Source organism: Pelodiscus sinensis, chromosome 12, assembly GCF_049634645.1.
Source record: "Pelodiscus sinensis isolate JC-2024 chromosome 12, ASM4963464v1, whole genome shotgun sequence".
Taxonomy (NCBI): Eukaryota; Metazoa; Chordata; order Testudines; family Trionychidae; genus Pelodiscus; species Pelodiscus sinensis.
Window position 1 is genome coordinate 37100950 of NC_134722.1, and position 221492 is coordinate 37322441.

The 221492-nt window shown below is 44.6% G+C and overlaps 1 protein-coding gene and 1 long non-coding RNA gene across 2 annotated transcripts; both read left to right on the forward strand.

Moving 5' to 3' along the window:
- The first annotated feature begins 28507 nt into the window (after positions 1-28507).
- NFATC3 (nuclear factor of activated T cells 3) lies at positions 28508-184536 on the forward strand. The gene is given in 12 exon segments (XM_075940320.1): positions 28508-28944; positions 57263-58394; positions 88920-89082; positions 118043-118242; positions 119333-119505; positions 120346-120486; positions 136066-136121; positions 138172-138298; positions 143149-144201; positions 153826-153927; positions 181741-181801; positions 181803-184536. Coding segments are annotated over 12 exon segments (3378 nt in total). The 5' UTR covers positions 28508-28844; the 3' UTR covers positions 181873-184536.
- Positions 184537-186807: 2271 nt separating this feature from the next.
- Positions 186808-210304, forward strand: LOC112544883 (uncharacterized). The gene is made up of 3 exons (XR_012906753.1): positions 186808-193661; positions 204064-204330; positions 206535-210304. It is a non-coding gene; the product is annotated as an uncharacterized LOC112544883 (long non-coding RNA).
- The last annotated feature ends 11188 nt before the right edge of the window (positions 210305-221492 follow it).

Here is a 221492-nt window from a genome sequence, read left to right on the forward strand (position 1 = left end):
TGCACCAGGAGAAGGCTCCAAGCACAGACAAAAAAAAGCTGTGATTTGCACTAATTGAGTTTGTCCAGTCTTAAGAAAGGGCAAGCTGTATTACCGTCAATTATAGCTTTCCTTTTTTATACCTGGCAGTCATATCAGTGACTGGCATCTGAGCAAAATCCTAACATAGACAAGGCTTTAATTAGGGAGGTATAGACTCATAAATTTATTCTAGATCAGAACAAATTAAACTAGGAAACAGAAGACGTCACCTCAGGGAGCAAGAAAATCCTGAGCAATCACTAGTCATCAACCTGTTTGCCAAAGTGATCGATGAGGAGCCTAATGTCTGTGCCATTACAGTCAAAGCCATTGTAAGTTACAGAAATCTCCAGAGCAAACATGGTCTCCAGAGTCTTCTCTGGTACAGAGCTAGGAGGTTCATTTGTTGGGCTAAGAGTTGATAAAAGAACAACGACTTTTGGGTGTCTGTCCACTTAAAATGTCTGAAATTTTTGAAGCTTGCACAAAACTAATTTAGCTCTGGAATGAACTGTTAAGCTTAGCTCTGGAAGCGAGTATGAATAGATGCAACTGAAGGATGCACAATTGCTAAAAAATTATGGTTTTTTAAAATACAGATTGACCTATGAGATGGAGGCTGATAAATAGCCCATACTGTCTTCTGTGGGTCATTTGCTGTTCCTTTATATTTTATTATGACCTGGGGATTACAGTGGATGAGAAGCTAGGTATGAGTTAACAGTGTGCCCTTGAAGCCAAGAAGGCTAACAGCATATTGTGGTGCTTAGGAGGAGTATTGCCAGCAGATCTAGGGAAGTGATTTTTTCTTTTTATTTGGCACTGGTGATTCCACATCTGCAGTACTGTGTCCAATTCTGGGGCCCCCCATTACAGAAAGGATGTGGATGTATTGGAGATAGTCCAGCAGCAGGCAACAAAATTATTAGGAGGGTTAAGCACATTCCTTATGAGGAGAAAAGAATGAGGGGGGATTTGTTAGCAACCTTTAACTACCTGAAGAGGGGTTCTAGAGATGATGAGGAGAAGCTGTTCTCAGTGGTGACAGATAACAAACGAGGACCAATAATCTCAAGTTGCAATGGGGAAGTTCCAGGTTGGATATGTGTGACGTAGTGGGGGTACCTGGCTGGTTTCTATGCTGCTGGCTCTGGGGTAACCCCCACTGGCTGCCATGGGTACCATGACCCAGCAAAACAGGATGAGTCACTATGCAAACCAGTATGGCCAGACACCCCCCATGGAGAGGAACAAAGGAAGGTGGAATGCTGCCCTGGCTGGGGGGGCAGAGCTGGAAGAGAGTTAGTTAGTTGCTGTCTGAGAGCATGGAGGAGACAGCCTAGGGAAAGGGGCTGGAGTTTAGGGGCCCAGTCTCCCCCATCTCAAGGGGGCCTGAGGCATCCTAGCCCAGCTCTGTGACCAGATTACATCTGTGCTGTGCTGTATCCTGGAGAGGCAATAAACTTCCTCTATTCCACCGGCTGGTGCAGTCTGTTTGTGCCATTTCGGGGTGCAGGCGACAGGGGACCCCCAACGCGCCGTCACACTGGTGTCAGGAGTGGGATGCACTGCACCCCGTGGATGGAGCTTCCAGCGGCGAGCGACAAGGCGCCCTAGAAGCAAGAGCCCTAGAGCCAGGCGTGCTGGAGACAGAGCGAAGCGGTTCCTGGGAATCGTGGGGCACTGCAGCACTAGAGTGGTGAGTCTGCACCGAGGGGACCAGCGGGCAGATGGCCTACGCCCGACTCTTGAAGGCAGAGCTGGTGGGGCTGTGCAGAGAGAAGGGCTTGCCTGTGCAGAAAGCAACCAAGGCCAGCGGAAGGGTGGGTGTGACCCCCGAGGACAGGCCTGTGCCAGTCGCCCTGGAGCGGGGCGGCGAGTGGACAGAGGGAAGCCAGCGCATGTGGGGCCTCGCCACGGCCGGCCTGAGTCAAGGGGAGCACCCATGTCCCCAGGGCGGGTTCCCACGCAGAGGACCCGAACTTCCCTAGGTCACGAGCAGAGTGACCCTGCTCAATTCGCTCTCGGAGGGGGGAGAACTGTGACGTAGTGGGGGTAGCTGGCTGGTTTCTATGCTGCTGGCTCTGGGGTAACCCCCTCTGGCTGCCGTGGGTACCATGACCCAGCAAAACAGGATGAGTCACTATGCAAACCAGTACGGCCAGACACCCTCCATGGAGAGGAACAAAGGAAGGTGGAATGCTGCCCTGGCTGGGGGGGCAGAGCTGGAAGAGAGTTAGTTAGTTGCTGTCTGAGAGCATGGAGGAGACAGCCTAGGGAAAGGGGCTGGAGTTTAGGGGCCCAGTCTCCCCCATCTCAAGGGGGCCTGAGGCATCCTAGCCCAGCTCTGTGACCAGATTACATCTGTGCTGTGCTGTATCCTGGAGAGGCAATAAACTTCCTCTATTCCACCGGCTGGTGCAGTCTGTTTGTGCCATTTCAGGGTGCAGGAGACGGGGGACCCCCAACGCGCCGTCACAATATGAGGATAAACTATTTCTCTCTGAGGGTGGTGAAGCACTGGAATGGGTTACCTAGGGAGGTGATGGAATCTCCATTCCTAGAGGTTTTGGCTGGGATGATTTATCTGGGATTGGTCCTGCTTTTAGCAAGGAGTTGGACTCGATGACCTCCTGAGGTCTATTCCAACCCTATGATTCTACGATTTGTGTTTCTGAAGTGGTCCAAGGTCTTTGGATGAAAGGTGCTATGTGTGATGCTACACTCCCATTTTTTATGAAAATATGTTTGAATATATGAATATGAATAACTTGAATGTGCTTTATGCAAAACAGGGCAAGTACCCTATCATTCAAGAGCCTGAAAGTGTTTGTTTTATTTTTGTGCATGTATCGTTTTTTTGTTTATTATAAAGCCCAGTGTAAATGTTTGTTTATTACAAAGCCCAGTGTAAATAATTGTTATCTTGGGGGGAGGATCAACAGCTGTGGACATCTCTTTCATTGATAGAGCAAACTCTGTGAACTTTCTTTGTGTAAAACTTTTATATAGAGTAAGATGGATTCATCTGGGGGTTTGGTCCCTTCTGGGGCTCTGCTCCTGGGTGCTGTCAAGTCCCTGTAGCTGATACCTCCCAGAGCTGAGCTGTTACCAGCATCTATGTTACACTGCAGGGGGGAGAGAGGGGCATGGAGGAGGGCAGACAGTTATGCCAACTCTGTGCCTTTGTTGAGGGAGACCGGCCCTTCTGGCACAGCAGGACAGGATAGTGGGGCACCCAGAGGACAGGTAGGTGGGCTCTGTGGTATGGTCAGTGCATAAGATGACAGTCTCAAGGAGAACCCTGTGATCAAACCCCTCACAATATAAAAGAGTGAATTCTTGTTACTTTGATTTGCTTGTTACATTTCTTATTACTAAAACTCTCACCATGTTGCATTCTTTCACATAAAGTGCTAACTACAATTTCTTCCTTCGTAATTTGAACTTGATGCACCATTTCTTAAATACATTCGTGCATGACTAACTTAAGTTCAGAAAAATCTGATGGTGAGCTGCAGACTGGAAGTCTATTGGATCCATAGAACAGTTACAGCCCTGCTAATGTGCTTTAGCCAACCTTGAGCTGATAAAACATGTAAGTAAAAGGGTAGTTGCCTTTATACCTTTAGATTCTGGTGAGGCTTCCAGATGTGGGGATTCTTGTGTTATAGACCCCTGTGCCCAGAAAGCTTGAGAAAACAAACATAGTTACTTAGAGTACTAAATAGCCATGACATGAGCTACCAACCTGTCCTGGAGTTGAATTAACGTCAACATTAACAGGCTGCATATTTCAGTAGCAGGCCCCTCAGCTGCTCTAACCCCTGCTGTAAGTTTTATACTATATATAGAATTTTAGGGCCATGTTATTAATAGTCATTTCTATTCTGCGTTGTATGCACTGAGTGACGTGGACACAAAGTGGGAGCTTTCCAACTAGCACTGGTGAAACATGCATGTTCTCACTTAGTCAGCAAAGCTGTCCGTTTTTATGAAGTACAGCAAAAGGCATGTGCTGTGTGTGTAGGGGATTAAACAGGCACTTGCACAGAAGGATAAATGACAGCAGAGGCTGTTCAGGATTTGGCAGATCAAGGGCCAGCATTAATTATTGTCTTTCAGCATGTAAGTTAGGCACAGCCAAATGTATGCAAGAATAGGTGTGTGCTATAGGACGATTCAGGGTGGCCGCCTCAGCCCCATGCTTTTGGGGGCCCCGCAGTGGCTGCTCCAACAGTCCAGTGGATGGGAGGGACCGGCGGGTTATGGGGAACTGGTGTTGCAGCAGCAGCAGGGTTTGCATTCCCCATACACATGCACTACTACATGGATGGCAGAAGCTGGAGCAGGCTGGCATCCTGCTTCACCCGCTCTCTCCCAGCCCATTGTGCATTACTTCTCAGCAGCAGTGGGAAGCAGCGTGTCCTGCCCCAGAGCAATCCGGTCCTGCTGGCTGTGGAGAAGTGAGGCGCAGCAGGCCGGGAGGGCAGCTCGGTGTGGTGGAGCAGGCTGCCAAGCTGCTCCAGCTCTCACCACTCATGGGGTGAGTGTATGCGGGGGGAAGGGGTGGGACCAGGGCCCCATAATTCTGCAGGTTGCATTGCTGGGAGAGAGGGCAATGGGACAGGGTGGGGGCGGAGCAGAGGCAGAGCTTGGGGGAGAGGTGGAGCAAGGTCGTGGGAGGGATGGGGCCTGCGGTAGACAGTTTGCCAGAGGCTCTGTGCCTGGTGCACTGTGGGGGAGGTTGCCCCAGACCCCACGCCCCTCCCCTCCTCAGGATGGCCCTGACAGAGAGAGACTATTCTTTTAACTTTTCAACACATAACCTCTCTTTTGAATGAATAACTTTTGATCTCATGAAGTTTATTGGCATCTGTTCCTTTTTGTTTAAGGTCTTTTGTATTTGTGGTTCCCTTAGGAATGATACATGCTATATATCAGGCTACAATGTCGTTACTTCAGCAGCATCAGAGTTGTCAGTGCATTCATAGAGAGATTTTACACAGATTTACAAATGGTTGTGGAAGTAAGGACAGCTCCATAATCTTATTTCAACAAATGTAAGCTCTTTGGCTGCTGCACCACCCTCTGTGACCTCTACACAGCAGTTTCCCGTACAGTTTTGCATTCTAAGGCTGCCAATTTCAGGCTTGAATTTTTTCAAGCTTGACATTTTGCCATCTAAGTGGTCCCCTCCTCTGCTTCAAATCTGAAAAAAATAGACCAGTAAATCTGGATTTGTGACAAAGAAAGAAGTTTGTCTTACCTCTCCCAGTCATTACATTCTTGTTTGTTTGCGGAGAACCACTCCTTGGCGATAACAGATGAGAGAATGGAGTAGGAGTAGGTAATGGTGGGTGCTAAGGTGAAGGAGATCACTAAAATGTATAGAAACATTCTGCTCTTTTGAACCAGACAGTTGAGAGTATGTGGTACTTTAACTTAATATTTGTATGCTAATAAATGTCCTTCCTCCCCAGGCAAAAATTTCTTTGAAATGCAATTAAGGTTGAGAGTATGTATCAGTAATTTATGTGGTTTAACTTTTACAAGCATTATAAACCCAACAATTCAGAGTTAAGATTAAATTTTAAAAGAAATTCAAACTTTTTAAAGTACAGAAATGCACAGAGTATCCAAGCAACCTCAACTCTGCCTTGTGCTGATACGTACAGTGCCATCCAGATTATTAATGCATAAAATGATTTATTGTAATAAGCTTTGTAATCCCAAATTAATCTGAATATTAAAATGCATTCGATTTCTCCCACTCATGGTATCACTACATGACAGAGTTAATTATGTTTTGGGTACCCTGACTGTACAGTTCTATGCTTTGGATTTTTTAAAAGCTGATTTACCTTCATTTATAATTATTTTGAGGATTTTTTTTACCCCAAATCACTTTAATTTTATCTTAAACTCTCTTTATTCCACTTGAACATGGTTTTAGAATTTCCTTGCAATTTTTTCAGAGCATAATTAACAGTAAACACGTTTCTAATGTATTGAGGATGCATAATATTATTTCTTCTCATCTGATTCACTGATATACACTGACTATTTTATGCCATTCTGGAAAAGCCCAAAGCAGTCAGATTCCACTGGACAGAAAACTGGGTTTATAGTCACTGTGCATTACGAGACCAGCACAAAGCAGCAGGAGCTGGATTTCCCCCCGTGTCTGTATGTGTATGTGCACACTCCATTTTCTAATAAACTAAACAGTCCGTTGCCTGCTCCTTGTCTGACTCATTGTCCAACAGGTAATCCCTGAAATTAATTTAAATTTAGATGGTTATTTTTCATAACTAAAATTTTGTCAGCAGTGTTTGGTGCATAAAAATCTCAGAAACTCACAAAGAATTGCCCACTTTCAAAATGACTACTATTTCCTAGTATCCTGAACAGGACTGAGAATACAGGCTGCCTTCATTTAACATGCCTACTTTCAAAATGTCCACCTCCTGATTGTTCCCAGGAAGAGTAAACACAAACCAGCTGCAGATAAAATAGAAGCCTTTAGGCTGTCAGACAAACTTAATCAGTGATGAGAATGAGGGTGACTTTCTTGGCTAACGTGAGCCTGTGGCCTCAGTCACGGAGAGAAGACCAGGACACTTGAGAAGGGCATCTGACAAAAGGGAGTCTATTCTCAGAATGATCATGAACAATAGGAAATAACAGGGATTTTGGAAGGGGTTCTTTGTGTCATTGGATATGACTGCACAGCAGCGTTATTTCGGAATAACTGCTATTATTTCGAAAAAACAAAATGCACAGCAACACAGTAAGCCATTATTTCGAAATAATGTCGAGATGGAGGACTTCTTACTCCAATGCCTGTAACCCTCATTTCATGAGGAGTAAGGGAAGTTGAAGGAAGAGCGTTCTTCCTTTGTCTTCCTGCAGTGTCAACAGTGCCAAAAGCCAAATTAAGCTTTTTGACTTCAGCTACGCCATTGCTGTAGCTTAAGTTGCGTATCTTAATTTGACTTTTGCCCTGCTGTGTAGAGGTGCCCATTCTGTCCACCACCATTCTGCAGGTGAAGAAACAGCTTTCATTTATGCACTAATAGCAAAAGAAAAAAAGAAAAAAAATCCCCATCCTACAAACCTTCAATCACTGGAGATGTTTAAGAGCAGACACTTATCAGGTGCTTGGTTCTGTCGTGAGGGCTGGGACCTGGACTTGATGACCTCTCAAGGTCCCTTCCAACTAGTATTCTATGATTAGCTGGATCGTAATGCACAGTGGCTATAAACCCAGTTTTCTGTCCAGTGGAATCTGGCTGCTTTGGGCTTTTCCAGAATGGCTTAAAATAGTCAGTGTATATCAGTGAATCAGATGAGAAGAAATAATATTATGCATCATCAATACATTAGAAATGTGTTTACTGTTAATTATGCTCTGAAAAAATTGCAAGGAAATTCTAAAACCATGTTCAAGTGGAATAAAGAGAGTTTAAGATAAAATTAAAGTGATTTGGGGTAAAAAAATCCTCAAAATAATTATAAATGAAGGTAAATCAGCTTTTAAAAAATCCAAAGCATAGAACTAGTATTCTATGATTCCCCCTCCCAAAAAACAAAAACAAAAACTTTTAAATGTGGTTGGTGCCTAAGATATTAGTGAGCTTTAACTCTATGGAGTAGTGTAGCAATATCGGTCCCAAGATATTAGAAATAAAGAGGTTGAGGTAATATCTTTTATTGAACCAGCTTTTTTTGGTGAGAAAGATCAGCCTTCAAACCACACAAAGGTTTTCAAGTCTGGGGAAAACTTTGTGAAAAATCTTGTGTCTCTTCTAACTGTACTGTGAGTTTGAAGAGCCTGTATTATTTTGTTGCTGATATTCAAGACAAAGAAGGTCCACACCCAATAGCATATGTATTTTTTTAAAGTTGAAAATTTAACTCCATAACCAAATGACCAAATTTACCTATAAATTCTCAGAGTTCATTCTGCACCCCAAGTATAAGTGCTATATTGCAATGTGTTAATATACATAGGAGGTCTAGTCTGTGCCTCAGATGTGAATCTCAGCTCAATCCTAACAATGGAATTGCAACTATCATCATCTCCACTACAATCATAGAAATAAAATTTAATTTAGCATATTTTGTTTGGGGGTGGACAAAGACGGGAGAAGAATGTATGTGGGGAAATGAAAATTGATCTGAAACTCCATCCCAACTTTGAAAAAGACCCTGTCTGTTTTTGTTGTTTTCATTTTTGTACCCTTCTGCTTTTCTTTCTTCTGGTCTGGATTGCAAGTGAAAGTTCTGGATATCTGGAGAGACAATATTGGTCTTAAGAAAATTACAGCAGGTTCTAAAGACCTAAGGGAAACACAAGACTCTGTGGAAGCCTCCAAACTTTTTGATCTTTTCCCCAGCCACGCTTTGGAGGATTTCCAATCACTAACAGGAAGCTGATGGGTAAATAAGTTACTACTGTAGGCCAGTGTTTCTCAACCAGTGGTAAGAGTACCTTAGGCATACTCGAGAGAAGTTTGGGGGGTACGTCAACACAACTGAAATTTGGAGAAAACTGAATTTTTGTTTTAAGTTTTACAGCGCTTGAAATTTTTGGGTGTAAAAAGTACAAAAATAATAATCGCCCACCTGGCTACAATTAAGTTGTTTAAACAAATGTGTTGCAATGGTAGAAAAAAAAATTGTGTGTCTGAAAACTGTAGGTACTGGGGTAATTATAATTTTTTTTTTTTTTTTGGAAAAAGGGGGTACTTATATTTTTTTTAAAAAGGGGGTACTTATCATTTTTTTTTAAAAAAAGGGGTACTTTATTTTAAAAAAAGGTTGAGAAACACTGCTATAGGCCATGTCTACACTAGGAAATTATTTCAAAATTACTAAAATGGACTTAATAACTCCCGATTTAACAAAATCAAAATAGTGTATCCCCACTATGTGGAAGCATCGGCATTAGTTAGAATTAGTCTGAAATAGTACGTCCACATTGATTGGAGCCTGCCTCGACTTGGAGCCCCTGGAAGCACTCTGGGGAGGGCACTAGGAGGTTGAATACTTCCTGTGGCTGCTTGGTCAGGCAAGCCGTGACACGTGGCTTCTGGGGCTCCTATCACTGACTCCCCCTCGTGGGACACAAAAGGGATGTGTGGTCTTGTACCTTCTTGTGCTCTGGTTGCCCTTGAAGATACCACAGCACTCACACCATGGAGCCAGAGCTTCTGCAAAGCAGTGCCAGGCTCATGGGCTTCGTGCTGCATCTCTGGTGCAGTACTTCCAGACTGCCCACTCTTGCTCCAGCAGGACGAGGACTAGCAGAATGAACCCAAGTGTGGACCGGGCACCCTGCTTGCCCAGGTCCTGGTGTTCCTACTGCTGTGCATGCCCCTCAATTCCCAGGACGCCCCGGAACACAGCTTCTGGCAGCAGGAGACAAGCTTGGACTGGTGTGACCACATTGTCCTTCAGATGTGGAACGGCCAGCAGTGGCTGCAGAACTTCCGCATGTGGAAGGTCACCTTCCTCGAGCTCTGTGAGTGGCTCATCCCTGCCCTCAAGTGACAGGATACCCGCATGCAATCCGTCTCCCCATACAGAAATGCATGGCCATCGCCCTGTGGAAGCTCGCCATGCCAGAGAGCTACTACTCCATTGGAAACTAGTTTGGCGTGCAGAAATCCACAGATGGAGCCATGCTCCTTCAGGTAGCGAAGGCCATCAACCATATGCTGCTACGGAGGGTCATCACTCTGGGGAACGGGGAAAGCAAGCGATTGCTTTGTTGCCAGGGGCTTCCCCAAGGCTACGTCTAGACTGACATGATTTTCCGGTAATGTTTTTAACGGAAAAGTTTTCCGTTAAAAGCATTTTCGGAACAGAGCATCTAGATTGGCACGGACGCTTTTCCGCAAAAGCACTTTTTGCGGAAAAGCATCTGTGCCAATCTAGATGCGCTTTTCCTCAAAAAAGCCCCGATCGCCATTTTCGCTATCGGGGATTTTTTGCGCAAAACAAATCTGAGCTGTCTACGCTGGCCCTTTTGCGCAAAAAGGACTTTTGCCTGAACGGGAGCAGAATAGTATTTCCGCAAGAAGCACTGATTTCTTACAGTAGGAAGTCAGTGCTTTTGCGGAAATTCAAGTGGCCAGTGTAGACAGCTGGCAAGTTTTTCCGGAAAAGCGGCTGATTTTCCGGAAAAACTGGCCAGTCTAGACACAGCCCAACTGTGTGGGAGCTGCCATAGATAGCATGCACATCTTCATCCTAGCCCCTGACCACTGTGGGTCAGACTTTATAAACAGGAAAAGGTACTTCTCCATGGTTCTGCAGGCCCTCTTGGATCACAAGGGACGTTTCACAGACATCAACATCTTCTGGTCGGAAAAGGCGCACAATGCCCACATCTTCCAGAACTCCTGCCTCTTCCGAAAGATGCACACCGGCACTTTTTTCCCTGACCACACCATCAGAGTCAGGGAGGTGCACATGCCCATCTGTATCCTGGGTGATGCAGCCTACCCCTCGCTCCCCTGGCTCACGAACCCTTACACAGGTAGCCTGGACTCCAGCAAGGAGCACTTCAACGCCATTCTGAGAAGGTGCCGCATGGTGGTGGAGTGTGCATTCGGCCGTTTAAAGGGGAAGTTCAAGAGTCTCCTCATCTGCCTGAACCTCAGCGAGCAAAACATCCCCTTTGTGGTGGCAGCCTGCTGCGGGGGGGAAGGGCAGGGGAGCTGAAGCTGAACATCTGTACAGGGAATTTGAGCAGCCGGACATCAGTGCCATTCAGAAAGCTCATCAAGTGACTGTGCTCATCAGAGAGGCCGAGGGAGAGTTTTGTGCAAGGCCATTTGTGAAACTCTCCCCTGTGCCTCTCCACAAGGGGACCCTGAATTCCCTCTGTGATCTTTTCCTCTCCACCTCTCCGTTCCCCTGCCCTCCCTCCCACCTTCTCCCCCTCTCCTGCAGAAAAAATAATAAAGCCATCTTTGTTGCAAAAACAGGACTCTTTATTGGAGAGACATAGAATGGGGAGGGACTGAGGAAAGAACCTAGAATGGGAAAGGGAAGAGGGGGACTCAAAAATAGGGCTGAGAGTGGCACTTGCCTCTTTGGCTGCCTGAGAGGTCCCACCGCCACATGTTCTGGGGCCCCGGCAGTCACTAGGGACTCTAGGAGGAGAAACCATGGGGGGAGGCGTGGGGAGGTGGCTGGTGGCCTACGCCATGCAGAACACCATGCAATATATCACTAAGATGAGGGAGAAGAATATGTCATCGTGTTGGCGCTACAGCTAGTCCCAAGTGGCCTTCCTTTGCTCCCACTTGGCCCCGCGTACCTCCCAGTTGCCGGTCCACTCCTGGTGCTCGTTTCGAGCCCCTGGTTGAGGCACTCCAGGCAGGCCTTCAGCTTCCTTATGAGGTCCTCCCAGATGCATTTGCACCTGCAGAGCCCGCAGAGTCAAGTATACTGTGTCCTGCACACACCAGATCCAGCACTGGCAGTGTCTCTCAGAGGGTATGTCTACACTACCCCGCTAGTACGAACTAGCGGGGTAATGTAGGTAGGCATACCGCACTTGCAAATGAAGCCCGGGATTTGAATTTCCCGGGCTTCATTTGCATAAACGGGGAGCCGCCATTTTTAAATCCCCACTGCTTCGAACCCCGTGTAGCACGGCTACACGGGGCTCGAACTAGGTAGTTCGGACTAGGATTCCTATTCCGAACTACCAGTACAACGAGGTGTACCGGTAGTTCGGAATAGGAATCCTAGTCCGAACTACCTAGTTCGAGCCCCGTGTAGCCGGGCTACACGGGGTTCGAAGCAGCGGGGATTTAAAAATGGCGGCTCCCCGCTTATGCAAATGAAGCCCGGGAAATTCAAATCCTGGGCTTCATTTGCAAGTGCGGTATGCCTACATTACCCTCCTAGTTCGAACTAGGAGGGTAGTGTAGACATACCCAGAGAGAGAACTTCTATCCCTGGCTGCTGGAGGTGGGGTGAAGGATGTTGGTGGAGGGGTGTCTGAGTGGCAGATGCCACTTGCCAGAGAGAATGCTATTGGGGTCCCTTCCTCTTCCTTGCACTGGCAAGTTCCCATGCATGAGATCAGACTCCTCCGTATCACTGCGCTTGACCAGGGGCAGATGCTGCCTGAGTGGTGGCTTGTCATGGGAAGGTGTCCCACCACCGAGGCTGGAGTAAAGCAGATCTGTGCAAGAACCTTGTGAGAAGGACTGAGGGGTTCCTATATGAGAGCATCATGGGGCTGAATGCTCCAGACTGGTGCTCCATGTGCACCCACATGTACAGGCTCTCGTGTGACTCCCAAGCCGAGTACGTCAAGAGAGGAGCGTGCAGCCACTTACAGCCTGTCGTTTGTCCCTACATGTATATAGGGAAAGTTATAGAACTCACCTGAAGTGCCTTCCCTGGGTTCATAGAAGCCTGGGACACATCCTGGCAGGGGGGGACTGGCTCCGGGGTGAGGAGCAGCTCCTGGCTGGCGGGCATGGTCACCTGACTAGTTGCTTCCTCCTCCTCTTCCTTGTCATCATCATCCTCTGCCACCTCGCCCTCCTGTAGGCTGATGTCGGGCATGTCCTGGCCGGACTTGACAATGGCAGGGAACGTAACTGCCCTCCCTCCCAGGATGGCATCCAACTTGTCATAGTGCCAGCAGCTGTGTTGTGCCACCCCGGAGTGTGAACTCTGCTCCCTAGTCTTGTTGTAGGCCTGCCGGAGCACTTTGATTTTCATCCAGCACTGGTCGAAGGTCCAGGTGTGCTCTTTCTTGGCCAGGCTGGCAGCAATCTGGCCATACATATCTGCATTCCTTTTCCTGGCGTGGAGATTGTGGAGGTTGGTCTCCTCCCCTTAGATCTTGATGAGGTCCAGGATCTCCACACCAGTCCCGGCTGGAGCTCTACTGCATCCCTGGCCAGTGGCAGCTGAGGGAGGAGCAGGAGTGCTGGCAGCTGTAGGAGGGCTGAGAGAGCGCTGGAGCTGCTCATGCCTGCCTTGGTTTCTGCTGGGTCACATGGGGCTTTCACAGCTCATCATGTGGGATAAACCCTTTTCCTGCTGCCAAGACTTTTAAGCACCGCAGGAGGAGGGGAGCAGTGGAGATGGCAGGTGTGGCCAGAGCGGCCAAAACTGAAGCTGTGAGAGGCCTCTGGAGGCCAATTGTTTTGAAATAGCAGCACCAAAGTGTCCACATTAACGCTATTTTGAAAAAACTATTTTGAAATTTGCGTTATTCCCTGAGGAAAGCAGGAGTACAGATTTCGAACTAAGCCGCCCATTATTTGAAGCAATGGGCTTGGTAGTGTGAAATCTCCGCTGATTATTTCAATCTAAGGGGAGTAATTTCAAAATAACACCCTAATGTAGACCAAGGATGAGTGGGGGAGAAATACTTAGTTACAATTCCTGGCTATTTCCTAGCAGAAGCACCTTCTCTTTATATAAAAGGGAATATATTAACATAGACTACCATAAGGACCTGCAACACTACAGTAAACTGTAGTATTTTGGGGGTATACTGAAAAATGCTGAATTATTTTCAAAAGCATAAGTATAGTAATATTAGTGTCTCTTAATATAGATATAACTTACTTATTTGTACAGGCAGATTCCCAGTTGGTGCCTCTGGTTTTTTAAATGGCTTTTCCCTTTAATCTGTTTCTTAAACAACTGTGTAAACCCAGAGGATTAGCGTCTCCAGCAGAGGAACATGAAGGGCAGCTGTTGCTCTCCAGCATTTTTTTACTGAGCAAAAGCATGTCAAAGCCTTCAGTCGTTTTCAGCATGCAGGAGCATTAAAAGTCAGGCACTGCAGTGATCATGGGTACATACCGTACGGTTGGCTTCTTCCTATTCACTCCTGGGCCAACAGAAACCATTTCATTGCTTGAATGCTCCTATCATTTAATTGAGCAAGATTTTAGATATTTTTAATTGAAATGGGAAATTTAATGAATTAATGATTCACTAATCTCGTTCACAGGTCAAATGGGAATTTTTGGTGGAAGCCTCTTGTTAAACATTTCAGCATGCATGTGTTCATATGGCCAAAAGATGCTTTTCTTCTACCCACAGCAGGCAAAATGGCCAACTTACATTCTCAGCATACTTTCCTTGATCAAACTAATCTTTACAGATATTACAGATGTTACAGAGCTGTGGCCTATCCCTATAATAAACTCATTTTAAAAACAAGTTTCCCTTTTTTTCCTTAGCTTGACTTTCACATTGGTACTTTATCTCCTTGCCATCTTTCCTCGGAGGAGAGCTGAAAGCCTGGAGAGAAGATGTTCCATCCTAGTTCTCATTACTTTTTTCCTTTGTTATGCTATATGCACACAACAATGTGCATGCTCCATACCATTTTGCTCCCCTGCTATACTATTTTTTTCTTCTAATTTTTTTCCTTTACTTTCCAACTCTTCCCTAAAAATAATCAGATTTTCCTATTCGTGTTTAATCATAGGACAAAGTTAAACCTCAAAGATAGTAGATTTTGAGCTGAAAAAAGTATTTCTCCTTTTATAATAATGTTTTGTTTGGCTTTTACTTTGTACAAATAGAAGGGGGAGAGAATATTAGGCAAAAAAAGAATCTTCAGGCCTGTATTTTTTTTTTGCTGGTATTACATGAATTCCCTTTTGGGATATCTTCTTTCCTTCCTTCCAAATATTTGCCTTTTAATTCCCTATTTTGAGTTTTTCTCCCTTGCTGTAGCATATCAATTGAGAACTATCTTTATCAGCTTATTATATCTCTCTTAATGCATGCCTGAGCCTGACATTCTGTGCTGCTGTGATAGTTCTGAGCTGGTTATTGTATTTGTTCTCAGACTGGTGGTTGGGGAGGGTCTGGGGGAATCAAAGCTTGTTTTTAAGTAGATTATTTCAAAATTTCTTTGCTTTATATTCCTGGCTAAGATTCTCTCCTTTTAGCATTTCACCTTGTCCTAGGACTAATGGGGGGGGACATATGGAACCTTTCATCGCTATGTAATTTGTTACATTGAGTAGAATTAGCACCCAATAGTTGGGTGACATCAGTCTTGAGCTTAGGTGATAGGTGTTAGTATCACAGCTGTCTTTAAGTAGTACCTTTCCTGGCAATATAAACCCTTATTGCTAGGCTTGCCAGATGGTTTCAACAAAAAAATCAGACACACTTGACACTACATCGCTATCTACATTACATCGTATTTAGAAAATACCGGACATTTATATTTTCTCAATTTGTTTCCCAAACAGAAAGCTCAAATACTGGACTGTCTGGTTCGAAACCAGGCACCTGGCAACCCTACTTATTGCCATTGTTTGAATGGTCATGACGAGGAATGAAATACCTTCTTTCTCGAGGTCACAAATTAGAGCAGTGTGTAAGCCTGCACTGATGCTGCCTAATTCATAGTCCCAGACTAAGCACTTTGGTCACATGGGCTGTCAGTCCAACACCTTTCACAATCACTGTATTCCAGGGGTGGGGAACCTCAGACCCAGGGGCCATATGCAGCCCCAAGCTTGCCTGTATCCAGCCCTCCAAGGCTCAGGGCCACCCTCAGCATTGGGGAGCCCAGGCCGGCATTCCAGCCCGCATCCACTGCCCCACTGTGGACTGGAGCACACAACCTATCAGGCTGGGCCCCCCTTGGTGTACAAGGGGAATGTGGGAATGTCTTTCTCCTCAGTGGGGGCCTTGTCAGTGAAGGATGTTTTGTTTTGTTTTTTTGATTCTCACTTGTATGTAGCCCCCAACTGATTTTTCTGAGAGTCAGCGGCCCCCAACCCCAAAAAGGTTCCCCCACCCCCGCTTCCCAGTGATGAAGTTCTGTTTTGCAATTGTGGTTTTACTCTTCAGCTTCCCTTTTGTATTTCGGGCTCTCACTTTGAAACATTTTTTAATTCCCTTTGCTCTCTTCCTGATCCTTCCCTTTGTAACTTTCCCAGAGCTGTTTAGTTAAATATATCCAGTCTCTTTTTCCTTGTGTTTCACAAAATGGTCATTTTCCATATCATTTTTTCTTTGTTTTCTTTTCTCTTCCCTTTTTCAGGCATTTGTCTTTTAGGAAATGGAATCAGACTCTAGCAATAACATCAGTTCTATTCCATCTTAATCAATTACTTTCACCCACCCCCATCCCAAAAAGCAGTTGTGTCTATTTTTAATACTACAGTAAACGTCCGATAATCCAGCACCTTTGGGACCCAGGGGGTGCCGGATTATCAAATATGCCGGACTATCGGAAGGGGGAGTTATGAGGGGTCTGGGTGGGGGGGGGGGGTGCCACCCCAGACCCCTCATAGCCCCCCCTTCCGATAGTCCGGCTCTGCCCCAAGCGTCCCTGATTCAGCCGCTGCTGAAACTGACCAGCAGCGGCTGAATCGGAGACACCTGGGGCAGAGCAGCTGGAGTGCTGCCAGGTTGATCGGGGTAACGCCGACCCTTGGTGCGGTGAGACCAACCAGGCAGCACCCCAGCTGCTCTTGGGGACGTCTGGGGCAGAGCAGCTAGGGTGCTGCTGGGTTGGTCCCGCAGCGCCGCTCCTTGGCGCTACTGGATCAACCCGGCAGCACCCCAGCTTCTCTGCCCCAGGCGTCCCCAAGTCAGCCGCTGCTGAAATTGACCAAGAGCTGACTCCAGGAAGCCCGGGGCAGAGCAGCTCTGTTTCGGGCTTCCTGGAGTCAGCCGCTGGTCAATTTCAGCAGCGGCTGACTTGGGGATGCCCGGGGCAGCGTAGCTGGGGTGCTGCCGGGTTGATCCAGTAGCGCCGAGGAGTGGCGGTGAGGGACCAACCCAGCAGCACCCCAGCTGCTCTGCCCCAAGCGTCCCCAAGTCAGCCGCTGCTGAAATTGACCAAGAGCTGATTCCAGGAAGCCTGAGGCAGAGCTGCTCTGCCCCGGGCTTCCCGGAATCAGCCTCTGGTCAATTTCAGCAGCGGCTGAATCGGGGACGCCTGGGGTGCTGCCGGGTTGGTCCTGCAGCCCCCAGGGGCAGCGCTAGGAGACCTACCCTGCAGCGCCCCAGCTGCTCTGCCTCCGGCTTCCCCGATTCAGCCGCTGGTCAGTTTTAGCAGCGTCTGAATAGGGGAAGCTGGAGGCAGAGCAGCTCCAATGGTCCGGCTGCGGAGCACTTCCGGGTTCCTGATGGTGCCGGACCATCAGGAGTGCCGGACCATCAGATGCCGGACCAATGGAGTTTTACTGTATTCCAGAAGAGTATCAAACAAAGGATTTCGCCATTTAAAATCTCTCTCCAGCTAAAGGGAAAATGGAACAAGAGATGTCAAAATGAAAACTGTATGTAATACTTTACATTTGAAATGCTTTAACTGCTTTGCTTTCTTTTCTGTATCTTTAATAAAACGTAAAAATATTTTAATAGCATTTGTGATTTCCTCATCTGTTTTCTCAGATTTATCTGGCAAATAACTTCTGCAAATCATTTTTTCATTGTGGTTAACTGATAACAGAAATCAAAGCTACTTTAATAGCCAGATAGGTCATATGGACTCCATGAGGAAGGTCCTTGGAATTGAACTGATACTGTGAATGCATATTCAAAGTTTGCTTCACATAAATATTCACTTAAAATTTTCTGTTGTGGCAAGCTAACCCTGCATAGATCTCATTCATTAGAATAGGAGTGGGGAACCTTTTTTTGGGTTGGGGGCCACTGATCCACAGAAAAATCAGTTGGGGCTGCACACAAATGAGAAACAACAACAAAAAAAACCCCACTCCTCACCAACATGGGCTCCCCAGTGCTGGAGAGAGCCCGGAGCCTTAGAGGTCAGATCCAGGCATGCGAGGGTTGCATCCGGCCCCTGGGCCTTAGGTTCCCCACCTCTGCATCAGAACATCATACAAGATATTATTTTTGGAAGTTGATGTTTACCCTCCTTTCATTTTATACATTTGGAAAATAAACCAGTTTTCCTTTTCTGCGGTATAGGAACATGGTATATGTGCATCTTAAACTACTTAAACATTCATCCATGTCAGAACCCAGCAAGCGTTCATCTAGTCCCATATTCTGTTGCCAACAGTGACTTATGCTGAATGCTTCAGAAGATGGTAAGAGACCTCAGATTTCATTTGACCTAGTATGCAAAGCTATGATGAGAGCTCACCCTTTCCTTTATCACTGCAAGTGACTAGCTTACCCCTAAAGAAATCTTAAAAATTGTTATAAACAAATTTTTACTTTTAATTAATTTTAAGTTAAAATACAATAAATAACAATGTAAAGAAATATTCAAATACAGGATATTTTGGTTAGAACTTACTTAATGAGATAAAAATATATGTGGAGAATTGATGTTTCAAACAGATTCAAACATATTACACTTGGACAGAATAAAATCATACTAGGAATCACAGTGCAGTACTGTAATAAGTGAAGTACTATTCATATTATAGTAACACCTAGTGGGTCCAACTGAGATTGGAGCACCATTTTGCTATTTTCTTTATGTACACAGAATTTAAAATATACCTAGACAAGACCGACAAAGAGTAGGAGAAATGAAGTATTATCCCCATATCAGAAATGGAGGAAGTGAGGCACAGAGATTAAGTGACTCTCCTAAAGTTGGTGATAGAGGTGGGGAAAAAACCTAGATCTTCTCAGTCCAGTGTCATATCCACAAGACCACTCCTCCTCCAATGAATGAAGTAGCAATTTCAAAATTATGGCAAATCAGTTTTAAAATGCCACTCTACTTCAATATTCAGCCTAAGAACACTATATGCATTTATTTTTGTTGTCACAAAAAATCAGAATTCATCATAATAAATTATAATTCTATAAGCATTTATATTAGTTGTCACAATAAAACCAAAATACACACTAGTTTATATACCTGCAATAAGGCTAGATCCATACTGTGTTTGGCAGCTCAGCTTAAGGTACGTAATGCCAGCTACATGCAATAAGTAGCTGGAGTCGGCTTACCTTAACTTGAGTTTGGTGGCATCCCCACAGTGGAAGGCTGATGGGAACCAGTGCTTTTTTTGTGATTGTACGCACCGGTACGGTGTACTGTTACCTTTGTTTGGGAGCACTCGCCACTTTCCCCCAGCACAGCCTCCAGCTGGCCCTGGGAGCACTTGCACCATGCTGGATGGAAGCCCACTTGGAACATGTGGCAATTAAAGGGGCCATGAACGCATTTCGGTCCCAAGAAATTTCTCCCAACTTTTTTTTTTTGCTCGACAATTTTTTTGCTCGACATCTAGCAACCCTAGTACCGGCACCTTTTTTTTTTTTTTTAAACAAAAAAAACGCTGATGGGAACAAACACTCCCGTCAGCTTCCCTTACTTCTTGCAAAAGCAGGAGCACCGGACACCAGTGGGGACACCCTCTGAGTTTGATTCAACGAATTTTACCTTGACTTGCTAAATCTAACTCCAGAAGATCGATTGTAGCAGCAGTGATCTTTCTTTTAGTGTAGACAAGGCCTAAGGGACAGCCTCAGAAGCAGAAGTCCATGCTGGATACACATTTATGTTGATGTCAATAAATATGTTGATAATATATCTACTCTGCCTTCCAGCTGAGGATCTCAAAGCACTTTCCTAACACACTTATTCTTGATAGAACTTTATGAAGGAAGCTATGTGATTGGGTACTGCCAGACAGCTAAATGCAAGTCTTTTAGCTCTTCTAACATATGTATATTGTGTTGACCTTCACATGCGGCAAATCTCGTCTGCACCTAAAAAACTATAAACGTTTATAATAGCAGAAAACATTATGAAGTAATGTCTGGTTTACATGCCAAAATATTAATCAAACAATAAAGAAAGGCAGTAATTTTGTAATATCTGAAATATATTGAAGAAAAATACAGTAAAAAATTGGATTAATCTTACATACGAAGTTCTGGAGAGCAATGAAACTTCCTGGTGAAGGCTATAAAATGTTTAAATGAGACTCCATCGCCCTATTAAGTTTTTATGTGGGGCATGTTTTTGTCAACACACACTTTTCTTGTGAGCAATCTTTTTAATTTTGTAACATGCATTATATTTACAAATACCTCATTGATCAGATCTTCAGCACAAAAAAGTGGGAGGAAGTACTGGGTTTAGATAACATTTATTTTTTATTTTTGGGGTGTGGATGATCTTACCAGATTGCCCCCATTTTGCAGCTATCTCCTTTTGCCTGAAAATTTATCAAACATGTTATCAAACACAAATCAAATCTCTCTCTTACAGAGCAGCTAACAATCACCAAGCATTCCAACGTCTGAATTAGGACAGCTGCTGAAGTTCTTACAAAGATTTCAATACTGTACTGTACTGTTCTTTTTAATTCCTTGGTGCCAAGAGTTTCACATTTCACCCATGCACTGGTAATTAGCCAAGGAAATTATTAAAATTCCCAGATGTCATATCTTAAATATAAATAACCTATGACCTTGTATACAGAATACAAACTCCTTGCCCTGCATGCATGCTGAACTTAGCTAGCATTCTCTCAGTTCACATAATTTTATGATTGCAAGAAAATCAGAGTATTGCTCTTACACCAAAACAATATCTTTTTCATGCATAACAAACATTCCGTATACTTTAAAAAATGTATCTCATGGTTAGCTGTTGAAAAATAAACAATGTGGTACTTTGGTTCTGTAGGCAGCCTGCAAATAAATTTTGTGAAAATCATTGAGGGTGGACATCATGAATATATAAAATGTATTCCTAATAAACATTCAAATTGGAAAACAAGAAATAGAATTTAGGAATTTAATTTACTGTGGCTTCTTCATTACAAACAGCGTCCCTGGATGCACTCATGCTTTTTTCACTAATGTAATTGAAAAAGTACTTTAATATGGATGTTGCCAAAGAACATTATCTACTATTTGCAGTTACCAAACAATTCTCTTTCGCTATGCTTTACTCATTTACTTTATGTTACATTTAGAGTGCATCTTTTAAAAACTGGTCTAGAACGAACTAGAAAAGGGAGTGAGACCATACATATAAAATCCTAAATATTCATAAATTTGGGCCATGGGAGATTAATATTTGATGTATTAAGCCATATAGAACTAACTCCTAACCAAGGGCAGCAAAGCTGCATCTACCTTAGTGTCCACAGCATATATGTGGGTAGTGAAGCGCAGCAAAATCTTCTGCTCTAAGGCAGATATGAATCATATTGGTTGGAAACCCATGATTCCAAATTGTCACAGGCAGACCCGCCAACGGAGGATGGCAAAGGCAGCAGTCGCCTCGGGGCCCAAGGCTCCAGCTGCCACAGTAGCAGCAGCAGTGGCCAGAGCCTTGGGCCTTTTAAATTGCTGCCTGAGCACTGGGTTGGGTTGTGCGCTCCAAGCAGTGCTAAGTGTGTGGGTCCATCACGCTCTGTGCAGTGCTGAAGGCCAGCTGCCCTGGACCCCGTCTCTTCTGCCTGCAGTCCCGGCCCTTCTGGGAGTGTGGCATTAGGTTCCCCATGTTGCCCAGGGACCCGCCAAGGCTGTGCGCTCCATCAGTCACATATAAAATGATACCAGGCAGCTGAAACTTGAACAATGGTGCTCTTTTTCTAGTGGGGAGAGGGTAGATGGTTGGGACTGACAGCTACTTCACATTTAGCTGAAAGCCCCAATCTGGAGAGGGTCAAAGTACATTAGAGGAAAGAATACTCCTTTCTTTCCCCAAGATAATCAGGGATAGGCACTAATTTCAGCTTCTAATGGATTCAATTTATAGTTCCACCTAGAATGCATTACAATAAACTAATCAAGAGGCTACAAAGACATGAATAAAGATGTCAAAGGACACTTCTGAAAGAAAAGGCCGCAATCTCCTAACAAAATACAAGAGAAAAAAACTGTCTTGGACACTTCTACTATTTGATAATTCATAAGCAACCAGAAGTCTAGTTAACATTTCAGATTATGAACTTCTATCACAGACAAAGATTTCAGTCCTCAGAGAGCTGCTATAACCTCAGCCAACTTCTCCACTTTCCTCTCCAACCCATGACCACCCCGTCAGTCTCCTCAGGATTGCGCTTCTACAAGCTTACTGTTGTGTGTACCTCAGTCATACCCATTCTGAATTGAAAGGCTTTACAGCAGTGGGCTCCAACCTTTTTAAGCATGAGATAACTTTTTGAATGTAAATGCAATCCAAGATCTACCTCAAATATAAATAGCCTTGCCTCCCCTCCTTCCTGCCCCTTCTCCAAGGCCCCACCCCTACTCACTCCATCCTCCCTCCTTCCCCATCCTCCCTCCCTTTCACCAGGCTGGAGCAGAGGGTTGGGGCACAGGCTCTGGACTCGGATTAAGGGATCTGGAGTGTGAGGGTCTGTCTACACTGCATTCCTCTTTTGAGAGAGGAATGCAAATGCAGCTGAGCGAAATTGCAAATGAAGCACGGATTTGAATTTCCCATGCTTCATTTGCATAATCGTGTCCGGCCGCTATTTCGAAATACCCTATTTCGAAAAAAGAAATGCTGTGTAGATGCGGTTATTTCAAAAGAAAACCCTTCTTTCGAAATAACCCTTAAACCTCATTTTATAAGGAGTAAGGTAATTTCAAAAGAAGGGTTTTCTTTCTAAATAACCGCGTCTACTCAGCGGGTTTTTTTTCAAAATAGGGTATTTCAAAAAAGTGGCCGGACGCAATTATGTAAATGAAGCATGGGAAATTCAAATCCGCGCTTCATTTGCAATTTCACTCAGCTGCATTTGCATTCCTCTCTCGAAAGAGGAATGCGGTGTAGAGTGTATGAACTGAGCCTGAGCTGAGCCTGGGGCAGGCAGCTGGGATGTAGGAGGAGTTCTAGGTGCAGGCCCTAGGAGGGTGTTTGGCTGATGTGGTGCTCAGGACTGGGGTAGGGGCTTGTGGTGCAGGAGGGGGTTCATGACTGGGGTAGAGTTTCGGGATGTGGGCTCCAGCTGGGCCCTGCTTACCTCAGGTGGCTCCTGGGTGGTGGTACAGCAGGGCTAAGGCAGGCTAACTTCTGCCCTGGCCCTGCACCACTCCCTAAAGCAGCCAGCAAACTCCATCCCAAGTCTTTTTGTGCTCCCTCTCTGCTTTGTGGAAAAACAATATAGAGTGGGAGGGGGCACCTTGACATCAGTTCCTCTCCTCTCCCTCGCCTGCCCTGCACAGAAAGTAGGAGGCTCCTGAGGGGACAGCTCCAAGGCAAAGGGCAGGAGATGTATAGCAGTGTGTACAGCAGTGCGGGAAGGAGCAGCTGAAGTGCTGGCACTTGATAACCTCTTGGCCAAACCAGTCAGGATCACCTGTCTCCAAGATCTACCCTGATCTACTGGTTGGTGACCACTGCTTTACAGCATGAGGTGGGATTTGAAGAGGATAGGGAGCATTTGGGCAGAGTTCCTGTTCTGAGCATCAAAGGAAGCATGGGAGAAGTTGTGAACATGAGGAGGAGCAGGGACTTGGGGAGAGGATCTCATGAAAGAAATGGGAGTTAAGAGTAGCACTGGAGAATATGTAGAGAAGCTGGGTATATATGATTTTGAAGTACATTAACCTTTACATAGATTACTATAAATAAACATAGATGACATTTAAAAGCATCTTACTATAGGCATGTGCATATTTTGTCTTCTAAATAGATTGTAAATGCTAGCATGTGGTTGAATAGAAGGCTACAGGCCTAATTGTTTCAATTACCTTATCTAGGTAATAGCCTTTATTTTTCTGACTACCTAGCTGCTGAGATGTACAGTGGATCTAAACAATGCAATGCCCAATTGTCTACATGCAGCACAAGCACAGCTTTCTGTGAACTGTGCCAAAAGCTGTAGGAAGGTGTTTTTTTTGGTGAAGATGGGGCAAACAGGGCTACTAAATGCAGATTTTCTAATATACTACACTTAGGCTACGTCTACACTGGCCCCAAATTCCGGAAAAGGGAGGCAAAGCAGGTAAGTTAGAATAGGGAAATCCGCGGGGGATTTAAATATCCCCCGTGGATTTAAATAAACATGTCCGCCGCTTTTTTTCCGGCTTGGGGAAAAGCCGGAAAAGAGCGTCTAGACTGGCGCGATCCTCTGGAATAAAGCCCTTTTCCGGAGGATCTCTTATTCCTACCTGAAAGTAGAATAAGAGATCCTCCGGAATAAGAGATCCTCCGGAAAAGGGCTTTATTCCGGAGGATCGCACCAGTCTAGACGCTTTTTTCCGGCTTTTCCCCAAGCCGGAAACAAAGCGGCGGACATGTTTATTTAAATCCACGGGGGATATTTAAATCCCCCGCTGATTTCCCTATTCTGACTTACCTGCTTTGCCTCCCTTTTCCGGAATTTGGGGCCAGTGTAGACGTAGCCTAAGTGTAGTATATTAGAAAATCTGCATTTAGTAGCCCTGATACCGGTAGTTCGGAATAGGAATCCTAGTCCGAACTACCTAGTTCGAAGCAGCGGGGATTTAAAAATGGCGGCTCCCCGCTTATGCAAATGAAGCCCGGGAAATTCAAATCCCGGGCTTCATTTGCAAGTGCGGTATGCCTACATTACCCCGCTAGTTCGAACTAGCGGGGTAGTGTAGACATACCCTAAGATAGTTAGCTAACCTGTACAACTGCTCTAAACAAAGCTGCAAACAGTGATACTTTTTTATTGACTGGCTGGTTTCAATTTTGTACAGTATTCTTTGCATTTGAAAAATGTATATGTTGCATAAAAAGTTAGGTAGCCCAGGTAATATTAACTAATAGATTTATATGCATCACCTGATAACTATGTAGAAGTGTATGGTAAAAATAATCTTTAGAATTTATACAGTACTTTTCATTTTCAAAGTGCTTTACAATATGAAGTAATCTCTGAAATTCATAAATAATGTATTAGCTCAGTTCTGCAAATCTGCTAACAATAGGTTAAAGGCCAAATTTTTAAGTGTACACTAATTTGTGATGAATAATTTGATGTTTATGACTAAGGTGTGCTTAGTGTCAGCAATTCTAATGGAATTCAAAGGTAGCTGCAGCTGATCATCCACTGTGAAAATCAGTTGTCTCTAGGTGGGCAGCCAAAAGTAGTGAATAAATATGAAAATACTGGCCTAAAAAGTTCTTGGAGGAGTTGGTATCAGAGCTGAGATTAGGATTTGGGCATTTTTGGCTACTGGACCTGGTCTCAGGCCAAAAAACTACACTTCTGTCTGAAGTATCTTCCTGGAAGTCATCGGAGTAGATGTAGCCTCCTAATTCAATGAATGCTTTCCACTAGGGGTGAGGTTTGGTAGGGGAATGGGAGATGAGAAAGGGCCCAGGCTGTGGGATTAATGCCCTCTCATGGAGATGGTGAAGATCTGTCCTGTGTGTGGCTAGGGAGATAGTCCTGCCTCTTACTGAGCTCTGTCTAGTTCAATTGCTAGTGGGACTGGTATCTACAACCCAACTGAGCACTTGTCTTATGTAATGTTCTCATTTTTCAAACCACTTGTACTTTTACCATGAAAAAAATATACATATATAATATATATAAAGTTTCATATAAATGCCATCTACCTCTGACAAGGTCTTATGCTAGTTTAAATTTACCCCATTTCCTTTTTCAACAGGAGAAGCTGCTTGTTTTTCCCACTCTTCATTTCTATAAGAATGGACAGAGATGGGGATGATTAATAAGGCCCCGTTGCATAGGGACACAGTCTTGGAAGGGATCTTCTGGGTCACTGAGTCCAAGTCCTTGCTATCATAGGCAATTGCATGATATTATTCCATTTGTAAACATATAAATCTCTATCTTAAAAGTTGTTAGCCCCCACAACTCATATTGGAAGAATTTGAAGGCTAATGTCTCTTCTAATCCATCCACACTTTGGATAACACTGTATACCTGACTTAAACACCACTCTTGTTACTTGGTTTAATCAATAGGCAAAAATGTAAATATCTCAAATAGTTAACCTGCATCGTATGAAATGCACTGGATTTGTAGACACAGCTGCCATATAATTTAACAGCAAATTATTTGTATTTATTAATACACCTAAGTCTACTAGTGATAAGTACATCTAGATCAGTTTCGGTTTAGATCAGGTTCAGTCTTTTCCTGTTTGTTGGGCTACGTCTACACTGGCCCCTTCTCCGGAAGAGGCATGCTAATTTCGAACTTTGGAATAGGGAAATCCGCGGGGTATTTAAATATCCCCCGCAGGATTTAAATAAACATGTCCGCCGCTTTTTTTCCGGCTTGGGGAAAAGCCAGAAAAGAGCGTCTAGACTGGCGCGATCCTCCGGAATAAAGCCCTTTTCCGGAGGATCTCTTATTCTCTTGCAAGTAGGAATAAGAGATCCTCCGGAAAAGGGCTTTATTCCGGAGGATCGCGCCAGTCTAGACGCTCTTTTCCGGCTTTTCCCCAAGCCGGAAATAAAGCGGCGGCCATGTTTATTTAAATCCCGCAGGGGATATTTAAATCCCCCGCGGATTTCCCTATTCCAAAGTTCGAAATTAGCATGCCTCTTCCGGAGAAGGGGCCAGTGTAGACGTTGCCTTGCTGTTTAAAAAGAGGAGATGTGATTGTTTTGTAAATACATGGTGGGTAAATACCAGGCTAGGGAGTGAGAAGAACTATTTTAGCTAATGCTGGCACAAGAACAAGATTTTTTTCTTTCCCCCTCCCTTTATTGTTGCCAAAAAGCCAGTGTGGGGACTCTGCTGTTTCTTTTATCAACAGAATTGGCTTCCGCCAGTATCCCACAATGCCTGCCCTGATGGCTGTGCTCAGTGTTTTGTGATCTTTGCTATCCTGCTCCCTTTTCAAAGCTCTGGGAAGTATCAGACAGCTGAATGAGCTGCTCCCTTTCGGGAACAAATAATTGTTCTGTGATCCTATTCTGCCCTGCTAGGAACACAGCAGTAGGCAGATTGCTGCTGCAGGGGGAGGGCTGGAGAGACTGCTGTGCTGCTTTGACATTCCTTAGCATGGAGAGCTGATAGCTATGTAGAAATCCCAAGAAGCACAGAAATCAGCTCTGCTTCCTTACAACACTGCACTATGGGATGCTTACCCACATTACTTTGCTCTGTCAACAGGGTGCTAGCAATGTGGCCATGAAACACTGATAATGGGAGGCAGAAAAACTGGTTTGACTGATTTTCACTTTTGGTGACTTTTGCATGGCAACAGCACTTTCACCACTAAACCTTCCCAGTGTAGACATATACTAAGGGTATACTTCTGTTTAGACTCAATATTTGTAAATTTCTATCCTTTTCTCACCAAAAGACTTTCTTCCGTTAATGCTCAATAAAGACTTTGTTACTCAGTTTATTTCTTCTACTCTGAAGAAAGCTCAATCTACAGATGATAGCAGTACCTAATAGATTAGACTACTTTAGCAAGTTTCAACTGCTTGTACTGATTCACTTGTCTAATTCCATAATAAAGCAATTACAAATACTATACATTTGAACACCACTAGACTTCATATGAAAATGACCAAATACTCATTTATTGTCTTTAACTGGCAAGAGTAATTAAGAGAGTTCTGATTTTTAAAGCTGCAGGACTTTGTCCCCTCATTTAGTAGCTCTTAGGGGTATAGACAGATTTTATCAAAAGGCTTTACAAGAAAGCATTTGTCAAAATACTCACTGACTGTACTATATTTTGCCCCCAGCCACACCAAGTGTCATAATTTTCACCTCAGAGATAGATCATCCTGTTCTACTACTGTTTACTTACATGTGAATTAATTGTATTTAAAATGGGGTGAAGCTCTTTAGGGATCTGTATTAAATACAAATTAAGGACAATGTTTCAGCTGGAACTTTGAAATGAAGAATTACCATGGGCCTTTCAGCGGTGTTTTTGAGCAATGGAAACAGGAGAGGAGGGGGAACTCTATCGCTATTTTTTAAAAGTTTCATTTCATAAAACGAGCTCTAAGGAAAGTATCAGTGTTACTTTCATTATGCTTGCTCAGCATTCGTATCGCTCGTTGGCTGGAGTCTGCAGCCAGGCTGCTCCCAGGACCTGAGAGAGGCACAACTGCAACCCGCCTGCAGAAAGCCTCAGCGGAGGGCGGTGCCCGACTCCCTCTCCTGCTCCCCAACTATGTTACTTCCCAGAGGGCGCCATATGGGGCTGCGCTGGAACGGGGCAGCCCTGCACCGCCCGCCCTGAGAGGGGCTCTCCCCAGCAGCCGCCCTCTGGACGGGAGTTCCTGGGCTCTCCCTTGGGATGCTGCAGCCGCTCCTCCTCCCTCCCACACTACGTCTCCCAGCGGCCCTTGAGGCAGAAGGGTCGCTCTGTATCACGTGGCCTACCCTGCCTTCCCCCTCCCCCAGCTAAGTCACGAGGAGAGTGTCTCTTGGGGCTACGTCATCAGCTAAACACAGCGTCCGCGACTGCCCGTGTGGGAAAGCGTAGCGGGGCGGGCACGAGGAGAAGGGGAGGAGTTCGGACGTTGTGACGCTACTAGTCCCGAAGCACGGGAGGAGGAGGGGCGTGGTCAGCGCACTAGGACGGAGAAGGACGAAGCGATTGGGCGAAGTGGCCGAGCGTCTCGGGGGCCGTCAGCGCGCGAGGCGTGGTCAGGGCGGTGGGGACCAACGGCGGCCGCGCGTGAGGCGCTGTGGCTGCGCGCCGGGGGGCGGGCCCAGCGCGGCCCGTAGTGCTCGCCCTCCCGCTGAGTGACAGGCGGAGTCCGTGTGAGGGAGCTGCCGCGGCCGGTGCTCGCTCGCCCCGCACGCCACCCTGCTATGAGGCGGCCCTGAGAGTCGCGGCAGGAGCCCAGCAGGAGCCCGGCGCGGCCCGGGGAAACCGGGTCTCGCTTCACCCCGCCGGCCAAACCGATGACTACGGCAAACTGCGGCGGCACCGACGAGTTCGACTTCAGGCTGATCTTCGGGGAGGACGGGCAGCCGGGCCCGGGGCCGCCGCTGGGGCCTGCAGGTGCGTCTCTGCGGCTGCGGGCGGCTGCCTCCCCGCGCGCGGCGGGGCGCTGCTTCCCGAGGGGCCTGTCTAGCGCTCGGCTGGGGAGCGCTTCTCCGCGGGGCCGCTCGAAGTTTTCCAGCCCTGCCCGCGGGAGGGGACGGGGACTCTCCTCAGCCCCTCGGGGTGCTGCGGAGTCGCTCGGAGCGTCTCCCCCCTTCGGACGGTGTCGCTTCCCTGCCCCCGGCTAGGGAGCCAGGCCGCAGAGGCGTGACGCGGGGATGGCCTAGTCTCTTCGGCGCAGACGCCTCCTTATGTATCTGAAGCGCTGGAGACCCTCGCCCGCAGCATACTCGCCCTCGTGCCGCCTTCCCGTACAGCGTCTAAACCTGGCCTAGAATAACTTGGGATGCAGGGAGTCATTCGAATGTACTTGGGACCTGTCTGCCTTGGTCGAGGAAATAGCGTAGTCTGGGTTCTCTCCTCCTAACTTTCCAAGTGACAAGAACTTGAGTTAGGCTGAAAATCGTGGATCTGTAATTTTTTCTCGGTGGGAGCTTGCATCAGGATGCAACACAGTACGAAGAATTTATGATCTTGGGTATCTTTCTATTGGTACTGGTGACTGCATTTTCCACTACCACAGTGTGTTGACATTAGTACAGGAGCTTCAGGGGGATAGCCGAGTTAGTCTGTTACAGAAAAAAACAACAAATGGTCTGGTAGCACTTTGTAGACTAACAAAACATGTAGATGATACCATGAGCTTTCGTGGGCACAGCCCACTTTGTCAAATGACCAGAGTTAGTACAGGTTTTCTTTAGTGTGTTCATGCCACTTTTAAAAAATGGTACCAGATGTCAGTTTCACTAACAGATGGCCCTTTTTAGAAGCCAAGTATGGTATAGGAATGTATGGCATATTTGGATCCATTTGCCCAAATACATTCAAGTTGGAAGTCACCATGAAAATATAGTTCTCTGACCTAATTGTGGTAGGTATTGTGGAGAGACCCAAACTCTTTTTACTGAAATAATACGTTGAGATGTTTAGCCTAGTTTCAAGATACTGGAGAAATATGGTTATCTTGCCTACTAAATACTGCAGCTACATTTTCACTCTTTTCTCTCACTTTTTCTTGCTTGTCCTTGTGTGTAGTGGAGAGATCTTTACACTATCAGGTTAAATTGATAAATATTGTCGTTAGTATTTAAACACTAATCTAACTTTCAGTTAATTAGGAAGTCTGGAATGAAGACCAAATGCTGTACCCTTAAAAGACCACATTTACTAAGTAACTGCCTGCAGATGCAAATTTTTTTATTCTCTCAAGGCTACTGCTGTTCCATGGTTCCTTGCCTTCTGTTACACAAATGTACATTATGGTGCAATGTAAATTAAGGATGTTAACAAACATGTTTTTGTGTAAATCATGTAACCACTTGAAATGTTATCGGTTAAATGTTTACTGGGGGGAGAGGGGGGGACAGAGTGGGACCCAGTGCTCTCAAGGGGATGGCTTTTTAGGCCAGGAACATAGGCTCCCGCCTGTGCTGCCTCCCTGCTGCTTCTGTGGGAGGCGACAAGGGGAGGTAGGTGGCTCCACGGAGCTGGCACACCTTTTAAGCTGACTATCTGGGCGTATCAGCTCCTGCATGCTTTCCCTCCCAGTGCTGCTGTCTGTGATAGTCAGCAGTGCAGGTGGAAGGGGAGAGCAGGTGGCTCTGTGGGAACTGGCACATGCAAGGAGTCAGCTTTTAATCTGGCTTCTGCCTGCCTCCACCCCCCGTGCTGCTGCCTCTGTGGCAAGCAGCAGGGGGACAAGCAGCTCCATGGGAACTGGCACAAGTAGGCAGCTAGCTTAAAAACTAGCCCCCATATACACCGGCTCCTGGCTCCCTCTCCCCTTTGCTGCCTCTGCTACAGAGGCAGCAAGGGTTGAGGGGGGTGGGTGGGTGTGTGTGGATTAACCAATAAACCCAGGTTTATTAGTTAATCATTTAAATGACTACGTGCTATCATCTCCAATATAAATATTGTGTATGTACAGGCAGTCCCCGAGTTACGCGGATCCGACTAGTGTCGGATCCGCAGATATGAACAGGGATTTTCTTGTCCCGGACGACGGGAGCTGCGGACGCCCGGTCCCGCCGCCCCCGTCCTCCGGGGCGAGAAAAACTGCTCTGCCTCTCCCTGGTCTGCTGGGGGGGATGGGGGAGAGGAGCCAGATCAGCGTTGCGGTCCCGCCCGGGTCCTCCTGCGCTTTGCTCAGCGTCTCCCTGGTCTGCTGGGGGGGGGGGGGGGGGGGGATGCAGCTAGTGCACCCCCTCCCCCCCCCCCCCCCCAGCAGACTAGGGAGATGTGGAGCAAAGCCCCGGGCCTGTGGTAGAGCAGGTGGAGCGCTGCCGGTTGGTCCCGCAGCACCGCTCCTTGGCGCTACTGGACCAACCCGGCAGCACCCCAGCTGCTCTGCCCCAGGAGTCCTGACTCAGCCGCTGCTGATCAGTTTCAGCAGTGGCTGAATCAGGACACCTGGGGCAGAGCAGCTGGGGTGCTGCTGGGCTGGTCCAGTAGCACGGAGGAGCGGCGGCGCTACTGGACCAACCCAGCAGCACTCCAGCTGCTCTGCCCCAGGCATCCCCAAGTCAGCCGCTGCTGAAACTGACCAGCGTCTGACTACAGGAGGCCCCTGCCCCGGGCTTCCTGGAATCAGCCGCTGATCAGTTTCAGCAGCAGCTGACTTGGGGATGCCTGGGGTTCTTAAGTTGAATCTGTATGTAAGTCGGAACTGGCGTCCAGATCCAGCCGCTGTTGAAACTGATCAGTTTCAGCAGTGGCTGAATCTGGACGGCAGTTCCAACTTACATACAGATTCAACTTAAGAACAAACCTACAGTCCCTATCTTGTACGTAACCCGGGGACTGCCTGTAACTCAAATGAAAACAAAGAAAATTATGGTAATTGTGAATGGAACATGGAGCTGTGTTCATCTTGTGAGAATAAACATACAATTGAAATATTCTATATATACAGTGACAGGCAAGAATAAAGCATTGTTTTAATATGGAACAAAAACAAATTGGTAAAAAAATAAACAGAAATTTGGTAGAGACGTTAACTTTAATGACATAATTTAGCAAATGCACTGGATCGGCTTTTTACTATTGCATGACAAGAACATGTGTTTACAAAAACACTATTGGCTGAAAATATTTTTTGAGGCAATTTTTTTAACTAGATATTGGTCTGTTCACCCCATGAGACGCCTAAGGCAAATGCTGCTTAGATTTGGGTATCTTGGTAAGGTAATATGGACTGGTGTGCCCAGGAGCAATCTGGGACTTCTACATATGTAGTTGTGGGACAGAGGGGTTAGGACAGGCCCTTGCTTTCAAATACTGTTATATAAGAACTGCCAGGCCTCAGGAATGTATTGTTAGAGTATATATGGTAATTGGAGGCAAATTTTGCTGTATGTTTAGATTCTAGGATGGTCAGCTATGTAACAGGATATTTTATATCTTGTTTATCCAACACAGAATAATTTAAATAAAAGCTTTTTGAATCCTTATTTATTTACATCAGGCTTTCCAATTAGTCATTTAATCAGTTATAATCAACTTTTCCATTTGTATTTCAGTTATTTTCTAAAGAAAGATGATTTTTTCATACAACCATTAAAATGTTGATTTACAGCTAAATAGAGCCTTTATACTATATTTGGTGCATCTTTCTGATACCTGTGAGAGTGCTACTGTATACTTGAGAAAGTTTGTGCATCTTTGTGTCCATCTGTTTGTTCAAGAACTCCTCCTAAACAAATGAGTGGACCTGTAGTACCTGGGAGACTAACAAAAATGTACATATAGCATCAAGAGCTTTCGTGGGCACAACACACTTCTTCAGATGAGTGGAGGAAAAAAAAATGAACTCCTAAATGGTAAGAGCTAGGACCACCAAGTTTGGTATGCAGCTTCCTCTCGCCATAACTTAAAGCAAAGTAAGGGTTTGGTTATGCCAGGACAATGTAGTGTGCCTAGAATTCAATTGTTTCCAATAAAATGGAAAAAGAGAGGTCTGGTAGGAAGGACAGTTATACTGTAGAATGACCACAGGGGAACAGCAAGGGGTCAGACATGGGGACTGGGACAGCTGCAGAAGGCAGGGGTGGAGAAAGGACCAGCTATCCACTATATATTTCAGAGAGTTTGCACCACTCCCCTGGCTGTGCCTGCTGCAGTTGCCCTGGTCAGGTGCTTCTCACCTGGCCCCAAGCTGCTGTATCGAGAGAGGATTGGGATAGTCCCCGCTCTCTCCCACCCCAGAACAATGAATTAAGTGAAGAAAAACAAAACTTATTTGAGTTAAGGACCTGAGCAACAGCAGATAATTTTCTAGTAATTACATACATTTATTTGAACAGTTAAGTAGCTTTTCAGATTCTTATTCTTATTAATTGCACATTTTTAGTGTGTTAGAAAATGGTGAAAGATAAATTGCTTATTTACCAGGTAATTAGCTTTTTGCTCATGATTTGTATCAAGCTGCATTAGAATTAGGGGTGTCTTAGTGGTGATCTGCAGTGCACGCTGGGAGTCATCTGCTGGCCTCCCTCCCGGGGATCTGGCTGAGCTATGGGCTCTGCAGCATAAGCTTTATATGGCAGAGCCTGCAGCATGGGACAGCAATTGGCTCCCACCTGCTGCCCTGCTCTGAGGGAGCCGGCTGCCAACCTGTGACCTCTGGTACAGAGGCAGCAGCCAGTTTTTGGCGTATACTAGCTCCTGGTCCTGCTCCTGGGGATCCGGCTGCTGCCCCACTCTGCAGGCACTGATACAGAGCTCACAGCGTGGGGTGGCAGTTTGCTCCCCAGCAGCAGGGCCGGGAGCCAGCATGTAACTGTTAGCATAACCAATAAGCATCAGCTCGTTGGTGAACTGTTTAAATGCTTATGCTATTACAGCCTTGTTTAGAATAACTAGAATTTAATTAAACACAACGTTTATACATTTTTATTAAAACAAGACCTTAACACAGTACATTACCTGTTGTGCCATATTTATGACCTCAAAAGCTAGAGGCAACATGGGTGAAGTAGTATCTTTTATTGAGTCCTCTTCTGTTGATGGGAGAAACAAGTATTCTAAGCCACACAAAGTTCTTCTAGTCCAGAAAAGGTACTCCCAGCATCACAGCAAAATTCTAGGTGGAACACATTGCTTATCTTAAATAGTTCATATTGTCAAGGGCCATTCAAAACAGTTATGTTTTTCCCCTGGGAAAAACAGCTTTTAACTCAGAGCTTGGGATATAGGTTATTAAAATTAGCATTTTAAAATGTTTGTTATAAGAAATGATAGCAAGTTTAGGCTTTAACGCTTGTATTAGGCCAGGGCTGGGCAAAATAAGGCCCATGGGCTGGATCCAGCTCGCCAAGCCGCCGGATCTGGCCTGCAGACCACCCTGCCGGGACCCTCAGGCATGTAGCTGCCGCAGTCACTTCAGCTCTCTGCTCTGCAGGGAGGGGGAGGCTTTGTGCAATCTTCCCGCCCCAACTCTATCTTCAGCTCCTGTTGACCAGGAACAACTGGCCAATAAGAACTGACCTCAGCCAATCTCTCATCTTCTATTGACTGGAAACAGACAGCCAATCAGAGCTGAGAGATTGGCCTGAGCGACTAGGGCAGCCTGAGTTGAGAGCTGTGTGGAGGGAGCAACCTGCAGTTTCAAGCACAGGTGCAGCAGGTAGGGATCCCGGCCTGTCTTGAGATGTGCTGCAGCCTGCTTGCCAAGAAACACTTAGGTAAACTCCTCCCAGCCAGGGCCTGCCTCTGGCACCCCAACCCCTCCGGCACCCCAACATCCTTCCCCAGGTCACCATCCAAACCCTCTGCAGCCCCCTGCCCCAGGTGATAACTCCCTCCCAAACCTTGTACCCCTCCTACAACCCGCTCTCAGGCCAGAATCCTCTCCTGCACCCACACCCCCTCCCAGACTCTACATCCCAATCGCCTGACTCAGTTCACAATCCCCTCCTTCTCCCAAACATCCTCTCAGACCCCACACGGTCTCCTGCACCCCAGTCCGTTACCCCATGAGAGCCTTCTGCACTCAGCCTCCAACCTAGACCCTGCACCCCCTCCACAGAAAAGTGCAGCCCTTGACTGCTTACCAAAACCTCGGAGTGGCCCCACACCAAAAACTATTGGACTCAGTATTACTCAGATTTCATTCATTTTAAAAAAAAAGAAAAGTACTTTAAAATTTGATTTTGATAATTTAAAACAAAAATCGGTTTAAACAAATCCACCCTGGTTTTATACATGGTGAAAATGTGTGACAGTGGGAAAAGCTATAGCTGTTTTATTAGAAACATAATTTTTAACTATTCAGAAGCTAGAAACTAACTGTAAATCTTCCCTAATCCATGGGAAGCTTATCAGATTGTTAAACTTTTCCCTTGTATTGTGTTCCTTCAAAGAAAATGTTGGATGGTGGGGAGAAAATAGTAGGTCTGTGGGAGAAATGGGAACTTTTTCTGTTTCCTACTCTAGATTACTGTTGAAGAATGGATTGTATATTAATAGCTTTTAATGTATAGTTAAACTCATTATCAAAGGAATAATACAGTAAAAAGAATGTCTTTTTTTTTTATTACATTGTTTTAAAAATTCCTATACAAGGGATACCAGTTTAAGGCTCTGGCCACACTCACATACACTTAAATTAAAATCAATCCTAACAGCATTCCTCTCCCCCCTCCTAATCCCCTTCTGTCACATCATTATTACGTAGTACAGATTGGACCACCCAAAAATGGGATTTTCTAGTCAGGCAACATCTGTGGTCTGGGATGACCACGGATGTTCCTGGACCAGGGAGTCCTGGTTGGGAGCCCCAGTGGCAAGAGGGCTGGTGGCTTAGAGCCAGGTGGGGCTAAGGCTGGGACGGGTGCTGGAGCCCTGGTAGCGCAGCTGGGGCCGTGGCAGCCCCAGTAGCAGGGCTGGAGGCGTGGCAGTCCTGGTAGCAGGGCTGGGGATGCGGCAGCCACGGCTGCCCAACAAGGGGGGTGGCTGAGACTGGCAGCAGGTGGAGAGGTAGGGTTGGGGGTCTGGTAGCAGGGTACCTCTCTGGTCTGGCAAATTCTCTCGTTTGGGACCAGTCAGGTCCCGAGGGTGCCGGACCAGAGAGGTCCGACCTCGAGTTCATTGTAATTCCTGTGTAATACTTAGTTTTGTGCTGGATTTCAGGAATGGTAACCACCTTGATAAGCATAGTTGTGCTTGCACTGGTCAATCTTTACAATAGTAATTGCTGTCAGGGAATTACTAACAGTCTAACAGTATGTGAAAGACTTTAGATTGTTTAGCAATATTTATCAATCTCATATTGTAACCTTTATTAATGTAATTTAGTTCCATTGAAGTGAAAGGAATTTCCCATATTAATAAACTAGTCACATGAATGGGGAGTTGTGGAATAGTGTGAAATTCTCAGTACCTTCTCTCTTCCCTCTCCTTTGGCATGCTATGGTATTCTTATCCTTGCCACATTCAAGACAGAAATAGTCTTCATTTTTGGAATGTGTAAAAGCCAAAACATACTTGGAATTCTAGCTAATAGTTTTAGTTTATCTTTGACATGCAATACTATTGATCAGCGTTATTCTACTATAATATTTGTAGATGTTTAGTTTGACCTCAAAATATATTCAGATAGAACATTTTATAAAACTAAAGCTGTTTGATAGTGGCAGTTGCTTATGATGACTTAATATTTGCATATGATATCTTCACTTTTAAACTAGTACTGGAATTGTAATATTAATGCTCCCTCATAATACAAGTGAAAATGTACTGGATTATTCCTTAGTTCTGCCAAGTATTACTTTGTAATTTGTACTTTGAGAAAATCTAATTTGGGGGAATTTAATGTTTAAAACTAAATAAGACATTTTGAAATGACCATGTCTTAGAAAAGACCCAGCTACATTAGGCAAACTTCTATCTAATTTATTTGACACATGTCAATGTTCACTGTTAATCCTGTAAATGAAGAGGCAGTGCATGTCTATATACAAGAATTTTGTTTACAAATAAATGTATATTGATTTTTAGGCAAGTCAGTGACAGTAGGTGGTACATAGCCTCATCCTAGGTACTATCTTTTAACGTTCTATCTTTCTGGAGTTGGACAATTTATATGTGTGTTAGCTTATAAAGATATGTCTTTTTATCTTCCTTTCAGAGGATCCAGTCCTACAAATTGTTTACAGCCTTCGGTTCCCACTGACAATTGGAATTGTTTGCATACAGCACTTTCTGGGAGGTGCTCAGAACCTTGTAGGGTCAGCCCCTGTAATAACCAATGTTGGGTGTATTGTTTGTAGTAGTGTGGAGACAAATTTAACTTAAACACATGTTTGTGCAGCTTGTGGTACTAATGTTTTGCAAATCAGCTCTTTCAGTTGTCTGTCAGCCACTCCTAAGCAATTTGCTATTGATGGTGCAGGTAAAAATATTGCCTAATATATTCTGATACTTTGAGATCTTACAGAAATTTGATAGGCACAGTGTTTTAGCTTTCTTCATGTTTTGCAGTATAGTATCATAGTGCAGTCTACTGATTATGGATTGACACCTACCGGGGGGGAGATGGGGAATCACAAACTCTTCGTCATGGCTTCTCTCTAATCTTTACCCTTCTGGAAACAATTAGTTTATCTTAGGTGGGTATGTGGTGGTTTTTTGTCAAAATGAGTGCTTTTAAAATGCTGCTAAACAGGTTTACTCTCAAGTTTACTGTTCGGTAATAGGTATGGTATTGGCAGGAACAGTAGGTATGTTACATAGTTAGACATTAATGCATTTTAACTGTCAGAATGCTTACGTATTCCTTGTGATTTAACAGTCTTAAACAAAAGAATAATATAGTAGCTAGTGAATTGCTATTCACATCATGACTTATCCCAATAAAAGTGGATGCAGGTGTTAGCTGCTCCTATGCAGAGCCCTATGCTGGACTTATATCTTAGTTAATTGAATAAGAATAAAAAAGTGTAAGTTTTTGGATGTTAAGTTTGCCAGTTCAGTGTTTTATGGAGTATCTTTGGTGTGTTTTTTTTCCCTCTCATTGGTTATATCTGCACTGCAGGCTTCTTGCGCAAAAGTTCTTGCACAAGAGCGTGTGCACACTGCCATGTGCTTTTGTGCAAGAGCATCCATAGTAGTGTGGACACTCTCTTGTGCAAGAAAGCTCTGATGGCCATTTTAGCCATACAGGTGTCCACACTAGCCTTCTTGTGCAAAAAGGCTTATTCCTTGTGGGGAGAGGAATAACTCTTGCACCAAAAGCCCTCTCTTCTGACGATCTACTCTAAACTTTCTTGTGCAAGAACGGGCTTGTAGTGAGGACGCTCTGCAAGTTTTTGCGCAAGAACGTCTTGTGCAGAAGCCTGCAGTGTAGATATAGCCTTTGGGTTTCTGTACTACTGGCATTGTTCTAATGACCGATTTTCTAGATAGAAGCAGAAATTTATTGTCCTTTTAAAGATATCTTTAATTTTTTTACAAGTAAATGGTCATTTCTAAAGTGACATCTAGCTGCATTTTTAAAGGTTTAATGATGTTTATACCTGGAGTGGGGAACTCTCTTTGGGTCGGGGCAACTGACCCACAGAAAAATCAGTTGGAGGTCACAAGTGAGAGAAGGGGGGAACCCCCCCCACCTCACTAATCTGCTAGCATAGCTCCCCTGTAACTTATAATACAGAGTGGAGTGGGGGTGTGGGAGTGGTTAATGCTGACTGATGAGAGGTCAGGGACTGAGCCAGCAGCTTAGTGTGCTGGCTGCTAAGTCCCTTAATATTGCAGAGCCACAGAGGGGCAGGTGTGGGGGGGATATGATTAGTCAATAGTGCTAACTGATAAGCTCCTGCTTATCGGTTAGTCGACTAGTCACTTACATCCCTAGTGCGTACTGGCTCTCATGGAGCCATCACCACGCCACCTGAGTGTAACTCTGTAATTACACACTGTTACTTAAACACATTTTAACATCCCTAATGTACATTAGAAGATTCTTGGGTCCTTAACTCAAATTTTGTTTTTCTTCATTTAAATTAGTGTTCTGGGAATGAGGAATTCAGTACTCAGGTTGCCCTAGGAGAGAGGACAATCCCAGCCCTCTCTCGTTGCAGCAGCTTGGGACCAGTTGAGAAGCACCTCACTGTGGCTGCTGTAGATCATTTGAGTGCTTCTGTTATGCCTTGCTCTAGGAACACAGGGTAGGTGGATAGCTGCTGCAGGGAGAGGGCTGGAGAAACTGCTGTAGTGCTTTGACATTCCTTACCATGGTGAACTTAAATTGCTATAAGGGAATCCCAAGTGCAGGGATCAATTCTGCCTTCCTACAACACTGCACTGTGAGATGCGTGGCCATAAAGTTTTGCTTTATCTGTCTCAATGTGGCCCTGAAGGGTATGTCTAGACTACATGCCTCTGCCGACAGAGATATGTAAATTAGACATATCGACATAGTCAGTGAAGCAGGGATTTAAATATCCCCAGCTTCATTAAAATAAAAATGGCCGCCACATTGTGCCGGCTCAGCTGATTGTCGGCACAACGCAGTAGTCAAGACACGGATCGGTCGACAGGGAAAGCCGTTGTTGACCGATCCTGTAAACCACATCGGTATGTCTAATTTACATGCATCTGTCGGCAGAGGCATGTAGTCTAGACATACCTGAAATGTCTGCCAAGGAAGGCAGGAAAAAATGTTTGACAGGTTTTCACTTTTGGTGAATTTTGCATGTTGACAGCACTTTTGTCGCCAAACTTTCCCAGTGTAGACCTAGTCTAAAGCTTCCCTAAAGGTTCAGGGGAGCATTGACACAGGAGTATTGGCAGTAAACACAGTCTCTAAAACATCTTTGCATTTGCCCAGGCATGCAAGTTCAAATGACAGTGTAATTTAAGATGAGTGAAGTGATAGAAGTTAAGCTAAATAAAATCACATGCAGGAACAAGCTTTTAACAAGCTAGCATTTTATTTCAACTTGAAAACATCTGTCTGTTTTGATGTTCTGTATACTGTTGGTATATGGTATTATAACACTTTTCTTTGCAATTGGTCTTTCCCAAGTTACTTGTTCGGTATATGACTGAATTTGGAAAACTACAGAGAACAGCAAGTAGACTTGCAGGCTAAGTTATAGGCTGTATATTTCAGTAATTGAAAACAGAACAGATGGAATATAATCGAGCATAAAATTGATTCCATTGAGGATCTTAGTGGCATTTCTTGAAAACAAGGCCCAAATTGAACAGGCTTCAGCGCCTCTCGCCCAAAATTTTGTTTCCAAGACTCTGTGTGTGTGTGTGTGTGTGTGTGTGTGTGTGTGTGTGTGTGTGTGTGTGCTTTGTGTGTGTGCTTTGTGCATATCAGGCGAGGGAAACATTTTTGATATTTGCTAGCAACACTCCCAATTTTTTTATTTTTGAAAATTCAATATTGATGCTTTATATTGGTTTGATAATTTAATTTAGATCTCATTCTGAAAATAAATTGATTACTGGTGAGAATAAAATCTAAAATTAATTAAATTCAAGGTAACTTGAATGTTGGAGTTGCCTTGAAGGGTGGAATTTCGGGAGGGTAGGAAGGGCAGCAGCTGTGCACTCCAGCCATAGCTTGCTTTTTATCCTGTTCACCGGACGCTAAGGGTATGAGGGGAAAGTGCTTGAATTGCATGGAATACAAGCACTTTCCCTTCACTCCCTTAGCATCTGGAGAATGGGATGAAAAGCAAGCCTCATCCCAGAGTGCACAGCTGCTGCCCTCCCTTGCTCCATATCCTCTGCGTATGGGCAGGAGACGGAAGGGGTGGGAGCTGAAGAAGCAGTATGGGCCAAGGTACATGCTGGCTACTACTCCCCTTGTCCCTGCCTTTCGCCATTCTTGGTCTGGGAACTGACAGGCTCCAAGCCTGCAGATACTCCATGTGGCTAAAACGTCCCAATGTGCCTGCTGAGCTGGGAAGTGACCCTGGGAAGTGCTGTGGACTTTGCTGTTCTCTGCTGGGACATTTGTTTGCTTGCAGGCACAGAACCCCTTGGCTCCCATTGGCTGTGAGCAGCGAACAGCAGCCAATGGGAGCTGAGAAGCTCCATGCCCTGCAGTCTACACATCCCTCAGCCTGTACTGAAGCTGACAAGCTGTGACTCTACTCTGGAGTCGGCTTATAAACGGGTCAGTCACTTTTTACCATTTTTTTTCTCTTTTTATGAAACAATCCTGTTGCGTGAATACGTCACCCTGTTCTAACCAATCAAAAGCTATTAGAGTGGCAGGAAAGGTTTAGTTGGGCAGCTAGCAAAAATGGATTGGTGTTACATTTCAATGTGGACACCATGTATTATGTCTCAGTACTACTATATTTGTATAGATAAGATGAACTATTATACATTTCAAATGACTATCAAGTACAGGGGGTCCCCGCTATAAGTTGCCCGCTATAAGTTCCACACTAAAGTCGTCGATGTTTGTAGGAACTCATGCATTATAAGTCCTCCCATTCCCTGCTATAAGTTGTGCAAAACACTCCTCCCAATTTTCTTAAATGGAAGTCAGCCGCAGGAAAAAAATGGTTTCTTTATATGTTCTAAAAAACTTGGACTTACAGCGAGGACCCCGTGTAATGGAATGTTTGAAAACAGCTATGTTATTTTAATGACACTTTAATAGATTGAAAAGGGGTCCATATGCTCAGAAAGGTTGGGAAACACTGTTGTAAATGATACATCTTTTGCTCCAACCACCTTCCCACTGCTTGTTGAGCAATGAGGTGGGCTTTAGAGGATAGGGAGCAACATCCCCTACTTTAGCTTTTCAAACCTTCCTCTCCTTGTGTAGGGAGCTACACCATTATCACAGTGGATCTTGAAGATAGGAAAAAGTATGTCATCTCAGCACATATGCTTCCCCCACCCCGCCAAACAGATCAGAAAAGGAGGCAAAGGTTAAAAACTTGCTTAAGGTCATAGGGTTACATAGTGAATGTGTGATTGTAGCACATTCTAGCTTTAATTTCACTAGTAGGTATAACAGTCATGGCAGCATGAGCTTCAGTATGGACTACCATTACAAGTTAAAAACTCTGCAGCATATGCCTGGAAGCTGAAAAATGCAATTCCCAGTAGAGAGACTCAAACAAATTCAAGCTGAACTAGCATGTTAAAAATTGAAGTGACATTGGCAGTAGCTCGGGCTAGCTGCCTGTGTCCTAGTCTTCCTAACACCCTGGGTTTGAGGACCACATTGATTGACTGCACCTGATGTATATGCAAATAATTCATATTGGCTACTGCAAACTCCACAAGACCTTTCTCTCACCCTTTTTTCTCCTTTTAATATGGAATCTTTTGAGTCAGTATAAGTGAGTTGTGTAAGGAGGTAAAAAGCTTGTACCTTTAGAAGCTATGGAATTGGCAGAGTAAAAGTATGTGTTTTGTCAGGGTGTATTTGGGCATTATTGAAGGAGGGCAGAGTTATGGTTGCATGAAAAACCTCAACTGTGGATATATTGGCTTTCAGAAGTTTGAGGCAGACAGCCTCTCAGCCGCAATGAGGCTGCTACACAGGAACCCTACCCTGTACACTGTTGCTTCTGGCAACAGGACACCAATTCCGACTGGTGGGACCAGATCATGATGTGGGGGGGGGAGGGGGTTGATCATAAAGTGGCTCCAGAACTTTCTCATGTGGAAGGGCACCTTCATGGAGCTCTGGGAGTGGCTTGCCCCTGCCCTCAGGTGACAGGACATCCACATATGGCCTACCATCCCTCTCTAGAAGTGGGTTGTCATTGCCATTTGGAAGCTCGCCACGCTGGACAGCAAACACTCCATCAGGATCCAGTTTGGTGTAGGGAGATCGACTGTCGGGGCCATGTTCATGGACGTATGACTCTCTTGCTATTATCTCAGGAGGAGGATGAGCTGCTGGAATGGAGTTTCTTAAGGAAGAGGGGGTGGTGTAGAATTCTTCCTTCCCTGGGAGGTTGTCCAGTCCCAGCTTCACACAGCCCTGTTGGGGAGGGGAAAGTTAGGGTTGGTCCTGGTGTGAGGGAAAGGGGACTCAGGAAATTCCCGAGTGCTCTGGGAACCCTGTGATTCTCTGCCTCCTTCAGCCAGTGATGAGGGCCGTCAACATCTTCTTGCTGCACAGGGTCATCATCCTGGGTGATGTTTACCCCATCATCACCAGGCTTGATTCCATGGGCTTCCCCCAAATGCGGGGGGAGAGGGAGCATTAATGGCACCCACATCCCCATCCAGTCCACCGGGCATTAGATTATATCAACTGGAAGGGGTACGTTTCCATGGTCTTGAAGGCTGTCGTAGGCCACTACGACCTCTTCAAGTACATTTGCATTGGGTGGTTAGGGAAGGCACATAATGCCTGCATCTTCAGGAACTCTAGCATCTTCTAGAAGATGCACCCTGGCAGTCTTTTCCCCGACCGCATCATCAGGGTCGGGGAAGTGGACATATCCATGTGCATCATTTGGAATGCAGCCTACTTTCTACTCCCCTGGCTTATGAAGCCCTACGCTGTATACTCGGACCATTGCAAGGAATGCTTTAATGGCAGGCTCAGCAGGGCCCGCATTGTTGTAGAGGGTGTCTTTGGCTGCCTCAGAGGGAGGTTCTGCTGTTTGCTTGCCTAGCTGGACCTCTGTGAGTGGAAGGTTTGCCAAGTGGTGGCGGCCTGCTGTGTCCTGTACAATATATGTGAGTACAGAGGATACATTTTCCTGCCAAGGTGGGGGGCAGAGGCTGAGTAGTTCATGAGGGCCTTACAGCAGCTGTGCTCAGCTGCCATCTGGCAGGACCATTAGGGGGCTGTGGGCATCTGGGAGGTCCTGAGGGAGAGGTTTCAACAAGGGCCAGCTGCGACTCTCACCTGAGCCTCCCCACAAGGGGCCTCTGCATAGCCCCTCTGTGCCTTTTGTCCCACACCCCACCCTTCCGCTGCCCTCCCCTCCACCCCCCGTAGATACAATAAACCAGACTTTGTTTTGAACTAATAAATTTTTTTAAAAAAATTGCTTCGTAAATATAACTGGAGGAGTTATTGGGGAAAGAACCTCGGAGGGGGAAGGAAGGAGGTGGAAGGGCTCAGGGATGGGGCTGGGACTGATGTCTGCCTCAGCTGGCCCTTAATGGCCACAGGGAACGTTGGGGAAAAGCTGGGCGGAGGGGAGGAAGGACAGGAGTAGGAGCAGGAGTGGGCAGGGTGGCTGCTGGACTGCTCAATGGTGGCTACCAGGTGTAATGCCATGCATGTGCTCTGGGCCTCCTGCGATAGCTCCTGCCATGTGGTAGGGTGCAGCTCCAGGTTGGCATGAAATCTCTGGTCCTGCCACTCCAGAGACTGCCGCAGGTCCGGTAAGCAGGCATTGTGCTCCCACTCGAGGTCTTCCTGGGGTGACTGTCATCTGCGGCCTCATGGGGTTGGGAGGCTGGCACAGGAGGTATGGTTCATGCCCCACTCTCAGTTAGTTCAGTGGTGAAGAAAAACGAGAAGGGCAGTCATCCCAGGAGACTCTGTGCCTGAAGCCTAGCCCATTTGTGGGAGTAAACGCTGAAAAGTCTCAATTCAGATGCTGGTGATGTGCTTCAAGCTGGGGATGTAAGTGACTAGTTGTTTCCCCCCTTGCTGCCTCTGTCAGAGCTGGTGCTGGGGGGAGCTGGCTTAAAAGCCGGTTCCCCTCAGCACTGTTTCGCGGGGAGCTGGGCAGCGGGTATGGGAACTGGGTGCGAACTGGGAGTCAGCTGCTTCCTGGCTCGAGCCCAGTCCCAGACACTGCACCTCTGCTTTTTAAATTTATTAAGAGCCTGTTGGGTCTTAATACATTTAAAAGTCTAAAGTGCGGCAGAAGGGACTCAGTGTGAGCCAGGACAGCTTATTGTGTTAAGTTTTATAGCGCTTTCTTATTTTTCTACTTTTTACACCCAAAAATGTCATCGCTTGCCCAGCTATGATTAAGTTGTTTAAAAAAATGTGTTACAATGGTAGAAAAAAAATTGTCTGAAAACTGTAGGCACTGGGGGGTACTCGTAATTTTTTTGGGGGGCAAGGGGGTACTTTATAAAGAAAATGGTTGAGAAACACTGGGCTACTCGACTAGTCAATGGAAGATCCGTTGACAAATTCGATTTAATCAATTAAACATCCCTTCTTTGAGCAAGGCCATCTGTGGCATAGACAGCAGGCACTTTCCTGCAGGGGTACAAATGTCCAGGGGACCCTTGCTACCCCCACATCTCAGGGGCAAGCAGGCATGGGAAGGTGCTGGCCACGCTGGAAGTCTGCAGGCGGGAAGGAGGGAATGGGGTGGTTCAGCTTCCTTTTTGTGCCACATACATGCTGGGTCTGGCAATGGTGGTATCCCACAGAGTCACTGGAGGAGACATGGGGAGGGTATTGGGGGAGGTGTGTGTAAGTGGCAGATGCTTCTTGCCGGGGAGCGCGCTACTGGGGTCCCCTTCTCTTCCTCCCCGACTGGGGCTTGGTGTCCTCCAACTTGCTGTGCTGGCCCAGGAGTGGATGCTTCCCTGAGCATATGGGCATGAGCCTGTGCTCTGTGCTTCCATGACCCCAGCCTCTTCAGTGTTAGCTTGTGATGGGAAGTTGTCTCCCCACGGGGTCGGGACTACTGCAGGCCTGTGCAAGAACCCTGTGAGCAGGAGTGCAAGCCTCGTTGCGGCTGCATGCTCCGGATTGGCGCTCTTTGTGCACCCACGTGTATAGGCTACTGTGTGATTCCCAGGCTGAGAAGGCTGTCCGAGGAGTGCGCAACCCCTTGCTGCCTGCTGCCTCCCCCTGCATGTGTCTAGTGAAAGTAATGGAACTTACTTCATGGGCCTTCCCCAGCCTTGTCTGAGCCCTGGGTGACATCCTGGGAAGGGGATACCGGCTCCAGGGACTGGCTGACCTCCTGGCTGGCAGGCATGGTGTTGGTGCTGGCTTCTTTCTCCTCCTCCTTGCTCATGGGCCTACCCTCTGGGAGGCTGACGATGGGTATCTCCATCCCAGAGTCCACAGCAAGGAGCGGGTAAGAGAAGTGGAGCAGTTCATAATGGGGCATGACTGGGGTGCTGCCTCCGAGTGGGAGTTCTGTTCCCTGGCCTGTGTGTATGCCTGCCTCAGCTCCTTGACTTCTCCCGAGTGTGCATGTGTCCCTTCTGGCTCAGGCTGTTGGCTATCTGGCCATACATGTGGGCATTCCTGTGCCTGTTGTGGAGATCCTGGAGGTTTGTCTCCTGTCCCCAGACCTCAGTGAGATCCAGGATCTTTTCATCAAACCAGGTTAGAGCCCTCCTCTTCTGCCCCCAGACGGGCTTCGGGGCTGGCTGCAGCTAGGTTGGCAGCCATAGAGAGCTCAGATGGGGCACTGGCATCTGCCATGGCAATAGGGAAGACAGAGCAGGGTGCTGCTGTGGGCATGGTGCTAGCAAGGCTCAGATTGTGCCACAAATTGTTTCCCCTGGGGCTGCACCTTTAAAAGCTGCAGGGGAGGGGTATCTAAAGAGTTCTGAGGAGTGCGGATAGTGGCCACCAGGACAGCTGTGAGAATCCCTGGAGGCCACTTATTTCGAAATAACCACAGCTGTGCTGTCTGCATGCAGCCTGTTTCGAAATAACTATTTCAGAATAGGCATTATTTCTTGTGAAATGAGGGTTAGTCATTCTGGAATAAGAAGCCCGTTATTTCAAAATTATTTTTAAATTATGTGCTTGCTGTATAGACCCTCACTTTATTTTGGACTAATGCTGCAGCGTAGACATGCTCCCTCTGTTTTTATCAAGCATGATTTTAGTCCTTGAATCATATCTGTAGGCCTTTTTTATTGTGCTATTTCAGTCTGTTTTTTATATCTTCCAATTAACATAGGAACTTGTGACAATTAGGATAAGGTTGTCAGTCCAATTATCACTGTATTTGAATCAGATGGCTTTCTTCTACATGCTGATGGTCTGCTAGTGGATTCATTGAGAACACAGGCTTTCTGCCTTCTGTTCCAGTGCTTGGCCATGAGCAGTTGCGAACAGACATTACAGAGAGCCCTGGGCTGGAAGTGGTTTTGTTCTGGAAATGGCACATGTGCAGTTCTGTTACGGGAGGAATCTTGCTTGTTCTTTATGTTGATGAGATGTGTTAGGGATGTTAAAATGTGTTTATTTGTGTAAACATGTAACTACTAAATTTTTCAGCAGTTACATGTTTAAACTTGGGGCGAGGCAAGGCAGGAATCAATGCTCATGGGGAGCTGGCCTTTAAACTGGCTCCCTGTGAGTGCTGGCTCCCACTTCCCTCCCTATCCTGGCCTGTGCTACTGCCTTGCGTGGAGCTGGCTTGGACAGTAGCGGGGAGAGGGTTGTTTGTAATGAGAGGGTAATTGATGAGCTCAGGCTCATTGGTTAACGGTGTTCTTGATAATGCTCACATCCCTAATGAGTAGACTGGTCAATAGTAGGAGGTTGAATCTTTGAAATTTTTAGCTGTTAAATTCAAGCAAATCATTCCTGACCATGTGCACCAAGTAGTTCTTTGCTGCTGTCTCTCTCTATTTAAAAAAAAATAAAAATTTTCCTGTGGGATGACGGTGACATTATCACAGTACTCTGCATCCTGCTGCCCCTCCACCCTCAGCTGCGTGGCCTTTTCCCTTCCTCCCCCCCCTCCACTCCCCCACCTCCCACCTCTCTGGTGCTCCGGGAGGACAGTCGGAGCTGCTACAAAGCAGCTTCGGCCTTCCCTGATGCTTCGGTTTGACAGGTGGGGCTGCCACTCCACAGCCTCAGCTTGGCTCTCCCCAGCAGTCATTGAGAGAGAGCCAGGGTTTCTGTGGCTGGAGGAGGAGAGCCAGGGCTGCTGTGGCCTCAGCATGGTGGCTGGGAGGGAGAGGGTGGTGGTGAGAGCCAGGGCTGGCTCAGATCGTGGCCTGTGGGAGAGGAAAGAGCTGGGCCTGATGCAGCTGGAAGATGGCGGAGAGCTGGGGCTGTGTACTCCCAGAGAGAGGGGGGTTGGCAAGTGTAATGAGTAGGGGGCACAACCCACTAGTGAACTTGGTTATACTTTTTGTGCATGGTTATTAATTCCACAGGTTAACTGTGCATTGTATGAAGGAAAGAAAACAGTACTCCCTTCTGTTTGTATTAAACTTGCTACCTATTAATTTCATTGGGTGATCTTTGGCTCTTGTTTTGCTGAAAAGGGGTAAGCACTTTTCTGTTCACCTTTTCCTACACTATTCATTTTATAGGCCTCTACATATCCCTCCTTCTCTATTAGCTAAATAGACATGTTTAGTCTTTTTATTCTTTCCTCTTACGGTTTAATACAGGGGTTCCCAAACTTTTTGACACGGGGACCAATAAATCCATTCATGAACTTTTGGAGGACAGGTAATGTTCATTTGCATATTCATTAATCAAATGATGAATATTCAAATAAGTTGTTTCTGGTCCTCCCAAAACCCCCAGTGCCAGCTTTAGCAAAGCTTTTGATATGGTCTCCCACAATATTCTTGCCAGCAAGTTAAGGAATATGGATTGGATAAATGGACTGTAAGACAGACTGAAAGCTGGTTAGACCAGGGTTTCCCAAACTTTTTACTTTAGTTGGAACCCCCCCTTTTTTTTTCTCCCCAATACTGCTTTTTGCAGCCCAAAAATATAAACACACAAACAAACTGAGAAAATACCAGACATATAACATGTCTGGTATTTTCTCATTAGGTAAGTTTTATTATTACTAGATGTATCAGTTTGTAGTTTCGAACTGCCTGGCTGGTGTATGTGCTCAGGCTGCATGAGTGTGTCTACCAGCCAGACAGTTCACAACTACTCGAGGGTGTGTGTGGGGGGGGGACGACAATAGAATCCCCGGGCCGGACTAACTCATGCTTTGTGCTTTGCGGGGGTGATGGGGGGAACAGGGGTAGCGTCCCAAGATCTACATATGGCCGGGTCAGTCCCACTCCCCGCAGGCCGATTCATTCCTCCCCCCTGCTCTCCCTGCTGTGCCTCTGGCCAGCCCCTCTTCCCCCAACCCCCTCCCGGGCAGCCAGGTCGTTCCCCCCTCTCCCCCCACTTCTCCTCCCAATCTCCCTTGGCCAGCCCTGCTGCCTGCATCCAGCCCTCCTTCCGGTGGCCGCTTCTTCTCCCCCCACAATCTTCCCTGGCCAGCTCCCTGCCCCCAACCTCGCACCCCCTGGCAGCTCTGCTACTACTGGCCCCCCAATCTCCCCAGCCTGCCCTGATTTCCCCGTCCAGTGCTGCTTCCAGTGGCCAGCTCTCCCCTCCTCCTCACCTCAGAATCCCCTGGCACCTGCACCTTCCCTTAGCCCTGAACCCTCCTGGTGCCTCCCCCTTCTCTTACTGCCCCTGCCCCCTTTGCCCTCTCTTTCCCTGATACCCACCCCCTCAGCACTCTCTTCCCCATCCCCTCCTGCCCCTTTGTGCCCTCACACATGACTTGCTTCATCCCCAGCTCTCACATACCCACCCTTTCTTTCAAGCCTTCTCCCAGCACCTCCTCCTCCAGCCCCCAATGCCCTTCCCCTCTCCTCTGCTCTCTTCTCCCAGCATCACCCTGTCCCCCCTCCCACTGACACCTCCCCTCCTGCCCTTTCCCTCATTGTCTGCACTTGCCCCCCGGCATTTCTCTCTCTCTCTCCTGCACCCTGTCCCTTGGTGCCTCCCCCTCCCCAAGCCCCTTCTCCTTCCACGCCTCCCCCTCCGTGCAAGCCCGCCGCTGCCGCCTCCTCGCTTCCGCCCAAACCCGTTCCCTCCCTTCTACCTTCCACATTGTGAGGCTGGAGGGCGTCAGAGCCAGTGTGGCCCCTCCACGTGCCTCCAAAGACTTTTAAAATACTGGGCCGTGATGTCATATCACGCCCAGACGTCCTCCCCGCCCACGTGCAACGCCGCGCATTGGCAGCAGCAGGCGGTGAGGAGGAGCCGCGCACGGTGGGGACGCTCTGGGGGTGGCGTGGGAGGACCGGGGGGGGGAGGAGGCCAGCGCGGGGGCCCAGGCCTGCACCAGGCAGAGCCGGGGGAGAGACCCAGCTCCACATATCGATGGAGCAGGGCCCCCGGCTCTGTAACTCGCCGGCACTTCCCGGTTCAGGGCCACGGGGCCCGAATCGGCCTAAGGCCGGCCCTGCCGGCAGCCACCAGCCATGCTGAGGCCCGGTATTTTTTTTCTGTGGCCCGTTACCGGGCCGCGGCCCATAGTTTTAGAAACGCTGGTTTAATACAAGTGTGGCCAAGTTCAAAACAGAACTAGACAAACTGATGCAGGATGGGCCTCTCAGTGACTGAGCCAAAGTGGTCAGTGATGCAACTCCATATTTGGGCGGACCCTGTACCTCTCCCTTCCCTTGAGGAAGAGAAGAAAAGGGCATATCCCTCCAACTTCCCTGTTCTGTACTAGGGATGTTAGTATGTGGTCGTTTACACGTTTCTCGATAAACCCAGGCTTTTCGCATAATCTTAATGATTATGTGCACACCCCTATTGCTGCCTCTGTATCAGGGGAGGCAGGAGCAGGTGCCCAAGGGGAGCGGGCTTTCAAGCTGGCTCCTGATGCATGCTGGCTACCATGGAGCTTCCTGTTCCTCACACCGCTGCCTCTGATAGAGAGGCAACAGCGCGGAGGGTAGGGGAGCAGGAGACCGTATCTGTAGCTGGCTCCCCATATCCCTGTATCTTTGAAGCTGGTTCCCCATATGTATCAACTCTTGTGGAGCTACCAGCCCTCCCACGGCTGCTGCCTCTGATAGTCATCACAACGTTGGCGGGGGGGAGGGCAGGTGGAAGCTAGTACTTGTGGGAAGTGATTGCAGAGCCTGTGGCAAAGCCTCCTTGGGAGCCAGGTGGCCAGCCCCTGCTAGCTCCGCTCCTGGGAAGGCAACTTGCCCAGGGCAGGGAGTTTGCCTCCCTGGGAGTGGAGATGGCAGCCCTTGTGCCCCTGGTGCCTGGAAAGGGAACTTCGCTGCTCTGACACAGCAAAGTTGCCTCTCTGAGAGCCAACTGAATGTAATTGACACCTTGGTTAAAGGATTGGTTGGTTACACTCTAATATCACTAGGGGGAATATAGAAGGCTCTGTGTGTGCTGAATAACGTCTTCCCTTTTTTTCCCAGTGCACTCCACAGTTCCATTCTGTGCTGCCTCTGTCCTTTCCTGCATATTGTCTCTGTCTTTAAGAAAGTATTTTAACTAAGTCTTCTGCCATGCTTTGCCAAAGTTCACCACCACATAAGCATAGAACACAATCCTATCCAACTTGTCTGTCTTTGCACGTTACTTTTTAGTCTGCTGAGATACAGAAATTGAAAGCCCGGAACTTCTGAGAAACAAGAGCTAGTAGTTAGGCTGGACAAACTAGAGTTATTAGTTCCTTTTTTAAGAGACTGTAAGTGCATATGTAGCATGTTTGTGATGAGATTTAATGGTAACTTATTTTTAAATTAGTATTTTATTGTTTTGATTTAAATCTGATTTTTTAATTAAATCATTGATACTTATTCACCTTGTGCGGAGGAGTTTTTTCTGAATTGTTTTGGGTAGGTATGTATGTGAGGGAGGCAGAACATACAAACTGAGGACAGACGAACCGTGATTGGGGCTAAGGCAAAAAAGCAAGAAAACAAATTGATCAAGAAAACCAGTGATGCAGTAAACAGCTAAAGAGAATCCTTCAGGGTCTGATGCTAGCTGGAACATTGAGGCTGTAAACTAAGATACTGCTCTTTGTTATTGGCTCATCCTGTTCAGGAGTAATTAAGGAATTCATCTGCAAACACCTGGAAGATAATAAGGTGATAACATCCAGCATGGGTTTGTAAAGAACAAATCATGTCAAACCAATCTGATATCTTTCTTCGATAGGATAATGAGTCTTGTGGATAAGGGAGAAGCGCTGGACGTGGTATACCTAGACTTTAGTAAGGAATTTAATACAGTCTTCTATTATAAATAAATGAGGCAAATACAACTTAGATGGTGCTACTATAAGGTGGGTGCATAACTGGCTGGATAACTGTTCTCAGAGGCTTTGTCTACATTACAAGTTTTTGCGGCAGAAAATAGGCTAATGAGGGACTCATTAGCATAAGTCATGACATCATTAGCATATTTTCTGCTGTTCTTTTTGCACAAGGGGTTTTTGCGCAAAAAGCAGTATAGCCACTTCCATTTTGCGTAAAACCCCCATTTTGTGCAAAAACCCTCTTGAGAGGCATAAGGATTTTGCGCAAAACCGTTTTGTGCAAAAAAACTGAAGTGGCAACAGTGCTTCTTTTTGCACAAAAACCCCTTGCACAAAAAAAGGCAGAAAATATACTAATGTAGTCACACATTTTCTGCTGCAAAAACTTGCAGTGTAGACAAAGCCAAAGAGTAGTAATTAACGGTTCGCAATCCTGCTGGAAAGGCATAACAAGTGGGGCTTCACAGAGGTCTGTTTTGGGACTGGTTCTGTTCAATATCTTCATCAACGATTTAGATATTGACATAGAGAGTACGCTTATTAAGTTTGCAGATGATACGAAGCTGGGAGGAATAGCAACTGCTTTGGACGATAGGGCCATAATTCAAAATGATCTGGACAAACTGGAAAAATGGTATGAGGTAAATAGGATGAAGATTAATCAGAACAAATGCAAAGTACTCCACTTAGGAAGGAACAATCAGTCTCACACATAGAGAATGGGAAGCGACTGTCTAGGAAGCAGTACTGTAGAAGGAGACCTAGGGGTCATAGTGGATCACAAGCTAAATATGTGTCAACAGTGTGATGCTGTTGCAAAAAAAGCAAACATGGGTGCATTAACAGGAGTGTTGTGAGCAAGACACGAGAAGTCATTCTTTTGCTCTACTCTGCACTGATTAGGCCTCAACTGGAGTATTGTGTCCAGGTCTGGGCACCACATTTCAAGAAAGATGTGGAGAAATTGGGGAAGGTCCAGAGAAGAGCAACAAGAATGATTAAAGGTCTAGAAAGCATGACCTATGAAGGAAGACTGAAAGAATTTGCCTTGTTTAGTTTGGAAAGGAGAAGATTGAGAGGGGACATGATAGCAGTTTTCAGGTATCTAAAAGGCTGTCACGAGGAGGAGGGAAGGAAAAAATGTTCTCCTTAGCCTCTGAGGATAGGACAAGAAGCAATGGGCTTAAACTTCAGCAAGGGAGGTTTGGGTTGTGCATTAGGAAAAACTTCCTAATTGACAGGGTGGTTAAACACTGGAATAAGTTGCCTAGGGAGGTTGTGTATCTCTCTCTCTGGAGATCTTTAAGAGCAAGTTAGATAGATATGTATCAGTGATGGCGTCTAGATGGTACTGGGTCCTGCCTTGTGGGCAGGGTACTATACTTGATGACCTCTTGAGGTCTCTTCCAGTTCTATTGTTCTATGATTCAGAGAAGCAGAGCTTTTATATTCATTGTAAATGAACTAGATTGCATCAAAGAAAATAGTAGATTTCACCAATTTCTACTTCCAATTGGAATGTGCCTAAAGGCTCCAAACTTTGAGTAGCCACTCAGCTTGAAAAGGGGTATTAACATTCTTCTTTCATTTTTAAAAAAGAATCATAGCCCAAAGTTATTTCATTGCCTTAGATATTTGCTATGACTGTCTTAACTCTGTCACACAGATTTTATTGTCATAGGCTTGAATTCCTTTTTTATTGCTGTTTCAGTAGATGTTTTGCTTAAGTTTTTACAGGAAATGATGGCATAATTTTAGTGTGAACGGTTTCAAAAAAGAGAAGTGAAATTATATGCAGACAAGGAGAAACTTTTCTGTTTTGAAGAGGTCATCTGATCTGTTGATGTAAAACAATGTGTGAGCATACGCTATGGAGAGTGCACTGGCTTCTTTCTGTGAAATGTGAATAGAGAACTAAGGGTGTGTCTACACAGCACTCTAAACTTGAAATAAGATACACAATTAGCACTATGCAAATTGTGTATCTTATTTCCAATCTATTTTGTAATTTGAAATTTGGCGCATCTACACAGCGCCAAATTTTGAAATAACATGTTATTTCCAGAAATCCCTTAACCCTTCTGGAATGAGGGATGCTGAAATAGTGCACCTGTTTCTAAAAATAGTTCAAAATAACAGGCGGCTTGTTAAGAGCTGTGCTGTGTAGGCATCCCCTAAGTGTGGTTGCTAATGTGTGGCAAATATGGGTGTTGCAGTATCAGAAAACAATAGGGTCTTAATGTTGCACAGAAATGTGTGCCCACCCTGTTATCAGACAGGACAAGAAATGTATAATATATCAGGAAAAATGGATTTTTCCCCAGCTATGAATCTAACTTTTCCTGTCTCCTCGTAAAGTCCCTTCCCCCAGCCTTAGATCTGGAATTACTTAGATGCACTACGGCAGGACACAAATTGCAGTACAATAAAGACTTGTCTGTAGAATAATTGTCCGTACTACTTCCGGCAGTGTCCCTAACAGATGTTAAAATTAGATTAATCAATTAGTTGATGGCATTTCCATTGACTATTAGATTAGTTGATAAGGGCACTTCCGCTTTGAAATATAGCAAGAACCTGCCCTATTGTTTCTACATTTCAGAGGTAGAAGTGCTGCCTGGTGCTTCCGCTTTGAAATGCACAAGAACCCCAGCAGGGGCTCTTGTGCATGTCAAAGATTGAAATGCAGTATGGAGTCTGGGACCAGCGGGGGACTCAGAGTCCCCCACTGGCCCCAAGCTCCATGTGGCACTTCCGCTTTGAAATGCACAAGAGCCCCAGTGGGGATGACTTGTACATTTCAAAGGTGGAAATGCTGCCACTGTGCTCCTGCTCCCTCCCATGAAGCTGCCTCTGTTACAAGCAGTCGACTCGACTACCTAATAAGGATGTTTTGCTAATCGTGTAATCAATCCAGTTTCTATAGACTACAAGATTAATCTATAAGGGGAGGCTTGCTCCCGGCTGCTCTTACAACATTTAAAATGCAGAGGTGCTGTGATCTATGCAGAGATCTATGTGAGCTGGGACTACTCGGTCCCGGCTGGCACTGGGTCCAGCAGCCCCAGTTCACGGCAGCCCAGCTGGCTGTGGGCAGGGGCTGCTTTGCAGCAGCTTTCCCCTACTTCCTGTGCTGCCTGTGATAGAGGCAGCGGGGGGGAGGGAGAGTAGGTGGCACTGCAGAGACAGGGCTGGGAGGAATTCGTTTTTATGCCAGCTCCCTCCCACCTAGCAGCAGCTATTGCCCCTCCCCCACCCCCGCTGTTGTTGCCTCTCATACAGAGGCAGCAGGGGATGGTCAGGGAGAGCTTATGCTTATTGGGTAGTCGATTACTCACTCAATTTCTACTTCTAATGTCAAACACCATCTTGAGCTACTAATATGCTTTTTTTTCTTTTCTGTGCAAGTTGCTGATTTTCTTTTTATTTATGGAATTATATACTAGTCTAATATTGTGCTTTGTAGTTGGGTAAGACACTAATCTGAATTTTTGTATCATTAAGTATGATAAACAATTACAGAGCTTTATAATTTTGTTGTGCTAAAATGACTCAGTATCAAAGCTTAATTCTACAGTGGCAAATTTGAAATATTGAAGTTTGGACTTTTTGTCAGTATATGTACTGTCAGAAAATGAAGCCACTATTGAAAGAAACAGATTTCTATATACCTATTTAGCCGTATATTATTTGAGGTTGAACTCACTACTGGTGAGTTCGCTAATCTTATTTGCTTTCTTATCAGAGTAGGCAAAATAATACTAGCGGTGCTTTGATTTCCAAAGGCTCAAGGTCACCATTAAGAAATTTGTTTAGTTATAATTATTGGATGACTGTCATCATCATTTTTTTTAACAGGGAAATAACCATTTTCTCTTGTTGCAGTTATTTTTGCTGCTTCTTTCCCAAATCACCATATGCTTTTGCTCACTTGCTTATTTTTGGTGCTTGCCCTTTTCTTGGTCTTGCCAACCTCTCATCTGTTCTTATATTCCTACTTCCAACAGTGGCATTATTGTAGTTTAGACCCTTTGGGAGGAAGTAGCCTGAGACGGTTGCATACAGCTGTGTTCTGCACCCCTAAAACAGCAAATAAAAAGCAGGGATTGATACTTCCCTCAGCACTGTAGCCCTGTAGGATCTTGCCAGCAGTAGGAAGAAGGAAATTTCTTTTGAGAGGAAGCTCAGAGGGCATTACAGTTTGGAGGAGGATTTTAAATTCGTTCCCCTTTTTTTGTAGATATGGGTTGCACCAAGGCGAATCTTTTTGTTGTGGGGCATGCTCTTGCCGTTAATTGTACTTATATGCACCTTTCTGAGCAAGAAGAGCAGCAGTAGGCAATTAGAGGTTTTTCTCAACAGAAAAGTAGCAAGAGATGCAAAGTTCTGGTGGTAAAATGCAGGAGGGAAAGTCTTGTAGGCACCACACACCTTAGCTTGAAGACTAATGCTTCTTGCTGATTGATCTTTCCCAGTGCTGAGGAGGATGAGGATGAAATAAGTTGGTATAAAATTGAAGGAAGCAGCTGCTGACTATCTTTTCAGGGCTCACTGCCATGGCTTTTATTTCACACAGTGTTAATGGATTAAAAGCTTTCATTGACTCTTGGAGGGAATAGGCTTGGAAAATTTCAGTTTGAAAACATTAAAGGTTGAGGAAGGATTTCTGGAATAGATGGGCTCAGGAAATCCCAATTATAGCTGTTGCTGAATTTGCCACCTATAATTGAATGTTTTCTAGATGCTTGTAATCTGCACACACAGACATGACACAAACATTTTCTGTTACTGTAGTAGTCTAATTTTTAAACATAGTAAATTTTGGAAAGCATGATATTCTAATACTTTGTTAATGGAAGGCTGGACTACACTAAAAGGTAATATTTTATACACCTGTGAAGAGAGCAAAATTTCGCAAAAAGGCATGTATGAATTGGGTAGTAAACTGCTTTAAAAATTCAATGTTTCAGAGAAATTTTGAAAATAAAGATACCTAGTTTTCAACACACTGAAATATAGGTATGATTTAAAAATCACTGTTGTGCAATGTCTTTTTATTAGAATGTTGCCTCATGTAACTACCACTTTATAACTGGTATCTACAAATCTGAAATAAGTTTTATAGACTTAATCTATTTGTTATGTAAAATTATTACTTAGCTGTGTAACATCCTGTGTAATGGCAAAGCCAGACAGCATTTAGTACTCTAGGAATTGCCTAGAAGAACTGCGTACTGCACTTTGACTTTTTCCTTTGGTTCTTTTTTCAGATCTTGAACCTGATGATTGTGCATCCATATACATCTTTAATGTAGACCAACCATCATCTTCTGTAAATCAGCCAATTTGTATCCCTCACCATGGATTGCAGCCACACTCCTCGCCTCTGTCTCCACCAACCAGACTGCCAGGTCATAAAAACTATGAGGGAACTTGTGAGATACCAGAATCCAAATACAGTCCATTAGGTGGACCCAAACCCTTTGAGTGCCCTAGTATTCAAATTACATCTATCTCTCCTAACTGTCATCAAGGGATTGAAGCTAGTGAGGATGATTTGCATACAAATGGCCCAGAAAATGAATATATGGAAAGGCCTTCAAGGGACCACCTATATCTCCCTCTTGAGCCATCCTACAGGGAATCATCCCTCAGCCCAAGCCCTGCCAGCAGCATTTCCTCCAGGAGCTGGTTCTCAGATGCTTCCTCTTGTGAGTCAATCTCCCATGTTTATGATGATGTAGACTCAGAGCTGAATGAAGCTGCTGCTCGATTTACCCTTGGATCTCCCTTGGCATCTCCTGGTGGCTCTCCAAGGAGTCCAGGGGATGAATCTTGGCAACAGCCTTATGGATTTGGGCATGCCCTGTCTCCTAGACAGTCTCCTTGTCATTCTCCTAGAACTAGTATTACAGATGAAAATTGGCTAAACCCTAGACCAACATCAAGGCCCTCATCGAGGCCTACATCCCCTTGTGGGAAGCGACGACACTCCAGTGCAGAGATTTGTTATGCCAGCTCCTTGTCTCCTCACCATTCTCCAACTCCTTCCCCTGGCCATTCTCCCAGAGGAAGCATAACAGAAGACACGTGGTTAAACACTTCTCTCCATAGTGTACAAGGTCTTAATTCTGGCCTTCCACCATTTCAGTGTTGTACAGAGACTGACATCCCTCTTAAAACAAGAAAGACCTCTGAGGATCAAACTGCTACTTTATCAGGAAAAATAGATCTCTGTTCTGAAGAACAGAGTAACTTATCACCATCCATTGAAATTGCAGTAGATGATTCCACTGGATCTCAACATGTGTTAAAAAAGGATTTGCCTGGTGACCAATTTCTTTCTGTTCCTTCGCACTTTACTTGGAACAAACCCAAACCTGGCCATACTCCTATATTTCGGTAAGTGATATAAAAACTTTAAAATTTTAAACTTTTCTGCGTGTTATGCTCATGTTTATATTTCAGTGTTGCATGGAGCCCTTTTTCAAAAACAGTTGTTAAGAATATGAATATTTAAAAAAAGTTAAGTGAATTATCAGATCTGCTTAATAGTTAAAATATTCCAGCCATATTATAATAATTTAGGCTCATATACTTTGTTAAATGTGAACAGATTCTTGTCATTGTACAGAACTCCGTTGAATCACATGGGGTATCACAAGGACTAAGCAGTACACCAAATGTAACTTCTTCTGAGAATCAATAAATTAGAAGTTTTTCAAAGAAGAAATGTTCTAGTCCTGTTCATGATGTTCAATGCATTTGGATGCAATAAATTAACTATAACCTAGAAGAGCAATAAAATATTAATTATGGATAAGTAAGAGTGCTAGAAATAGTGTAACTGTACCCTTGTTGGTTCCCAGATATTAGGTACACAATGTGGGTGAGAACCAACTTTGTTTACCAACTTTTTGAACCAACTTTTCTTGATATGAGACAAGCTTTTGACTTCTTCAGACCAGAAATTGGTCCACTCAAAAATACTACTTGGTCCACAATATTTCTCTCAGGCCTATAAAGGTATACCATTTATTTCTATAAGGTTGTTTTTTAATAGGACTTTCATTTCTATTTTGCTTGCTTTTTGCTTGTTACTAGAACCCTGTAGAGAAATTCTATCTGGTTATTTTCCCCAGTGCCAATTCAAATCTGTTCAAACTGAAGGAACTGGTTACTGATGTTTGTTTGCAGTCTACTTGGAAATGCTGCACTGGAGTCCAGTGTTTCAAAGGGACAGCGCCACGTAGCTGAACTGGGGATTTTGAAGTACCCTTTTGAAGTGCCTTTTTGAAGTACTGTACCCCCCCCCCCCCCCTTGCTGCCTGTATCAGAGGCAGCAAAGGGAAGGGGGGAATCGACTAGTGAACTCACTAGTTGACTAGTCCTTAACATCCCTAATACAGATGCAGCGGTGCGGGGGTGAGGTGAAGGTGGCTCTGTGGAGCTGGTACACGCAGAGATCTGGCTTAAGTCAGCTCCCCATAAATAACAGCTCATGCCTGCCACCTCGTCCCATCTCCTATGCTGCTGCCTGTAACATCCCTACTCCTCAGTACATCAGCACAGTTGCCATGTACAGTCGTCCCTCCCTCGCCCCCCCCAACCTCTTCTGCCATGTGTATTGCTTGGTGTTCTATTTTTAATTTCTCTTCTCAGCTCCTCACTCAGCAGAAGGCTGCATGCTAATCAGGATGGAGGGGTAGTATCCATTATTGGTTTCGTGGGGCATGACCTCATAATCTTGTGGCTCAGAAGAGATGCTTGGATAAGTGGGCTCTTAGCTGAACATGTAGATGTAGACTTTATATACAATCCACTTGAGTCTTCTTTCATGAGCTGCTTGCCACTTCAAAGTATTAACCAATAGCAACAGATGAAGTGAAGTTCAGCACATATAAATCTAGGGTTAGATGGCAGCATTTTCTGGCTTTATTCAGTGGACTAGTCTGGTGTGTCCCTTCCTTCCAAGAAGGTCAGCCCTCTCAAGGCACATAGATATCTTTTTCCTTTGATCACATGTAAAATGGTCAAAGGGACTCTCACAAACACTCATCGATATACAGCTGTCAAGACCTCCTCTCCCAGTCACAGGTTTTCCCAGCTGCTCCGGTTAATACCTCCATCATACAATATACCTTCATCTGCCATAATGACTGAACCTAGAGTGCATGCAGATAATTACCAGTGGCTATAGGCACCTCTAAGAGGGCGGAGCTAAGGTTGTGTGTGGGTGTAGCCTAACTCTGTATTTCCTGGGGTTTGGACACTTGTTTTACTGCACTCAGCATTCTGAAAGGACATGATGCAACTGGGTAATCTTAACTCTAGATTAATAAAGATTTTTATTAGTAAATATATGACCAAGGTTATAAGTTAAATGAGTGTATGGCAGGGCAAACTTGCTACTTCATGTTCAGGTTCATTGCACTGCAATGTATCTGCAATTGTCTGGTGCTTTGAGACAGAATCAGACTTAGTAACAGAGGGATAAGCCTTCCTACAGTAAAACTAGATAGTTTATTCTGTTTCTACAGATGCATAGAAAGAATCCAGGCCACCTCTGCAGTGCACTTATTTTCAGAATTAGTATGTTCAAAATAGTCCTTTTTTAAAATCTGGATACTCTTCAACTGGACACACGAACTTGAATTTATACGGCTCTAATTGAATTTTATTCTGAGTTAAAGCACTGAGGAGTCCTGTGGCACCTTGTAGACTAACCGAAGTGTTGGAGCATAAACTTTCGTGGGCAAAGACCCACTTCGTCAGATGCATGTAGTGGAAATTTCCAGAGGCAGGTATAAGTATGCAGGCCAGAATCAGGCTAGAGATGACAAGGTGGATCCTATGAGGGAGGATGAGGCCTACTTCTAGTAGCTGATCTGGAAGTGTGAATACCAAGAGAGGAGAAGCTGCTTTTGTAGTTAGCTAGCCATTCACAGCCTTTGTTTAATCCTGAGTTGATTGTGTCAAACTTGAAGATGAACTGTAGCTCAGCAGTTTCTCTTTGAAGTCTGGTCTTGATGGTTTTTTTGCTGCAGGATGGCTACCTTTAAATCTGCAATTGTGTGTCCAGGGAGACTGAAGTGTTCCCCTACAGGTTTTTGTATATGCCATTCCTAATATCTGATTTGTGTCCATTTATTCTTTTACATAGAGACTGTCCAATTTGGCCAATAAATATTGCAGAGAGGCATTGTTGGCACATGATGGCATATATTACGTTAGTAGATATGCAGGAAAATGAACCAGTGATGCTATGGCTGATCTGATTAGGTCCAGTGATGGTGTTGCTGGTGTATCTATGTAGGCAGAGTTAGCACCGAGGTTTGTTGCATGGATTGGTTCTTGAGTTAGAGTTCTTATGGTGTGGTGTATAGTTGCTGGTGAGAATATGCTTCAGGTTGGCGGGTTGTCTGTGGGTGAGGACTGGCCTGCCTCCCAAGGCCTGTGAAAGTGAGGGATCATTGTCCAGGATGGGTTGTAGATTACTAATAATGTGTTGGAGAGGTTTTAGCTGAGGACTGTAGGTGATGGCCAGTGGTGTTCTGTTGGTTTCTTTCTTGGGCTTATTCCGTAGCAGGAGGCTTCTGGGTACATGTCTGGCTCTGTTAATCTGTCTCCTCACTTCCTCATGTGGGTATCGTAGTTTACAGAATGCTTTTTGAAGATCTTGTAGGTGTAGGTCTCTGTCTGAGGGGTTGGAGCATATGCTGTTGTACCTCAGTGCTTGGCTATAAACAATAGATTGTTTGGTGTGTCCGGGATGGAAGCTGGAGGCATGCAGGTAAGCATAGCGGTAGGTAGGCTTTCGGTATAGGGTGGTGTTTATGTGACCATCATTTATTTGCACTGTGGTGTCCAGGAAATGGACCTCCTATGTATACTGGTCCATGCTGAGGTTGATGGTGGGGTGGAAGCTGTTGAAATCATGGTGAAATTCTTCCAGAGTCTCCTTCCCATGGGTCCAGATGATGAAGATGTCATTGAAGTAGCGTAGGTAGAGAAGGGGCATAAGTGGACGAGAGCTGAGGAAGCGTTGTTCCAGGTCAGCCATAAAAATGTTGGCATGTTGTGGGGCCATGCGGGTGCCCATATCAGTGCCACTGGTCTGGCAGTATATATTGTCACCAAATCTGAAATAGTTGTGTGTGAGGATAGTCGCAGAGCTCAGCCAACAGTTGTGCTGTGGCATCATCAGGAATACTGTTCCTGACAGTTTGTATTCCATCTACATGTGGGATGTTTGTGTAGAGAGCCTCTACAACCATGGTGGCTAGGATGGTGTTTTCTGGAAGATCACCAATGCACTGTAGTTTTCTCAGGAAATCAGTAGTGTCACGAAGGTAACGGGGAGTGCTGGTGACGTAGGGTCTGAGTAGAGAGTCCACGTATCCAGACAGTCCTTCAGTGAGAGTGCCAGTGCCTGAGATGATGGGGCATCTGGGATTTCCAGGTTTGTGGATCTTGGGTAATAGATAGAACAACCCTGGTTGGGGCTCTAAGGAAGTGTTGATTTGTTCCTGTGCTTGTGTGGGGAGTGTCTTGAGCAGATGGTGCAGTTTCTTAGTGTATTCCTTAGTGGGATCTGAGGAAAGTGGCATGTAGAATTTGGTATTGGAGAGTTGTCTGGCAACCTCCTTTTGGTAGTCAGGCCTATTCATGATGACAACAGCACCTCCTTTATCAGCCTCTTTGATTATAATGTCAGAGTTGTTCTGGAGGCTGTGGATGGCATTGCATTCTGCATGACTGAGGTTACAAGGCAAGCGATGCTGTTAAATGAGGCAAAATTAAACCAACCAAAAAGTTTAAAGATCTGAGCTTGTTGTGAAGCTCCGAGATTCTGTGATTTTAATCTGTGACTTCTGAAGTAGCCTGTGAAGCTAGTTCTGGGTAGGGGGGATAAAGTTTAACTGGTTACCTGGGGAGCCCAGCCTGAATAGGCCCCCTAACCATCCTTAGTCGCAGAGTGAGCTTCCTCTCGTCAGCTCCTGTCAGAAGTTAAACAGTTGTTAATTAATAGTTAGTTATAGTGTTAATAGTTCTTAGATAATCTTAGCAATAGGTTCACAGTTTTATAGCAGTTAAAAAAAAGGGGGGGGGGCAGACGTCACAGTACTGTGCATTTAAAAAAATGAGTGAAAGCAGTGAACACATACATGAAGAAACTATCTGAAGGAAACCATGATGGGATCATCTGGTTTTTAAAAAACGTGACAGTTGCTGGGAACCCATGCCTGCTTCAGAAGGGCACTCCCACTTTTTCAGTAGGTTTATTCATCAGCTATTCTGACCTTGAAAATGGCCAACTGTGTGGCTCTCCTGGCAAATCATAACTTTGATAATTATACAAAACTAACTACACTTATAGAGCACCTCCCGGATAGCAAATGCCAGATTCTAAAATCTGTGGTGCAGGAGGAGTGCACTGCTTCCCGTACGGCTCTGCAGATTGCGCTTGATATCACCAACACAGCTGCATGATCCGTTCCAGCCTCAGTGGTAATGCACAGAGCCTTTTGGCTCCAGTCCACAGGACTACCCAAAGAACTACAATCGAAGGTGGAGGACCTCCCCTTCGATAGACGACAAACTATTCGCAAAAAAAACTGATGAAATCCTCCACACCAGCAAGTGCTCAAGAACTACTTTAAGAACGTTGGGCATGTACATGCCACTGTACAGATGCAAACGTTATACTCTGTATCAGAAGCCCAGGCCCTTCCCTTACTCTGCACCTCAACGTAGACCAGTGTTTCTTACAGTGTGTTCCGAGGCACACCGGTGTGCTGCGAGGCAGTTGGAGGTGTGCCGCAGAGATATGGTGACCATGTGTCCCTTTCTTTCTCATACAGTCACGGCTATAAAGACATGCAGCACTAGCGTGGCACAGCAACAACTCCCTGCTTCCACCCAGCTCCTAAGCAGCTCCCTTTATGCTTTGTGGGGGCAGCCAAGGCCGCTGCTGGTGGCGTGCAGTGTCCAGAGCTCTGAGCTGACATGCAGCATGCGCCGCCGTCTAGCATCCCCCCTTCTCTCCCTCTCCCCCTCCCTAGCCCCCACATGGCCCTTCCCTCCCGCTGCGGGACTGCCTCCGTTGTGTACAGCCGCCAGCCCGGCCTCCTCAATTCACAGATGGCCTCCACCGCTCCTGGAGGGGGAGGGGCGGTGGTTGGGGGGCAAACCTGGCAAGTTGCTCCTGGGAGCAGCTGCTGGAGTCCTGGCAGAGACCGCACAGAGCCTGGCTGTAGCGCTGCAGAGCGGGGTATATTCGGGCTCCGTTAGTGTGCTCTGTGCATGGACCTTTCTCTTCCCACCCTGCTGGGGGTGTGGTAGTGCACAGACTCAGTCGCTCTGCTGTGCTCCACAAGCTGGATTTGGGGTGGTGGAGGGTTTCTCCCCATCTCCCTGCGCTCCTAATGGGAGCCAAAGCTGGTGCAGGGACTGGACTGCACTAAACTTAGCACTGCGGGCAGTCCAGCTCCAGGCCCGGCAAGCGGTTGTGCCCCGGAAGCAGCTGGGGCCGGGGCTGCGGGGAATTCTGTGGCCTGACCACAGACTCCAGCCCTGCAAACTGGAAGGAAAAAGGTAGGGGAGGGCCACAGAGAGAACTAGGGGGAAGGGAGGTGGGAGCGGAAGGGGCTTGAGCTGAGGGGAGGGGGACAGGGTAGGGGAAAGGGACAGGGTGGAAGAGAGACAAATGTCAGGGGGGCTAAGTGGAGACAATGAGGAAAAGGGCAGAAGGAGGGAGGAGAGGTGTCAGTGGGGGGTGGGAGAGTGGTGGGGACTGGGTGATGCTGGGAGAGGAGAGGGGAGGGGCATTGGGAGCAGGAGGGAGGGAGAGGTGCTGGGAGAAAGGTTGAAAGGAGGGGTGGGCATCAGAAAAGGGGATGGAACAAGTAACTTGTGAGAGCACAGAGGGGCATGAGAGGAACTGGGGCAGAGGGTGATGAGGGGTTGGACATCTGGGAGAAAGAGGGCAAAGGGGGCAGGGGCAGTGAGGGAAGAAGGCAGCACCAGGAGGGTGCAGGGGTATGAGAAGGTGCAGGTGCCAGGTGATTCTGGGGGTAAAGCAGAAGGACAGACACATGCAGGGGAGGGACCAGCACTAGAGAGAGAGGCATGGCAGGTGTGCAGAGGGAGGAGTTAGGAGATGAGATGAGGAGGGGTAGCTAGCTACACATGATCAGAGTGGGGCTACTGGAGGAGCGGGCACGGGGGAGAGAAGAGCTGGTGCAGGGGGGCAGGTCCCATGAGGGTTGAGGGCAGTGAGAATGGCAGGAGTCAGGACAGCAGAGCAGGGTGAGGGGGGGAGCAAGCATCAGGGGAGTGGATGGAGTAAGGGGAGGAGACAGGGCAGCAGAGGGAAAAGGGAGAGGTTTATAAGATATTTATTAATAACTTGGGTGCCACAATGGCACATCCAAACAAGCCCCATGAACTCAGTACTAGTGCACAACACAAAATTAATTCTGCTCATGGGAGGAAAATCTTGGAGGGAACACTTCCTCCTTCCTCTCCCCTCCCTCAGAGGTAGTGTGATACAAATTGGATTAATGCAATTGCAAGATAGTTGAATGAGAGGGGTTTGGTGGGGCCAAACTCATCCCTATTGGTAGGAGGATGGTGGGAAAAGTTCTTAGAAGGGGTCACACAACACCTTTTACTTCTGGTCATGTGTTCATCTTGACCTCGAGAGTCGGGCATGGTTAACAGAGGTCAGGGGGTGTGGCTAATGTGTCCCTAAGTTTGGTTCAGAAAATATGATCACCATAAATAGAGGTAACAGATGGCTGCCTTTAAAGGAGGCAAGCCTTTTTTTCCCTCAACAAAAATCCTTGGTGTTCCCCATTTAAAAAAAAAAAATTCTTTGGTGCTTCTCGGTCTTAAAAAGTTTAAGAAACACTGACACAGACTGTTTGACCAGCACTGTCCCAGACAGCACCCACAAAAACGACCCCTCCCCCCAGAACAAGAGGATGTCTAACCAACAGAATAACGGGCACCAAGTTTGACGCGCTGGTCAAGGGCCTGCAAACCGTTCCTCTTATTGGTCAACAATGAGAAGAGATTGTTTCATGTTTTTATTCTCACCCAGATCCATAGTAATTGAATCAGAGGAGCAAGCAAAACATTGCCATATCCACCCCTCCTGATAAGGAGTAGAAATGTCTGGACATTATGGGCAAGTGGTAATACTCCTCTGCCTCCCTACAACTACCTATTGCTAATTACACCGTGATGCTGGCAAAATACACTCATTACATATTTGAGTAAATCTCAGATTTTATTCAATTCCTCCCAGAGGAAAAAATAGAACAAGTGAAAGTTAACACCAACGAGGGTCTCTGATAGCCAGAACAGCCCTCCAAGCTACTTTGGACTCAGCTGACACAGCTTTACGAGCCCTTGCCATCTCTGTGGTGATGAGAAGAGCCTCTTGGCTCCACCTCTCTGGTTTCCCAAAGGAGGCTCAGACAAATGTGGAAGACCTTACGTTCGAGGGCCTGAAGCTCTTTGCTGATGGCACAGATGCTTCTTTACACTCCCTGAAAGACTCCAGGTCCACACTTAAAACACTGGGCATCCAGTCTCCTGCACCAAAACGCAAACAAAACAAACCTTTATGTTCAGAGATACAGACCTTCCCTCTTTGAGTCTCAAAGACACTACGACCCTAGAAAGTGCCAGTATCAGGGGAGAAGACGACAGCCAGCTGACCAACCCACTCCATTTCAGTCCTCTAACTCTAAGCAAATATTTTGAAGGTCTGGTTGAGAGTCGTCAGATTCGTCTTCCCTCACCCGAGCCTCTGATTATCCTAGTATCCAAGCATAGATTAGAACAGTTTTACCATCAGTGGTGTCTCATAACTACAGATAAATGGGTTCTGGATGTGATAAAGTTCGGGTACTGCATTCTCTTTCTATCTCCTCCCAAAACCCAACCACCTACCCCATCCCTCTTTAGGGACCCATCTCACGAGACTATTTTATGTCAAGAGATTGACCACTTCCTCTATATCAATGCAGTTGAAAGAGTACCACAACAATATCAAAACACTTTCTTCTTCTCCCGATATTTTCTCTCAGAAGTCAGGGGGCTGGAGACCCATTCTCGATCTCAGAGCTCTCAACAGATACGTCTTGTACCAATGTTTCAAGATGGTTACCCTCTCTACCATCATACCCTCCCTCAATAAAGATGATTGGCTGGCGACTCTCGACCTCCAAGACGCATACTTCCATGTGCCCATACTCCCCGTGCGCAGGAGGTACCTAAGATTCATAGCAGGGGGACAATATTTCCAGCATACAGTACTACCTTTCGGCCTATCCATGGTGCCAAGGTCTTTTCCAAGGTCTTGGTAGTTGTGGGGGCCCACCTGCGAAGACAGGGAGTGTCAATATCCGTATCTTGATGACTGCCTTATAAGGGATCTCAACTCGGCTGCATCCATGCTATCGCATCATTACTCCATCAGAGGTTCCTCACAATATTACAACTTCTACAACTTCACACATGTGTTAAGTATATTAAGTATTTCAGAAGAGTTGGCTGACTCTCTCTTTTAAGGTCCACTCCATGTATCTTACTTTAGTATATGACTGTGTTTTTCATATTTTAGTTTAAAAGTTATGAAAGGGTTTTCTAATGTGTATCCTATTTGAAAGTCCATCCTTTTTTGGGGGAGGGGGAGCTCAGTTTGGAAATTTCATGAAGGTGGTAAAAAATATGAGCCATTGGCTGAGAGTTCTCTTACCAAAACAGCCTTCTGGCTGGCTCAGTGACAATACTGGAGTGTAAGTGAGCGCATGGCTGATCTTCATCTTTGTGCTATTTTTCCTAAGGACAAGGTAGTTCTTTAACCAGATCCTTGATTCTTACCAATGTAGCGTCTGATGTTCACATTAATCAGGAAAAAGAGACTTTCCTTAAGCCACATGAAGGAAAACAGAACATGTCCTCATCGATGGGCTCTCACCTATTATTTGGACAGAACTAAGTTTTCATAAAACACTTAAAATATTCCATATGCAAAAACCAACATGGGGTATACAGTTTCTTTCCATATTATTTCCTAATGGATTAAATAATGTTTTGCTCACAGTAAATGCTAACAAAAGATCCTGTAGCTGTTCCAACTAAATCCTATTCCAATAGAAGTGTCGTTACTTCCTTTGCTTGTCTGAGGTAGGTACCAGTTGCTGAGAGATGCAGAGCTGCAGCCTGAACTTAGTGTGTACCTTCCTGAAGCACTGCTAGAGTTGACATAGGAAAGGCTGTGCTTCATCTTTTATACTAAATAGGATTCTGTTTCTGCCTCTAGTACTGCTTGTCAGTCTCTCTTAAAAGTGACAATATGCAGAGCCATTCAATGTAGTAGTTATGGTTATTTAACCTCTAACCAGAATTATTCATGGTAGCTCTGCATATTCCCCTTTCCCACCCTCCTTCCCTCTCTCTGCTAGTCTGTTGTTGTGTCTTTGGCTTTTTGGTGGAAGGAACTGAGATGGGGAGGGTGCTCTGCCTCATGTAGTCGTGGCTGCATTGGGTCAGGGATGCTGAGGAGAGGACAAGAACACTTGATGGCACAAGATAGTGTAGTATCCTATAAGTGTGAATATGCAGAGCCATCTCAAAGAACTTCAGTTACAAGAGAGCAAAATGAAATTACTTAATGTATGGAGTGTGTCTGTCCTTGGTATGGAAGACCTGATTTCCATTTGTAAGGTGTCTTTGGAAGAAGTTGGTAAATGGTTAATATTAGCAAAGTATATTTGATGTTGTAAATGTGCCCTTTGCTTAAAGTATATTGCAGAGTTGTAGTTGTGTTTCTCATTTAACCTGGGACCAAGTGGATGAGAGATCTTTTATTGGACCAACTTGGTGAAAAAGACAAGCTTTAGATTTTCACAGAACTACCCTTCAAGCTCTCTGAGAGCTTGAGGGCTTGTCTCTCTTTCACAGAGAAAAGTTGGTCCAATAAAAGACCTCCTTGTCTCTAACACCACAGCATAGAAAGTTAGCCCTTAGAAAACAAAATGCAGAATCCAAGATCTGAATACAGGCAGTCCCCGACTTACGTGGATCCGACTTACGTCCGATCCCTAGATACGAACGGGGTGAGGCAACTCCCACACATGAGCAGCAGCATTCCCGGGCCTCGCTCACCTGGGTCCTAGGATCCTCCTCCTCGGGCCGGCTCCGACTGGGGTCCCACAGAGCTGCCGGGCAGAGGAAAAGTGCCTCCCCACGCCCGCTGCCCCCCCCACCCTCCTGCGAGCAACAAGCTGCCCCCTCCCCTGAGCAACAGGCTGCCGAACAGACAAAAGCAGCCTCTCTGCCCCTCCTCCCCTCTATACTACATGCCGGGCTCCCGGAGCGCAGCAGCGTCCCCGGGGCTCGCTCACCTGGGTCCTAGAATCCACCTCCTCCTCCACTTCGGCCGGCTCCAACTGGCCTCTGCCTGCAGCAGCTGGCCACAGGGACAGGGATCCCGCAGAGCTGCCGGGCAGAGGAAAAGTGCCTCCCCACACCCGCTGCCTCTCCCTCCCCCCCGCGGCCTCGCATCCTGCACGCCTCCCCCCCTGCCAGCAACAGGCTGCCCCCTCCCCTGAGCAACAGGCTGCCGAACAGCAGACAAAAGCAGCCTCTCCGCCCCTCCTCCCCCATACATGCTGGGCTCCCTGGGCAAACAAAGACTCCACCAAAACAAACAAAGTGCTGGCCTCATTGTGTTAGCAAAAAAAGGACCCTCCTCCTAGAACCCTGGGTGGTGTGTGGAAATAAAGCTATTAGCTCAAAGCATGGTGCAGAGCTGTTTGGTATTTGATGAGTTACTCCTTTAGTCCTGAGTTTGTCACAGGGACAGAAATAGATGTGAAATCTTCTGAACAGGGGAACAGACAGCAAAACAAACATTAGAGGGGAGTTAACCTTTCCCTATGCTATCCAAAACTAAAAAAAATGTTTGGCTAGAGTTTCCCCTACAATATGTACCAGTTCCGACTTACATACAAATTCAACTTAAGAACAAACCTACAGTCTCTATCTTGTACGTAACCCGGGGACTGCCTGTATAATAAAGTAGACCATGTCAATCCTGGCTTTCTTGTCTAGTGGAGAGACTTCAAAGGCAAGTGTGAGTTATGCACTTAACTCCCTTAATTTTCAAGCATAACTGTGCTTTGTGCCTTTAAAAATCTTTCTGTCTTTCAGAAACATCAACTTCTAAGGACTGAACTTGTCATAGTTACAGATATCAGCATATTTTAAATACCAATTTATACAGAGGTGGCAGCAGCCCCTGTCCTCTGGGAGTCCGAGCTCTGTGCAGACAGAGGCTGCTGAGGGACTAAAGGGGAGGTTGCTGTGAAGCAGCCTGTTTAAAGGGGGAGCTTGCTTCCCCCCCCCCCCCGGAGACAGGGGGGGCTGCTGTTGCTGCAAAGCAGCCTCCCATGCCTTCTACCCCACTTCCCCTTCCTCCCCCCCATCTGTACTTCTGCCAGGGGTAACCAGCTTTTAAGAACCAGCTCCTGCTCCCCCCCGCTTGCTGCCTGTGATGGGAATAGTCGACTAGAGCAGTGGTTCCCAACCTTCTGGAGCTGCCGCGCATCCGGGGGTGAGGCCGCACACGCACTGCGTGCACGGAGCTGGATTGAGGGGGGGAATCTAGCTGGGCAGCTGCTCAGGGTGCCAACCTATGGAGAGCACCTGATGGGAGCTGTAAGGGGCACCACGCAGCGCCTCTTAGAGCTGCTATGAGGCGCTGTGCGCCTGGGACAGGGAGCTGCGCGGCGCCCCTTAGAGCTGCAATCAGGCGCCACATTGCCCAGTTGCATCTGTAAGGTGCACAGTGTGCTGGAGGGGCGCGGCCGCGCATTTGCCATGCACCCGGGAGCGAAGCTGTGCATGCGTCATGCACCTGCTGCCCAGGCCGCAGGAATGGCTCGAGCCGGTCCTGGCTGCATGCGCAAGGCTTGGGGCGCAAGAATGGCTTGGGCCGACCAGGGTCACTCAACGGGCGCACATAAATGCCCCGGCAGGTGCCATGGCGCCTGTGGGTACCACATTGGGGACCACTGGATTAGATTAACTGATAAGCCTAGTCTTATTGGTTAATCTAGTCCATTGGTTCTCAATGTGGGCCATATGGCTCCCCAGGGGGCCACGCCTTACTTCTAAGGGGTCATGTGGAAAAAAACGGAACATTAGGGGGACACAGTAAGTTTCTGAGGGGGCCACCCAAACTTAATTGCCAGGCGTATGATGAATGAGGCTCAGGAGGGGGCCCTGAGCAAAAACAGGTTGAGAAGCATTGTCAACTGCTCATTCACATTCCTAGTGAGTATCAGTACTGCATTTCCTTAGGATATTCCTTTTTAGGTACAGCACCTAATAATTGAAAATACTCTCCTTTATAGTTGGAATCTACAAGTTTTCTGCCCTCGAAACAATTAACTTAAAAAAAAACTTGGCTGACTACTAAAAGGATAACTCAACCCAGTGTAAGCGGTCCACTGTGATTCAGGCCAGAGTTCCTCAAAGTCAAAGCAAAAATGTAAAATGGCCTCTTTTAGCTTCCAAAAGGGAATTTAAGAATTGCCTGTGACTGTGGGATTTTCAGACATTTCTCTTAAAATATAGAAAATGTTTCTTCATATGGTGAAATAGCTCAGAATATGATGATTATGAAAAACAGACTTGAAATTTATCCGTATGTTTTTCCCTCTCGCTGGAATTCCATTAAAACAAAAGGGGGAAAAATAGGGTCAGAAGTAACATCTCTTAGAAAAATTTTTAATTGGTTTTAGGTAGCTAATACTTACCATAGGGCTCCTTCTGAAGGACACAATGAAGAAGGGATTCATGAAGCAAAATTTCCTATAATATCTTAATATTCAGATAGCTGCCTATTACCCTGTTACTTTGCATTTTAACTAAACCCAGATGTCTTGAATGAGCACACGCGTTTAATTTTACACAAGTTTATGAAATTTGTTGTTGAAAGTAAATATAGATGTGGCCTACTTACTGTCAGATGGGGTCTGACATCTTCACTGGCATTTTTAGCTGGCTTACTTGATCAAAGCTAGCTCAGGTAAGCCGACACGTGTTTCATTCACGTTTCCCAGTTGCACAGCAGACATACCTTTAAGCTGAGCTGCCAGGTCTAGTGTAGACCTGGCCTAAGGTACGCAACTCTAGCTATGTATTGTACTTGGAATTGGCTTATCTTAAACCGAGATTAGTGGCATTCCCACAACAGGTGGCCAATGGGAACAAACAGAGGCATAGCGAAGGGGGAGTAGGAGGGGCATTTGCCCCCAGGCGCCATGCTAGTGGGGTGCAGGGCTGGTATGGGACTGAGCGCATGCTGCTCTTGCAAGCTGCTGGCTAAGTGCTTCTGCTGGCTCTCTCCAAACTGCCACCTGGGTGGGAGGAGCAGTGGTTTGAAGAAAGGTATATTCCTCTGTGCCTGGCTGGGGGGAGGGGGAGGATTTGATTGGAGGAGTGCTCCTTCCCCCTGGCACTGGGGGAGGAGGGTGAGTGCAGCAGGGGAGGGGGGCTGGCTTTGGGGCAGGGGTGAATGCATTTGGGATGGGGGGGTACTGGAGGGGTTGGCTCTGGGGCAGGGATGGTTTGTACTTAAAAGTAATGCATGGGATCTTTTTTGGGGAAAAGGCAAAATACCACATTTATTGGTAATACACACACAGCAGTCACACTTATATGCATATAATACAGCACACACACACCCCAACCCCAACCCCATGTCTTGTTTTTACGAATAGCTGTTCCACCTAACTGCTGGCCAGATTAGTTAGGTGGGGGAAGGTTGGAGCCGGATCAATGCTCCCATGTTGACTGCAAGATGCTTTAGAGATGTATAGTGTCTTCCCTCTCATGCAGAGAGTCATTATATGCATATGCAGTTATTCATTTATGGCAGTGGTCCCCAACCTTTAGAGGCTCTCGGGCACCCGGGGGCATGCCGGGGGACGGGGATGCCCTTGCACCCGGCGCATGTGCCCCAGGGCCGGGGCTGAGGTTGACCTTGCGCTGTGGGGCCGGCGCCGCGTGCCGCACGCCCGCATGTTCCCCGGGGCTGGGGCCCAGGTTGTCGGCGGGCGTGCACAAATGCCCCGGCGGGCATGGCGCCCGCGGGCATCGCGTTGGGGACCACTGATCTATGGCACCTTCTTCTGGGTGGCTTTTTTTTAATGCTCTCCCATTCACCTTCAAAGAGGGACCTTCCAAAAGCAGGCACTTGCTGCTTACTTCCAAGGCATCCATAGGTCCAGCCTTCTTTCAGTGAGCCCACTTCACAGGTTCCATTGTTCTTATTCTTGAATCTGGCTTCCACCTTTCTTCAACCATTGCAAGTGCCCAGAGATGCTTTTCTTTCATGCTTTATCCATTCACACCTCATTCACTCAGCAGGACAATCAGTTTAGCAAAGGGGGGGGGGGGGCATAAAAATACTACAAGATACAAGGTTTCTATGGAAACAAACTAAAGACATATTACAAAACTAAAAACTTGATACAAAGTTAAAACTAAAAAATGAGAAAATGATTAGTATAGAGATTAATGAGATTTACCTATAGTTGGATTGGTAGGGAGCAGGCTAAGGTGCGTGGTCTGGGGAAGGGGTGTTGTATTGGCATGAGGGGTGCCTGGCTCTGGGGCAGAGGTGAGTGTATTGGGGTTACTTTTTTTTTTAAAATAAAAGATACTTTATAACAAAAGGAAAAACCTAAAAAAAATAATCTGGTAGCACTTTAAAGACTGACAAACGTAGATCAGGCATGTCAAACTTGAAGCCCTCTGAGGGCCACACAAATGAAAACTGATAGCTTTCAGGGACACCAAAGAGAATGTACTTCTGTAGGACAGTTGTAATTATTTATTATTATAGATTGTTTTAGGTATATTTTATAATATTTTTCAGGTTTTGTTTTAATATAATTCAATAATTTGGTGTGTACAATTATTTGCTCATATAAAATGATTTTTAATTTAAATATAAATTTAAGGTACTTGAAAAATTTTATGATACAAAACTTGTTTTATTAATGAAAGCAGGTATAGACCATGGTCAATCAAATAGAACAGGCTTTTGTGAAAATTTCAGATACTTTGTAAATCTGAAATTTTGCATAAAAATATAATTCATGCAATTGGAAAAATTGACACATTTACTGATATAAAATTAATATACATAAAATAGATTTTGATGACATAATCAGTGTGCTGTAGCTAAGGCAAGAAAAATTAAACTTACTTAACAAAAGTTTTTAATTGTAATGTCCTGTTGCTTCTGGTGTTGAATGCATATATAACTTTTCAGTCCAACGTTTCATCCAGCTTACTCCAGACATCATCAAGATAGTTCTACTATGATCTACTAACTGATCCAAGGATCTGTGGCTATTAGTAATGTTTGTGATTTTTTTCTTATGTTCTTATTTTTTGCTGACTTAGAAATAACAACAGATCCACAGTAACAAATGATTGGGGGGAGGGATGCAAATTTGGCCTTTGCCCCCAGGCACAAAACACCCTCACTTCGCCTCTGGGAACAAATGCTTCTGTTGGCTTTCCTTATTCCTTGTAAAAGGACGAATTCCAACGCCAGCGGGGGCGCCCTCTGAGCTCAACTTAGTGAATATTAACTGAGCTTCCTAAATCGAACTCCAAAATATGGATTATGGCAGCAGCGATCTTCCTTTTTCGTGTAGACAAAGCCTTAGGGTGCAGACTTGATTTTCTTAGCTAGAGTTATGGTTTCTGATGAAGTAGTGCAAAGTCAGTATTCCTAACTGAAAGACTTCTATTGTGATTATGCTGCAGGAGAAAAATATTTGGAGACCTTTTGGAAAGGAGGACAGTCTTGCATATTTTAGAAAGACCTCAAGAAATCATTGCTTTTAAGCAGACCAGAAAGAATCACTTAGACATTTTACAACTATTCTGTTTGTTTAAACAATAGACATTAGACCTTGTAATCTGAAACCTAAAAGACAGTTCAGGTCCTACTCCTTTTTTAATGTTTTAATTCCAACATAGTTGTTTGTAAAGTAGTAATAGTAACCAACAAAATCCTTAGACACCTGAAGAGATGTCATTTTCAAATGGAAACTCTTAAATACACTTTCCTGATCATTTCCACTGGTGCTAGTCTGTGATCAGTGACCTGAAGGAATGTATATTTTGTATTTCAGTTGATACCTCCCACAAAAAATTCCTAAAACTTGCTCATTAGCAGGGCTTGACAAGCGGCGATGAGCCCCGCTCGCCAGCCATGCGGTTTGGCATGCTGTGCATGCGCAGACCGCACTGCGCATGCACTGATTATGCTGCAGCGCCGTGCTGGCTTAAAATCTACTGGCCTTGGGCGAGTAGATTGACTAATTCATCGAGCCCTGCTTATTAGGACTTTTATAGGGTTGTACGGTTGATCTAGCTACTTCTCCATGGGCCTTTACAAAAATCCACATGGCATTGGATGCTGTATAGAGCCAGAACACTAATCTACTATGGCTTGTAAGGCAACCTGTTGATTTTGTGTAATTGGTCTGAAACTGCTAAGAACTAACTACCTTTAATTCTTTTTCTACTTGATTAGGTATAATGAGCAATAGCAATAATGAGCAGAGAGGTTCTTGGACCCAAAAACAAACTTGAAGTGGCCTCTCTGCCCCTCTTTAACAAATGTCAGGAAGCTGGAAGGAGGAAGTGTGAAGTAGAAAACCTTCAAATAGTGAGGAAGCCGCCTAGTTTGGGGAAAACAAGAGCCTTTGCTTGACATAGACTGGAGGAGAAGAGTGTTTCAAATTTGAAATGTCTACTGGCTGGAGACTGATCTGAAAATAGCTGAGCCCCCACAGCAGCAAGATCTAGGGACAGTATCTTGCTAGGAAAATCAATAGGAAAGAGGATAATAGTAGGACATTCAACAGCTTGCATTTTAATTTGTCCTACTGACAGCTTTGATTTCCTGTTGTTTGTATTTCATTGCTTCTCAGTTGTCCTTTTTTCTGATGAGTTCTCACTCATAATTGGTTAATCACTATGGTGCTTAACTACTGTTGTGCTCAAAACCCAGGGTAACATGTATTACAATATATTCAGAGAGAGATCTCATCAGTTTGTGTAACTTAAATTATTTTTAGTAATAGCATTTTTCTAATAGTTTCTAAAATTGTTTCAAAATAACCAAATGTTTCTTAGCGAGATTATCAGTGCTTTAATTTACTTAAACATATATCTGCCTTTGTGGAGAGTATTGGTCTCACTGGAAAACAGAAGCACCCAGTAAAATCTCTGTTAATCAAACTGGAGAAACTTTCCTCTTACAGACTCTTACTAGACTGCATCTATCTTGAACATCTAACTGCTACTGATACTACTGATACTGATACTACTACTAATTTAAGTAGTATCTTAAACATCTATAGGCACTGCCACTTTTGGACATGTTGAATGCTGGGGTGTGGGTGGGTTTGTTTGGATTTGTTAGACCAAATTCTCTGTGCTGCAATCTTCCTATATTGCAAACTATCAAAAAATTACTCCAGGGGATAAATTTTTTAAAGTGCACACTAAGTTTTCACCAAATAAGCAGATATTTACCTATATTTACCTATTGATTTGTTGAACTTTTGGTGAAACTGTACAATGCTGAAAGTGTCTTCAGGCTGTCTTCATCTTCAGAGGCTTTGGAAATCTGTACATTGATTTTTATGTAGCAGTTTTTTTTCTCATGCATTGAAAGAATACTCTGTTTTATACTTGAACTTGTTGACATTCATTTTTTTCCATAATCTGCCATGTTCAGTGTGGTAGCATTTACTTAAGGTAGAGGGAGCTCAAGCAAAACCTTTTTAAGTGTTGGAAAGCAAACAAAGTTCTGTGATTGGTGTCATCAGTAGGGACTTAAGCATTTCCATGGTTTTAGTGATGGATGCCTGATGGAGACTTAATGGCCTCTTTTATTTGCAACCTACCTGGAAATACTAAAATTTAAGCTTCCGGCATTCTGATTTGCCAGTATTGAAAACTTTGACAGCAAACAGTCCAAGACATGGTTTCCCAATCTATGGGTTGGGACCTCAAATATGGGTCACCATTATATTTCAAAAGGGTCGTCAAGTGGCTCTGCCCCCCCACCCCCACTGTTTTTGAATTGCCTTGGGTCACCAAGTCTTCCTGAGTTGTCAAAATGGGTCCCCGTCTGGAGAAGGTTGGGAACTGCTGGTCCAAGAGAAGTAGCAACTATGAAATTTAAATTGAGAAGGAGGCAGTTGAATTTTCTAGCTTTAGCATTGGTATCAAAACTTCCATATTTCAAAGATCAATATAACTTTATAAGTAGGACAAACAATGTTCAGCGCTTAAGTGTTTTTTATGGCCAACCTATTCTGCTATGTAGTTATTCAGTTCTTAAAAAAAAAAAAAAAAAAACCCTAATATGTCGTGGTAGCAAAACTTGCTGTGAAAATATATTTACAGACCACTGACTTTGAAGATAAGTGTCCACGTAAGTGAAATAAGCAAGTAAAATAAGTAAGTGAAATAAATAGTAAAATCTACAGTTAATGTTATTTGGCTATTTCGGCAGCACACTTCTGCCTCTGGTGAGCAGAGTTCCCTCTAAAACAGGGGTCTCCAAACTTTTCTGCCCAAGGGCCGCATTAACTATCAAACAGCAGTTCGGGGGCCGACTACACACTTGAGGTCCAAATAAAAAACAATCAAAACATGGATGTTGTTTTTAATTATTTATTTAATATTATTTTATTCAGTTATTATTTAATAACACATTGATACACTACACATGAACACCTGTATTAGTGTGAATGGTGAAATTGTTTCCTGGATGCCAAAATAGAGCCCAGCCCACTAGTGACCTCATGAGAGAGCTAGCCAATAGGATAAGAACGCACTGGCCAATAGGGAGCAATTGTCCACGCCAAGTCCCAACCCCTCTTGCTGTGAGGGACGCGCAGAGCCCGGGCTCGGCCGTCGGTCCGCAGGGCGTGTGGCCGTCCGTTGGCGGCTCCGATCCCCCGCACCCCTGACCGGGGAGTCTCGCTGCCCAGGGCAAGGGCTGCGCGGGTCCAGAGTCCCTCCTCCGTCCCGCTGGCTCCTCCGGCTTCCCTCTCCTGGCTGCCTGCCCAAAAGAAAGTGAGTGCCGGCCGCCCCTGTCCTTCCGGCCCCTCCCTCTTTTGAGCCGGCACGCATGGGGCGTGCCGCTCACCCTGGTGTCCCTGCCCCTTCTCTTCCTGGGTCCTGCCGCCTTCCTCGCCTGCCGCGCCTGCGGCTGTGCGCCCTCGCTCCCCTCCCCGTGGGCTTTCCCCTGGGCTCCGCTGCGCTATGCTGCTCGGCGCTTCTCCGGGGGAGGGGCTGTCAGTGTGGGGAGTTTCTTCCCCGCCCCAGCTCTGCGGCGCTGCGCCGCTCAGCGCTTCTCCAGGGGAGGGGCTGTTAGTGTGGGGAGTTTCTTCCCCGTCACAGTCTCCACGGGCCGGATGAGAGGGCCTCGCGGGCTGCATCCGGCCCGCGGGCCGTAGTTTGGAGACCCCTGCTCTAAAATTTTCCATCTGAGTGGAGTGAGTTTTGTCTTGTGCACCAGTATTAAGGTCATGTGCACTTTTTTGGATACATGCCACACTGGCACCCACCAGTGGTGCTGCTCCCTGAGACTTTCCCAGTGCAGAGAGCCCAGCTGTCCCTTGGCTGGGACCCTGAGCCCTGCTCCAATGCAGTGCTCCCTACCTCATGGGGAGAACATGAGAAAGCAATCCCTGGTGCAGCCTGTGTGCAGAGGAGGGGGTGCCCCAGGCTGCTCTCCACAACGCTGGCTGAAAGTCCCCACCTGGGGCAGAAGAAAGCTGATGTTAGTGCCCAGGGTTTACGAGGAATGGGGTACTGGGGTGGGGCAGCGATATGTGGGGATCCGGTAGGGGACTGAAGGGGGCAGTGGGCTCTGAGAGCGAGCTGGAGAGAAGAGGGATATGAGGGGACAACAGGGATGCAGGGGGTTCCATCCCCAGTAGCAGGCACACCGCAGCCCGGCTCCAGCTTTGGCAGCCTCCTGCTATGTGGCCTGCCCAGGGAGCAGCTGGGCATTTATCACGTGGCCCTAGCCACAGCTCCAGCCCTGGGGAAGAGGAAGGGCAGGGGCCAAGGCCATGGGGCAGGCTCCCCTGGGACAGGCTACATGGTGGCTGCTGGAGCAGGGGCCAAGTTTGCAGTACGGCTGCTTCTGGGGCCACAGCTGGGACAGCTACATGGCTTTTCCCACTGGGACAGCTGCACTGCAGTCCTGGCCTTGGCCCCGAAGCAGCTGGTCAGCCACCACTTGGCCCTGGCCTGGAGTTGGGGCCAGGGTCATGTGGCGGCTGCTGGAGCTGGAGCTCAAGCTGGGGTTTGACTGCTCCTGGTCCTGGTACTAGGACTAGGGCTGCGGTGCTGCTGTCCCCATGGGAACAACTATATTGTGACCCTGGCTCCAGGAACAGCCTTGCCACAGCCTCTGCTCCAGCTTCAGCACTGGGAATTTCAAAATTCCTGCATTCTTTGTTGGCATTTACTAGGTTGGTTCTGACTTGTGATCTTATTAGAATTTTATATGTAGATATGTGTATCTATTAATTAAAGGGATAAATATAAAGGATTTACCTCTTCACTGGTAAACTTAAGTGGCATGGGCAGCTTATTCTTCTCTGAGTGATTGTTCATGTGCATTCCAAAATGTACGATAGTAGGAAGATTTTCCCTAGTGGGTCAGCTGTGGTGCCCCCTGTAGTGATGCCTCCCAGCATTGTGTAAATATACCTCTGCCAACCTGACTGCCACATAGCTCATTCTTTCTACCAGAGATAGATGTTGGAGTTTCTGGTTTCTTGCTTTGCAAGTAATTGATCCCTAGCATTACAGACTTCAGTTATTCTTTGTAGTGTAGATTAGTTTCTTTTTTGCATTACATTCATAATATTTAGTCTAGGGAGGTTTTTCCCCTCCTATTATTTATGCTCCTGGGGTATGCAGCTGTCCCAGAGAGTCAAGCAGTGTTCGAAGTGTGGCAAGAATCTGCCTGGGGGGGATCCTCACACTGCCTGACTGAAGTGTTTTGGAGAGGGTTACCTTCAAGATAAGTATAGTCTCTGCATGGGATTTAAGCTACAGACTGGGGGGGGAGGGACTAGTAGCTTAAATTTATCCTCCTGGAGTCAGCACTTAAGACTCATCCAGCCACTGGTGCGTAGCATGCCGGCCTAAGTCTGGGAGGCTTCGGTACCCGTGACCAGAAGATTGCAGAGACCATCAGCATTGGTTTCCTGTGCAGAAGATTGGCTCGTCCTCCCAATATCAGTCCCATTCTCCAGTGGTACAGAAGAAGAGGACTGAGTTGGGTCAATTTCCCCCTCCAGTAGTTCTGGTAAGGCCCCGGAGTCGGTCTATACCACGCCCAGCCTACCTGAGTTAGGCCCTACAGTCCCAGCATCGTAGACTCTAGCTCCAAGGATGTGTGCCTGTGGTGATGGAGGAGGAGTTAGATCTTCCCTCCATGCCAGAAATGTTTGAGGCTGCATGGGGCCCCGTTGAACGTAGAGAACCGGCTCCATCTGAGGCGCATCTGCCTCTCTCTTCAGTGGCACCGCCTTTTGCACACTCCTTTTTGGCGCCGGTAGCTACAGCTAAAGTGGCCAATCTGGCATCGGGTCCAGCACCCACAGCACTGACTTAGGCCTGTCCTGTGCCTCCACTGCTTGCTCTGGTACCTGGGACATCTACTGCACCATAGCAATGTGCAAAATCCACTGTCATGAACATTGATGGATACTCCCCTTTTGTACTGATTGTAAGCACTATCTGGCTTAGCTCCTCCTTGGTTGTCATCAGAGTACACATCCAGAGTCCTGGAGCTCTTGGTAATGTTCCAACCCGATGGCACTGACATCTGTAGGTGCCTATGACACCAATGCAAGTCAGGCCTCCCCATGGCAGACACCCATCCAGTTGCTCTTTTCAGTCCTGTGGGCTTATTGCCAGACCAAAGAGAGCCCTGAGGCTACCTCAGTGGCACCTTCAACCTGGGCCTCATGATCTCTGCCTCATGGTCCCTGTGGGACAGAATGGGCATGCATCTGTTGTGGCCACATCTCCAGTAAGTCTTCCTAATCCTCTCAGGGGGATATCAAAGGGCACCTGGTGGGCCAGGATGATCCTGTCATCCTGGTGGCCTCATCCTCGCCAGATGAGGCAGTGGTGGGCATCTCCCTCTCCTTCCCTCGATGGATTCTAACGCTCACTAGGACCTCCAAACATTAGCCTCTTTTCCTGCCCTGCTAACTAGCCAGAATGAGTAGGAATGGTGTCCCTAGCCTCTGTCTGTGAAGCGCTGGAAATGGATGATAGGAGAGGGGTAAGTTGATGATTACCTGCTCTGTTCACTCCCTCTGAGGTATCAGGCATTGGCTACTGTTGGAAGACAGGATACTGGGCTAGATGGACCTTTGGTCTGACCAGAGTTTTTATGTTCTTATGACCTGCTCAAGGCTTCCTCCTCCTGGCAGAGGCGGTAGTCAGTCTGACCCAGTCATGCATGTCCTTTCACCCGAGGGTCTGGTGTGGGTGGCATTGCCTCTTATGAAGTCCATCTAGATCACCATGTGAAGGTGCCTTGACAGACCCCAGATTGGTGGGGATGGACATTGTGAACCACTATGAGCATCAAGGTCAGTCTGGTCCTGCCCCAAAGAATGAGGAGAATGATGCTGGACCTATTTGAGTGCAAGGTTTATTCATCTGGGGGGCTTCAGGTGTGGGTCTCGAGCCAATAGGCACTCCTCATTCACTGTACTTTTAACTCAGGGGTGGGGAACCTGAGGGCCCAGAGGAGGTTTCTCAGGAGTTCAGGGGTAGGGGTCCCAGTACTTCCTTAATCTGAAGGCTAAGAGGGGCCTGCACCCCGTCTTAGAACTCAGAACAAGCTCATAAAAAGGCTCAAGTTTTACATGGTATCTTTTGGCCTCATTTGTCCTCTCTAAGGATCTAGGAGACTATTTCAAGAATGCGTATTTTTATATTTCCATCATTCTGGACCACCCTTGTTTCCTGGGTCTTATCCTCAAAGTGCCAAAATCACTCTTATTCCCACTCAAAGTCAAGTTCATTAGGGCCTTTCTCTATTCCACTCAAATGATAGCCACCTTACCCAAGACCCAATTCCAGGTCATGGGCAGCAGCATCACAGGGCTTGAACAAAGCCTGACCACTACCATGCACAACTGCATGAGGCTTCTAGGGTACATGGTCTCCTGCATCATGCTCATCTTTACTTCCACCCACTCCAGGCATGGCTAGTGTCGATGTTCAAGATCTCCCAAGACTCTTTTGACTGACTGATCGCTTCACCACCACCACCAGCAGCTCTGCATTCCCTCAACTGGTGGCTACAGCCTCAGGTATTGTGCCTAGGGGTCCCTTTTACCAGACTGCAGCTGGAGATCTTTCTGGTAATAGACATCTCAGACACTGCTTGGAGGATGTTGCTAAACAATCCACACACACTGCCTATAGTTACACATAGGACTTGTGTTTCATATCCAAGTCAGGGAGCTTAAGACAGTTTGTCCTGCAGGTGGGGCAGGAACACCTGGCAAGTAAGACAAATACATTATGATGATGACCAGTGTCCCCTCTAACCTTTATATCCTTGGATGAATTTTCTTTTGGGAAGTTTGAAATTTTTTCTTGTGCTGCATCAGTATTGAGGTTGTGTGTGATGTGCACCACCAGTACAAATAAAATACCTATAAATATGTTTTAAATGAGTTTACAGATACGGAAGAAAAAATAAAATAATTAAGGAACAATGCTTAGGATGTTTATTTAAAAATCAAATAAAATTATCATTAATCTTGGAGTATATGTATTATCATCCTTTCTAACAACTCAAGCTAGTATACACTCTAGAATGGGGCATAATATGGCCATTAAGTGAAAGCATAAAAAACATGCTTTCAGCACTCAAAAAAAATTCTGTTAAGAATCCTTTTCTTTCCTACCTTAAGCCATTAACACTTCTGTAAACTTTGTTTGAAATGTAATCATGCAAATTTCATGAGCTAGTCCTTTTGCTCCAGTATATGCTTCACTTAAAGCCTGAATCCTTACAATGGAATAACACCAAAACAAATGAACTCAGATCCTGCATTAAGATCTATTAATTATTAATGCACTCTCTCTGCCCTCCTTACTTCTCTCCTTTGGATTTGTCTCCCTCCAAACTACATTTTAGCCCAAGTTTTCTAACACAGTAGTTCCCACTGCACACCAGCAAACCCATTCACAAACTTTTGGCGGAGCAGGATGATAATATGCGAATAATGAATGTGCAAAGAAAATGTTACCAGTCTGCCAAAAGTCCCAGCCCCCAGAGCTACCATGAGCAGCCAGCTTCAACTCCAGCAGTTGCCTTGGGGTGGGCAGATGCCCAGTTAAAACTGGCTGTTCTCAGCGGCTCTGGGGGCCGGGGTACGAAGCTAATACAGGTGTACTCCAGCCCCAGAGCTCCCCAATGCCAGCCCTAACCCCTAGAGCAGTGTTTCTCAATTTTATTTGGCCACGGAACCCCTAGAGTTGCTGCATTTTGTTGAGCAAAAAAAAAAAAAACCCTCGCCATGGCTCTGTCTCTTTAACAGGGGGCGGGAGAGTGCCAGATCTTCGCGCAACCCTTGCTTTCGCTTTGCGGATCCCCAGGGTTTCCCAGAGCACCATTTGGGAAACACTGCCCTAGAGCCTCCCACGCCTCCACTATCCCCCAGTGCCAGCCACTGACCCGAGTGTCCCCTGAACCCAAACCTCCTTGCTAGCCTCTCACCCTTAGAGCACCCCAATTCCAACCCTCCATAACAAATGCTTGTGTTAGCCCCCATCCCTTAGTCACCACCACCAGAGCCCCCAAGCACTAGACCCACCCCTGGAGCCCCCAGTACCTGCCCCACTGCTCTTGTGTAGTCCTGCACTACCTCCCAAGCTGCCAGCTGAGCACTGCTGTCCAGGTCAGAGCTGCTTTAAGGCTGCTGTGCAGGGTTCTGCATGACCCTTCTGCTGCGCAGCGAAACCACTCTTCTGCATCTGGGAAGAGACCCCCCCCCCTCTACCTGGCATTGGTTGGCTGAGTGGGGGGGCAAAACACGCCTCTCCCAACAGCCGCAGTGGGAGGGGAGGTGCTGGGCTAGGTACCCCAACCCTGGCCCCCAGAGCCACTGCAGCCAAGAAGCTAGCTGTTCACAGCCTGGCACTGCGCCATGGACCGACAGTTGGGAACTGCTGTTCTAACATCTTTGGGCAGATGGCCACCTGCTAACAAACTTATGACCAATCAAGCACTTTATCTTTCCTTCCTGATACTAGGTGAAAAATATTTTAGTCTAAAACTGCAGGATATTCACTGTTTTGTGTTTGCTCTATAAGTCTAACCATGGAAAATATCAGCATGCTACATTATCCTTTCCCACACTTCCATCATATTTTTCCGGGCATATTTCAGATCTTGTAATTGTTACCAATCAGTTGATGATTAATATCAACTCCTCCTTACTCCCTTTTCTTGTTGAGTCTGGAAGATGTACTTGGACTAAGCTCCCTCTGTTGCATTAATGAGACAAAGGAGTTTCCCCAGCAGCACCCTCTCCCCCATACAACCACATGCCTCAGCATAACCCACCTGAAATTTTGGCATCCCTTCCCCCTCCCACCCAAGAGAAAGTCCTATGTTACTCCTTTGCACCAGAAGCTGCTGTGCTGAGGCAGAGGGTCTGACTCTTGCTGCAGTCCAGATGTCCCAAACAAACTCCTCTCCCCTCTCCCCCCAGCCAATCTCACCACACAGATGCTCAGGGCTTGACAAATCGTTTATCTACTTGCCAGTGGTGAGTAGATTTCAGCCAGTCACCCTGTTCACTAGTGGTTCGCGCATGTGCAGTGCGGGTCTCATGCATGCGCGGTGCGGGGCTGGCGAGTGGTTTTTGCTGCAGCTTGTCAAGCCCTGCAGATGCTCACACTTCCCACCCACCCCCTGTTTCCCCTATCTACTCCTGTGCTCCTCCTGACTCCTGCCCAGCTGGGGGCTGGCAGAGATTTCTGTCTCTGAGTTGCAGACATCTGCAGCTGAAGCCTAGCTATGATTCAGAGGACATATCACAAAATCTCCCTCTCCCTCTCCACCACATACACACACCTCACCAATGCCAGCATCTGCCAACTCCCCATAACTCCCATCTACCCCATGCAGTCTTTGAGGAGGGTACTGGGTTTCTCACACAAGATGCTGTAATCCTAAGGAGTCTCGTCTCCTCCTCTCCTGGCTGTTGCAGCCCAGCTGGGAGATGGGATGCCCCAAACTCCCCTTCCCTCTCATTTCTCCCCCCCCCCTCCCCCCAGCCACTTACTCCCTCTCTCCTTTTGTCCCCTTTCTACCATCTGGGAGAGACTCACGGCTCCATCTTCAGCAGGGAGCTGCTGCTGTAGCTGAGAGAGAAGTGCCTCTCCCCTAGCCAGGCAGCTCCGTTCATGACAGCCCTGAGCATCTGGGCAGGGCATATTAAGCAGCTGCTACCATGCAGCCTTAAGGGAACCTTCGTGAGGATGGACAACACCACAGCAATATCAATTGACAGGATGGTGCTTGCACTGCTCCCCTGTGCCAGAAAGCCATCGCCCTATGGGACCTTTGCATTTGTCACAACCTTTACCTCCATACCTCCCAGGAATGCAGGACATCCTAGTGGGAAGTCTCAGCTAGTCCTTTCAATCCCAGGAGTAGTCCCTTAGGGGAGATGTTTTCCACTAATGGGGTCATCCCCAGGTGGACCTGTGTGTGACCTTCCTCAACAACGTGCTTGAAGTTCTGCTTCTTTCAGGACTACAGCCAGGAATCCATTTCAGATGCTTTCCACCAGTCATGGATGGAGCCAGGCCTTCTATGCATTTCCCCTTGTTCCGTTAATACCCAGCCCTTCTCAAAATTTGGCAGGATAAGCCTAATTCTTGTACAAAGTAACCATCCTGACGGGTATCAGAGCTGCAGGCCCTTATCTCTGAGCCTCCATACACTGTTTTAAAAGGATACGGTGTAGCTGTACCCGCATCTTGTCTTTCTGCTGAAGCTGTTGTTGCCTTTTCAAATCATTCAGGACACTTTTCTCCCTGTTTTTTCCCCAAAACCCTTGCCATGAACAGGGATAGAGCATTGCACTCCCTGGACATAGGATGTGTGCACCAAACCATTCCGTAGGGCCTATCGTCCTGTATGTATCAAGTTTTGCTTTGTTTTACTATCACTTGGCTAAGGTGCCAGCTCCACCATTCAGGATACATTCCATCAGGTACAAGCATCTTCAGCAGCCCTTCTGCCACAGGTTTCTGTTCAGGGTATCTGCAGGGTACCTGTGTGATCATCCAGGCACATCTCCATGGCTCATTATGCCATCACCCAGCAGACACAGGATGATGCTGCGATCAGCAGAGCTGTCCTGCACTCAGTAGCAAGTTGAGGTCTGACCCCTTCACCGTACAAACTGATGGTAAGTCACATATTGGAATGCATGTGAGCAATCACTTGAAGAAAGAATAGTTACTTTACCTTTTTGTAACTTATTCTTTGAGATGTGTTGCTCATGTCCATTCCAGACTTTCCCTCTCCTCTCTGATGCTCCAGCAACAAGGAACTAAGCTGGAGTCGTGTGTGTATCTATATGTCTATACATAAAAAACTCAAGGGGCATCACCATGAGGCAGCTGCTAAGGAAACTCTTCCGGTGATCATGCACACAGTGCATATACAGATACATATTGGAATGAATATGATCTGGAGCATTGCCAGCAGGTCCAGAAATGTCATTATTCCCCTTTATTCATCTTTGGTGAGGCCACATCTGGAGAATTGTGTCCAGTTCTGGGCCCCCCCACTACAAAAAGGATGTGGATGCATTGGAGAGGGTCCAGCGAAGGGCAACCAAAATGATTAGGGGGTTGGAGCATATTACTTATGAGGAGAGGCTGAGGGACTTGGGGCTGTTTAGTCTGCACAAGCGAAGAGTGAGGGGGGATTTGATAGCAGCCTTCAACTTCCTGAAGGGAGGTTCCAAAGAGGATGGAGAGAGGCTGTTCTCAGTAGTGACAGATGGCAGAACCAGGAGCAATGGTCTCAAGTTGTGGTGGGAGAGGTCCAGGTTGGATATTAGGAAAAACTATTTCACGAGGAGGGTAGTGAAATACTGGAATGGGTTACCTAGGGAAGTAGTGGAGTCTCCATCCCTAGAGGTGTTTAAGTCTTGGCTTGACAAAGCCCTGGCCGGGTTGATTTAGTTGGGATTGGTCCTGCCTAGAGCAGGGGGCTGGACTTGATGACCTTCTGAGGTCTCTTCCAGTTCTGTGATTCTATGATCTTCAAGAACAACAGTTACAAATAAGTAATTGTTCTTTTCTCAAGCCTTTACTGATTTTTATTACACGTACATGCTCGCTGGGAGTGGCTTTATTGCTATGTATAATGGATAGCTAATTTAATCATATGCCTTGATCATATTTGTTTAATCCAAAAGCCCTGCACCCTTTTGCACCAAGTCTTTCCACTAAACTTGGGCAACTCTTGTTTCCTTAAGATGTGGGTATGAAATCTTTTTTTAATCCAGCATCATTGAGCGACAGGGGAAAAAAAATCATGAACCACACCCAGACCATAGGGGAGCTCAAAGCCTTGCAGCACTCTGGCTTCCTGCAGTGGGGTCAGCTGGTACTGGCAGCTACTCCCCCATAGCGGATTATGGTGGGGCTGGACATGCGGGAGTTGGGGGAGGGAGGGGGTGCAGGAAGAGGTGAGGGTGCAGGCTCTGGGGTGTGGGGATGAAGGGTTTGGGGTGCAGGAGAGGGCTCTATACAAGGCTGGATTAAGCGGGGAGGGCTAGCTGGGCAGCTGTCTGGGATGCCAACCTATGTGGGGCGGTTGATGGCAGCTGTAAGGGGTGCTGCGTGCCGCCCCTTAGAGCTGCAATAAGGTGCAGCGCCCGATCGCAGCTGTAAGGTACACAGCGTGCCGGAGGGTGCAGCTGCGTGTGCGTCGTGCGCCATGGGGTGGAGCTGCGCATGCGTTGTGTGCCCGCTGCCTGGGGCACAGGAATGGCTCGAGCCGGGCCTGGCTCTATATGGTGCATGCTGCCCATGCCTACAGGCTTTGCTCTGTCAGCTCCCATTGGCTGTACTTCCCAATGGAAGTTGCAGAGCTGGCACTGGGGTGGGGAAGCATGCAGAGAGGTTCCCTGATCACCTCACCCCTAGGGCCCACAGGGACATACTAAGGCTTCCAGTCCATGGTGTGGAGATTTGCAGGGGTCCAGATGAAATTAAGCAGCAGATGCAAGGTGGGGTACCTTCACTCAGACATTCAAGATAGTAATTTTTCACTTAAGGTACATCTACATTTGCTCCCTAGTTCGGACTAGGGATGCAAATGCAGACAAGCGAAGTAGCTAATGAAGCTGGGAGTTAAATATCCCGTGCTCCATGGCTGCACGCTAGTTCGAATCACAGCTGATTTGAACCAGGAAGTGCACGCTGGGACGTGTTAGTTCGAACCAAAGCCCTTGGTTCGAACTAACGTCACTCCTCAAAAAATCCCCGAAGAAACAAATTTAAATTAAGTTTTGAATAAACATGTATAAAGTACTTCAAGCAGAATTTTTACTTATAAGTAGAAGTAAAGTGTAAAGCTAGCCATTTTCATTAAAAAAGGTAAATATAGTATAAAATGTGTGTGAGGGGTGGTGTAGTTATTTTGACTCTACACTCTGGCTAGGTAGCATGGGTCACTTAAATTTGCTGTGCATTTCTTGTTTTCAGCACATCGTCATTACCACCACTAGACTGGCCTTTACCAAGTCATTATGGACAATGTGAACTGAAAATAGATGTACAGCCTAAAACTCACCATAGAGCTCATTATGAAACGGAAGGCAGTAGGGGAGCAGTAAAAGCGTCTACTGGAGGACACCCGGTAGTGAAGGTATGTTTTCTTTTAAATTTTTATGTAAACGTTGTGACTATGAATTATAACTAGTTCGTTGTGAAACCTATTATGATCATGACTAGATGGGACATCTCTATAGAATAGTCATTGCTCCAATATAATTTCTTAAATACGTTTTTATAGTTGTAAAATTTATGCAACAATTTGAGCATATAATTAATTCTACTGTATATTATTGGCTTTTCACTCATTTCATCACAGTATACATAATTTCTTCCACTCTATCTGAAAGGAAATTAAACAAAAAAGTAGGATTACAGCAATGTTCCTTCTAATTTTTCCATCCATGGTCAGATTTTTTCCCATACATGTGCAGAATACATTTTATATGCAAAAAGATTTGTGTAAATGTCCACCACCAATCAAAACAAAGTGCACCAGTGGGCACTCTGTTAATCAGTGGATGGGTATCTGAATCTCTCCTAAGTGGCTGTACAGGTGCACATCTTACAGGAAACACTGGATTTCAGCATGATAAATTACATATGCTCAGTAGTATAAAGGTCTAATTTCTGTACCTCTCAAGAATGCTTTAACATCACAAAATTAGCTATACTATTATTAACTGCATGTAATTAGCGGATTATATTGTCTAAAGATCAAGGATACATTTCTGAACTTGAAGGCTGGTGTATGCCAAACATGGTTTTGTTGTATCACAGTTTATATAAAACACTGTGAGGTACTTCAGCTAGATGATTGGTAAGTTTAATTGCAGAGAACTAGAGATCAAAACATTTTAAAATTAAGTTCTTAGACTTGCTTTTTATCTTGTTGTAAACGAATTAGGTTTTGCTGCTGTTGGGGAAGGAAGCTCATACATGCAGCTGCTTGCTCTTCTCTCTCCCACTGGGAAGCTTTACATCAGTGACTTTCAAAAGTGGCTATTAAACAGTGAGAGAGAGCAAAAGAAGACTTACTAAAGTCAACCCTAGTGCAATTCTTTCGGTCTTTTGTGACGGGTGCCTGCCACTTGTTCACTTCTGTTGCCCAAACAATCGAGCAAGTACTTTTAAGACAGCCTGATTCAATCTTTATTCCACAGAAAAATCAGAAATGTAGACTTTGGTTCATGGTCTTCCAGCAGTACATCATGTGGAATCCCATTTTGTCTACCAGTAAATGACGCTGGGGGCTGGTCTAAACTATGAGCTTAATTGATGTATTCAGCATTAGGTTGAATTTGTGTTCTTTCAGAGTTCCTGCAGAGTTCCTTCCGTTGACCTAAAGGGTTTTTTAAATTGATGACTATACTTCATCTGAATGAGTGGAGTAAAGCCAAAGTCGACATGCGTGGCTCGAATTAAGGACAGTGTAAACACTATGTATTGTAATTTGAAGTTACTGGCCTCCAGGTGATGACCCAGGCCTGGTCTACACTAGAAATTTAAGTTAAACTTTAACCACATTGGGTCTATTTTCTAAACAATGAGTCCACACCATCAAGTTCATTCCATTGACTTTAAGGGCCATTAAAACTGATGTTGGTAGTTCTGCTTTACATGAGAAATAACAATAAATTTGAACTGGCATGGTTGACTTTAGCATAGTGCAGACACGGCACTGGGAAAATCAGCATTCTTGGCCTCTGGCAGGCCGTGACCACTCTGGCCAGGACTTGAATTCTTCTGTGGTTCAGGTGGATAGGAAAAGCCCCAGGAAATCTTGAATCCTGAGTGGTAAGCAGACCTCAGAACAGGCAGCAAGCATTCCTGACTGTGAATCCCCAGGGTTGCAAACAAGTACCAGCATGGATTGTGCAGGAGATCCTGGACATCATTGATGGCGTGGAGGGGAGTGGAATTTGTCAGGCAAAACTATAAAGCAGCAAAAGAAATGCTGATATATATGTGAAGATTGCACAGGTGAAGGAAGGATATGCCAGTGATGCCCAGCAGTGCCACATAAACATAAAGCAACTCAGGCAGATGTACCAGAAGACAAAGGTGGCAAATGGATGGTTTGGGTCAGCACCACAAATATACTGATCCTATGAGCAGACCAGTTTCCCAAGCCAGTCCATGCATTTTTCCCAAGAGACTCTTCTGGCACTCTTGGGCAATAGCGTGGAGGACAGTGAGAAGGAGAATGGTCAGCAGGAGAGTGGAGCATCCTATCTCATTGACAGCCAGGATCTTTTTATAACTTTAGAGCCAATTCTCTACTCCCAGGATGTGTTGCTGCCGAGCCCTGATGACAGGGCTCTTATGGTGAGTACACATTTTTAATCATGCTACAAGTGGGTTGAGTCATTTGGGTGTCATCTGTAGTACCTATGCCTACAGTTAGGGCCCCCGAAACAATTTAACATGTCTGGAGATGGAGCAGGAATCCTCCTTGCACATCCTCATAAAGCTCTCCAAGTCACCCTGTTTCAGTCCAATTCCACAAGCCAAATACACAGAGAAGGGTTGGAACATAACTTCATTTACTGGTTTAATTCTTATGCAAATGGAATGAACAGGGACATCCGCTGGCTTGCACACTACCTTACACATTCTAATGATTTAACCAACCTAGAGCCTATAAGCTGTGGTGTCTTGCCTTAATCTTTGTATTCATGCCTGTCAGAGTAAAAAGCAATTTGCATATATATTTGCATTTATATGTAACCACACTTAAATTGTGGCCCTTGGCATGTGCTTAGAGTAACATTGAGGCCCCCGATCTAAAACAATTCTAGGAGTTGTTTAAATGAGTGGTTAATGCACAAGAGCTAGACTTACAAGAAGCGCAGGAGAAGCATCATAGGCGCCTCTGCATCCTACAGCCATCACCATCATTGAAAATAGTCCTCCCTATGGATGAAGCCATTCTCGACTTGGCAGATGCCACCTGGCAGACACCTGCTTCTGTCACTCCCACTAATAACAGAGCAGACAGAAAATACTTTGCCCCTGCCAAAGGGTTGAACAGTCTCTTTTCACATGCCACTCCAAACTTCTTAGTAGTAGACTCAGCCCATCACAGAGCCAAATATCCCAAAATTCAGGACCACTCCTCAGGATAAGGACTGTAAGCGGCTCGACTTATTGGCCAGAAAAGTCTACTCCTTTGCCATTCTACAACTGCGGGTAGCCAATCATTTGTCACTCCTTGCTGACTTTGACTATGCCAACTATTCAAAGTTACAAGACCTCATACATTTCCTCCCAGAACGGAAATGGCCCCAACTTCAGAGCATAATTCAAGAGGGCCACACCATCATCCACACAAGACTACAAGTGGCTTTAGATGTCACAGACTCTGCCGCCTACAGCACTGCCATAGCAGTTGTAATGCACAGAGTCTCGTGGTGCCATGCCTCAGGGATACTCAGGGAGTTGCAACTCAAAGTGGAGGATTTACCCTTTGATAAAACCAATTTATGTGCTAGCAAAACTGATGAGATCCTGCACTCCATGAAAGATTCTTGAATTGACCCTAATAACATTGGGTATGTACACACCGCAGAACAAACATTGTCCTAGGCCTAGGGAGTCATACAGCAGAAGTGAAGACCACACCACCACCAGCAGTCTAATCTGAACGAACCATCTACATCGAAACAGCACATTTGAAGTTTTGCTCGAGAGTTCGAGCAACATCCCTGCCATACCGTCGCCTGCACCATCCAGTCTCCAATTTATCCACTGGCTACAGTCTTTTTCCCAGCAATGGACCAAAATAACATCCGACTGGTGGGTTTTAGAGATCATTAGTCTGGGCTACTGCATTCCTTTTACATCCATTCCCTCTTCCCCTTCCCGTCCCTCTTCAGCAACCACCTGACATGGCAACCTCCTAAAACTAGAGGTTCCACATCTACAAATTGGGGCCATAAAACCAATTCCACCAGCCTATCAAGAAAGAGGGTTTTGCTCAAAATACTTCCTCACACAGAAGAAGACCAGGGAGTGGGATGGGATGGAGGAGACCCATACTAGATCTCAGAAAGCTCAACAAGTACGTAACATACCGAAGGTTCAGGATGGTCATGCTAGTAACCATCATACTGGCATTAGACAGAGGAGATTGGTTCTCAGCCCTCGATCTCCAAGATGCTTGCTTCCATATAATGATCCACTATCTACTCCTCTGTAGGACCTTAGTTATGTCCTTGAGAGTCTCACAAAGCTGCCCTTTGAACCACTCACAACATGTTCATGGCTACGTCTCTCAATGACCTTTCTAGTAGCCATCCTTTTTCAGCAGATGGGTAGGAGAAATTGCAACTTTGAGGGCAGATCCCCCTTACACAATCTTCAGCAAAGACAGGGTATCACTCAACCTCACCCAAATTCCTCCCAAAAGTCCCCCCACCTTTCCATATTAATGAAACAATTGACTTACCTGCATTCTGTCCAAAGCTGCATGACAACGCCATCTGTCAAGGCTGTTCCCCACTCTGGTATGATGAATGCAGAGGTGGGGGTCCACAAGAGCACTCCAAAACCTTGCCTCTACAGGCTCTGGTATAAAAAGTTCCTCCTGAAGTCCTAATACCCAGTTTTGGTGAATCCGCTGCCACTCTCAAGTGCTTTTGAATCCACAAACGGGTAGACACTTGAAACCAACCCCAGGATACCACAAGCTTTTTTCCCCAGAAGAGCTTGAAAAAAGCAAGAGAAAAACAAGGTGCTGTCTGTGGTAGCGGACCCTGCATTCAGTCACTCCTGAGAAGACCCCTGCCACACTGCACTGCTGTCACTGTATTAGGGACTCCAGCGCAGAGTGCCAGGTGGGAACTGGCGAGGGGAGCCAGTATAAAAACCAGCTCCCCTTGTGGACTGGCTTCCTATTGCTCTGCACTGCTGCCTGTGAAAAAAAGGCAGCAGTGGGGGGTGGCAGCAGCCCCTGCCTAAGGGGTGGTCTGAATTCCTGCACTCAGCGAGAGCCGGAACTGAGCTGGGCTGCCTGCCCGCCCAGCTCCTAATACACTTTAAATACAGAGCCACAGTGAGTGTAGGTCCTGGGCCCATTGCAAGCCAGGACTGAGCTGGGCTGCTGGCCAGCCTGTTAAAAAAATTACTAATGGGGGTAATGCGTGTAGTCTATAGCATTAACCGATAAACTTTGCTTATCGGTTAATTGACTACCCTTTTACATCCCTAGATGTGTGCTCTGTCTATTGCCCCACCACATTTAGGGAACCCCATCACAGCGAAGCCCTCCTCTGTCTTGCATTTTTTCCCCCAGAGTCAGTACCCTCTGTAGTAGAAGGATATTGATTTCCAACTGATCAGTATAACTGTCTGGCATTGCAAGCTTCCCCAGGGCTATTGCCACGTGCTTCTGAACTGTCAGAGCCTGTCTCATTCTGGTATTAGTATGGTTCCAGGGCAGGGGAAAGCAATTCACAAAGTTCCATGATAGTGGCCTTACATATGCAAAAGTTTTGTGGTCACTGTGGATCATCCCATAGCCACGTAACTATGCAGTCCCACCAGTCTGTGCTTATCTCCAGAACCAGCACTCCACTGTCAGGATGATTGAACGCTGCTGTCATCTGCCAATCATTTATCTCAAGTGCCTCTCAGAAGAATATGTTAATGACCTCTTCAGACTTTCTCATTCCTGTGGTCCTTGGATAGGCTGTGGACATGCTACAATATCAGGGAAGATGGTTAATATGATTCCCATGGTACTTTGCTACTGAATAGATGTTATACTGGCTTCCATGCTCACCCTTTTATGGTGTGTGCATGGATAACTAGGGAAATAAAAGGCGCAGAAAGATTTTGCCATTGCTTTCAGGTGGGTGATGTGGGGGAGATGAGTATGTTATGGGATGCTGACGACATGTACCCAGAACCGCTTGCTGCACTGATTTGGTGCTATCAGGCACTGGAAGCCTAACCCAGAACACAAAGGCTACGTCTACACTGGCCACAATTTCCGGAAAAGGGATGCAAATCAGGTAAGTCAGGATAAGGAAATCCGTGGGGGATATTCAAAGTAGGAATAAGAGATCCTCCGGAAAAGGGCTTTATTCCGGAGGATCGCACCAGTCTAGACGCTTTTTTCCGGCTTTTCCCCAAGCCGGAAAAAAAGCGGCGGACATGTTTATTTAAATCCGTGGGGGATATTTAAATCCCCCGCGGATTTCCCTATCCTGACTTACCTGATTTGCATCCCTTTTCCGGAAATTGTGGCCAGTGTAGACGTAGCCAATGGAATGGCAGGAACTTGCTACCCACAGTGTATTGCTGTCAAAGTCAACAGTAGCCATCCTATGTGGGGTGCGCTACATCAAACTCTTGCATGTGGAGGAACATGCACTTAAAAATCCAGTACTATAAATCAGTCTTAATAAATTTGACCTTATCTCTCCGTATAGACAAGGTCCAATAGTGCTTTAATGTGACGCTCTGGTGAACATTGTGAATACATAGTCAATATGATGCAAAGTGGGTTAAGTGTTGCCAATATAAACTGTTACTTTTTGGAGGTCACATTTTTGTTTAATGTGTAGTTGCTTTTAAATCATATTTTGGGGCACTCTAAAGAGCACTTTATTTTTGAGTTTTTCTGTGACTATAATGGAAAATTTATGATTCTGCATTACATGTATGTATTATACATTATTTCAAACAAGATTTTAAGATGGTGAGACATATCTTCAGCTTAAATGCAGACTTAGTCAGTCATACTACACTGTACCTGTCACTAGGAAACTAAGCCTCTGACAAATTTGGCACCATCTGATATGAGCATGTTTAATCAGCTTATTGTTTCCAAAGTGTGGGGAAGCTAAACAAAGTCTCACTTTGCTGGGTCACTAAATGGAAGTGAATACATTTTATATTTGTTTTGGAGTTTTGGTGATGAAATTCTCGTGGTTTTGGCCATTCTGATGGCAAGATTATTTTTTTTTAGTAGCAGATAATATCAGCATTTTAAATCTCTGCTTGCTTTGGTTATGTTGTAGTTACAGTGTAAATTAGAAGTATTTACCTGAGAGGCTCTCCCTTTGTTGCAAATTTTGCAAAAGTATGTTTTTTTGAGTTTTTATTAAAGGAGGAATAAATTCCTGTTTATGACTTGATAGCCATATTAAAGTAACCAGCTAAACTATACTTACCATACTTACACTTCATTTGGACTATATTAGTTCCAATATAGTACTGATTAATTCAGTGGAATAGTAGTGTTGGAAATAAAGTCTTATAAATTGTGAGATTCACTGTATTCCTCAAGATCTGCTTTGTATTTTGAAATCTGAATAAAATGGTAGAAATTGTGACAGTCCTATTCACCCATGCTTAAGGACATATTACCTGCTATCTGTTACACAGGCTCACACACTAGACACTTAGAAACTGTTGCTTTATGCTTGGTTGCTCTTGATTTTAGTCTTTTCCCATCTGTATTTGGGTAGACTCTTTTCTTTCTGTTGTGAACCTAAGCACAAGAATCCTTGCCTTTTGTCACTTCCAGGAAAAATTTACTGTAGCATGTGGTTTCACTGGAAAAGCTCCTTTAAAACTTATTTTGGTAAAACACTTGCATTTAAATTTGTATGGAATAGGTGGGGGAGGGGTGCATGTATGAAAGGGGGATTTTAGACCTGGTCTAAACACAGATTTGTTCCAGTTTAATGAAGGGTGTGATTTTATATCTGTTCAGTTACACATGCTCAACTTTGTATGGATATGCTTTTAGGTTGACTTAAACGTGTTTTATACTGGTTTTAGCTTGTGCCAGATTCTATCCCATCAGTTTCTGTGTGCTGCACATTTTTGTATGAAAAATGCATGTGTAATAAATTGCTAGGAGAAGGCTGGAGATGTTGATAGTGGGAGAGGGTGCAGTTCATAGACCTTTAGAGGATTAGAGTTGGAAGATACCTCAGGAGTCATCTAATCCAACTCCCTGTTCCAAGGCAGGAACAACCCTAACTAAATCATTCCAACCGAGGCTTTGTCAAGCCTAGTCTTTAAAAACTTATAAAGATGGATATTCCATTAGCTCCCTAGGCAACCCATTCCACTGTTTCATCACCCTGCTAGTGAAATATTTTTCCTAATATCCAACCTAGATCCTCCCTCCCCCCCACCCCCACTGCAACGTGAGACCATTGCTTCTTGTTTTGTCATTTGCCACCCCTGAGAAATAGCCAGGCTCCATCTTCTTTAGAACCACCTTTCAGGGGGTGCTATCAAATCCACCCTTCATTCTTCTCTTCTGCTGACAAAATATGCCTAGTTCATTTATGGGCAGAGGCTGAGGGATGTGCCTCAGTCCCTAGTAGTTGTTGTTGTCCTCTTCTAGACGCTCTTTAATTTGACCTCATCCTTTCAGTAGTGGAGGCCTAAACTTGACACAATACTCCAGATGTGGCCTTGCACTTTGCCAAAGAGGGGATAATCACTTCCCTTGATCAGTTGACAGTGCTCCTACTAATGCAGCCCAGTATGCTATTAGCCTTCTTACAAGGGGAAATTGTTGACTCTTATCCAGCTTCTTGTCTACTGTAGTCCTTTTCTGCAGAACTGCTGCTTAGCTATCCGGTCCCTAGCCTGTAGCAGTGCATGGGATTCTTCCATATTAAGTTCGGGATTCTGTCCTTGCCCTTGTTGAACCTCTTATCATGGAGGAAGATGCTATGGAAGTTGGTTTTTGTTTCTCATATACAGGAGACATTACTGGGTCAAGGGAAGAATCTTGTCCCCGCCCCCTTCTCTCTCTCATTTTTGTCAGATGGGGGATTGTGTTCATTTGTCGCTGTCCATTAGCCTTAAATAGGTGCCCAGTTGCACTTGGTCCCCTATATCAAGTACTTATAACAATAATATCATGATTTTCTTACAAATGGTCAGTAATAAAATAGATGATATTTTAATTGTTCACATTAGGCTTCAACATCGAAACCTGATAAAGATGGTTGGGGTTTCTGAGCCTTTTCTCCCCTCTTCCCCCCTCCCCCCCCTTGAGATTACTTAGCTAAAAACACGGAAAGTGCAATACTGGTTCAGACCAGTGGTCCACGTGGACGAATATCTGGTCTATTATGCTACTCGGTACCAGTTGCGTCACTAGGGGAGAGGGTAGGGAGGAGAGAAGTTTGGAGTAGGCAGGTGCAGCATAATCTCTCCTAAGAGAGAGCTTTTTTTCTTGGGCATGGTAGGTTGTAGGGATGTTAAATTGTGGATAATCACGTTAGGTCCCCTGCTGCAGCTCTGCCTCCCCTGACCTCCCCCCTTCTCTTCCTTTCCCTGTCCCCTCTCCCCCGTGCGCACTGTGGAGACCGTGCTGGTGGGGAACCAGCTTTTAAGCTGACTCTTCCCCCCCCCCCCCCCCCCCGCACCAACTCTTGCTTCCCCTCTGCCCCCATTGTTACTGCTGATAGAGAGGCAGCAAGGAGTGGCGGAAGCATGTAGACAACTACTAGAATAGTTGCTTACATCTCTACTGGAAAGGTGTGCATTTTTAACAGTGAAGATAATTAACCAGTGGAACAATTTATCAAGGGTCATGATGGATTCTCTGTCACTGGCAAATTTTAAATGAAGATTGTATGCTTTTCTAAAAGAGATGCTCTCTAAGAATTATTTTGGGAAGTTCCATAGCCTATGATATACAGGAAGTGGGACAAGAGTATCGCTATGGTCCCTGGTAGCCCAGGAATCCATGAATTTATGAACTCCGTATGGTTAATCGTTAATTAATGGCTTAGTTTGAAGGTTTGCTCCTCCATAGTTTGAGGATTTGTTCCAAATCCTTGATCTTTTATCTTTTTTAATATTTACTGTTTTGGATGTTTATTACCCATATAAATGTTTCATTTTTTAAAAAATCCTGTTACTATCTCAAATTAAGTGATGTACTGCAGTAATAAGAGCCACAGGTTAATTGTTTTGTGTGAAGAAAATACTTGTTTTGTGTCTTTTGCTTTCATTGAGAGGTTAAAACAAGAAATTCTGTTCATCTGCTCTATTTGTTACTTTTTTTGCATTTGTTTTCTCTCATTTAACGTGCCAGTGTTTTCTAATGTAGTCAAGGTGGTAGTAGTGCAGACTTCCTCATCCCAGTCATTTTATTTTCTTGAGTATTGTGGGATTGTATATTGCATTTTCAAAACTTCCAATAGGAAAGACCCCTCATATGATCTATTTTTCCCCTCTCTCTAGCTCCTAGGAAATGGCCAGCCAGCAGTAACTATTACCTTTACTGAAAGAACAGTTACTTATCTCACAGTTTTTATGTCTTGGCTTGACAAAGCCCTGACTGGGATGATTTAGTTGGGATTGGTCCTGTTTTGGTCAGGGGATTGGATTCAATGACTTCCTGAGATCTCTTCCAGCCCTATGATTCTAACCGTGATTCTTAGAAATATGTTGTCTGTACATGCAGTTTATATGTCCTTTCATGCTCCTACACCCCTCAGTTCCCCTGGGGTCTAAAGAAGACAGCAGGCCAAATTGTTCCTCATTTCCTTTCTTAATATACAATCAGTAGAGTAGAAAGGAGTCATGGAATCCATGGGCAGCATATTACAAAACTGAAGTTACTTTAGCTGCCTTTAACATATTTGAAGTATAGGGGTGCTTAGTAGAGTACATGCCAAAGATACCCAAGCTTTAATCTGCCAGGATGGATCTAGCGGTCTCCATAGCATGATCTGATACAGATACCCATTATTTAGGCAGTCTTTGGGTGGATATTTGTTGAACTATAACACTCTGCAAAAAGTACAAATTCCTTGGGGAACTCTTGAAATACCTTGTTCTGCCAAGGAAAAATGAAAGAGCTACACACAGGTCAAGGATCTGCAGTTTAGCTTCCCACTTAGTTTGATGAAGGAAACTGGTAGGTGAATTGGAGTATTTAGGTGAAAATTGTAAAACGTTTGGAAAGAACTGGGGTAAAGCTTTATAGTCACTTTGTCTTTATGAAACACCAGCCAGGAGGGCCTGACTTTTTCCCCCTGTTCTTTGAGCAAATGTTATAGCAACTAAAAAGGCAGCATTTTATTAGATCCGTGGTATAATAAGCAAGTTGCTAGGGTCCCTGAAAGCAGTCCCATTTAAACCATATAATTAACTATGTTAAGGTTCAAAGAAGGAGGTTTTATGATAGTGGAAACATTTGAATTAGGCCCTTGAGGAAGCTAACAACTGTGTGGAGGGAAATATGACACTGACTAGGAGGAGGATGTACAGATATTGTGGTTTGATAGGCTTGAATACTCTTGGGACTACCTGCTTATCCCTAATAGCAAGAAATGGGGCCTTCAAAGGATGCAGGCAGTGTTATGTAATCCAGATGGAGAACCCCTTTCTTTTTGCCATATAGATCAGTTTGGTTTTTTTCTTCCAAGTACCAAAATCTGTTCTGGATTTCATTCAGTAGCTTTTGGTGATAGAATTTAGTGTCATCCATGCGTTCAGATGTAAAAATGATGTGCCTGGGTATAACACATGACTCTGAATTTTGCATGTTTTTTCCACCTTTAGTATTGTTGATTTCATTAAGATAGGTATGTAGGCTATCCATTTCTCATGAGGTGAGGAAGTCATCCAATAGGAAGCCTGGGGTTAATTAGGACAAATTTATTCTTTTCTACTTAATTAGTAGAGTTCACTGACACAAACTCTTTGCTGACTGAATCAATAATTATCTTCCACAGGACAGGTTTTTGTAAGTACACCTGATCCCAAATCTACACATACAACCTAGGAATGTCAAATCCCATGTAATCCGTTAATCAGCTAAACATGTTTATCTGGTTAAACACTTAAATGAAATCAACCAAACCAGAGTGGCCCCGCACCATGGCAGGCCAGACTACCAGTTAACTGTAATTGGTAAATATCATGTCAACCATTCACATCAATCATTCAACCAAGGACTTTGGTGAAGGCCTGCATCATGGCTTTCTGGACTTCCAGCACATCATGTGCAAAGTTTCACCTTCTGCCTCTTTCAAAGCTGTTTTAAAATCAGTTTATCAAATAAAAGGACCACAAACAATTCAAAATATCTCGTTTGCTTCTCCTTCGAGTGGTCCCCGTGGGTGCTCCACTCTGGGTGCTGGTGCGTCCTCGTGCCGGCGACTGGAGACTTTTTCTAGCTGTTTCTGCCACGGCGCGCAGGCGCTGTAGCACCCTCTAGTGTCGTTGGGACTGAAGGGGCGCCTGCGCGCGCGCGGCTCCTCAGTTCCTTCTCTACCGTCCTCGGCAGCGGATGGAGCCCTCTCTTTGCCCTATTTCTGTGGGAAGAAAACAGTTAAATTCTTCGTTTTACCCCCTAGTTACCTCATCAACCACGTTTTCGACCCCCCCCCCCCCCCAGTTTAAAAAAAAAAATTCTCTTGTTGCAGCTTGCCGCTTGTTCCCCAACCCTTCATGCCCGGCTCGCCGGGCTTCAAACGTTGCGAGACATGTCGGGATGCCATGCCGGCGTCCGACGGACATTCCGCCTGTATTAAGTGTCTTGGGGAGGCGCACCAGATGCAAAAGTGCCTGCATTGCTCTAAACTGACAGCGAGGGCGCACCGCGACAGAGCCAATAGACTGACGACTCTCCTATATGAGAAGTCGCTCCGTCCCTCCTCAGAGGACTCGCCTTCCTTCCCTAGACTGCCTCAGCCGAATAAGGGTATGGAAAAAGACCAACCCCCTACCCACTCTTCTTCTGCGGGGTCGAAAACTGGACTCTCTCTGACTCCAACTATATCCTTGGCACCCTCAGTCACTGAGGACACACCAGGAACCTCTGGTGCACCGCGATCTAAGACGCAGGCACCGCACAAGAGAGCTCGTTCTGAGCCAAAACAAAAATCAGCGGCACTGACCGCTACAGCACCTAAGCCGTCCTCGGCACCGACGGCGCCGTCTAGAGAGCGCTTGGCACCGAAGCAATACCAAACAGCACCGGGCTCGGCACCAAAAAAGGCCTGTACCGATAATCCACCTCCTAGCACTTCGGTGCTGGGATGCACATCGGCACCCACATCTTCTCCAATAACAACTCCGTTACCACCGAGACCACACCGCTCGGCACCGTCCCAAAGCTGGAGCTGGTACCGATCCCCGGTGTGGAGCCACACCTCTTTGGCACCGCCGTCCCCGGGTTTCTCTATCCACTCAGCGAGATCGCACTGCTCTTCGGCCGCTTCTCATTCAACTAGTGACATCGGCACCAAACCCAGAAGCAGGTTCTCGTCGCAACATTCTAGCCTGGCTCTCAGACCTCCATCTTGGCAAATGCCTGCGGTTCAACATGCATACCCTCCCCCTCCGCATCCATGGTATCCACACCAGTATGCCTACCCACCCCCGCCATATGCCACCCAATGGCAACCGTGGGACTCTCATCCAAAGAGGACTCACCATCGACCCTCTTCTACCACTTCCAGGCCACCTCCTGCCTCACCTCCTGCCACCACATCGGCCACAGAGCCGAATTCTCCAGCTCCTTCAGGCAGTCATGACTCCCTCTGAGGGCAAGACCAGATCTCCGCTACACAACTCCTCCTCCTCCTCCTCCTCCTCCCCAGACGAAGCGGTCATCACCGAGGCCCCACCGTCGGGAGACGATATAAAAAATTTCGAGAGTTGTTTAAAAGAGTTGCTATAGCCCAGGAAAAAGATCTTCAAGAGGTGCAGGTCAAACAATATCGACTCCTTCGCACGCTTCAACCTCCAACTGCGTCCAGAATTGCCATCCCTATGGATGAGACCATTATGGACTCGGCTGACAATATTTGGCAGACCCCAGTGTCCGTCACTCCAACAAATAAGAGAGCAGACCGCAAATACTTCATCGCTCCAAAGGATGTGGACTTTCTTTTCACCCACCCACCCCTTAACTCCCTAGTAGTGGATTCTGTACGTCACAAGAGTAAACAACCTAACCTAAGAACAACCCCACAGGACAGAGACCACAAAAAGGTTGACATTATGGGCCGAAAGGTTTATTCTTCGTCCACATTGCTCCTTAGGGCGTCCAATTACACTGCTATGCTTGCAGACTATGATCATGCCAATTACTCAAAGCTCCAGGACCTCCTCCTACGCCTCCCGGAGCATAAACGGCCAACCCTGCTTAGTATTATGCAGGAAGGCCTCACCATTTCCCGCACAGCTTTGCAGTCCGCTATGGACGTGGCAGACACCGCGGCTCGAATCACGGCCTTGGCGATAGTGCTCCGCCGAATGTCATGGCTACAAGCCTCCGGCATACCTAGGGACCTCCAACAAAAGGTCGAAGATCTACCCTTCGATCGGACCAACCTATTCGCAACTAAGACTGATGAGGTGTTGCATTCTATGAAGGACTCCCGTACAACCCTGAGGACCCTAGGAATGTATACTCCTCCATTTAGGAGATCCAGATACCAGCCTTACCAACGACTGAGAGAACTGTTCCGCCAACAACCCAAATATGATTTCCACAAACAGAGATTCCAGCGTCGTAGACCACAACAACGACAACAACGACAACATGCCACACCCATCCCCCATCCGGCAAGCAGCAGGTTTGAAGGCCTGGTCGAGAGTCAGGAAGCCAATCTGCCGACCCTCCCAACTGCTACCCTTCAGTTCCACCACCCCCTCCAAGTGTTTTTCCACCAATGGTCCCTCATTACCTCGGACAAGTGGACTAAGTTCAAAACCCAATCTGGCTATGTCATCCCCTTTACCTCTACCCCGCCCAACCACCCTCCTACCCCATCCCTTTTCAGGGACCCCTCTCACGAAGCCGTACTCCTGCAAGAGGTTTCACACCTCATTCAACTGGGCGCGGTAGAACACGTACCATCACAATTCCGAGGCCGGGGATTCTACTCAACGTACTTCCTAACCCAGAAGAAGACAGGAGGTTGGCGCCCCATCTTAGACCTCAGGCGCCTCAACAAATACATTGTTTACCACCGTTTCAAGCTGGTTACCCTCTCAACTATCATTCCTGCACTCGACCAACACGATTGGCTTTTGGCTCTCGACCTTAAGGACGCATATTTCCATATTACAATTCATCCTGCTCACAGACGCTTCCTCCGATTTACAGTGGGTACCCAACACTACCAATACAGGGTGCTCCCGTTTGGTCTCTCCACAGCCCCCAGGGTATTTTCCAAAACCCTATTGGTAGTAATGGCCTTTCTGCGACACCAAGGCATCATAATATTCCCATACCTGGGCGATTGCCTCATAAAAGCTGCATCTTTCAACGAAATGAAGGCCATGACAGATACCACAGTAGCCCTTTTACTCAGTCTCGGGTTTCACGTAAATTATGCAAAATCCACTCTACGCCCAACACAGAGACTGGAGTTCATAGGCGCTCTCGATACAATCGCAGCAAGGGCCACTCTTCCCGAACACAGGTTTGCGATAATCTGCGACCTTGTCCGAGCAACACAAGCGGTACCTACTGTCACGGTCCGCCACTGCCTCAAAATCCTCGGACACATGGCCTCTACGACTTACGTTGTCAGTTTGGCCAGACTCCACATGAGACCTCTTCAGTCCTGGCTCGCTACGGTGTACAGACCCTTCAGGGACCAAATCTCCAAGTACGTCACTATCCCACCACGCATTATCAATTCCCTGCTCTGGTGGACAATTCCTCAAAATATGCTACACGGCGTTCCCTTTCAACGTCCAACTTCCACTCTCACGCTTATAACAGACGCCTCACTCATGGGATGGGGAGCCCATTTAGGAAGCATCACAGCCCAAGGCAAATGGTCTTTTCTGGAGCAAACACTCCACATCAACCTCCTCGAACTACAGGCAGTCAGATATGCATGCCAATACTTTATGCAGCATATAGCCCACAAGACCATCATACCACCTGCATGTACTACATCAACCGGTAGGGTGGCGCCCGTTCCCCTTCCCTATGCTCGGAAGCCACCAAATTCTGGACCTGGTGCCTCTCACACAGGGTCACTCCTTCCGCTGTGCATCTTCCCGGAATACTCAACGTCACAGCAGACGCCCTAAGTCGCATGTTCATGGACTAGCACGAGTGGGAGATCGACAGATACGCCCTCACTCCGATCTTTCATCACTGGGGCCAACCAGAAGTGGACCTCTTCGCCACAAAGAGCAATCGAAAGTGCCACCTCTACTGCTCCAGGGGAGCCCTGGGGAGAAGTTCCCTCTGAGATGCCTTTTCCATCACATGGGACGCCTCCCTCCTGTACGCCTTTCCCCCTCTCCCACTCCTGCACAGAGTCCTGGACAAGATCAGATCGAACCAGGTACGGGTTATTCTAGTGGCACCTGCGTGGCCCAGACGAACATGGTACCCTTACCTCCTCAAGATGATGGTAATGGACCCGTATCCCTTCCCTCCACATCACAACCTCCTCTCACAAAACCACGGTCGAACCCTTCACCCGGACATCCCCAAGCTGAAGCTCCACGCTTGGCTCCTTCATGGCTCCAAGATGCCGAAACTGCCTGTTCAGAACAAGTGAGACTCCTACTAATTAATAGTAGGAGACGTTCCACCAGGAAAACCTACCGATACAAGTGGACACGTTTCTCCCAATGGTACGCTCAAACCCATGCAAGCCCACCACATCTTGCTCCTGTACTTACCTTATTGGGCTACTTACTCTCTCTGAAACACTCCAGCCTAGCACTCAGTACTATCAAGGTCCATGCTGCAGCCATAGCGGCCTTTCACCGTTCTCAACAAGGCACATCCTTTCTCGCTGACCCACTGACCAAGCGTTTCTTCAAAGGCCTGCAGAACACCTTCCCTCCAGTCCGGCCACCAGTCCCCATTTGGGACCTGAACCATGTCCTTAAGAGCCTCACAAAACCCCCATTTGAACCAATAGCGACCTGCTCTTTGTCTCACTTGTCCATGAAAGTGGCTTTTCTCATCGCCATTACCTCCAGTAGGAGGGTAAGTGAGCTTGCAGCCTTAATGGCTGACCCTCCATACACCGTATTTTTACAGGACAGGGTGATACTCCGACCCCACCCTAAGTTCCTACCTAAAGTACCCTCCCCCTTCCATGTGAATGAACCTATACACTTACCTGCCTTCTTTCCGAAACCACACACGGAGCCGATCCAGACCGTGTGGCACACTCTCGATGTCCGGTGAGCATTGGCATTTTACATACATCGCACGAGACCCTGGCGAGCCTCGCCTAGACTTTTCATCTCCTATGCTGAAAGATCTAAGGGACAAGCAGTCTCATCTCAGAGAATCTCTAAATGGGATTACATCCTGCATTAAAACCTCTTATACCCTATATAACAAAGACTTACCTGGACCTATCACAGCTCATTCCACTAGAGCGGTAGCTTCCACGACGGCTTTTCTTCGTAACGTCCCATTGCAGGACATTTGCAACGCTGCAACCTGGTCATCTGACCACTCGTTTGCGCAACACTATGCTCTCTCCACCTCGATAGCATCTTCTATGGCGGTTGGACAAGCAGTGCTATCCACAGTTACTATCACACGGCTCCAAACCCACCTCCGCGAGCCGACAACTGCTGTGTAGTCACCCAGAGTGGAGCACCCACGGGGACCACTCGAAGGAGAAGAAAGAGTTACTCACCTTGTGCAGTAATGGTTGTTCTTCGAGATTTGTCCCCGTGGGTGTTCCACTACCCTCCCTCCTTCCCCTGCTTGGAGCCTGATACTCTGGCGGGTAGAGAAGGAACGGAGGAGCCGCGCGCGTGCAGGCGCCCCTTCAGTCCCAACAACATTAGAGGGCGCTAGGGCGCCTGTGCGCCGTGGCAGAAACAGCTAGAAAAAGTCTCCAGTCGCTGGCGCGAGGACGCACCAGCACCCAGAGTGGAGCACCCACGGGGACACATCTCTAAGAACAACCGTTACTGCACAAGGTAACTCTTTCTTCACCATACACTACCAGGACTAGTAGAATGGATGTCTCAAAAAGGGCTGGGAGGAATTTCTAGAACTTCTTTAGACATAATGTCTGTGGTCCTCAAATGTGGTAGAACTCTGAACTGTATGTTTAACATTCAGGGCGTTCGTGTTTGTCTGTGAAGGAACCATCATTCAAGTCCTTCTAGATAATTCTACAGCACCATACTATGTCAACTGACAAGGGAGAAGGGATGCTTCTTGCTATCAAGAAGCTATTTATATACAGGGTTGATGAAATATTAGATTGAGAGCTCTGCTCTCACCAGGTGCTCAAAACATTTTAGCAGATCAGCAGAAAGTTCTCTTCCAGCCACAAATGGACTTTCAAAGACTGACTTCAGACAAATTTTTCTAAAATGAGGTGTTCTCATCAGAGGCTTCTTTGCCACTAGCTTGAACAAGTGTGACATTTTGTTCTAAAGGAGACACATGATTAGCCTCCTTTTTTGATGCATTCCTGATGCACTAGAATGGAAATGTATATGCTTCCCACAGGGGATGTTAGATATCGAGTAACTTATGGTGTAACTGCACAAAATATTAGTGTTACTTGATTATTCGATAGTCGCTGGGGGCGGGACGAGCAGCTAGTGCGCTCCCAACTCCATTCCTGAGGAGCCCCTGTCACTCCATGATGTTGCCTCTATATCAGACCTGAGTTCCCCACAAACAGAGGCTGCACCGGTATCCCATGCAGCAGCCTCAGTTTGTGGTGAGCCTGGGCCCATCATGGACAGAGGCTACCCAGCATCCTATAGCAGCCTCTGCCTGTGGCCAGCCCAGAACCCCCATGGGCAGAAGCTGCTCCTCTGAGCCCCCTGTATTTCAGCAGTGCGGTGTGGGAGGGGCAGGAGGCACCACAGAGACGGTGTTTGGGGGAAACCAGATTTTAAGCTGGCTTCCCCCCAGCACTGGCTTCTGCTTCCTTCCTCCCATCCCCGATACAGAGGCAGCAGGGGGAAGGGGAATGCAAGTAGTTGACTCAACTAACTGATAAACCACTGCACTGGGTAGAAGAAGTCACAGATGCAATTCCCTACTCAGACACTCCAGTTCTTTTGTGCCACCACTAGTAACACTATCTGTACAGAAGTTTATGAAAACCAATCTCAACAATGATCTCTGTGTTCATATCACAATGAAAAGGTTCTTCCGATCCCAATGGACAAGCCACATTCCCATATACATTTAGAATCTTATCCAAAAAGCTGCTGCTGCCAATCCTTTTGAATTTAAAATCTAAAGGTTTATTCATTGAAAGAATAGGTGAGAGTTAGAACTGGTTAAAGGTATTTAAATACATTCAATAGTTGTAAAGTTTTTGGTTCAGACTTGGTTCAGGAGTAAACTGCTGGTTTAAGTCAAGTCTCTAGAGTACATCTACTGCTGGGATGGGTCATTTAGTCTTGCCTTTCTGCCAGGGACCCAGGGGCCAATGCAGCTTGGGGCAGGGTTTTCCTCTCCCTTCAGCCACCCCCGCTGCAGCCCAGTCCTGGAGCCATAGCCTGAGCAGCTCTCACCCTCTAATGCAGTGGTTCTCAAACTTTTTGGCCTATGGACCACCTGGTTCAATGTAAACCTTTCTGCAGACCACTAGTTGCTAATGGAAACTCACTGTTAATTACATAATTGCTAGTGCTTCAGTTAGGGAAAACAGCTTAATTTAAATTACTAAATAATTAAGTGTTTTAGCTTTCTCCTCTTAGTTTATCAAACTTCATTTTAAATAAAGTAAAATATTAATTTATGTCCAACACAAAAGGGTTCAATGTTTTCTTTATTTATGCAGGACTATGTAGCAATTTAAAGACTAACAAGATGGTTTGTTAGATGATGAAGTGGGTCTGGCCCACAAAAGCTCATCATCTAATAAACCATCTTGTTAGTCTTTGAAGTGCTGCATCGTTCTGCATGTTGCTTCAGCGCCCAGCAACATGCAAAGGAAGCCCGGGAAATTCAAATCCTGGGCTTCATTTGCAAGTTCGTATGACTACATTAACCACCCTAGTTTGAACTAGGGTGGTAGTGTAGACATACCCTTAGAGTTTTATAAATGAGGTATACCTTTGTTTGTTAGTTGTAATATGTGTACTTTTTGATTTTTAAAATATGAAATGCTGGGCACATTCAGTTTCAACACAAGTGTAACGTTACTTTTGCGTTATTAACCTCTGTTAGTGACTGATTGTTTAGTTGAAACCAGATTTCTGTAGTTACAGAAAAATAGAAAATATTGACCTGTTATGCTGCACTCGTTTTCTATATACTGTAAAACCTGAGTTATCTGGCATGCACAGGGATTAGGTCATGCTGGTTATCTGAAAATTCTGGATATTTGGGTGGGCGTGGGGGGCTGGGAGCGGTGCGGGGGCTGGAATGTGGCCTGCTGGGGGGGGGAGGCATGTCCAGAGGGTGTGGGGGCAGGTTGTAGCCTGGTGAGGGGTGGTGGAAGTTGGGGGGCAGAAATGGCGGCGGCGACCTGCTGGGGAGGGCCAGGAGGTGTGGAGGGAGGGAGGGAGCGCCGGACTACCATGGTGGCCACAAGCCACGGGGATGATGAGCTGCGGGGAGCTGATCTGCTGGAGAGGAGGCCGGGAGCCATGGGGGGTGGGGCAGTGGCGGCCACTAGGGTGCTGGGAGACACCAGGGTCTGACCTGCTGGGGAGGAGGCCAGGAGGCGCGGGGGGGGGGGGGGGGAGAGAGAGAAGAGAGTGGCCCAACATAAAGTGCCAACCTCTCCCCCCGCCCCCCCCAGCTTGGAAATTTTCCAGTTTCTAAAGTTTTCTGGCTACTTAAGTGCTAGATAGCACAGGTTTTACTGTATGTAGAATTATTATAGGTTGCTCACCTTAAATTTTGAGGTAAATCTTTTAAGGAAATAACATTTCAGTAATTAAATTAGGAAATTAAATATTTACCTTTCTTATCAATCAGATTTCGTTCATAAGAATTAATGTAAAGTTAGATGAAATACAAATATTCTGTAAATTTAAAGTTTCTTAATTGTACCAAGAAGTTTATTGAATTTTTTTTTAAAAAGCATTTTGTCGTTCAGTCTTCTCTTTAATTTGATCAAACTACATACATCTCTCAGTATTACAGGATTGCTCATGTTGAAATAAATCTTTCAGTCTATAGCAGAATTGTACCTTGAGGAATGTAAAATGTAGCTTACTTATCTTTGTACTTCTTTATAGATGGATTTCATGTATATTATAGTACCACACAAATTTTAAGGGAAGATTTAAAAAAATATTTGCAGTGTCTTAATACTGATGTTAGTAATAAATTGGTGAAAATTGTGAATCACAGTTTCTGCGTGCATACAGAAGTTATCCACATGTAATTCAGTAGTACCGCTAGAACTGTTTGGAGTGAAGCTGTTTTAGCTTATCCTGTAGTGACCTTCTGTCTTTAGCCTTTCAGCTTTAGTTTAACTTACGCATGCATTGACCTTTGCTATGGAAACGATACAGAAACACAAAAACAACTTGGCTGAGTTTCCTCCACAAAGCGGTGGGTGGTGTGTCACATTATACTGTTACTAAAGGAGGGCTTTTAGAGGTCAGTACTGACAATGTGCAGTAACTTGTTCATGATTTGGAACACATTGGTTATTGCACTGAGGAAGGTAGTATATGAACACTTTTTATAAAAAAAACTTACTTGAATATATATGCTTATAAAGAGATCTATAGCTGACTAGAACAGATGCTGACAAATGGCTTTTTTAATACCACCCTGTGTAATATTACACTTCAATCTCCTTTTCACTCAGCTACCAGTTTAATTTACTGTCTCTTTGTAAAGGACATGTGGCTGAGTCTTGGGCAGGCTCATTGGTATTAATGTCAGTAGTTTAATATAACTTGGGCTTCATCATGGTGACTACAATGCACTTACCAGTATGTTGCATAAAGTTTTGTCTACAGAATTTCTTGGTATTAAATTTAGCTGTGTCCTTATTTCTGCGTGTTCCTTCTGGTTGCTTTTTTGGAGAAGGGTAAATAATATAATTTAATATTTAGTTACAAGTTTTGGACTATTTGAACCCATTGAGAGTGAGCAGATGATTATTACTCTCTAGCTGTGAAATTTGTAAGGGCATAAAACTGATATTTTTAGACTAGAATAAGGAGCACTTTTTTCCACTGAGATGTGATTTTTACTTCAGAAATGGTGGCAATGAAACATTAGTGCTGAATTGATGGCTATGAATAGTGAAGTCCTTTGTGTTCACAAAGCAGGTATCACTGAGATAGTGGCAATGCACCGAACAGTGCCTAACCTTTCAGCTGATGGGAACAACACTCTGTTTCTAGGAATTAAAAAGGTAGCTAATATTCTTTGATCATTAATCTTTGGCACGGAGTGCATGTGGAAGGAGTCCAGCCTTCTTTCTTATGATACAGAAAGTGTTGCATTTGTAGTGAGGCAAGGGCTCTTACCTAAAGAATTTCACACACTGCATTACATTTTTCTGCTGTTCGCAAACACTTGTACACAACTGTAGTTAATGAATTGGAGTGCAACACATGCCAGGTAAATTGATTGCATAATACAGGGTTGTTTTCTGTTCCCTATAGACAGTACGGGATCAGGGGTGGACTGTCTTCAACTATTTGTACTATGTCCAGCACAATGAAGCCTGTAAGCACTACTGAAATATAAATAAGCTGCTTTATAATGCATGTACCCAAAGGGAGATAGTACCACAGCTATAGCCATTGAAGGCAGCTTCAGCATTCACTGCCTGACTTTTGAGTGCTTCACTTTCCAACCTTAACTTGCTTTAAATTCCAAGACAGACTATGTCAACATTTGAGTTAAGGTTAAAACTACAAATGAGTAACCTCAGAGTAACCATATTTCTGAATGTTCTTGATTTTGGGGGGAGGAGGATAATTACAGGGTTGTTATAACTTTGTATCTTTAAAACTGCATAGTTAAATGCCATAACATGGTTGGATGCCTTAAAAAGAAATCAAAACGGCCTTAATTCTGCCCTATAATAATGCCACGCAATCACCATATGCTTGTGGTTAAGGTATTTAAGTCTGTGGATCCAAATTAGCTTTTCATAGTGTTACTGCAGGACAGAATGAAAGTTGTTTGGGTGTGTTAAATGTGCATTTCTATACCTTCATCTTCAAGTACAGGTTGAACCTCTCTTGTCTGGGACTCCCTGGTCTGGCAACATCCATGGTCCCGTAGGAAGCCTGCAGGGACAGTGACCTTGGGGTAAAGAGCCCTGGCCCCTTGTGGCAGCAGCTGCTCTTGGGCTCTCTGTCCCTGTCCCTCATGGGGAACTCCGGGAGCAGCAGGTGCTACCAACGCGGGACTGGGGAAACATGAGATCATCTGCCACTGCCGCACACACAAGGCCAGGTCAGGGAACCCTGGGAGCAGCTGCTGCTGCCACTGTTTGGGGACTGGGAGCAAGGAGCTAAGTTCCAGAAGTAGGTTGGGGGCAGCAGACCTTGCCTCCAGGTTCTCCTGGGGCAGCATCCAGGAGGGGAGAGCCCAGATGTCTGATTTCCCCTGGTCCAGCAAATTCTCTTGTTCTGGATCAGTTCAGTCCTGAGGGTGCTGGACCAGAAAGGTTTCAACGTTTAATATCCCTGTGGGTGCTCCACATCTCCTGCACTTTTTATTTTATGCTTCTCATAGCAGCTTTCATATGGCCTGCACATGCAAGTCAATTAATCTGTTATGGTGCTGTGTGAGTAAACCACCTTTAGTTCCTCCTCAACTGCCTCAGCCTGAGATGAAGCTCTGGCAGTTGTTCTGTTGAGATTTACTCAACTTTATCCTCATTTCTTTTTAATATGAGGGTAAGTCAAAAAGTATCTGCAAAGTGTTCATATCTTTCTTTTTGCAATTGGCCCAACTGGTGAATTTGCGCGCAACCTTAAGCACGGAACCTCCCTATATTGTAGTGACATATTTAGCCTTGACCGTTCAGATGTCTTTCACCACTAGTGGGGTCAACATGGCCGCTCCGCTTACCACATGCACCAAAGAAGAGCAGCATGCAGCGATTCAATTTTTGTGGGCTGAAGGTATAAGAGGTGCGGAAATTCATTGAAGACTATCAGCACAGTACGGGGGACAGTGCTTTACTGCAGTGAAGTGTGTACGAATGGATTGACATGTTAAAAAATGGCTGAACAAGTGTCATTGCCGAATGATCAGGGCACTGATCCACATCGACTTTTGAAAGTAACATTGAACAAGTCTGCACTTGAAAACAAGATTCTTGAAAACAAGAGGGTGACTGTCGAAGTGGCAAACCAACTGCAGATTAGTTACGGTTCTGCCTATGAAATCATCCACCACAAACTTTGCTTTATTAAAGTTTGTGCAAGGTGGGTTCCCAAACAAATCACGGAACAGCATAGATGTAACGGTTTGGACATCTCAACTGGTGGTATGAGGAAGGTGATGCTTTTTTTGACTTGCATTGTCACTGGTGATGAAATGTGGATCCATCACTATGAGCCAGAGAGCAAACGTCAGAGAGAACCCTCAAAGATGCTTCAAGAGGCCGTCATTTTGCCAGTGACCATGATTTGAAGGAAGAGGTGCATATATGTATGCCTTCACATTTTTTTCTGAGGGCATACAAAAGCTTGTGTGATGATGGACCAAGTTGTTGAAAAGCAGGGGAACGATGTTGAAAAATGATACTTATGACTTCTGTATTGCTGTTGTCTTAATTTTAATAAATACATTGTGGATATTTTTTGACTTACCCTTGTAATTGGTCAAAATATTACTATTAATTTTGTGTAGTTAATATTCTTTTTGTTAGTAATAGCTGTTTCTTTGAAAAAAAAGTTTGTATTTTCTCTTGTGCTGTTCAGATAACTACTAGTTAGTAGTAGTTCTTCATTGGAAGGTTATACCTGTTTCCTGGCTTCTGATGGCACTCGTGTCAAGAAGTGATCCCTGTCAGTGACGGGTACACTCACTGCATCATTGCTTGGGGAATTGCATATTGCCATGGAGTGCAACTTTAGTCAGGCACTAAAATGAAAGGCCAGAAAAAAGAGAAAATGTCCTCATAGTGGAGAGCTTTTTATGGCTAGCTTGTCATCTAGGCTAATGGACACCTCCACGCGAATCTGCTGCCTCCACAATATCTGAACTGTACACATCTCATATATATCTGAGGAAGAAACAGGTTTCTTCTCATAAACCCTCAAAGCAATAGGACCGTGGCTCAGCCAGTATAAAATACAGCTCTAAAAAGCAGAGGTTAATATTTTCAGCTATCTGATGCCATTAACTTTGCAGTCACATACACATGAGGTACCCAAAGCACAGCTAGGCTAAAAGATGGCAAAGCCTTGGTCCCAGAGAGGAAATCAGTATTTTTAAGGGATCAAGGTAGCAAGAACACTTGTCTTCTGTTTCCTTAGTACTAAAAAGCCTGCTCAGGCTCCAGCCACACTTCCCTTGATGTGCACAATCTTAGGGTATTGTCAGTGGTCATGCTTCCCCAAGATTTCTGTGCTCTTGGCTATGATTACCTTGGTGCAGACTGCAGGTTTGGTGCCAATAACATTCTTGATACCACAGGAGTTCTGTTTTCCCTGATACCTGGCTGTATCAGACACACCTTATTCTCTGCTGTTGAGCTATGTTCTGTCAGTACAAAGAACATCAAAATCACCTGAAGTTCATTTGATACTGGCAGTTTCACTTCAGATCTCTCCAGGCACTCCATTTCAGAAGGATCTTGAGGAAGGGGACTCTGTTGAAGACTTAGAATCATAGAATAATAGGACTGGAAGGGACCTCAAGAGGTCATCGAGTCCAGCCCTCCGCCCTCACGGCAGGACCAAGCATCCCTGACAGATGTCTATCTAACCTGTTCTTAAATATCTCCAGAGAGGGAGATTCCACCACCTCCCACGCCACCTGACTTGGTCTTCATGTGTCAAGTGTCAGTTCTGGGTTCTCCCCCTCACTCCTATAGAGTCTCCTTTCTGGGAAGAGTTAGTGAAGCTGGAACATATATGCCACAACACCTTGCTGGTATGAGCACTCTTGGTTGCCTCCTCCTATGGTTGATGCATCTCCTCCTTGGACATATTGGGACACTTGGGAAGACTCATCAACAGTTTTCCAGAATGTCGAGCACCACCTGCCACAAAGAGAGGCAACTTGTATGACACGTTCCTTCCAAGAGACCTGACCCTCAAGAAGAATCCTTTGAGGAGCAAGAATATAGAACTGATAGTTTTTCTATGGCCAACATCTCCTCCTTTTTATGGCCAGATGATGTCATGTATCCTCAATCCATCATGGATGATTTTAAACATTTTCAAGGATCTAGTCAAGAGTTGCAGACTCCTTGCAGAGTGTCCCTTGGTGACTCTCTGTGAGTTCCATTACCCACCGTCCTCTCCTCTACTTTGGACTCTGGAGCACATTCCATTGTAGAGGAGGAACTGAGGAGCCCAGGTCATGCACGCACTGTTCAAGCGCTGACAGCTTGTGAGGCAGGCACTGCACTTGCACAGCCTATAGAGGAACTGCTGTCAAAATCTCTTATCAAAGGTGCAGGAATGCATCTTGACCTGCAGTGACACCCACAGGGACATTCATCTTGAATGCTGTCAGTTACTGCACTTGGTGAATAACCTTTTATTTGCATGTGATATTTCTACATTTCAGTGCTCAGATTGTTCTTATACCTGTACTTCCTAAGTCTGCACTTCCCTAAAGAAGAAAACATAATTAGGCAACCAGCAAATAACAATGATTGCCGCTATCTCTGTGGTGTTTCTGAGACCTCCTTTTCAAACAAATTGTGGTAAAGTACATGATTTTCTCATTATGAAATCTCCATGACTTTGTTTTTACGTTTGATAAAGATCCTATTCAGCCTATCAACAGTCTTCCCTCCAGCCCCTCCAAGCGTTCTCCAAGTGCTTGTCAGTGGTTGTAGCCTTTCTCCGCAAGAGCCAGGTATACCTGTACCTCACCGACTGGCCACTGAAAGCACAATTCTGGAAGCAGGTAGACTCTCAAGTCCACCTGGTCAAGACTACCTTAGAGAAGCTAGAATTCCTCCTCAAAGTGGACAAGTCAACTCGGTTCCCCACCCAAAGTATAGAATTCATTAGAATGGCGCTGGAATCAATGTAGGTGAAAGCAGTCCTTCCACAATCCAGATTTCAAGTAATGACCGATCCCATCCAGACCCTCACAGGATACTCCACCACATCACATGGAGATGCCCAAGTTGCTCAAACATACCATCCTGAGGCTCAGACCCCCTAGCTTACCTCTTCTTATCATCCAGGATGGGACATTCTGGACTTCGTTGTGATGATACGAGACCAAGTTCTAGACTCCTTTTGGGAATGGCTAAATCCTCATGCAGCTCCTGAAGGAGTCTCCATCAGCACCCCTCAACTGTCCATGATCCTGGTGACAGCCATATCAGCCCTGGGATAGGGGGCCCACCTGAGCAACCTACAGACATAAGGTCTAAGGTCAGAGTAAGTTCTTGCTTCATACCAACATCAAGGAGCTTCTACTAGTGCGACTAACCTGGCAGTTTCCTGACCAGATTATAGGGACAGAGCATAGCGATGATGACCAGCAAGACTACTGCCATGTTTATATAAACAAGCAAGCAGATCCCTTTTTCTGTCAGGAAGCAATTCAGCTTTGAGAATTTTGTCTAGCCCATTCCATTCACCTGGAGGCATTCTGTCTCCCAGAAGTGTGAAATGAGCTCTGCCAGAGCTCATCTCAGCAGGTGTTCCATCTGTCCAGATATCATACATTCCAACTTCCAAAGGTAGGGATTTTTTCCCAGGTAAATCTGGTAAATAGTTGCTTCCTTCACCTGGACCTTCAATCTCTCCACTCGTGGCTTAGAAGCTTCATTGTTAAATCCTATGGAGTTCCAATGCTCGTAACTGGTGACGTAGCCGATTTGTTTACTTCTTCATTGTATCCCTGTGTTATATAATGGTCATGCCATTTCACTTTCAGAATATGATCTGAAGAAGTGGGTATGTACTACAAAAGCTCATCACCTAATAAACCATCTTGTTAGTCTTTTAAAGTGCTACATGACTGCTTTTTTTGTTAACTTATGTGGCAGAATTAGATAAGTTAATGTAAATACACTTTTTAATACATCTATTTTTAAAAAAGGAAATGCTAAGAACAGTGTGTGTCGTGTTTAGAACTTGCATAGGAAAATGATATTGCTATAAGGAAATTGATATAATGAAATAGCTTCAATTATCTGAAATATCTAACTTTGCAAACATTTACTTTAAGCTTCCAACTGTCTAATTTTGCATTTTCTGTTATGGTGGTAATAGACTAATTTTGATTATACCAATTGATACTGTGGAGAATTTTATTTGCTTTGAAAATTAAAAGTTATTAAATTGAGGAAATTCCAAAATCATAATTTACTGTTTGATAATTTTTCTAAGAAATTCAAAATGAATTAAGGACCTTTAACTCCTCCCATTCATTCTAAGGGCTTGTCTATTACATAGGAACACTCAGGAACATTAATCCAAATTAACCAAAGGTGTGAATTTAAAGTGGATTAGATACATTCAGGGGTTAATGGGGTTTATACATTTACTCACAATTGCAGAACACTTATCTATTTGATTTTGGACATGGGAACTAAGGCTAATTTAATTGTGAATAAAAATGGCCAGGTTGGGAGGGAGGAGGGGGAGATGTTATGTGATTTACCTACTGTAACTTTAAATTCACACCTTTTTGGTTAATTTGGATTCGTTTTCCTCGGTGTATTGATATAATGAAGCCCTAACAAACTTTGTAATATTTGTGCTCCTAATCTGACCTGGAGAACAAGCAGTCTAGTCTGCACACCATTTGCTGCTTGTAGAATCATTTGTCATTCTACATAAGAGGCTGAAAAAGTTTCAAGGTCTGTGAATAAATTTGAATTGCTTAATATTTTTTCCTTTTTAATCGTGTGTTTATACAAGCAAAATGACATTTGACTCTAAAATACAAACACTCTGAAATCCAATTAAAGCTTTAGAATTTGTTTTTTAATCAGCTCATAGGCTACAGTGAGAAACCAGTAAACCTACAGATGTTCATTGGAACAGCAGATGATCGCTACTTACGACCTCATGCATTCTACCAAGTGCACCGAATCACTGGGAAAACAGTTGCTACTGCTAGCCAAGAGATAATAATTACCAGCACAAAAGTTCTGGAAATTCCACTTCTTCCTGAAAATAATATGTCAGCCAGGTGTGTAGCAGCATTTCTCCCAAATTGGAAAGTTAATCATTTGTGTACCCCTTTCAACGCAATGCAAAGGTGAAAATGATGTGTTTTTAAGGTGATTTGGTATAGCCTTAATTGCTTTGATTTTTAATTGTGTACTCATGTAGTGTTTGAGGTTATTTCTGCCAACAAACTTTTTTAAAAATATGCTTTTTGCTACCTGTAGTTGGATTATTATCCTATCTTCAGGCCTCTATGCAAAATCTGAATTGCAGTGATTAAATATTATTTTAATGAACAAAGGAGGAACCTATTAGCTCATCTAAAATGCTACACCCTACTACTTAGAAGCCAAGTCAGCACCATAAATTGTTTCTTACATGAATCAAGTTCAGCATATATTCTGATTTGGATCAGTATGCATATCATTTCTTAGAATGAATAAGAATACTTTTTGAATACTGGATTTTTTTTTAAAGAAAAACGTGGATTACCATATAATGCAGGAACAGAGCTTACTTTACTTACACATTTTAATGTGTATAACTTTATTTGAATTTTTCCATAAAATGGCTTCTCTGTAGTCTTTTGTATTTGTTGTCCCGTAACACTGCTGTGCAGTATCTCTCACCCTATTAATTAGTTGACTATATAACTGTAGTCCCAAATGAGCATTGCTATTTTGAAATTTCAGAAACAGTTTTGGCAGGCCAATGGAGCTGCAGGTTTGGCCATTTAATGACACTGTTTCCATGGATAATTGTACATGGTTATCACTTCTGAGAGACTTGTTTCAAAATAGTCATCAGCCAAGTACTACTGTAATACAAATAATTGACCTTTTGTTTTGTAAAAGTCAAAGGATAGGGGATGTATGTTCCCAAAATATAACATTAGAGCTGAAATACTGTTTGCTCCTCCCCCCCCCCCCCATTCGAAGGATCATCGTAATAGCTATCCAAGTTTGTGGCACAGAGCAAAATTAAGTTATTTTTAGTTCCAGTTTAGCAAGAGTCAAACTGATACCTGTAGAAATATATTTAATAATTTACTAATATCTGTCTTCTCTTCTTCCATGTGTCTTCTAACCCTTTTTCTTCCTTTACTCCTCCAGTATTGATTGTGCCGGTATTTTGAAACTCCGCAATTCAGATATAGAGCTCCGCAAAGGAGAGACAGATATTGGAAGAAAGAATACCAGAGTGCGACTTGTGTTTCGTGTTCATATCCCACAGCCTAGTGGAAAAGTCTTGTCTTTACAGGTTGCTTCCATACCTGTTGAATGCTGTAAGTTTTGTAGCAATCTCTTATACACATTTAAAATATCTTAATTACAGTTGCAAAAGCTTTCATTTCCATGTTTCAGTAAAATTTTTAGCACTAGGATAGTAGTATGTATGGCTGTGAAATTATTTTTGAAACTGTATTCATTTACTCTTAAGTACCATCAGTTCACAACAGATACGTTTTAGAGTAGTTGGAACATTGTAGATTTAAATGAAAAATTAAAGTAGTATTAAGGTTTGAGTATGTTAAATAGTGTTAATAAAGAAGTTGTCACCTGTAAAATATAAATTTGGGCAGAGCAAAATTTGTAGTTAATGCATAATTTCATGTTTCTACATAACAGCATCAGTGTTCATTTTGGGTGTTATGTAACAAGTTTGTGTAGGTAAACATCAAAGCATTTATTTTGGGGGAAAATACTAATAAATGGCTTCAGTTAACAGATTCTATGTCCTTATTAGAGACCAAGTAGCAGTGTTTCTAATTCAGTAGTTATTTTTGGTATTCATTTGTAAACTACATGTGAGGGGGAATACCTATGTGGGTCATATAAAGAATCTTAAATAGTTTCTGCTAACAATTGTATTGACCATAAAATAATTCAGAAATACTTTTAAGATCGTTTACTAAACTGAAAAGTGAATCCAATGTATGCAGTTAACTTGTTGAAAAGTTTCATGATTGCTTGCTCTGTCAACCTTTATAGCTTATTTAGTAATATAAGTAATTTTTCTGTAACATACTAACTCAGCTACCCCCTGAAGCTTAGTAATTTTAGTTTCTCAGAATATGCAAGTAGATAAACATTTTCTTTTTTTCTAAAAAAAAAACCCCAAAAAGCTCAGCGATCTGCTCAAGAACTTCCTCAGATAGAAAAATACAGCATCAACAGTTGTTCAGTAAATGGAGGCCATGAAATGGTTATGACTGGATCTAATTTTCTTCCAGAATCAAAAATTATATTTCTTGAAAAAGGACAAGGTAAGTTAACTTTTTTAGTTTTTAAAATAACTGCTGCAATTGTGAATGTTTGTGGTAGATTAATTAAAACCTTTGCATGTTGTAATCTCAAACTTCAGTTCTATCAGTGATCTGTGTCTGAGTTAGCTGTGGCAAATAAAGATTGTACAGCTGCTGTCTCAGGAAGATAATTACAAATCTGCATGTCCCTCCCTGAAAACGTGGCACTCTAGAGAAAGTGCTGCTTACTCATGGCATATAATATGCATTCCCCTTCTCTTGTGAAATATAACAGGAAACTATTTGATGCCTGTTCTAGTTTTGTTGGCTCTTTGAGTAATGAGTTTCCTTTGACCTAATTGCTACTTAGGAATTAGCTGGGGTATCTAACTTTCAGGGGAGGAATTGTTGGGATTCCTTCAAATACCTTTTCCATACAGCTTATCCAGAATACCTTATACAAGTTCTGGGAGAACACTTCATCCAGTTTTCTGGGATCCAAAAAAAATTCACTTCAACACCAGATTTTGTCACTCAGATTACTTAATTTGAGATGCAGCAAGCCAATCCAGGTTGTATGAAAACATCTTGCTCTGTATATGTTTACACATTACATTATATTTACTGTGAATTGCATTATACCTTTTACTTTGCAGGAAACATTGCCTGCATAACACGCACTGTCCATGCTCAACCTAGTCTTTACCTCATTATTTTGTTCTTTGTTAGTAATTGGGTGTTCTTCCTCTTACCTTAGGTGGCTCAGACATTGTTTTTTTAGCCTCCTAAACTGTTTACTTATCTTGTTTAGTAGAAATGTTCTGTTTTCAGCCTAAAGATATAGATGTTTACTACCCTAATTCTATCCACTGAGAAATGAGGTGACCCTTCCATGTCTTAATTACTCATGTCAGGTGAGAGCTCAGCTAAAGGAATAAACATCATAATCAAATTCTTAAGAGAATTAAGAGAATCATGCAAGTATGGTGAACATTTAAGAGTCAATGGATTAAAAATTCTTGGTAATCAAGAATGGTGTCTATGTAAAATATTTTTTTCCAAAATATATATAAGACATCAATAGTTCTTTAAAAATTTGGTTCACGAGTCTTGTCTGTTAAAGTAACTGGAATTAAAACAAAAACAAAAAAAAAACTAATGGTCCTGAGCAGCACCTTAGAAACTAACAAAAATGTAGATAATATTATGAGCTTTTGTGGGCACAACTCCTTGCTCCATTCATCTGAACTGGGCTGTGCCCACAAAAGCTCATGATACTATCTACATTTTTTGTTTGGTCCTGCAGCACCTTAGAGACTTTCATTGTTTTAAAAAATTTTATGTTAAATCTAAGCATATAGATTTGCACATATATATTTGTCTGTGTACACTCTGCATAGCCAGTCAATGCCAAATGTGTGACTAAATCAGTTAAATGCAATATGTGAAATGCTAGATGCTAAAGTGACCACTTCCTCATCTACATACCCAAATTGTGCATGTATATTGGATATTTATTTACTTAAAATATTTTTACCCCATTTCTCTATTTAAAATATTCGAGGTGGCTTACAAATTTAAAAAACACAAAATACAAATAAACACACACACACACACACACACACACACACACACACACACACACACACACGTGTGTGTGTCTCGCCGAATTGCAGCGAGCCCTGCTTGCCAGCTACATTGTCCAGCGATCTGCGCGTGTGCAGATCGCCCGAACCCGGCTCTTCCGGGTTGCAATCTACTTGCCACGGGCGAGTAGATTGCATTATTTGTCGAGCCGTGTGTGTGTGTGTGTGTGTGTGTGTATAAATAAAATTAAACAACGTACGTGTGTGTGTGTGTGTGTGTCTCGCCGAATTGCAGCGAGCCCCCTTGCCAGCTACATTGTCCAGCGATCTGCGCGTGTGCAGATCGCCCGAACCCGGCTCTTCCGGGTTGCAATCTACTTGCCACGGGCGAGTAGATTGCATTATTTGTCGAGCCGTGTGTGTGTGTGTGTGTGTGTGTGTGTGTATATATAAATAAAATTAAACAACGAAACTTCAGAGGGACATAAAACCTGCTAAAAAGATCTCGAGAGGAGACACACGCACAAACTCGAACACCAGTAAAAGCATGAGTTAAAAGGGTGGCTTTAGCCTGATGCTGAAACTATGCTAACGTTGGCGCCTTGTGAATATCCCAAGGAAGAGAATTCCACAGCCTGGGAGCAAAAGTGGAGAAGGCCCTGTTTATGCATAAATGTTAATCTTATATCCATAAGTGGTGCAACACTGAGCAGAATCTCCCCCGCTGACCTCAATCCCCGGGCAGGTTCATATGGGAGAAGACGGTCCTTCAGATACCCCGGACCCAACCCATTTAAGGATTTATTGATCGTAACCAATACCTTAAATTGTGCCTGGAAACATACCGGAAGCCAGTGCAGCTGCCGGAGCACTGGCATAAAGTGCTTCGTATAATGAGTATAGTAATTCCTCATTTAACACGGTAGATACATTTCAGAAAATGATCGTGCTAAGTGAAAACATTTTGTGTGGGGTCAATTTTCCCATTGAAAATAATGAAAAAGGTGGGGGTTGAGTTTCAAGCGGTAGTGTTTTCTCTTGGTGCTGAGTCGTCAGCGTCAACATTAGACCCATGTACTGTACAGTAAAACTCTAAGGCTGCGTCTACATTGGTGCAATCTTGCTACCTGTCTACACTGACCGCGAGTTCTTGCGCAAGTACACTGATGTTCTAATGTATGAAATCAGTGCTTCTTGCACAAGAACTCTGATGCTCCCGCTCAGGAATGAGCCCTCTTGTGCAACTGTTCTCGTGCAAGAGGCCAGAGCAGACAGGCAACATGAATTTCTTGCGCAAGAAAGCCCTATGGTTAAAATGGCCATCAGAGCTTTCTTGCGCAGGAGGGCATCTACACTGGTATGGATGCTATTGCGCAAAAGCACATCTCTTCTGCAAATGTGCATGCCAGTGTAGACGCTCTCTTGTGAAAGAGATTTTGCACAAGAACTCTTACACAAAAGAATTCTTGCACAAGATCATGCCAGTGTAGACATAGCCCAATTGTCCGGTATCCAGTTGTCCAGCATCAACTGGAACCCACAAGTGCTCCGGTCAGCCCTTTTCTCAGCCGGGCTGCTGTGAGCCACATGTGTGCTTGTGGCTCCAGCCTGCACTTGCTAGCAGCTGGCTGCTGACCACAGGCAGCTGCCTTGGGACCAGGACATAAGGTTGGGGGAGAAAGGGGACTGGGTTAGAGCAGGGAGGGGAGGTGTTTGGCTCTGGGGAAGGGAAGGGGAGAAGAGGGGAGGGGAATTGGGTTGGGAGTATGTCCCTGTGATGGGTCTAACAGGACCTGCACTGTGTCCGGCAAATGGGGAACAGTGCAGCGAGCGGCAAACCCTCCACCACTTTGCAGGGAGGCGGGGGAAGCCCCATGCAGCTGCCGGTGACAGGCCAGCTGGGGAAACCCAGCCGCCAGCCTGCAAGCAGGGGCGGAGGAGAGGGGGCGAGGCGTCCACCTCCCTGCAAAGTGGCAGAAGGTTCGCTGCTCGCCGCGCCTTTTCCCGCCCGACCCCCCCCTCGCCAGACGCAATGCGGGTCCTGGCAGACCCGTCACAGCTGTCTTATAGTATCTCCCGGTATGCCAGATTATCGGAAGTCTACTGTATTACTGCTGTTTTCACGATTAATACTGCCACATGAAGTAGTCCACCAGTTGATTTTTTTTCATGTTTCAGGGATGGTTGTGTTATTCAGAAAACGTTCCCTTAAAAAAAAAAAGTGCTATTGCTAAAACGTGTTAAGCGGGCACGTGTTAAATGAGTAATTACTGTGTTAGTTAAAACTTGAGCAGCTGCATTCTGGACCAGATGAAGGTTCTTTAGATGCACCCCTACATAAAGTGCATTACAGTAATCCAGTCGGGATGTAACAAGAGCCTGGATCACTGTGGGCAAGTCATGCTTGTTCAGGAAGGGTCGCAGCTGGCAGATTAGATGAAGCTGCCCAAAGTCGCTCCTGGCCACGGAAGAAATCTGGTTCTCAAATGTTAAAAAAAGGTCCAGGAGGACTCCCAAACTGTGTTCCTATTCTTTTGGGGGAGAGTAACCCCATCTAGAACAGGTTCCATGCCACTTTTCCAAACAGATGGCCTCCTGATCCACAGGGCTTCAGTCTTATCTAGATTCAAGTTCAGCTTGTTTAACTTCATCCAGTCTATCACTGCCTCCAGACACCAGTTTAGATCAGTCACTGCCACTCTTGGTTCTGATGTCACACGGAAATAGAGGTGGATGTCATCTTCATGTTGATGGCACCATCCTCCAAAATTCCTTATAGCCTCTCCCAGCAGCTTCATCTAGATGTTAAGCAGCATAGGGGACAAGATGGAACATTGCGGGACCCCGTAGCACAATGACCACTAGCAGCCCCCTAGTTCCACCTTCTGAAAGCGTCCCGACAGGTAAGACCGGAACCACTGCAGAACAGTGCCTCCAATGCCCAACTCTGCCAGGTGTTTCAGAAGGATACCATGGTTGTTGATATCAAAAGCCGCTGAGATGTCCAAGAGAATCTATCTATCTCCTGGCGTAGGTCATCTACTAGGGAGGCCAAGACGGTTTCAGTTCCAAAACCTGGCCTAAAACCAGACTGAAATTAATCTAAATAATCCATTTCTTCCAAGAAAGCTTGGAGTTGCAGTGCCACCGCCTCCTTGAGTACCTTGCCCAAGAAGGGAATATTAGCAACTGGGTGATAGTTATTCAAATCACGTGGGTCCAGGGAAAGCTTCTTTAAGTAGCAGTTTTATCACTGCCTCTTTCAAGGCGGTGGGAACCATACTAGATCTAAAAGGTGAATTCATAATCCCCGGGGCCCAGCCAGTCATCCCTTTCCGGCTAGATTTAATAAGCCATGAAGGGCAGGGGTCAAGCGAGCAAGTGGTCGGTCGCACTCCTCCAAGCACCTTGTCCACCTCCTCAGTCTGCAATAGCTGAAACTATTCCAAAGGAAAATAATTGGGCCCAGCACTCTCTGTACCCCACTTATGTAGCAGCCAGAGTCCAAATCAGATTGAATGAGAGCGATCTTACCTGTAAAGTGTTTCGCAAACAGATCACAGCGAGGAGCCAAGAGCTCCTCTATTTCATCACGAATGCCAGACTGTAACAAGCCCTGCACCACTCGAAAAAAGTTCCGCTAGACAGCATTGTGCGGATGTGATACGGGTGGAAAAGTAGCTTTTCTTCACTGTCAGCACCACCACAGAGTAAGCTCGCAATTCAGCTCTAACCCACAATTGATCAGACTGGGCTCTAGTTCTCCTCTAGCAGCATTCTAGCTGTTGCACAGACCATTTTGCCGCCATCAACTCCCCAGAAAACCAGGGAGCAAACTTGGTTTGACTGGCCCAAACAGGGCACTTAGGAGCAATCATGTCAACTGCTTGGACTACCTTGATGTTCCATATATTCACTAGGGCATCGACAGGACCATTTGCCAAAATGGCTGAACAGTCCCTCAGGGATCTCAGGAAACCATCCTGATCCATCAGCCTCCGAGGTGGACCATCTTAATTGGTCCCCTGCGTCTGAGGAGGGGAAGATCAACAAATAGTCTAAACTTTACCTGGTAATGATCAGTCCATGACAAAGGGAGTGTAACCACATCCCTTATCCCAAGAACTCTATCACCCCTAATCCAAAAAACTAGTTTGAGCATGTGACCTGCAACATGCATAGGGGCAGTAATTTCTTGGGCTAGTCCTAAGGTCGTCATGGTATCCATAAAATTTCGGGCTGGACCAGACAGGACAACCTCGGTGTGAATATTAAAGTCCCCCAAGACTGAAGCCTCAGGGTCCTCAATGCCAAGTCCAAGACCAGCTCAAGCAGAACATCTGCTGTACAGCAGGGTGGACGATATACAAGTAGAACACCCAACCTAACCTAGCCACCCAAAATCAGGCACAAACTCTCGAGTCTAACACTTGGTTAGACCAAAGCCCTTACCACTGAGATGGCATCCCGATAGACAGTCACCACCCCACCTCCCCAACCATCGGGCCACGGCTGGTGTTGTACCGAGAACCCAGCCGGGCACAATTAGGAAAGGTCACAGTCTCCCTCCACTCCCAGCCAGGTCTCAGTGATACATGCGAGGTCAGGCCCTTCATACAGGATTAAATCATGAATGACAGCTGTCTTGTGGGATACCAACGTGGCATTCAGCAGCAGCACCCTCAGGGCTGATGACCAGGTGTTAAGATTCCCAGACTTATTGTGTCTGGGAACAAGACCAGAACAAGGAATAGCACATAACTGTCTAAACCTCATTCCCATTCGCTGGCCAGACAGGATGTTACTGCTATATCTTCCCCTACCTGTCACAACTGCCACAATGCTGTCTGAACCTGCCCCCTTAGCCACCCCATCTGTGCCAAAGCACATAATGAAAAAAAGAGAATAAACACAATCCTTCCTTGACCTTCAGTGTGGGCAGGTAAGGGGAACTTCCTCTCACCAAGAACCCTCCCCTACCCTCCTTGCTCTCACCAGGGACTGAATAGGCCACCACACAACCAAGTGTCCTGCTCTCACCAGCACACACAAACACACTGAAAAATTATACTATATCACACAAAACCATCAGCACCACAGCACACACCCTCTCCCTCAGTCTGCCCTGATGGGTGCCCCCAAAGCGCAGCCCCCTTTCGCTTGCCTCTTCAGAGTGGCCCGCAACCAGCGGCAGCCTCCTGACTTTAAGCCCGCCTCTGGTAATAGCTTCAGGCAACACCTGCAGTCGAAAGTTCTTAGTCCTAACGGGGCAGGCCTCCTGGGAGAGAGGTTAGTCCTTGTTCCCAGCCCTCACCCTTCTCCCCTCCTTCTTTGAATGCATAAGGAGTCAAGCAAATGTATGAGTACCTAAAAATATGATCTTGCATTTACCATACATATACACAATATATTTATTCTCTCTCTTAACTGGTGTACAGAACAATAAAGATGATACTTTTGTGGGAATTCAGTGCACATGAGGACAGTTCATGCCCCCTGCAGATTTTATTTTTTCACAAAAATACATTCTGCCAGAAAGGCTCTGTAATTACACCTTTTTCCCAGTAGGGGCATCAGTGGTGCCAGAAAAATGGGTAGTTGGCTCAGCCAGCCATGGATAGAAAAGGAGAGTGCCTTGCCTATGTAGCCAGGTGAAGAGTCATGGAGTATGGGGGGGTGGCCAGTGTAGGATTCATAAACTGGGATTTAGAAGTGCTAGTGTGGGAGGACTGGCTGGAGCGCAGAAGTTAGTAGGTTGACAGAATTGAACTAGAGGCTGATTGGGATTGAAGGTTCACATGGGCCGAGTTGGCTGGTGGGTGGGTGTGTGTGGGTGTGTGTGCGCACGTGCAGAATTGGTACAAGTGCAGAGATGGATGGTAGGAGAAGATGTCTGAGCATAATGGGGTAGGGCAGTGACACAAGGGATGAGGCAGATATGCATGACCGAGAGAGTCTAGGGTAAGCCAGGGTCTACATGGGATAGGCTCCCTAACAATCCCTCCCACGAACCCCCCAAAAACCTGTTCCATATTCCATCTTACTATAGCAACGGCCTTCCAGAGTCTTACCGAGGCTCTTTACCTCTCCACCTCCATTACACTATCTCATCCAAGCCTTTACCTTGCTTATGAGGAGTGCAGGAAATATGTTACTCTGTTGTAGTTTAAAATGAAATATTACTCAGTTCTATATTAATATAGTTCTAGCAAGGAATCTGTTTGTCAAAAACGTTCAGGAAATTTCTGTCAGTATTGTTACAGACATACTTAACAGGTACAGGCAGTCCCCGGGTTACGTACAAGATAGGGACTGTAGGTTTGTTCTTAAGTTGGATTTGTATGTAAGTCGGAACTGGTACATATTGTAGGAGAAACTCTAGCCAAACATTTCTCCAGAGCTCAGTTTTATTCTCCCACACCTCACTTCCCTCAGTCCTTTATTCTCAAGCTGAGGTGTCTGCTGAGAAAAGCCGCTCCGCGTCTCCCTGGTCTGTTGGGGGGGGGGGAAGGGCGCTAGCTTCGCGTCTCCCTGGTCTGCTGATGGGAAGCAGCTAGTGCGGGGTTGCCTCACCCAGTTTGTAAGTAGGGATCCGATGTAAGTCGGATCCATGTAACCCGGGGATTGCCTGTATTTTGAAAAAAAATTACCAAAATAATTGAAACAGGTGTGACTATTCTGTTTGACAAATTTAGTAGAGTTTTAAAATATTGTATGCAAAATTTTTAATTTTTGTGGAGAAAAACCACTTTGTCAAATACATGTGTCACAGATGCATCTGACAAAATGGTTTTCCCCATGAAAACTTAAGCCCAAATAAATGTTAGTCTTTAAAGTGCTACAGGACTCCTCAGTTGATTCCCAGTTTGCGCCGGGTCCCGGACACTGTGCCTTTGCTTTTTAAACGTATTAAGAGCTTCCAGGCAGCTCTCTTAGGGAATCTTACTTAGTTTTGCAAATCTTTTCTTTGATATGAGCTTTATTTTGGGCTCTAGGGAGGCTGTATTAGGCAACAATTTTGCTTCCCTGCTTAGCCTTCCTTGCCACCCTGCAGCCCCCAGCAAAAAAGGAGGGCATTGCTTAAACATTCATATGCTAGGACATAGGGATGTTAAATATCAGTAAATTGAATAGTCTATTAACCTCAAGAATTTTTATCGGTTACTTGACTATTCTATAGTCCCTGAGCGTGGATCCAGCAGCTGGTGTGCTCTTGCTCCACTACTGAGGAGCCCCCGGCCATTCTGCACAGATGCCTCTGTATCAGAGGCAGCAGCACGGGGCAGCAAGTGGGAGCTTGTCAGTGCGGGGATCAAGTTTTAAAAAAACAGCTGCTGCTTCTGATTTGGGGGGTGGGGGGTGACTGAGCTCCCAGATCCAGAACTGAACTGGGCTGCCTGCCTGCTGAGCTCCTAATACTCTTTAAATGCAGAGCCACAGCGGGGTAAGTCCCAGACCCTGCATGAGCCAGGACTGAGCCAGGCTGCTGGTCAGCCTGCTAAACATTTGCTGGCAAGGGAGGGGGGAAATGTGTGTGGCCTATAGCATTAACTGATGTTTTGATGATCATAAGATCAACATAAGAACAGCCATAGCGGGTCAGGCCAAAGGTTCATCTAGTACAGTTTACTGTCGGCCGACAGGGGCCCTAAAGGGAATGAACACAGCAAGCAATCATCATGTGATCCCTCTTCTGTCATTCATTTCCAGACAAAATGGTTATCAGTTTATCCATTAATCGACTATACTATTGCATCCCTGCTAGAACATAGAAAAGGGACACCTCTTTTTTTTTTTTTTTACACGTTCAATTTTTTTCTTCAAATCAGTTACACAACTTACACAGTAAATACAGTATATAGTTATGTTTTTGCAGGGAACATTACTTGAAATCTCATCAACTGAAAAGTCGCTTCAGATACTATATCTGTTCCTGTGTCTCAATACTGTTTGATTTTTACCAACTCATTTTCTTATTTTACAAATATTTCTTTCCATGTTTGCTCTGTTTGATATCCACACAAACAATAAGAATGATTGAATAGTAACTGGACAAAGTCATCTGTGATGCCAGAGGTTTTCTAAATCCTTTTTGGTTAATTGTAGGTTGTTTTGTTGAACTATGGGTTGGATCTTAGCATTTATTATAAATGTTTTTATAAGTGTTTTCTTAAGAAATTTGAGTTTCTTAAGAAATTTGAGTTTAACATTACCTATTCATATTTGTTCCCAGGTAGAGAATATATGATGAGGTTATACAGGTGATATGGAGGATTGGGAAAGCATGTAAATTGTATAGTTAGTGTTACTTACCTCTTATAGGCCTTTCTTTGTTGCTATTTAACTTATGAACTGAAAAGGTAAATTGATAATTTAAGGATTCAAGTAGAATTTTACTAATATGCATTCTGAAACTGACATCAAAGTTAATGCTGCAAAGAATATATTGAAAGATGGCTTTAAGTAATTTTATAAGTAAATACAGTAATTGCGGTTTTCACCTTTGGTTGCTTTGCAGGGACTTCCCCCGCTTTGCTCCCACAGAGTATAATAATCCCTATTAAGAATTAAAAAATATCTTGGCATTTTCCCAGTGAAACTAATATAGACTTTGAAAACACATTACTCAGTAGAGATGAGTCAAGAGGTCATATCTTCCTCTAGTCTCGTATATGGAAGATGTTTCACACTGATGTCAATATGATAAAACTTGAATTCATTGAGGGTACATTTACTGACAAAGACACCGTCAGTAAGACAAAATACTCAATCCCTTAAAGATGCATATAAGTTGGCTCCGTCTTACATTAGCTGCAATGGGGTTTGGTGGTTATATGCTGTTGGACTTTTTCTCTCCATGGCCATAAAAAGACTTTGATGTATAAAGTGCCTTTACTTCATTTAAAACTTCAGATCAAGTTTTCACATTTTTTCGCTAGTAATTTGGTCTTTTCTGCATATGAACAAACTTAAATTTCCTTTTCTTGGGCATTCTGGACTACTCCTTTGGCTAGTTGCTCCTCATTCTCCAGTTAATATGCAACTAAAATCAGATGTTACACAAAATAGTTTTGGTTAAGCTTCCAAGAATTTTTTCAACCGATCAGGGCATAAGAACATAATATAAATTCTCTGTTTCTGCCTACATGGATATTGTGCCTTGTCTTCAATAGGCTGTCTAGGGAAAGATGAACAATTTGGCTGTTGTACAGGACTTGAATTTTCTCTAAATGTCTTTCGGTTTCCATCTTTAATATGCAAACAATATGCTTACCCGGTTAGCCAGTTAAATGGGATTTTATATCTCTAGCCTCCATTACAGGTAAAGTTTCATATTAGTAGTTTGATTACCTCTTTGGCATCTTCAGCCTTGATATTTTCTTTCAATTTATGTGTTATCTCTGTCAGTACTCCATTTTTAGCATTGTGCACAATTATAAGGTTTCATAATTCAATTTATTAAAAAAAAATCTCTGCTGTGCTTTTGGCAACAAAACTAATTTATACAAAATAGGGCGTGGCACCCTATAGCACTCATGCTGTAAGTGGCATTCAAGCCGATTTTCTGTGGCATGCAGGGCAGGAGCTCACCCCCACGAGCCTCAGGATTGCGGCGAAGCTGCAGGCTGGAACACCAGCTCCAGATTCCTGCTGGGAGGGAGGAACGGGAGGCAGCCACATGGCATGACATAGGAGCTGTGGCAGCCCAGTAAGACCCTGCACTGAGCTCCATGTCCCTGGGATTGCCCCTGCCCGGCCTGGGCATGCAGCTCCCGGGAGCTAAGGGGTTAACCTCCCCACCTCTGTGCTACAGGTTCTGCCTCCTGCCCTGGGAGGAAGCGGAGCTGGGGCTGCTCTGGAGATCAGGGCTGGGTGGATGGTCACGTGGGATGCCGGAGCCTGGGATGCACTGCTTCTTCCATGAGCTATGTGCAAGGCTGGGTAGCCCCTTCCACAGCATCCGTTGCACCTGACCAGGCTGGAACCAGCTCCTGGCTCCACCCACCCCAGCTCCAGAGCTGCAGCCTGCAGGTGAAGGGTGAGCCTAGGCAAAGGGCTAGGCTGGGCAGAAAAATGATTCTGGCCCCTCCGCACCCCAGCACTGCTCTCAGGGGGCTGCAAGGCCCAATGCTGCTTCCCTGCCAGTGCGTGCTATTGGGTCACAATGATGTGAGGGCAGGAGGGGAGTGAAGAAGGATCAGGGGGCAGCTGTTGCATTCAGGGGCATGGGATGATCAAGCTGGGGGGAATCATGGAGCTGAGGGTAGTGAGGCTGGAGCAGAGGGAAGATGTGAGCGGGGGGGGGATACAATTTTACTTTGCAGAAGCTGCAATTTCCTTTACTCCCCATTTCTTTACCACCCTTGCCAATTAGCTATTTGGCTGCATTCTCACCCATTGACTTTTTCTGTGTTACTTCCCCACTCTCCCACCCCCAAACTCTTTCTCAATCCCCACCCCCACCTCCAGCCACCAACCTCCCCTCCAGACCCTGCCCTCCTCACTCCGTCCTGCACTCCCCTTCCTGCTCAGATCCTGCATCCTTATCCCACTTACTGGCATCCCTGTCGCACACACTGAACCCCTCATTTTTATTCCCATCCCAGGACCTAAGGGGGTCCACAAAATTCACTAACTCTGGAACTCCAGAAAAGTAAATCTGGCCTATGGGAAGCCCTGAACTTCAGCCTTCCCTGTCCCTTCCCTTTCCCCTGTGATGCTGGAGAGGCAGAAGAGTAAGATTTCTCAGATGGGGGTAGGGATATAATAGTGTAGTAGACTAACCAATAAGCAAAAGCTTATAGGTAATGCTATAGATTACACACATTTCTCTCTCTCCCCCCTCCCCCCCCCCGGCCCAGGCCAGTAAATTTCTTTAGCAGACTGGTCTAAGGATGTGATGGAGTAGTCGAGTATATGATAAGCAGGAGGTATCGGGTAGCACTATCGACTACTTCAGGGGTGGCCAACCCATTTAACAAATAGAGCTGAAACATCCAGAAATGCAAAGAGCCACACCAGAATTGTCGAGACTCCTCCCCACCCTCCAAAAAGGAGGCTTCCCCTTTAAGAAACAAGCTTATGCTTTTTGGCTCCTATTGACAGCTGATCATCTCCTCCTTCCCCCTGGCACTCTGCACTCTTAAAGGGACAGAGAGCAGCTGGCTTGCAAAGACGCTGGCTCAGTCTCTGCTCCCCACCAGGTTTTAGGACAAACCTCCCCTGAGCTGCCACTCTGCATTATTTAAGGGACTGAGCAGCCAGTTCCACACGTCTCAGCACAAGCCCCTCTGCACCCCCTCCCTGCTACCACTCTGCTTTCTTAAAGGGACAGAGCAATCGGTTCCAGTCTCAGCACAAGCCCCCTTCCCTCTCCCCGCTGCCACGCCACATTCTTAGTGACAGACCAGCCAGTCCCATCAGTCTAAGCACAAGCCCTCCCTCCTGCTGCTCTGCATTATTAGGGACAGGGGAGCCTGAGTGCAAAGATGCTGGCTAAGGCCTGGTTGCCCACCTGCATCCCAGCCTGACAGCCAAGGGAAGTCCCCGCTGCTTATGCTGACCATATGGCCCTTAAAATCTGAAACAGTCTCGAATTTTAATGACCTGTCCCAGTTCCCTGAGCAGCTCTGAAATGTCCCGGAAAGTCCCCCACACTCCAAACAGATCTAAAAGCGGCTGTGCAGCTGATTCTCCTTCCTCCTCTTCTCCCGTCCCCAGCTGATGGAATATAGGAGTCAGGGACACTTCCCAGGCTTTCCCTGCATGTGGGGATCCATCCAATAGCAGCAGCAAGAGGTGTTGTCTGTTAAGAGCGTGGAAAATGAGTAAGTGGCTGGGCCATAGGATAAGCAGCGGGGGCGGGGGGGAGGGGACTGTGAAGAGCGGCCGGAGGGCCAAAGAGCAGCCGAGCTGAGGTTTGGGGGAAAGGGCGTTCCGGGAAGCCCAGTATGGTGCGCAGCAGCAGGGGACCTGAAATGACCTCCTCTTATTTGGAAAAATCCCTCATCTGGGACCAGTCACGTCCAGAGGGTGTCAGATCAGCGAGGGCTAACCTGTACCCCCGAAGTCTGCTCCTGCATCCATCGTTGCTCTTGCACCCTCCCTCCTGGCCACACACTGCGTCCTCCTTTGCTCCGTCCACCTGGCCAAACACCCCGCTCCCAGCCTGCTTCTGTACTTCCTGCCACCCAGACCTCACAACCTCTCCCTCTTCTGCCCCCCACCTCCCTCCCAGATCCTGCACCCCATCCCTATCCCACTGTCTGGCAGCCCTGTCCTGCATACTGAACCCCTCATTTTTGTCTCAACCCCAGAAACTAAGGGTGCTTCATAAAATCCACCAGAAAAAGTAAATCTGACCTAAGGGAAGCCCTGAATATCAGTCCTCCCTGTTCCTTGCCCTCGCCCCTTGGAGCTGGAACGCCAGTGTGAGATGTCTCAGTTGGGAGCCATCTTAGTGAGGGTTGCTTTGGGAGTTATTTTGCTTCTCACTTGTGTGGTCCCCAACTGATTTTTCTGTGGATCAGTGGTCCCTGACCCCAAAAATATTCCCCACCCCACCATAAATAAAGAAAACATTGAAAACTTTTATGTTGGACATAAAATAATCTTTAGTTTAATTAAAATGAAGTTTGATAAACTAACTTGAGGAAGTTAAAACACTCAATCTGCCCTTAAATTAAATTAAATGCCTGAATCAAACCATTCTCCCTAGCTGCAGCACTAGCAAAATGGCTCGGGTGTAATTAACGGTGAGTTTCCATTAGCAACTTGTGGGCGGCAGAAAAGTTTGCATTGACCCATGTGGTCCCCAGGGTGTGCAGTGGAAAGAGCCCCTGCTGCCGTCCCGGGAGAGAGGCATGGCCCAGGGCAGAAAGGTTAAATATTGGCACGCCACTTTGTAAAGGTTGCCGACCCCAAATAAAAAACTTGCCTAAAACTGTTATATATGACTGATAATTAAAGGTCTGATTCTGCAAGTAATCTGGATGTGAATAGCTTGACTGACACATGTAAAACCATGGTAGTCAATGACACTTCTTATACGATTGAAGTAACTTTGTTGCATATATATGGGCAAAAGTGGTCCTACCTTTCAACAGAAATATAAGAATATGACTTTTGTCTAATTTGTTATAGACATTGAGAAGTCACTAGCTCTCTAATGCTTATGATTTAAGTGAAGGCACTCCAACTCATTAGCCATGTTGAAAGTGATTATAATTATATTTGTGCACCATGACACAACTTAAAATCAACCTTTCAGTTTTCTGCTGGTATTGTATGCTATTTGTGTAGTTGGAACTCTGGTTTTTTTTTTTTTTTTTTTGTCTTCTAGCAAAAGATGATGATGTATTTTATATGTGGTGTTTGTGTTCACGCACATACTTCTGGAATTAGAAATATTAATTTATTTTGATAAATATAAATATCTCTAGATTAAATATGTCTGTATAATAAGAGTATTTATATTACAAGTATCAGTATTTTTTCATTAGTGTATTTTTATAAATATATTTAAACAGATTTTAATTACTCCATATAAATTAAATAGAATGGGCCAGTTACGTTGCTGATGTTAAATGACACAATACATTAACCCTAATTCACATCAGCTAAGGAAGTAACCATTAAATTTTACAATTTATCTTCACTTACCTGGATATTTTAAATCATAGTGGAAACTCTGAATTTTCACCATCTGTTTAAAGAATATCGGTGTTAAGAACTTTGACGATTGTTCAACTCACAATATTATCTATGCAGAAATCCTTAGTGAAATAGATTTGTTTGGAACAGAAACTTTGATCAGATTTCATTAACGTATATAAAGAGCTTTGGATGTTTCCAACAATAAGAACATTTAAGAATTTTAGAATCTGTTTCCAGTTAACTCTGCAATATCATCTCTTAAATTAATTTAAATATTTTGAATTGCATTCACTCTCAAAGTATTTCAGAAAATGCTTTTTTGACTTGAATTTCTTGTAAACTTTATTTCTCTCAACAGATGGACGACCTCAGTGGGAAGTAGAAGGGAAAATAATTAGGGAGAAGTGTCAAGGGGTGAGAATCTTTTGTTCTTTTGAAAGTTGTTTTTTAAGTAATAAATTAGTCTTGATTGTCATGTTTTTCAGTTTGTACTTCTAGTGTAAATTATAAGTAGGATATATGAACAAGTTTTGCAGTTTGCTTACTTCATTTGAAGACTTACTCTGAATTGTTAGAGTATAAAGCATTCATTATGTTGCTGCTTTCTAAGAAAATGAAATTATAACCTTATTTGAAAAAATTAGAAGGGGAAATTTAGAATAATTGTCAATGTGAGAAGTAATTGTCATTGCATATAACATTTAGACTGTCTACACTTGTAGATTCTTGCACAAGAACAGCTGTTCTTCTTCAGTGTGTCCACACTGCCCGCCCGTTCTTGTGCAAGAAGATTTACAGTAAAGCATAGTAAAAGAGGGCTTCTTGAGCAAGAGCTATGCTCTTTTCTAACAAGCGTAAGCACTCTTGCACAAGGGGTTTCTTGTGCAAGAAAGCCCTATGGCTAAAATGGCCCTCAGAGCTTTCTTGGGCAAGAGAGCATCTACACTGCCATGGATGCTCTTGCACAAAAGCACATGGCAATGTGGACGTGTTCTTGCGCAAATGTTCTTGCACAAGAACCCGCCAGTGTAGACGTAGGCTTAGTATCTGCTTCTAAGGCATTCATATACAGGCAGTCTCCGGGTTACGTACAAGATAGGGACTGTAGGTTTGTTCTTAAGTTGAATTTGTATGTAAGTCGGAACTGGTACATATTGTAGGGGAAACTGTAGCCAAACATTTCTCCAGAGCTCAGTTTTATTCTCCCACACCTCACTTCCCTCAGTCCTTTATTCTCAAGCTGAGGTGTCTGCTGAGAAAAGCTGCTCCGCGTCTCCCTGGTCTGCTGGGGTGGGGGGGCGCTAGCTTCGCGTCTCCCTGGTCTGCTGGGGGGAAGCAGCTAGTGCGGGGTTGCCTCACCCCGTTTGTAAGTAGGGATCCAATGTAAGTCGGATCCATGTAACCCGGGGACTGCCTGTACTCGTTAAGGTAAATTTAAAAATACATGTATGTATTTTTAAATAAAAATATAATCTCTAAAATATGCAAAAAATGTCTCCCACATTACACGTGTTAAATTATATTGTTATATTTCTGCTTTAATGTTTAGAAGAGGCATGAATAGCCCTACCAAATTTATGGCCATGAAGATTGCATTATAAACCATGAAAACTGGTCTCCACCCATGAAATCTGATCTTTTGGGTACTTTTACCCTATGCTATACAGATTTAATGGGAAAGACTAGTGTTTCTAAAACTGGAGGTCCTGACCCAGAGTGTGTTGTGGGAAGGGGAGGGAGACTGCAGGGGGGCCAAGGTTATTTTAGGGAGATTGCAGTATTGCCACCCAAATTTATTTCTGTGCTACTTTGAGCTGGGCGGGGGAGTGGAAGAGTCACAGCTATTGATTTAACTATTGACTTCAGGACCCAGCAATGCAGAATTAAGGGGCAATACCATACTATGCCATCCTTATTCCTGCATTGCTGCGTTCAGAGTTGGATGTGCAGAGAGTGTGGAAGCAGACTGAGGGCTAAACTTGGTTGGCAGTAGTGCAGAAGTAAAGGTGGCAATACCATACCATGGCATCTGTTCTGTGCTACTGCTGGTGGCAGTTGTGCCTTCAGAGCTGGGATTCCAGCTAGCAGCTGCTGTTCTCCAGCTGCTGAGCTCTGAAGGCAGCAGCACTGCCAACAACAACACAGAAGAAAGAGTGTAGCAATACTGCAAACCCCCTCCACATAAACACACTAACATACACCACTACTTTTTGGGTCAGCACCCCTATAATTAAACACTGTGAAATTTCAGATTTAAATAGCTGAAGTAATGACGTATTGTTTTGTGAAATTGACAAAACTGGACTATGAATTTGCTAAAGTGCTACGCATGAAGCAATAGCTACACTGAACTAAAAATCCCCATTTGAGTTAGCATTTCAGCCAGCACTCAAGCAGGATTCTTTAACAGATGTATTCATTTATATTTTAAAAGTAACGCTATCTTGTTTCAACTTTAATTTAGGCTAACATTGTTCTTGAAGTTCCTCCATACCATAACAAAACGATTACAGCTGCAGTCCAGGTGCAGTTTTATCTTTGCAATGGGAAGAGGAAAAAAAGCCAGTCTCAACGTTTTACATATACACCAGGTACACACAGCTACTGTATCTTACTACAAGCTAGTTAATGAGTACTCAAATTTTAGTAATTATTTAAAAGTGTATTTCATTGATACTATGCAAAATACGTTCCCTTTGACAAGCAGATGTAACTTTTTTCAATTCAGTTTCTGAATTGCCTGTTAAGAATTTGTCTAATTTCATGGCAAAAATTTAAATCCAATATAGCAGTGTGAAATAATTCTATAAATATGGTTAAAATTTTCTGTTTTAGCAATTTTTTAGAACATTATTTAATTACTTTATTCCTGTAGCTTCTTGGCCATATGTAGTGTGGTTCACTTTTTTTTCTCATGATTTTGTTCTGTTTCCAATTAGTGAATTCTAGGAGCACAGTCAGAGAAATAGTTCATTTTCAGTTTATAGCACTCCAGTCTCTCTCTCAGTAGTTAAAATACAGCTCTGAACTTCAGATGAGAGAGAGGAAAAATATGGACGCCTTGTGGTGTGGCGAGAGCTAATCTTGAAACTTTATCAGAATGACATGCTGACATTGACCTGTCTTATAGTGTCTTTGGTATTGGGGAAAACTGCAGGATATTTATTGTTTTTTGGATGACTTTTCAAGTGAATTTAAAGTTCCTAACAGATTGTAAAGAGCAGTCAGGAATTCATCAAGAACCAGTAATAATCGTAAGGGAGAGTTCTCTTCAGAGTTGTTGAAATTATGTGGAATTGTAGGACTTGACATACATAATTTATATATCAGAAAACTAATGAATATTCTTAACAGGCACAGTAGACTGACAAAATCCAATTTCAATTATTATTTTATACCAGTTGCATGTTTTGTGCCTTTACGCATAATTAAACAGTGTATATACAATTATCTGGATAACTATGCATGAATTAGATTTATCACTGCAATGGCAAAAGTTTTGAACAATATTTAAAGTTACTTCAGCACATTTTTTGAAAGAATGTCAGCTGCTTGAAAATATTCTTTAACTCGAAGTAATCATAAGTTGTTCCTTTCCTGAAAAAGCTACTGTTGAAATATTGGAATGAGTAATGGAACATACTAGCTTAAAATGTGTCCAAAATAAAAAGGAAGTGAAGTTATAACTGAAGCTATATTATGGCAACCCTTAACACCCACTTGAAGGGTTTCCTGTTTTCATTTTAACATGCGTGCTGCTGTAAGCCCGTAATTGATTGGTACAGGTGTTCGCAGGAAAAAAGTGTTGAGCTTATAAGTAACAGCCCCTGATTATTGCTTAACCATGGCCTTTGGCTTAAAAAGGAAGCGGGGGACTCAAATTATTGAAAAATGTATCAACCTTATAAGTTCTGTGGCTGATTTAAAAAGAACCTAGGAGCTAAAAGGAAATATGAAATAAATATGTAGGCATGGTAATAAGCAATGCAGGGAGAGATTGTACACTCTTGCTTTTTGCATTAAAAAAATTGCCTGCATACATCTATACATGAGACATTCCCCTTTGTCAGTGGAACTTTGGAAAGGTTTGATTGCTAAAATAATATTCATGCACTTTTGTAGTACTTAGCATTTTTCAGTGCAGACCAAAGTAGGTTTGTTGGGGGAGGGTGATTGGTTTGGGGTGGTTTGTTTGCGTATGTATTGCTATATAATAAATGTACTTGCAGAATTTGAGGAGTGATCCAGGGCAAGGAAACTCGAGTGCCATTCGAATCCAAATGAATAGAGAACTTTCTCCCCTTGTTCCTTCAGGCAGAAAGACTCCTCAAAATAGATGCCTCTATTGGGCCCTCGAAGTTAATCTCATCTGATGTGTACATTGAATTCCAGTATCCTCACTTAGGTCCACAAATACTTTCTTGAAAGCTAATTTTTTATTCCTTTAAGGTAAAAAATTACCTACTTGAGGAAACCACTTCTGAGCTTTACCTCTTCTTTGAGTGATTGCTCATGTCCGTTCCATGTAGGTGTGCGCACACAGCATGCACGCGTTGGAAATTTTTCCCTTAGCAGTACCCGTGGGGCCAACAGGCTAGCAAGTTAAAGTATGGATTGAATAAATGGATTGTAGGGTGGATAGGAAGTTGGCTAGATTGTTGGGCACAACGGTTAGAGATTGACAGCTTGATGTGTGGTTGGCAGTCGGCAGCCCTTAGAGCTGGGCAATCCAGGCCTAGGTCCAGGGTGCTGCAGCTAGGGGGTGCCGTAAAGGGTTCTTACCCTGCCGCTCCCCTTTGGCTCTTTTTTCCTTCTGGCTGGCTTTTTTCTTCCTGCCTAGGCCCAGGGCGCTGCAGCTTTACCCTCCCTCCTCCCAGCCACGTGGTAGGAGCACCTGTGCTGGCTTCCTGCAGGCGGGGAGGAGGCTCATGGAGAAGAAATGCTGCCCCTCCCACTCACCCAGCTGGGGGAACAGCAGCTGGTTGTCCATGGAAATGTTTGCATTGAGCCGGATGGGCCACGGGCCAAAAAGTTTGAGAACCATTGGCATAAGTTGAGTGATACTGGGCAGGAAGTGGTAGGCACACTGGGAATGCAAGGGCTGGAGCTGCAGATGGGAGGGAAATGCAAGGGCTGGGGTGAAGATGGTATTGTGCAGAGGCTGGGGTGAAGGTGACAATGTTAGAATTAGGGACACAGTTTAGGAGTTAGGGTGAAGGAGAGGCAGGAGTTAATGGCAAAAGGGGCAAAGGATGGGGGTCCAGGAGTGGGGGAGCCAATGGCAGCCAAGGGAAATGGGGGAGGCACCATGCCTGGGGTGGGGTGAGGCTCAGGAGTGTCAACATACAAGTTCACTAGGGTGCCATTTTCCCTAAGGCTGGTCCTGGCCATTGGTATCAAGCTGCGTGCCTCAAGGGTCGGTTTTGTGGCTAGTTTTGTTCAACATTTTTATTGATGACCTGGACAATGGGATGGATTGCACCCTCAGCAAGTTCACAGATAACACTAATCTAGGTGGAGAGGTAGATAGGTTGGAGGGTGGGGATAGCATCCAGAATGACCTAGACAAAATGGAGGATCGGGCCGAAAGAAATCTAATGAGGTTCAGCAAGCACAAGAGCACAGTCCTGCACTTGAAACAAAAGAATCCCAAGCATGGCTACAGGCTGAGGATCTGTTGCCTTAGAAGCAGTGCAGCAGAAAGAATCCTGGTGATTATAGTGGATGAAAAGGTGGCTGAGTGAACAGTGTGCCCTTGTAGCCAAGAAGGCTAATGGCATATTAGGTTGCATTAGTACAAGCATTGCCAGAAGATCTAGAGAAGTGATTTTTCTCCTCTATTTGGCACTGGTGAGGCCACATCTGGAGTACTGCATCCAATTCTGGGGCCCCCATTACAGAGAGGATGTGGATGCATTGAAGAAAGTCCAGAGGAGGGCAACAAAAATGATTAGGGGGCTGGAACACATGACTTACAAAGAGATTCTCAGGGATTTGGGCTTATTTAGTCTTCAGAAGAGGACAATAAAGGGGGATTATAAAGCAGCCTTCAACTACATGACGGGGAGTTCCAAGGAGGATGGAGAGAGGCTGTTCTCAGTGGTGGCCGATGACAAAATGAGGAGTAATGGTCTCAAGTTGCAGTGGGGGAGGTCTAGGTTGGAAAAACTGTTTTACTAGGAGGGTGGTGAAGCACTGGAATGGGTTACCTAAGGAGGTGGTGGAATCTCTTTCCCTAGAGGTTTTTAAATCCCAGCTTGACAAAGCCCTGGCTGGATTGATTTAGATGAGGTTGGACTCGATGACCGGGTTGGATTTGCTGGCTCATTGACTTTGCTAGTGGGTTCCATTCTGAGCTGCCAGCAATCTTTGCCTTCTGTACTGCAGATGTTGCTGGACCAGAGTGTCCTGGACCACAGAGGTTTAACCTGTAGTATATTTAAGTGCAACAATATGGTCAGCACTAATAGACAGAGAACATAGTAAATAAATAAATCTCTATGAGAAGATGCTAGTCCAATAACCCAGTGTTTTGGTTTTGTGCTGGATTGTGTAACTTGCAACAGCTAATTTTATAGTGATTATAAGTAACAGATGTTGTTAGAAAATAAGTACTTCCTTATTCTATAAATAGATGTGCTGGAGAACAGACACCTTTAGCCCTATCTTTGTTGAACCATCAATAAGTAAAACTAAAACTTGATAGCCTTCTTAAAGATCAGTCAGATTTACAAGCATGAAAATTAAAAACTTTGTTTAGTTTTGTTCCCTTTTTTTAGAACTGGTACTTGAAAAAATTGTAACAAAAATAGTAGCCATTGCTGTCTGGATTAATGTATTCTTTGGATCTAAGCATCTTTGATCATTTCATTTGTCAGTTAATCTTGTACTGAACTCAGTGTTACCCAATAGCTACACTCTCAAAGCAGCCAGTTTTATCACCTTTTCTGAGAGTTGGTGCTGAACTTTCTGCCAGAACCTTATCAGTGAAAGTCACTGGTTGACCTTAGATGTCCTTTATTAACCTAGGTCTACTGTGCTTTGTCCTGGGCCAGTAATAGTACAGTAACTGCCCACTCTCCCCTCCAAACCCAGCCAGTACAAAGAATAGAGCAGTAGTTCAAAACTTGATAACCTGTGGGTTACTGATGAGGAAAGGGAGAGGGAGCTGAAGGAAGACATTGAGCAGATAATAAAAGGCAAAATGTTTCAGGCATACCAGCCAGCATGACAGGAATGTAAAAATTCAAGAATGGAAGAGAGAAATTAAGAGCGAGACAAAATAAATGGTAAAAGACTGGGAAAAACAAAATATGATAAATCCAGCGATAGAATCATGGCATTTACATGCAAGTGCTATGTAATTTAGAGTACATACTGTGTCACATTATAGTGAAGTAGAATTATAAGGTATAATTTTGATTTTTATTCATTTTTCTAGTTTTAATGAAACAAGAGCACAGAGATGAAATGGATTTGTCTGCCGTTCCATCTTTGTCCCTGCCTCATACTGGCAGCGTTCAGGGCCTGCATTCCATCCGAACTCAGCTGTCTTCAGCAGATCCAGGGCACCCACATGATAGTTTACTATCTACATCACCCAGGAGTCTTGTGTGCCCAGTTCAGCAAACATATACATCCATGACGACATCAGCAGTGTCCCATCTGTCTCATATACAAGGTAGAAACGTCAGTCCAGGTGATGAGTGTCATGTTTTGCCTCCTGTTGTTCACCAGTCTTTCCAAGTAACATCAACACCTCCAGTGAGGCCTTCCTACCAGCCTATGCAATCTAATGTTATGTACAATGGACAGCCTGGTCTTCCCATGAGTTCTGTCTCCAGCCAAGGATTTGACACTATTTCATTTCAACAAGATGCAGCTGTACCTCATTTGATAAATCTTAGCTGCCCACCTCTGCCACAAATGCAGTACCATTCTTCAAATCCTGGTTCAGTGACAACTTCATGTACAGTAGGACATCCTTTGGCACATCCAGTTCATTCAGGACAATCATCACCTCATCTGCAGTCAATGGTATACCACTGTCCAAATACTGGGCAGGGTTCTCTCTCTTCTGCAATGAATCAACCCCTTGGGCAACCTTCCCCTCAGTTGCAGCAAGTCACATACCATTCTGCAAACCCAGGGTCTGCTTCATCACCATCCCCAACAGCTTCCCATTCTTTGGTCCATTCACCACTGTCAGGGCCATCTTCTCCTCAGCTACAGCCTATGCCATACCAGTCTCCTAGCTCAGGACCTGCTGCATCTCCTCCCCCAACGGCTGTAAGTCACTCGGGACAACATTCCCCTCAAGAACATAGTCCTGGATTGGGAGGTCTTCATGTAGCTTCATCTTTAGTACATCACAGTGTATGCGAGTCATCTCCATTTTCATCAGATGGGGTAGCTGTTAACATTAAACCAGAACCTGAAGATCGAGAGTTGACTTTTCAAACAATTGGATTGCAAGACATCACACTAGATGATGGTAAGTGGATATTACTTTTGACAGTTGGGATTCTGTAAGATGCTGGTGACATTAGAAACCTCTTTAGAGCAATAATGTAAGCAACATTTTCAGAAGAACACCCTTTTGCAAGCACAGCTTCCATCCACAAAACTTGCAGTCACATTTTTGTCTCATCGCCCCTCCCCCAGTGTTTGCAGTACATAAACAACATATTGAGTGTAATTCCTGTAAATAGACAAACAAGTCCTCTTGCTTTGATTTTTCACCCACAAATTGTTCTGTGGGCACAAAATAAGAGGTTACGCCTAATCCTTTCTAAAAACGTGCCCCTTATTATTCAGGGCCATTATACATTCATCCTTCTATGTGAAGATTTAGTTTCAAGGCACTTCTATTTGTAACTTGTTGGTTTGATATTACAGTGTCTTTTGTTATATAACTGAATTACTTAAATGTAATTTGGTGCCTTTGACTAATATCCTGAAATTCAGACTCTAGAAGAATACAGTTCTAGACTTTCGTGGTGTCAATACTTCATTTGTCCACCATTTGAATAATCTAGATGAGGAAAGAAATCAAACTTTGAGGCCTGTTGAGGTTTTTGCTAAGTGTGTAATAGTGAATTACAGTGTGCTAAAAATACCCCAGTTTCGAAGGACAAACCTAATGCCCAGGCCAGTTCTGCAAACTAAAATGTTAGCTAAATTTCAGTACTACCTTGAAATTGGGGATGCAACATTGTAACTAATTAACTGATGAGTCTAGTTTCATAAGCTCACTTTCATGGTTACTCAGCCTTCTCTGCCCCCAACTACTGCCTCTATACCAGAGATGGCAGCGTGGGGGGTGGTGAAGGAGGGAACATGGGAGCCACCTGCTGGGCGGGAGCTATTATGAGCAGGGAGCCAGCTTAAAAGTCGGCTCCATGCACTCACCATCTCCCACAGAGCCGCCTTCTCTCCTCCCACCCCTTGCATGTAAACGTGTGTACCCACTCAGAATTTCAGCAGATACATATTTACCAAAATTAACTAATTTTAACATCCCTTTTGAAATTTGGTAGACATCTGAGCTTGGGCTAGAGCCCAGGCTCTGGGACTTAAAGGCAAGGAAGGTCCCATAGCCTGGGCTCCAGCCTGAACCCAGATGTTTACACTGCAGTTTTATATCCTGCGCCCAAATCATCTGACAGGCCAGTTGTGGGTGTTTTACACTAATGTAGACCTAGCCTGCAAACTTTTTTAAATTAGCTTAAATTCTACAAAAATTGATAAATTCACCACTTGCCATGGAACATTCATACACACCACCTGGCAAGGAATGCATGGATTTGAACCTAGTTAATCTAATAATTCATCTAGACAGAAACTGTGCTCCATCTCAAATATTTAATACAAGGTAATGATGAAGTCTGCCTTAATTACTTGTGTAAATTATAAACAGTACATGTAGATGTACTTAGTAATTAACTATAACTGCACATTTATCAAATTGTCTCAGTACATCAATTGTTAATTTTCAATAATTTTTTAGGTTGCGAGGTGCCTCTAAGTAATTTCAGTGAGCGTCTATGTATCATTTTTGGTATTTGTGTAATTTTAGTTTTAAAAAGGTTCAAGTACTAAAACTATGGTTATGTGATATATTGCTGATTGCATAGAAAACGGTTCTGTAACAGTTCCTGATTGTTCTTCTTAAATTACTTCAAAAAATTAGTGCTAGTGAAAGGCTCAAGGAACTAGATCCACAATTTGCAAATCCAACATTTAGGCACTATTGACATTCTCAGAACTGCAGTTCAGCTTCTGCCTAACCTTGTAGGTACCTACCTTTCCATTTGTAGGTTTGAGCAAAGCTACCTATGTCCTGATGCTATTCCATAGCAAACAGCACTATTGAGTGTTAATATTGATTTGCCATAATATTTCAAGCTGAAATTTTTGGGCTGCTTTTGTTCCATAAAGCATGACTTGTTTTGCACTATAATTTTCTGTGCTGTTTCAATTTGAAGAAAACACAATTTTAACTTAAAGTTGAATCTTGGTGAAAACAAGGGCTTCTGATATGGCGTATGAAATAGTTTAGTTAAAACATACACAACTGTTAGGAAAATTGCCTGGTGCATCTGTCTGATACAAGCAAGCATCAGGCAAGTTCAGTCTTTGAAATACTTTGAAATAAGCAGTTGCTGAAAACAGTAACTGAAATTAACAATACATTCACAACTTTCTAGGATACAGCTGACCTCTTCTTGAGCCATCAAGAAGTCTAGGTCAATATAACATATAGAATGAAATCAACAAGTTGAAAACCATTTTTTCTGTTAAAAGGGACCTGTTCTTGATTCTTGTAATCCAATTTGTATCTGAAATTGGTTCAGCTCTTAATGTAATTGCTCTTTAAGGCCTAGACTGCGGAAACCAACGTTGTCAAGTAAAGTAGTCAGCCACTAAGAGTATCTTCCTTATCCTCTGCCAGAAATCAGATGTCTCACTTATGAGGTGACAAAACATGAGTTTTGTGAACTTTCTTCTATCATAAATTCACCCTGTTTATAAATTCTATGCTCTTGCAACTGGAAGAATCCCCATTTAGCTGTCCCACTATACAGGGCTACTTTAAGCATAATTCACTAAACATGGGTGCAAAAAATATTAATTTAGTTCTGAGTCTGTCACTGCTTTTCTTAGGGCTTATCTGGTGCTTTAAAGTTTTGCCGCTTTAATAGTGCCAGAATAGATAAAACAGAAAAACACTCCATGTATAGCTAGCTACAGTTACACAGTTATAAAAGTAGTTATACAGATATGGTTATTCTGGTTGGGAACCAAAATAAATTATGCTGCTCTAAGGCGCCTGTACAACTGCATCTGTACAGGGGCTTTTACTGGTATAATTGAGATGGCAAAAACTTTCACACCTAAACTCAGTTATATTGGTAAAATGTCCACTGTAGATCAGCCCTAGGTGAGAAGAATGCTCCCATGTATATTAATTTGAGGTATATTGCAAAATTTCCCAAACAGCTTAGTTGAAGGGGTTGAGGATTTCTGATGGCATAGGTCAAAGAAATTGGGAGTTGTCTCCTCAAAATGGGGTTACTTATGGTTATTAGGATTCATCACAGGCCTAGTGTCAAAATCTAGAATTGTTTGTTGCTGTGATGTGCAGTCTAAAATGTTTGCCTTTGATCAGTTTAGAAGGATGTCCTCTAAAACTAACTGCAATCCCTTACCCAGTGAAGTCTTAGGGTGGCCTCCTCCAGTTGTCTCTGGGGCCCTCTTTTTTGAAAGGCAAGTCCTTCCTCTTCAACGTAGGGATGTGAATGGTTAACCAGTAAGCCTCATGCTCACAGGTAAGGCTTACTGGTTACGGTTAATTGGTAAGGGCTGGAGCAGCCCCCATCCATGGCAGAGTAGTCCTTCTAACCCAGCCAGGCTGGAGCAACCCTGCCACTTGCATCTGTTTAATTGATTAAGTTTAACTGGTTAACTGATTAAATGGGATTTTACATCCCCACTTCAAAGTATCCAGACGCTATATATAGGGTACAGTTTTAGTTTCTTTTCACATATGTCCGAGGTTCTCTCACTTCTGAATGCAGATTTGACCCCTATTCTTAGCATATTGGTCCCTACCTCTTCTCTGCCCATCTCCTCCTTCTCATCCTCTCCGCTTTTATCACCCCATACCTACACACAAATCTAAAATGGAGAGAGTTCTGTTTCCAAAAACAATTCTTGGGGTTATTTCAGAGAATTTCAGAAAATTCCATCAACCTTTATGACTTAAATTTTCTTTTGTAGTAGATCACAAAACTTTCATATACTTCCATTTTATATAAGTATAGATACTACTATGGCCAGTTCTGTAGGAGAGGTTTAGTAGTGTTTAAGCTGAAATGAAAAATGGTGTGGTAGTAAAAATTGTGCCATTTGCTATTTCAAACTAACTATTTCACATGGTTTTTAGATTTGCAAACTAAAATGGTTGGGTTATACAAATGCTTGGAGAATTAATGATCTATTTAAAAGTCATGGATTTTGAGCACCTCACTTTTGAGTTGTACCTTTCTGCTTAGAATATTATAATATCACAAAACCTAAAAATCATTAAGTTAATGTTGCTGAAGTTGTCCTGAAAATAATTAACACAAAAAAGGCTGCTATTTGTTCACCTTTTAACTGCCTATATACTCCGTCATTTGTGAACCTGCATTCCATTATGCTGATGACTTTACACCTTTTCATGCTTATGCAAGTCTAAGAGGGGTGACATTGGATTAACTGTAGACGTTTTTTCATATTTGCAGTTTTGCAAAAAGCTTCCATTTAGAGTGTATATCCAAAGGTAAAAATAGCATGTTGGGCGTGAGAAATAAAAAAAAAATACTTGTACTATATTCTATGTACATGCATGCATACGCTGTACTGGCTACAGCAGGTTTTCGTGGTAGATGTGATATCATAGATTGGAATCTGTCAACCTACATTTCAAAGGAGTTAAAATTCATATTTTCTCTTTATATTATGTTGCATGTATCTTTTTGTGTTTAAAAATACAATGAATATAGAAAGGTATTAATTGCTTAATTACAATTTATATTACAAATTAACTATTAACAGTTCTAGAATAAGCGTCACGTTTTACCTTTTGGAACATGTGGCTGTTCAAAGCCTGTTATATTGTGTACCATTCTAAATAGGGAATGGCCATGCATTCATGTGGCCTAGTGGTGTTCCAGTTTTAAAAACTTGTGCACATTAACCAGCTCAGATGAGCAATGGTTCTGAGATGGTCAAACAAACAGAAAGCTGCGTAAGTACAAATAAGTGGGTCTCATGGTCTGCCACGAGTTGACATCCTGTATTTCCATTTTCTCAGACTAACCTTTTTCCCACTGAGTGTGATACCCTTGAGATGTTGGAGACAGGGATGGAGGTTGTTTGGCTAAAGAGAGGAGGACTTGGCATATGATTTAGTCTTTGCCATGTACATCCTACACTTTGACACAGTCTCTGTGTGCTCTTGCTTCAGGACAGATGTTCCAGCTTTTCATCTTGAAAAATCTGATCATTCTAGTTCAGAATGTTTGCAGCAACGTATAAATTGAGGTCTGCAGCTTCTCCATTTTTTCGTTCTATTAAGTTGTAGCAAATTATTCTTAACTTTTGCAGTATTCCAGTTTACAAGTGTGTCAAATTTTTAGTTTGTAAAATGTAGTAATCTGTTAGTTTTATATAAAACATAAACTATTGATTATTTCTACTTCTGAATATGCGTTATGAGTGTTTCATTTCATTTTGTCCATTTTGGGTAATGTATATAATTTTTAGGAGGTCATACTAACCATGAGTTATCAGTATCTCATTACATAAAGATGAGTCTCTCCTCTAACAATTTTCTGTGTGTAAAATGATGGAGCTGCTCTGTAAAATACAGTCCACATCTAGAGTTCAGCTGTCCCCCCCCCCCCCCCCACACACTTTAATTTCCTATAACAGTATTGATCCAATAATTTAGAATCTTTTAGGGGAATCTGTTTAGTGGTATGAAAGCACAAATGATAATTCCAATACTTTGTTGACTTGTCTATGGATCAGTACTGTGAGGCCATTTTACACTTACATATTAAAGTATGGACTACTTAATTTATACACAGGTTTCCATATTCTTCTATATATTTTAGCTGCAGCTACAGTGGCAAAGTTGGGCATTGTGATTCATCACTGGAAGCGCAGACAGGCCTCAAATGTTTTTGCTGACAAAAACTGACAGAAAATTAGCTATTCAGGCAGTCCCCGGGTTACGTACAAGATAGGGACTGTAGGTTTGTTCTTAAGTTGAATCTGTATGTAAGTCGGAACTGGCATCCAGATTCAGCCGCTGAATCTGGACGCCAGTTCTGACTTACATACAGATTCAACTTAAGAACCCCAGGTGAAGCTGCTCACCAACTTTCACAGACTGTATCTACAGCACCTTTCACAGAAGTGCAATGGTAACTAATAGCAAGGTAACTGTGATGTATTAGAAAGTGAACACTGTATATTAAAATTAAAAATACAATACACAATCCTCAAATTAGTAGTATATATAGTACATTTAAACCAAGCTGTTGCTTCAAAGTGTCATGAATGCTGAAGTAAGAAATCCAATACTTGGAAAATCCTACTTGAAATATTAGGGAACAAAAATTGTCTCCTTTGTGGAGTAGTGTTCTGTAAACTGACTTCTGATTTTTGCAAAACATACAGTAAGGTTCTGTGTATTTTGCTGCTACTGGGCTTTGTTGTATGATGTCAATTTCTGCTGTACACAGAGACAAAATTTACTATATATATTAGAAGATATTTGAAAATGATGTTCTTTACTGACTATACAGTACTAGCATTATTGATTTGATTTTTAATAGTGTTGAAATATTTCCTTTCATCTCGTGTTGCTACCTAAATCAACATACTTCAAAAATGGGGTTCTTTGCAATTAAATGTAGTGCTATACCATTTCCTAGCACTTTGTGGTAAGTATGACTATTAGAAGGGGTTGGGAGTGGGGCAGGAGTAGAAGTTGGCATATACTGGGAGGAAGACGGAGGAAATTCAGAGCCTGATTTCAGATGGGGAAGTGAATATTAGCCAGCAAGAGGTGGAGTAGGAGAGGGACCAGATAAATGCTGTTACAATTATTTCTGTTTTTTGTTCAGGATATTGGAACTTATCCACACAGACTCTGAGGACTTATCTACGTGATGCATTAGTCCACACCAAAGCACTGTACATTCTAATGTGTATTAGCATTCTAGTCACTAACTGACCCACGTATACTACTCGTGCTCATGTGCACTAGGGAATTTTTAATGCAGCAGGGTCCACATGGACCAGTAAGTCCATGAAATGCTCACAATTATATGTAAATTGCAATGCACACATTCTGGGGCACTCTAATGCACTATGTAGACAAACCCTAAGACTCTTATCACTCTATTTTTTTTTAAAAATCTTGTAGATGATGATATTGATTGTAAAATGATAGTAAGTTCTGTAATGCAGGGGTGGGGGGAACCCTAGCTTGTCTGCATCCAGCCCCCAAGGCTCAGGGCTCGCTTCCTAGCATTCGGGACCCTGCACCTACCGAGGCACTGGAGCGCATAAGATCTACTAGTCTGGGCCCCAGTAGGCTCGAATGTAGAAAATATAGGGTTGTTTGTTTGTTTTTTGGCTTCTCATTTGTGTGCGACCTCTGACTAATTTTTCCATGGGTCAGCAGCCCCCAACCCAAAAAAGGTTCCCCACCCCGATCTAATGTAACTTGTAAGTCAGGTCCTTAATAGTTTGCTGTTATGAAGCACTTCGCCTAACATGTGCTCTCTTTTGAACAGAAACCAGTCGAATCACAGCTGACTGTTCTCTAATAGAAAGAGAAGTAGATTAATTATAACCTACCCTGGTTCTGTAGTGAAAGTTGACACTATCGCTTGCTGGTTGTGTGTAGTGAAAAGACTAAGCTAAATATATTATACTAACTGATCTTGTGTAATTACAGGGACTCTTAACATACCCACAGCTGTTACAGCTCTACATGTAAATGACAAGTGAAAGACCAGTATCAAAGGAAACATTCTATAATCTTCCTTTAATGTTCTTGAGGCTTACTGGTAATTTTAAAAATCCATAAATACAATAATTCAATTAAAGTGTAGTTATTGAAAATAAATATCCTGTACAAAACAAAGCATATACCACTGTCTTTGCTAAAAACTCATTTGATTTTACCCATCCTGCACCACTGACTGTAAAAGGTAGAGAATATGCAGACTGCAAAAGTTAGAGCTATGTGTATGTCCTTCACAACATTTAGTAGGGGAAAAAAAATTATTTCAAACCACATTGTTAGATCCTCATTCACTTCATCAAATGCACTTTTACCCATGTGTGGTGTATGTATCCAAAATGGTGTTTTATAATGCCTTCACTATTCTAAAAAAGTATAATTGATTCCTGCCCTTATCTCCCCATCTGTGGAAGTTTAATTTACCCAGATGACTGAGGTTTTTTTTCAGTTTAATGGATAAAGGAATTTATTTCCTAATTGAGGGGATGAATTTTTTATTGAAAATAAATGAAAAATGTACATGCTTTATTTCAATTACTGTATTTTTTCAAAATGAAGAAAAATGAAGCCTCAAGTGAGGGTTCAAGGGTAAGGAGAGGCAGCAGGGGGTGGGTGGCCTAGGGAAGAGGGTTGGGAGGTGTTGGAGGCTCAAAGCTGGGGAAAGGGGCCTCAGGGCCGGGAGAAGAAATTAGGGAAAGGAGGTGGAGATGCAGAAGTCAAGGCAGGTGGGAGGTGCAGATGGGTCTTGGGACAGGGAGCTGGGAGGTGAGGGGGGCTGATCTGGTGACCGCTTCTCCCAAGGGGCTGTGGCAGTACTCCCCAGCCAGTGGCTTCTCCCAAGGGTCTGGAGTAACACTCCCCAAAGGGTGGCAGTTCCTCAGAGGGGGAGATCTGGGGCTGCATACTTGTTGAGTGGGGGATGGGGCTCAGGGCTAGCTCTGGACTCTCGCTGCATCTCACCCCCCACCCACTCCCAACTTGCAGCGTTTGGCGGAAAGTCAGCTCCAGCCCGCAGCTGCTCCAAGGAGAGCCCCTTCCATACTGCAGCTTGTTTGGGCAGGTGCTCTGGGGGTATAGCCACACTTCATGGGCTGCCCTTGGCCTGTAGGCTCCTCCCTCTGCAGCCTATAGGCTGTCTAGGGGTGCCTAAGCTCTGGAGGCTGCCCCTGGCCTCCAGTGCCCCCACTATAGCCTGCAGGCAGTGGGAGGGGTGAGGCTCTGGGGGCTGCTTCCCCTCCAGATCCCCTTTCCCCTGCAACTTGCAGGCTGTCAGAGAGGTGCAAGGCTCCAGGGGCTGCCCCCAGCTTCTAGAAGTCCTCCTCTGTGGCCTGTAGTCAGTTTCCTGATGTTTAAATTTTGCTTTCTGTGGCTTGGCTGGATTACCACAGATGGGAGAGTATGTTCAGGAAAAAGCACAGAGATGCTACATTAGGTAGTTTGATCAATAATGAGTAAAGTGAATTATTTACTGTCATGGATATAAGCCTCCTTTGAAGTCAAAAGAAATCCTAATTTTTCTGTTTTATTTTGAGGAGCTGTTGTGTCTTGCCTGGACTTTTAAGGAAGGATAAAATAGTGGTTTGTGCTAGTGTAATTAAACCACAAAAAGCAAATTGGGAGGCTAAAATAAAACCTGAACAAAATTGACTTTGGACATGATTATTTTAAACTGAAAATTTTCACAACAAGAAGATGCAAAAATCTGAAGTTACTTAATATAAATTTGAGATGCTATCTGTTAGATAAAAAATTAAACATCATCAGTTACCTTTATGTTTCCAGACGGTAGCTGAAAGATCCCTAAAAATAGCATGCTAATCAGCATAGTATTATTTAGCTATTAATTTTAAAAGTGATATTCACCTAAAAAATACACGGTTATCTTGAGTGAAACTGGGTACTTCATCTGACCTGGCAAGTCAGTACTATGACCAAAAAAATGAATGAAATCCACTTCCTGGTAGAGTTAACTGTGACTTCTTGGTATAGGCCAGTCAGTAGTTATGTCTGTCTTCTTCTCTGACACAGACAATTTTATCTCTGACCTGGAATACCAGCCATCAGGTTCAGCAGAGAAATGGACTCAGCATTCAGCATTCATGTCCAACTCCTGTGTGGAAAATCTAGAGGGTGAGTCTGCTTAAATGCTTCAATGTATTATATTGGAGCACAAGAGTAAGGAAGGAAAAAATGTTATAGTAGTTCTAATATTTACAGATTAAAATGTTACATAATAATGGAGTATTGCTATCAATTGGAGTATGTGTGTTTATTCTGTGATTCACAGATTTGGACTTTTACGTAGAATTCACCCTTTACTGCGGAATATTGTTCTGGAATTTAAACTACATTTTTTTAGATCTATTTCCAGTCTTTAAGCTTACAGAGGAAAAACTTGATAATGTGAACCAGGTGTGAACTGTCATACAGTTCAATAAAACAACTCAAATATTTAAAAAGGATTTGAAACTGCTACAGAATTTAGGGAAACAGTCTGACTTGATGCAGAGATTACAAGAATTGGGGTGCTTTGGATTTTTTGTTTGGTTGGTTAATGGATTTTTAAGTTCTCAAATTTATTTTCTAAAGCAGCTTTTTTCTGTCACTTGATTTTTAGACTGGAAAATCGGAAGTAAAAGGTTTGTTACCGTATTTTCCGGCATATAAGGCTACTGGGTGTATAAGACGACCCCCTAATTTTTTAGTTAAAAGATAGGGTTTCGTCTTATACCCCAGCGCCCCTCCGCCTCCCGGCTTTGCTCCCGGTGTCCCTGGTCTGCTGGAGACGGTCCCCAGCAGACCAGAGGCAGCGGGAGCAAAGCCGCAGTAGCGGCGGGGTCCCGCGCCTCTGAGGCTTTGCCAGAGCAAAGCCTCAGAAGCACGGCACCCCACCGCCGCTTCGGCTTTGCTCCCGGTGCCTCTGGTCTGCTGGGGACCGTCTCCAGCAGACCAGGGACACCGGGAGCAAAGCCTCTGAGGACGCCCCGGCAGCGGGACGGCCCCGGCGCACCTGGGCTGCCCCGCTACAGGAGCCCCTCCGCGGCTTTGCAAAGCCTCGGGGGAAGCCGGCGGCGGGGCCCCTCCGCGGCTTTGCAAAGCCTCGGGGGAAGCCGGCGGCGGGGCACCCCAGGCACGACTGGGCTGCCCCGCCGCCGGAGCCCCCCCGGCTGCCCCGCCGCCGGCTTCCCCCGAGGCTTTGCAAAGCCGCAAAGCTGTATACCCGGTGTATAAGACGACCCCCGATTTTTGGGGGATGTTTTTTAACATCAAAAGGCGTGTTATACGCCGGAAAATACGGTAATTTAGGATTACAGAACACTCTAAAAATAAAACAATTTCTACACTCCATTTTAGTTCAGTTACAAACCTTTGGAGTGCTACTTTATCAGTAAATAACCCTAACCTTAGCCATGACACCATTTAGATTGCTCAATGAATATTTAGACACTACACTACACTCTGGTCTGCTGGGAACCGTCTCCAGCAGACCAGGGACACCGGGAGCAAAGCCTCTGAGGACGCCCCGGCAGCGGGACGGCCCCGGTGCGCCTGGGCTGCCCCGCTGCAGGAGCCCCTCCGCGGCTTTGCAAAGTTAAACACTAAGTTAAACATTTAAAGTGTTTTGTTTATTAACAAAATCTGAAAGTGAAATCTGAACATGAAATAGGATTCTAAAATGAATTTTGATTTGTGCAGTCCTCCATATACCTTAATACTATAGCAAGGTTAACAGTATTAAAGCTTGCCATTAAAACAAGCAGCTAGAATTCATAACAGCACAAAAGAAAGCAGCATGTATTTGTGTTAAGGTGCTTTTTTAGAAATTATATTTATACTTTCAAGAGGTGAATGAAAGGAGACACAATGCCTCCTGTCATTTTTAGCTTAGATTAATGGAATATGTTCTAGGGCAGGTCTGGGCAAAATATGGCCTGTGGGCCGAATTTGGCCCACCAAGACACTGGATCTGGCCCCCAGACACTGCAAGGAGCCTCAGGCAGGCTCCCCACTAGCCTTGCCCCACCTGAACACTGCTCAGAAATGTGGCTGCGGAGCAGTTTCACTTTAAAAACTGTGAGTCCGGAGATGAGGGGGGGAAAGTTTTAGGAGCTGCTTCCACTTCCAGCACAATCCCATTGGCCGGCTTCTGGCCAGAAACTGGCCAGTGGGAGTTGCCTGTTTCAATAACAGGCAGCCATGAAGCACAAGGGGCTTGTAGTTATTCACAGAGCACATGGCTGCAGCCTGTGATTCAGGAATGGACTGCTCACTGGTAAGTCTCCTGGCCGGAGTTTGCCTCTGGCACCCCAGTCCTTCCCTTCCCCAACTCTTTTCCCCCAACCCCCAGTCCTGCCCCCTACTCCACATACCCAAATCCTCTGTCCCCCTCCTGTACCCATATCCCCTCCCAGATCCAGCACCCCAATCCTCTGCCCCAGATCAGTCCCCTCCTGTCCTAGCTCACAATCCAAACCCCTGCACTCCCTCCTGTTCCCCAGTTCCTGCCCTAGCAACAATCTAACTCCCTGCACCTCAGTACAGTGCCCCAGGTCACAACTGCCTCCTTCACCAAACTCCTTCCCTTACATCAAGTGCCCTTCTGCACCTAACCCTATCCCAGACCCCACACCTCCTCCATTAATATCATGGAAGAGAGTGGCCCTCAACAACTTTCCAAATTCTTGAAGTGGCCCCCCAATCAAAAATTATTGCCCACCCTTGTTCTAGGGCTTCATCTTAAAATTATTCAGAAACTGGAATGACTGTGCAGGTGGTAAGTGGGGTGTACTATAGCATACACACCTATACTCTAGACTTGCACTATTTATCAGAGAGATTCTGTATAGACTTTAAGGTAGTGGGGTGAACCTACAAATCCCTAAATTATCTGTTAATGCCTCCTGAGACTGTGCCACAGTTGCCATAGTAGAGATGTTGATGTTAATAATCCCTTGAAGAGAGGAGGGACCTGTCAGGGCATTCTCAATCATTTAGCTTGCAGGAATGCTTTCCATTTCCTAATTAGAAATAGCTTAGGATCTGCCAGCTTTCAGGGCATGATGCAAAACCAATTTGTTTCATCAGACCTTTGAATAAAATTTTTTTTGTATGACGGTGTTAGCATTATGTGCAGTGGCTTAGTAGAAAGGATTATTTTATTCTGATCTAATTTGGTTTTATACTTTTAAAGCATTGGCAAGGAGCTCAGGACAAAGATGGAAAATGAACAGACAGAGAATTGTCATAAAGTTTGCTCTGTATAATGGAAATACATACAGTTCGCTGAAAATATATGGTCAAAAATGTGCCTATTTTGTATCCAGGGAAAAATGTGCCTCAACACTTCTGCTATGTAAAATATATTTTCTCAGTGAGTAAGTAGGCCCAGCAAATCCTTATTGATTTTGCCAGTATAAACAATCCAGACATAACTACAAACATTCAAAACCTTTTCACTTAAAATTTCTGAAATGCTGTTGAATGTTCTGGTGTAGTTAAACCCCAATACTAGGCTATTCAGTACCACATAGTTCTCATGGCGGTTCTGAGTTAATCACAGGGTTGTTGTTTTTTAAAATTGGAAAAAGGTCATGCACACAGTCATTTCCCTACATGCAATGCCACATGCCTCTTGTGGTGGGATTGTCCCCGCAAATTTGCAGCTGCATATGCCAGTCATCCTGTCCAAAGACTGGTTACCTTTTACAGTTACTATTAATGTGTAATATTTGTGGTGCTGGTGGTGATATGACTGTGAAGGAATGAAGCTCAGTAAAATTAGCCAATAGCCTCAGAGGAAGCTTTGGGAAAATGGATAGAAATGTGGTAAAAATAGCTAACTCATCTTGCATTAGTTTATCAGTTCCAATCTGCTAATATACTTGTAATCATGCCTGTTCTTCCACTTCATCAGTCTTAAAGAGATGTATATACTCAGCAACAATAAAACTAAAATTGTGTTTTATAATTATGGTGAGATTGTCTAGCACTGATTTTTTTTTAACATAATCTTTCAAAAACAAAACAAACATCAGCAATATGAATTAAGTCTACACAAGTATGTACAAAGTAAGTAAAAGGGCAACAAAAATTATTAGGAGTTGGGATCTGGTCCCATATGAAGAGAGATTAAAAAGACTTGGACTTTTCATCTTAGAAAAGAGGAGATGAAGCAGGGATATGATAGTGGTCTATGAAATCATGACTGGTGTGGAAAAAGTGAACAAGGAAAAGTTATTTACTTAAGCTCACAATATAAGAACTAGGAGTCACCAAATGAAATTAATAGGCAAGAAGTTTAAAACAAAAGGACATTTTTTCACTCCATACACAGTCAACCCGTGGAACTCCTTGTCAAATGATATAGTGAAGACTAGGACTTTAACAGGGTTCAAAAAAGAGCTAGATAACCTCCATGAATCTATGCCCATCAGTGGCTATTAGCCATTGTCCCTAGCCTCTGTTTGTCTGGAAATGGATGACAGGAGAGGGATCATGTGATAATTACCTGTTGTGTTCCCTCCCTTTGGGGCATCTGGTATTGGCCACTGTTGGCAGACAGGATACGGCCTTTGGTGTGACCCAGTATGGCTCATCCTTATGTTCAGTGTGGTGCACAGCAAATCTTTATCATTCAAATGTAATGGTATACTGAAAGCTGGCATGTTGTCAGAAAAATCTATGTACTGCCATTCTTCATGTTAGTTGGTTTCACTAAAGCTAATAGGAGTTTTGCCATCAACAAACACTGATGAAAAAAATCAACATTTGATCTTAATGCTGTCTTCCTGAAGATAAGATTTTTCTGAATGGAAGCTAATTCTTGATTTCTCTGGAAGTGATTTTTAAAGTTTACGTATAGATTGGATGTACCTGTACTTGACTGGTCCCAGAGGAGGGATATTGCTAGACCAGGGGTGGTCATTTCTGGCCTCCGTGCCCCACCCCTTGCCCTGCTGGAACTGGGATATGCACCAAACTCTCTGACTCCCTCCTAACCCAGCTGGGCCACACACATTTTCCATCCCTTTCCCCTGCAGCCCAGCTGAGCCACGTGCCGGGCTGCCCAGCTGGGTCGTGCACTGGTCTCCCTGCTCCCCACTCTCACAAAGAAACCCCAGCCCAACTGGGCTGCACTCCGGCCTTCCCAGCTCCCCTCACCTCTCCAGCCTAGTTGGGTTGTGTGTGCTGGGTTCCCAGCTCTCCCAAGCAGCCCAGTTGAGCCACACACCAGGCTTCCCTGGCCCCCACCAACTCCTGGCTCCCTCTCCCTTCCCCTTCCCCTCCTGCAGTGCTAGGTCATTGAGAATTCCGGTTTATAGAGGTGCAACCTATACTACTTTTCCTATTGAGAATTTCAGTTATAGCTTTTCCATTTACAGAAAATGCTTTCAGCCGTCTACAGTCTAGTGTTTTTGCAAAAAAGAGAGAAAGGTCACCTTTCTTCCTCATCCAAATGTGTTCCATGGAATCTCGATTAGTCATATTTATTTTTTTAAATATAAATTAGCTGACTTTAAAATAATAAATATAAATGATGTATAGAGTGCCTTTATGCATTTCAAGCCAAGATCAGGCTGCTAGTATGTAAGAGAATTTTAAAGCCATAATATGAAGTAAGCAATTTCAAAAAAACTGAAATGATGCATCATTTTGCAGTTTGCTACTTTATAGCCTACTGAGTTGCTAATAAAAAAAAGAGAAGCTTTCAAAGATAAAATTCTAAAAGGGCTAAATCATTGTGATTCACCTGTAAGTTAAATTCTCAAAACTATAAAGCACAATTGCTATCATCTTCTTTTATTGCCTTTACTATATTATGGAAGCAATTTACATTCACATTTTTAAAAACTTATTTCAAGACTACAATATAACACTATACATTTAAGTGAAAGTTTCCTGCTTTATATTTTCCAGTAGCTTCTAAATGTGTGATGGTAAACATATATGGTGAAGTGGTTTTTTTTTCTCTTAAAGACACTACATCCATTATTTCAAATTATTAAGGACCTGACCTTAGAGATGCTGGATATACTTGTTTCCCATGAAATCAATGCACTCAGTGCATTCTGAAATCTGTTCCCTAAAGTGGTCTTGGTTTTTAAGGTTAAAAATGTAATAAACACCTGATCACCTCTAAAACCAGAACATTTGCACCTCAGTTCCATTAAATACTTTCGTAATTGAATGTCTAAGAAAATTAATTATTTAGTAGGAATTGCATTAATTTGCCAACTTCGTGAAAAATTGTACTTGAACTTCAGGCTGTATTTGGGGTAGATTTTGTTTGCTATCCAATACAGTTTCCAGCACCGGAAATGATGGTTTTATGACACTTTTATAGAAAATGTCTCTATCAAGTAAGCCATTTCATCAGTCTCGTGGACGAATGTCACGTTTTTCCACTAATAACAAAACCAGATCAAAATAAACTTCATGCTGTTTATAAAAAAATTTGATTAAATTGTCACCAATAAGTTTGCTGATATAATGAAAATATTAATCACATAAGCAATGAGAGAAGAGCTGAAGATGTTTTGAATTATTCATTTGGTTCTACATTTTCCCATTGCCCAGCAACAAATAGTATAAATAGTACATTATGTTTACTCTGCTTTGAGATGTACCCACATGATTTAAAGATGGTTGCACTAGGGTTTTACATCAGGTATTGAAATGCCCTCATTCTATTAAATCATTTTTATGTCAGAATTTTATTAAGACAAGCTTCTTCAATTAACATTTTCTTTGATGCTTTACAGAGAGGATAGGACTGTTGCAAGTTGAGTTGCAGTTACTGTGTAGTCCCAAATTACATCTAACTTAAAGATAAAACATAACAAATACCAAAATAACTCTTTAGTGGTTCAAGTTAAGGGCATAAAATTAGAAAATAAAAATTGAGGAACCTAGATTTTTTTTTAACTATTTCATATTAACTGTGGGCTTATTTTAAAAGCAGTTTATAAATTTTTCACTAATTGTAGGGGTAAGTACTGGCGTTTAATCAGTAGACTGTCACTGTATAGTTTTTCTGACACCATTCGTCTTTGATTTATGCCAATAATTGGAAAAGTTCAATGCATTTTTTTATGTTATGTAGGATTGAATTAAAGTGCTATAGAGTAATAATTTTTATTTCCCCATTGAATTTTTTTGCCATGTCCATAATGCCTGCAATTTAATGTCCATTGTATCAGACGGGTAGCCGTGTTAGCATGGATCTGCAAAAGTGGCAAAGTGTCCCTGTGGCACCTTATAGACTAACAGATGTATTGGCGCATAAGCTTTCTTGGGCAAATGTCCACTGAGTCTTACTTACCAGAACCAACAAATGCAAGCTAATTATAGTAATACTGCTGAGTATAAGTGCAGAACCTCTGTGAAACATGTAAACTTTTCATATATAAAAACTTTGTCTTGTGTAAATATTAGACGAAAAGCTGTTACTTTTGTGCATAGTTTGTGTGTGTACACAGTTGCAGAAACTGTGCATTTTATAATACAGTTAACATAACCTATAGCCATTTTAATTGAATTTCCTGTATGTTGTGCTTCATCAGCAGCCTGTGTTATAGTCCGCAGTTTTCCAGAAAAACTAGCATAACTGCACTGAGCCAAAGGGTGCAGTTCTGAATTTGATTCTAATTTATTAACAGAACCTCCCAAAAACCCTGTGAAGGCCAGTTGGGCACGAACCATGCAACACAAGGAAGCTGCCCCTCAAGCCTTCTCTTCTAGTTCATTTTCCAGTTTGCCCTTATATCATAGAGAGATTCCTAGCTTTACATCTTAATGGGCTCTCGTTTCTTTCCTTGATAGTGTTCATGCAGTCTTCCACTATGCAATGACTGCTGAAGAGAAGACTTAAAATATAATAAAATAGAAATGCATTGGCCAGTATAATAAAGATTTACTTCATGTGTCCCAATATTAAAATTTTAGGCTTTCCCAGACAGGCATTCAAAGCCAAAATTAGCCGTATTTATAGAATAAATTTCTTTCCACACTGAATTGACTGAGGGGGAAGGAGGGATAAAATGGTCTTTCTCACATGCATCATGGATGGAAAACACATTGTTTTTCTGTAATATCCATTATCATGAACACTATCCTGGTCTCAAAGTTACTAAATTAATTAATATTAATGAGTGAAAAATTAAACAATGTTTTTCAAATCCTATATCGATCAGTGTAGGCAGTTGAAAAATCTGAACTCTAATCTTTAAGCCATGAAGTTCAAAAGAATTATTTTCCTTAGGAAATTCATATGCTGTATTTCTGGGGAGCTTTATAAAAATATTTCTTGTTATAGTTTACAGACCCTGAGTTCTGGATGCCATTATACTAGTCATTGTGCAAACATGCAGAATGGTCGTCTTGTACTATAAAACTTGATGTACTAAAAGACATTTATTATACAAGCTCAAATTATACATTCACATAGTATATTTTTGCTTTAAGAAAAGTTGTTTTAAAACTATACCTAGCAAGTTTATGTAGAAATATATAGAGCAAGGGGAAATTTTCATGACTTATTTCCAACACACACGATAACCTGAATTGTGATTTAATTGAGAAATATTTACATAGTTAAAAATTGAAGGTCAAAGTTCATCCCAGATCCATAATACTGACCTAAATAAATTACTTTCTGCACAGGGAAGTGCTACCCTTTTTATATGCAGCACAAATATTGCCTTTAACTTCACAATTTTTTGCCTTTTTAAATGTAATTGAATATCTCCTTATTGTAACCATGGGGGATAATGTAAAAAAAAGAAATACTATGTAATTCTCCTGCACCCTCAACTTTATTCACTCGGTCAAGTTAATTCTCTCAAACTCGTGCGAAAGAAACTCAATTTCATTAATCCTCAATAAATGTCTAACAATTTTGTCTGTCTCTTCTAAACTGTTTGCTATATCTTTGTCGGAAAGACAAAATAATCACACTACCTCAGGTGAGGTAGCTTTTAAATGCCTTTTTAAAATCATAGAATACTAGAACTGGAAGGGACCTCGAGACGTCATCTAGTACAGTCCCCTGCCCTCATGGCAAGACCAAATACTGTCTAGACCATCCCTGATAGACATTTATCTAACCTAGTCTTAAATATCTCCAGAGATGGAGATTCCACAACCTCTCTAGGTAATTTATTCCAGTGTTTAACCACCCTTACAGTTAGGAACTTTTCCCTAATGTCCAACCTAAACCTCCCTTGCTGCAGTTTGTGTATACAGACATCTTTTATTTGTCTTTTTTAAAGCTAATATGTATATTGTGTAAATATCTCCAGTGAACTATTCACAAGTGGTTCCAGACCCTACATTTCAATTTTGTGAAAGATATTTGCTGTGCCTCTGGATTTTTTCAAACTTTGACGTGGTCAGGGCTTCAATTGTTAAATTACTAAGAGGCAGGCCAGCTTGCCAAGGATTTTCTAGTCTAGGCCATCAAATTCTGCATAATATAAGTTTTCATTTGAAAGCATATTAACTTACTAGTATTTGTGGTTGTGCAGAAAAAATTTCAAGTGTAAATCAACATACTTATCTTACAGAGTCTGCAGACTGACTTCTCCAATGCTTCTGCTATTGCTCAGGGTTTTCCAAACAGCAGCAAAATAAAATAGATGCTCTGAAAATGAGTGAAATAGCAGCACCTTCTTGTTCCTCATTGCCAAGAAACTCTGGGGTGGGAGAGTGAGAGAAATTAACTCTTCCTGTAATCAAAAGGAAATTGAAAGATGCTTTACATTTATTTAAAATTTTCTATGCCAAATTTTGCTGGTGTAGCTGTGTGATGCAACTGTCAATGAATCTGGCACCATGGTAAATATAGTAACCATTCAAATGCTTAAAAAGTTGAATGGATAAATACTGAAACCTAGAATACCAAAAGCCAGTATAAAATTGTTCAGCACTTTTAGTACCAAACGCAGAACTATTATGATTTACAAATGAGTAAAGCTGAAATGCTGTAATGCTATTTTCCTGTTTCTATTCATTCAGTAAATCATCTTGCCTCAAGACACTCTGTACATTTCATTCTATTGCAGATATCATATTTTACAATCAACACAGGCCTTTTTATAGTGAATGATGTCTCCAAATACAGAATAAACAATCTATCAGAACTTGGACAGTGACAATCTAATAATTCCAAAGGCTATCTTAGGTGTCTTCTCATTTTTATTGTATTGCTCAAAGGTTTAGCAGCACTGAGCAATTGTAATGTTTGGTTTGTACATAAGAGCAACAGCACACAAAGCAAAGTCTCATCCTAGCAACCACAATTAATCTATACTTTCTTGAACTTTTCAGTCACAACAGATATCAGGGTTTTTTTTAGGTTAATAGAGTCTATTGACCTGCTAATGAATTTCAGATCACAACTATCTGCTTTACCAAATAATTTTTTACCACAAAATTCTTACTTATAGTATTATTTCAAATATTGAATTTAATAATAAATTATCTTGCAAACAAATTGCCAAATACAGAAAATTTTCTCAAATGCTAAACAGCTGCATTAATTTAAAAGTCTAACGTGGCATCAGAGAGAAGGGGTGGCTGAGGTAATATCTTTCATTGGATTGATTTCTGTTTGGGGGGAGAGAAAGTCTTTCAAGCTGCACAGAACTCTTCTTCAGGTCTGGGAAAGATACTTTGAGTGTAACAGCTACATAAAAAAGTGAACAATCATTTCACATAAGTAATTAGACTATGTTCAGAGTGGCTGGTTAGCACCCCTGTAGACATAGGCAAAAAGGTACATTAGGTGGCTACAAATTATTGTAATAAACCATAAACTGAACATCCTTATTAAGATCATGCCCTAGCCTATGCTGCAGTGTTAGAATAACATAAGCTGCCTTACACTGGCCTAACTATATAAGTATCTACAGTAGTATGGTGCTCCCACTGATGCAAGTCTCGCACTATAGCAGTCTAATAATGCCACCTCCACAAGAGGTAGGTGATGCTATGTCTGTATAACACTGCATTACTTATATTGCATGGAGCTGACAGCCTGAAGTCCTGTCACCACCTACCAGTAAGTGATGATGGGGGACAGAGGAGGAGAGTCTAAGAATATCCGTTTCACTGCTTGTAGACTCCCTGCTGTGAAATTAAGCCCAATTTCACTGACTGGGCTGTCAGTCTTGGGGTAGGAGTGGGGGCGTGGTCAGTGCCCCATTTCAGTTGGTGCAAGTCATGCCTGGTGGAGATGTGCACCCTTGGCAGAAAGATGGTAGTGTGGACACCAACAGCCAATTTTAGTTACTGAGGGCTTTGAACTAGGTTTGTTTGATGGGGACTGGTGACCAAAGCCCACAGGTAAGTGAAGAACATGGAGACCTGGGAAATGGGTCAGAAATGGGAGGGAGTGTGGGCTATAATAGCAGAGAGAAAGAAGAGACAAGGCGGAACTGGAAGAAGTATGAGTAATAAGCAGGAAGAACTGGAAGTGCTAATAAATAAATACAACTATGACATCGTTGGCATCACAGAGACTTGGTGGGACAGTACACGTGATTGGTATAGAAGGGCACACCTTACTCAGGAAGGACAGGTGGGGAAAAAAGGGAGGAGGTGTTGCCTTATATATTAAAAACGTAGACACTTGGACTGAGGTGGAGAGGGACATAGGAGATGGAAGTGTTGAGAGTTTCTGGGTTAGGCTAAAAGGGGTAAAAAACAAGGGTGATGTCATTCTAGGGGTCTACTACAGGCCACTTATCCAGGCGGGAAGAGGTGGATGAGGCGTTTTTTAAACAACTAACAAAATCATCCGCAACGCAGGATTTGGTGGTGATGGGGGACTTCAATTATCCAGACATATGTTGGGAAACTAACACAGCGGGGCAGAGACTATCCAATAAGTTCTTGGACTGCATTGAAGACAACTTTTTATTTCAGAAGGTTGAAAGAGCTACTGGAGGGAAGCTGTTGTAGATTTGATTTTAACAAATAGGGAGGAACTAGTTGAGAATTTTAAAGTGGAAGGCAGCTTTGGTGAAAGTGATCATGAAATCATAGAGTTCATGATTCTAAGGTATGGTAGAAGGGAGAACGGCAAATTAGAGGCAATGGATTTCAGGAAGACAGACTTTGGTAAGCTCAGAGAGCTGGTAGATAAGGTCCCATGGGAAGCAAGACCGAGGAGGAAAAACAACTGAAAAGAGTTGGCAGTTTTTCAAAGAGACGTTAAGGGCCCAAAAGCAAGCTATTCCACTGCGTAGGAAAGATAGAAGATATGGCAAAAGACCACCTTGGATCAACCAGGAGATCTTGCATGATCTACAAATAAAAATGGGGTCATATAAAAAGTAGAAACTAGGACACATTACAAAGGATGAATATAGGCAAACAATACAGGAATGCAAGGGCAAGATTAGAAAGGCAAAGGCAAAAAAGGAGCTCAAACTAGCTACCGGCTAAAGGGAAACAAGAAGACATTCTATAAATATATTAGAAGCAAGAGGAAGACCAAAGACAGGGTAGGCCCACTGCTCAGTGAGGAGGGAGAAACAGTAACAAGAAACTTGGAAATGGCAGAGATGCTTAATGACTTCTTTATTTTGGTCTTCACCGAGAAGTCTGATGAAAGAATGCCTAATATAGTGAATGCTAGTGGGAAAGGGGGTAAGTTTAGAAGATAAAATTAAAAAAAAAAAAAAAATGAGCTAAAAATCACTTAGAAAAGTTAGATGTCTATAAGTCACCAGGGCCTGATGAAATGCATCCTAGAATACTCAAGGAGCTGTTAGAAGAGGTATCTGAGCCTTTAGCTATCCTCTTTGGAAAATCATGGAAAACAGGAGAGATTCCAGAAGACTGGAAAAGAGCAAATACAGTGCCCATCTATAAAAAGGGAAATAAGAACAACCCAGGAAACTACAGACCAGTCAGTTTAACTTCTGTGCCAGGAAAGATAATGGAGCAAGTAATTAAGGAAATCATCTGCAAACATTTGGATGATAATAATGTGATAGGAAATAGCCAGCATGGATTTATAAGGATCAAATCATGTCAAACCAATCTGATAGGATAACGAATCTTGTGGATAAGGGAGAAGCGGTGGACGTGGTATACCTAGACTTTAGTAAGGCATTTGTTACAGTCTCACATGATATTCTTATCAATAAAGTAGGCAAATACAACTTAGATGGGGCTGCGATAAGTGGGTGCATAACTGGCTGGATAACCATTCCCAGAGAATAGTTATTAACAGTTCACAATCCTGCTGGAAAGGTATAACAAGTGGGGTTCCACAGGGGTCTGTTTTGGGACCGGTTCTGTTAATTATTTTCATCAACAATTTAGATATCGGCATAGAGCGTATGCTTATTAACAGGGCTCGACAAATAATATCATCTACTCACCCGTGGTGAGTAGATTGCAACCTAGAAGAGCCGGGTTTGGGTGATCTGCGCATGTGCAGATCGCTGGACAGCGCGGCTGGTGAGCGGGGCTCGCTGCAGTTGGTGAGCCCTGCTTATTAAGTTTGCAGATGATACCAAGCTGGGAGGGGTTGCAATTGCTTTGGAAGACAGGGTCGTAATTCAAAATTATCTGGACAAATTGGAGAAATGGTCTCAGATAAACAGGATGAAGTTTAATAAGGAAAAATGCAAAGTGCTCCACTTAGGAAGGATCAATCAGTTTCACACATACAGAATGGGAAGGGACTGTCTAAGGAGTACAGCAGAAAGGGATCTAAGGGTTATAGTGGACCACAAGCTTAATATGAGTCAACAGTGTGACACTGTTGCAAAAAAAGCAAACATGATTCTGGGATGCATGAATTCATTCTTCTGCTCTGCTCTACGCTGATAAGGCCTCTGTTGCAATATTGTGTCCAGTTCTGGGCACCACATTTCAAGAAAGATGTGGAGAAATTGGAGAAGGTCCAGAGAAGAGCAACAAGAATGATTAAAGCTCTAGAGAACATAACCTATGAAGGAAGACTGAAAGAATTGGTCTTGTTTAGTATGGAAAAGAGCAGATTGAGAGGGGACATGATAGCGAGTTTCAGGTATCTAAAAGGGTGTCACAAGGAGAAGGGAGAAAACTTGTTCTCCCTGGCCTCTGAGGATAGAACAAGAAGCAATGGGCTTAAACTGCAGCAAGAAAGATTAGGAAAAAGTTCCTAAGTGTCAGTGTGGTTAAACACTGGAATAAATTACCTAGGGAGATTGTAGAATCTCCATCTCTGGAGATATTTAAGAGTAGGTTAGATAAATGTCTTTCAGGGATGGTCTAGACAGTACTGGGTACTTCCATGAGGGCAGGGCACTGGACTCGATGATGTCTCGAGGTCCCTTCCAGTCCTAGTATTCTATGATTCCATGAAGTGGATGCAAGTTGACATAACTTGTCTACCTAATGTTGAAAAGCCCCATGATTTAGTGTCTAGAAATGACTAAATTTAAGCTCCCAGGCTCATTTTTTGAAACTTGTGCAGATTTCCTTTAAAGATAAGGGCAGAAGTCAGGAAGCGATTGATCTCTTTGTGAAAAGTTTCAGAGGGATAGCTGATTTAGTCTGTAACAGGAAAAACTTAAAAAACAACAAATAGTCTAGTAGCATCTTAAAGACTAACAAAACATGTAGGTGTTTATCAACGGGTGATAGTGTTCTTGCCTTTATCATTTTCCTGTGTGACTATGGACATATTTTTCAGCTTAAGCTGAATTGAATTGCTTAGTGAGGACTGAAACCTATCTAGGATAATGCTTAGTTTATTAAACAGCAGCTATTTTTACCAGATATTCATATAAAAACATTCACTGGTTTTCTACCTTTCAAGTACTTTAAACTGCTTGTTTTGTTAGAAATACAATAAAAGAAACTGTTACAATACAACTTGTATAGTATATTTGCACATCACTCTTGTGCTACAGTGTATGACATGCCCAATACTTTGGGGAGGGGTGTGTGTGGAGGGACGGGGACTGGGGAAATCCAGGGTCCAAATCTAAGTCCACAGGGCAGAAAGGGAAATTCTTCTTCAAGTGCTAGCTTATGTCCATTCGGTCTAGGTGTGTGCACACCCCGTGCATGAGTTCCGGAAGCTTTTTGCCCTTAGCCGTACCCATTGGGCCAGCAGAGGAGCCCCCTGGAGTGTCGCCGGTATATCTTAGCATATAACCCCCTGCTGACCCTCCACCCCCTCAGTTCCTCCTTTCCGCCCATGAAGGTTGCTGAAATGTTCTGCTTGCCTTTGCAAGTCTGGCTTTAGCTTACTTATGTAAATAGTTTCTCCTGGGGAGTAGTTAGCAGTTGATTATTAGTAGATGATAGTGATTAGATCGTGTTGATAGTAGTTTCCCCACTTTCCCCCGCTCTAAACCCATGCCCCGTGGAGATCCACACAAAGATTGTTTGAAGTGCCTCGGTGAGGGCCATTTAATGCCCGCAAGATCTGCAGGTCCTTTAAGCCCCGGACGCAGAGGAAGAGAGACTCCAGGCTTAAGCTCCTGTTAATGGAGTCGGCACTTTAGACCCTGGTGCTGGAGCCAGCACTGTCGGTAAGGAGCACACTGGCATCGACTAGAGAGACAGAGCGAGCGCCAAGGCACACGGCGCCTTCCCGTTACCGATCTTATTTGCTGGTGCCATTGACTAGGAAACGGCCGCAAAGTGAAATGTTACCGTGGAAGCGGGACCGGAGAGCCTACCCTCGGGAGCCGTTGCTTCAAGAGAGGAGCCCGGAAAGATTGGGAGCCCAAGGGGGCGAGGACCTGTCCCTGGAGGAGATCCGGAAGCCATCCACACCGGAGATGTTCTCTGCAGCCCGGGAGCTATTAGAGCTTACGGCCTCCCTGGGCCCGGCACCACACAGCACGGAGGAGCACGTGGGCCGTGAGACCCATGTGCCTAAGCCGGCACCGCAGCCGACGCCGGGCTTGGCACCGCAGTCCCTGGTGCAGGAGGCACTGTGGAGGAGGACACATCTTCCCGTGGAGTCAGCACCGCTTCCGGAGGCACTGTGCGCTCCAGCACTGGAGTCCCACACCATGCCGCCCCCGCCAGTATCACCCAGACCTCATAGAGGGAAACCGGCTGCCATGGCTCACCATGTGGCGCCGGGGGAACAACAGTCTTCTGCACCACCGTGGTCAGCGTTGGAATACTTTTTGGAGTCCGATGCGGAGTCTCTGGTCTCGTCAGCCTCCTCTCGACGGTCGGCTGCATCTAGGGGGTCTCGTTCATCCCGTCAGTTGGTGCACTGCTCCTGGTCGGGTCACTGGTCCTTGTCTCGAGACTGCTCAGAGCATCGCAGCCCACCCGTGGTCCAGACATGCCTCCCTCCTCCCCCCAGTGGCAGCCGCCTATGCAGTGGCCTTTCTGGACACCGTAGGCCTATCATCAGGTGCAAGGCCCTGACCCATCGAGACCAGGGTCTGTGGTGACCTCGGTGCACTCTAGCCTCTTGGCCACCCCACTCACCAGGGACCCAGGCTCGGAGACTAGAGCCAGCCCCCAGGGTGGAGATGTGAATCGGCTGAACCACTCTGTTGTCCCCTTCTGGTAGGTCCTACGCAGGGTCCTGGCCCCAGGACTGAGCCTGCTGCCATGGTTATAGTTCAACCCCAACTGCTGGAGTCCTTGTCCTCGTCACCGGACGAGGCCTTAGCAGACCCATCTCCGGGCATGCCTACGATGGACATGCAAGCCCATCAGGACCTCCTTAGGCGCTTTGCGCAGAACCTGGGGATACAGGCAGAGGAGGTTAAGGAAGAGGAGGACCCGATGGTGGACATTCTTATGGCTGACGCCCTGGCTAAGATCGCCCTCCCTCTGAATAAAACGGTGGTAAAGATAACCAAGACCTTATGGCAGACACTGGCCTCCATTCCACCAACACAAAAAGAAGTTAAGAGGAGGTATTTTGTGCCCCAGTCTGGGCACAAGCATCTCTTCACTCATCCACCGCCAGGTTCAGTAGGGGTTCAGGTTTGCCAGAGGGAGAGGCAGGGTCAGTGGGGTCCTACTCCAAAGAGTGAGGAGCCAAAGAAACTGGACCTGCTGGGGTGGAAGGCATATGCTACAGCGAGCCTACAACTGAGGATCGCAAACCAGCAAGCGATGCTTAGCTGGTATGCGTACAATTCTTGGTGGCAGTAAACAAATTCAAGGACCAGCTGCCTCAAGCTTCCCAGCATGAGTTCGCTGCTTTTATATGGAGGAAGGAAGAATAGTTGTGTGAACAGCACTTCAGGCCGCCCTGGATGCTGAGGACTCAGCAGCTCGTGCCATGGCCATGGGCATTGCTATGCACAGGTGCTCATCGCTCTAGATCTCCGCCATGCCACAGGAGGTCCAGGTGACGTTACAGGATCTCCCCTTCAAGGGCTCCGGGTTGTTCTCGAAGCAAACAGACAACAAGCTACGTAGGCTTAAAGACTCCAGGTCCACCCTAAAGTCCCGGCCCCGCAATGGCCTCCACTCAACCAGAGGCGGCAGAGAGTTTATCAGCAAGGGCCACGGTTTGTTAGGAGGAGGTGGTCTAGGGCTCCCACAGCCAGGGAATAGGAGGAGATCACGGGGTCCCCCTGAAGAGAACCCTGGACCCTCCAATAAGTCTCAGGGGCCTAGGCCTGGCTTTTGAAGGTGTGCCTGAGGACGGAGTTCCAGTAGCTCCCATAAATAGACTCTTTTGCCAGAGGCTATATACCCCTTTTACCAGGCCTGGTGTGCTATCGCCATGGACTGTGGAGTACTGAACACGGTACAGAGGGGATACTCTATCCCATTCCTTTCTTCCCCGCCCTCCCATCCCCCTTCCCTCTCCCTCTTCAGGGACCTCTTTCACGAGACTGTGATCAGACAGGAGGTCTCCATGCTACTTTCTCTAGGGGTGGTAGAGGAGGTCCCCCTGTCTCTCCGGGGAAGTGGCTTTTATTCCCGCCAGCCCGCTTCTATATCAACCTGGTGGTGACAATCTCTCCAGCAATCCTATCGACCCTGAACTGGTGGCTGAGGGACTCTGAAGTATGTGAAGGGATCCCATTCCACCAGCCCTTCCCCATGGTCCAGCTGGTGACCGATGCGTCCGACGCAGGATGGGGTGCCCACCTGGCGGATCTTCTTATGCAAGGTGTCTGGTCGGGGGCAGAAAGGAACCTGCACATCAATGTCAGGGAGCTGAGGGCGGTTTGGCTGGCTTGTGGGACATTTATGCCCCAGCTATGAGGAAAGTGTGTGTCCGTTCTCACGGACAACACGATGGCAATGTATTACATCAACCGTCAAGGTGGTGTTCATTCTTCTCCCCTGTGCCAGGAGGCGCTAGCCCTCTAGGATCTGTGCATTACACAGGGGGTTCATTTGCAGGCCACTTACCTGCCGGGGTCATGCAACACCCTGGCGGACTGGCTCAGTCAGACCTTTTTGGTTCATAAATGGTCGCTCAAGGGGGAGGTAGTGCACTCTTCCGCAGGTGGGGCACTCCCCTAGTAGATCTGTTCACAACCCACGTCATCAGAAAGTGCCCCAGGTTCTTCTCATACAGGAGTCAAGGTCGTGATAACCTGGCTAGAGGGCCTGCTATACCGTTCCCCTTATCCACGACGTGCTCATGAGAGTCAAGAAGGGCAGGGTCACGCTCATTCTCATAGCCCCAGACTGGCCCCGGCAACATTTGTGCATGACTCTGGTGTCTCTGTTGATTGCGGATCCCATCGCGGATCCTGTCCCTCTGCCAATGGTCCTGGACCTCTTAACGCAGGAGCTTAACCAGGGTCAACTGTGCCACCCAAACCTCCAATTTCTCCACCTCAAGGCTTGGATGATCAGTGACTGCGATGTTCAGTGGAGGGGAAAGACCCAGTGAGGAAGGTACTCATGGAAAGCAGGAAACCCTCCACTAGATCCTCCTACCTAGCCAAATGGAAGAGGTTTTCTATTTGGATCAGTCAGAAAGGGGTGGCCCCAGAAAGGGCCCCTATTTCCCCTTATTTTGGACTACCTTCTCGACCTCCGGGGCCAAGGGCTGTCCACCTCATCGATTAGGCTACACCTGGCAGCCATTGCAGCCTTCCACCAGAGGGAGGGCGGGAGGTTGCTCTTTGAACAAGATATGGTGAAATGCTTCCTGAAGGGATTGGACAGGTTCTACCCCCACGTACGTCGGCCAGTGCTGCAGTGAGATTTGAACCTGGTGCTGCGGGGGCTCATGCGCCCACCGTTCGAGCCATTGGCTACATGTTCTCTCTCCCACCTCTCATGGAAGGTAGCATTTCTGGTGGCCATTACCTCAGCCAGGAGGGTTTCTGAGCTGCGGGCCCTCTCCTCGGAACCTCCGTACACAGTGATTTTGAGGGACAAGATGACGATGCGCCCTCACCTGGCTTTCCTCCCTAAGGTAATTTCCCTGTTCCACATGTCCCAGGAGATTTCCTGCCAGTGTTCTTTCCAAAGCCACACGTGGATGAGAAAGAGAGGGCACTCCACTCACTGGATGTTAGGAGGGTGCTCTCCTTTTATTTAGACAGGACGCGGTCGTTTCGCAAGTCCACTCAAGTGTTTCTCCATAGCAGACAGGATGAAGGGTTCCCCAGTGTCAGCTCAGTGTCTTTCGTCATGGATTATATCGTCTATCAAGACCTGTTACGATCTTACAAGGAGGATGGCACCTCCTATCACGGGCCACTCGACTAGGGTCCAGGCCTTCTCCACGACCTTCTTAGCCCGGGTGCTGGTCATGGCAGCCATCTGGTCCTCTGTCCATACCTTCGCCAAGCATTATGCCATCACACAACAAGCTAGTCAGGACGCAGCGGTAGGACAGGTGGTGCGGCAGTCCATTTCACTCTAGGTTCAAACCCCACCTCCTTAGGTGTTTGCTTGGAATCACCTAGACGGAATGGACATAAGAAAGCACTCGAAGAAGAAAAGACGGTTACTTACCTCGTAACTGTTGTTCTTCAAGATGTTGCTTATGTACATTCTGATCCAGCCCACCTCCACCTTCGTCGGAATCTCTGGCAAGAAGGAACTGAGGGGGTGGAGGGCCAGCAGGGGGTTATATGCTAGGATATACCGACGGCACTCCAGGGGGCTCCCCTGCTGGCCCAAAGGGTACTGCTAAGAGCAAAAAGCTTCTGGAACTTGTGCACGGGGCACGTACACACCTAGACAGAATGGACATAAGCAACACATCTCAAAGAACAACAGTTACGAGGTAAGTAACCGTCTTTTTCCTACCTATAATTTGTTTCCATGAGGGACTCCAACTTGGAATTACATCTAGGAATCCTGTTTTGTTTTATTTTTAGGTTATAGGTAAAGATTTGATGCCTTTTAATGAGAGCTGACTGCTTAGGTCATGTCTACACTATGAGAGGTCACATTTGTTCAGATCATTTTCTTGCCACCTTTATTAAGGTCCATCTCCCCACATTGCACAAGAAATCAGCATAGTTTGAAATAGCACATCCACGGTAGGGAGACTGCCATTGATTTTGAGAGCTATGTACTGTGGGTAGCTATTGCACAGTGCCTGCACTGCTTTGCATTCTGGGTTATACTCCCAGTGCACACTGAGACCAAAACTGTGCAGCAGGTTTCGTGTTGTCAGCATCCCATAATGTGCTCAATACTCCCTCCCCCCTTTGCTTGAGCTCAATGGGAAACAGTCTTTTCACACCCTTTCTGTCCTTGATTGCCTATGCAGATTCCATAGCAACATGAGCCTCGCCCCTCCCTCATGAAACCCATTGTGCATAAAAGCATTATGATGTTGATGTCTACCATAGTGCACCTAATGGTGGAGTATGTCAAGAACAAATGCATGTCACTCCAGGAAGAGGACAAGGAGGAATCTCAGGGTGCAGGCTATGTGGGCAAGTTGGAAACACAGTTGACATTAGATCGTCTGGAAACAGTGGAATGCTGGTCCTGGTACCATGAGAAAAGCACAGAGTGTTGGGACTGCATAGTGCTGGAGGCATGGGATTATCAGCAGTGGCTGCAGAATTTCCAAGTGCGCAAAGCTTGGAACTTTGCAGGGACTCTGCAGTTGGAGCTGTTGTTCTACAAGTAGCCAAAGCAATTAATACAATTCTGCTATGGAGGGCAGTGACTCTGGGAATTGTGGATGCCATAGAGGAGGGTTTGGCTGCGATGAGGTTCCCTAACTGTAGTGAGGCAATACGAGGAATGCACATCCTTTTCTTGGCACCTGGCCACTTTTTACAAGGAGTACATAAACCACAGGTGCTGGTGGATCAGAAGGGCCGTTTTGCCAACATCAATAGAGCGTAATCAGGAAAGGTGCATTATGTGTGTATCTTTAGGAACTCCTGCCTCTTGAGAAAGCTGGAACTTTTTTTCCAGACTGGAAAATTATAATTGGAGAGGTAGCAATGCCAATAGCGATCCTTGGCAACCCAGCCAACTCCTTGCTCCTGTGGCTCAGGAAGCCATACATGGGCAGTCCAGACTATAATAAGGTGTGGTTCAGCTACAGACTAAGCAAGTGCAAAATGGTGGTTGAATGTGCTTTTGGGCATTCAAGGATGGGGATCCTTTTTTGGGTGAGAGACTGGTAGATTTTGTATGCTCCAGACCCATGGCAAAACTAGCGCAAGCTATTGGGGAGTCTTTGCCCTCATCCCACCCTTGCAATACAATCAGTAAAGAGATTGTTGTTTAGAGATCATGTGTTTTTATTTAGGGAAGATAGTAAGAAAAGGAGTCCATGGTGGGAACCAAAGGAGTGGGATCAGAAACGTGAGCAAGATAGCCTGGTGGTTGAGTGTGAGGCTGCACTTGAGGTCCCCCCTGCCCATGTCTTGAGGTCCTTGGGGGTGGAGGTTATGGAACTAGGTGAGAAGGGAAAGTTGTTTTTTCTTTTTCGAGTAATGTCACCGTGGGTGCTCCACTGTTGGTGTCGGGTCGTCCTGGCGCCACAGATCGGAGTCTTCATTAGCAGTGGTTGGCCAGATTGCGCATACACGGCATATGTTTTGTGCCATTCATGCTCTTTTGATCTTTTGTGCGGTCCAGCTCCCATCAGTTTCTTCTTTGCCACCCCAGGTCGCAGATGGAGCAAGAAGTGTCTCCTCAACGACTCTAGTCAGAGAAGAAATCTGTTTTTTTAGTATTAGTTTTATTCATAGCTTACTCAGTTTTTCAATTGTTAGTTATAGTTAGTGCATTTTAAAAAAGAACAGGTTTTTCCTCATTAAGTGTTTCTCAGTTACTTAAAAAGGAACAGAAGAAAAGAAAGGCAGAGTTTTTTTTAAGGCCATCACAGTGACAGACCCTTTATCATGCCGGGCTCACCGGGATTTAAGAAGTGCGTCACATGCCGGGAGCCTATGGTCTCCAGTAGCCACTCAGATTGTATAAAATGCCTTGGCAAATCCCATGTACCCCAAAAATGTGCCCATTGCACAGAATTCACAGTAATGGCAGGGTGAGATGAGGCTCAGGATGTTTTCCATTTGACAAAGCCCTGTGGCCTTCAGAGCCAGACTCTCTCTCACTGAAAGAGGAAAAAATGGAGAGCCTCCTCTCTTATTATGGCTCCCACCCACAAAAGAGCTTTGCTTGCCCATTCCCTTCCACTGGCCTCAACAAGTGTTGGGGAAAAGCCAGGAACATCGGATGTTGCGAAACCGCGACTTAAAATGGCTTCAGAGCCAAAAATTCAGCACAGACCATCTACAGTGCCAACAACTGCAGTACCAGTTCAACATTTGGCACCACTAAGCGTGACACCATGATCTGCAGCACTGTCATTCACGGCACCCACAGCAACGGTGCCGCGTACAGTGACCTCCCAGCACTAGCTCATCCGTTGCCAACTCCAGCACCGATGCAGCCGGTGCTGGCACTAGAGAGAGACATAAAAGTAATTATAGTGACCAGACATGAACGCACAGAACCACACCCAGCACTGGGTGAAGTAGTTAGCCCCCCCCCCGGTACTGAAGAAAGCAACTCGCAAATCAGAACAAGTGATATCAGTCCAAAGCCGCTTGCATTTTCAGACTCTTATCATCACCGTCACCTATACTACATTCGCGTCTAATACAAACTGCCATTGTCAGACATGATAGGAATTACAGACCAGTTTCCGGTTTTTCTCCTGTATCCCAGCAAGCGTACAGGAGATACAGTTCTCTATCACCTCCCCCATCTTCAAAGGGATCTCTCTGCTACATTGTCCATTACTTTCTCCTCGTACACACCATCACGAAGGCTGAATGAGCATATCTTCATCTCGATACCACACTCTGAACAGATGGGAATACCAACAATGCTGGCATGCACATCATTATGATTATCCTGCTCACTGGAAAACGTGGTACCACCACCAATGACAAGTATATCATCCACCTTGCTGCCTGGAACATGAGCCTATACACAGATATTCAGCCTTTCCCACTTTACACAGACGGGAGGCTACAACATCCCCCTCAAATACCCAACCAGTACATCAGCAAATCGACCCCAAGGAGGGGCGACTATCTGAGACAGAGGAACAGCAGCCAGACATTTCGCCGACCAACCAGTCGCCCTCATCTGCCGAGGAGGCAGTTATTCCTTATATTCGGGTACTGCTACACAGTCACCAACAGTGGAGCACGCATGGGAACATGACTCAAAGAAGAGGAAGTTACTCACCTTGGTGCAGTAATGATAATTTTTACAAATGTGTGTCCCTGTGGGTGCTCCACTACCCGCCCTGCTTCCTGCTTTGGAGTCTCTTATTATATCTTTCAGATACCAGGGCAGACTCAAACTGGTGAGACCTGGACCGCTCAAGAAATCAAAAGGGTGCAAACAGCACAAAGCAAACACTGTGCATGCATGGTCTGACCAACCACTGCTAATGAAGACTCCAATCTGTGGCGCCAGGACCACCCAACACCAACAGTGGAGCACCCACAGGGACGAGGGGTATTAGTTTGCTGCCCTGGACCTACAGGTCACATATTTTCACATGTCAATACATCCCTCCCACAGATACTTCCTCAGATTCACTGTGGGCAAGGACCACTTCCAATACAAGGTCCTCCCCTTCAAATTTTCTTCAGCCCCTAACGTCTTTTTAAAGATCCTGGCAGTGATAGCTGCTTATCTCAGACAGCAAGGTATGATCATCTTCCTGTACTTGGACAACTGCCTGATAAAAGGGCGATCTCATGCAGACACCACCAATATGGTCTTCAGGACCAAACACCTTTTTCAGTGTCTTGGTCTGCCCATAAATTAGCACAAGTCCACCCTAAAGCCTGTTCAAGACATAGAATTTATCGGGCCTGCCTCGATTCCTTGTCGGCTTGAGCTTTCCTTCCATGTCACTGTTTTAATGCGCTGCAGGACCTAGTATCCATTCATTCCACAAGCCCCTCTACTACCCTACTTACCTGCCTCAGACTTATGGGCCACATGACTGCCACTACTTACGTTGCACAGCACGCATGACTCCACTTTTATGCCTTACAAACATTAGCTAACAGTATACTGCACAAAGTTGTCACTGTCCCCAAAAGCATGTTGCATCCTCTGAAATGGTGCACATCATCCAACAGTCTCCTAGCTGGGGTCCCTTTCGATCAGCCCAGGCCAGCAATGCAGATCATCACGGATGTCCCTCTGCTAGGCTGGGGCGGTCACCCTACACCATCCAGGGCAGCTGGCTCTCCCAATAAACAGTATTGCACATCAACCACCTCGAATTCAGGGCTGTCAGGAACTCTGGCAAGCACTTTGCTGTGATCATTACCAATTCATTGGTGCACATGCTCACAGACAACAGGACCACCATGTTTTATATAAACAGACGGGGGGGGGGTGCCTGGTACCGGTCATATTGTGCAGAGGTAGTGTGCCTGAGGAACTGGTACATTTGCCACAAAGTCACCTTGAGGACATCATACCTACCTGGCGTGAACAACATTATGGCGGCTGCTCCGAGTCGCAGTTTCTTTATGGACCATGAATGGGGGAGACACCCAGGAGTCCTTGCCTTTGCCTTTCACAAGTGGAGCTACCCGTCAATAGACCTCTTTGTGACTTGCCATAACACCAAATGCTCCCACTTCTGCTCTCGAGCAGGGCTGGGCAAGGGATCAGCAGGCGATGAGTTCCTAATCGCCTGGAAGGAACCTCTCTATTATGCCTTCCCACCAATTTTGTTGATCCCGAGCGTCCTCCACAAAGTTCCGTCTGACTGGCTTGCCTCATCTTATAGCACCTTCCTGGTTGAGGCAGATTTAGTTTCCTTGCCTCTACAGCCTGTCCGTGGAATCACCAGTTCTGCAGCCTCACCATCACAACCTCCTCTTTCAAAATTGAGGCATGTTATTGCACCCTCAGCCCTGCACCTTCATGCTTGGCTCCTCTCTGGTTCCATTACAACAAGACCCATGATGCCAATAAAACACATTAATCCCTAGTTTTCACCGATACAAACCATTCTGGATTATGTGCTACACCTAAAACACGGGAGCCTGTCCATCTCCTCACTGAAGATACATCTCGCTGCAATAGTGGCCTTTCACGGCCAGGTTTATGGGTCATTGGTCTTCGCTCACCCTGTCACCAGGTGATTCCTAAAAGGGCTCACAAATGTGTACTCCCCCACCCTCACATAGGATACCTGCTCCTTCATGGAGCCTAGACCCAGTATTGGGGGGAGGGATAGCTCAGTGGCTTGAGCATTGGCCTTCTAAACCTAAGGTTGGGAGTTCAGTCCTTGAGGAGGCCATTTAGGAATCTGGGGCAAAATCTGTCCAGGATGGTACTCAGTCCTGCTGTGAAGGCAGGGGACTGGACTCAATGACCTTTCAAGGTCCCTTCCAGTTCTAGGAGATAGGCATCTCCATTGATTTAGTGTACTTCCTTCCTTATGAGACCTCCTTTCGAACCTATGGCTACCTGTACCCTTCCATTCCTATTGATGAAGGTGTTGTCCTAATTGCCATTGCAAGGAGAGTTAGTATGATTGTGGCACTGATGGTCAGGCTGCCCTACACCCTCTTCACAAAGGACAAAGTAACCCTGTGCCCACACCCCTCCTTTCTTCCCAAAGTCTGCACCTCATTCCACATCAATGAACCAATAGTGTTACCCATGTTTTTTCTTAAGTCCCATACATCTCCTAGAGACGCTATGCTACATACCCTTGACATTAGGTACTCATTGGCCTTCTACATTGACAGAACCCAACCCTTCCATAAACCTATGGCAATTAACGGGGGGGAAACCTATTTTTAGTGGTAATGGCCCCAAGGTGCTTAAAGCACATGATTAAGTTCCAGTTGAGTTAAAGGGGACTACTTACATGTTTAGATTTTTAACCTTGTTGAATGGGAGGGGCAGGAAGGGGGATTCTCTCTAAAGCTACTCCTAGTGAGGAGTATAGAAAAGGCTAAGTGTGCTCGTTTTTAATACTAGTCATGCCAACTTCACCATGTTTTGGAGCCTTCATGGTTTATTTTAACATCTAGTATAGTTTTTATCATTTCAAGTACTTGCTAAATTGTTTGATCTGTATTGTCCATATGAGTATAGCTTGGGTGCTCCTACTTTGTATGTTTTTTCTGTGGTATGCCATGTTGGTGTAGCCTTTTCAGTCCCAGATACAAGCTGGATACGGTAATATCTTCTTTGGACCAATTTCTGTTGGTGAGATACCAGCTTTTCAGCTGCATGGGGCTCCCAGACTTTGTTTTTCTGTTGAAATTTGAAATATTACTAAGTCAATATACTTGTGTTGTTATATTCTTTTTGTATTAGTCTGAATTTGTAAAACCTTATTGAAATATGTCTATTAAAATAAATATTTCTACAATAGTATCTAAACCCTGAGCTTGGTAATATCATGTAGATTTCTGGGAGTCAAAACAACACACCTGATGTTTTCTGGTGTTCAGTTTTATGATAATTTCAGTGCTACTCTTTCTGTAAACTAGTATCATACTTTGGGGGTAAACCTTGCTGTTACTACTAAATTCAAATTAGAAAAAGTGATTGAGGGAAGAGAGAACTTTTTGTACAGCTCACTATTTTAGAAATTAGCCATAATTTCATAATAAAATTTGTCATAAATAAGCTGGAAAATATAAGCATCTTAGAAGTAAACTACCATATTTATTCTCAGATTTTCAGTGTAACTATCAGATCTATACTTCCTTGGCACTGTAGCCCATAAAAATTACCGTTGGACTTTTTTACAATAGAAATAATTATTAAAGTAATGTCTTTCAGAAATCAGCTTGTAAGCTCTACTCCCAGTTGAGTTTAAGGCTCTATCTACTGGGCTTGTATCTTGTATCAGCTCCCAGTTCTTCCCTCAGGAAGAACTGGGAGCTGATATAAGATTTGTGTCTATATTATAGAAGAGGATTTTTTTATGTGAAGATAATGAATTTTAGCTGTCAGACTTGAGAAACAAGGAGAGAGCTATGCAAATACTTGATTTTTTTACATGCCTGAAAGGATAGTGCATTGACTCAACTTCTACTTACAGAATTTCTTCAGACTTTATACTTAACTATAGTTACACAAATGTTGTTTGAGTTAATTGCTGTCCCTGGTCAAGTGAGGCCTGCCACAGAAACAACTGCCTAGGAAAACCTGAAATGTATCTGCCTGCACTGTGTCCCGGAGGTTTTTAGTCACTTATTTATTTAAGCCCATATAGACTTAGTTTTTAAAACCATTGTCTTAGGGATGTTTAGAAGTTGTCTACAAATATGCTTTAATTTTCATTTGTTAATGTTACTGAAGTTTGTTTTCTTTTACTTTCTGTATTTACTGACTGCATCTTAGTTCATAGATTTTTTTCAGAAGTGTATACCATTGAGTATTGCACTTCTGGAAAAAGTAACACTCAGCCATTAGGTTTCTGTATTTATAATAGCTGTCAAGATTATAGTTGTATAACTTTTTATACTTTTTATTTTTTAGTGAATGAAATCATAGGAAGAGATATGTCACACATCCCAGTGTCACATGGACCAACAGTGGCCAGCCAATCTCCACATACATGCCCTGGATCTCTGGAGACAGGAATATCGGATGGAGTCTAAAAGTGGCTAAGCTTGCAACTAAATGTCCATGAAAGCTTTCAAGTTTTCTCTGAATATTTCTTCTCATCCCTTTCTCTTACACTCACTGTGCTTCCAACTCTTGTGGCCTTTTATAAACTGGAACAATGGACCCTTGCATAGCCCTTTTGGTGGGTTACATTTTGATGTACAGACAGAGCATTTCTAATTCTAGTTTCTCAAGTGCTGTAAAAATGATGGGGTAAATGGACACAAAGAAGCCAGACAAAATATTTTAACTATTAAAAATTACAGATGAGCTTTGCTGTTTTACATTTAAATTAGAATACTTTTATATTGCAAGTGCTTCAAGTGTGGAGATGTTAGTTTTGCTCTTATAATATTCACAGTACTGAATGTGGAGAAAAATCTAATACACATCTTCTGTGTGCTACTTTCCCTTAGAAGAGGTAGTAGAATTGTAATTGACAGTTTTGTACACCTTTGGTCATTCTGAAAGCCTTTAAGCTTCTGGTGTTTAAAAGATAACTTTTTATAATGAAATCTTCCAGAGGCAAAAAACCAAACCAGTCATCTTAAGCCAATGCCTTGGAAGCCATTGTGTATAAAAATACTTTAGTGTTTTCTTTCTTTGATTCATAGGAAGCAAAGCCAAATGTAGATCTGCACTTATTTATAAACGGGAATTGTTATTTGATAGGCTGCAAAGAGACCATTCCATCATGGAAGTGTTGGGATAGAAATGACATTCCAAAATGTAACTTTTATAGCTATATGGGTAATCTTCCTGTAAATTTTATTAGCACAGACTCCTTACTGAATTTTTTTCATAAAAAGGTAACATTTGTAGTCAAATTTGAAAACTAAGGTTTTTATTTAAAAACCTTAATTTCAAAGCCATGTTAGGTAAGGGGAAATTTTGGTATTTGCAGAGGATTTGTTTTTTATTCCTAAGAAATAATGTTTTGAAATACATCAATCTTCCATGGCTCTAGTATTTTCCATGCAGTAAATCATTTGCTTATATTCCTTTTCTATATGTTCATTTACCTAAATTATGCTACTTTGACATGACAGTTTCTTAAATTTGAACTGATATAAACATTTACCTGCTGTAAAGAAACTTACTGTGGGCAACTGCTTGAAAGGAAGTACATTTGAGTAATTTGCCCATAGTAAATTTGTAAAGCAGAATTTATTGCAGAGGAAAATAGTGAATGAGACAATGACCATGACATTAATCCTTTACAGTTTGTATGAAAGGATGCATTTTCCTCACCTGCCCACTTCAGCAGATAGTAATGTTTACATTGCATGACTTTTAAAACCTCAGTACTCTAATTAAAAGCCTAGGAGAGGATCTGAAACTGCTTATTTAGGTCTTGTTAAGTATTTCCCAAGAGGTTATAATTTACAGACCTGTCTGATGTGGAAAATACAGGGTATACAAAAAATGAGAGATTCATATATAGCAAAATATGATTAGAAGTTTCATACTTGAAGTTGTTTTTAGTCCAGGTTTCTGTTCTTTTGTTGAAACAGCCATTATTTGTATTCGTGAAAATGAAAAGCAAATACATTCATGTTTGAATGCCTATAAGGGAATGACAACATTGAATTGGTTCAGATATTTGAGAGTATTTACATTTCAATTAAAACATGTACAGGGCATGCCATTGCTTTGGAGAAATGAAGCTGTTTTGTCTATATATGTTCTTAAATTACAGTAACACATCAAAGAAAGTCTTAAATGGACTCCATTATTGAGGTCATTAAGAATAAAAACCCACTATAGTAAATATGGTGGCCCATGTATTGGCCAACCAGCCAGGGAAGTTTTACATAGAATTTTTTGCATATGAAATATTAATTTCTATATATGTTTAGATGTAATGTTCTAGCAATACTGTTAAAGGATATAGAATATATCTTTGTATTTGTTGGATCATGGATCTTTATGAAAGACCTAAATTTGAGAAGATGGTGGAAATGGAACTCTTTTAAGCAAACTTGTGCATTTTTTTAAAATGCTATCTAGGACTACCATGGTGATAAATCTTATTTTAATTACTGTTTTTCAAATAAGTTTATGTCAAGCCACTATACAGGTAGATTCCTTTCTGACAAACTGTGTTCTGGGAAGCTAAACAGTTAATGTACTGTACATTAGTGTAAGTGGCTCTCAAAATAGTTATTTTTGACCGTTCTGTCATTTGAAAAGAATAATTGTAACTGTTCCTCAGTGGTGCTTCTTTAGTTACTATCCCTACTCACATTAACTTTAAACATGCTAACACACTGAAGTGTTTAGAAGTGCAGTTAGCTATGTTTTTATAACACTGTTAAAATCACTGTAAGTTGTGTAACTGTCCATAGGTTGTGTGCTGGTGGCAAGGCATGTTCCAGTTTTCATTTAATGTAACAGGTCTGTTGAATTAACCAATATTTGTGGGAGGAGTCTAATTTCATGAGCTTTTCATACTTGTGTGGGTTTTGTGCTCCTAACAACTGTTCCAGCCTCTTCTCCTTGCAAGTCCTCTGAGTGAGTAGCTAGAATTCATACTATACCTAAAACATGGGAGCCCATACAATCCAGAGTTGCTATGCACTAAATCTTCTGATGCCTTTAAATACCTTGATGCCTGTAGACCTAGAGATGCTTTCATATATATATATATATATATATATATATATATATATATATATATATATATATATATATATATATATATATATATATATAAAAATCAGTTTTTGTATTTGCCTTGTAAAAGCTTCAGTACATAGAAGGGGTCTTAATTTTATTTTGTCTTGTGTGATATTGTAAAGACTGTTAAAAGCACACAATCTCCATTGGACTATGCAAATTTAATTTTACAATGGTACCTTGTGACTTGATAATTTGTTGGTATCCACTTTCTTGCTCTTCCTCAATCTCTGCTTTCCATATTTAGATTTAGATTTTAAACATGAAGGAAAGCCTTAATAATAGTCTGTCTTCTATGGAGAGAAGGGAGGATCAATGTTAAGAAGTATTTGGCACATTAGATGTGGGCCATGAAAAAGTAACTTTAATTTTCTGAATTTAACCACAAATCTGGCAATCAGATGTCCTCTATTAAATATATATATCAGTGGAACTGCCATCCTCTGTGAACCAAAGAAAAAAAATGACAATTTTGTTCTCATGCAAACAAAGCTTTGAAAGTCTATTTTTGATACACATAATGGATGTCATTCCTTGAGCTTTGGAAATTGTTCAAATTGAAGTTTTATATTTTAAAATGTGGGACAATTGAGATTAAGACTAAAGATTCTGTTCTAGATGTTTACAGAGCCTTGTATTGTAATTTCATGTACATTTTGTATTTAAAACATTTTGTAAGTTATGATTGCAGTGCTATTTGAGAAATACAAAGGGAAGAACTTGTATTTTAGCCTCTTAAATCATAGTGTTGAATAAATAAGAAAATACATAATGTGTCACTGTTTATTCAAATATATAACCTAAGTAGGACTTGAGTAAAATGAAGCCACTAGTCTTAAACTGCTGGATAGCTATGTTCTACTGCTCTTTGGAGTACTGACTATATGATACTTTTATTAATAACCAAATGACAGCATATTTTGGTACAAACTACCCCACAAATTAATTGGCAAAACTTTTGTATTAAGGAATAAATTATCTTTAGTAAAGCGTAATGGGAGAGCGCACAACCTATGAAGGTGCCGCTAATCAGGTTCTTGAGTATCAAGCTCAACCAGTTAAAGATGTTCCCATTTACAGTCATAAATAATGAAATACAGTAGTACACCGCTGAATATATTTACTCCATGGTAAACAGTATTCTTCATTCATAAAATTATAGCCTTCTTAGAAGATTTACCTGGTGATGCTCCGGTCCTTAACTCAAATAAGTTTTGTTTTTATTCATTTAAATCTTTGTTCTGGAGTGAGGATGAGGATTTCAGTGTGCAAGTGGCCTTGGAGAGAGAGGACAACGGCAGTCCTCTCTCACCATAGTAGCGTGGGACCAAGTGAGAAGTGCCTGTCCATGGTCACGGCAGTGGGCACAGCCAGGGGAGGGGTTCATGTCCCCCAGGTGGGGAACAGGAAGACAAACTCTCTGAAATATATAGTTGGCCCTTTCTCCACCACTGCCCCTGCTGGCCAAATGGGATTATAGCTATCCTGGTTCCCATCTTTGGTCCCTTGCTGCCCCCTGTGGTCATTCTACAGTATAACTGTCCCTTCTACCAGAGTCCTCCCTTTCTATTTCATGAGAAGTAATCTAACTCCAGGCACATCCCATTGTTTTGGCACAACCAAATCCTTACCTTGCTTTAAATTATAGTAAGAGGAAGCTGCATACCAAATTTGGTGGTCCCCTAGCACTTACTGTTTAGGAGGAGGAGTTCTTGAACAAATGGACTCGTGTGGATGGACACACAAAGTTTCTAAAATATATAGTAGTTTTGTTATTGTTAGAGGCAAGATGCTTTCTTTAGTATTTAATAAGGATGTTAAAGACCAATCGACTATCCGATAAGCATTTCCTTATCAGATAGTAATCATAGAATCATAGGACTGGAAGGGACCTCAAGAGGTCGAGTCCAGCCCCCCACCCTCAAGGCAGTACCAAGCTCCGTCTACACCATCCCTGACAAATGTCTATCTAACCTGTTCTTAAATATCTCCAGAGAGGGAGATTCCACCACCTCCCTTGGCAATTTATTCCAATATTTGACCACCCTGACAGTTAGGAATTTTTTCCTAATGTCCAATCTAAACCTTCCCTGCTTCACTTTAAGCCCATTACTCCTTGTCCTGTCCTCAGAAACCAAGAGGAACAAATTTTCTCCTTCCTCCTTGTGACACCCTCTTAGATATTTGAAAACCGCTATCATGTCCCCCCTTAATCTTCTTTTTTCCAAACTAAACAAGCCCAGTTCATGAAGCCTGGCTTCATAGGTCATGTTCTCTAGACCTTTAATCATTCTTGTCACTCTTCTCTGTACCCTTTCCAATTTCTCCACATCTTTCTTGAAATGTGGCGCCCAGAACTGGACACAGTACTCCAGCTGAGGCCTAACTAGTGCAGAGTAGAGCGGCAGAATGACTTCACGAGTTTTGCTTACAACACACCTGTTGATACAACCTAGAATCATATTTGCTTTTTTTGCAACAGCATCACACTGTTGACTCATATTCAACTTGTGGTCCACAATGACCCCTAGATCCCTTTCCGCCATGCTCCTTCCTAGACAGTCGCTTCCCATCTTGTATGTATGGAACTGATTGTTCCTTCCTAAGTGGAGCACTTTGCATTTCTCTTTATTAAACCTCATCCTGTTTACCTCTGACCATTTCTCCAACTTGCTAAGGTCATTTTGAATTATGTCCCTATCCTCCAAAGAAGTTGCAACCCCACCCAGTTTGGTATCATCTGCAAACTTAATAAGCGTACTCTCTATCCCAATATCTAAGTCATTGATGAAGATATTGAACAGTACGGGTCCCAAAACAGACCCTTGAGGAACTCCACTTGTTATCCCTTTCCAGCAGGATTTAGAACCGTTAACAACAACTCTCTGACTATGGTTATCCAGACAGTTATGCACCTACCTTATCGTAGCCCTATCTAAGTTATATTTGCCTAGTTTATCAATAAGAATATCATGCGAGACCGTATCAAATGCCTTACTAAAGTCTAGGTATATGACATCCACCGCTTCTCCCTTATCCACAAGGCTCATTATCCTATCAAAGAAAGCTATCAGATTAGTTTGGCATGACTTGTTCTTCATAAACCCATGCTGGCTATTCCCTATCACTTTATTACCTTCCAAGTGTTTGCATATGATTTCCTTAATTACCTGCTCTATTATCTTCCCTGGGACAGACGTTAAACTGACCGGTCTGTAGTTTCCTAATCAGCTGTGCAGCTACTGCTCCTTTAAAACTGCTGCCTCCATGCAATTCAAAGGGTCAGGGGAACCCATAGTATGGAGCCCTGGGTCAGCGGGGGACTTGTAGTCCCCCACTGACCCCAGCCTCTATGACTTTGAAATGCACAAGGGCACCCGCGTGCAGCCCGGAGTCAGCGGGACTTCCCACTGGCCCGGGCTGTACACGGAGTTCCTCATTCCTCCTTTGAAATGTACAAGAGCCCCTTGACTGTAAATTCCATCGACTAGTCAATTAACCACATTTTAACATCCTTAGTATTTAACAAACAGTGGGGAATATTCAGTTTCATACATTAGTACTAATTTTTTCAGATTTTGTCTTCCTTCTATCCTCACTTCCTTCCCTCCTCTGCCAAAAACTCTTAACCTCTGATTCCACAGCCACTTAAAAAAAGGGGGGGCTTGGTTCCATATAAGGATATTGGTATAGGAGGAAGATTGCCAAATGACCAGAATTGCTTGTTCATGTTTACTCTTTGCATTTCTTGTGTATTTCCTCTCTTGCCCTGTACAAAATTGTTTTATCTGTATTTAATCTGCTCAGTGCTTACAGACTTATGTTCTTTTGTATGTTTGATTCCTCTGATTTTGGTTTCATCCAGAAATCTGATTACTCCTGAACTTACACCCAACAAAGAGAGTCCAAATGTTGCTACAAAGTGTGCTGAGAGGTGATTGACAAAAGTTGGGTGGAGCACTAGTAGAGCCTCTCCAAACCTGAAGAGCCCATATCTAGGCTAAAATTAACCATTGTTTCGTAAACACTAACAGTTGCTTGAAAAAAGGGAGAGAAGCAGTTTCTGGGACAGGATGAAAATGTTCCAAAGATGACAATTTGAGGTTCATAGCTCCTGGATCTAAATGAGGGGATGTTGGACTAGCAGCTGATGGGAGTGAAGAATTGGGCTGTGCCCACGAAAGCTCATGATACCATCTGCATGTTTTGTTAGTCTTTAAAGTGCTACCAGACTATTTGTTGTTTCTTGCATTAAAGTCCGTCTCCCTTATGTATCTCTCCTGTCTTCCTCTCGCTCCTTAATACCTTTTAAGGCACATACTTGTTCTTCAGTCCTTAATCTGATTAGTTGGTATATTGTAGCTCTTTGCTTGAGCTCTCTTGTTTTTACATTTAGCTCTTCAAGGAATGGACCAAGTCGTCTTCATACATGTTTTGGAAAGCTCCTGGTACAGTATAGGCACTGCACAAGGATATTAAAATGTTAACTCTAGTGAAATGCTGGATTACATGAATTAATGCAATGGTTCTCTATCAGTGTAGCAGAAAGCAGTGATGACAAGAACGTCTTGCTATGGTTAAACTGAAAAGTATTGGAACTCCAACAAATACCTGAGGGTGGCTTCGTGGATGGAATTTAGCATTGAACCATTCTGTGAGACTCATACTCCAGTTTCCATCCTTTGTCAGTAGTTTGATGCGCAACCCTTTTAACTTTGTGTATTTTCATTTTTCCGTGTAGAGAAGGGAAACTCTTACAAGCTCCTCGTGGACGTCTAATGCTACCTGTTTGCCATTACAGAAGTGTGATGGCTAAGAAATGACCATTTTAAAAAATCAGATTAAAATACAAATTCACAGCATCACAAACTACTAAACAAATGTGACCTTGTATTGATGTAGTGAAGAAAATGGGATAGCTGTCTGTGGAGAATGTGTACACTGTCACGTCCTGAGGTGCTAAGAGTTTTATGTCCACCTTCACGTTAGCCAGTTTTATAGTTTAGCTTTTTCCCCCCTTTCTTGCCTATTTTAGGCATTAAATGCAAGAACAACTCAGGGAGACCACAGAGCTAACCATTCTAGGTTTGCTTTTGAAGGAGACACTCGTTACTATTTTCTGACCATGATTATCTAACTCAGTGGTCACCAACCAGTAGATTGGGATCTACCGGTAGATCTTGGAGCCTCTGACAGGTGATCTTGACTGGTTTGGCCAAGAGGCTGTCAAGTGCCGGCACTTCAGTGGCCCCATCCCCGCTGCTGCACATCTCCTGCCCTTTGCCTTGGAGCTGACTCCCCCAATTCTTGGAGCCTCCTGCTTGCTGTGCAGGGCAGAAGAGGGGGACTGATGTCAAAATGCCCCCTCTCTCACCCTGTATCCTGTCACCACAGAGCAGGGCAGCAGAGCACAACAGGACTTGGGATGGAGTTTGCTGGCTGCTTTTGGGAGTGGTGCAGGGCCAGGGCAGAGGTGAGCCTGCCTTAGCCCCACTGCACCACCACCCATGAGCCACCTGAGATAAGCAATGGCCAGTTGGAGCCCACATCCTAAACCCTACCCCAGTCATGAACCCCCTCTTGCACCCCAAATCCCTGCCCTAGCCCCAAGAACCCTGCATCCAAAAACTTCCTGCACCCCAACTGCCTGCCCCAAGCTCAGAGCCCCTCTCGCAGTCCAATAGAAAATCAGAGCCTGCACCTTAACCGTCTGCCCCTGCCTGGTGCGAGGGAGGGAGGATGGAGTGAGCAGGGGCAGGGCCTTGCAGAAGGGGTATAAAGGAGGCTGGGCAAGAGTATTTGGGTTTGAGGTAGATCTTGGATTGCACTTAAATTCAAAACGTGATTTCATATTTAGATCAATGGTCTCCAACCTCTTTAACTCATTTTTGTTGCACAGAAGGATGTAGCATTAGTTAATCCCTAGCAAACAGTAAGGAAACTAAACTTTAAACAGTAGTGGTGCAGTTGTCCTCCTGTTTCAGCGGATTCTGACAGCATAGGCAAGGGTGTAGTATTTGCTTGTTCAATTTTACACTTTCCTTTGTTTGGCTACTGTTTGTAAACCGTCTCAGTGGTGACCTCTGCTGGGAAGATCTGGAACAAGAAGATATTTGTGGTCAATGCTCTCTAGTATTGATGGGGAGAGAGGAAATCTTATTCCTGTTCCCAAGTAAATTGCTCTATAGATTAAGGTGTCACACTTAGGGGATATATCCCTTTCCTGTAATATGCAAAGAGGAGGCAGTGTACCACATGCCTTCAATTTCATCATTCTGCTTCTACCAGAGATATCTATGCAGCTTTATTTATAGGAGGGGAAGCACATACTTCACCTCAAAATACTCAGAAGATTTGCAGCTCTGCATTAACATAACTAAAATCAAATGTCATCTTTCGGGATGTCATCTGGTCACCTGCAAAAGATCAGGATGCATCCCTCTCCTCACACTCAGACGCACTAATGGCTAAATGGGCGACAGGGGAAACTCCCTCTCCTCAAAGTTTGGCCAAAGCTGGAGATAAGACACTAGTGAACCAGTTCTCTGAGGCGGTAGAGAATCCTCTACTGATATCTATTTGATCTGAGGAAGTGGGTCTGGCCCACAAAAGCTCATCACCTAATAAACCATCTTGTTAGTCTTTAAAGTGCCACATAGTCCTGTTTTTTAATATCTGGTGGCAGTGTCGTCTTCACATGCTCCAAATCTAAGAGCACCAGATCTAGAGGCTAGGAAAGGTTGCCCTTTGTAGGGTATTTGCTTGCTGGAATCCTCTCAATCAGTTCTCTCCCACTGCAAGGCTTTTAGTAGTGGTGGCACTTTAGAATCCTAGGGCTGGAATACACCTCAGGAGGTCATCGAGTCCAGCCCCCTACCCAAAGCAGGACCAATCCCAACTAAATCAACCCAGCCAGGGCTTTGTCAAGCCGAGACTTAAAAACCTCTAGGGATGGAAATTCACCACCTCTCTAGGGAACCCATTCCAGTGCTTCTCCTCCCTCCTAGTGAAAGAGTTTTTCCTAATATCCAACCTAGACCTCCCCCACTGTAACTTGAGACCATTGCTCCTTGTTCTGCCATCCGTCACTACTGAGAACAGCTTCTCTCCATCCTCTTTGGAACCTCCCTTCTGGAAGTTGAAGGCTGCTCTCAAATCCCCCCTCACTCTTCTCTTCTGCAGACTAAGTAAACCCAAATCCCTCAACCTCTCCTCACAGGTCATGTGCTCCAGCCACCTAATAATTTGGTTGCCCTCTGCTGGACTCTCCAATGCATCCACATCCTTTCTATAGTGGGGGCCCAGAACTGGATGCAATACTCCAGATACCTCACCAGAGCCGAATAAAGGGGAATAATCTCTGGATCTGTTGGCAATGCTCCTCCTAATGCACCCTAATATGCCATTAGCCCTCTTGGCTACAGGGGCACACTGTTGACTCATATCCAGCTTCTCATCCACTGTAATCCCCAGGTCCTTTTCTGTAGAATTGCTACTTAGCCATTTCGTCCCCAGCCTGTAACAATGCTTGGGATTCTTCCATCCGAAGTGCAGGACTCTACACTTGTCCTTGTTGAACCGCATCAGATTTCTTTTGGCCCAGTCCTCTAATCTGTCCAGGTCACTTTGGACCCTCCAGCGTATCTACCTCTCCCCCTAGCTTAGTGGTCTCTTCTGTTTCCTGCCGGTGACAGTTTAGTTTCCTTGAGGACTTGTGTGTTTTGGTCTAACTAAAGTCTTTGGGTGTAACATGGGTGTCTCTGGGTAAAATTGAAAGCTTTGTCTACACTTCTAGAATTCAAGGGAAGCTGTGGCAGTGCTTTAAAATGAAAGTATGGCCACGGCTCTCTTCCCTGTGCTCTATGTGAACCACCTCCACAAGGGAATTAGCTAACAGTGCTGGGAGCCCATCTCCACTTGCACTTTAACTTGCTGTACTTGCAGGGGAGTACATTTTCAGAATCTGAGCCAGAAAGTTGCAGCGCATAAAGTGGTAGTGTAGACTTACCTTAATGCTCTGTGATATACCGGAGTCTAGATAGATAAGCCTGATTTCTTCTGGCCTGGAACTCTGAAAAAATCTCACATCTGATTTCTAAATATCAGATTTATAAAGTGGAAGGAGGATGAAAAAAAACCCAGTTGTGTGACAAGCATTTCAGTCTGTTGACTCACTATAATTGTTTCTGTGCCAAATCTCTCCTCTTCCCTTTCTAGCATTTAACCTGCATGTGTCTATGAAAGACACCATAGCGGGAGAAGGGAGGGGGAATAATTTACAAGCAAGTCACTTCTAAAGATGCAGTGATAATTCACAGATGCAGTATCTTGGACCTAGCTCTCTTACTCACCTTGCTCAGGTATAACTTGATGACTTCAGTGGAGTTACTCCTGATCTACACTCCATTAGATGTGAAGCCAGAATTGGGACTTTCCAACATGGAAATATTTGAACAATGTGGTTACCATGTCCCAGTGGTCAGAGCCTTGCTGCATGTGCCTATGGCCATGAAAGTCTCTTTGAAAAGGTGAATAGTAAAGCTTAGGGTGGGAGAAATAACTAAAATGTCAAAATCCTAAAAGCTGGACTAAATGCAAAGTAACAACCTGCTTTGGCACAAAACCCTAACAAAGTAAGTTTACTAAATGCCTTTCCAGCTTCTTTGAAAACTTACTTTTATAAGGAAATGGAAAGCACATTCAATGGTCCCTTTCCTAGCTACTGTAGCCCTTAGCGGACCCTCAAAATAGCAATTCCTAGACAGCTTTAGAGCACTGAGCTGTTTCCAGCTGTGATGGGTGTACCAGCCCCCCACTGTGCAGGCTGAGCCTAATCAGGAGCTGAAGAAGCCCTTCCCCCATATGTCTGCTGAGCATGCTCAGACTGCAGCTCAGGTATAAAAGCCTGAAGGAAGGCTCAGTCTGGGCTGACTGCTGAAGGGGAAGGACCTCAGAGGGGAGTGCCTGACCAGCATCAGCCAGCTGATCTGAGGGAAGACAGCAGAAACTTGGGCACCAGTTGGGACATCTCCCCTGCAGCCTATGAGGGAGAAGCAGCCCCCAGAGAAGTAGTGGACTCAGCGAGCTCGTAGGACGCTATCCCGCCAGATCAGGTAGGAAGTGGCCCAGGGAAGGGACCGGAGCTGCCTTTCCTGCCCCGGAATCCTTGGCGCATTTCAGATGGATTTCCCGCTGTGGGAGTGGTGAGTCCTCCTGCCACTCACAGGGCCCTGGGCCAGGACCTAGTGGAGTAGGGTGGGCCCAGGTACCCCTACCAGGGGTGTAGCCCCTACCCATGACTTTGCATATTGACGCTGGCCAGTGGGTCAGCAGACTCTGCTTTAAAGGGAGCGGGAGCGGTGTAGGACCAATTCTGGTTGAGCAGCCTGTCAGGCCCTAGAGACAGGGCCAGGCTACAATCCGGGGTAGAGCGCGGATGGGTAGTAGAGCCAGGAGGGGGAAAAGAGAAGCCGCCCAGCAACACCAGCCCTTAGTTTGAAGACACAAACTAAGTAATTTTTGGAATTAAAGCTTCTTCAGTAAGGGGCAGCTTTTAGACCCAATTAAATGTCCCTTGACACTTTTATTTAAGTTCTCAATTAACAAAATTTCATTCTGCCCATAAGTTATGTACCATCTGAACAGGATTGCCATGCAGACACATTCAGGTGATGTGGATATGTAGTAAGTTAACATCAGACCTGGTAGCTGTGAAGAGCCTCACTTTGCTAATGAAAAACCAATGAAAGGATGTAAAGTGGAGTGTGCAGGGGAGGGTGGATGAGAACAGAAAAGGTGTGGCCTAGAGCCATAGCTCAGGATTGGGGGAGAAGAGGAATAGGGCAAAAGGTTGCCTTAAGATAGATCTCTACTGAAGACTAGGATAGATCTCTACTGAAGACTAGCAGATCAGGGATGGCATATAGAATGCTTTTAAAACCAAATCCTGCCTCACTGGGGACTTTTCTTTTGAGAAGACTCCTTCCCCTTACTTTGAAAGGTGATTTCCAACAAGCAATACTCTCATTGCAGTAGGGCCTATCACTTGTGTAATCGCCACTTTCATGCACACCCTCACTGCTTTGTTAGCCAGACTTCAGTTTTGTTTCTAATTGTACTAATATGTTTATCCTCCCCCTCACTCCTACTCCTTCCTACCCACTTTGCTTTTTATCACACGAGAAGGAAACCACTCTGGGGCTTGCCACTTGTTAAATATCACAGAAAGAGACCTAGTTTTCAAATAAAGGTAGGATGTACAACTGGGTGGGGGGGGGGGGGGGGAGTAATAATGCCAAACAGTCTTCTGTGGGATGAGTATGATGAGATGCTAGAAGCTGAACTGGCCATGACCTCAACTGGAAAGAAAGATGGGAAATATTTCTACAGTTGAAGATGCTAGGTCAGTTGGGTGAGAGATGAGTAATTTGGAAGGTCCTTTCTTGTAACAGGCTCTGAATAACTGAAGAAGAAGAAAAGCAAGGAAAGAGAATTTCCAGAAAGCTGCTGTGAGGGACACTGTACCCAATGGGCCAAATTACATTAAAAAAACAACCCCAAGTACCCCACCCCTCAACATCTAGCCTCAAAGCCTAGCTGTTCTGAACTACTAAAGGGAAAGAAAGGTCATCCTTTTATGTTACTGAGCTACATTTCCTTACACACACGGCGCATTAGACCAACATGCATGGGTACCAAGAGTGAAACTGGCAGAGGGCTGAAGAATTTATTCCAATCTAGATCATCATTTAACCCTGACAGTAATGTGCAACATTGCCCAGGATCAATTCAAGCATGAATTAACCCAGGAAAGTTAGAATTGGGGTAGCTTGGCATCTCAGAGCCGTCTCCCACTAACATAGATTGTGCTTGGGTTATAAATTGCCTTTAAACCGGGGTACTCAACACATGACCCGTGGGTGGGAGCCAAAACAAAAAAATAGTCAATATAATGGTCTTCTGTTGACATGTGTTTTAGTAGTTAAATTCTTGGATGTCATTGCTCATGAAAACTGTTGTCATATAGGTGGAAATTGGATAAATATTGCTTTTTATTAATATCAGCAAAACTGACTTAAGGGGCCTGTGTGCTATCTAGTCTTGTCTTAATCTGTGTATTCATGCCCATCAGTGTGAAATAAGTGTAGTTGCACATACATGCAAATATATATGCAAATAGCTTAAGTTACAGCCCTCAACATGTGCTGTATCATTGTGGCCCCCGGGGGTTCCAAAGTTGAGTAGCCCTGCTCTAAATCTTACATGACTTGAACAGTAAATGTATCTATTAATCTTCCTTCACAAACTGTGAATCAAGGTTGGTATCCTGGCTGAATGGGGAAGAATTCATATTGGCCACAATGGCTGCTGGAGGAGTTCTACGGAGATTCTCTCTACATTAATCAACTACTTCTATATTTTTAGCTAGTAAATGCCGTGAATAGTGTGTCAGAGCAGGCTTTTTTTTCACTATAGCAAGGTGTTCTGCTTTTTGCTGTCACCGACCATTGGTTTTCTACTCTTTTATTGAGTTAAATTCATTTTAATGCTTGGTGTAATGAGAGGCATATAGATGCTAGAGATGGGTAAACAATTTGGAAAAATTTATTCCATGAATTTGAGTCCCTCATTCGGCTCTGAAGACACCTACGGGTGTTGAGCTTTGTAAATGCTCTCTGACTGCACCAAGTGCTCAGGCAAATATATTTAATGTATGAGTGGCTCATAAATCATCTGTTGTAACTGATGCTTAGAACAGCTGCAATTCATAGTGGTGTTGGCTTGCCATTCACAAGGTATTGTTTCTGCTCCCTGTTCAGATGTTTTGTCACTCACTTTATATAGTCTTCTGGTGCAAAAATTGGTGACTGCTGACTTGACACTTTGTTTCCATGAACAAAACTTTGCTCATAAACTATTAATGAGACGTGAATTAAAAGCAACGAGGGCGAAGAGGAGAGGTTGTTACTCAGGAGGCTGCAGGCAAACTTTGCCTTGCAGCAGTCACAGCAGCTGGATAAGGAGTGTAAGTCATTGGACAAATAAGGCACCATTGAAAATGAATTAGGTTGAAGTGAATTAAGTGCCACTGTGAGGTTTGGGGTTTTAAGATGTGGAAAAAAACAGTTATGGCATGAACGTCATCGTCAGACATCACCTCAGATGCTTGGGAGAAGTTATAATAGAAAACTTGGATGACTAAGCCAAGAAATTGAGCATGAGCAATAAGAGCGACAGGGGATCCTGCTCTAGCCATTTACTGGGTTTCACAACATAGGACTGTCTAGAGGTATGTGCTTGTGACTGTCAGCAGTGTGTCATCAGGAGTGGGAAATGCTGACTAGCTGAACAGAAACTCATAGATACCAGCCCAGCTCCTGAAGTGACAAAGATAAAGGACCAGAGAGGGGTGAGATTTCAGTACCTAGATCTGGAAAGGAAAGAGGACTCAAAAGTCAAAATCTAGCTACAGTACAGATAAAACTGTCCCCTACTTCAGGACTGCAATGCTACAGCAGTGTAACCTCTATTCTCAGTTGATGGGGTAGAGATCAGAAAAAATATTATAAAGTCTGATGCCAACATTATTTGTTAAAAAGCACTGAGTGAATTGTTTTTGGATCATAGAATTGGAAGAGACCAATCTCAACTAACTCATCCCAGCCAGGATTTTGTCAAACTGGGATTTAAAAACCTCTAGGGATGGAGATTCCACCACTCCCCCAGGTCAACCATTCCAGTGCTTCACCACCCTCCTAGTGAAACAGGTTTTTTTCCCTAATACCCAACCTGGACCTCCCTCACTGTAACTTGAGCCCATTGCTCCTTGTTCTGCCATCTGTCACTGCAGCCTCTCTCCATCCTCTTTCAGAACTGCCCCTTTTCAAGTAGTTGAAGGCTGCTACCAAAACCCCTTTTCATATGTGTTCATTTTTTTTGGCATGTCAGGCATGCAGTGGAAAATACTCTCTATTTTCTTTAGAAAGTAATGGTAGAAGAATGTTTTATATTTGGGTTCAGGATTTGGTTGGAAGGGGTGAGTGGGGAGGGAGAGGGAGGCAGTTCCTGGTCAATGGGAGTGCTGAGGCTATTGCTGGGGACAGGGGCAGCAAGTTGGGGACAGGGAGCAGAGAGACAAGCCTGCAGCCAGCTGCCTCTGGAATCTGCATGGTGCCACGGCAGCCAGGCAACCTGTCTGAGCCCTTTTGCTCTGCTGTGATAAAGCCTGCTGCTTTCCCTCCCCAGAACTCTACACCCGGAGCCTCCTCCCAGAGCCAGCACACTGTACTCCAATACTCTGTCCTAGCCTGGCATCTCCTCCTGCACCGAGTTCCCTCCCAGAGCTTGCTCCCCTCATCCCGCCCTGCTCCCAAATCCCTCAGTCTCAGCACAGTGAAAGTGAGCGAGGATGGGACGAGCAAATGGAGTGGGAGAGGCCTCAGAGAAGGGGGCAGGGTAAATCCAGGATTGTCCTGCAATTTAAAAAGTGATCTTGGGCATAAAAAGGTTGGAGAGCACTGTCCTAAATAGATAGCTCACATGACTGATATTCTCTCTTTAAAATGTCCATGTACTAATGTTTAATTTTTCTGAGATTTCTATGGCATGGATTTGTAACCCTCTTCCGCTTCCCTAAAAAATAGTAAAAACAAACAAACAAAAAAAAAACCCTCATTTCACGTCCCTCATGCCAGCTGGGGATTTAAGAGTAGGTAAAAGCAGCACTGACACAGAGCTGGCCCAAAAGTCCATTAGAATACTTTTTAACCAAACACAATACCAGCTAATAGCAAAGCCTCAATGAAGTATTTCTAGTGTAGCCTTCCTTGTGGCATCCGTTCTCCTAAAGCAGGGGTGGGCAATCATTTTTGAAGCGGGGGAAGCACTTCATGAATTTTGGAAGTGGTCGTGGGCTGCCCGGATGGTGTGTGGCCTTGGATGGAAGGGAACGGTTCCTGCTTGGTGTGGGCCACACCTGGTAAGGGAAGAGACTTTGTGTGCTCCCCTGCCTCCAGATCCTGATTGGCCCGGGGTGGGGGAGTGCATGAAGTCTTTGAGTCCTTCTCCTGCCCTGCCAGGCGCGTGCGCTGCCAAGAGAGAACAAAAAGCTGTTTTGAACAGCTGGAGGTTCCCTCTGGCCCTGAATACCCTGGGGGAAGGGAGGAGACTTTGCATGCTCCCCCATCCCCAAGTCTCAATTGGTCTGGAGGGTGAGGGAATGGCAGAGTGGCTGGATCAAAGGGCCAGATCCAGCCACGGAGGTTGTCTTGCCCACCCGACTTAAGGATTCCAGGCATGCCACTGAGCAGGATTTGTCTAATCTAAAAGTACAACGAATGGGTAATATACTGAGCTTAAAACCAAAAAAGACTAGGGAGCGCCATTGTCCCAGCCGTTACCAACCCGCTTTCATAATATAACAGTCTTGAGACTTGAACCTGCCCCTCCCTGAGCCATTACCACAGTATCTGAGTGAATTCTTATTCATGTTTTGGACATTTCTGCCTCAGGTTTTGATTGATAGTCACCTCTGACACATTGCCCCTTTCATTATGAACAGAACATTCCCATCAACCACTGGGCCAACTCAGCTTCCTCTGGGCTGGACCGCAGCAAACTGAAGTATATACAAAATTAGCAGAGTCGTAGGAGGACAAGCAGTGAAGAAAAACCACAAACAACTGAAATACAGAAGAATTTCAGATAAGTAAATTGCAGTCCTCCCAGCTGCAATCCACCCAGGACACTCATGAAAAGAGGAAACAGAGCTACCTTAAGAGTGTCACTTAGAAATAAATGTTCATGACTTCGTTTTCTGCCTCATGTAAGCCAACAGCTTGAATTTCTCTGATTCCTAGTATCAAGCATGATGAAAAGAAGCCTTTAGCTGAGTCACCATTCTGCCTTCCTGTTGCTGCTATACAAGTCCCTGACCCACTATACGTCTGTGAAACACTTCTTGCCTATCCTGAGCAAACTAAAAACTATGGGGTGAGGGTGTTCACGTGCCACCTCCCAGGATAGCGGAACTTGCGGGAGAGACTGGTTTCAAGAGGGGGTACAGCATAGGTTATAAATAGATGTAATGGAGAAGCAAAATACCTGTAGGACTAGGGTTTTAAAAAGCCCTCTTCCCTGTTTGAAGGAACAATTTGTGTAAAGAAAATTGTGGTCCACAGTTTGTCCCTAGAAAAATGAATTGAGGCTGCAGATCTCTAATGGTGAAGGCCTGAGAATGGTAGGTACAAAGTAGGCGCTTGCTTGGTGTTCTCACTAACAGAAGCATGATCTATCTTCAGCATTCGAGTCAGTGCTTCAGTTAGTGAGAAACCCTTAATAGGCAAAACATGCACCGCTGTTCTTGAGGCATCCCTCTATACGGTCTATTTATACCACAGAAAAAGTGTTATATAGGGATAGTTATTTATAATGTTCCAGTACAAGCAACATTTGCAGTGCAAGTCCTGCATTAGGACAAATGGTACCTACAATAAAATAAATAATAAGGCACTCACTGAAAAAGGGGAGGATTTTTTTTCTCCATCATATGCCATCAAAAGGACATTATCTCCAGCTCTTCAAAGCAGTGGAGTCAAGGGGTTGTACATGTGGTTGGACTAGGAATTTGAGCTGGATTCCATTTACTGTATTTACCTTGAACACAACAAAAATAGCCGTTTTCCTGACGGGTGCTGCTGAAAATCGGAAAAGAGCTGGCACAGAGACGTGCTAGGGCAGGGAGAGGACAGAAGTGTGATGCCGCAGCATCTTTCTGCTCCAAGTCAGCCTTGAGGGATTAAATGTTCAGCCCTAAGCATCCACACTGCCATTTTTAGACCCATGAGCCCGTGTCAATTAACTTGAGTTGTAGGGTCTTTTTCTGCAGTGTAGACCCTTAGAGCTCACAGGAGAACCCTCCTTTCCCTGGAGAGCTGATAATCTGATCTTAGTTGTACAAATAGTCCTACTGATCAGACCAGTGGTCCAGATAGTCCATACTTCTGTCTTTGACAGTGGCCAGGATCAGCTGATTGGAGGAAGGTAGCAAAACAGTGCAGCTACCTCCAAAAGTTGGAGGTTGGTGATGTCCCTGAAGTGTATTGTTCCTTATACAGACATGAGACACACGAGAGGGGACGTATATACAAAAGGAAGGTCGGGGGGGGGGGGGGGGGGAATATGGAACCGGATGAGAGCGAAAATGAAAGCCAAAGCTGAATTTAAAGTCTTTTGTGGCAAAAAACCAATCTTATATTTAGGGTTTGTCTGCACTAGCATCACTCCATCAGTACAGCTGCAGGTGTAGTGTCAGTCAACAGGGTACTTCTGTGGCTGCTACAAATCCACCTCTCAAAGGCAGAGCCTAAGAAGAATTCTTCCGTTGACATAGCACTGTCAGTAGTGAGGCTTAGGTCAGCTTAACTAAATCTCTCAAAGATTTTGCGCACCTCTGAGCGATGTAGCTAGACTGACATAGGAAGGGACAGGGCTGAGTGTAACCTGGAGTGGGGGAAAGGCCGAGGAGAAAAAGGGAGGATACGTTAGGAAGTACAGCTTTGTTCAGCAAACTTAAAAGGGATGAAATAATGGGGCGGAACTACAAGTTGAGTTGTAAGCACATCTGTGCTCCCAGGGATGGGAAAACTTAATTTTGGATAAGGCGGCACCACTATTGTTAAGTAATGCAACTAGTACTGTATTTCTATCTGTCAGTCATGTAACTGACAAGAGGGTTTAATCAGAAACCCCATGGGGAAGATCCATGCAATAGCTTTCACTTCAGATTGGAAGTTACTGTTCTGCTCTCTGCAAAAAATGACTCACTTGGATTTTCACGTAAAAAGCAAGTTATTCCGTTTGGCCCCTGGTAACACTGTAGAGCAATCATAGATTATTTTTCCAGGTCACACATCAACATTTTTATTCAAGCTCCAGTTTCAGAACTTCACACCAGTAGTGAGGCATAAAATGGAAATAATCCAGCTTGACGTTCTGGCCCCAGATTCCATTTGCCATTACACAAAATTATTTGCTTATAAAGTGACTGAACTTGTGGCGTTTCTAAAGGACTGAAAGCATGAAATCTCACAAAGCCATTTTACACTGAGACCTATTTAAAGAGAGGAACAGGGAAAGCTAAGATGATTTTCTCCAACGCCATCCCTTGCTCGAAGACAGGTTGTAACATGCATCATCACAAGCAATTTGTTGCTCATCATGTAATGACTACACAGTCACTGCATCGTCACCAGCACCTAACAGAACAGCTCTGTAACTAGCATGAAGGCTAATATACAAATCTTCTACAGATTTGTTGATTTGGGGTGTTTTTAAAATAAAGTTCAAGAACACCCTACCCTGTGGTTCATGTAGGTAAAAACAAAGTAAACCGCAATGTCTTGTTTACTGCACGTAGAATAAAAACATTCAGGTTTGTATGGGGGAAGGCTGTGGTTTTAACTATTAGTACAAAAACACAAGCCCTCTTACACAAAGAATTGCATAGAGGCAAATTTTAATTGTAATGGCTGTTAAATAGCAACTCTCTTTATGCTTCACAAATAGCACATCTGTATGCAACAGTGGATAACTTAAGTGCAGTTCTTGCAATAGTAACAATCCTTTAGGAATCTGAAGTATTTCTAAGTCACCTTCTAATTAGGATTTGAAGTTATTCATTAATTTGGTAATTCTATCGATTGCTGTAGTGGGTCAGAGTCACACAATTAGAAAATTCAGGGGTGTTTGGATCCAGAGGTATTTGTTCAAGTCTAGCTTCTGTAAATAGGTTGTTAAATATCTAGGCAACTTCCAAGTGCTTTTGTAATAGCACTAGTTCTACATAAGCCTGCGTCATGCAATTCTCCCTGTTTTACAGAGGAAGAAATTGAAGTACAGCAGCACTTTAGGTTGTACAGCTGAAGAAGAACTCAAGTACCTTGATTCCAGGTCCTGTGTTCTATCTTGCTTCTATTGAGTGGGCCGGGGGACTCACTGGAGGTAGATAATGAAATGGCCGAATAAGTAACTGTGGAGCTGCTGTTTAATTTGTTTAACCCTCTTCACCACTGACTCAGGCGTAGGCGAGCTAGTGCCAAATCACTTTGCCTTTGTGGCTATAAACATTTAGCTGACTTCGTTTTTGCCTTACTGTTGTATGACTCTGCACTGTCTAGCTTAGCCCACCCAGAAATGCTCTGACAACTGCCATTTTGGCAGCAATGCCCTTGACCCATTTCCAAGCAGGGGTCTGACACAGAGTCTCCTCTCAGCATACTTCTAACCTACTTTACCAGCACAATGTATTTCAGAAACGCAGACTCTTCTGCAGCCTTGTGAGAGAGCTCTGTTGTGGCGACTCCCCCAACAGCCTACTGATTAAAAGTGGGTTTGGGAACTCAGCTTCTGCCAAAGTCCTGGAGTGTCTGGGCCCCACCTCCGTTATGAGTTACTAGACTGCGAACTCACCCCACTTCCCCCTCATGCATTCATTTATGAAGTCACAGCTGGATTAAGTCCATGGCCTATGAGGAGAGGCTGAGGGATTTGGGCTTATTTAGTCTGCAGAAGAGAAGAGTGAGGGGGGATTTGATAGCAGCCTTCCACTTCCTGAAGGGAGGTTCCGAAGAGGATGGATGGAGGCTGTTCACAGTAGTGAGAGATGACAGAACAAGGAGCAATGGTCTCAAGTTACAGTGGGGGAGGTCTAGGTTGGCTATTAGGAAAAACTATTTCACTAGGAGGGAGGAGAAGCACTGGGGTGGGTTCCCTGGGGAGTTGGTGGAATCTCCATCCCTAGAGGATTTTAAGTCTTGGCTTGATATACCCTGGCTGGGACGATTTAGGTGGGTTTGGTCCTGCCTTGGGCAGGGGGCTGGACTTGATGACCTCCTGAGGTCTCTTCCAGCCCTAGGATTCTAAGTCCTGACCCCAACAAAGTCAATGGAAATTTAGCTATTGACATCAGTGTGGCCAGGTTTCCCCTACTATAAAGGCACTGACTTTGTGTGATGCTGCTCTTTAGCGGTTGAGGCTACGGATATATGATGAGTACTTTCCCTTCTAAACTGGCTCTACAACTGATGCCCTGGTCCTCACAGGTACTTAGGGACTTAACGCTAACTGTTTTGAAAGCTGGGCCCAAGTCCTCAAACTGCATTGAGTCAAACTCATCCACTTCCTGGGACTTATCTTGATTTCTCTGTATTCAAGTTAAATTTCTCTCAGCTTCTCACCAAAATTAGCTGCTCCAAAGGTTCCTCTCTCAACCCACACTCTGAGCTGTACTCTCCCACCTCCCTTACATTCGTGCACTTCATTGGCTCACCTACACGAAGGAGTCAGCAAAACCCAGTTCTCAGCATGTGCTGAGAAGGTGAGGCTCCTTAGGAAAACAATGCTAGCCTAAAACTAGTACTTACTACTGTTAGCTAAATGAGACCTCCTTTATCTCAAGGTGATAGAGGGGACTATCTGGGGGGAGTGAGCTAATATGTTTTTTGTTTTTTTTAACAGAGGGATGTTTGCTCCATATGGATCTGACACACCACAAAGAAAACTTAGATGCCTGTATGCTAAATGTTAAACCATAGTTCTTCAGTTTCCTTTCTCTCTCTGTGGTCGTGTCATGTTTGGTACATAAGCTGTTTGATAAGCACGTTGGTGTGTTCTTTAAAACAAATGTGTTTTCAAAGTTTCCAGCAGTGCAGCTAGAAGGCTGTGGTGTTCCATGTGGTCTATGGGATCTCCAGGCCGAGTTACTGCACTGGGAAGCACTAACAGGTATTGGTTGCATGTATTTTAAAGGATGATTTTAAAGCTGGTGCTGGTTCCAATGCTGATATTTCTGTCTCCCTTCTATTCTTTATTGAGCCTGTCTGCTGAGGCCCATGTCTCATCCAACCTGGGGTGCTTTGCCCTCTGCTTTGTGGCTTCTTGGGTTCAGATGCTTATCCTGCTCATCAGCGACTGGGCTCTGGAACAGTCCACCCCCTCTGCTGAGAAATAGCAGACAGCACAGCTGGATGAGCAGCAGAGGTTGCAGAACCTGGCTGTTCTGGTGGGTTTAAGCATAGTGAACTGGTGCACTTTCCAGAAAAGGCAGGGAGCTATGATTTTAGGACTTTTCTAGAATGTTCACTTTGCTCCACGTCTCTTACAAGGGAAGGGAGCCAACTTGCTCAAAGGAAGGTTGCAGCATTTGAAAGCTTTCAGGTGCTAGCTTCCTTTTACTGAGAGTGACGAGACCATGGTGCAAGTCTGAAAGTAAGGGATGTTGTGCCTTTAATTAAAACACATAAGCTGCTATCGCACGAAGCTGGGGGTGGGAAACCTTCTCTGGATTGACCCACAGGAAAAAAAAAATCAGTCAGGGCCACAGAAGTGAAAAACAAAACAAAACCCCCCAAACCTCACTGACATGGCCCTGAGTGAAAAGAACAGTACTCCCCACATTCCCCTCACACACCAGAGCTTGGGGGGCCCAGGCTAGCAGATTTTGTGCTCCAGCCCCACAGGGGAATAGCAGAGGGGCTGGAGCACCAGCATGGGCTCCCCAATTCTGTGGGGGGAGGGACGGGGGTTGAGCCTCAGAGGCCGGATGTGGGCAAGCGGAGGTCTAAGCCTTCTCTTACTGGGAGGAAATAGACACAGAAAAGGCCTTTTATTGGTGCAAGCAGAGGGGAGAGTTATGGTCACATCAGCTTCTTCCCACTATTGGGTTAGGATGCCAGCATTGTCTGGCTGCCTCTTGGCTGCCATCAGTATTATCAGATAGCTGATGGTTCAACTCTACCTATTGTTAGGGGATTTAAGTAGTAAATACTGCACATGGTCTATTGGGTGATGGAAGCGATATTGTGACCATATACTGTCAGACACCAATAGTTTATGGTATCTATAGGATAATTTACTTATAATTTAATTTGAGACCTATCATGCTTTCTTCATATAAGGAGATACATGATCACTGCCTACCAACTCCTTCCCCCAATTAAAAATCTTTACATTCTTTCAATAAGCTCATCCTACCTACCTGGGAGAAGGTATTTAAAATGTCCCTTAATGGAGAAAGAGTTAATTGGCACATGAGAGACGAGGTGGGTGGGGTAATATTGCTGACTGGATCAACAGCTGCAGGTGGAAGACATAAGCTTTTCAGCTAAGTGTCTTGAGAAAGTGCCTGCTTCCTTCCTAAGGCTGGAAGAGATCATTCCGTGTAGCTCAAAATCTTGGCCCTTCTACCAACAGCTGTTAATCCAATAAAATCTCTTACCTACCTTGTCTCTCTCATGTCCTGGGACCCAGGATTCAACACAGTAAACAAGAGTAAGGCAGCATTAAGAAAAAAAGGTTGGTTGTATGGATTTTTGAAGACATGTTAGTCTAATTCCCATGAAATAGCAAATCAGAGAGAGCTCAAGTGCAGGGCTTTTGTCCTACAGGGGCACCCCATGTTAATCAGAGGATTTTTTTAAAAATCCACTGGGATAAACACTGGCCTAGCAAGGTGCCTGACAAACTCTTTCCTCTGTTTAACGTCTCGTCCCTGGAGAGGGGAGGAAGTTGTTTCTTGCTAGTTTGTTCCTTTAGTTCAATAGTTAAGCTGCATCTCTCTCTTCTGCCCAGCAGGCCATTGTGAATATTCTGCCATCCATGAGGCTGGCAGAGCATGCCAAGGCTTTGGGAGGCAGATTCCTGGCTGCAAGACAGCACAGGAGACATTAGGAAAGTATTTCGCATTGGCTGGCCTCCCTGACAAGTTCGCTGTTGCTAGCTCCTGACTGAGCAATACAAAGCTTCATGCTGCAGAACCATGTTGTTCTCACCAGAGAGGGGAGTTCCTGAACTGTGTTGACGAACATTTTTCATTGGGGGGAGAGAGGACGACGCAGCTTTTTTTTTAAAAAAAGTTTCCATTAGTTTATTTCAAAACCTTATTTTAATATCCTCCTGACAATTGTTTTCCTCTTTTCCATTGACAACAGGGTTGGGGTAACATTTTAAAAAACCTGAACAAAAGCTGCAGCATGAAGTATTGAAGCTTTCTGCAAGATCTTTCCTGCTGTCTGACCAGTCAGATTCCCAGCTGCCCTCGGTGCTTCAAGTGTCCTGGATCATTCAAAAGAGAAGACTGCGAGCCACTGGCAGAGAAAACTTAAACTTTTAATTTTTAATTTTCAGCAACTGGAAAGGGCCTTGATTACAGAGGTGTGTGAGCCGTGTGGTGATGCAGCCATTAAGGTATGACCAGGGGCCCAAAAACACAGGCACACAAGAAGAACCCATCAAAAGTCGGTATTGAAATGACAGTATGTTCCTTAGGTCGCTTGTGCTTTGCCACTTCATACAATATATCCTCATCAATAGGAGTCACACCGCCTAAGAAGCATTTTCCTCTTTGAATCACTCATCCACCAACTTTTTTCAGCATGGTGCCTCATGACTGACAGAACCACATTGGGAAGGTTTTCTGGGGCAGAACAAAGATGGTCTGTTTCCTTCCAATGAAAAGCTTGTCTGGCATTAGGTGGGAAATTGGCTCTGTGGCAGATCTGCATCTGGATAGCAGGACCCAATTCTCAAAGAAAAAAATCAAGCTACATATAATGGGGGGAGGGGAGGACACCCAAACCTCACACCTCTGTCAGGGATCACCATCCTCCCCACCCCACAACACTTTTCTGAATCACCAAGAGTCTTTGGAGCAGAGTCAAACAAGCAAGCAAAACCAGCCAGCCTACAATAGAGGGGTTTGAAGAGGAACTCCGTCTCAGGGGTAGGGGTGCTGTTTATAGGGTTGCCAGATGGTTTCAACAAAAATACCGGACACGCTTGACATATATCACAATCTACATTACATCTTATTTAGAATATACCGGGCATTTCTGTTTTCTCAATTTTTTTTCCCAAACAGAAAGCTCAAATACTGGACTGTTTGGTTCAAAACCAGACACCTGGCAACCCTAGCTGTTTGGTAAGGTCTGATTGAGACGCATCTGCTCCTAACTGAAAGTGTCTGAAGAAGTTAGGCCTACTGGGTTACTGTAAGGGGATGGTAAGGCTTAAGGTAAGGTTGGCATGTCTCATTGTTTTGCTGTAAGTGCAAAACAAGCAACACTTTGTGTATGGCATTGGTCGAAGGGTGGGAAGCACCACAGGTGCCAGAAAGTTGAATCTATGGACTAAGAAGGGTTGAAACAGGGCCCTGCAGTCCAGATTGCAGTGGGGGCAGGAGAAGAGATGCATAAATGATTCTCCATAACTTGAAATCTTAAAAAAAACAAAAAAAAATCAAGATTTGAGGACTTTGGTAACTCAGCCAGAGGTGAGGGGTCTGTAAGAGGAGTGAGTGCTGAGGTTCTGTGGCCTGCAAGATGTGGGTCAGCCTAGATTAGTGGTTCCCAAACTTTTCCAGATGGGAACCCATTTTGACAATTCAGGAAGACTTGGCGACCCAGGGCAATTCAAAAACGGGGGGAGGAGGAAGGGCCGAGCTACCTGAGCAGACACTTGATGACCCTTTTGAAATGTATTGGTGACCCATATTTGGGTCCCGACCCATAGGTTGGGAAACCCTGGCCTAGGTGATTTGGATGGCCCCTTCAGGTCTTGAAGTTGAATCTAAGAACTGCAGAATTCCACCCTGGAAAAGGTAAAGGTCGGGTAACACCGGAGGAGGGCAGTGCACTCAAGAACTCCCAAAAGGGACAGCTAGCCCTGTAACCATAACAGGTTTTTTAAAAATGCTGGGGCTAAACTGGAGAAGTCAGTGTCTCCAGGGCTGTGTCTACGTTGCACACTTTTTGCACAAGAATGGCTGTTCTTGCACAAGAACTTGCCAGCTGTCTACACTGCATGCGCGTTCTTGTGCAAGTAAATTTACAGTACAGTGTCGGAAAACAGGGCTTCTTCCGGAAGAGTTATTCCTCGTGGGGAAAGGAATAAGCCCTCTTGTGCAAGAGCTCTTCCACAAGAAGGCACTGTAGACAAGCAACATGAATTTCTTGTGCAAGAAAGCCCTATGGCTAAAATGGTCATCGGAGCTTTCCTGCACAAGGGAGCATCCACACTGGCATGGAAGATCTTGCGCAAAAGCACATGGCAGTGTGGACATGCTCTTGTGGAAGATTTTTTGCACAAGAACTCTTCCTCAAAACAGTTCTTGCACAAAAAGCCCGCAGTGTAGACGTAGCCTAACAGTTGCCAAAATCTGAGCTCACAACTTGCAAGTTCTAGAACACTCCCACCAAACATGTATGACAATGCCATGCGCCCATTTACAACCAGCCAGATTCCTCCAGCTTGCAGCCAACGCACATATTATATTACAGTTTAAATGAGGAAGAAGGGCACAAGGAGAAATAGAAAAATGAGAGAGAACTGCATTTCCCAGAAAATTGCAGGTTTTCTTCCTGAGACGAGTGGAGAATTACACTACAACTATTATGCAGGCTGTCTTACGGAGGTCATTCCTTTCACTACTCTCACAAATATTTCTGGAGTCTGTGCTTAAAAGTTTACTATTTGCTAACTTTAGTCCAAAGAGGACATCTGCTGGCAGCAGAGATTAATGTAGCAAGAACAAAATTAGAGCAATGCAATTTAAAAATCCACTGCTGGTCCTAGAGACCCGAAGGTCAATTTTCTTCCAATTCCCCCCCTAAAAGAGAACTCACTTGTTTGTATGTTCTATTTTAAAGCTCACTAACCTTTTCAGCCTTAGACTGGCTAAAAGTTGCTAAGATACTCCCCAGTTAGAATCTGTAAGAGTAAGATACTCTAGTTAGTGAGCTATCAATGCACATGTGCAAACACACTCTGTAGCAGAACCCTCTTTTTATACCTTGAGCAACTTTCTTGGAACAGGGCACTTGTTGGAATGTGTGCGCAGCAAAGTCACTGACTAAATAAGCAAACTCCAGGAGGGAAAGGCAGTGTAAGGGTCAAGCCGTGTGTGTATAACTTGAATCTTTACACAGGGTAATTGGTTTTCAATACACTGCCCTACACCTGAGGCTCTCTGCACAAACAGAGCTGTTCCAGGGTGGGATTGTGCTATGAGGAACACATGACATGAGGGTGATGAAGCAATGGCAGTCTGACATGACCCCTGAGAAAAAGTCTGGAGCATAGCATGGTGGTGCACACAGCTCTAGTAAAGCTACTCTGTAAGGGAGCAAAATGCTCAGCTCCCTGACATTCTTAGCCAGTCTAAGGCTGAAGAAGTTCTCTCAGCCTTGATAAGAAGCTAAACTCCAACACATTCTCATGGGTTCAGCATTGTTCATGGGTACTGCATTACAGAACTCCCAAGCACAACAAAACCAGAACTATTTAAGTGGTAGAGTTGGCTTTGTTGAAAAATTAAAAAGCGTTATTCCCTAAACCGAGTATCATCAATCTAGGAATTTCAGAGCTAAGGTTAAAGAAATCTAAATGTATTAAAGTAAGAAATGCTGTCAAACCAGCAGACAACCATATCTCTGGCTTGTAATGAGGTCAAGAAACAATAATATAAGTCTGGTTAAGGCATTTTAGGGTTTGCAAATCCACGTAAGATTAAACTGACTTTTTAAAAAAGTGCAAGATTGAAAAAATAACTGTCAGTAGCTGTAAATCTTTAAATTACAGTAGTTGTGTGCACTACAGTTCCCTCCCATAATTTCTTTCCTTTTTAATAGAATAATTCAGATGTTTTCAATAGTATTTGCTGTGAAAATAAACTGCTTTGAACAACTCACCATAGATTGTTCCTATTTTATTGTGGTAGAGAAATGTACAAGTTACCTAATTGGGTAAAACTCATAACAACCCTATTTCCAAGAAGATACTACTTTTATATACTTGGTACAGAAAGTTATGACTTTCAAAGCCTTCTCTTCAAATTCCATGGTCTAGAAATTCAGTTGCAAAGAATACATGCATGCTTCAAAGAGAAATATTTAGGCCTTACCTCAAGTTGCTGACGTTTTCAAATGATGTAAACTCTAGCTGGAAGGAAGCGTGAGGAACATGTCTATATTTCATTCTTTGAGGAGAGCAATGGGATTTGGAAGCTAGCCCAACATCCATGAAATGTATCAACAAATCCTAGAGCAGCAGCAAACTGTCAGGTACTGAACAGGGAAGATAGTAAAGACATTCCTGGCCCTAGTTCCAACACACGCTGTTTCCAGAAGTAGAGCGAAAATTACAGGAAAGAAGCTTTCAATTTTCAGAAGTTGCTGGCTTTACGTGAGAGTGCTAGCATTTCAAATCCTGCTACCATGAAATGACAAACACACTCTTCCATATGCTTTCACAGACTCTGTTCCTTGGCAGGGGTGTACACAGCTGCCTTAATGCACGGGCCAGTTTAATTGTAGCTGAATCAACCCCAAGTAAATGACATTGGTTTATTTCACAACATTTACCTCTTTACAACAGAAAGGAATGTTCAAATACCAAGCACAGAACGGGAGCAGCACGCCTGCCCTGTTACAGAGTGAAAAATCACTGCAGCGTGACAGGACACTGGATGCAGAAACCTATCTATGCTGCAGCACTCGGCAAAATTCAGCTCTAAAACTCATATCAAGTGTTTTTAAAGCCTCAGCCACTGGGCTGATGGAATATTGAGACAATCACAGCGGTTTTCCTCTTCCTCTTACAGTTGTGGAGAAGCTGTGTGACCGCTAGCTGCTCAAACCGGATAGCAAGTAAACAATTAACCTCATCATAATTTAATAGTTGAGGTTGGCACTACTGACCGACGCAGCCTGGAGGAAAGTGGTGAAGGTGTTCAGAGCAAGGGCTTGGCTCTTTTTGCCATTAAAAGCTGGTTATTCTACACTAGCGATCCTTAACCAAGCATCTGAGACCCACCAGAGAGGCCACAAGACAGTTTCATGGGGCCACAGGTCCCCACAGGGCTGAAACCAGGCCTGGAGCCAAGGAGAGCCCCAGGCTCCACCACAGCCTCTGGGGCCAAAGTTCTGAACCTAGCAACACCGTGGGACTGACACCCAAGCTGCATGGCAGTAGCCTGGAGGCCTAACGTTGGGACCAGACCATGTGGCTAAAGCCTGGAGCCCCAGCACTCCCTGCGGTGTGGGATTAAAGTCCAGAGCCCTGACTCCTTGGGGGACTGAAGCCAGAATCAGAGCTGGAGTTAGGGTTGCCAGGTGTCCGGTATTTGCACGCTCTGTCTGGTAAAAAAACCCAGAAAATACTGGGCATGTACAATGTCCGGTATTTTCTGATTTTTCCGACTGCACGCCTGGCGGGGGTGGGGGAAGCAGCTGGGACTCCCGGCTGCGAGATGGGGCCACGATTGCTGACGGGAGCCCTCAGTCGGTTGAGTGTGAGGAGGAGGGGAAGCTTCCTCCTCACTCGTGTGTCGCTGGGAGCCTGTGCGGGACAGGCAGCAAGCGCCCAGGTCAGTCCTGCTCCCCGCCGGCCAATTTGCTCAGCCCCCCCCTTCCCTGCCAGCCGGTTCTCTCCCACTTCCCCTCCTGATCTTCCCCAGCCAGTCCCCTTGCACCCCCCCAGCTCTGCTTCACGCAAGCCCGTTCCTCTTCCTTTTCTCCCCTGGCCAGCACCACTGCACCTCTCCCCGCCCTCGGCTAGGGCCATACGGAGATCCCAGTGGCTTCCAGGAGCTGCATGGAACCAAGGAGCTGCCTGAGATAAGCACTAGGAGTTTAGGTCAAACTTAACCACATTAGATCGCATTTCTAACCGATGGGAGTCCAGACCTTCAAGCCTATTGCATCGACTTTAAGGGCTGACATAGAGAAAGGCAGGAGAGATGTTTTGGAGCTAACTGTAGACTGTTTGGTCACACTGAAGTCCAGGGTCTCGCCAGCAGCACTGTGTGAACTGTTTCCAGTTGTATGCACTGGGCTACCTAGTCAGAGCGTGAGGAAGCTAGTTACATGGAATTAAAAATAACAGTCACAAGAGTGAAATGTCTGCAAGCTGCCTGCATGCTATTTAAAAAGCACCCTAGGAGAGATTCAAGTAGAGATCCACACCCCCCTCCCAAAAAGGTGGGGGGACTAAAAGTGTTTGCCCTGGCTAACCAGCAGAGGGTGTGAAGGACACTCCCACACCTGACCCGTTTGTGTTATGTAACCTAACCACTTCAATCAGCTTCTGTACCAAATGCCTGGACGCTAGCTAATGTAACACCAATTTTTTTTTGAAGGCTCAAGAGGCAATCCTGGCCGTTACAGTCCGGTTTGGCTATGTTCATATATAACAACGGCCAAACTGGGTCAGACCAAAGGTCCATCTAGTCCAGGCCTGTCAGCTGACAGTGGCCAGTGCCACCTGCCCTAAAGGAAGTAAACAGAACTGGTAATCACCAAGTTCATGTGGCTTGTTTGGATGTGCCACTGTGGCACCCAAGTTATTAATAAATATTTTATAAACCTTTAGCTTTTCTCTCTGCTGCCATGTCTTCTTCCCTTGCTCCCCTCGTGCCTGCTGCCCCCCAACTCCTCACCCTCCTCTGCTGTCCTGACTCCTGCCCCTATCACTGCCCTCAGCCTTCCTGAGACCTGCCCCCCTCCACTCCTCTTTGTGCCCACTCCTCCAGTAGCCCCACTCTGATCATGTGAGCTATCCCTCCTCATCCTCTATTCCAACACCTCCCTCGCCTCTCTCCTCTGGTGCTGGAACCTCCCCGCCAGGTGTCTGCCCGTCTGCTTCACCTGGGAAACTCACTCTGAAAACTTCCACACAATGTGCAGCGCCGGTCAAAAAGGCAAATAGGATGCTAGGAATTATTAAGAAAGGGATAGAAAATAAGACACAGAATATCTTACTGCCCCTGTATAAAACTATGGTACGCCCACATCCTGAATACTGTGTACAGATGTGGTCTCCTCACTCAAAACAGATATTTTGGCCTTGGAAAGGGTTCAGAAAAGGGCAACTAAAATGATTAGGGGTTTGTAATGGGTCCCATATGAGGAGAGGTTAAAGCAACTGGGACTTCTCTTTTCTAAATTGAAGAGACTGAGGGGGGATATGATAGAGGTCTATAAAATCATGAGTGGTGTAGAGAGGGCGGATAAAGAAAAGTTATTTATTAGTTCCCTAAATAGAAGAACTAGAGGACACCAAATGAAATTAATGGGTAGCAGGTTTAAAACGAATAACCGAAAGTTCTTCTTCACACAGCGTGTAGTCAACCTGTGGAACTCCTTGCCAGAGGAGGCGGTGAAGGCTAGGACTATAAGAGAGTTTAAAGAGAAGCTAGATAATTTCATGGAGATTAGGTCCATAAAAGGCTATTAGCCAGGGGATAAAATGGTGTCCCTGGCCTCTGTTTGTCAGAGGCTGGAGAGGGATGGCAGTAGACAAATCGCTTCATCGTTGTCTTTGGTCCACCCTCTCTGGGGCACCTGGCATTGGCCACTGTCGGCAGACAGGATACTGGGCTAGGCGGACCTTTGGTCTGACCCAGTATGGCCGTTCTTATGTTCTTATAATCCCCTGACCCCTCCTTGTGCCTCACCCTTCCCTTACTGCTTCTGCCCCCTTTGCCCTCTTTTTCCCTGATGCCCATCTCCTCACCGCTCTCTGCCCGTTCCCCTCCTGCCCCTCTGTGCCCTCACCTATGACTTGCTCCATCCCCCCCTTTCTTATGCCCAACCCTTCCTTCAAGCCTTCTCCCAGCACTTCCCCCTTCCTCCTCTAGCCTCCCACTGCCCTTCCCCTCTCCCAGCATCACCCTGTTCCCCCCCCACTGACACCTCCCCTCCTGCCCTTTTCCTCATTGTCTGTACTTGGCCCCCTGGCATTTGACTCTCCTGCACCCTGTCCCTTGGTGCCTTCCCCCTCCGCACAAGCCCCTTCCTCTCTCATCGCTTCTCCCCGCCGCACAAGCTCTTTCCTCTCCCACCCTCTTCCTCTATTTTCCCCCTGCCCCTTTGCACAAGCCCCTTCCTCTCCCCCCTCTGCACAAGCTCCTGCGCCCTAGTTTTCCCCCTCCCCAACCTTCTACCTTCTACTTTGCAGGGCCAGAGTCTGTGCCTCTAAGGAGTTTTAAAGTTCTCGGCTGTGACGTCACATCATGCCGGGGCATTCTCTCCACTTACCTGCAAATGCCATGCATGGCAGCAGCACGCACCGGTGAGGGGGAGCCGCATTGAGAGCTGTGCACAGCCCGGGGCCAAGGGGAACAGGCTGGGGGGTAGGGTGGGAGAATGCGCGGGGGTAGGCTAGCAGTGGCCTCATCCAGGGTCTGCTCCAGGCAGAGCCATGAGAGAGACCCAGCTCCACATACTGATGGAGCAGGGCCCCGACTCTGAATATTAACTCACCGCCCATGGCACCCAACACACTTCAGGGTTCAGGGTGCCTTTTGGCATAGGGCCCCATTCTGGGGGATCAGGTGAATTGGCCTAAGGCTGGCCCTGCTGCCCATTCTGGCTACTAGTTATTTATGGACCTAATCTCCGTGAATTTATCGAGTTCTTTTTGGAACTCTGTTAAAAGTCAGTCTTCACAACATTCTTTGGCAAGGAGTTCCACAGGTTGGCTATGTGATGAGTGAAGAAAAACTTCCTGTTTGTTTGTTTTAAACCAGCTACCTATTAATTTCATTTGGTGACCAGGCGGTGTTCTATGTAAACTTGGTGCTTGTGCAGCCACTCAGGGAACAGCCAAATGCCTCGCAACTAATAAGCAGAGCACCAACAGCTAAGTTTTCTGTTTCCAACATTTGCACATGCCTCAATTATTGCCAACGTGACACCAGTATTTAAAAAGAGCTCTAGAGGCAATCCTGGCAATTACAAACTGGTAAGTCTAACTTCAGTAGCGGGCAAATTAGTCGAAACAATAGTAAAGAATAAAATTGTGAAGCATGTAGAAGAACATAATTTGTTGGACAAAAGTCAACATGGTTTCTGTAAAGGGAAATCCTGTCTTACTAATCTATTAGAGTTCTTTGAAGGGGTTAACAAGCATGCGGATAAGGGGGAACCAGTAGATATAGTATACTTGGATTTTCAGAAAGCCTTTGACAAGGTCCCTCACCAAAGGCTCTTGTGTAAATTACATGGCCATGGGATAAGAGGGAAGGTCCTTTCTTGGATTGAGAACTGGTTAAAAGACAGGAAACAAAGGGTAGGAATAAATGGTAAATTTTCAGATTGGAGAGGGGTAACTAGTGGTGTATCCCAAGGGTCAGTCCTGGGACCAATCCTTTTCAACTTATTCATAAATGATCTGGAGAAAGGGGTAAGCAGTGAGGTAGTAAAGTTTGCGGATGATACCAAACTGTTTAGGATAGTCAAGACAGAAGCAGACTGTGAGGGACTCCAAGAAGATCTCACCAAACTCAGTGATTGGGCAGCAAAATGGCAAATGAAATTTAATGTGGATAAGTGTAAAGTAATGCACATTGGGAAAAATAACCCCAACTATACGTACAGTATGATGGGGGCTAATTTGGCTATGATAAATCAGGAAAAAGATCTTGGAGTTATCGTGGACAGTTCTCTGAAAACTTCCACACAGTATGCAGCGGTGGTCAAAAAGGCAAATAGGATGCTAGGAATTATTAGGAAAGGGATAGAAAATAAGACCCAGAATATCTTACTGCCCCTGTATAAAACTATGGTACACCCACATCTGGAATACTGCGTACAGATGTGGTCTCCTCACCTCAAAAAAGATATTTTGGCCTTGGAAAGGGTTCAGAAAAGGGCAACTAAAATGATTAGGGGTTTGTAATGGGTCCCATATGAGGAGAGGTTAAAGCAACTGGGACTTCTCTTTTCTAAATTGAAGAGACTGAGGGGGGATATGATAGAGGTATAGAAAATCATGAGTGGTGTGGAGAGGGCGGATAAAGAGAGTTATTTATTAGTTCCCTAAATAGAAGAACTAGAGGACACCAAATGAAATTAATGGGTAGCAGGTTTAAAACGAATAAACGAAAGTTCTTCTTCACACAGCGTGTAGGCAACCTGTGGAACTCCTTGCCAGAGGAGGCTGTGAAGGCTAGGGCTATAATAGAGTTTAAAGAGAAGCTAGATAATTTCATGGAGATTAGGTCCATAAAAGGCTATTAGCCAGGGATAAAATGGTGTCCTTGGCCTCTGTTTGTCAGAGGCTGGAGAGGGATGGCAGGAGACAAATCACTCAATCATTGTCTTCGGTCCACCCTCTCTGGGGCACCTGGTGCTGGCCACTGTCGGCAGACAGGATACTGGGCTAGAAGGACCATTGGTCTGACCCAGTACGGCCGTTCTTATGTTCTTAGTGCACATAAAAAATTCTGTACATGGATGGAAAAGATTAGAGGGAACTTTGGTACTCGGCAAATTGCTTGAAACCATAGGAAGAAAACAGATTTATCAGAAATGTAGATGATTAGTTGGGAAAGAGGCAACATGGCTTTAGTAAAAGCAAATAACGCCTCACCATGCTATGTGAATTCCTTGAGTGGGTTAACAAATGTAGACAAGGGTGATCCTGTGAATATAGTGTAATCGGTCTTTCAGAAAGCCTCAAAAGCTCATAAGCAGAGTGAGTGGTTGTGGGAAAAGAGGGGCGGTCCTCTCACAGATCAGTAACTAGTTAAAAGACAGGGGGAGAGAAGCGAGAATATATGGTCAGAGTTAAGACTCTACAGTGGGATATATGGTGTTGTGTATTCAGAAGCCAGTGAGGTGGCAAAGTTTGCAGCTGCAAAATTAGTCTATATCCAACTGCAAAGAGTTAATCACAAAACTGGGTGACCAGGCAATAAAATGGCAGATGAAATTCAACGTGACAAATGCAAAGTAATGCACGTGTTTTCCAAAATGGTAAAGTCTAGATTTTAGTTACCAGTTAAGAAACCTTTTGGAGTCTTGTGGATAGTTTTCTGAAAACATCTGCTCAATATGCAGCAGCAGTCAAAAAAGTAACCAGATATTAAGATAGGGAGAGTTAAAACAGAAAAGGCCTGCCAACAGAAAGGACTAAGGGGCAATTGCCCTGAGGCCTGGAGATACAAAGGGCAGTGGGGTGGCTGGTAGCGCCAGGTGCCATGCCACATGCAGTTCTGAGGGCCGAGGGGGTGGGGTACTATGTCGCTTTCTGGACAATCTGGAGGACTGGCTGCTCCCCAGTCCCGCCCCTTCTGTCTGAGGGCCTGCCCCCTCCAGGAACAAGAAGCCATGTCCTTCCTCCCCTACATTGCCCCGGGGCCCACACAGGCTACCAGCTCCCCTGACAGAAAATAGCACAATCCCACTGCATAAATTCATGTTAAATACCCCCTGCAGGTCTGGTTGCTCGCTCGCGCTCTCGCTCTCAAAAAAAAGTTTGATTTCAATTGAAAAAGACACAGAGAAGGGCCACACAAGTGGTTCGGGGTATGAAAAAGGCTTTCATGCCAGATTAAAATGCTGGAGACTGTTCATCTTGAAAGAGAGACCACTAAAGGGCAGTTGATAGAGGTCCCAAATCATAAATGGAGGGAAATAAAAGTGTAATTTACTTCCCATGGCACAAAAAAACCAGGGTTCCCCCAATGAAACAAAAAAGCAGCAGGTTTAAAAACCAAACATGCTTCTTCACACAATGAAACCTGTTGCCAGGGGATGCTGTGGAGACTGAAAGTATAACTGGATTTAAAAGTTAGGTAAATTCATGGAGGATGAGTCCATTTGATGTCTATTAGCTAGGATATCCCTAAACCTGCTTTCCAGAAGCCACGTTTACTAGGGTTGCCAGGTGTCTGGTATTGGCCCGGACAGCCTGGTATTTGCAACTTCTGTCTGCTAAAAAAAACAAAACAAAAAAACCCCCAGAAAAATACCGGTATTTTCTTTTTTTTTTTTTTGGTACAGAAGACCACTTGGTACATTCTGCCCCTGCCCCATCTGAGACATTTTTCTGTGCAGCTGTGGGTTTGTTTTTTTTTTTTTGGGGGGGGGGGGGGGGGAGGCACTCAATATTTTTTATTTTTTTGCTCAACCAATTTTTTCCCTGCCATGTTCGGTATTTTTTGTCAAAGTATCTGGTAACCCTAATGTTGACAAGGGATTATTCAAAAATTGTCCTATTCTGTTTAGTCCCTCTAAAGCTTCTGGCACTGGCCAGCATCATAAGACTGGCCACACTAGTCTGTATCCTCTCTCATGTCCAACTGGAATAAATAAACCAAGCTAAACAAAACCAAGCTGGTGGATGTACACAGTAAGAAAAGGTGTTCTCCTCCCTCTGTTCCAGGAACAAAGATATAGGCTGGGTATAAAGGAATCTGGCACTAGCAAAGTACAAAACCCATCAGCACTGTGGTTTGGCTCCATCAAACAATCAGTGATTAATTACAAAGAATCAAAATAGAGTATGGGAATTGGCTGATGTGCAGAAAAAAGCAAACATTAAAACTAAAGAACTCTTGAGTCATGAATTACTACTGACACACCTATAAGAATGTTACTGATGTTATCAGAGTGAAGCTGGATACAGTATAGTTTTGCCTAGTATACATTTAACTGAACAGTGGTTGCTTCCCATCCCTGTGGTTTACTTCCTCCAGCAACTGGCTAATTGAGCACAAGTGTATTCACAAGTACCTTCTCCTCTAAAAAAATCCCAATAGTTTTACCCCATCAGACTTTTTCCACACACAGTTTTGGAAAAGACGATGATCATTAACATCTTTAAAAGAAACCACCACCACCATCTTAGAAAAAATGTTTAATGTTCTCACACATGCCCAGGAGCAGTGAACAAGTTTGAGTCGCATCTTGTGTCAGCCAGATTCCTGTGGTTTAGTGACCCCAAGTGACAATGCCACCACTTCACAGTAACGGCTGTCTCACAATATGGATTTTAATCAGACTCACATTTCAGACAGCGAGACATTTTCACACAGCCACAGATTTAGCACTAGCTTCCAAACGATTACCGCACAGTGTTCCATATAGATTGTCAAGCAGTCAATTACCACTTTGGGGAAGGGGAGAATCCAACTGCTTGTGCTCAGTTAAGTGGCCCTGGCCTTCCAGGAGTATTTCAAGGCTACCAAGAAGTTAGCATGTTATTTTGAAGGAAGGTAGAGATCTACAGCACCCAAGTTATAAATCAGATTTCCTAACCCGTTACAGGAGTAGAACAGTGTAGAAGCAACTATGGAAGCAACTATGGAAATTGCTATAAAGTTGTTTGTAAATAGAGTATTAAATTCATATTGTAAAACTTTTCGCTGTAAATTAAGGAAGTTCAGGAGAAAATCTGTTTTATCTGACATGGCAGTTTGCCAACTGGAGTGTAGCAGGATGCAATAAGGTAATGAACTGATTTGAAACTAACATTGCCCTCAATGGGGAAGAATCTGAAGGGGGAAATGGTCACAAATTGGCAATTTCTCATTTCACCTGTTTTGCCACTAGCCAAATTTCACCTGTCTCAGTTTTGGAAAGGTCTAAAACTCATACGTATTCACTGCATGCCTTTAGGAAACTGTGCACAGTACAAAGCTAGATCATTGTTTTACAAAATCCATGTATGCTCGACTCCACGACTGCAAAATATACAAACAGTGTACTTACGAGTTGATAGTTACAGAAAGAGAGAAAGTTGCATGTCTTGCTACTGCATCTGAAGCTTCCTACAATACCAGTTCTGGCAGGTAGATGGTGACATAGAACAGTTGTAATGAATTACTAGTGAATTTGATTCTATCAAGCCACCCTCTTGCTTTGGATTCTCTTTTGAAAATACCATCTAAACACATGGGCTGTGTCTACACTGTACCCCTTTTCCGGAAAAGGGATGCAGATGAGACAAGTTGGAATTGCAAATGAAGCAGGGGATTTAAATATCCCCCGCTTCATTTGTATAAACATGGCTGCCGCTTTTTTCCGGCTCGAGGCTTTGCCGGAGAAAAGCACCAGTCTAGACGGGATCTTTCAGAAAATAAAGCCTTTTCCGAAAGGTCCCTTATTCCTCTTAAAATCAGGAATAAAGGACCTTTCAGAAAAGGCTTTATTTTCCGAAAGATCCCGTCTAGACTGGCGATTTTCTCCGGCAAAGCTCCGAGCCGGAAAAAAGCGGCAGCCATGTTTATACAAATGAAGCAGGGGATATTTAAATCCCCCTCTTCATTTGCGATTCCGACTTCTCATCTGCATCCCTTTTCTGGAAAAAGGGGTGCAGTGTAGACACAGCCATGAAGTCTGAGCACAGCTGCCATTTGCCAACAACTCTGTGCATTGGGCATGACTGGTTTCTATTGTAGATAGATTGATGATTAATGCAGAAATGTTTGTATTAATAATTTTCAACTTTGTATCAAGTCAGGTCCTTTTCTATAGAATCTTTGTATATTTTCATATGGAACATAGAAACTTTGAATCTTGTAGAATAGTTGCTAAAAATGAGTAAAGTAAAGAGAATGCCTTTGTACCCCATTTTGCTTAATTGATTGCCCTGTTGAGTGAATGTGTGAATGGATAAGGTGGGAAAGGCAAGCACCTTGGGCACTCGCAAAGGCGGGAGAGGAGATGGAAGCCAGATCCAAAAACAACGAGACCTGTGAAGTGGGCTCACTGAAAAAAACTGGACATATGGATGCCTTGGGAGTTAGCAGCAAGTGCCTGCTTTTGGAAGCCCCCTCTTTGAAAATGAATGTGGCAGCATTGAGACACTACCCAGAAGAAGGCACCACAGGAGGTCTAACGGCATGTGCACATGACGATTCACATGCATGTGATGACTAACTGGTATAGGTCTGCATGAGAGGGAAGACACTATACATCCAAGGCATCTTGCAGGGGGCACTGGGTCTCATCAACACTGAAGCATCAATCCGGATCAGCAGAAACCTGGCTCCACCTCTACCCCATCTAACTCACCTGGCAATGCAGTTTGGGTGAGCAACTATTGGGAACAACAAGATGGAGTGTGCTTGTGTATGAGTGCTATATATCATATGCATATGATAG